This window comes from Haemorhous mexicanus, chromosome 2 (genome assembly GCF_027477595.1).
Source record: "Haemorhous mexicanus isolate bHaeMex1 chromosome 2, bHaeMex1.pri, whole genome shotgun sequence".
Classification (NCBI taxonomy): Eukaryota; Metazoa; Chordata; class Aves; order Passeriformes; family Fringillidae; genus Haemorhous; species Haemorhous mexicanus.
This window is the reverse complement of record NC_082342.1, coordinates 16730775-16979720: the sequence shown is the minus strand read 5'-3', so window position 1 is coordinate 16979720 and position 248946 is coordinate 16730775. Positions and strand designations below refer to the sequence as shown.

Sequence of the window (248946 nt, the reverse complement as noted above, 5' to 3'; positions counted from 1 at the left end):
TATGGAAAATACTTTGACATTCTCTGTAATGAGATATTTTCATGATTCACCCTAGATCCAAAGGAAAACACTTCTATTATGTGTCACAAGTCAGCCAATTCAAACAGCATCAGTGAGATGTGACGTGTCTCTCTGCCTCAGCATCTGTCAGTCAGTCATTTCTCCATCATCAGGCAGACAACCAGAAAAATCCTGACAAACCATTGGCTCTGAGGGAGCCATCCGTGTATCTGCTGCTGTCAGCATGACAAAGAAAACTGCAGACCCCAGTTTTAGCCCTACCAAAGAGGCAAGTGTTTTTAAATCACATACCTAGGCAATCTTTTGTGCAACTTAAAAAAAAAAAAAAAAAAAAAAAAAGCAGGAAAAGATACTATTACGACCATTTCCATCAGATGTCCCTTTGGAGAGACTTGGGTAGACCAAATAAGAACCTACCATCTAGATATGGGAAAATTTAGGGGAGATATTCAGAGGATTTTAGACTTCTGGTGCAGCAGTGACTTACTACACCAGATGCAAAGGCATCACTGTGCATCAAGGACACAGGAGACACAGAAGCTGGTGGGGCAGGCTAAGGAAAGCAGCTCTCAGCAGGCTGGATGCAGCAGAATTGACAAACCAAAGCTCTTCAGATATTGCTTTTTTTTGTCCTCAATAACAAAACACCAAATGTTGACTGGTGACTAAATGCAATTCGTGTAAAGTTTATTTTACTCCAAATTCACAGCTTCTTATTAAAAATTACATATCACTGGCATTCAGAGATGCTTTGGAGGGAGATAAGGAGCAAAGGATCAACTACCTCGTCCATATGGATAAAAAGATTAGTTGGAATTACAGCTGTAAAAGCATGGAAGTGTTACTCAGTCTCTGGTTTGGGTTTTATAATAATCCCTATTAGATTATTAGTCATCTGATCTCATAGGCAAGATAATTCCAACTTTCACAGGTTTTGGATTACATCCCTCATAGTTTTTTAGGTCCTGACATCTGCTGTCTTGTTTACAAACAAATCCAAGAAAAAATGCTTATAAAATACTCAACAAAGAAAAGGAATACAAATACTACAGAGCTGGAAGGAAAACCAACTACTTAGTAACACCACCATTTTCCATTAATCACTTGCAAATAAAAAAAAAATTAATAATGTAGACATATTAATTCCAGATCCCTCATACTTGCAACCCTTAGATGTTTTCTGTGGATTAAGTCCATTGCTGATGTAATGGTCTGGAGCCAAGTGGAGCTCACACCTTCCATGGTCTGGGTGCCACCTGTTCTTAGGTAAACCATGACTTCCTTCTGTTCGGCATATCCGTCTGCCAAGAGCCAGAACACGAAAGTAAACTGTTTGTTTTTATTGCTTTGTCTGGGCTGAATTACACTGTCCTAACACCCAGACCCAGCTCCAAAAGGCAGCAAAACTGTACCAAATAGCCTGGGTGGAGAACTGTGCCAACAAGGCTTGCTGGCCCATAGGGTGAAGGTGCAAGAATATATTTGACAGAAAGTAAGGGTGTGTTGTAAAGGTTCAAAAAGTATTTCTGTGCCACATAGGGAAGCTTTAGAGAGAGGAAAGAAAGAGAATAGTGAGCTGTTGCACAAAGCTATTAGTGCCTTTCTCGAGAGGACCTTGTATCCCTGCTGTTCTCTTCCCATCACAAAAGCGTGTGTTTGGGGAACTTGGAATATAAATCTACATTATTTTCCATCAAGAGAAAATCTCTCTGCAGGTTAATGGTAGCACTCACCTGCAAGCACAATCTCACAGGACTCCATGAGTATAAACATCACCTCTAACCCCCAGACTCCTTGGCATAAAGAACCACGATAATAGCGAATACAAAGCAGGCTGTAAGAATGAAGTCCATTGCAGCCCTGCCTTGATACTTGAGACCACTGCACATGCCTGGAGTCACAAATTAAGGAATTTACAGTAATCAGAGAATATCTATCCAAGCGTGGAGAGATCTCTACTTAGCAGGAAGACTTAACCTGAGCTAATAAGGGGGAAATGCATGCCCCTTAGGAAGATCTCTTCAGTAGCAAGTAATGAAATTCATTTGATGCAAATGTAAGCCCCTATTAAGGAATACAAACCAGATATTGCCTGTGCATTTCCAAACCAGCATAGCTATTTTTATTTTCATTTTGCATATATCTCCACAGATTTTCAGATGTTTTCAGCTGTCTGGATTTTACTGGTGACTACATCCTTGACATCTTGTCTTTTTATGCATTGATTGGTTTGGTGTCATAAGAAGTGCATATGTGCATTCTGCCTCTTCAAGTATCCAATGTCTCTATTTTCCATAAGGAACAAATTCCTATTTACCAGTTCAAGAAAACGATCAAGGGAGAAGGATGACCTTCATTTACTCACAATGTTTTCACACACTTTCTTTGCTTACTCTAAGCCTAGAGCGAAGTTCTTTCTGGGCAAATATTTTTCCATCTAAGAAACCTTTTTTTCCATTACAGGGTTATATAAGCTGTTAGCAAACCATGTTTTAATTGGGAATTAAGCCCTGCTGGAAATGAAGAAGTGCGTGAAATGCTGAGAAAAGGAAGTATCTTTTAAAGGAAAATATCTCATCATGATAAAAAAAATAGAAAAAAAAAGGAAGGGTGGGGGGGGGGGTGGTCAATTGCTTGTCTTAAACTGACTGGAGTACTAGTGAGCATTTGCTGCCTCCTCTTCCACTAGATAAGGTTGCCTAGAGACACCAGAGAAATAGACCATTTAATTGATTCTCACCATTTTCATTTTATAGCTCCTGGTCTCAAGGAGTAGGTGGGAGTTAAGGAGAGCAGCAAAATCTTATCTGTATCCCACACTGGTGGGCAGAGTGGGCAAAGACTTCCAGAGGTCCCCATCACCTGCACCCAGCATCCATCATCAGGTTGCCAGTAAGAAATAGAAACAGAGCAATGTCCAGGAGTGGGAATGGGAGCCCACCCAGTGCTCCTTTGACAAGACCTGAAACACTCCTCAGCCACACAAACCCTCCCTGTGTGTGGCCATGGGCCCCCAGCCTGAGCTCTGCCACAGGTGAGGCTCCCAGGGGCCAGGCTGCACACTGGTGCCCAGCCAAAGCCATCTCTGCCCCCCGAGCAGTGCTGACCACCACCTTTCACCTGCTGATGTTGGCTGACTCGTTGCTGGAGTTGAAGTTGTGTATTTGCTACCACTCTTTGCTTCCCAAGGAAACCAGAAGCACAGCAATCCAGAAGTTTATATGCTGAAATGGGAAAAAAACATATCACTACAGGAAACAACCAAACAAAAGATCAGTACAAAAGATAGCCAGAAATAGTGTGCTATGTCTTCAGGACAGCAAATGCAAAGAATTAAGTTTAAATCATTACATTCTTATTCTGCAAATAAAAGATCAGTTTCTTCCACTTCAGTCCAAACAGTTTATCAAGCCAGCATATCACACACAGTAGCAGCTCCACCTCAAGAATTAACAATATAGTTCCACATCTACATGTAAGTGTTTATAAACACTTGCATTAGCCAAGGTGCAGATGTAGCTTGGATTATACTGAATTGTATAATGTTACTTGCTCTTGATTTCTTTGCCATTCCAGCTGTTAAGCAGAATCCAAATATTTATGTGATTGCATGTTATTTCAGCTAAAAAGCTGTTAGAAACATCCAGCACAGAGCACCAACAGGGCTTATTTATAATTCATACAAGTTTTTTCCCCTGTCTGGATCCCACATGCTGCCCATTTGCAGATACAGACACGGGGTATCAGTTTTGGAAATGGATGTGCAGCAAGTTTATAGAATTTAAACTCCTAAGGCTCACACTTATTTATTCTGAATGGAAAGAAATGAGCTAGACTTACACCACTATGAGAATTCATAAAAGGCTTTAAACTTTGCTTTAAACCAGAACAATTAGGTCAAACCATCTACTCTCTGATAACTACATGATTACCCAGCAGCTCTGATTTTGACAGCGCTGAAAGAACCTGAGGCAAGATACCATCTGAGCTGTTCAAGACACAGGCTCACTCTGCAAGACACAGCTGGTGCTTGCACAGCTCCTGCAGCCTGTGATTCACTCCAGCTATGCAGAATTTCATCTTACACCAAATTATCCTGGCCACCAAATACAACAGTTGTGTGCAGTCAGTGGCAGAACTGTGACATGACAAAATGCCTGCCATTGCACTGGCCAGGCAGCTCTGGCTTCTGACACAGCTTGATGGAGCCTTTAACTGTCCTGTACATGGCAGCTTTGCTGAGTTTTTCCTGAAAAGCAAGAGGAAGGCATGCTGATTAAGCAGGAATCCTGCCTCTGGAGTCCATGTAAGAACTGGAGCAGGAGATCTCTAAACCTTTAGAAAGTCAAATAGATAGGATTTCCAGCACATTGCCAGGCTGCTCCCCGCCATCCTTCCCAACCTGCAGTGTTGTGCCTGGAGACATACAAACTCAGCCTCCACATGCAGAGGAGCTCTAAGAAAGATGAGTTTGCCACAGCATCAGTATTGAAGTCAGGAAAATACCCAATCTGGCAACAAGAACATCACCCACCTACCAAGAGAAGGATGAATCACGTAGTTCACTAGCTACATGAAACCTTGATTTATTGGTAAATTGTGACAAGTGGGTTGGGTTCTTCATCTCTGAACAGGCTGTGCTGTTCAGGCAAACACCCCCAAGCATCATTTGAGAGGAGAAGTGCTGGTGCAGAGCTGCTGAGCTCATTGATGGGAAGGAACTGGCTTCCTCAAGTGTGGTTTTACTCTGAAGAAACTGCCTTGAAAAATTACCATCCCTCCTCAGGCTGTGTCTCTGCAGAGTGAGTCAGAGTGTAAGAGATGCCTTGGGTGACCGAGATAACTTTGCATGGCCAGACACAGGCAACATGCTGAGCACACTCTGCATCCTGAGCTCAGAGTTCAGCCACAGCTGTGGAGCAAGACCACCCACCCAGCCCTGGGACAGGCTCCTTCCAGATGATCCAGGTGGCACAGCTATGCTTCATGGAAGCAGCCTTTCATTTTTGACTGCTTTCTATTTTAATCACCTCCTTCTGCTGCATCCTGATGCTTTTTACCTTGGGACATTAATCACAAAAGCAGTCACAAACAGCACACTATTAAAATGCAGGCGACCCAATTTCTGCTTCACACAACACTGGGAAATTAAAATAATTTGTCACTGTGATTCCTTAGGAAGCTGGATGCTCAGTCCTCAAGTGAGAGATTGTAGCAGGTATGGAAACACCCTGAGTGTGCCACCTCACATAACTGAGTTATCATGGACAATAAAATTTTCATCTGAAGTGTCTGGTTTTGGTTCCCTCCAGACCCACATCCATGGTCAGTGGCCTGAAGCAATGGATTACTATCACCAAAAGGAATTTTGTTAAGAGCCACCTGGAAGAGGAAGGAAAATGCAAGTTCTCCACTTAGCTTGTTTTTTGACTTGGATGTCTGTCTCACTTTTCCCCAGAAGGAGAGGTGGTGGGATTCCCCAGCTGGCTTTTGCTGTTAAACACCAGTCTTGTCTGCCACATTTTTTTTCCCTGAAGGCAGACAAGCTAACAAAATAAAAAGATTTGCAAAGCAGAAAACAACTGCTTGTTGGAGCCCTTGTTTTGCTGCATAGCGAAAATACCTGAAATACTTGGAAAAAAATGTGTTCTTGCTTTAAAAGAAAAACCTGCAGATTATCCATCAAGGTTCAAGGAAACTAGTCAATTATTTATTTCTTCATTAAGTTCCTGAACATATTCCAAACAAATCTACTGACATATGCAGTGTTTTTAATGTAGCCAAGTTATGAAAAATGAGAATACTACAGGTCTCAAGTCAGTAATCTCCTTCTTAAAGCATAAGCTACCACAATCAGGCTGCATCTCAAGAATGTCCTCTTTTATATTTAACTTTAAAATTTTAATTAAAGTTACTTTCCTTTAGAATTTCTGAAAGGAAAAGAAATGCTTGAAAGTGGGACAGGGGGATACTCTAAAAGCAGAGGAAAAAGCACTGCTCCAAATTACCTTCAGATCAAGTCATTATCCTAACCCAGCGAACCCTGGGTTTAGGAGAATGAGCTAGCAAGAGCAGCACTCTCTGTGAAACCATTCACTCTCCATTTATATGTCAGGGTAAGGAAAATGAAATGGGAAAAAAACAGAAGCCTATGTATGAGGTCAGATCTTCTTAAGAAACCAAGAGCTGGTTTTTGGGTTTTTTTTCCTTTTTTTTGTCTTCCATCTTGCCTTTCTTTTGTTGGGTGCTGCTTTGGAGCACACACATCTACCTTATCCACGCTTGTGGTCCCCACTGGAGGCTCACAAAAATAAATGCAAGCTTTAGTCAATTCACAGACGCAGAGGGAAGCCCAAGCCCATGCTTGAGGGCTTTGATCCATGAAGATTCATCAGCAGGCTCTGTGGCAGTGCCAGACACAGCTGCTGAACATGCAGATCTCACGGCTGGAGGAACATCCCTGCTGGAGGGGCAGCGAGGGCTTTGGCCAGGGTTTGCACACAGTGCCATGCAGACAGGGGGAAGCCCTGTGAATCAGAATGGGCACTTTCCCAAGGGCTTCTCGGGACATTTACAAGTCTAATTCTAAGTGTAGTTTGCTCAAGCATGGCCGCTAGCAGAGCTGCAGGCACACCACCCCCTCATGCTCCACCTTCCCACGCCTCAGGCCACCATCCCAGTTCCTGGCCATCTCTTGTCCCAGTACACCCGCATCCCCAGGCTCCAACCCAGCTCCTGCAAACGCCTCCACTGTCTGGGACACAGCCCCATCCCTCACTTTGAGGAGCCAGGAGCTGCCCACACAACCCCTTTACCACCAGCCATGACCCATCTCTGCACTCTGCAAGTGGGGTCTAGTGGAAAGGTAAGATAAAATTTGCCCTGGCTTTGTACGTGGTGGAAGTGTTGTTGGAGCCACCAGTAAGCACATTGATAGACTTCTCTGAGCCACCCACAATGCTTCAACTGGACTCAACCTTGCTGCCACCCTGTCCTCAGCCGACCAGTGTTCCCAGAGCTGCCAAACTCCCAGGAGATAGCTCAGTGCTGTACAGAACTGCAGACAGAGAAACACATGAGCTCAGACCTACTGCGTGACAGAAAGAAAGGCTGACCGCGGTGGGGTACCCTGTGCAAGGGGCCCAGTCTGGGCTGTGGGAGGCAAGAGAAGGGGGAGAATCCCAAACCAGCACCAGCACATCTGCAGGGGACGGAATCGTGGTGCTGGAACCAAGTATCTACATTTTCCACCACAAACTGATCTTCATCAAGCACATTTCTGAGTGAGGAGGAAGTATTGGTATAAAGCATGCTGGTTGGGGAAAAAAAATCACCCTGAAAATTTGGGCAGACTAAGCAGAGTACATGAATCTTTTTTTCTGAAAACCCCATCAATGCCATTTGACAGTTTGCTCAGCCCTCCAAATTGTTGCTGACAATTTTGGGTTTTTCAGTAGAATTAGTCATGTTGTAAATTGTTACACTTGAAATGAGAACCACAATCAACAGTTTATCATACATCTAATTAAAATAAACCTAAGTATTTCACACTATATATACACTGTGGTGTTCATATGCCAAACATCAAGATACAAAATACTTTGGTTCATATTGACGTCAGTTTTCTGCTTCAATCAACATTTACCTTTTAGGTCAATACATTTTTTTGTTTGCCATAACAGAAGCTAGAATCAACATGCTTATGCATGTAATTATTTCATTTAACTCTTTCAGCGTTTGAAATAAAGTTTGTAAGGAAAAGGCAAAGCTGAATACAAGTGTGCAGTGGCTTTGCCTGGCCTTTTGCTCAATTAAAATCAGAAAAATACTATTGCAGGGCTGTTATCTGGAAGAATCACCTTGTTCTTTGCCAGCATTGGCACAAAATGCACAACAACATTGCCAGTAATATTAAATACCAGTAATAGCCCACCTGAATAGCCGGGAGACAAACATTCAGTTATTAAAAGCGATGGCACAGAATTGCCTCATTAAGCCCAGTAGCTCACTGTTTACAATGGGCTAGTGCCAAAAGAAGAACACAGTTTTACAGCTTTTATTGCTATTGTCTCAGTGCATTGAAGTATCTGTTTTCAGATAACCTACAAAAAAACCCCTATTTTAATCAACATGAGGTATTTGAACTCTGTGGCCATCATTTGATCCAGCCCTGCTAAGGAGGAGAATGTATTGTTATCTGTTTGGTTTATGCAACAAGTAAACTTCTTATACTCTGCTGCTCTTGCCAGCATTACCAGTGCTGGCTGGAGAGCTGGTGGAGAAAACATCTTTCCAGGGATGGATGATCTGTGTTATGAGTGCCACAAAGGCTGGCAAACCATGACCACGGGTGCCAATGGCTTCCTCAGCACTGCCATCCCAGGGAATGACTTTGTGTCTCCAGATGTCCAAGCTTAAAGTGGACTCAGGATAAGAGGAGTGTGTAGGAATGGTATAAAATGTGCAGGCACAAAGTCACATGTGCCCTGCCAAGAAGTACACACACATATTCACATGGGAGGCTCGTTGGCAGGCTCAGTCTCTTGCTTTCTCTCTCACATGTATATGTATATATGCATACAAATGTATGTATACATACATATATATATGTGTGTGTATATATATATTTTTTTTTCTGGGCCACAAGTCTTCCTGCAAGTCCAGAATTGTCAAAACACCTTTCACTGGCCTTACTCTAAATTGCTGACAAGAGCAACAGCTGTTCAGGGAAGTGAGGAAAAGACATGTGTGTACAGCAGGGAAGAAAAGGCATTCATGGAGAGAGGGGCAGGAGACCAGATGAGTTTTCCCCACTCACAGATAAAGCACACCATTATGGAGGTGCAGTATCCTCTGAATGGGGTAACCAGGGGTTTCTAGGCAACTCTGTTAGCCTGCCTGCTTTCATTCCAGGAGTGGGAACACTATGCCCAGTTTCTCTGTGCAGTGTGGGCACAGGGTGTTTCAGTGGCTGCCCATGTCCAGGACAGAGCCACAAGGCCAACACTGGAACTTCTTTGGTGCAGCACCAGTTCTACACCTCCCTGCACTCATCCCCATCCCAATTACAACTCCTCAAAGGAGAAGGGAGGAGGAAGGTCAGTGTGCTCCATTGCAGACTGAAAATAAAGATTAAAAAACATGCAAAATTGTCTATTAGTGCATGAAAGACAAACAGTGCTTGCCTCACTCCCCAGTAACTCACTACCTTAATGGCAGAAGATAGACAATTAACAGTGTGGCTTCCGTGTTCAATCACGTTGGGGGCTATGGCTTTAACCCACTTTAAAGAAACTAGGCCAATCATTTTATGAGGCGTGGGAATTGTTAAATTGGGCTACCCCTTCTGCTTTATACAATTGCATGAAGGCTGGTATTGTGGGGAGGCTTTAATGAAGGCCTTATATAGCTCTAGGTCAGGACATTTGCATTTGTGAAGATTACATTGAAGACACAAGAAATGAAACAGCATGAACAAACAGCCGTGTTTTCATCTTAAAAAAAAAAAAAAACACCTCACATTCCATCCGTGGGAATGCGGTACAAGGGACTGGGAAACAATAGTTTCTATTTCCAGCTCTGCTGTCAACTTTCAGGAGTCTGACCTTAAGCAAATCATTTTACTCTGGAACCTCATTTATCTGCCTCGGGTGTGTAGAGGCTCATTAGTACTCTTACTAATGAGCTTCATATAATCATATGCAAAGCACAGCATTTTAGTAGATTTTGGAAGAGTAGGATTTGTAAAGCCCTTTGAAATTCATGATGATGTAGATATGTAAAACTCAGCCTCTCGCTTGTTCTCTCTCACACACTCTCTCTCTAGGTGATAAAGACAAATTCCATTAAAAAATTTCAACTCCCAAGCACAAACAGGGTAAACCCAAAGTCCAGTTCTTGAAGTTTTATTACTTCTTTGGAATAACAGCACTAACACACTCAATAGAAACACAAACAACAGCATGGTACTGGAGCAGTTGATCCTGAGCAAGCAATAAAAACCTATACAAAGCTGAACTTTGGATTACATGCCACGTTGAGTTATTGAATTTGACAAGTTAATTTGTTCATTTCTTTGACCTGATTTATACACTCAGTATTCTTGTAGGTCTCCTCCTCTTCAGGCGTTGCTTTTATACCTCTTACCTCATTGTAGCCTCAGTGTACAGAGGCAGTCACCTGCTCTGAGTACATGACTGCAAACCTGTCTTTCATTAAGTTAATTGGTACAGGTAGAAAAAAACCTACTTGTCATGCCTGCAGCCCAAAACCAAAGAATTGCCCTATTCCAAAAAGAGTGTCTTATTTTTTTGCATTTATAACAGTTGGTTTAATGAAATATTATGTTTTTACCTACAAATCTCATCCATCTTTTGTCCTTTTGTGACAAAACACCAGGATAAAAGCTCTGACTTAGCCTCCTCGTTGGAAATAAGAGGTGTACAGGTTTTGACTGGGATATTTGCTTCATAGCACCTCATGCGGGGCTGCATTTCAGATTTGTGACCAAAACAGTGTTGAGAGCACACTAATGTTCAAGTTACAGCTGAGCAGTGTTTATACAGCATCAGGGGTTCCTCTGCTCCTCAGCCTGCCCTGCCCACAAGTGAGCCAGGGGTGTATCAGAAGCTGGGAGGGGGCACAGCCAGGACATCTGACTCCAAGTCACCAAAGGGATATCCCATGCCTTCTGCTGCTGTGCCTCCAACTCGTGGGCACCAAGGAGAGCCAGCTCCACCTCCACTCTAACAGAGGGAGATGAGCCCTTGCTACTCAGGGAGATGTACTCACACCTAAAATGGAATCCTTTCCTGGGGAAGGAAAAAAAGATTTGCTGTAGGAAAAGTGGCCAGAGCAGCCCTGTATGACACCTCAAGGCTCTGGTGAGCCACAGTCACCTTGCAAGAATATCCCAGCTATTTGAGAGTGAGGAACAGTGTTGGAAGTTAATTGCAATGGTGGGGAAATTGTCCTGGTTTGTTTGGTGCAAGCTTTATGCATGCTAGTTATTTGCTTGGCTGGAGGTTTTGGGTGTTAAAAGTAAAGGGAAATTATAGTTTTGAGATGAGGCAAAGGTCCCCTTGGCAACTTAGGTTTCGCTAGGGCAAGGAAGCAGCAGGAAGACCACCACTTTATAGGAGATCAAATCAGATTTTTATCATTGATCAGTTTTCTACCATTTGTTTTTCATTGAACCTAATTACATTACTTTGCATTTATCCTTGGGTAAGGCAAAGTTTAAAAGTAGGTAAGATTCGATTTAAGAAAAATTAGGTCAGGCAAGGAGGTTGAAAGGCTCTAATTATAGCCTTGTCTTACCAAGTGACTAGTTTTGTTCACCCTCTGCACTTGCTATAACCTCTCAGAAACACAAGGAAGGCCCTCCACACCCTTCTACAGCCAGTCAAAAACCTCACCTCCCTTCACATTCCCACAAGGCTCTCAGGAATTCACCATATCAGATCTCAAACCACCACCCAGATCCAGTAGACTTCAGTGCTCCTTGAGCCAGCATCACTTTGCCTTGATGGGCCAAACAATCTCCAGCCAAGCCCCTCACCAAGCAATCTGGGAGAAGGTGACTGCAGCACAGCAGCCAGCTTCTTCCACCCATCACCTTCCTCCCTATGCTGCTGCTCTTCCATCCCCAAGCTGCAGTGCCCCTCCATGGGACCCCGAAGTTGTCCACAGGATCAAACCTGTGAGCAGACATTGAAGGGGTCCAGGTTAAAAATAACCCCTTAAAAAGAAAGTGTGTGGGAAGAGTCACTGAGGCCATTCAACACCTGGCAAAGCCAAGGAGGTGGCAATCAGTGGGAGTGGGCATGAGGAAGGATGGGGCAAACTTTGTGTCTCAACATTTACCCCTGGAGGAGTCAGAGCTAGGGTCCATTCCCACCACTTTCTGATGCCCTCTGTCGTGCAAAAGCTGGCACCAGTGCTTGGAAACCTTGGATGGATCAGTGTCAAGCCCTCCTTGGTGGCGACAGGTCTTGCATTAAGGGCTGGGCACTCTGTTCAGGGAAACAGTCTTCAGGAAAACAAGATTTTTTTCTCCCAACCATGTGCAGGCACCTTGCCACCATGTCCCTCCCCAGAACAGCACATTATAGACCCACCCCAACACTAGCACCCAAGAAGCTGTGTATTATTGACATGGGGACAGCACTGGAGCAGTCACCTGGACTGCTGCCAAAGGAAGCAGAGAAGCCCAAGCATCCCAAGAGACAGGGTGCTGCTGCTCCCAGCACCTCAGCCGCCTTTCCCTGAGAGAGAGGGGACATGGCAGAACCTCTGCATTCCCCCCTCTGCCCAATACTGAGCTACCCCTGCTGTCTTGACTTCTCCTGGGAGAGGACTCCCTTACTACATCCATGCCACAAAGGTGACAGCTGATGTCTAAAGAAATGCCAAGAAAGCATTTAAGACCTCTCATCCCCCCCAGGATGGCCGTGCCAGTGCCACTCCTAATGCTGTAAAATGAATGTGACCGAAATGGAGAGGAGATCACAGCTCCCCTTTGCCCACCGCAGAAAAACATCTCTTTCCTTCCAGACAGGAATGAACCAGTGTGGGGTAGGGCCATCAAAAATCCCCGCATGGCTTGCAATTACCAACACAGTTTTGTTGCCTGCTTCTGGAGCCAGGACTGATGTTGGGGTGTTTCCTAGCTCTCAGGCCCAGACAACAAGCAGGCCCACCCACTCCCTCCTGAAGGGAGGGCTTGTTCCCTGCTGGGTGCATGAGCTGGCTCTACGTGCATTTACATGCCTTCTGATAGCACCAGAGAGTCACTCTTCCAAAATCCCTACACTAGAGACACTGGGAGTCTACTGTGATGTTGTGATGATTAACACAAACTCAATTCCCATCATGCAGACCTCTATCCCTGTGCCTGCCTCAGGAACTGGCACACAGCTCCAGGCTGGGCTGTGTGTGATGATGATGAGCTTTCCCTTGCAGAACTAACAGGATGTTTTTGCCTTTTTGCCCTCCCCATGCATTCATACACACATTTCCACAGACAGCTTTGCAAGAAAGCACCTTGGGGTCTGACAGCTTCTCCTGGAGCCAGCATCCCAGGCAAGCTCCTGCATGGACACATCAAGTGCTTTGCTGCTCCTCTGAGAGTTGGAAAGGGGAAGACATGAGATTTTAAGAATGAGTCTCTGCTTTCCCCACCGATGAAGATCTCTTTCACTTGCACCACTCTCTCTCCCTCTCCAAAACAAGGTTTGGCTCACCAGAAAGCAAAGCAAAGCAACAAGGAAAATGTGGAACGGGAGCCTAGCAGCAGGGAGTGCCAGGGCCCCGGTCTGGCAGGGCAGAAGAGAGCAAGCCGAGCCATGCCACCAGGAGCTCCCAGGTTCCCATCACCTCCCACCCGCTTCCTTGGAGCAGGCGTGCCGGGCTCCGCCGCGGTGCCAAGGGCTCTCCCCCCACGCCTGCTCCTCCTGCTCCTCACCCATCCCAGCACACAGCGTGCCACGGCACACCGGCACTGGGCTGCAGCCAAACACACATTTTTTGGAGCAAATTCATCCATCTTCTGCTCAGCAGCCCAGTCTCCACTTCTGCAGTTAAATGATCAGCCTCACAGGCCATCCTCACCCCAACCAGCACATGGCACCTCTGGAAAAGGGCACCCTACACTGATGCTCCAGGGCTGCTTTCAAGGCCGTTGTGTATCATACAATCAAAATGACCAGGTAGTTCCAAACCTGTTTAGCAGGGCCTTATTTTCTGGTTAGCATGTGTCTTGTGGAGAAAAAACAAAAAGCAATCTTTAACACACTTGGAGAACACCGAAAGCATTGTGAGAGTGCTGCAGCTGGGACCTCTGTAAGAGCCAAGCAGGAACTCCTTCCCTACCAGCCCAGGTACTGCCAAGGTGCAATTGAGCACCAAAAGAGGCTGGTGGTATTAGAAATTGGATACAAGGAAGGCTACAAGAGCTGCAGGGTCTCTCTACATCGCTTTTTCCCTAAGGCACCCTCACTTGGAATGAAGTTTCCAGCTGGGCTGACCGACTTGGAAGCTGAACTTCTGTTTAGCAAGAGAATAGGCCTAACACAAACTTCCCCAGGCTTTCTGATAAGGACATGACAGTCAGGAGCCACACCTAAGGAAGCTCTTCCCAGGCTTGTTGCAGTCTGCAAGGTCTCTGCCAGCCTTGGCAGAAGATGGTGGTTTTGGGCAGAGGGGGGCTGTGCCATCCCCTCCACAGCAGCACGCAGGGATGTCCCTGGCAACAGCAACCTCCCATCTCCTGGGGCACAGCGGGGGCACCACAGGGAGAGCTGGGCACCACACTCACTCTCAGGCACCTTTCTTCACAGACAGAGTGACATCTTGAGAGCCTGCTGAGATTTATTGTTGAGGCACAGCACATTGTGCAAGAGGCCCTGTGAGATGTGGCAGGAGCTGGCAGCTGTCATGGCACTATGGAAGAGAAGTCAGAAAGCTGTGTCCCCCATCTGAGATATCACAGCATTTCCATACCTTGTGTTATGCACCTGATGTGTTTTGAAGGGGCAAGCCACCGGCGTACATCCTGGTGATCCAAGATGTTATCACTTTAAGAGAAAGACTGAAGATAGGCAGATATGGACATGCAGGGAATATCTTGCTTTTTAAAAAAGGAAGGGGGGAGGGGGACAATGTGCAACTTTCTGTGGGAAACAGTCTCCCCACAGGAAGAAGTAGAGGTTACTTTTAAGTGGGTTTATTTTTTCTTTAACATTACAAGAATTTTGTTTTAAAGGAATGGTGTTTCACCTGCAAAACCAGAGTTCATTTTATCTCCTCCCACTCCTCATTAATTAACCTCAAAGAACGTTTTTACAATAAAGAGATACAATATTAGTTAAACTAATGACTTACACAGACAGAATCATTCCCGTAATCTTGCCGAATGCTTGGAGCAAGCAGACAGGTCCTGAGAACTGACAGCTCTGGCTGGGGGGAGTGAGGCTCTTGAACAAAGATTGCTTTGCAGATGCCTCCCCAGTGCCAGCAAAACACCCTGGCCTCACCAGCCCCTGTCAGCTGCATCCATGAGGCACATGGCCTAGGCCATGGAGATGTGGCACAGCAAAGAAAACACTTCTGGAAAACACAGACAGCATTGGAAATCTTTGTGCTCCAGTTTTGGGAAAGAAAGGGCAGCACAATGGAAATTGCTGGCCCCTGTGCTGAAAGGCAGGATGGCTGTTCCAGACAAAGCACCATGTGCAGGGTGGGCAGGAGGGTGAGCTGCAGGCTGTGCCAGTTTTCAACATGGGTGAACAGAGCGGCACAGGGGCTGCAGGACTTCTGGCACCAGCATGTGAGGGAGGGAAGCAGGCACTTGACATTTCAGCAATGGGTTATGACCAGAGGAATTTGAAAAAAAGACTAAGGTGGGAGAATAGATTAATTCTAGGCTCATGAACAAGGTTTATCTGTTACTAGGTTTGACCACTTTTCCTTCCCCTTCTAGTCTCCTAAGTTTCAATTCTTTTTCCACAGCCAATACTTCAGTAGTAGCCAACAGAAAAGGAAACATGCTGGTGGTGCTACAAAGGAAAGCTGGTAGGATTTGTGGAAGTTAGCAAACAGTCAGGAGAGAAGATGGATACAGTGGTGATGCTGGAAATGGATTCAGTTCTGGGAACAACAGAGAGCACAATGCAGAGAAGTGATGAATGCTGTAGCAAATTGGTAAGCCTAAGCTCCATAGAGGTGGAACACCAGGAGAGGCAGGGTCTGACTGCCCGAGCACAGAAACAGTGCTCCAAGCAGGAGCCTGAGCAGAAAATGGGGAAAAGGCCAGGCTGGATGGGGCTTTGAGCAACTTGCTCTAGTGGAAGTTGTTCTTGCCTATGGCACAGGGGCTGGAACTAGATAATCTTTAAAGTCCCTTTCAACCCAAAGCATTCCATAATGCTATGGTAAACAAGTACCAGAGCCAGATGTGGTGCACTGAATACAGTAAGATGGAGGCTTCTGGGAGCTGCTCAAGAAAAGGGTCATTGGAACTAGTCTTGAGAAAAAAACAGTTCTCAAAATGAAGTTTGTCAGCAAAGGGGAGGAGAAAGTTGCAAAGTACATCCAACCAAAGAAGTAGGGACACCAGCAGAGAAAAGAAACCAAAACCACTCTCAAAGCAAGAAATAAGAAGGATGGAGGAAGCTGGACAGACGGATCACAGAATGCATAAAAGCAAAGAAGAGAAAGAAAAAAATAAAAATAAAATAAATTGAACAACACTCTCCAGTGCCCAAAAAATGCAGGTAGGAGGTAGGTTGTGAAAGAACAAGGCAAGAGGGACCTGATGGCCAGAAGGTTGCAGTAGGACGATAAAGATTAACAGGAAAGGACAGGAAGGATGGTCCATAGTATCAGTGGAAGATACAAGTGGATGGGGAAGCAGGAGTAGGAAAAGATGAGAGAATGGCCAAGACAAGCCAGAAGCAAAGCTAATGGATTTAACAAAGGCACAGAAGAGTCTCTACTAGTATGGCAACCCTAATTAAGAGGATGTGGCACCAAGATATGATGGCAGCAAATAATTAAAGGTTGTTAAGAGGAAGTAATTTAAGGCTAATAAGAGACAGTAATTTATCAGGAGCCAACAAGAATAAAGAGTTCAGGAGCAGTAAATACAACAGTGGAGTAAAAATAAACAGGCAGAGCAAGAACCAGAGCCACCAGCATGATAAAAAGGACAATGCTACAGCAGAGCATGAAGTCTGTACACAAATGGTGAGTGGCTGATGGAGTCCCAGATGGAGCTGTCAGGCCTCCTCCCTCTCCTTATTCAAATCTTCCCCGAACATCCATCTGCGCCAGGAGGCCTTTGGGAAGATATCAAGCCAGTGATCAGGGAAGACGCATCTTTTTGAAGCTGGGCCCCTGTTGCACTTGTCCCTGCACCCAGCATCTCAAACAAGAGCTCTTGGGGCAGAGGTTGCCTCAAGATCCACACCACATATGGGGTGGACAGGGTGGGAATGGACACAAGGTTGGAGGAGGGCAGCAGCCACCAGTAGATCCCTGAAGGAAAGTGCCATTGCTGGGCTTGCAGAGGGAGGAGCAAGGGGTCTTCATAGCTGCAGCCCCAGCTACGGAGTGACAACCGAGCTCTTGCCTGGGGGGCAAAGGACCATCCTCCCATGGGAGCAGGGAAACAGGAGTCCAGGCGTCTGCCTGGGAGCGGGAAGGCAAAAGAAGCAGGGAACCTTCCCCATAGCTCTTGCTGCATCTTTACACCAGCTTCCTAGAAAGCACATGAAACTTATTAGCCATGTTCCTGGTGCTCCTGCTCTGTCCCGCTCAGACAGACAGGAGATTACTGCTACTGTCCCTGCAGCAAGGGACAAGTGAGATACTTCTCACTCACTCATGCCCAGTGTCCAAAGCCAAGTAGACAGAAGTGCACACCCATCCCACTGCTCTCCACATCCAAGCAAACCCTAGTCCTGAGCCCTGACTGCTCCACAGGGAGCGAGCGGCCAGCGCCCGCAGGCCAGCGGCCGGGTTTGCTCCAGCGCTGCCTCCCACTGGCTGTCCCAGGCTCAACCACAGCCCCCACAGCCCAGCCTGCTCTGCCAGCTGGGGACACAGAGCGTGGAAAGGAAGGGCTGGAAAGGAAGGGCTGCCGTGAACCAAGAGGCGCACCTTGAGACATGGATGCAGAGCGTGGGAAAGAGGCTAACGACATTCATGTTCATCAGAAGGCAGATAAAACCACTGCAATAATAAAATTTCATTATGACATCTAAGTAAGAAGAAACAAAAATTCTTTGTTTACTGTGTCTATAATAAAGTACAAAGGTACCTGCCTTTGCACTACTGGCTACACAGACTGGTTTCAGCCCTGGGTGAGGACTAGAACTTGATGGTGCATTGTATGTTGGCTTCCAGGTGGTAGATCAACCCTTTGCAGTGTTAACTCAACACTCTGTGACACGAGGTACATGCAAAACACCTTTCCTGGGGTGCTTCTCCTTATGGTAAAAGAGAGCAGAGATGGCAAGACTTACTATTTCACACAAATGTCAAGATTTATGGATTTATCAAGAAAGAGGGAGAACATCAGCATCCTCACTGAGAGACGAGGAATGTGCTTCATCCTCATTAGGCATGGGAGAGCCTACATTGGCATTCATTCTCAGGACAGAAAACCATTAGAAACCCGACTTATTCTTCATAGTGCTTTGGTTTTCACTAGTGCATTCAATTTGCAAATTCAAGAGAATAGCATGGGAAAAGTTTCTATTTTTAACAAAAGAAGGTAAAAACTTCTAAAGTAATGAATTACTCCTGGATAAAAAGATTCATCTTGAAAGAGTTTGCTGCCTTATGTACTCCCACACAATACATTTTACATACTTATATTTTGCATGCATATATATACATACAATTCTCCTACAGAATACAAAAATAAATTGATCCATATTATAAACTTACTCTACATATGCATGTATTTTATTCACAGACATGTGTGAGAAAGTTTGAGAAAATGAATAATCATATCAGCCTGAGACTAGAGCCAGGGGCTAGAACAGAAGTGGATAAAAGCTGTGTAAAAATAAAAATTTTAAAAAAAGAAAAGCATTAAAGCTTTTTTTCATCCTGTCCTATCTGCTAATTTTTAAATACTTTCTTTTTCCCTCCAATGTTTATTTTTGTTAAGAGAGATTCATCTATCCCAAGCACCAGAGCAGGTGGCCCAGTGGCATAGTTATTTCCTGATGAGTCATCCATGTCCTGAGCTTAGTCTCCTCACCTCTATCCCAGCAGGAGCACTTGTTTCATATAGCTCCATCACAGCATTCATGGTGCTGTCTTAAGCACCATTAAAACCTCAAAGCAATAAGACAAATGCTTATTCCTCAGTTTGAGTCATCCCCTCTTTTATCTTTTAAGAAATCCATAAATGACCAACGATGTTTCATGACAAGCTTTTCAAAATGTCTTTATATGATTTTGCCTCACTTAAAAAAGGTTTCCCTTGTTTTGCCTCAAGTATTCACAAAATGCACTGAGTCTAGAGTCATGGGTCTAACGCAGAGTTCCCTGCCATTGTAGCATACTCAATTTGCTCTGGTGCAATTTTTCCTGGTCTGGGTCTGCTTTTTCTCTTCCTGTTCCAGCAATTAGGGCTTAGAAATGTTAAATTTTTCAGGTGAAAAGCTCAATTTTGAGGCATTGTCCAATGGCTCCTCCAAACAGCCTGGTAATCCTAGCAGCAAGCAAAAGCAGTATCACAGGCAGGGTCTCCAAACTGAGCACACAAAACACAAGAACTCAACATGAATGACCTACAGAAGGATCATGAATAACCAATAGATCAGTCATTGTGAAACTCATTGTGTTATTTGGCAAATTTAGAAAGAACAGGCATCTGGAAGGATAATAGCAAGCCTGCATAGCCTTTGGATGGAGCTCCCGTGGTTCTTTGAGTCTCTTCAGATGAGCTTCTTTCCTTCTCCCTGCTTCAGGTTTCTTATCTAGCCGATGGGACTGATGACTACTGCTGGCTTTTGAAGCCACCTGGAAATCTACTGATGAATAATGATAATGGCATGCTACTATCTTGATGGGTTTTCTCAAACTGCTCCTAAAAGACTTCCCCTCAAAATGAACATGGGCTGTCACTGGTGACCCAGCTCTTACTTCTACACCATAAATCCAACTGCAGCACAGTGCAAAGGACACTGTAACCACCTCTCGGGATTTTTCATCACTGTGACCTCAAATTTCCAATTCTTCTTATAGAAATGCCAAATTTATTGGCATCACTTACTGGGATGTTTTTAGTGGAGTGAAAGTCCTTGGGCAAGGACCTGTGTTCTGCCTGGGGATAAAGAACAAGATATACATGCTCAGCTCTTCAGGGTTTATTGGCTAGCCACGAATAGCAGTGTTTATGGAGTCCCTGTTCTTTTTTATGGCAAGCCTGGCTCTGAAGATTACGGGGCAGCTCTGGGCCTTTTCACAAAAGCCTCAAGATGGACTGAAGGCTGTCCTAAGGAGCTGTGGACTGAAAAGACCCAAGTTCTATCTCTCTCCCAAGTTGAGTCAATGGAAAGTACTCAGCACTGCTGAAGGAATCTGTTATTTGGGGCCAAAACACTGCATTTGATACCACACCTACCTTAGAAAAAGATGGTACCCACTGTGGTACCAACAGGTCACCTATGTGGCCCAGATCATCTGAACAGAACGACAAGCTTTCAATAAGCCCATGCAAAAGCATCTCTGCACTGCATCCACATGACAGTTCACTTAGACTCTTCAGTATGCCTTGCAGCCTGACGCATCTACAGAAGCAATGTGCAACTTCTTTCAGTTGTCTGCTCCGCCTTCTAAATCTAAAGCACCACTTTAGTCATCTTCCCCTCAGGCCTTCTGACTAGCAAAGGGGAAAGGAAAAATTTCACCAGAAACTAAGGGGAAAAACACGTGTGAAATACAGGTCAGTTAATACAGCAATCACTTTCTCAAAGCAGCCTAGATCACATTTTCAGAGCTAAGAGATAAAGAGGTAAAGATTATCAGGTAAAACAAAGATTTATTGAGACAGCCTCAACAGTAAAAGCTGAAAACAGACACTAGGAAAACATGGCCCAAGAAACTTTACTCTTCTCCAGCAAGACTGAGATAGGTACCTGGAGAAGAAACCAGTGTCTAAATTCCACTATTAGAAGAGAGACAACCTCAGGTAAAGGACTTCTGCACTAATGTGGTTCCCAATTTCATCAGTGTTGCCTTGAGATTTTTTGCTATGAGGAAGCAGATCTAAAGAAATACTGCCAAGAACAGTTAGGAAATCTTACCAGGAAAAGAGCTGACCATATAGGCTCTGTGTACAGATGAGCATTTCCTCCCAAGCCATCAGTAGCTCAGGCAAAGAAATCACCAAACACTCAGGAAAAGTAATAGATAAGAATAGAAAGATTTGAATGTGTTGAAATACCAGGTCAATTTCTGGCAGATACTTAATTGCAGGAACCTGTTCTTTATATGTTCACTGCACTTTAACCAGCCTCAGCTCTTCCCTTACACAGGAGAGCATACAGGTTTTTAAAAGAAAGGCAACCAGACAAGCAAATTGTCAGATAAAAAGAACAAGCAGTTTATGTTGTATCCTCACAGTCAGTTCTACCACACTCAAGCTCTCTAAGAACGTACTTCCTGGCTATGTTTTCGTTTTCTGATAAAAATATAAAATGAGCAATAAATGTGGGAAATGCACATTTTCCATCTCCAGAAACAGAACACATTTCTTGTAAATCATGGATTGCCACCTTCCACAACTCCAGACAGATGAGTAGCCCACAAAAATCAAAAAGCAGCCCTTTACTGAGGTTTGGCTTACTTAGACAAACAAATCAGAAACATCCTGGGAACAAAGCACCATGTGTCTTAATAATCCTGCTCGGAACCAAGCCAGAGTCTCTGGTCTCTACTGCAACAGTGAAATAAATGGTGAGCCTACATCCACATCAATAAAAGCTATTCAACAGTTCCAAGAATCATAAGTTATCAGGGAAACACTATAAGTGTGCTAAATATTTAGTGTCACTTGGCCTTCAGTAAAAAGGAATTGCTTCGATTAGCTAGTTAAATTGGGTCAGATATACCAGACCTTCCTGAGATCATAGGAGAGAAAAATGAGTCAGAGCAGGGATGCTTTCATGAAATTACCTACTGAACTCTCCAGACAATGAAATTATGCTCCAGGCAGATAAAGTTTCAAACACTAGAGCCTCCCCCTAGAAATTTTCTAACTTGGAGTGCCAGGAGTGCCCCTTCCAGAAGGGCACAAGTGCCACAGAAAGCACCACACTGCAGGCTAAAGGCCTCTCACATACTTTATGCTCAAGCACTGGCTGAACACGTGCCACCCTTACAAGCCCGGGGTATTTAATTCCCATGTGAGATGACTCAGTCAATGCCAACCAAAAAGCAGTGCCAGGCAGTCAGATCAGGCTGAACTGAACGGCCAGAATATCTCATCAGCAACTCTTTCTCCTCTCTTATAAAGAAAATGAAAATTAACTGGAAACAGTTCTATCAGGTTCCTTGCACAAATAAAAAATGTTATACCCAAGGCAGGGTCACTTGCAGTGAGAGGTGCAGATGACAGCATCTTCAACACAATCTCGACACAATTAGCTGTTCACATAAAGGGGGACCATTTCACCTTTGCATATCCTAATAAGAAATTAAATTCTGTTTCCTGCTGGCTGTTGTGTGCGTGGCACCTTTATCAACAGCTTCCAGCTCTCATGCTGGAAGGGAGAGTGAGTTCATCCTCACTCAGGTTCTCTGGCTTATCTTGGCTCTGCAGGACTGTCCTCATTTACTCTGCTGCTCCTTGCAAGGAGGTTCCTGAACATCTTTGGGCCTCTTCCAATTCCCCCACTTTCACCCTCACCACGAGCAGCAGTAAGGCTGGACAGCAGGTTCATAGTTACATAGAAGCCCTCTTGGTTTTCTTCCTTTCCTACAGATCCTAATGCTGCATCCACTTTTATCTCAACTATTGCCATCTCTCCAGCTCCATCCTCAGCTGAGACAGGCTGTGATGACAGCTCTTCCCCCTGAAGGGTCACTGCCAGCCCAGAACCATCTCATCACCACCTGTGAGGCAGACAGCCCATCCCCCATGTGTACAGCCCTATTTCCTAACAAAGACTGTCACCTGTGCTCAGCTTGGGCCTGAGCTGCCAGAACTGAGGACCAAGGCAGGGAAGTCATGGTGAGAGCATAACACTGTCAAAACTGCTATCATTCCTTCCAGTATGCAGGGACAAGTGTACAGGTTCAAACCTGGTGACTACTAATTTGATTTGGGGCACAGCTACTCAGTTCACAGACAACACAAGCGCACAGTGCATGACCCAGAATACCAGCATCAAACAAGAGAAAGAATAACCAGCACAATGGTAAGAATTCACTTTGTCTTAGCAAATGGCTTTTCAGCCTCACACTATTACCATGCTAAATCAGTTTTACCTCAAGCTAGACTACGTCATTGTTTGTATCACACACAGTAACCACCAGAACTGAATGAGCACATTTATTCAAACACAAGTTACACATAAAACTTCAAGAAATACATTGCAACTAAGCCTTTGCATATCAGATTTTTTCATTTAGCTTGTCTACAAGACATACTTTGCCAAAACAGCATAATCAGACTAATTAAATGGTTACAACAGAACTGCATGTAATGAAAAAAACAGTTTAAGAACAAAGACCATACAGAGAACATATTACTGGATTACAGCCCAGCATGGATCATTCAGAAGATGACAGGAAGAAGTTTTATCCAACAGAACACAAGTATACAGCATCATTAGTATACATTTTCCATTTATAATTATTAAAAAATAGAAAAACTGTTAACATCAAATATTACTTTGCTAGCCACTATACCTATAAGGTAAAACCATAAATGGACTAACTCTGCTTAGGAGGTGGAAAACTTTAAGTCTCTAGAATTAACTAGAGCCCAATTCAGCAAGCTACTTATGCATGTGCTTAAGCCCCACCAACACTAGGAAGGCTTACACATGTTGAAGTATTATAATTAACATTGAGAGATTTCAGCATGCATCAACAGTCAAGTGCAGCCAAACACTTGCACTGAATCAGGATTAAAAGTTACATACATACTAGAAAAATAATGATCCTCTTCTCTCAATCTATTGTTCTATCACAAGAAAAACCCCTACTGCGTACAAGAAAAACTGACAGTCCCCTGAAGAAGCACAGCTTTTCATGTTTTATTACACAACTCCAAAAGTATGCACAAATCAGTGCCAGGGACAATCTATCATAACTCTACTTTCCAACCTCAGTCTTTCAGAACAACAGAATTTACCCGATTTGCACCAGTATAGGATTATAACTCTGTATGCAGTTTGCAAGTTCAAGATCAAGACACTTGTTTCTTCAGATCCTTCCCCAAGTGATCAATAGATTCACAGAACTATACAGCTGTACAATAATGTCAGTGACTATATACAATCCTGCACAAGATACTGGAACAAAGCCACAAAGTTACATAAATAAATGTTCAACTTCAAAAATATTTCATTTCTCTTGCATTTAAGTGTTACTAAAAACACAATCTCTGCAATTTTGACCTGTATCAGCCCTCTCTAAACTTAAAAAAAAAAAAATCCCAAAGAATTGCCCTTGTCTAGAAGTTATCTGTATGGCTGTTTAAATAAAATCAGTCTTGCCATAGCTATGAAATACAGAAAATACAGGTAGCCAGGAAAATGTTCCACATATTTGGGAATGAAGCGTTCCCTTTTGGTTGGAAGAATTTGATTGCTGGGTTTGGGGCTTTTTTACTCTTATGTAACCCACTATATAATAGTGAACAAAATACTTTTGTTTCATAGAAACAACTAACATTTGCCCACACCAGGCAAATGCTCTATTTACAGATAGATTAGGACTGCCTGACTGACAGTGAGTGTAAGTTGCTGAACTCCAAGAAACATGGAGCCTAAAACGGCGACACTCTCTGCTGAATCGCCTTCCCTTTGAGGATACGTCTTATCTGGAGAAGAGAAAAAAACAGAAACATCAGTATTCATCATCTTGAAGCAAGTCCTGAAAAAACCCTACCCTTGATCCTGTTTTGCATTCATTATCCAAGCCTAGGTCCTGAGATCAGTTACACCAGAAGTGATCCCACTTTACAGCATTTGAACAAATGAAAGGCAACAGTCAGCAACTCAGCTGCACTTAAGTTACTAGTCTTAGGTCAAGAGTCAGTTTTTTCATCAAGCAGGAAAAAGGGATTTTCTCCTTCTATTACTCAGGCCTAAGGACAGTCATTACTAATTCTGACAAGAGCAGTATAAGCATGAACTCAGGCCATAGTGAGATGAGCAAGAGAAGGAGTATTGCCTCCAGTATGTTGCAGGGTTACAGAAACAGACTGTCTTGACAGGTAAAAGCTTTTAAGATGGAAAAAATAGAAGCTGCACAGGAAACCTAAAATTTCAGGTCTGTATATTCTGATCTTGGTGTTGAAGCTGAAGATCTAAGGAATAAAATGGTATTTGCTAAGTCCTTTCCTTGAAAACTGCAACTCAAAAGCTCAAAGAAAGTTCTGGAGTAGAACACAGCTTTTGTGGGGACAGGGACAGATGGAAGGAGAAGGCTGTTGTGAATTTTTTACCTGTTCCCCTACAAGGCCATCAGGAACCAGATGAACTGGCTGCTCATTCTCCAGGTTCCTGGCACTGGGATCGGCTCCCTTGCGCATGAGCAGGCGCACAGCGTCCAGCTGGCTCACGCGGTACTGCAGGCTGGCAGCCACGTGCAGGGCTGTGTTGCCATTATAAGCCTGGGGACCACAAAGCAACTGCATGAAGGAAAAGTGGGGGCATGAGCCTCTTTCTCTATCTGGATTATGGAAAAAATCACCATACCTTTGCATTAACAAAAGAGAGATAGTTGGGCAGCTCCAAAAAGAGACGAATGAGCTCCAGGTTCGCTTCTTCTGCTGCCAAATGTAAAGCGGAGCGACCACTTTTGCGATCCTATCAAAAAAAGAAACTGTTTAGTCTTCCCTGCAGGTGCTTCACCTATCCAGGGGGAACATGCAGACAAATAAAAATACAAAGCAAAGTGCAGAGTGTTGAGCAAACATACTTGCACTACAATTCATCAAAAGTCAATCTGAATACATATATTTTAATATCAACATCTAACAAACAATGGAACCTGATCTCATCTGCAGGTAAGCTTACATAATGTAATATTTGATATTTTGGCTAAGTAGTTGTCTGGCACGGCACAGACCTGAACTGCACAGCTAAGCAGTTTTTAATTAAAATTTGCAGCTCAAGGACATGGTGTCATCAGCACCCTCTACTATGGGTACCTCAGAGTGCTCCAAACATACTCTTACTTTTACAACCCTCACTCACTGCAGCCAGCGTCATTCTTAGTCTAGAGATTAGACTGTCACCTCCCTCCTTCCACAGGGTTGGTTTGCATTGATAATACCCTGCTCTGAATAAATGGAGCATTCTCATCCCATCTGGGTAAATTAAGCTGCAGGGAAGCTTTCAAATTATTCTTCTTCCCTTGTAATAAATGCAGCGTGGGAGAAAGGGACACAGTCTGCTTCCACATTCTGTGGATCTGGCACTTCAGACTAAGGCATTTTACTTACTTTCGCTTCAACAGAGGCTCCCATCTGTATCAGGATCTTGATGGTTTCTACCAGGCTCTTGTTTCTCAGCAGAAGCTCCTGGACCTCAGGGGAGTGAGGTGGCTGACAGTTCTGCAGTTCATGCAGCACAGCATTATGGGCCAGAACTGCACAGTGCAATGCTGTCAAACCTGAACATCAAAAAACACAAAAACCCCATAAAAATCATCATGAATGAACAAATGCAATACAGAAGTATTGACTGGCTGCTTGTTTCAGAGGTTGGATAAAGAAGCTTCTAACCCCCATTAAGCCGAGGGATGATTCCATATTTGTGACAGTGACTGGTCCCAAGCAGCCTGAGATCCAGACTGTCCATTAACAGAACAGTGAAGCAGCAGCCTACTGTGAGCTCTCAGCCAGCTGATGGTGAAAGGATCACTTTCTAATATATTTTTGTACAAACTATACATCAGAAAGAGCTGTTTTATGGAAAAGGGGTCTCAACAGATTTTGGCCATAGTTCTGGCTACTGTATCCATTGGCACAAGGCTGGCACTCCAATGTTTTAACAATGCTTTACAACCTATGCTCTCCATGCCAAACACAGCAATCACAGTAAGAGGAAAGAGCTCCTGACAGACACAGACTAATCACATTTTCTTCTGACAGGTATGTCAATTGCACCTGTAAATTTCCATCTTAAAAGGAAATGTTGCATTTTATTGCATTCCCATCAGTAGCTATAAAACATTGTACTATCCAGTAACTCTGTAAATTATAAACTCTTAACTACTCACCATCATAGTTTGTTGCCTCAAGGTCCACATACTGATTGCTTCCCATAGCTCCCTTTTGGATTGCCTACAAAAGTGGGAACAGGTACACATTTACATCTTATCCAAGCTACATACTGCTTCAAATTTGCTTACTGTCTTACTGCAATAACTGTAATAAAGTTGCAATAAATAGCAGCATCCCTGGAAGTGTTCAAGGCCAGGCTGAATGGGCCTCTGAGCAATCTGGTCTAGTGAAAGGTGTCACTGAGCACAGCAGGGGCATTCGAATTAGAAAATCTTTGAAGTCCTTCCCAACCCAAATCATTCAATGATCCTATGATTAAGAGGAGACTTACTGTTTTGGTTTGGTAAACCAGAGGATTCCCCTAAAATTACTCAAAAACCTTGATGAGAACCTTAATGAGAAATTCAGTCCCACTTTAAGCTCTATTTGTAGACAGACTCACAAGGCTACCCAGAGAGAAAGATAAATAAGGATTTTTTTGTGTGGTGCTGTTTCCAGAGTTTCCCAACACAGTTAGGAGTAAGAGTCAATGGCAGGGGCAGAGCTGTGCCTGCCTGGCTCTTACCTGGAGGACCTGGGCATGCCCCTTCTCAGCGCAGACATGCAGCGGCGTCCTGCCCCAGCAGTCTGTGGTGTTCACTTGAGCCCCCAAGCTAACCAGGTCCTGCACAATGAGATGCTGATTGGCAGCCACAGCAACCTGGAAAGCACTCTGCAAACATCAAGAAGAAAATTTAAGCTATTAGTCATCTGATCTCTAACAGGAAAGAGCAACTAAAACAAATAAAAACCTTAGCTACCTGGTATTATTTAAGCAGTGATTATGAATACTAGGAAGCCAGGACAAATGAAGCAGAGCACATAGTTTTACCAGCTCAAGGTGATCCCAAGAAGTATTAATAGCTCAAGGTTAATATTAGTATGCAGCCTAATCTTGGGGTTAATATTAAATAAGCATTTCACCACATTTTTCCCAGGGTTCAGACATGCAGAAGCACTTGGGTGCAGAAAGCAGGTGCAAAGAATTTTTTCAGAACCTCACCTGGCCATTGTGCTCTTTAATATCCAGCATGTGCAGGGCAGCCATCTTCCTTGCAAGAACATAGGAGAGTGCTCGACGCCCCTGGGCCACAGCAATGTGGAGGAAGCTGCAGGAAAGAGAGGCAACAGAGTTACAACACCAGACACAAAACAGGGCTCAAGACAGCAGGGAACCAAATGTCTAGAAGAGGTATTATGCTGCCAGCCTCAGACCTCCTCTGTGTAAGTAAGACAGGAACATGGGTATTTTCTTACCAGGGCATTTTTAAACCTCTAAATTAGAATGTTTTCCTCCCCTTTTAACCAAATCTAACAATAAGCACCTGAAATTAGAAAATTTCTAGCACTCAACACTCAAGTGTGCTGGAGCTCTGCAGGGCAGCCATCAGCAACACCACACCTTTCCCCTGATCATCCACACCACTGCACTTGTGACACAAACACCACTATTGAACTGCTTCACTATAACCCACAGTCTGCCAAAACCCAAACAGAAACACTCCCCAGCCTCCCACAGAAGAAACACCAAGATAAACAACACTCACGTGTCTCCATCGGCATCCTTTGCCAGGAACTGGTCTTGAGAGATGTTAGCCAGTTTGTTCTCCTCCTGTTCCACTTGCCACTGAAAAAATGACTTGCCCAGCTGCGTCGTGCTCCTGGAGACGTTTTGGTCAGGCAGCGAGACGTTCAGAGTAGCCAAAGAGACGCTGCGCTCCAGACTACCACAGAGATTGCTGGAAAGCAAGCTGAAGTTGGGGGTGTGAGGGGCAGCCTCGGCCTGCGGGTGGGCACTGCTCAGCGGCTGGAGGGGAGCAGAGATGCTGTCCGAGCCTTCCGAGTCGTTCAGGAGGGAAGAGAAGCTCTGTGACGGGCAGTACGGCAGCTCATGGCTCCCAAAGGTGTTCTGCTGGTAGGCAGGAGACTGGTCACTGGCAACAAATGGCCTGTAGTCCAGGGAGGCATCTGAAGGATAACTCTGTGCCAAATCTTGGCTATGGGACGCAGGGAACTGGTAATGCTCTGGTGGATCAAGCATATGCTGGCTGGTGTGGTCTTGGAATACTTGGTACTTCTGGGACGGGGAGAAAGCCTGTGTTCCCGGGCTGTCCTGGTACTGCTCAGCAGGAGAGCCGTGGCTGGAGACTGAGTGCAACCAGCTCACCTGCACTGTGTTCAGGGAAATGGGGCTCGACTCGTTCTTGATGTTTATAATGTTCTGAAGAAGATCAGAACTGCTCTCGTGCTTTGGGTCACTTTTATGGGTCTCCTCCATGCTATCCATAGAAGTTGGTGTCTGGGGTGGGGTCTGATGGCGGGGGAAAAAAACAACACAAGGCAAATCAAAACAAGCCCCAGAAAATTAGAGGTATATGGTAGTTTCTGATCATACAAAGCAAACTGAAAAATAAAGGCATGGAAAAAATTACTACCAACTTACCAGGAGATGTGGGTGAACATTCGCTTGGCGTTTGAAAGAAGGTCCATCAGAAAGGAGTTCAGGAGCCTTTCTTTTGCCACTGTGGCCCAGTATGCTCTTCAGTTCTGATGAAAAGAAAATAAATTTAGAATTCATTTAGAGGTTACTCTCACAATTGATTTAAAATGTTACTGTAGGGTATGTATTAAAAAATGGTCTACCTGTGTATGGTTCGTAGTTCACCAATCCTCCTTGTGCCTGTTAAGAAATATCCAAATGTTTCTGTTATTATAATGTTATTTCTGGGGGAAAACAAACAAAAACAAATAAACACAAAAAACAATCCACCCAAAAAAAAGCCCCAACAACAAGAAAGAAGCCGATACTTCCTTCTATAAACACAGAATATACCTTAGAATAATTCTAGTACGAGGTTGTCTAACCCTAACTTAATTGCTTTTAATTAAGTTTAGAAAAATGGAAATAGTTTAATGAAACTTAAATAAAACCCACTGTTTTTCTTTAGGCTTTTCAAGCCATTTGTTATAATACCACAAAACTCCAGAAAATCTAGAGAAATACATTATTCCTTCCAGAGACCAGAGGATTTTTTTGAAACATTAATAACCCAGCCAATTTTACGCTTCTTTAATGCGATGAACTTTCATATGCAAAAATCTTCCTCTGAAAACACTTATCTAGGAAGCTTTCAAACACACACTCACAAAAAAGAATCTAATCAAATCAAAAACACCCTTTAATCTTCTCAGAATTTCCTGTAATTTTCATCCTTTCAGACCGAAAGGGCCTACCTTTACACTGTGTGCTTTGCACAGAGAGGTGCAATAGCATGACAAACAAATCTGAGAAAAATCCCTAACCCTTCCAATGAATGATCTCATTCCAGCCAACACGGAATTTCTGTGATTTCGCAACACAAATGTATCTTTATCCAGACTCTCTTTAGAAAATAAAGCTTAGTAAGAACATTTTAAAATGCCTCCTTCTCTCATGGCAAACCTTCTTTCTGATTTCTTCCCAGCTGCGTTTTTCCATTACGTGCTGAAAAGGAAAAACACTGACTCCATCCACAGCAGATAAAGCAGAAGCTCGTTCCTAGCATTATCGCAAAGTGCTTTCTTGCCAGTTACCATTAAAATCAAACCTGTCAGAGCAGAAAGCTGCCAGTTACCTTGTTTTCCTCGGTGGCGGGACCCGAGGACATCTGCTTGCTGCTCCTGAAGTGCAGCAGGAGCTCCTTCACGGAGTTCTTCACACGGACCCCCTGGAAAGGTCCTCTGTGCTGCTTTCCCCCCCCCATGTGTTGTTCAACTGCGGAGACACGAAAAGAAAACCCGAACTTAAGCCACCCATTTCGTTCACGTTTAACAAATAATAAATATAGAAAAAAAACCCAAACAAACTAGAAACTCTCGTGGAAAGGCACCTAAAGGCTGGTTTAGCAGAGAGGAGCCAGAGAGCTGCTCCGCGTACTCCTTCGCCATGCCACGGGCGTGCGGCTCCTCCGCTGCCCCGGGGACCGCCCCGCCGCTCCCGCTCCGCGCACGGGAGCACCGCGGCACCGGGCACGAAGCGCCGGCCAAACGCGTCCGCCTTTCACCGCTTCGGCCGCTTTCCCACACGGGAGGATCGGCGGCCGGCTTCGCCCCCGAGGGGACGGAGCGGGACCCGCGGCTCCGCGCTCTCCCCGCCACCCCACGGGGCCGGGGCCGCCGCGGGGACCCGCCGTACCTTGCAGTGCGGGGCGGGGGCCGCCCCGGGGGTCCCTCCGGCCGCCGCCGCGGCTGCTCACCGAGAGGTCCGAGTCGGATCCCGGCGAGCCCGGGGCGGAGGAGTGCGCCGGCGAGCAGCTCCCCTCGCTGGAGTGGGGCGAGGCCCCGTAGAAGTAGGCGAGGTTGATGGGGCTGCTGAGGGCGCCACCGTCGCCGCCATCGGGCGCCGCGTCCCGGCTGCTCTCCACGATCATGGCGGTGCGGCGCGGCGGGCGGCGGCGCGGGGCGGCGGGCGGCGGAGCGGGCGCGGGCAGGGGCACGGCCAGGGCTGGGCGGGCGGCGCGGCGGCTCTGGGGGCACGGGGCCGCGGCCGCGCTTATACCGGGTCCGCCCCCCGCGGGAGGGGCCGCGCCGGGCGGGGCCGCGCTTCCCGTAAGGGCGGCGGGAGGGGCTTGTCCGTGAGGGCTGCTGCCTCTGCCCGGGACAGCCCGGAGGGGAGTCGTGGTCCGGGGTGCCGCCTCACGCCTCCTCGGCCGAGCTTGTTCCTTTGGGCTTCGCGGGGTAACAGAATATCCTGAGTTGGAAAGGCTCCATCAGGACCATCGAGTCCAACTCCTGGCCCTGCCCAGGACGCCCCAAGAATCACACATGAGCCTGAGAGCGTTATCCAGATGCAGCCTTGGCAACCCTCGCTCACAAGGCATGCAACCACAAATTGCCACCCTCTTATGGAGCTGCAGAAGTGGGAATGAGCGGAATCTCCCTCGGCCTCCCACCGCTGCTGATGCCACCTCATGTCCCCATTAGCAGGCATCCCTCACACTTCGCCCCAATCCTGCCCGTCCTTGGCCCCAGGACACAGTCATGGAAGAATGGAGACTTTTTGGTCACGTGCATCCCACGAGCAGCATCCAGCAAGAAGGGGAACGTGAGCAGTTACTCACGATTGAGATGAATCATCTGTGCTCCTCTTACCCGGCGGGGAGTAGGCAGGGGCACACAAGGAGGGATTTTGGTTGTAGCTTGCACCATTCTGCAATGGCAAAAGCCTCTTGGTCAAGGCCACCTCGACCTTCTTCTTGGGGAGAAGCGGGAAAGCAATATGATCCCAAAACAAAAAGTGGGCGAAACCATGCAATTACTGTTAACATCACTGAGTTATTACCAATGTTCTCAGGAAGACTTCTCGGGTTTCTACTTTTCAAACAAATATTTCTGCTTTCCCATTTCCACCAGTCACCATCTTCTAAAACACAAGTGAGCAATTTTGCCCACAAGGTTGAGATTAGGATGTTTCTAGCACTGTGGCCGGCCCAATAAATAGGTAGTAAAACAACATGGTCTTACATGGTCGTTCTAAAGTATATTATGCAAACTGAAGGTAATTTATATGTTTTAATTGTATTGAATAGCATGGGTCAGGTGCAATATGAAATTATATTAATCAGCCCGCGAGGAGGGAGGAGGGAATTGCTTTATATTATTCAAATATTTCTCCCACCATCAAGTGAACGAAAGGTTTTGCTGAGAACTGTCTAGGCAGGTTTCTACTCCAAAGACTGTTGTTTTACACCGTAGATTGAATCTATGCAGCCAGAGTGAAATTTGCAAGTAGAACCCATAAAACAAATCAGATGCCAAGTAGTGGCAGAAATATCCCAATAAAGGTAAAAATTCACTTGATCCCTGAGCAGAAACTCACCCCCAAGCACACCTTCTCCCTCATTTAACAAAGCACTTTACATGAGTGAGGATCTATTAAATCAGGCTGTGTGTTTTAAACAAGCAAAGAGATGGTTCCCTGTTCTTCAAGCCTTAGACCTCAGTTATGATACCTTAACCTCAGGTAGATGCTTTTCTCCTCATTGAAAAGCACTTGGTGCTTAGAGATCCTGGAGCCCACGAATGGTCTTTGCACATTCAGTGGCTATGAGGAGGACCCACAACCCAGCTTTCCAAAGTGGATCCAACTGATGGACCTTTGTGTTCTTGTCCCTGCCTGAGAGCCCACAAAGCCACTCATTTCAATCTCCCAGGAGGTTCTACAATTACTACAAAATGCATCTTGTCTTTCAGCAAGTGGATGGTAATGCAAATCTGAGAAGATGATAATCCAGAAAATTAGATTTGTCTTTGCAGTTGCCTGCCATTCCCTTTAAAATGTTGTAAAAGAGATTTCAAGCCAAAAGTGGCTTTGTCTCATTGTAGTTCTTCTGTGTCGTAGAAGGTTCCTAAACCACATGCAGGCAAGGACAGGCAGCATCTTTATCCTTGCTATTCAATAAAAATTTTGGAATGGATTTAATTGGAGATTAGTCTCTACATATGAATGAAAGCTCTTCTATAAAACAATTTAATGAGTTTGTGTTTGGTTTTTTCCCTAAAGAGGGCATAGAATTTCTTTTTCTCTTCTATTCCACACTCTCTACTCTCCTGAAGGTTGAATTGCTGGCTTGCTCTCCTTTTACCAAGCAAAATACATTTCAGGCAACAATTTGATACTTCAGCTCATACTTGTTTCATCAGTGACATCTTATTTATCAGGTGTCCTGGCATAAATCTACTCCCAGTCAAAGCAGATTAAGGCAAGTCTAATTCCACCAAGCTCCATAACAAAAGGCTCTTTCAAAAATATACACACACCCATTGGTTGCACAAGATGTGCTGGCTCACAGCAGCCCTGTGTTCTCCAAGTGCTTCTATGAGAGTTACTGGTAAATTATTGCTACATCCACAAACTGTAATTATTAATGCTGCAGACCTTGAGTGTTAGTGGGTTTTGAGTTTTGGCCCAAACACTACGTAACATCTGTGGTGACCAAAACCCTGTGAGGCATCTTCAACCAAAGTTCCTCTGGGGCAGGGTGGTGACCAAAGAAAAAGGCACTTGTCACCTCTTCTCCTTGGGAAGGCATCCAGCTGGTTTCAGCCTTCTTTGGCCAAGCTGTAATTCGGTGTAAGCCACCAACCTCAGAGCTGAAGAAGGCTGTGAGCTGAGCACAAGGCAGCCACCTCAGCTGCCCCATGTGCTGTCTGCCCATGTTTTTATTGCACCAGCTCCCTACTGGGATGTATCAATAATGCCAACTAGTGGCCGCTAGCAGCAGCACTTGTCCTGAAAGCACTTTTCCATACACCTGCAGAAAGTGAGATAAGCCTATCTTGGTATCTCAACTAACAACAAAAAGGAAACAGACCGCACTTGTTTCTGTAAACTGTTTCTTCCCTCTCTTCAGAGTACAGGTTGCTTTTAATGCACTATTTTAGCATTAAAAGCAACCAGTCTTGGTTTAGGTTAATCCAATATTCTTGATTAATGAAATAACTTTTGAGAGTGTGATGTGCACACACATGAGCTACTTCATGGGATCCGGAAAAACTTTTGTTAAGAACAAAACCAAAATCCAGTTGTCTCGAGGTTTGTGCTTGCTGGGTAGGGGCCTCATTACAGAAAGCTAAGAGGCTGAATACCAACACCTTAGACTTTAACCACGTGCTGAACACCTAGGCTAACCAAGGTCATGTTTATCCCCTTTGCCATCCTAATCAGAACAAGCACAGAGAAAAGATGCAGTGTGCTTGCTCTGCTTGGTCCCCAGGGCACGTACTGGGGTGAGTGCTATAGGGAATGTAGGCTTTAAATAAATAAATTAATGAATAAAGCAAGCCCAGTAAGTGGAGCTTTGTCTTCCCTGTAGAGCAGCACGTAGTCACTCTGCCAGGCACACTGTACAACCTCCCCGTGTGAGTGAGGAACATGCCAGCTCTCAGAGCAGCCCATGGCTTGGCAGGTATGGGAGCAGAACAAATCACTCTGTCTCCTAAGCAGCAGCATGGAATAAGGGACAGCCTCTAGGTGAAGTGTCAGAGCACAAACTACTAGAAACAAGAACTTGGTTTTGCAACATGTTTCTGGAGCAGCATGACCTTTGTGGTATTTCTTAAACTGGACATAAAAATGGTAGTTTACAATCCAGTTGCTTAATGCAAATGAATATTTGCTGTGCTGATGTCAAACGTGCCCTATTCTCCACCGGGTGTAATTGAGGCTCCTGCTGCACACTGGGAGCTGAGGTGTGCAAACACCACCGCCACACCTCTGCACCCCAGCAGCGTTTCCAACAGCACACACCTCTCAAACCATGCAGCACAACATTCACTTTGCTTCTAGACTGGCATTGAGAAAAACAGAGGTAAAATCTCAGGAACTATTCCACTCCTAGAGAGCATTCAGGGTCTGTACCTGCATTTGCTTTAAGGGTTCTGGAGAGCACTTGTCAGCAGGTTGGAAGCGGTCCATGACACGGGTTTACTCTAAAAGCTGGTACAGAGGAGTTAGTGTTTCTTCCCTCTTTGCTATACTTGTATTGCTACATTTTTCCTAGACTTTGGTCTCCAAGACTGACATTCTGGGATTAACTTGAACATCAAAAGGGGGCATGTATAATTCTTCATATTAAGGAAAAACTTAGACTTCTTATTTAACATATTTCTTTTGGGCCTTACTCCTTTGATCCAGAGAATACCCTCAATTCTGCTTATTTTTTTTCTCTCAAGCTATCTGATATTAAAAAAAAAAAAAAAGTAAATTAAAAAAAAACTGGGCTGTTCCTAAGTAGATCCTTCAACACTGTGTATATAAAAGAGCTGAAATCAGTGCAGAAGAAAAGAAACCCTAAACCCAGCAAGTGTTGCAAAGCTGGCAGAGAGGACCTGAGTTCTGTGAAAGCAGTTTCCTTGTATATATATCTCGTGTCTGGGGACATTCTTCCCAACATACTCACTACCCTGGTTAGTCATGTTTTCTCAGCAGCTTACCTATCTCATTAGTTCATTAGTGCCTTGCAGCAGGGGAGAAATACACACACCACTGATGTCACAGCCTGTAAACAAGGAGCAGGAGGCTATTTCCCCATAGCAAAGGGCAACGTCATATGTCACCTATCCTAAAGGATACTGCGTGTACATAGATGAGGTAGAGAGTGCGTGTTCTTGCCTCAAAGTATGTGGCTTGTTGTGGTGTTCCAGTTTAGAAAAGGAATTGGCACAGTTTCTCAGTGCTATTAGGGAGACAGTGTAGGTTTGGAGGGTCAGCATCAGTTTTTCTTGTTGCTCATGCTGAAGACATTTTTCTTCCTAACCCAGATGATCAGCATGGGCCAAAACCTGACATTCATAGCTCACATTAATTTCATGTTCTGCTGTCAGATGCAGGAGCACGTGTTGCAAGCACAGTAGATCAGCTGGGCTCTGGTGTACTTTAATTTCAATGTTCCTGCCTTCCACAAACAAGGATCACTTCAACAACCTGTAAAACGAAACCACTTTCTAACAGGGACTGCAGGGCCGTCCCCATGCACATTGCCATGCAACACTTCGGCACAGGAATGGGAGGAAAAATCTCAAAGTGAGATTTGAACCTAGAAAAACATGATTTTTTGAACTGTTCTCTACCCAGATACTTGCATTCCTAGACTCAGTTTGTGTGTAGTAGCAGGTAACCTATCTAAGATTAAGGTTGCCATACATCCAGGTTTCTCAAACACATATTTTTCCACTCAGAAACATTGTCTGGGCAGATTTTGAAGATTTGTGCTCTTCTTGGACATGGCAAACCAGTCACATCTACCAGATAGCAGGTTTAACAGCTGACCAGTCCAGAAACCCTGGGCACAATGGCAGTATTTCTACAGCCCACCTGTGCAGCCCTTGCGTGGCAGGATCAACACCTGCAGGAAGCCTTAGCACTGATTTGCACAATCCTACACATCCTGTGTGCATACCATCAGCTCAAGGGTGCAGATTAACGAGCAGGAAAGTCCAGGCAGAAGCAAGACAGCCAGTAAAAAGCACTTGTAGCATGTTGATGCTGTGGAGTTCATTGAAGGGAATGTCCTTGTCTAATGTCTTGTGCTTATTTCACTGTGTTTTCCAGCTGATAGAGTTTAAATGCTTTCAGTTCAGACATTCATTCACTAGAGAAATCCCACCTTTCAAAATACATGTCTATCTGACCATTGGGAAAGTCCTGAAACTCAGCTACAGAGCTGTCCTCCATTACTCAGACAAAAACTCAATAAACAGGAGATTTTCTCATTGAAAAAAGCACCTAAATTAAGGCAGACAAAATTTTGTTATAGTAGGGAAAATGTTGGGTCACTTCCAAACAGTGACACGAAAATTTTCCTGATGCTTAGGATGAACTGGCTCTACTAAGGCAGCTTTCATCTTCAGTTAAATGTGTGCTGGAACAGCTGGGACAATACCTCTCCACCTATGAGTCAGAATTTGCTGTCATACAAGTCTCAATCCCAGATGTCTGCGTAAAAGATACAAATATCACTGAAAGAATCCAAATACTCTGTTCTTTCTATTGACTTAACAGCCACCTGCTGCAGGTTTAGAAAGAAATCGATGACAGTAATGACAACTTCACAGTAATATGTAAATCATAAACGAGTTAGCATAAAACATCAAGAAAGTTGGAAATAAACTCTTTGATTTGGTGGGGCACTGAGCAGAGCTCTGTTCCCAGGCGTTGGCTCCCTCCTCCAGTTCCCAGCTGGGAAAAGACACCTTCCAAAGCCAGACACATCCTGTCTGACAGGACGCTGCTCTCCACAGAAGCCAGCCCATGGATGTTTAAGTTTCCTTTTAATTTCCTGCCAATTTCTTAAGAAGAAAGCAAAAGTAAAAGCAGCTCTTGTTTCTGCCTCACACGTTTTGTCTCAGGAGTTTGTGACTGAGAACACATAAAGTCTTAGCAGGGTTTCTTAGCAGCACAACCAGGACTGAGTTTTGCTGCTCTTGAAAGTCCAGGTGAGAAGTAAAGCCAGGTCAGACCACTGGGGCTGCAGCAGGAAGCAAAGGGATAGGATTGTTCCTGCCACCCTGCTGCTCCGAGCAGCCCAGGGATGGGAAAGGAACTCCCCACTGCCCAGGACTGCTGCTGCACACCTGTTTCCAGCAACTGTTGATGATGGTGATGACATGATGATGATGATGATGATGATGATGATGATGATATCCCAACCACATCCTCCAGGGTGGCAGGCTGCAAGGCTGCCCCAAGCAGCCCAGGTGGTGCTTGGCTGGTGCTTGGCCCCCGTGACAGAGGGCATTTCCTCCCTGCACACACCCTGCTCCTACCCACTGCCACCAAATGCACAGGAAATGTGGCTTGCTGCAAAGAAAGTAAATAGAAGTCTAACGAGCAAAAAAAAAAAAATCACTTGCTGGAACGTGATCACGGAGCTGATACTGGAGTTTTGTTTGGAGCAGAAATATGGCCCCTAGGTGACATTTGTCCCTGACTGCTGGTCACTCAATCTGGCTGAGGGAGAGCCCAGGATGTCTCCCTTTCCCTGCCCTCTGTGTGCCTCCAGCAAACCTCCATGTCTCAGCTGAAATCACCTGGCTTCCATCTGAAGTACACGTGAGCTACCCACCCCTGGTAGCACTCACGTCTCCAATGTCATCACGGCACACACCTGCCCCCAAGCATTTGGGGTCCAAAAAGCAGACCCCGTTTTATCCTCTGCAAGACTCTTCCTGCTGAGCTGCCCTCCTTGCCTGCTGGAGATGGGCACATTAATGAACGGGGTGCTGCATAATCAGCCTCGTGTGGTAAGCCAGGGAAACCCTCGCCAGGTGATGAAAAGAAGTTTATGGCTTGGTTTAATAAACCCCTTAGCATAACAAAATTTAAAGTGAATTTTAAGCTCATTAAACTTAACTCTTTTCATTCCCACCGTTGGTTTGTTTTTTTTTTTTTTTAATTACAAGAAAGGAGGTGTAGATCCCTATTTTTATATGCTTCCCTGTGTTGTCTCACACTGCACCATGACAGTGTACTCCTGTCCCGTTGAAGCTGTCAGGCTCATAAGCTGGTGGTGCTCTGCTATTCCAAAATTAATGATGAGCTGCCAGGAAAGAACTGTAATCAAGACTATACAAAACACCTTTTTCCATTAACAATGTTTCTTCCATTCAGTACTCTCAAAGTTAGCTTTCCATCCATCCATCCATCCATCCTCTGGAAAGCTATTACACCCTCCCCTAAAAATGCAGATTGTTTCAGAGAGAGTCACCCAGAACAGCTAAGCTATTTAGGAGTATTTTGCCACCAGACTGACCAAGGGTTTTCAAAAATCACACCATTCTTTGTGGTTTCTTTGCTCTTGGCTGTTAGCCATTACTTTCCCAAAAGCCAACCATTCTTCCATATTCAACCCCAAAACACACAGATTATTACAGCATAAGCCACTTGCGAGGCTATTACAAATAAAAAAAACTTATTAGAAGCCAATATTGTTTCAATCAACTAGGTTTTCTAAGCAATAAATCAAATAAATTATACCAGCATACCTTCATGATGGAGGAGTGAAGTTAGGAATAGTTCTATGGAAAACAAGGCAGTTCTTGGCACCCCATTGGCAGCTGATCATTCCTTATGGCCATGCCTGTGTGAATGACTGAGAAGTTCCTCTGAGGTTTAAAGGTGTGAAACAGAGAAGCAGTGGTAAGGAAATTTTTCTTCCCCTCCCTCACAAAAGTACAAAAGTCCTGCTTACTTTGGCTTTCTGTTCACAAAAAATAAAAAAAAAAAAAAAGAAAGAAAAAGAAAAAATAAAAAAAAAAAAAGAAAAAAAAACCACCCCAAACCCCGAAACAACACCCCACAAGTTTCTTTCAGCTCCTGGCTGAGTACCCACAGGGCACTTCTAGTGCAGTGTCTTGCACACCATTTATCTTTTGGCTCTGGTTGACAGGAAACGGGGATGTTGTGACATGTGAGAGGAAGCAGGGTGGAGGAGGACAGTGGTGTGAGCATGGCTCCCTGGACTTTTTCTGCACGGTGGAATTTCCCAGGTGGGGTAAGCCCTGGCAGAGGACATTCCCCTGCCAAAGAGGCTGGCAGGAAATCCCAGGCTGGTGTAACACTGCTAAAAAAGGGTCTAGAAAACACTGATATGAGATAAGAATAATGAAAAAGTGCTGGGCAACAACTGGGTGAAGAGAAACCTGCAGGTTTCCCAGTGGGGTTTCCTGCCTGCCAGGGTCAGGTCCTCCTGCCTGCAGTGCTGCCTGTGTGGCCACAGGCATTGAGCTGCATCTCACTATCCCTTTTCTGTCTTGGCACTACTTGGGTAAACTGGACTTGGGTAAACAGATGCCTGCATAGCATTCACATAGGGAGCAAGAGAGATCCAGTGTCCCACAGGAAAAAAAAAAAGCTCCAGCCTTTGGGAGGTGGTGCAGGACAAACACCTCTCCGTGGCATATGGCTGGCTTTCAGCAGGACTTTGCCCTCAGAAAGGTTGGAATGAGTTTCACAGGCTGTCAGTGTGAAAGCTCCATACAGTCAGGAGCCTGGTTAAAATGGGAAGGGGGTTATATGTGAAATAAAAAAAAATAGAAAGGAAAAAAATTAGTCTCATTTTTCACAGATGTATCAGGTGTGAAATAGTCACCTGCTCCAGTAGGTAAAAACAACCTCTGTATAAATGAGGTGTCCTGGATTTTTCTAAAATGTGAGTAGATCTATCTTAATCATAATCCCTTTTCTTTTTTTCTTTCAGCAGTGCCATGGGCCAGGACGCACCATGCATGTCAAACATGGTGAGCAAGGACAGGACACCCAAATCTTTCCAGAGCAAACAGCTGTCACTTTCAGTGCTTTGTGTTGCCCCTTCCCAAATGCAGCTAACTGATACAATTTCCAGCAGCTGGCACCAACAGGGCAAAAGCACCGAACCACTGGTCCCCCTGCCCAGTGCCTCCTGCAGTGGAACACAGATGTTAAAAACAAACAGAACATCCTCAGACTTTATCCCCACCCGTGCCCTGCCCCAGCAAGCTGCAGGAGGGAGGTAGGAGAGAACATCTCCATCCCAAAGGTGATACATTCAAAACCTTCCCCCTGCAGGCAGGAAACTCTGCGTGGGCTCCATCTTCCTGTTGGCAGATGTATTGTAACACTGGAACATGTTCAACTGATAATCTGGATGAGCTCGATACTTCTCTTTGAAATCAGGATGGTTTGTTCCAGCTGGGGCTGCTATTTGTTTGCTCTCTGAAGGCCCATGGTGCCCTCAGTCTTGTCTAACACCTGTCAGGGCTGAGCCTCATATGGACCCTTGCCCTGCTCTCTCCTGCAGCAGCTGTGAAGCAAAACCTGCTGCCTCTGGGGACCAAGGGGCTTCTGAGTGCCTTCAGAAGGGATCAAGATCTCTCTTTGCAAAGAGGGGAGGCTGCAGCCCCAAAGAGGCACAGATGGCCCAACACCACAGGCAGTAGGAGCAGCACCTGGAGCACCACTCAGCTTATCCATTCTCCCAGGTGTCACTGCCTTTGGAGTCAGGGCAGCTCAGGTGCTTTGACTCCAGAAATCAGAGGGTGTTGCAGACATATTTTACAAGAAATCCTTTTGCCAGGATCTTTTCTCCTGTGAAGCTCCTGGAGAGCTTCTCAGGAGAAGCTTCAGCTTCTCCATGCTTTGCTGCTTTGGAATGTGATTTGGAGAATTGTTTACCCAGCATGTGAAATTGTTTTTACTTGATGAACAATGACAGCCACATGTGTCAAGGCTGTGAGCAGTCACAAGGTTTTATTATCATTCCATTCCTTTCCATTGTTAGCCTTCTGAGATCTTCTTTCTCTTTTCTTTTAGTGTAGTCTTAGCATATAATTTTCTTTTAATATAATATATATCATAAAATAATAAATCAGCCTTCTGAAACATGGAGTCAAGGTTCTCATCTCTTCCCTCGTCCTGGGACCCCTGCGAACACCGCCACATTTGGTGACCCCAAGTGAGGAACATTGCCACCACAGGGGACATTTTTTATGAGCTGAATATGTCATGGAGGTCAGCCCCCTCCTGTGCAAAGAGGTCAGTACCTGCTGCAAAGAAAAGGAAAATCCAAGTCTGACAAGAAAAGTAAAAATGCCCTGGCTGATGTGTGGCAGGGCAGGATGAAATGTTATGACTCCAGGCCCAAATGAAAATATCTACTTGTAACAATGTTTGTTGTGCTCAAGAACATGGGCAACAGGACATCAGGAAGAAATGTGTTAACATAGGGAACTTACATTTCAACCAGCAGATATGAAACTTCTGGGATTGGAAGATACACATATCTTGAACACATTTTACAACAATGTAAAGTAATTATAATGTCAGCTTGTTACTGGAGCACCTGATTTTTTTTTTTTTTTTTTTTTTTTTTATTTTTAAGATAGGATATTTTTCAGTAAAGTAACTTTCTTTTTCTAGTTTTACTTTTCAAGGCAAGGGAAAAAGCAAGGCACAGAAAAAGCAAATAATAATAATCCTACACAGGGGAAAATACAAAAATGTGGAGCAGAAAGATGTGAAACCATTAGAAGGAAGAAACAGCTAGAGACAGAAATAGCTGCCTTGCCACGAGCAAGCGACAATTCCCTGAGAGAAGCTGACTCAGAAAAGAGGGCAGGCAGGACTGGAAAGCATGACTCACCCAGCTCAGGGAAAACCAAAGGGTAGGAAGGAGTGGAAAGAACTGACTGCAGGATGGCAAGAGGGGAAAAACCCTGTAATTTGTCATGGTTCTTTCACTGCAGGTCCTCCTTGTGCCATGCCTCTCACATACTGCACTCCCACAGTCATGTCCCACCTGGAAGCTCTTCTGTGAGGTCCTTCAGAGGGAGCTGCCATCCCACAGCAGAGCAATAGTCTTTGTTATATAAATGCTCCTTTCATTGCAAACAGCCTGCAGCAGAGATTTAGGGAGAAAAGGGACAGCCTTGTACCAAACTGAACCAAAAAACAACCAGTGCCTCCAGAGGGCCCAAGTGCAAGGGCTAAGGGTGAAAAGCACTTGTCCATTTTCAGAACTGACCAGGGAAGGAGAGAGCAAAAATTGGAGGGGACAAAATGTTTAATGGATGGCTGACCCAGAGAACACTGACTGCCACAGCATGTCTTGCTCTCAGACCACAGACACTGCTTACTTTTCTATGTTGCAGAAAGAAGTAACTTGAGATATACTATTCTAGCCTGGTAAAGTTTACTCGTTTCAATCCTTTTGTGGCTTAGGATAAAAAAAATCAGATTTAAAAGAATATTTGGGGGAAAAAATAATCCTCTGAAGCATAGTCTTCAGTCTAAGAGTTATCAATTCAATGTCATTAACTGATTTCACTCACAAACTTCAAGTCAAAGAGCCTCAGTGGTATTTGTGACATTTGTTTTCAAATCACAAACTATGCAGGAGCTAGAAAACAAACCACCACCAAGACAAATATGCTGTGGCTTATGTTTCTCATTTGAGAGTCATCCCAGACTCTTTTTCAGTGCCTCAAAGCCCTCTTCTGGCCACATTCATTAAGGGATTAATCTATTAAGCCCCAAGCTGACAGAGTTGGGATGTGGGGGAGGGCATGTTGCACTTTCACTTAGCTTTAATGACTTGCTCACTCTGCATCGGGGGCTCACAGAAAGTAACTCACACACTCAATTCTCTAGCATTCCCACACAAAATCCTCCTTTCCCCTTCCAAGCAGAGAAGTTCCTGTACAATTCACTAGGACAGATTCACAGAGCAGACCAGCTTGCATCACCCCAGAAGGCTACTGAATATGCCCACAAGAGGCTAGTAACACCAACAGTGAAGGAGGACACAGTAATTAGGACAGGATTTTAGAATCACTGCCCAGATACAACCTAGGTTCCCTTACGTGAGAGTTCAGATCTGGGTGACAAGCACTGTGATGAATTAACAATTCAGGAAGACTCAAAGATCCAGATTCCTGGACATAAAACATTTCCCTGGTTTCAGACACATTGATCTTGCACAGTAAATAGAACAGCTAATGTTAGAAGTTACCTTATACACTGCTAACTGGGGATGCAAAGCTAAACCATGGGATGAGCACAAGAAGCCCCCCATTCCAACCAGATCAGAAACCATGTAGTTTTGGCCTTTTGCCAGCCCTGGTGAGCCTCCTATCCTTGTGTCTGATGGATGAGACTCAAGCCCCTACCCTTGCCAAGCAACCTATGCCATCTCAGGCAAGTTACGTTTACCTCCCCTGAGTCACCACAGCCTCTTAGGAGCACTTGGCACATGATGAAAATCTGCCTGTACACTCCTCCTTAGCTTGATTACAAATGCTTTGGGTTTCTTTTAAAAAGTTCCCCAGCTATGATATCTGTCACATCCACAGTCATATGAGAACACAATACACATGGCTTCAAACCAACTGCAAGCAGAGTCTGGAACTGTACCTAACAAGATTGCTGTGTCATCGCTGTCAGGAGGGCATAGAGGAAGAGGTGGGTGAGCAGCCTGCGGGGGAAGAGCTGTTCCTTTTTTAAAACATGTGGAGCAATAAATCTATGTGCATTCTCAGAGTGAGTCTGTCCCACACAATTGGGATTGCCTTTGGAAATCAATCTCCATGTGACCAAATCTCTGACCTTCTTCCTCTCCTTGGTGTCACAGAGCAAGACCTTTGTGTGTTGTTTTTCCTTAACTATATGTCCTACTTTTTTGCTTCCCCTCTCTGTCTTACTCATCACTCTCACTTCCCCTCTGAAGAAGCCTGGGGCCTGACCTAACACCACACTGAAAAGTAGCTCATACTTTGCAGCCTCTCTCATTCATTTTTCGCTGAGTGAAGGCTGATGTAGGTTGGACATGGTGGCAGCATGCTTCAATAAAGTTTCCAGAGCTAAATGCTGGGAAGAAGCTGCTTTGCCTTTGCCCTGTTCCCTCGGGGCTGTTGGGACTGGCCAGAGCAGGCTGGCCCACGGCCCCAGGTCTGTGCTCAGGAGGAATGTGTGAGCAGCACCCAGATCACACCCCTGGCCCTTGCCCTTCCCTGCCCCCTTCAGCAGTCAGCACAGAATGAGAGGGGAACAAAAAACCGGAACAAATTCTTGGCAATACTGCCTCAGCACTCTCTCCTAGCTGTCAGGACTTTGTCATTCAGGGATTTTTAGCCTGGACAAATGGGATATTTTTGGCTACCTACATCAGGAATCAGCACAAAGGGCATTGTGCCCTGTTTTCCACTTTCCCAGCTGTGAACCCTGCAAGCTAACCTCAAGGCAAGCCAGCGGACATCCCCCAAATCCTCCACCCTTGGGTCATCCCAGAGACTCCCCAGTCTGTGCCAGGCAGCCACTCTCTCCCTCTCCCATGACCCTGTACACACAGCCCTTGGGCTCACAGGGCAGTGGACACACAGCCACCACTGCAGGATGCCCTACAGCCCTTGAACACTGCGACTGACTCACAGGACACATCTCTCCTCAATTTTTCTTCCATTATGTAAGTAAAAACTGTTCATAAGACAGAGAAGCAATGACCATGCTTCATCTGTCTTCACCCTTTTCTTAAATGAAGTGGTTTAAGGGTGTCCTGTGGGTCAGTCAGGCTGCAAAAACCCTCAAAGAAGGAAGCCTAGGTTATGTACGAGCTTTTATTATATGTCGGGCCTGAGACACCAACAGAGAGAAACATCAGGGTGCTTCAGTGCTAGGTCTCATGTCAGGCACAAATCACCCCTTTCCAAATACATTTTAAAAAAATTACTTAGAGTGAATTTAATCCATAAACCATAGAATGAAACTCGTACCAAACACACAGCACAAAATACAATAGGTAAAACTAAGGGAATTACTATGCAGCTATAAAAATATAAAGGACATGTGGTTACAGCAAACAAGATAAACTGAGACTAAATCAGATTAAATGGTTCAAGTAAACTTGCCTTCTTTATTATGAACTTTTCATTCTCTCAGCTTTTTGGCTATTTAGGTTGTTTTTCTGATCACATCAGGAAACAAGACAGTAGAGCCTTCTGTATATCGTAAGCATTACAATAACATACATATATTAGCGAAAGAACTTGTTTTTTTCTAACATACAGAGTTCTTCACTGCTCTTACTCTCTCTTACAGAGAGTAAGAGCCTTCCAAACAGTCTAAATATATATTAAATTATCTGGACTTAAGGAGTAAATGCTTTATAAACAAAAATCACATTTGTGACTGAAGATTTTTGCTATTACTTAAACTGTCATGAATGGAAGAATATTCTAACCCACACTTCTGCAACAAAACCAAAGTAAAACCCCAGTATCCTCCACCCCTCTAGAAGGCAACTTCAAACCTCTGTCTTTGTCATGTACCCATGAAATTGTCACCTCCAGTACATAAAAAGTACAGACACTTGTGGTAAGAAAAGTTTCCATGTTTAATTGCTTACCTATAACAAGTAAAGCAATGAAAAATGGTAATTTAAATCTCATGAAGCAGTGCTACATTTGCAGATGAAATTAGAAGCAACTGAAAACTTGAAAAAGGGAAACTTTTGCTTTTTATCCTCCCTTCTCATCAACAATTCAACTAACATTTTTACTAAATTTCTAGAAGGAAGAAATCAGCCTAAGAATATACACATGAGAAACAAGACATTCAAAATATTACAGTGCAACACTAATATATATAAAATGGAGTTTACTGACTTTATAAATAAATTACTCTGAAATCTTCTAATAAAAACAATAAGAATAGTTTCTTTCACTGGAATTTGAGAGCTGGATTTTGAATGAAGTAATTAAAAAATAAAAAATATCTAATGAAAGATTAAAAATCAAGATTATCAGTACAAGAATGAAAATATAAAAAAATAATACTATGTCTTCCTTTCAAAGGAAGAAAATGCAAAGAAATGGAAGACAGGGCTTTGAAAACCTTGTGAATTAATTTTTTATGTGTTGAGGAAGATACTGAACAGTTGCTGAGAAATTCCTTTCCAGTCCTGTTTCACATTAAATAACTTCAAAAATAACCAACACCTTAACCTAAGTCCCTATTAAAATCCATTTAGAAGTTTAAAGAAACTGATTTAAAAATATTTTATTGCTTCAGTCTTTGCATATCCCATACATACACAACTGGTAATATAATGAGATAGATGATAACAAGATAAGAAGAGAAATGAAAAACTGTTCATAGATCACCTGACTGACATCTAAAAGCACAGTGTCCCCAAACATGGGTAAATCCTCAGATTCTTCATTTCTCTTCCCTGTTTATTTCAGAGCCTAAAAAATAAAATCTTGACCCTCATTCTAAACCAACCGGCAATTTCCCTGAAGTTCATTACCAAAAAGTTAGTCCATCTGTTGTTAAAAAATTAATCTAATTAATCTAAAGGATGAGGTTCTACCAGAAGGCAATCAGACACCTTTTCTAATAGCAATTCTGTTTTTTTTCACTCAGCTGTCAAAGCACTCAATATTTTCTTCTCTCTCTGTGCTTGGTAGCTAACAGTGATATAAAGCTGCTGTTGAGGAGCAGTAGCAAGCACTACAACACCCAGAGAAGACACATGCAGCCACAACATTTTCACACACAATATGGCTTTATGAGTTAAACCTAATGGTCAGTCCACAAATTCAGTAGTTTCCTTCAAAGAAGTCTGAAGTCCTATTTCCATGAGCAATGTTAGGATAGAATTGTTATTCAGGATGAAAGCTTTTACCCATTATAAAAATCACAACTGGAAAAGATGAAGGTTCATTTTTCATTGTGGTAGTTTACTTTCCCAGACCTGAATTGGTATGGCCTCTTTTTAGCAGAGGATAAATTGCCATTACCATATTAAAGTAAGCAATAGTTACCTAACACTAATGTATGGGCAGATGCTGTGTGAGGCAGTTGTCAGAAGGAACCAGCAAATTGGACCTCTTAACTGCTGATTTGAAGAGCTAAGAATAGGTGCCATTTCAGTGTACACAATTCCTCCAGACATGTTTAAACATTTTTAAATTGTAAAGTTTATAGATGGATAGTACTGATGCCTTTTACATGCTAAATTCTTTTATATTTGTTTTTCAACCACTTCTCAGGTGCCCTTTAAAATGAACACAATAAGAAACACTGTTGCTGTAGCTGGCAGCTTTGGCTCTCTTAGGGCTCTGGCAATAAGAGCACAAACTTCCTTAGGAGAGCAGCAAACCTAACAAGGAGTGAAACTTTTTTTAGCATAAAGACATTTTGATAATTTCACTTTGTGAACCTGCCAATTTGCCTTATTAATCTTCTCAGTTTGCTCACAAAGACTCAACTTGGATTTGACACAAGCCAGTGAAGGCTGGGTTGGGCCTGAGTGGGACCAAAGATAAGACAGCACGGAACACTTCTCTGCTATTTAATTTGGGAGTTGACTTTTTCACAAACTGTTTTCAGTGCTTCTAGTTAAAACTGTAGACAGGCTCAATCAAGTAAGCAGCAGTAAATGCCAGGCCAGGAGGCAGAGAGCCACCAGCTGTCAGCCCAGCAAACCTGGGTCTGTGCCAAGCAGATATATAAAGGCAACCCTGGGCACGCTCAGCTTTTGGGTGCAGGGTGTCCCACCTTTTATACTGGCAGCAGGAAGGTTCACAAAGAAATGACAGAACTGCCAGACCCTGAAGAGGAGTCATTATGTGGCCTTGACCACCACTGCCAAAGCACACCAGGGGCCCTCGGGTCACTTGGCCTCCCTGTCCAGATTCGGGGTATGAAGGACACACCAGAGGGCAGCCTGCCCTCTCCGGACCATAAGGGAACGGCTGCAGCTAGCAGGCAATGGAAACACTTTCATTGGCAAATGAAACACTTTCACTGGCAAATGCTTTAAGCTTCAAGTAGGCGAGCCTGCAACTTGACCTTGCAGAAACTGCCTGAAACAGTGTTTTCGCTGAGGTCATAAAACACACATATCCTCACTAGTGATAAATCAAGGAGTAGACAGTGCATCAAAGCTCAAAAGAAATTCAGTAGTACAAGAAACCAAACCAAAAAAATGGCTATTTGCACTATTTAGCAGCCATCTGTAAACAAAGGTACCTAACTAGGGCGCTCGACTAAATTTCAGCAAATTCTTCATTACTTAATTCTACAGATATTGTGATTGTGCTTCTTTATTGGTGACTTTGGTACACTCCCTTCACGTTTCTAATTAGGATTTTGAAACAAGACACTGTGTTTCTCTGCCACACAGCTGGAGGAGACATCCCTTAAACTCTGGAATGCTGAGAGAAAGACGATTCCCAAAATCCTTCCCAGGTTTCACACACTGTTCTGAGCAACAAGACCCTGGCAACAGAATCAGTGTCACACGGATTAAATTAGGCATACAGTGCAGATAACTAGTAAAGCTAATAACCCAAATAGTCTCTTATTGAATCCTGCCAATTTAATTTAAGGTGCTCTCTAATAATCTCAGGTATGAATTATAATCTTGAAGGAATCAACCTTGCAGGAAGATATGGCCTGAAGAGTCAACTCCTCTTTACCACCCTTTCACAGCTACCCAGACTTTAAGGCCACTCTACTTATCCTGCATGCAAGTACAGTACCCAGAGTTCCTCCATATCATCCAGCCTCATTCCACAGCTCAAAAGAGCAACTGTACTTGGGCTATAGCAAAAGGCGACACAGGGATACACCCATTTGTGCTAAGTTTGCAGAGGGCACACATAAGATAAAAATGCATCTATTTGATTCTTAACAATTATTTCATTAGGGTGCAGGTTATGTGGCAAGTAATGAGCCACAGACATCTCCCAAGCATCCACAAAGTGCACAGCAATTCCTGAGAACATTTTCCTCATGACAGAATCAAGCTGAAAGGAATACCAGTCACTGTTGAAGAGGCTCACTTCCGGCCCAAGCTCCTGAACGTTGGCGGTTCTGATGACGATGGAAGTCTTGGGGCTGCGGTCCAGCAGCTGGAGAACGGCCCTGCGGATGTTCCTGAGGCGGCGGATGTACACTTCCACGGGGAAGGTGCTGAAGTGGGACCAGATGGTGATGGCTATGACTGTGTTCCTGCCGCCCACGATGCTGTTGAGCTCGTTGGCGATGTAGCGCAGCTCGCTGCTGAACACCGTGGAGAAGCGGATGGGCGGCCCGTGGCAGCGGAACTTCAGCAGGATATTGTGCTTCAGGTCCACCGACATGAAAGGGCCCACATTCTTAGGGCTGCCCAGGTTAAATTCCACCAGATCTGAAAGGCCAGGAGCAAGTGTTAGCAAAAGACAGCACAAGAAGCTGTCAACAAGATGCTTGGACCACAGGGCAGAGCAGGAGTAGATAAGGAAACCTGAACATATTTCAAAGAACTCTAAAACTAAACAGAAGGTGAGCATCATTTTTCAGAGTGGAGTTTATGGGTGTTGAAATCTGCAGGACAGCACATTTGGATTTCATAAGGCTGTCAATGCCTTTTCCAAGTTTCCCAAACTATTTCCTTCTCCCTTGTAAAAAATAAACTTTCAAATAGTCATTTTTACACTCTGAATCCAGCAATTTTAGGACTCCGTTTAATTTTAAAGATTACTTCAAGTTGTAGGAATTAAGGCAGCTCAAAGACTGTATTCCAACACAACTGAAGTGGTTCAGAGGAAAGGGATGAGGGAGGCAGGAATATTTGTCTACTGAAATTCTTCTATTTAAGTAACTTAAATAATGAAAAGGGCCCAAAACCTATAAATAGTAATGGAGGTAATTTGCTACTTCATCCAAAATCTCTCCTGTGACTGGGATGCTGCAAGGCCTTACAGAGGCACCCCAAGTGATTTCCTGCCATGCCTCCCGGCGTGGCCACCTTAACTCACAACAACAGCAGCAGTCCTGCTACAAGGACAACTTTGAAGATACCCGGTGGCCCCATTCACAAGGCCTACACGTTTTCAGTGCCTGCTCAAACATTTGACTGTCTGCCAGGGTTTCTGATGAGATTTTACCTTTCCTCTTCCTTTGTTTTGTCACTGTCACTCAGTAAAACTAGCTCTGTGCCTGAGATGTGAGAAATAAGGCTTTGTAAGGGTCCTTACGGACAAAGCTAAATGACAAAAAATTACCTGGAACAAATGCTGTCAAATATTCAAACCACTGCCTTATTGTAGAATCTCCAAACAAGTGGATTACTTTTCCTTGTAAGCACTCGGTTATATCATCTGATTTGTTAAAATTATGGATCCAGTGTGTTCTGGACCTCCACTGGTCGTCATAATAATAACCAGAAGGGGAAGCTGTGGGATCTTCAGCTCTACCCATACTGCTCGAATCTGGAAGAGAAAAATCCTTTAAAACTAACGTGCAACCAAAGCAGCCTCCATAATCTTCACAGACATGTAGTCAGCGACTGCTGACAAGAGCTGGGTGGCCGATTATAGTTCAACTCGGTTTAAATTAAACGTTATCTCTGCCGCTAATGTAAAAACGTACCTGCCACCTTTCTCGGTGCGCTAGAAGCGCTCAGTGGCGGGTGTTTGCCGGGCAGGAGGAGCGGAGGCAGGGAGGCCAGCGGAGCACCTTCCCCACCCCGCGGCGGGGCCCAGCGCGGCGGCCGCCCTGCCGCGGCGCGCTGCTGCCCTCCAGCGGCCGGCCTGCGCACGGCAGCGCTGCTCGGCGGGGACACCGACCCGCGGGGACAGCCTGGCAACGCCCAGAGAAACATCCAACAAACCCAAAACAAACTCACCAAAACCCCCAAACAGACCGAAACAAACCCCCAGAAAATTCCTACGGAATAACACATACTTCGGCACTCTAGAAGAGTTAAGCCTGAACCATAAGGCCTCCGAAGCCAGAAAATGCCAGTATTGAAGCTATGACCAAAAATGGTGTATGTGACATTTGAATATGATAATTATGAGAGTCTCTAATGCCATGGATTTCTTACATTCTCTCTGCTATCCACTCCCCTCCCCATTTACTGTCTGGGACAGGCAGCTCCCTGAGGGGCAACTACACATCAGGGAAGCTCTGCTCCATAGGATGCCCTTTTAACTTGCAGAAGTTGAGCAATACCTTGCAAGCAAAGGTATCAGGATTACAGGAGATTACAGGAAGAGAAACTGCAATCTCATGGTTATATCAGCCAAATATTACCATATTTCCCTTAGTAACCAGAGTGATATTGGTACATCAAAGTTCTGTAAGGCTGTTTCAGGTTCCTCCTTTGCCATTTGGTTATTCAAACACCTCAGCTGAACAAGCATGGAGATCTTCCCTGGCACAAACACCAGCTGCATGGAGCAGACAGTTCCAGCTGTTCAAACACTTCTACTCACCTTGGTGTGGGGACTGCTAAGAACAGTCTATGCCCTGTCAAAACTTACAGCTGTTTGATAAAGCACACCTTGCCATGGCCAAAAGCTTGTCAGGGACTGTTTGAATGATGTAAAAGTACAAGCACTGGAATTCCAGGGACCAAAAGCATCCTCAGAGATGTTTCATTATAACACAGATAGAGCCAACCATAACCATCTTTCCTAATAAACATTTTTAATTGCTCTTTTTCTATTCAATATCGTCTGCATATTGCATTAGTGGATGTTAACCTCCTTAGACCTCACAGGGACACTAAAAAAGCAAACTACTATACAATTACATTTGTATAACACAGATAATATAATCACAATTACCACAGAACAAAGCCATCAGAAAATTCTATCTCAGGATGATTCTTTAAATCTGACAGCAGGAACAAGGGGAAAAAAAACCCTAGCTAATAATGTGAACTCATCTAATATTTATTAACAGGAGAAAGAAAAAAAAAAAAGCCTTCACATGGTCATGCATTTAAAGACTAATTCAGAATGTGAATTCACAACTTGAGTTTGTTTGATTCTAAGTCTTGATGCAAAAGCAATTGAATTTTTTACCTTTAGATACTTTTAAAGTATCCTTTAGATGGATACATATATATATATATATATATATATATATATATATATATAAAACAGTAAAACAGTGTACTAGAACAACTTTTTGGTGCCCCACAGTAAATCAGCATTTCAAGTCTGTATATAGTATCATACCAGAATTCAGAATTGGCCCTTACTTTGAGATTTTATAAAAGAGAATAAAAGCTCCAATCTGAAGTTAAAAACCAAGGATAGAAATAAAAACTTGTATTTCAGAAAAATAAAGGTTTTTAAAAAACTTGATCTGCATTTACCACCACACAGAAAAACATGTACAAAAAGAACAACAGCAGAACAATGAGTTTGTGTGTATCACCAGTCCTAACCAATCCACACATTCACAAGCACTATACCAATGAGTTCAGTTTATTTATTCAAAGACTGCTGTACTTGGAAGGAATTTCCCTGAGGAAATGTGCTACGCCTATCAACTCTTTTTAACCCAGCATTAATTGTCAGGACATTATAGGCAGGCTTTGATCATTCTTAGCTCCCGGAAGAAGGGTGACAATCAAATTTTGAATTTGCAGCAGTTTCTGTCAGGAAACATACAGGATAAAAAAGCAACAGAAAAACATCAGCTAAAGGATCTGGACAAAGAAAAGAGGTGGAGGGCAAATGCTGAAAGCTAGTGGCAGAATTGTATTTTTTTAGTGAACAGTAAAACTAAAAGCAAGAAATGCTCTAAGTTGCCTTCTGTTCAGAGTTTATTGCTCAGGTCAGTAACTCTACCTTAAAAGTCTCTTATAACCTTATGAAAAAATCTGAAAAGTTTTCATTTAAGCAATAATTCTCTGTGTATCACATTTTATGCAGACCTTTTAGAAGCATAAGAAGCTTGCTTTTGGATATGAATGAGATAAAATCTCTGAGTTCATTTTAGTACAGACTGTCTTTGTTCTGTTCTTAGAAAGGGCACAGAACAATTCGGTTCTGGTCCAGAACTGCAGATTCTGACATCTTGTGGTAACACAAATTATAGTAATACTTAAATGCAAGTTATCAAAATCTGTTAGACAACATTCTTAACAAAGAAAGAAATTAAGAAATACCACACAGCTGTTTTCATTAGATTGAGTTTGGGAAGCAGATACTCTAAGACATTTTACACTGTGAGTAAATGCTAGGGGAAATTAAAGACATTTTTGGCAAGAGAACAAACTTCTCTCTTCTTTTGATTTCTTTTTTTTTGCTAATAATCTCATTTATGTATGCAATTTCAGAAAAAAAATTCACTATTTCTGAACTTGTATTAAAGTTAACACCCAAAAGCCTTCATCATCTCAATAGAAATCTGATCCTGATTTTTGCCATCCTAAAAATCTCCAAATTATTATTTGATGTCTGTTGTTCTTCTTATAAATTTAATTATGAATTACAAACAAGAATCTTATGCAGTACACCTTACCTGTAAATGCCTTGGGCTTTACAATGACTGAATCAGGTCCACTGGAGAGTATTGGCCTTTTGATATTCACATCACTTGAACAAAAAATGAACACAGCAATGTTTGTAAAAGTTACTGTGAAACTTGAAGGTAATATTAATTTCATTTTTTTTCTTACTCCACTTCAAATAAGCACACAGTGCTACAAATTTTTACTCTAAATTTACTTCTTACAGCTGAATTCATTCCACATTTACTTTGAGACCACCATCTTGGTTATGAACATGCACACATACTTTCCAATTACACTATTTGGAGATGCTACCCTAAAATCTTTCCCAATGTCGACCTCAAGTGGAGATAGTGCCAAAAGACTTTCCTACAACATCTTTGTTGGAGAGCAAGGCATTAGCCTACAACTACAACTCTGATAGTACACAGTAACTAACTTTATCTAAATTCAGCTGTGTAATTTCATACAGAAGCAGTTCTATCACATACACAGGCAATAAGAGATGGTCTGGGTTTTTCTTTAATGCTGAATGCAGAAGTAAAACATGACTGCGAAATTAATTTAGTTTGACACTTGAAATAACATGCACAGATCATTTCCATTTGCATGGGTATTAATCAGCAATTTGTTCTACCAGGTGCTTTCTTCATGAAAATTGCTTATAAGATTTGAAAGTCATATTGAGCAACAAGGAATACATTTAAGACAATTTTTGATGAGGACAAAAACAACTGGTAATTTCTGTAAAAATGAGCCTAAAACCTGGATCCTTTTTGGGTAGTTTAGATTTGGCCAAAAATACTTCTCGAAGCATGGTAATTAATATTGCAAGTGCAGGTATGGAAACAGAAAATAAGGAAACAGTCCCCCAAACCACCAGCAGATTTAGACAGCATGCTCTAGTGAAATTCAGGAGGGTTGAATTCAAAGCACAGAAAGAGAACTACATGCCAAGTTTCCTTAAGACTGCTATCTAAGATTTTTGCACAGCTGGAATGGAGGGGAACACACTATTCAACAACTAACACCAAACACCTGGTCCTGCAGATACACTCCACCTCTAAGGCAATGTGTCATATTTAAGCAATAGGCTTAAATATGCCTTTTGACTTGACTGAATATATATAAATTCAACAACATACAAACCTTTGGAAATAGAGGCTTTCCTCTTGTGTCAGAAGACCTTTCAGATATCCACCTTTGGCATGGTTGATTCGGCTGGCACAGGACAGTTTTCGAGGCTTGTAACAGAACCATGGCTCACCTGTGTAGAGATCTGTGAAGTTACAGACTGGGAGACCGGCAGGCAAGCAAACGTTGCACTCTGTAGTCTCTGAATACCTGCCAGACTTGAACGAGCTTTTGAAATAGACTCTGTCTGGCCTTTCCTCTCGCAAACGCAGGAGGACTTGGATTGCTTCACTCGGATGGACAAGTGACACAGAAACTTTGACCTCTCCTGGCCAAAGCAAGGTGAAGAAGACTTTGTAAAGGCCATTATGGCAATCTACAATCCTTCCTGCTGCTCCAGCTTTCAGCTCAGGAGAGTGAATTCGTGCTTGTAAATAGTCTCCACCGTAATGCTTGGGTTTTCCTTGGAAATCCTTCATACGAACGAGTACCTCTAACTGATCACCCACCTTGAAGAACCTGCTGGGTTTCACAATCACAAAGTCACTGTGTGTGGGATCAGTGCTCTGTGCAAAGGCGATTTTGCCATCAGGGGGCTTTGGCCACTGTATTGCTGCCAGCAATGATTCCTGCTCCGCTTGTTCCCGTTTGGACAAGGTCTGCTGCGTGTACCCGCAGTAAGGCTTCCTGGTGGTTTTGGCTGTCTGTGACAGAGAATGCTGGACATTGTTTTCTGTTATCCAATTCGATCCTGAAACTGTGTCATCATCCAGGTGCTGGGGAGAAAAAGATTACCTGAAGCTGTGCTGTGAAATGAAACACTGGGAATAATAGATGCTTTGTTAGGAAATGATCCCAAGAACTGGGCTTTGCTTTACAGAGCTTTCAAGCTGACCAAATGAAGCAACTTCACTAGAAGACCCAAATCTATTACTTAAACCATGAGATTTCTAAGGAAACAGGTGGGCAACCTGTAGTTATCCTGCTTTGGCAAACAAGCATTTAAAGAGATCACATCCAATGTATGGCCGTGTTTCAGCTACCAGTACACTCTCCAAATATCAGCAATGTGGAAAAAAAATGACAAAAGGTGTCACAGACACATTTTATGAAAAATTCTTTTGCTAGGATTTTTCCTCCTGAGAAGCTGAGAGGCCTCAGGAACAAAATGTAAACAATGATTATCTGCTGCTGTGGAATGCAACAGGTGCATCTTTGCTTGGTCCATGTTGGTTGTTTCTAATTAATGGCCAATCACAGTCAGCTGGCTTGGACTGTCTGCGAGTCACGAGCTTTAATTATTCATTCCTTTCTAATCCTTGCTAGCAATCTGATGAAATGCTTTCTTCTATTTTTTTTTGGTATAGTTTTAATATATAATTTTCTTTTAATGTAACATATATCATAAAATAATAAATCAGCCTTCTGAAACATGGAGTCAAGTTCATCTCTTTTCCCTTGTCCTGAAACCCCTGCGAACACCCCCACAAAGAGGTTGGATGATTAAATTATAACTCATGTTTCCTTTCCTTCTACAGTAACATTTCAGTCTTGGAGCACCATGAATTCTAATAGCTGCCCCATGTAATGTAGGGAAATAGGTTTTCTTTGAGATGTTACACTGCAGGTTAAGCTGATGCACCCCCAGGACATGCCTTCCAGAGAGGTTTGCTGCATGTAGCAGCTGCAGTCATTTATCTGGTCACACTCACATCTCTTCTTGGCTAATTATCTGAAATGCATGTTTCCCTGTAGTGTACACATTAAAAGAAATAAAAGAACAAAATCCCAGATCCTCCTGGGTCAATGAATTCATAAGCCAGTTGGCCAGTAAAATAGTGCAGGACAAGCTAGGATTAAACAGGTTAAAAACCTGCTTGTTTATTTAGAAGATTTTGCAATCTATATACAGCTGCTTCTAGCACCAAATGAAACAGCAAGCAAAACATCCCCTAATCACACAAGAGTGTAAAAATTAAAATACTTACATACAAAACTAGACTAAGAGAGGGGGCTTCTGCTGCAATGTGATAAATCAGTATTTTGTGCAAAAATAACAGTGTCCAAAACTCTATTTGCATGCAAATGACTGCAGATACCATCTTCTTTATGACATCACATAATTTTGCAGGTTTGCATTAGGAAATTTTTAAAATAGCAAAGTCTAAGACTCCAGAGGTACCCATGAGACTTCTAATAAGCAAATTAAGAAAAACCCCTTCAAATACACACAAAATAAGCAGTTAATGAGCAATTAATTAGCAGGTACATATAGTAGAACTTATCTATAGTTCTGTTTCATAAAGTAGGGAAACAGTTTTTCAAGATTAAAATTATACAGTGTACCATTCACATAGCATCAGATGATGTGCTCGTTTAGATTTGAAAGATTGCTAAAAAATCCAAACTACATTATTTGAAATCTCTAAAAATACTATTGTACTTACCAGTACCCCAGTGTTTTTCATTTACTTCCTCCTTAACTAACTACTCACTACTAACTACTTTTAAATGTCATGTACTAAAATCACAACACTCATATTAAAGCTTTATTCATTGTTATAAACCCTTATTAGGCCATGGAAATATCAGCAGTGTCTTAAAATCATTCGACCCACACTGAGATTAAACATACTTACTTAGAAGAAAGGTAAACCTAACTAGCAATAAAAACATACAGGCTTTTGAAGTCTGTGACATGAATTGGTTTTGATCAGCTTTAGAGTAAGAGGATGAGCACATGAGGAAGTAGGATGGATACACAAAATCTTCTTTGTTTGATATCCAAGTTAACGATAAAACATGAAACTGTAAATTGCTACACTGTAGCTCTAAAACATAAATTGACATACACCCATCTATACACCAGATGTTAACATCACAATAGAAGCTTTTGCTTCTGTTTTATACTCCCACCCAGGATTTAATAAATTTTCCCTGAAGACCATAATTCATAATTATTTTTGTTTTCCATCATAGCAAGCCAAGCTGCAGCAAGTCAAGCTGCAGACGTATGCTGCACATTACCTTTTATTACTCCAGTAAATTTCAGCCAAAGCTGAGAGTGAATCCCAGGCACAGTTCTACTTTAAATCTTGCCTACATGCATTCTTGAATTAAGCCAAGTTTCTATTTTTGGATACCTTCACAACTTCTTCCCTTCATTAGCTCATGCATATATATATATATATATATATATATATATAACACAGAAAGTACTGCATGGAAATATTTTTTAAAGTTAGCTATAGATTTTGATGCATCCAATAAGCCAGCAACAATATCTCAGCAAAAAATATTTATGTATTTTCCTAAAGAGGAGTGGAAAGGGAGAATATGTGTTACAATTAATTGCTGTTTTCAGTGTAAATTCCCAAGAGAAAGTTTCTGGTTTTCAGTTGGTTCTTCAGTGGTTGGTACTTTGGGTTGGTGGGTGTGGGAAAAACAAATCCTTTCAAATTAAGAAGAGATGGTCATCTTAGACAGCTTAAAAACTGATGTATCCCTAATTTAAATCTTCTATAAATTTCCTCAGGGTTTTCAACCCAGTCTTTCTGTCAGAGATGTAGAGATGCCATTTCTGGCCTAGCTGGGCTTTCTGAAGTCTTTCCAGAGGCATACCTATATCTTTCAATGGGAAAGGGTGCAGAGAACACCAAGCCAACAAACTCATTCAGAAAACAGAATATGGTTTGATGGCTCCAAATCAGTCCACCTACACAGATTTTTAGCAGAGCTTAAGGCCAAAGCTCTTCACTTGCATGCAGCTGAGAACAAGGACATGCACTGTCACTTCAACTTCTCCAGGTTATGTCCCACTAAGAAGAATAGATCATACCACAAATATTTCCTCAGTCTATCTTCAAAGGGCCTGAGGGGGAAGCTCCATGAAGGTAAAAGCATGGCTTCTTCAACACCCTGAGGAGCATTCTTTCTCCAGCATCCTTGTTCATCTTTACAGCCCTCTTCCAAGCCCAACCAGGACCCTGTATTGTTGCAGAATTATAAGCTTATGTGTGAAAATAAGCTAGACCATGTATACTATTCACAGGAGAAAATATTGCACAGATTCTCTTTGCCAGTAAAGGCAGAAAAAGCTTCAGAGTCAATTAACACACCAAAGATTCCTGACTGGAATATAAAAGCTTTCCAAACCATCTTCCTTTCTTAAGTGTTTCCCAGGCTCAGCTCCAAAAAAGTACTTAAGTCCTCCTGCCCCTATGGATACACAAGGCCTGCTCTGAGGTAAATAATTAGCTGAGTTTGTCCCCACTTCATTTCCTACGCCCTCTTAAGAATTTCCAAGTCTCTCTGGCTCCTCTCTGTTGTCATACTGAGACTGTGCAGAATGGAGGGCTTTCTATTGTAGCTAGCTAAACTAAACAAAATTCCTTTATGAAAAGCAGATAGAGAGGACTTCTCAAGAGTGCTCTTCCTTTATGACACAGATTCTTTTAGTGTTGATTACAGGCTCCATGTTGGATAACACCTGCTTTTCTTATCTCCATGTATACTCCATTCAAGGTGTCATGTATTTTTAAGTGCAATTCTCAAGGGGCATTGTTTGTTTGTTGGGTTTGAGGGTTGTTTGTGTGGGAGGAGTTTGTTTTGTTTTTTTGTCTTTTGGAGGTTTTTTCCTTTTTTTTTTTTAATTTACTGCATTTTGAAGCTAACCAGAACCCAAATGTGACCACAAAGTAATTTAATAGCTATCTGCCAAGTAACACAGGCAGGACAGAAGAGATTACACGTCAGTTAAGCACAAAAAAATCCACTAGCAGTTCCTGCATTAGAGATGTCATAAAAAGGAAAAAAAGGAAGATGTATTTTTATGAGAACTAATGGAAATTTCAGCTCATCTCCTCAGCTTTTGGTGGGAAGATCTGCAATGAACACCTGTCCTCAGTTAAACACCACAGTGTAGGTGGCTGATGAAAACGTTGAGTATTTCCATTGCTGCTGAAAAAGGGGAACTCCACCTCAAAGCCCAGTATCTTCCACCAGCTGTTAACTCCTGCCTTGGCTTAACAGCTGCTGCAAACCTGTGTAATCACTGTCACTAGAGCAGGAAACAACACAGGAGATTCTCAGGCAACAGGCACAGTGGGGAAATAAAAGTTCCAGGAGACAGCATCTGAATCTGAACAAATATTAATTCCTGAAAGGAATTAATATTTGTTCAGAATTAATATTATACTCAGTAATTTTACATTCCAGGTACTTTGTTGTCTATGACAGATATGAAATCAGTTCTCTGTAATTACCATCTCACAGCACTGAGGGGCTGCTAAACTACTCTAAGTGTCAAAGCCAGTCCTCAAAAGCCATCACCTGGCAGTCAAATGTTCCAGAAATAATTGGAAAAAGATAAAGTTATCTTCTGTGGGCACCTGCAGTTTAGCAGCAAGAATTTAAAACTTTGTTACACGGTTCCTTTGCTCAGTTTCAGCTATCTGATTTCATACTCTGTTCTGGCAAGAAACTTCCCTTCTCCCCATAGACTCTATCTTTAGGTGCTTTTAAATATAATAGCACTCACAACCAATCCCAAAGTGGTTCTGTCACCCTAAAGGCCACTGGTACAAATACACAAACCTTCCTGCATCCTGAGAGCATGATGTTAGGACAAAATCCTGATACTTCACAAAAAATTACTGCACATTTTATCTGTCTGGCTATATTCACAGAAAAAAATTCTAATAAAATAAAACCACATTTCTTCTGGTACTGTATGATCAACTATGTGACCTCAAGGGAATAGTATTCCACAATAAAAAAGAAAAGTAAATAATAAGCTGGCTACCAAACTTTTTGTGGATAGCTTGTTGGGTTTTTTAAACACAAGAGAAGAAAAGTGAAATTCTGACATGGGTATGACTACTGGGAGGGTGTCATTAGTAGTTTAAGAAAATAAGAGAAAACATTCCAACATGAAAAGGTATTAAATCCTAAAGCAAAAAAGAAGGGACACCAGCCGACAATTGCCTTAGATCTTGAGCTTCAGCCAGCTAGGTTGGATGATCCAGGGATGAGAAGTATGTCTGATGCACTTACAAACACATTCTCAACAGTAACCAACAATAAGATCTCCTTCCAGAGTCTGAACAGATTTGGTTACAGATATTCTGTGAAAGTGTTGTAAGATTTTTTCTGGCTTTGATCTCTGACTGAAAAGAATCAGCATAAATGCCTATATTAGACTGCCTGGAAAACTGAGCCAAGACAAATACAGGAGCAGGTCCATTCAGAAAAGTCATGACAACAAAAGGGGTTAGAGTTGCATGTTGTAAAGATTTATCAGGAACACAATACTTTAGTGAGGTTAGAATAGCAGATATGTAAAGGACAACAAAGCCACAAAGAAACTTATCATGGACAATGGTCAGAAAAAGCACTGAGTGAACACTCAACCTGCATTTTCCATTTCACTCTCAAAGCACTGCCAGAGCACTTTTCTGCAAGAAATGTAATTTTAAAATGGAAAGAAAACAGTTTAGGATTCTAAATATCAACATTCCTCAGGCAACACCCTAGGTCAAAACCCAAAACAAAGTAAAACCACAGAAAGAGAAAACAAAAACTAGCTCCTACAAACAAAACTGATTATGCTAACTTGAACAAAAAGTCCATCAAACACAATATTTTGATTGCCAATAGTTTCCAACATCAGGTATATGGGAAAAGAAAACAGACTGAACATGCTGTGCCATTTCCTCCTGTAGACTTAACACACTTTCTAGCACTTTATGGTTTAGATTTCTTAAACACTAGGGTAAAGATCTTAATATCTAGTATCCCCAACGGACTTTTCTTCTGGGCATTCATCTAGAGATTTTTTGAATATAAGCATTTAGTAACTACAAGGACTTGCTGCAAAGGCTTCTGCAGCTTTGCTGCAATCCACAAAAAATAAACCTGCTTCCTTTAAAATCAGCCTCTGCAGTTTTATTTAATGTGTCCACTAGTACTGGAATATGTAACAAACACACATTCTTCAGTTATTGATCCTAAATCACTTGGAGTTTTAGACTTCTCAAGCATCTTCCTTACCCTTACGTGATCCTCTTCCAATTCAACTGTATTTTGTGTGGGGTGAGGGGGCTTTACAGACCTCTTTTGGATCATTTCATTTGGGCATCACAAGCCAGGAGAAGGAAGATTCTGCACGCAGCATATACACAACTTAAAAGCATAAAACACTTACTGACTGGCTGGCATGCACAAAGGACAGCTATAATTTAACAAGGAGTTAGGCTAAGCATTACAATGCTCATCCACCAAATGCAGCACTGGAATGCCTGGCCAGGCAGGCAGCCAGTGGGCAGGGTCAGCCTCCAGAGCTCCTGCAGGCAGATCCTCATCCTCCTTGACTTTAATCTAGGGTTACTGACTAAGCAGTTTAAAAGTACCTCTGCACTGAAGTGAGAAGTAAAATGAAGAAATATACAAGACAGACACAGCAGAGGGAAAAAGGGAAAGGTAAATAAAAATTGCATCAGACAGGCCAGAGATGAACAAGCTTCTAACAGCTCTGCAGAAAAAGACCTAGAGATTCCAGGAGACAGCAAACTCACCATGTGTCAGCAGCACAGCATTGTGGCAAAGAATTAACAAAATCCTAACCAGATGATTGAGCAAAATTAGAGTTCTCCTCAACTTGACCATGGTGAGGTCACACCTAGAACACTGTCTGGTTTTTGGACAACGCATGCCAGAGTAAAGCTGGCAAGACTAGCTAAGAACCCTTGAGATGTTTACGGAACTGGAATGACACTAAGGGAACCAAAGCATCTTTTTTTAATTCTAGAGAAGACCAAAAGGGAACCTAACTGCAGTTTTTCACTAACCACAGGGGCATCACAGAGGAACTGGAGTTAAAGTACACTCTAATAGGTTAAAAGGCTGTTGCACATAAGGCAAATATTCTTCCCTCTAAGAGGGATGCAGCATTGCAACAGGCTGCCTAGGTAGGTTGTAAAATATGAGTGTCCTTGGATACAGTCAGAAGTCAAAATACCCCGTTGCAATCCAAGCTAACTCTGATGCCAGCCTTTTTAGGAGGATGTTGGATTAAATACCTCCAGACATGCCCTCAACTATGAATTTTCTGTGATTCCAATTTATAGCTAAATGCTGTCAGTCAGGCAATTCTAACCTCACGCTCAAAAGCCAATGTTACTTAAGCCATCTTGGAGAAGAAACAGGTTCCACTTACCTCTAACTGAAAAAAGTTATGGACCAGCACCACAACAGCCAGCACTGCCATGAGCAGGCAGAAGAGCTGCAGTCTGAACGAGTCACGCCACATGGTCCATCCGTGCCTTTCCCTCCCATGTTAGGCATTGCCATGGCTGCCATTCGCCGCAAACATGAACGTCATTTCGTCTCAGCAGGGCACGAGGGAATTCAGCTGGCTTCCACTTCATTCCTGGAAGCGCATTTACAAAAACTCTATTAAGCCTCAGAATGTTACTAGAACTAAAGTCAAGTTTTGCACTGAAAGCTTACAAATGGTGGAGCAATAACTAGTACAATAGAACAGTCAACACAGATTATTTTTGTGGAACTAATCTGAACAGCATTATCTATCATGTTACATAATTCTCTTGGATCTGCCAAAGCAAACCCTTATCATAAAGCTGGTCTCACCTGTAGTGGATACCAAAAAAAAAAAAAAAAAAAAAGGCAAAAGAAGAGAGCAAGATTTAATTCTGGCAATCAAAAAGACCAAAACAAATAACCATCACCCTATTTATCTGTCAGGCCACAACACCACCGTCCAGACTGAAACAGAAATTCATGGGTTAGACATCTCCCATTAACTTTTAAAGCAGGAATTTGTGGGTTTAGACATCTCTCATTTACCTGTTTACACATTCCATTAAGTTGTTGTTAAACACTGGTGTCTGAAACAAATTTGGATAAGCAAGGTAAAACTTACTTCTTCCAGTTTTCTGCTTGGCAAGAGGGGAAAAATAAATCAACTGTAGCATTAAAGAGGAGATATTGAAGAGAGTTGAAAGCACTAAAATTTAACTTCATGCATCATCTATAACATTACATTACATCTTCCCTGTTCTGCTTTTTTATCATTCCTTTTATCTCAGGTACTCATATGCAGCTCTAAAAAAATAAAAATTAACTTCTAGAAAGAATACAACGTGTTGGGATTTGGTGTTTCTGGTTCTTTAAATCTAATAGTAGTATTGTCTTTCATAAACTTAACTTTCATACAGTAACGTTCCTTTAAGGTTGCTTGATGACTGATCTGCTATAAAATCACAGACTTTACAGCCACTCATAAAGTTCTCAATGCTTGCTCAGAATGACTCTTAAACCTTCCTTTCTTTCTGAGAAGGACAATTTTTGCAAACAAAAAGGGTACTGTTCTTGCAGAAGCTCTAAACTTGGAAACAGAAAACAGATGGCAAGGAGAGGCACTCAAAAGACACCAATCTCTCCAAACCCAACATCCTCAAAGCAGCATTACTCATACAACCATGCACCAAGTGCAACAACATAATCAAATGATTACATAAACTTTGTATAACTTTCTATAAATAGTATAACTGAGAATTTATACAATTAATATAACACATAGTACCTATAGTTTTAAGACTATATGAAAAATTATGTGTAAACTTAAATAAAACACAAGGACACATAAATTATATCATAATTATACATAAAATTATTTATCAAATTAATACAGGCTAAAAAACTGAAATACATTACTGGCATAACCAGGACAGCCTCAAAATAGACCACACATCAAATTGCTTTACAGGGATTATAGGGATTATAACTTCAAATGCTTTGCTGAGAATTAGAGAGATTATATTTCTGACCAATGAACTAGCATTGAAAGAGCAAGACATCCATTAAAGTGAAAGTATCAAAATGCCACAAAAATGCAGCTTTGTTGGAACAATTCTGCACTAATATGAAATTTGCATAAAACAGCAGCTTGGGTCATAAATTGATACTAAATATACCTAGAGTACATGAAAATGCTAATTTAAGGACATATATGTCCATTTGAGGAAGAAAAAAAAATTCATTAGACAAAACTAGAATTTTCAATTCTGTTGCTGAGAATTCTTTCCACATCACTGAAAAGCACAAGACATTGAAAATGTAATGTAATTTCATATGCCTAAAATTTTAGATGTAATTTCAGATGCCTAAAAATTCCACAAATGCTGTTCCATATATTTTTTACACAAAATTTTCTGTATTCTGTAGATGTCACACGCCCTAAAACACTTAAATGTACAGGTTTAAAGCTTTCTTTATGCTAAAGGCTTATTATGCTGCCAGTTTCATCACAATTGGTGAACAATTAATCCCATTAATTTTTTTGTATAAGGGAAGCCCATAAATACACCAAGAAGCCTTAGGACTTACCCCTCTCCTGAAATGTTCTCCAAAGCCATCCACACAAAAGGCCCGTAACCTTGGAAACAATACATTTAAAAAATAAATATACCTATAGAAACCCACACGAATATTTCTTAATAAAACTTATACATTAGTGGTTTGCTTACAGTGGCACAAAATAAAACGGCAATAACAACTTTCTACCTGTAAAATCACTTTAGTTTCTACAATTACCCAAGGATTTTGTTGAAGTATTTTATTTTTTTAAACTTCAATACCGTGCACTTGAATTTTCTGCTATTTATTGCTAAGTATTACTTCTCTCAGCTTTCTTCCATGCTACCACAAGCCCCATTATACCCAATGTTAAAAACAAAAACCGGTTTAATGACATTTTAATGAATACGTCATTAAATTACGCCGCATGCTCCATTACAGGATTGTTTCTTTGGGTTTTTTTACAAGTTGTCAATTACTGTCAGCTCTCTAAGCCAGCAGCGTTACAAAGGCAGGTATTAATGCAACCTCTCCAAATTCTGTCATGCAAATAAATCCCCAAGGCACAGAGGAGCCACTACCTCTGGCGATGCCCAAACCATGTCACTGGGGCACAGGGGCTTGATACTCGCGTGGCTGCCAGCACGGAAAAACAGATTTGCTGCTGTTTTTCGCAGATTCCGCCGTGGTCCCCAGGGCGCGGGGAGCTGGCGGCCCGCAGCCCGCTGATCTTGTGGGGGCAGCGCCGCAGCCCCCGCGGCGCTCCCGGCCGCGGAGCACGGGACCGGACACGCACCCCCGAGCCAGGGACGGGGGCAGCGAGCAGGAAGCACCGCTGCCGGCAGTGCGAGCCGCACAGCTCCGCTTTATTGCTTCAAAGGTACTTTTTAGGATGCCGCGGGATGGGCATCCCCTGGGAGCGGCACAATGCAGCCCCCGGACCGGCAGGAAGCACCTTCAGCCGCCGCCTCGCTCACCCCGAGCGGCGCGGGCAGCGCGGCCCTGCGGGCGGGCGGACCCGGCCGCGGCCACGGGGGATCCGAGCAGGGCATCCGCCAACCCCGGGACCCCGCACCCGCCTCGGGCCTCCCTCAGCGGCCCCGAGCCCGGCGCTCTGCGGCTGCCCCGCCGGGCTTTCCTTCCCCTCCCCGCTCCCCAGACGAGCCGCGCCAGGCCGCGCCGCCCGCGCCCCCTCACCGCAGCCCCCGGCGCTCCCCCGGGCCAGGCGGCGGCCTCGCCCCCGGCCCGGAGGCGCTCGCTGTAAAAGACCGGCTCCCGCCGCCCCTCCCTCCTGCCCGCCCCTCACACAGCGGCAGCGGCTGCCGCGCCTCCTCCCGCCCCGCCCCGATAGCGGCGCTGGCCCCGCCGCAGCTGCCGCAGCCTCTGTGCCGGGAAGGGGCAATGGAAAGGGACACAGACACAAAACCCAACCAAAACAACGCCACCGTCCCTGTAATTTTTGAGCCACGGCAGGTGAAGCCTAAGAAAGCAGGATGTGGGGAGGGTGGCGCGGAGCCAAGCGCTGTGGCCTGGGTGGCATCACCACGGTCCCCAGCCAAGGAAGAAGGCTCTGACACGAACCATCGCAGCTCAAACGTTGCCGAGCCTGAAGGCAAGGGAGCAGGAAGCAGCAGAGGCGACGTCTTGGACAGAGAGAAGGTTGTGAAAGGAGAGTCTAGACCCAGAGCAGCTGCAGGGGCTGAGCGGGGGATCCAGGCACGGCCCAGCACAGCAGAACTGGGCAAATGCAGCTGCATTGAGGGCAGGACTTCAAGATGCTTGATGAGGACATGACACAGTCAGTGCTGATCTTTGCACCCTGCACCAGAGCCGGGTGGCACTTTCAATCTGCAGGACATCTGCAATTAGTTCTGTAAGCACTTGTAAACACTGCATAAGTTTGGGAATGCCAAAACACTCACCTGCCAGAAGTTCTTTGTATGAGTACAGCTTAAGGGCTTAAGCTTATTTTTACTAAGGAATATGTTGGTTGCTTAAAACCCAAAACAAGCCAGAACAGCTGAAATATTCTTGTGAATACAGTATTTTAGCCATTAGAAATTGCCTACTTCTGTCGTCTGCCCCAGCCACGGCTATTGTGAAGAAGTGATTTTACCTCTATTCTTCTCCTTTCTGCATCTTACAACAGTGGTTACCTGGTAGAGATAGAAAGCAAAATCTCAACAGGCACCAGCTTTTATTTCTATTATACACTGTAGGTCAAGAATTGAAAGCCATCTGGCTGTAGAAGCAGAACACATTGAAAAGACAGTATTTTGAAAGATAATTGGTACTCATTTTTTCCCCTCTCAATATACGAAGTCTATCAGTTCTATAGCAGTCTTATTTCTCTTCAGTCTTCCTTCATGAGCTATGCATCAAATTCCCTTACAAACTCTGCAGCTCAAAGTGTAACCTAAGGCAAAATTTGTGTGCCAAATGCCAAGCATTATCCCATCTCTCAATATATCTGGAGTGATGTTGGGGGTGAAGATATGGAAGATGACAACAGTGAGAAAACCTGTCGCTTCTAAGGAAATAGGTACTGCTATGCCACATTTTACATTTCACCTCCCCTCAGAGATGGGAAGTGATCCCCACATTACTTCCCTCCATAAATTCTTCAGCTATCATTATAGTTAGTCTTGCTTAAGGCCTAATAATAAATTAAATATGCCTTTCTAATCGCTAACATGGTAAGTCCTTTTGCACAGAGACCAGAAACCAATTACTCTTTGTTTGCCCCCATGCTCTAGAAAAAGCCCCATGTAAAAGGCTGTTTGGGTTATTTGAAGGTCAATGGCATTAGTGAGGTCTGTTCCACCTCACCACCATGCAACATCTAAATTTGTGCCAAAAGAAGTACAGCTTAAGCAGCTGTTGCTTACCTTACATCCATCCTTGTTTATCACACCAGAAGCACTTGCCAGTTATTTTGAGTACAGAAAGCTGGATAATGAAAAATAATCAGTCTTTCCTTATTTTTTTCCATAATTATACAATAAGATGAAGTTATGCTGGGCCCTTGGCCCCATTGTCCTTCTCTCTCTTACCTACAAAAAATAACCAATAAAACACAGTATTTCTGATAATCTATATTGGACTAATGAACCCATTCTTGATTATAGGCAAGTGTTGAGGAATGTTTCGGTTTGCTCCCTGAGGCAAATTAAAACATGCTTTTGTGCTGAAGTTCGGTGAGATTTAACAAACAATGCACTGGACAGTCTGCAAAGAGCACAACCCATACTGTTCCCATTCTATAGACATCTTTGATCTGTCTCCTTTTGCTACATTACCCTTGTATCACTTCTCCAATCTTTTTTCCCTTCCACAGTCATCCAGGTCTTGTACTTCTGCAGTCCTTAGAACAGCGAGTTTCACTCTCACCTTGCACATAAGTTCAGCATGGCCCCTGGTTTCAGGCATAACAATAAGGTCTTTTCAACTGTTGGAAAAACTCTTTTGCTGACCTGGTGCCACCCAGATGGTTTTCACCATCTAATGCTTTAAAGGGATAATGCTTTTGTTGGAAGAATCATCTTACAACTTCCTCAAGTCCTTTTCCAAAAGGTTACAGAGAAGCTTTCCTATAGGCATCAGCCTTTCCATGAACCTGCCTCAAGCAGCTGTGCTACATTCCCACTCCAGGGACAGGGAGCAAGGAACACAGGTTTCATTTTTTCTAGGTGGCTCTGCTTACCTTTGGGACTAAGAGAAACTCTTCCTGGTCTTCCTCTCTCCTTCTCCAGACAATGGACATGGCCACAGCCGTCTCAGCCATAGGCTGCCCAGAATAGATCCTGCCAGTTTAACACTGACACTGCTACACCAAAGGAAGGAAAGCATCAGGCAGCTAGGAATTTGAGAAAGCAGGTGAGAGATAAAGGCTTATCTGTCCTACTAGTAAAATAATACCTATTTCATGTGCTTAACAATTTCCATATCTATGAGCAAAGCCAAAGAATCAGAGACCAACAGGAAAGCCAATCTGCTGTAAAGCTACTGAGCCTGGGAATGAGCAAGCTGCAATGAGGAGAGGACAAGTGCATTTCTGTCCTGGAGAGCTCAACAGTACAAGACAGCTGGAGAGCCAGTCTTGAAAACATGGGTTCCAATAGCACATGCATTTGCCCAAATCTTCAGGTTGAAGGGGCTTGTAGGAACCACTGATGGAAAGAAGAAAAATGAATCCTGGTTGTGGAGTTTCTCAGTGTTTCTCCCTAGGTCCCACAGACTCTAAGGCATAAGTAAGCTGCTCAGCACATCTTCCATGCACTTCCCACACCAGAAAACATGCTGCTAATGCTCAAGGGACGGGATAACTTCAGCTGGTGTAACAATGGATAGGAAGAGATTCCCCAAAGGCTGCTGCTCGAATGCAGTTTAGCACAATGCTAAGCAAACATCCCTGACTGCTAGACTGCTGCTCCTCACAGCAGTATGTTGTCTGAGAATTGTTTAGGCTTTTCTAATGGTTTATGGCTTTCAGTAGAACACATGAACACTTTAAACACAATGTGCCAGATTTTACATTTTCCAGAGCATTCTCTATGATCACGGGCTTTTCAATTTTTACAATTTAAAGCATCTTACAAGTCAGAGGCAGCTTGTTTGATTTGGGCATCCTGAGCACAATTTTCTGATATTCCTTCCCTTGGTGAATATCATCTTGCACATAGCAGAAGGAGCAGCTATAATGGTTGTGGATGGAATAGAGGTAATTTTCTTCACAGTGGCTATGGTAGGTCTGTGTTTGATTTGTGCTGGAAACTGTGGCTGTTTTAGATGAACAGTGCTTACAGAGCCAAGGGCTTTCCTGCTTCTCACCCCACCCCATCACCAAGTGGGCTGGGTGGTCCCAGCAGAGGTAAGGATTTCAGCCCATAAAATTAAAAGTAACTATTTCCATTTGATCAAAATGGGCCCATCCACTAGTCATCCCTTTAGTTTCCAAATCTGGCCAAAGATTTTAAGGTCTGATCTTATTACAAATATGAATAAAAGCCAGGGACAAGAGTGAACTTCGACCTGAGTCCCTGAAGTGCTGTGGTTACTATCCCTACAACACACAGCATTTAAAACTTACTAGTACAGCTTCAAGGCCTTTAGAAGAAAAGGGCACTGCTCTTTTCTTTTCAGACCTGAAGTGGAGTTACTTTAGCTATGCCTATTCTTGATTTTTAAATAGTCCTAGAATGAGGTGGAAGGGAGCTTAAAGATCACCTAGTTCCCACTCCTTTAGCACAGGCAGGGGCATTCCTGCCCATGGCAGAAACCAGACCAGATTGGTCAGTGCCCCATCCAACCTGGCCTTGAACACTTCCAGGAGTGGGGTATCCATTTCTCTGGACAACCTGTTCGAGTGCCTCACCACCCTAACAGTAAATACAGAAGAGTCCCAATTAAACAAAAAAAAACTTTTCTTTGGTGTAATGAAGTAGAAACATATAGTAAAGAGTTTAAAATGTCTACAAACCTCCATGTGTTACGAGTGAAAACAAAGTTAGCTATGTTATTGCAGTTTTGTTGTTTTTTTTTTTACCTTTCAGAGAACTGTGTTGCAGTAAAACATGGCTTTAATGTATGTTTGAATTCTTCAACTGTTTCTTTTTGTTAAAGCCTAAAAGATGTTTAATTAGCCTTCATTTGTTTGAGAGCAGGTATCTGACCAAACCAAGAGAGGCAACACTACACATTCCAATTGTGTTTCTCTTGATAAGACCTTAAGTCTTAATTCTCTCTCTAGAAAACTCTGTACAGAATAATGCCACATCTTTTAACTTAAACACAGCAGGTAATTAAGAACACAAAAGAGGGCCAGCAATGGAAACAAAGGGGTGCAAATCACAAAGACCAATTTCAGTCATTGGTGAACTCATTTCATGTACCCTACTACACTCTTACTGTCCGAGGCAATGGAACAGTGACCATCAGATGTCTCAGCTGTGCCAAGTAAAGAATGCCAATGCTTATCTTGTCATCACTTGCTTTCTATTCTTGAGCTTCCCATGTCCAGAAGAGCTCTCCAATTGTAAGATTATGATTATAGCCATAAAAGTCAATATAAGGAACACCTTAAAAGTTTCAATAAATGTACAAATCATTTATTTAAAATTCAAAACTCAGCAATACAAATAAGAAGAAACAATAAATCCAAAATGTAAACACTTATAGAAAATATATGAACTGTACCAATTTAACCACCCACCATTCTTCACAGAAAACAACAAGAAATAGAGAGACAAACCAATACCCAATTGTTCTTTTCTTCTCAAATTCTAGTTTAGAGGTAGAATACCACTGTGAAATCTCAAAAAAATTAATTCAGTAGAATTATGCTACAAATAAATTTGGCCCATTTACTTATAAACGTAATGAAGCCAGAAAAAAGATTCTTACTGAGAGCTCTTGCACAATAAAATTTGGCATGGCACTTTCCAAGAGATAAAGCACCTTTCCTGATAAATACTGGTTTATGTTCTTGCAAGAAAGGGATCCTGTGCTTTTTCCATTACTGACAAAGAAAACATTTAAAAATAGACAGACCAACTTTTTGGTAGGCATATAGAAAGCAAGTGTTTCTCAGTAACTTGTCCTAGAAAGCTAATCTGGGAAAAAAAGAAGTGTAACTATTAAAGTAAGACATTTTGAAAAACTTTATGAATACTTGATGCATACTTATTCTGGTGGCACAGTCCTCAAAGGGGAAGGGGGGGAAGTTAATACAACAGGAGAGGAAAAAAAAAAAGGAAGCATCTTTTCCACTAGCAGGGAGCTGACCGGTTTTTACATTTTATTGTCATTGAGTCAGTTTCCCCTAACTGCTACAATTTTATCCTCTCAGGAAAAAGTGTATCTGTGTGAGACACACAAGAACATCAAGTGCCGTAAAAATTACCCAGGTAATCTCAAAGGAACATATATTCCATTTTTGTTCATCAGATAACCTGCTACAAGTAGAAACAAAAATTAGAATTCTTCAGACAATATATACAAATTCATAAAAAAAACCCAGAAACCGTTTGCAAGCTCAAATACAAACATTATTCAGAAAAACCCAACTTATTAATATAGAGACTGGCTGCTAAGTGCATTATTTAAACTGCTGCATGCAAATAGTGGAATCTATGGTTGTTCAAGAAACTTAACTATCAACAACTGTTAGGCTTCTGCAATTTAGTTTAGCAAGGATTTTCTCAAGTATTTGCTGAAGGACATTTGTGGTTTAGAAGCAGCAAAATAAAATTTGCAGTCTTAATGCCTTCTTGCTTTATGGTATATAGAACTACTTGTCCCAGCCTTCAGAAAAAGAGGCAAAAGAGTCATTTCTACCACAGACTAGCTGAAAACAGGCTTTTATGTGCCAGCTACCTCATTTGGGGCAAAACTACTTGTGTGATGCAGTTTAAATAGTCTAAGCTATATTTATCTGATTTTTCTGAAGCAAATTAAAGAAGCATTTCAATTGTACTCACAGCAGAGCTGGCAACATCACCTGGCAAGTAACCAAGTGATCTCTCCCACTAACACTGGAGGATCAGCCCAGGACAAAACACAAGAGATAAGCTTTTCTTCCACAAAGTACATTCTTCTGCTGATCATGAAGCCTTTCAAAAGGAAAGAATGCCATATTAACACAGGAAAGTCTCAGATCTATTTTAGGCCTTCCAATTTCTTCATGAAATTTCCATCACCTCCAAAGGAAAACTGTGCATCCCTATCCAGCTAAAAGAATATTACACACCTAGATTAAGAAAACTTACTCAAAGAGATGAGTAAATGCTAAGCCATATATAAAACTATGATACTTCCACATCATGATTTTTTGAGAGTTCAAAACAGGGCTGAAAGAAGACAATTTAAACTATACATCCAGTTTTACTCCTTATTTTTCCACCGTATCCCTCATTCTGTCTTTCCCTGTATGTATTTTAATGGTCAGGATGAAAATATTTTCTGTATATACAAACTAATTACATTTAACCCTGTAAAAACTAATCCAAAACTTCACCATTCTTTGATTTCTCTATTTTTAGGCAACTCATCTTCTACACATGCAAGATACTTTTCAGAACATTAGAAAAAAATTTTCTAGTATTTCACTGTTTCCCAAAAAAAAGTAAGATAAAGCTGAATATTTGTTGGTACATGCTTCGCTGTACCTGCATAAAACCATTTTTGTATATACAGGTTACACATTAATAAGGAGAACAGCTGACCTTGGCATTAGTTAAAGCAATTTGTCTTGTCTTTGTGCTTGCAAGTTCTAGTAACAAAAGGAAATATCAAGAAACATCTAGGGGCTTCAACAAAAAATTTACTTGCACCAAGTTTTCCCCCTCTGACAACTCCAAAATCAAAGTTGCTTCACCTCTAACTGTGCAGCAAAAGTGACAATCCAAAACAGCAAAATACATATGCTCCCTCAGTGTCTCCAGTAAAAGAAACGTTATCCAGGCACTGGTCTAGTTTCTTCCAGGTCTTGCAATAAAGCACTCTGCCGTGAAAGAGAACTTACACCTGACCACTGCCTCCAGAGTGCAAGATCCAGAATAGTTTTAAATTCCTCTCTCAATATGCAAAGAAGTCTCTTTGATGTTTGGGGGTTTTATATTGACATTCAAAGAGCTGAGTCCTATGAACTGCAGATCCCCAGGCATGGCAGATTTAAAGCCAAGTTCAGCACCTTCAGAGGACAAGGGTATGATCCTGTGGACTATACACTGCTTTGCCCAGGTAATCAGACATTGTGATACATTAATGCACCTGTACCATTTTCAATACCCAAGAACAACTGTGCTCCAAGATCTAGTTATGAATATGGTCATGCTACAAATGTGCTGTGACTACATTCAGCTAGAAAGACAGCACATTAAGAACCTACCACCTCTGCTGTTTTCTTTAATGCTCCCATATATTCAAGGCACAGTCTCAAAGGTCAGCCTGACTGCAGAGACAATTCTTTGGAGAAGTTGGTACCCTAGAACTTTTTTGGGGTGAGAGGAAAAGAGATGATGGCTACTCTATACACAGAGGCAAGCTTTATTCTTCCAAGGTGAACTTCACCACTGGGAACATGGCTGGTACAAGTCCAATACACCATTTATGCTCTAAATAAAGGATATTAAGAGGCCTCAAGCAGATACTGGCCTCATACCAAACTCCTGAGTAGTGGCAAATTTCAGCTCAGAACTAAAAGCAGACATGCAACCAAAGCTTTCATAAAAACTAAATTATTTTACATGGTAATGTGGCTATAAGAGTCCTTTTAAAAGAGTTGGTTTTAGTGACACCATAATATCAAAAGTTAACCTATGGATCCAGAGAATTACAAAAAGCATCTGTCTTTGTAACTGAGAAATAAACATTAGCAAACCACTGCAACACTGGCTTCCAGTACATGTTGCAAAATGCAACTGACCCCTGTAAATCACAACATAAACTTTTATTTCACTATTGTCTGTCACAAATCACATGGCAAAACAGATTTCCCTTGTCACTGTTGAAGCATACTAAGATACCTGATGGTTTTCCATTAAAAAACTCAACATAGCAATGGCTGAGTAAGATACAGAGCCTGCTGCTTTCCCAGTCTTTAAGTGGAAAGCATAGCCTAGGTATCTCAGCATATTTGCTAACAGGGAAGAAATACAACTTTTTATCCACTTTTAATTAAAATGTCAACCAGTGGACATACAGGGAAAAAAAAAAACCAACCAAAAAACCCCAACAGAGATATTAGGAAATAGTTATGTCATTGCATTTACTTTTAGTATTTATACCTGTAGATAGAAGTAGTTGTGATCCATCAAACTCACTGATGTTGTGAAAGCCACGCAAATCCAAATCCCACACAGACATTAGCATCCTAGTGGAGCAAAACTTATACCACCAAATCTGCTGCTGTAACCCAGCAGGGCAGTCCTGGAAATGATGTTCCCAAATCACATGCCCTTCTGAAATTCTTACTTAGTCCTGGCTGCTACTGGTTCCATTTTGAGTCTTACCTGAGAAGGCAGGGAAATTCAACCCCAGGGCAAACAAAGGTCAGAGCTTGTCTGAAGCTCCCTGAGGTCTCTCTTCTGTAAGTCCTTGTGTATGTAAATGATCTAATTCCTTGCCAGCAGCTTCAAGTTATGTACAAAAAAGTCACTGACTTGGACACTGGTTTTCTGGAATGCATCTTTGATAAACTGACCAAGTTACTCTTGTTTAAGTCAAAGTCTGAAAAGCAACTCTTCATGTTTCTCAGGAGGCTGTATCCTGCCTATGACAGCATATACTGCCTGTATTGACTCCATTTCTTCCCATATTGTTTTCTTCTCTTTGCAAAATAAGAAGTTAATCTTTCTTTGCAGGAAAAAACCAAGCAAATACTTACTGACACATTCACCAAAGTGAATTTTACAGCAAACACTACCACCACCACCATCCACCCCCCAATCTTCAGAATTAATTTAATGGAGGCCAGTTATTAGGATACCAGTTTTATGTTTGAAAATAAAGTGCATAATGATTGTCACTGAGAACTTTGCTGATTTCAGGTTAGCATAGTTAGTGTCAATCCTCAGCAACATCAATAAAATAGTAATTACAACATAAATTCACAGCATGAGTCAAAATGTGAAACAGCACACATGAAAAATAAGTTTTGTATAAACAGAAAAAAGAAAGAGAAAGTGAAATGGAATCCCTAGTCCTTTGTGGAAATGATCCTATTATACAGCTATCCCAACATGCAGCATCTGAAACGAAGAATCACAGTCTGTTTGCTTCCCTTCTACTATTCCTGAATTCAGTTTGTAGCTTTCTGGTGGTGTCTGACAGATTTCACCTTGGACAGGGGAAGATGTGTCTTGAGGGAGCTCTACAGACACAGTGTCAGAGGAAGAATCTTGGCTTTCTGCTGACACAGATACTTGTAGACAGCTGCCCTCCATTTCCTCATTGCAATCTGTGTCTTCATCAGCCTCTTCCAGCTGCTGAACAGATTTTAAATACTGTTCTATCAGTCTGTTGTCCTGCACATTACTAGAACTCTCTTTACTTTGACCACCCTCCCCAGGGCCATCCTCTCCATCTGAACAACACGTTGAAACACAATTGCCATATTGTTTGATGGTTTCCATTGAAAGGGAGCTCTCACTTCCTTCAGCTAAGCTCTTTGCAGAGCTACACAGTTCACTGGCATGAGGCTGATCAGCCGCAGAAGAATGAAAGCCAGAATCTGGGAATTGCAACGAAGACCTTTCCTGAAGATCATCCTCACTAGCTGGAGCTACCAAAGCAGAACTAGCAGCTGGTGGGGTTTCTTGCTCCACTGTGGATGACTGAAGAGGTGGTTTGGATAAACACAGAGTATTGGCTGAAGGGATCCCAGCACCACCTAAATTCTGCATCACTGAAAGCTGCCATTGTTGAAGGGATTTAACCTGTATAGAGAAAAATTCATTATGAAATGCAGATAAATGTATTTTGATTTCAAGTGGATTTCCTGCATTCAGCAACTAAGCTCTAGTATAAAATCCAAGACCAAGAGACAAACAAAAGCTTTCTATATCATTAGGGAAATTTTGTTCTTCTCACTGTGAAATCATCATGGCTTTTAAACCTACATGTCAAACACTGACAGAGCACAAAAGCTCCCAATTCAAGTACCTGAAGAAAAAGCAACCTGTTCTTAAAACCATTTATCCATTTTTAAGAAAACAACCTTATTGTTGGAAGAAAAGCTTATAAAAAGGTTTATTAACAACTTTCCTGCCTCAAAAATGAGTTGCTCACAAGCAACACAGCTTGATACCATTTCATTTGCCATGGGCATTTACCAGTCACATAATTCTTCACAGTTCTGCTTATGCTTATTTAGCTTTTCTTGCATTTTGTCTTCCTTCTCATACCAGGCCACTATTTAGTCTTTAGGAGTAAAAACAGTGTTCTTGCACTAATGTTCTGAGGGTTATTTTCCCCCCACAATATCAGTATAGCAGACAACACAGGAGTAAGAATCTATTAAACCACTCAAATCATTGGAAAAACTGAACCATATTGACTGCGTCTTCACAATCTACAGTAAGAAATAATGTGAATTCACATATAGGCAGATTCAAATTCGAATTCCAAATTCACATTTAAGCAGAAAAACAAGTGGACTAAAATTACTTACCTGGTTCCAAAGAAATCTGATAGCTTCCTCCTGTACAAGCCTTTGCATTTTATCTTCCTCTCTTTCTTTTCTCAGTCTGCAAGAACACACATCCAAAATTTATACAGCTTAAATAAGCAACATTTGGGTAACAAGAGCAACAAGAACACATAAAAATGCCTACTCATAGAACAGCATTTTTGAAAGCCCAACATTAAGAAATTACTGCAGTCTGGCTTGCCATAAATACCCAGCTGCTGACTTCAAGTTTCTTTTTCAGTTACATTTAAATTCTGCTTCCTTTTACTGCAGCACATTTGTTGGCTTGGCAATAATGTGTCTTTTTGTAAACTGCACCTGAGTTCTTTTTTTTTCCTGCACAACTATCACCCCCCCACACACACACACACCAAACAGTACTTCTTCATTGCAAATTATGCTGTCCCACTGATATATGGATGGAGTACGATGTGTAATCATTGGGAGTTTCTAGAGGTTCACTGAGCACTCAACTTGATTTACAGAGCTTTTGTCACTTGTGAGAGTGAAGAAAAAGAGCCTGTCAGTCTGACTGATCCAGGCTGATCCTGAAAAATATTAAGTAAATCCAGAATTTTTGGCTTACAAATTGAGGAACTTTGACCATGATCTTCTCCAAACACGGATTCACAGGACCAAAAATTAGAACAGAACAAAAAACAAAGTCACATTTTAAAATTGTATCATAAAAGTTTGAGGAAATTCTTCTTTTTACCAGCAACAGAATAATGATTCTCAATATGGACACTTGATTTATATACTCTAATTGTGAGGAGACAAATAAAAAAATACATCCCACTCAGCAATTTCTATTTTGAAATATGCAAGTCCTCCTAAAATAGGAATAGAAAAACCTGTTCCAACCCAATCCACTTATAGAAGACACTTTGAGCGTATGAATAGCTATGTGCAAAACTGTGCTTACCTTACAGGAAGTGATTCTGTAATGTAATCAGTTTTATGTTTCTGATGCTAGGTTCTACTGTGAGTAGTTATATTATCTATATCTGTTCTGAAATACTCTGGAATGATGGTTATATTCAGACAGACTTGCAAATACACAGCATGACCTCAACTTACTTTTCTATTTCAGCTGTTAAGTAAATGATGTGCTGCTGCATTCTGTGTAGGCGAATTTCATTCCGCACTTCCTTGGCTCGAGGATGGTGGTTCCTTGTGTAAAATCCTCTCCAGGAAGCTTGAAGCTTAGTAGCTGCTTCAGTCATCCTTTGCAGTTCAGTTGCACCTTGATCAGCTGGTGCTGCACCTTGCACAGCCAGTGAACCAGACCTTTCTTCAGTCATCTGGTCAGGACAAAGAGTCTTCACTCCTGATTCAGCACCTAGCAAGGTGCTGGGGTGACTGTGCAGAACTTCAGAGGCCCCTAAATACTTGCCAGTCCTTGCAGCCAGGCCAGCTGTTACCAGATCACAAGCAGGCACCTGCAGGATTTCTTTGATATTCTCTTGTGTTTCCACCCTTCCTGCTGCTCTGTTAGGGTGCTCTCCTGTAACAGACAAAGCTTCTTGCTTTTTAATTGTTTCCCTACTATTATTATCTCTCACACCTTCAATCACTGTATCATCATCATCTTCTAGGCTCGAATTAATTCCATGTAGCTTCAGGTCTGAAGCTGGAGACACTGGAGACAATCCTGAAGCAACTGGCATGAAAGTAGACTCTGAGGATAAAAGGCTGCTGTTTAGTTTGTCTTCATCTGTCTGCACATCTTCGAGGTGTAGCTCCTTGGGAAAGCTTCTTTCATGAAGAAAAGTGTTCTTTACTGCATAGGAATGATCATTGTTTGCACTTGGTCCAACCCAAGAATTCCTCTGGATGACAGGTTCTAGATAGGCAGAAAGGCACATTATAGTTTTAGAGTATTTCAATAATATTAATAGTTTGTTTAATTCATAGGGATTCCCAATTTGGTTTTGACAGTTCACACCTGTGTGGGTAAGATGATCTAACGTATTAGTAACAATTAGCATTATTTCTGTATCAGGACAATATTTACCACAGTAACATCCAGACTTGGCAAACACTGGGTACAAGAAATTGCACAAACTGCACTTCCTTGGAGAATAAACTTGTATAAAATGCAAAAGTCAAAGCAGTAACTCTTATTTTGTTGGACTGGGTTTTTTGCCTAACCAGCCTACTAGCATTTCAAGACAAATAAGCATGGACTGGATATTTTTTTAGAAACAATGTACAACTTCAGTTGAGAAAACAGAAGATCAGTAAAATAAAGCAATAACAGGGCCTTGTTCTGAAATTCCTTCCACAAAGTTACCTATGCTCAAAAGAAAAATATTTATTTCCACAGCTTAGATCACAGGTGTAGATAAGTTACTTACCCTTTTCAAGAACCATCTGTGATGGCTGGGCCAGGCCACTGTGTTCATGAGCAACTGGCACTGCTTTGCTGGGAGCAGAAAATGTACGTGGTTCCTCATTTTGGTTTTCATGCATCAACTGCCTCTGGTGGAGTCTAAGCACAGAGTGCCAACAATAGATTTTATGCTTCATTTAAACTTTCATTTGTACAGAAAACATCTAAAACAAACTAGTAACTGTTTCAAAAGAAACAAGTGATCAAAACATTCTAAAGGAGAGGCTTGTTATGCAGACTCCTATACACACAAGACACTAACAGGACCACTCACAAAGTGGGAAATTGCAGTCTTTTCCTGCTCCCCTTCCTCCAGCCCCTCTTTCTTCATTACATGTAAAAAAAAAAAAAAACCAAAAAAAACCCCAAAAAACCCCCACCAAACAAACAAAAAACCCAAAACAAAATAAAAAACTAACCAACCAAACAAACAAAGAAAACAACCAAAACAAAACAAAAAGAGAAAAAGCCCAGTGTTCAATTCTGACTACAGACTCAAAACCATGAGGAATCTCTCCATACAAAGAAGTCATGAAAATATTTTAAATTTCTAAAGTAGAATACATTATGTGTGTAGGTATAGAGGAGTTTGAGGAATGATGGGAGTATCTTACATTTCAAAGTGAGTGAATCAAGGAATAGGTGCTCCTTTTACTAACAGCCCAAAATCCTAGTACAAATCAACAAATACTACCACCAAAAAAAAAAAAACAAAAACACCCTTTACAAATTCAGAGAACACACAGGTTGTTTTAGACCAGCTAAATTAGAAGCTCAGGAGAGAGAGGACAAAGTCAAACTGTCCTATAAATCATATACGTATGAGCATATATACAGGTGAGGATTTGGGGGGATTGCTTTTCCTACTTGTCGTGGTTTGAGGGGAAATGTTTTTTTTTTTTGGGATGGTGTGGTCACGCCAGTCGGTGTCCAGATTTTTTCCTTTCAATCATAAGTTGGAGCCTTCTCTGCTCTGTCTCTGATCACATCTCACAGTAGATACCAGGAAAAGAGGTTTTCTCATGGAAGCACTGGCATTTCACCAGGCTCAGACCATGACACTACTAGGGCTTTTTTTTAGCTTGGTTGTTGAGGGTTTTTTTAATTTTTGAAGTGTTATATTTAGCAGAACAGGTTCCTGGATTTTCCCCAGAAACATGTGAAGGCTAGATCACTTAGCTAGAGATTCTAAGGTCAAGATGCCTTGACTGCACCTTCTCCTCAAAAACAGCTAAAACCTTTCTATAATTTCTTCCTGGAGACCAATGTACACTTGCAAAGTGGGCAGTAACTCCTTCCAGATGCTCCCAAGTTTCTGGCCCTTTTGATGAGATATCCTTCTGCTAACTACAACACTTTGGTTGCTCAGCTTTTTAACCACACTATGCCACTTAGGTAGCCTGTTTCTGGGAGCTGAATTTTCTGCTCTTTCTGCAAGAAAAAGTTTGTCAATAAGTCCTGGGGAATAGAACAACTTGTATTGCTTTGTTTTCTGGCTTCTAACCAAAATTTGCTCACCTTTACATGGACAAGAAACACACCAAGATAACTCTACTCATCTATTTGCAACCTTAGCAACACAGCTACTGCTGGCAGAACCAGCAGGCTCTCCAGAGGCCTCTGCTGACAGACCTCAGATGCCAGACACAGATGGACAAATGCATCGCTGGGAACAGTGCCCGCCAAAGGACAACTAACTTTAAAACCAAGAAAGAACATCCCAGCAATAAAAAAGTGGCTAATACACCAGTGTACCACAATAGTGTCCTCATTTACAATTAGAACAAAAGCTAAGCTCCTTTTTGAAGTTTTCATTGTTTTTTTTGTGTGGCAATAAAAAAAAAAATCCAGTGCATAGTTTATTTTAATCACAGTTCTAACAAAAATTACTTTCAGTGTCCTACAAAGCACAGACTGAAAAGTATGAAGGAATTTTCCCCTAGATAACCCAGAAAGCATGAAAACACTCCTGCTGCTGCTGCCTTGCCTCTCATTCCCATCTAGGACACATTCTGTACCTCCATGACACTTTGTGTCTCCATCCCTCACTGTTACTTTGCAATTCTTAAAATGAAATCTTACTACATCTTACACATCAGATAAATAATTATGTTCTCAATTACATTCTCTAAGAAAGAAACTAAGTTCTCACCTTTGCTTACTCAGTATTTTTTCCAATTTGGCATCCTCTTCAGTCTGGAGTCCAAATGCAGATGTGAGAGGACAAACAGTAGCCAAGTACTGAACTAACTGAACATGCTGCCCAGGTCGAAATGACCTTCCTTTCCCTTGACTGTAGAGCCATTCTGCTTTCAAACTGTTAGGAAGGGGGAAAATGGTTTAATAAATGGCACCTTTGATAAACAGCATAGAAACAGTAACTTTGTTTTCACTGCAGTTCTTCTAGTGGGTACAGAAGAACTAATCTACAAAGCTAAGCAAGACTTGGAACATGTGCAACACCCAGGGAAACTGGCAATGTCATTATCAGAACAATGCATAATGTACTAATTCACTTAAGCATGGATGAAACAAAAAGGAAAAAACCCACTTGTCCAAAACTGCGCAGTGTCTGCTTTGTGTGTAGTCTTAGAGCACTGAAAAAACATTTGTCTCAATTAACTTATCAGCAAAGCTTTCACAGAAACAAAGAAGTTCACAAAAACATGCAAAACAGACACAGAGAGCACATATTGCTAAGAAGTATTCAACAAGTCTGTTTTTCAAATTAATCTCTGCCTGAGATTATTTAATACAATACAGCTACATGTAATAGTGTAGTTAATACAGAACATGCCATTAGTCATGAAAAAGAAGTATAGAATTCCAAGAGCAACTTTCCTGGAAAGTCTTAGCATGTTATGGTGAAACAGAAATAGAATTGGTTTACCTGTGACCAAAAGAAGGGCATCTTTTTATTTTAGTAACAGGGAAAAAAGGACATTAATGTTTTAGAATATGTTAGTGTCCTGGACTGGAATGTGCTTATACTGGATAATATTTATGCTTGGACTGTTCTGATGTCAAGAACTCTGTATGCAGATATCATAGTGATATAATGAGTACAGTGATACAATAACAAGTGATTTGAGCAAAATAATATTTAACTAATCGATTAAAAAAAAGGCCAAATCTAGAAATGCACATGCAAATCATGCTTATATAAGGGCAAATTTGAGCTTCCCCCAAGACAACAGCTTTAACACCTGCTGATTGTCACATTCTACAAGGTCAAAGAGGCTGTAAAGAATGGTAACAGTTCATCGGTGTCTGGTACCCTAAGTTTGGCTTTGTAGAAGTGCTTCTGTGATTTGAGCAACAAAACAAAAGCTTAACTTCATAATTCCATCAAAGCTAACTAAATAATAATTCCAGTGTAAGTGATGAACAATTTAGCTAAAGCAATTATAGCTTAGCCAAACTTCATGCAATAATTTTAGAGATTTATTAATACTATTATGTCACCTTTCCTTCTGAGAAATCACATATCCATCAAGAACTTTAAGGTTCAGACACCAGCTGACAATATAAGGCCTGTAGTCAAAGCCAGGGACAGAAGGTGTGGCCATCACACAAGGATTGTTCATAACTGACAGCTGTTCCAATTGCTGAAGAGAGGCCAGGAAAGAAACCTTGAGAAAACAAAATACATTTGTTAACTGAGCAAAACATTCCACATTTCTCCTAACTACAGCTGGACAGCTTTTACAAAACAACAGAATGACAAATAAATCAAAAATCACACTCTATGTTTGAACATAAAGGACTACAAAGGACCTTCTATCAGCTACTGCCATTTCCCACTGATTCTTCTGTAAATGCTAGTCCTTGGAAAGTATTACCTCCTATTAAAATTTGGGAATGGGGCTTTATGTATAGAAAGGTAGCATGAAACCAGTTTACTGCAATAGCTGCTGGATTTTGAAAACAAGCAAAGGAAAAAAAAAGGCAAGCCAAAAAGCTGGAAAAACTCTGTCCTGTTTTGAAGAGAAATTATTACAAAAAAATTTTCTTCCAACATGAAATCCCAACCAAGAGTTTTGGCTGCTACTTATAATAAATCAAACAAACAAAACAATAAACAAAAGTCACAGGCAGATTATTTGTTTCTCTTACACAGTTTGAAAAATAGGTCAGTGGCAACAAGTGCAATTCAAACCTCTGTTCTAATCCCAGCAGCTGCAGACGCTGTCTGCAGCATTTAATCAGCTCAGCTTTCAACTTTCAGACAACTAGAAAAGGTTAGGCCTTTTGTTATTCATCCTTGAATAACAAAAACATAACAGAAAAAAACAAATTTCTTTCCAGACTAAATTTTAAAAGACACCATTAGCTCATGCAGCTAATACAAATACGGTTATTACATATAAACAATAAACTATTAAAAGTTGGGTTGTTTCAAAGAAGAGAGCCCATTTTCAGTTACAATCTCAAAAAACTTGTTCCAACTTCCCTCCTTCAGTCTACCTAAAGACAAGGCGATCTATCTTCTATATCTTACCTCATTTAAATCTCTGATTTCATTTTCTGCCAAAGAAAAAACAGTCAAACTCTGAGGTAGGCAAGCAGGGGCAGTGCGAAGTGAAGTTACAATATTTCCATGTAGCAACAGAGTCTATAAAATAAAAACACATGATGAACACATGATGAAATGAATGTTTGATCAAAACCCACAGATTTCTTTTTCAGGCATCACCTGACAAAAATACATTGCAAAAGAAGGATAAGACTTTCTGGTCACAGTTCCAAAAAAAAGTATTTGGAAACATTTTTCTCTTCAGTCTGCATGTTGAAGGAGTTAGAAGTATGTTTTGTTTTGACTCATGATAGGAGATAAGAGAACAAACAGTTATGAAGAAGATATCACCATCGTATCTTTATCAAAATCATTAAAGTGGCTATAGAAAAATCACTGCCTCATCTCCTGCAACTTCAAAACAAGGAAGAGAGAATTCACAGGCTTCCCTCTAGAAATTACAGTTAATGAATTAAAATGCTCTAAGAGCTAGTGTTCAAAGAGTGAATGTCTAAAGGCAGCAATTTTCAAAGCAAATTTCTTTGTGTATAGAATGCATTAAAAACAGAGATAGAACATCTACCTTCAGTGAAGTAAGCTTGGAGAGATCGCCTAATTGAGCTATGTTATTGTCTGACAGATCAAGATGCTGAAGAGACAGACAGGAATTTATTTGTTCAATGGCCTACAAAAATAAAGAAATTAGTTACTCAAAGTAACCCTTTTTTAGCTACTAAATAAAACCAGGTCTCAATAATTATAAATTATTTTGAAAGATAAAAAAAACCACTAGCTAAGTAACACAAAATAAAAAACGTTTTAATACAGTTGTATTTTAAAGATAACTCTTTTTCCTGTTTTGCAGACTACTTCCTTCTTTCATTCATTTTTTATATCAAAACTGTTATTTTTTCCTAGATAAGTCCACTCCAAAAGCTGCCATCCTCTATTTCATAAGCCAGTAGACATAAAACATTAACATTGTTGCTCCAATCAAAACATATTCAGATTTCTTCACAGTATTTTCCAAATTTCTATAACACAAAAATCTGGTAAATGCAACAAACTAAACACTTTACCTTAATGTTATTTCCTGCCAAATTCAGCCATTCCAGGTGCACCAAATCCTTCAGCCCTTCCACATACCCAATACTATTATGAGGCAAGTTGAGCACTCGGAGCTTGGTCAGTTTTGCCACACCCATCATTCGCACCAAACGGTTGTTGGCTACGGAGAGCTGCAGATGGACACACAAAATAAACAGTTTTAACTATGCAGACATAGTAAGATCTTAGTTCTAGTAGTCAAAAATCTGCTCCAACAGATACTTGTTCAATCTACGTATTTCATTTTCAAGCAAATGACACAGAAAAAAAACCTGCAAGAGCCAGGAAATAAATTACTGATCAAAGAGCATGAGTCCTCACAGCTCACTCCACAAACTTAAGAGGAAATTCTCCTAGCAACAGCTAAATAAAAAGAATGAGGAATTGTGTCATATGAAAATAAGGTTTTCATTTCAGAATTGCCAATTCATTGTGCAAATTGTTGCCCCATTCCTGGTGTAAAATTGCACTTACTGTCAATATGGCAGAGGATGAAATATATTTCACACAATTCTCAAACAGGTCCTGTGCTAATAGGACTGTAAACCACAAACTTTTCAAAGGGTAAATCTTGACTAATCCTGACTAGACACACACCTCAGTAACATGATCACTAAGTGTGGTAAAGGTTTGTTGTAGCAACAAACCCCACTTCTGCCAACTCAGTGTAGCTGGCCTGCAGAAGTTAACACGCAGCTTTGAGTCTATCCTGAAAGTTCTTTCAGTGATAACACAAAGTTATTTTTAAGGTTACAAAGCCCATGTACTCAAGAGCTAAGAAGTATCAAAATTTGAGTTATCAGTGACTTTTCTAAGTGTTCTTATCATGTCCCTCCCCCATTAGGATTTACTTAGCTCATTTTTAGTTACAGCTCCCTCCACTATCAACTGCAGACCTCCACTGAAAGCAAAGCTTTCTACTTTAATCAGCCATCATTTATTTTTCTGTGAAGACAGTAACTGCTAGCTTACTTCAATTACATAATAGTGTCTGAAGGCAGAAGATGCTAACATTATAGCACCATTGCTTGATAACAATTTCAAGTCAAGCAACACTGACCTGCATCAGATTCCTGCATTTCTCCAAGTGTTCCAATTTAATTATCTGATTTTTGTCCAGAATCAGAGTCTGAGTATTAGCATCACAGGGCAAGGTTGGACCCAGTTTTTGCAATCCTTGACCTGAGTAGTTGATTACCAAGCCTTAGAATAAAAAGGAGAAAAAAAAAAAAACAAAACAAAAAAAAAGCACCAGAAAGTTTATATATGAGAACATGTACTGGAAAAGCAATGCAACATAAAAAGATTTGTTTTATAATAGATGCAGATAATTTGGAAAAATTGATTAACCTTCTTTTCCATGTAAAAGTGAAGCAAATTACTTCAGCTTGAACACTTTAAGAGTAACTGATCCAGTTACTGGAAGATATACACCCCAGACACTGTCCCAGTTAAGAACTGACAGAATTCTGAGAAAGTCACAACAGATCCTTTGAAGTGAGATGAAGCAAAATTCTGGTAGCTAAATTTAAAGGTGTGATCCTCAAAACCCCAAATTTCAAAAGAACCTAAATTTTAAAATTCTTCAGAGAATTTAAGTTTTGAGCAGCTTGAAAACTAACTATGTGTAAGCATTCTATCTAAACTAAGAAGCCATTCTTGCAGCCATACTACAGCACTGGGGGGATTAGGAGGAACAAACTGCAAATGGGCTAGCAGACCACTGACTTAATGCAACACACAATTCAAATGCTCCATGCAAAAAGGGTCACTACAAAAAGTTAAAAGGCAAACACTTGCCATCTACAGAGAGCTTGAATCACTGGGTACCCAAAGTGACACCTGATAATTGCAATAATTTTCATACATTGAGCCTCTGCTATATATTTGATGTACAAACATCACTGTAGTGCTTCTTGTTCTCTTTGTATCTGTTCAGCAAATAATGCTTCCTTTTTCAGCAACATATCCCAAATAATGTTCGCACCCTAATATGATGCACATATTAATAGTACAGTTTATAGTTTTTTAGGGTTGTTACACTATGGATGGAAACAAATATTTTTTGGGTACCATTTTGTCAGCTAGAGAACATGCACTTCTAAAAAAGATGTCTGATGACATTTCATATTCCCATCATTTTTTTCAAATCCACAGTTACCCCAAGAGCTTTGGAGTGCAGCAAGGCAGAGCCAGCAACCATCACATTCCTGTCTCTACATATTCAAGGAGACAGTGCCACTTGTTTCTCACTCAAGAAGTCACTTCTGCAACGGCTTGGTCACTTTAATTGACCAGACAAACTTTGCATCTGCTCATTTATCCAAGGGTTTGTTAAAAAAATCCACAACTGGCCCCTCCAATCCAGGAGAGAGTCAAGGACCCACAGTACTGAATTGCAAGAGTAATCCTTTTATTCAAACTCAGGCACTTAGAATGTGGCTTTACACATGGTTCTCATAGATTTCCAGCATTCAAGTATAACGTGATCCAACTGCTACTTAACACAACTATTTGCAAAGAACCTGTATTTCTATGGCAACATCATCCACCTGCTTCGCTATTGAACTAGACATCCCTGCAGTTAGACTTGTTATAATCACTTCTCCATGATGCTGACAAAAGAAGGTTTTCACAGAGGTGCTGAACGACCTGGGATGCTGGTGTTACCTCCCTGTCTGGGGGTATCCTTTATGAGCATCTTCAAGATTCAGAGAAGCATGGGTCCCTCTTTCAACATCATTTGTCCTTCTCCTTGCAACAAGCTTTAGTTTGCTCGCTTAACCATGGCAATTCAGTATACAGCATGAATTATATATACACGTGTAACTCTACAAAATTAATATGATTCCATTCTATAAAGACTCATTGATATAATACCTGGGGAACGAGATTTTCATAATAGGCTTTCAGGATCCATGAAAACATTTCAAAATTGCTTATTTCTCGTTTGGCAGGAACCAAGGAACTACACCCTCAGAAGTGGCGCTGTCCCCAAGACTTCTCAGCCCTCCCCTCCAGGGAAAACAGGCCCTATAGAATTCAATTCTTGGCCTATAAAGGTGCTACAAGGCTGCGGGACCCTCCAGCACGATGGACAGCCGCTCCGTCCTGCACCGAGCCAGAGGCGCTCCTCAGGGCGGGAAGCGGTGCCCGCGCCGCCCCCCTCGCCCCGCGCTGCCCCTGCCGCTTCCAGCCCCGCGGGGCCCTCAGAGCGGGGGCACCGGAGCGGCCGAGCCGGCCCCTCGCCGCGAGAGGAGGGGGCGCCGCCGCCTCCACAGCGCCGAGCCCCCCGCACCCCTCCGAGCGCCATAGCGCCTTTTGGGATCCGCAGCCCCCAACATCGCGGCCCCGCCGGCTCCCGGCACCTGTCTGGGGCTGCCCTTACCCGCTCCGGCCGCCTCATCCCCCGCCCCGGCCGCGGCTGCCGCCATGCCCCGCGCTTGACAACACCGCCAGGCAACCGAGCGCCGATGGGCCGGGCCGCTCCACTACGGGAGCCCCGCGCCCTTTATGCTGGCTAGAGCGTCGGGTCCCGCGTCCGGGGCTGCGCCGAGGTAGCCCGGCCGGGCGAGCGCACCGTGAAGCCGCCGCTGCGCGGCCGGGCGGGGCGGTGCTGCCGGCCCGGCCCTGCCCTTCCCGCTCCGCTCCCGTCGGGCCCCGCGCGCCGCTCCCGACACCGCCTCCCGGCGTCCCCTCCGCCTCTCCGGCCCCTCGCAGCCGCCGCCATCATGAAGTGAGCGCCCCATCCGCCGCTATCCGAGCCCATCCGCCGAGGGGAGGCCGCCGCGGGGCCCCGGCCGCCTCCCCCGGCCACCCGCGCCTTCCCCTAACTCTTCTCTCCCGCGCAGGGTCGAGCTGTGCAGCTTCAGCGGGTACAAGATCTACCCGGGCCATGGTCGCCGCTACGCCCGCACGGACGGGAAGGTGAGGCCGGGGCGAGCCCCGCGGGCGGCGGCGGGGGCGGGCTGGAGCGGGCCCTGCGGACCGGAGGGTGCTGCGCCCGGGAGAACGGCCGGGCAGCGCGCGGGGAGCGGAGGCCGCGCCTTTGGGATTGTCCGGAGACCCCGGTAGTGTTGATGTGGCCTCTGCCCGATTCGTTCGTATCGAGCTATGTGAAAACAGCATCGGTGTCGAGGTGCCGTGGGTGCTCCGCCGGAGATCCTTGCGGTGTCGTAGTTTGGGGTTGAATTTTAGAATGCTGTTTCCAAAGGGAGTTTTAAAGCAGCAGTGTAAAATAGCAAAGTTGTGTAGAGAATGCTGCTTAGACAGTCCTGCATCAACTGCTAAGATTCGCTGGAGCCAGCAGCTGGTCTCCCAAATTAATTCAGTATAAATCTTGAAAGTAAAATTGGGTGGAGAGCCCTTTCAAGCTGTCATGTCACACGCAGACGGGATTGTCCCTACCTGTGAAAGGATGGCTTGGCTTTTGAGCATCCCAGTACAGTCATCTTTCTCTGCGGAATTCCCGGCAAAATGACGAGCAGATAGACTGGCTGAATCCTTGTGAGTGCTCCTGGGAATTAGGTTGTACTTTTAATGGAATTATATAGCTGATAAAAAAACAGCTTGCGCGTTCTGCCTGTTGTTATAGACAAACAGGTTAGTGTCACTAGGCCAAGGGGGAATCGGGTGGAGCATTGGTCTCCCTGTGTTCCCTAGGCCAAGTTTTTGAGTCACTCCCACATACAGGAAGTACATTGATGCTTGAGACAGACACTTGGGAAGCATGATGCTGGACACAGCTATTCATGCTGTGCCTGAAATACAGCAGCACTGGATGCAAGTGGTAATTTGAACTTTTTTCAGAAAAATGAAGATGCTTCAGAATGCCTTGCAATACATCAATATAACAATATACAAATATAACAAAATTGACCAATATAACAAAATACAAAACTTGAGATTTCTTGAATTATCTTCTAAAATTTTGAATAGTCAGAGCTGTGTTTAAGATCTCCAAAAACATCAATGTCGAAAATCACTGACTCAAGGAATACTTGATGCAGACTGTGATAATGTCTTTCATAGAAACAAAGCTTACACAAAACATTTTGCCTTCCCAGGTTTTTCAGTTCTTGAATGCAAAATGTGAGTCTGCATTCCTTTCCAAGAGAAACCCTCGTCAGATCAACTGGACTGTTCTGTACAGGCGTAAGCACAAGAAGGGACAGTCAGTAAGTACACACCAGCCAATGGCACTGGCAGTTGGTGACCAAAAGATGTGGTTACTGCTCTGTCAGAGGTCACTTAAGTGTGCCAGTGTTCAGCAGAAGTATGACCCAGGTTACCAGGATGAAGACTAGTTAATAATGGTGCAAACATGAGTGCAGTTGTATGAGTTTATGCACCACTTCAACAGAAGCATTGTATTGTGTTGTAGCACTTCTTTTGAGAGACCACTCAGAGCCACAGTATGTTCAGTAGATCTTAATAATTGTAGGAATGGCATGTTTTTGAAAGTTAGTTTTAGGGAAGGTGGCTAATGGTGTTTCATATGCAGACTTTGTAAAAATTTGGTCTTGTAAACTTCCTCAATGGTGACAGCATAGGAAGCTGATTTTGGGGTTAGAGGGGTGGGGATGACACTCCTAATATACTCTCCTTGAAAACTTTGGGCTGTAGCTTAGCAGGAGGTCTTTCCCTATGTAGCTGTCATTGCATGAAAAGGATAAATTATGAAGCATGTAGCATGAGGTAAGCTGCAGTGCTCTTGTTTAAACTTGCACAGCAGAGGAGCTTTGAGAAAGGCTTACATCAATGCACTAAGTCAGTATTCTTGCCAGTTTGGTTGAAGAAAGTTGATGCGTGCTTGGTTACACTGTTCCCCCAGCACCTGATCCACTTGAATAGCTGAGGAGTGTTTTCCTTTCAGAAGACACCATCAAAGGTTTATCCTTCCCCCCTTTTTTCTTCTGGGAGTTACAGATGGCTGAACTTCTAACATTCTTTGAAAATTTTTTCTTCGTACTTTGCTGTAGAAGCACAGAAGATACAGGGTCTAATATGTGTGTCTCCAACACTGATAGCTGGACAGCTGGGGAGCCAACCAAGGCTTGTTGGTAGTAACACACTGAAAAGAACAGGATGTGGCTGGAGAAGGGGCCACGTGGAGGTAGGGCAGCACTTCTCTGTACCCAACAGAAGGAATCTCTAAAGTGAGGAGTAAAATTCTACTATAGTGTACAGTTTTAAATAGCTTCAATTTGAGTAGCAGCTTGTTCCTGTAATTGTCTTTAGCCATGTATTTAATGTCTTGTGATGCTAATTGTCTGTGTGTGTCTCCTGCCCTCTTAGGAAGAGGTCCAAAAGAAGCGCACACGCCGTGCTGTGAAGTTTCAGAGAGCCATCACTGGTGCCTCTCTAGCTGAGATCATGGCCAAGCGAAACCAGAAGCCCGAAGTACGAAAGGCACAGAGGGAACAAGCTATTAGGTGAGAAGTCTGATCAGTGGAGCTATCCTAAGCTTTTTAAAGATTTCAGTACTATCCCAACCTTTTCAAAGGTTATAGTACTTTTCATACAAAAGCTTAAACTCTAGGTGACCTCTGTGTTTTATAAGATTTTTGTGGGGTTTTTTGTTTGCTTTTAATCTGTATATTTGTATGTAAAACTGAGTAATCTTGGCAAGAGATAGTGGCAGAAGAGAAGGATCTCTCCTTGCGTTTTCCTTTGTACTTTTGTCAATCACAGTTCCGCTGTCTCTGTAGAAATTCCTTCAGGGGATAGTGACTATAGAGGAGAAATCTGCAGTAATGCATTCCATTTCTGAACTTGGGAAGCTCTTACAGTGCTGAAACAAGGAAACAATGAATGGCAGACATGGATAACTTCCACTTTTTCTATGAATTAACAGGGCTGCAAAGGAAGCCAAGAAGGCTAAGCAGGCAACCAAGAAAACAGCTGTTTCTGCTGCAAAGGTGAGATGCAATAGGCAGTAGAAATTATAAAATGGAATACACCATGTTCTGCTGTGGCACTTAATTGGAAATTCCTGTTTCTGTTTTGAGGAAGCATTTTTGTAACTTTGTGATGTGAAAGCTCCTAGACTGGACTTCTGTACTATAATTAAGCGTACCCAAACAGCTGCATAGAATGAATCTTTTTTACAGAATAAGTAAATATTACAGGAAATCAATTCTCTGACCTAATATCAGAGATAATTAATAGATAAAAACTTGCCTGAATGTGACATCTTCACTATCTAGGAACTTGGTAACTATATTGGTGAGTGCTACCATGTGTTTCATTATCACTTTTGAATTAATACCATATGCTGGCTTAGTGTTTTGTTTGTAAACAAATGCTAACATGATCCTAGTATTACAGTTTGCAATTCTAGTCTGATCTGATTTCTGTCAAGAGTACATACAGGGACACTTTTAGAACTGCAGATAAATACCTTCTTTTCACTCATACTTCATTATTTCTCTACAGGCCCCTACAAAGGCAGCACCTAAGCAGAAGATTGTGAAACCAGTCAAGGTTTCTGCTCCCCGCGTTGGTGGAAAGCGCTAACTTGCCAAACTGTTGGTCATGCTGAATAAACATCTGATGGAATTCATTGCTTGTGCCATGGTCTGCTCAGCTGTGTGAGATACGCTGAAGGGAATGAGTCTGTGAAATGACTGTGTCTGGGTTTTGCAGACTGAAAACCATCTTCTGCCATAAAACGCTTTGTTTCTTAGACAGTCTGCTGTATTAGCACACACTTCCCCAGTCTTCACTAAGTGGCTCACGTAGCAGAGAAGATGGAGCAGGTATTTGAGGAGTGTTCTTGCCTGAAGGCCAGAACAGCACCTAAGTTTATTCTGCATCTATGACAAATGACATAAAAAAAAGTTTCTAAGATCAGAAGTACATACAATCTAAAAAGGGGTGTGAAGCAATATAATCTGTAAATTACTTACAAAGGTCCTGTGTTGTGGAATTCATGTAGCACCATACAGAGAATCAGATGTGGAGGAGGTTTAAAAAAGGGATTGGATGGTTTCACAGACTGCATGGCTCCTACACACAAAGACTCAGATGCAACTTCTGGGTCAGGAAGTTACAAAACTATGAATTGTTGGAACCTGTTGTCAGGAAAAGGAAGCCTGTAAAGATTGAATGGGTTTCAAATGCAGCTTATGTTACACAGTTAAAACTCATTTGGGTTCATATTTAACTTGCTGAATGCAGATAGGGGTTCGTTCCCTTAGTAATTTTCCTCCCTCCCACCGCTAGAGGGATTGAAATTCCTCATGGGAGTTCCTCTGCCTAAAAACTGCACTGTGCAGACAGCGTGCCCAGACTTTGCCAGTTTTGCTGGACAGCAATAGCCTTGGCAAAGCAATGTCCTGATTTACCAGAACCAAAACAGAAACAAAATCTTCTCTGTTTTCTGGATCAGTTACTTTTCTGTTGATACCTTGAGGATTCGATTTGTTATCTTACACCAGTCAAGAAGACAGCTGTGTTTTAACTTCCTGCAGTCCTTCTGGGCTTCAAAAACTATGGCTGTAATGGGCACTGTGGTAATAGGCTATGCTCACACCTTTTTTGAGTTTTAGTAAAATAGATAAGGGTCTGGATGAAGGCTACAACCCATTTAAAAAAAGGTTTAGCTTAATGGTATTAATGGAATTTGCACCATGATCTTCCAAACAATTCTGGTTTTTGCTATTAAAAAAACAACAGCAACAACAACAACAAAAAAAAGCACTTTAGAAAGAAATTTAAGGCTTTTAAACTGGTTAACACATTTGAAAGCAAAGGAGCCAGAAACTGGAGGGGGAATGAGAGGAAGAAAAATTGCCTGTAGTTAGCAGGGAAAAGAATTTTTAATAATTTAAAAATGAAGGCTGAAAACACCTCAATATTACGCGTGCTAGTGGTGATTATACAAATCACATCAGGGTGTTGTACAAGGCACGCGGTACCCCAGATGTGTCCATATGAATGTTTTCAGCTAAGAAGCTGGAAATAAAGATGAGCTTTTACCATCTGCTTGAAATATCATTCATGATACAAATAGAAACTGATTGGCAGATATGACTAATTAATAAGTTATTATTTGTTAATGCTTTAAAGTTTGTGGGCTTTAGCTGCCTGGTGTCACTGCAGTGGTGCACAGAAGTGCTTCAGGATTACTCTTCCTTGATGTCTATCCTGAGTTCTGACTGATAGGGTGAGAAGTAAAGAATAACAACCCATCAGGTTACTCTTCTTACAAGCTATGCACTGGGTGAGACAGGCTGTTGAGAGCAGGGCCTTGTCCTGGTGTAAGAGCACTTTATTCACCTCCAACGCAGATGTACTAGAATGAATTCTGAAATTCAATATAAGCCCTTGGGTTTACCTTATGTAATGTAATTGATCCTCTATCAAGTATTTGTCAGAAGAAATTTAGTATACCTAAGTTTGCCACAGACCCACAAAATAATTTGCGTTAAAAAGGACCTCCAGAGGACATCCACTCCAACTCTTTGCTCAAAACATGTCTGTTTAGATGAGATCGTTTAGTATCCAGCTGAGTCTTGAACACAACTCCGAGGACAGAGATTCCACAACCTCCTAGGGCCAACTTCCAGTATTCCACCACTGCCATTATTAAAATAAACCGAAAACCTAAATACAGAACTCTTTTTCTATATAAATAGCGCCTTTGGCCGGTCCCGTTCCGTCAGGTCGCTGTCTTGGTGTTTGGGGATCCCTGCTCCAGGTGCGTCCCGCAGGCACCGAGCGCAGGGGAAGGGTCACTGCTGCTGCTGCTTCGCTTTCCTTGGGCGCGGCTCCCGCCTCGCCTGCCTCTGTTAGGGGTGTAACAGCGCAGAGCTCGAACAAGTCAAACGCGCAGTTCACTTCGACCGGATTTTCTTTCTTGCCCCTTACAAACACAACAGCGCGCACCGAGCCCCGAGGCGGTGCTGCTCCCGATGGGCACGAATGACCCTGCCACTCCCCTCGCAGCTCTAGCGCCGAGGCAGTTCGGAGCGGAAGCCGCTACAGTTTCGGAGGAGGGCTGCGCAGGGGTTCCCTTGGGAGCGTCCCCGGCTCCCGCCGCAGTCTTTGCCCGGCTCCAACATGGCGGCCCCGCCCTTGCGCCTGGGCTCTCCCCTGCCCGGTTCCAAGATGGCGGCCCCGCTCCCCCAGGCGCTTCCCCGCGCCCCCGCCCCTTCCCGGGCCCTCCTGCGCGCGCGCGGCCTCACCTCACTTCCGCTTGTGCAGCAGCCATTTTGTCTTTCCGCCGCCGCTGCTGCCCGAGCTTCTCCCTCCCTCCTGCCGCCGCGGGCCGCGACACTCCAGTTCCCCCCCGGGCGCGGCTCCCGCCGGGCCGGGGCCGATCCCGACCCCCCCTTCCCTTATCCCGGGAGGCTCCTCCGTAGCCCGGGCGCGGGGGCGGCTCCCGCGCCCCTGCCGCGCGATGTCCAGCGAGGAGAGCTACCTGGCCATCCTGCGGTACCTGACGAACGAGCGGGAGCCGTACGCGCCGGGCACGGAGGGCAACGCCAAGCGGAAGATCCGCAAGGCCGCCGCCTGCTACGTGGTGCGCGGCGGCACCCTGTACTACCAGCGGCGGCAGCGCGACCAGCAGCGCTTCGCCGAGCTGGAGGTGGTGCTGCAGGCCGAGCGCCGCGCCCGCCTCATCCGCGCCGCGCACCTGGCGCCCGACGGCGCGCACCGCACCCGGCTGCAGACCTGGCAGGGGCTCTCGCAGAAGTACTGGTGGAGAGGTGAGCGCCTGGGCGGGGGCGGCCGCTGGGCACGGAGCCACCGAAGCGCGGCTGGAAGGGACCGCGGTGGGTCCCGGGGTCATCCCAGAGCGCGTGGCACAGGACCGCGTCCTGACTGTTCTTGAGTGTCTCCACCGATGGAGACTCACAGCCTCTCGGGGCAGCCTGTGCCAGCGCACGGTCGCCTTTACAATTTTTCCTCCTGTTCACGTGGAACTTCCCATGCGTTAGTTTCTGCTTGTTGCCTGTTGTGTCATTGCTTGGCGCCACCGGGACCTTGCTCCATGCTCCTGACACCGTCTGTTTAGATATTTATACACGTTAATGCCGTCCCCTGTCAGTCGTCTCGTCTCAAGGCTGACCGGGCGCTGTTCCCTCAGCCTTTCCTTGTGAAAGAGATTATTCAGTCCCTTCAGCATCTTTGTTGCCCTCCTGTACCCGCTCCAGGAGTTACATGTCTCCCTTCTGAAGGGATGTCCGTGTGCCCTCCCTGGTGGGACCGGGAGGGGACTGTCACTTGCCGAGCGGCCAGTGCCTTTGAACGCCACCTCGAAGCACTTGGTCTGTGGGCAGTGACATTGTGTCACACCTCGAGAGGCAGGGCTCACTCTGCACGGTACATCTTGGTCAGCAAATTGTCCAGGGCTTCTAATCTGGTGGTGGTATCTTGAATATATGGAAACACAGAGTACAGCTGTCCCCTCCAGGTACTGCACACAGCCCAGGTAAGACAGTGACATCTCAACTGTGCCTTGGGGATAGGGTGATAATCCAGTCCACATGACCTGGGTTAGCTTTGGGCCTCATTCATGCATGTGATGGTGTTTGTGTTAGGGTACTACAGCTGCCAGTGGTGGCAGTCCTGGCACTCATAGTTTTGTCTCTTTCTTGCAGTGAGAAGCAGATTAGTCTGAAAAGACCAGACTAATTCTCAGCTGGGTCCTGAGTGATGCCACAGCTGTTACAAATGGTGGTGCCTGAACAGCAGTAATTCCCAACTGGGACTTGATTTTGCCTGAGGGACTGACTTGATATCATGTTCCCTTTGGATTTGGTGTTCTACTTTTAGTCCTAGGTGTCTGTTAAACAAATAGCCTGCTTTTCACTTGCCATGGGCCCAGTGTGTGTATTGCTTCTCTTGTTCTGCTCTCTTCATCCATCAGCAAGTCTGTAATTCCAGCTTTAGTTTTCCCTGTTTTCAGTTGGAGGGATTTTGCTCTAGCTGCAGCCAGTCCCTCCAGTCCAGATCTCAATGACCTGAAGATCTTTTCATGTGAAGAAAGGATGTATCAAAGCTGATATACCCATTCTGGATGGTGGTTTCCTTGCCTTTATCTGCATTCCCATTGTCTGCCCAGCATTGTACTGTTCTGGCATCTGCTCTCATCCTGTGCTGGAAACTTCCTCCATGGTTCTCAGTGTAGCTTCTGTTTATCAGGAGAAGGCATTCTTTATTCTTTTGATCTTATTGGTCACCTTTATTTGCACACCCTAAATCCTCTTGCTTCTCTTACAGTGAGAGTGCTAAAATTCATTCCAAGCTTTCAGTTCAAGTTTTATGTTTCTTACGTGTGTCTCCCTTAAAACAATGTTTTCCCTGCCATTACAGTACTCTCTGGCTGCTATGGACAGCTGTCATCTTGAGGTAGACATCAGCCTGATGTGTGTTCTGTAACTGCAAGGCCGTGGGCTGGAGATTGGCTCAGGGGCCAGGAAGGGTGTTAGGGATGTGATTTGCAGGCCAGAGACCTCATGTCTATTTCAGATGAAATCAAGGAGATGTACAAATTGTTGAAATGAGCATTAATATCTTAGGTTGCCTTAAGTCTCTCTTTTCCTGATCCTTACAAAGATAGGTATTTAATGATATTGCAAGTCATGCTCTGAGGAGCTGTGAGCAAGCAAGTCCAAGTCTGTGTCAGCAAAGTTTTGAGTTGTGCTGGATTTTAAACCATAGAGGCCCAGCTGCTGTATATGCTTTTATATTGTCCTAGTGAAGAGAACAAATTTGGATTGAAAGCCATGCATGGAAAATGCCGTGGGATCCAGAAGAGGACCATGCGCTTAGGACCTGTTGAGTATCTGAAATTATTTACAGAATTGCAGAATGTGCTGAGTTGGAAGGGACCCACAAGGATCACTGAATACAACTCCTGGCCTACACAGGACCATCCCCAAAAGTCACAAGAGTCATTCCTGAGGGCACTGTCCAAACACTTCTTGAATGCTGTCAGGCTTGGTGCTGTGACTGTTTCTTTGGGGAGCCTGTTCCAGGGCCCAGCCACCCTCTGGGTGAAGAACCTGTTCCTAATATCCTACCTAAACCTCCTCTGACACAAATTCAGGCTATTTCCTTGGGTCCTGTCATTTATATTTGGTTCCACTGGTTAAAGTACTGGTGGGAAATAGATTTATTTAAATTCCAAAATCATAAGCAATTTTTTAAAATCAGTGTTAATAGTACCTATCAGTGTCATTCCATATAGCACAGTTGATCCCAATTTTGCAAGAGCTTATAAGTGAGCCTTCCAATTCTTGTCCTCTTCAGCAGGAGCAAGCCATTTGTGTGGGCTAAATACAGGATTTTATTACATTTGTCATTGATGTGGGATGATGAGGCTAAATGTCTAAATACTTTTTTTTTTTTTTTTTGTTTAGCCTTAATAATCTTTCTAGGAGGACTTGCTTGATGTAGTGACATTCTAAATGTTCTATCTCAAATTAGCAGTAGAGACGTACAGTGTCATGCAATGGTGTGAGAAAATCAGGGCTGGTAATACTGCATCAGAGAGGGAGAGTGTAGGTGACTGACTTTATTTTTCTTGGTTAGTATGTAATATTTCTGATTATTAATTATTGATGTTTAGCTAATCTTCTACATAGTTATTTCTTTATAGTAAATTGAATTAAGATAAGAAGCCTAATCAAGCTCCATTAATTTTTCTTAGGTATTCTTAAGCAGGTTAAAGATTACATTAAAGAATGCAGCAAGTGCCAGGAAAAGCTAGACCGCTCTAGATCTCTCTCAGATCCTTCTGAAATGCTGGAGGAGCTAGGACTGGATGCAAAATCTCATGAAGACAGTAATGAAACAGATGATGAATTGAGTAACACAGCATCAATCCCGGCAGCATCCCCAAAGCCTGTGAAGAAGAAACCAATAGCAAAGCACGAGCTTGTGTTTGTAAGTACCATTGTTTACATCTGAATGGATCTGCATTTTCTATTACTGCATTCTTAGTCATGGACTTCTTTTCCATTGTTGTGATAACCTTGTAACAATAAGACTATACATTTTGCCAAAGATATTGAATGTGTAGAAATGGGATACTGGTGCATATGTCATGAAATTATTTATAGGACATCATTGCTGGGAAATAAAATCACAGTATATATTATGCATGTAGAATCTAAGATAAGCAATGACAATTTTGCCATTAATTTTACAATTGCCGTCACATACAAGATTCTTTTGGGCTCTATATATTTTCCTTAATAAATGATGCTATACTGATATATAAAATTCTTGGTCATAATTCCAGGCTCGTATGCACATAAAGACATTTGAATTTCTAAACTTTTTCAGACTGTAGCATAGAAAAATACAGTCAAAGAGCTGTTTGGATGTGTCTTCCCATTTTTCCTGTCTGTTTTAATTGTGTTTGGAGGGAGGGTGAAACTTAAAGAAAGAAAACAATAGTAAAGTTAAGCTCTATATTCTACAGAGTTGAACTGATTGTATGGTTGCAGAAAATAATCCTTTTCTGTGTTTCAGTGTGAATGCTTGAAAAGGCACAATCTAAATGTAATGAAGTTCTCAAATGTTGTTTATGACAGGTTGACAGTAAGGGCCTTGTGAAGCAGTCATCTTCCAAACATTGTCTGTCAGTCTTAAACCAACTGAATCAGCAGAGGCTTTCCAATCAGTTCTGTGATGTGACTTTGCTGATTGAAGGAGAGGAGTACAAAGCTCACAAATCTGTCTTGGCAGCCAACAGCGAGTACTTCCGAGAGCTCTTCATTGAAAAGGGAGCTGTCACTAGTCATGAAGCTGTAGTGGATCTGTCAGGTGAATTGCTGTGGGTTTCAAAGCTAGAAATCATAATATCCTAAGTAAGGTGTACAGTATTTAATTCAGTCTTTTTTGAGTGTTGAAGACAACAAAATTTTTATCTTGTTATTTTCTCTGTTTTAATCTTAAAGTATTTTTTGTGGATCATAATGCAAAAGTGATCACTCTGATTTTGCCTAATATGATTTTCCATGGACTGTGGTATTTAATCTTAAAATTTCTGGAAAGCTTTTGATGGATTTTTACCTTGCTTAGGTGTGTTTCCTCCTTGTATTAGGAATTTGTATTTAACAAATGTGAAAAAGGGAACAAAATCAAATGCTTGATTACATCAGGTGGGGATGTTGAGAAGCTGATTGGAGAGTTATTTAGCTTAACAAACGCTAAATTTCTTCTTATTTCTTTGAAGCAGAATGATACATGTCTGCTTTCTCAGACCTGGTACATGAAAGACGAGCTAAAATATATGTTCTAAAAATAGCTTTGTAGTGATGAAAAATAGTGTACAGAACATATGCCTTCTGCATTGCTTTCTCATTTATTAACTGTCTGTCTCTGCATGTATAATAGGCATGCATGAACAATAATTTTCTAATAGGATGGTCCAGAAGGTTCCCGACATTAAATATTTGATTTATTATTTATGCAACTGTGGACAGTTAATACCAAATTCTTATATTTCAGCATTTCTATCTATATATCCATATTTTTATTGTTTTCAATAGCTGCTTCCTTATTTTTCTGCCACATCGCTTGTTACTTAAGACCTGAGTACTTTCTGAATGTAGCAGATCCAGAAAGACTTTGGTTCAATTAATCTCCTTTAAAAGTATTGTGGCTCTCCCAGCGTCTTGAAAACTTCCTCAAAGAATTTTATTGTGGAAGTCTTTAAGCTAACTACTTAGTTATAGGGAAAGTTGTCTGAGCTTACCCACACATAGAAACTACATGAGGAAGAAACTGTAGTGTAAATGACAATTAACTGAGTGCCAGTGATGGGATTGTTATTTCCAAGTGTGTTTTGCTCTAAATTTCAGGCTTAACTGCATCAAAGGTGATCTGTTGTATTCATCATGGGATAATTTGGGGTAATTTCAGGTCATCATGATTTGCTCTAATATCTTGTTTTATTCCTGGTAGGTTTCTGCAAGTCCAGTTTCCTGCCTTTATTGGAATTTGCTTATACTTCAGAATTAACGTTTGACTTCTGTAGTATGGCAGAAGTGGCCATGCTTGCCCGGCATCTCTTCATGTCAGAGGTCCTTGAAATCTGTGAGAATGTGCACAAACAGATGGAAGAGAAACAAATTACAGTGTACCAAAAGGGAGATATTCAAACAGTAGAGTCAACACAAAATCTAGCAGAGCAGGCTGAAGTGCAGGTGCAGCCCGTGGATGGTGTTGAGCAACCTAAACTCACAGCCAGTGAAGTGCCAGTAGCTGTAAATGGAGCTCCTCCCTCTGCTGGGACAGAGGAGGCAGCAGCACCCCAGCCTGACCTCCTGTACCCAGCGCCTCTGGAGACCACTGCAGGTGATCTTTCCAAGCCTGTGGAACGGTGTGAAACAACGGAAAATTACATCAAGATCCAGCTGGTGGAGAGCATTTCAAACAGCCTCTACAACAGACTCAGCACCGAGCCATCGGCTGTGGAAGCCATGGACACACAGAGCCAAAGGGAAACTGAGACAGTTCAAAATCAGAGTGATAAAGCACATGTGGACTCTGCTTCTGAAGACTCCTCAGAGACACTCAAGCAAAAGAGTGATGAGCAGAGCAGCTCCATTTCCCAGCCAGAGAGCCTCGCTTCCAGCCAGGATGATACTTACAAAAGCAAGCTTCGCCAGCGTTCAGTCACTGAGGGGGGATACATCAGGCTGCATAAAGGAATTGAAAAAAAGCTGCAGAATAGAAAGACAAATCCTAAATCTGCAGTGCAGCAGGTATTCTGTCTGTCGTTAGACCTTGTAGTTATCAGAGTACTTTCTAAGCTGTGACAATTGGGCAGACAAAGTCCCAAAAACGTTGACTTGGCATCAGTATTCCTTCCATATTGAAGGGCCTTAGAATGCTCAGTGGCCACAGTCTAGGCTGAATATCTTCTCACAGCTTCTTATGGTTAGACAGAAGTTGTATCATCTCCCCAAAATCCTTAATGATCTGTGAATTTAATTCTGAGCTAACTCATGTGTATGTCAGTCATAGATACATACATTTATCTATTAGAGAAGTGAAGTCCTACATTTGTTCAGACTTGACAGCAGCATTGGGAATGAAAAATTTTACATCCTATGTGGATCTTAAGATGTAGTCATGACTCACAGTAATGCATTCCTGCTACTTTCTGATTGAGGTCAGTGAAGAGAAAGGTTCAAAGAGCACTCTTGTTAAAAACTCTAGCGCCTGAACATACTAAATGTTAAGTAATTGAACTAGTTCCAGTTACCATTTTTTTCTTTTTTTAATGAAACTGTCTTATTACTCTTTCCCCTTTGAGAGCCTTTCCTCTTGCAGTGCCTTTGGATAGTTGACAATCATCTCACTGGGCATCATGAATTTAGTTTGTGACAGAGTGCACTTCACTGCATGTTGGCCAAGTCTTCTGAAGAACTGTTAATTTCCAAAGGAGTCCTGAGAGTTTTGCCGTCCAGAACCACCAGTCCCACACATAGGACAATAATTCAATATCATTACAACACCCTGGGAGATAGAAACTGTAGCATTAGTGTATTTTTACAGATGGACAGCTTAAAGCCCAGATGCTAAAGAGAGCACAGTCAAAATACTTGAGCAGCCTATTTATGCTGGTTGGAGAGCACCACGGTTTTGTTCTGTTTTGGGAAGGGGAATATTTACTTTTGGGAGTAGTTCCTCTTAATGTATTTTGCAGTTTTTAAATCCAGCTCCTTGACAGATGAAGTGCACAGACCTACGGAAAAAAGAAATTAGTTTGGATGATTGCTCAGGAGTGGAGTCAGAAATAGGTTTCTGATTTCCTAACTTGTTTTGTTGTCTTTAGTGTTTTGTGCATCCCTCAACTCCCCCAATGGCATCCTATGGGATGTCATATAAGCTTTGGGAAGGAGACACTCTCCTGAGTTCCCAATTTTGATGCTGGGAGAATAACAGGAAAGAGTTTGCAGGAAAAATACTTCTGGTTTAAATTACAGTGCTTGCACCTGGCATGGAGATATTGGGGATGAGGTATGCTTGTAGGAATTAAATATTTTCCTTGCTCTTACTAATCATGTACTGAATAAAAATATTTTTGTGGCTTCACAATTTAGCCAAGTTTGCATAAGTTTTCAGAGCAACAGGAAAATGTAAAAAAATATGTTAGAAAGCTTTCTCTGTGCCGAGTTTCAGTTTGGTTTTCAGAGGCATTGAAGGGTTGGCATGTTTTCAAAAGCTTCTAGATACCTCATTTGTTGGGTGTCAGAATAAGTCATGCAAGACTCCGTTTTCTTAATGCAGGAAAAGCCAAATCTTTATTCACATAACTTATTTTATACAGGTTTCATAGACCTCATGTTTGACTCCCATTGGTTAGTAGTTTTCTTGCCACCTAATTCATTAGTTAGTAAATAGTATTTTACTTGTCTATCAAATCTCTCTATTCTTGGATTGTTTACATACTCTCCTTGCTGGTTCTTGTTGGACAGATCTCTTGTTATTGTAGGTGCATTTGGTTTTCACCCTCAGAATAGATTGTTATGTTATCAAATTTCTCATTCTTAAAATGGCTTCATATGGGAGCTTGGAAACTGCTCGATAGCTGCACTTAGAAGTGGTGACAGGGCAGCTTTGGCAGTTTTGCAAAGTGAGGCCTTGATTTCATAAGGCCTTTCTTTTATAATTCTTCTACCTGTCTACAACAGTTGGGAGAACAGGATGAAGAAATAGGGATGCTTGTACTTCCTTCCCTTGCCTTATTCTCAGGAACCCAAAGGGGACACACCTGATATTTCAACCTGACATTTCAACCTGATCGCTTAGAATTTGGTTTCTAAAGAATTTGGCAGCAAGTTTCTACAAAGGAAGATGAGATTATCAGCTCCAGGTAGCACTGCCAATATCACCAAAAAAACCCCACTAGTGCCTTATTCCTGGATAAAAATCTCTAGGAAAGCTCTCAACTTGATAGAAATCCCGACTGGCAGTACTCTGATTCTTCTGTGACTATCCCATAGCTGTCACTCAGGCAGTTACTCAGGGCTGAAGAGTTCATTGTCCTTGAACTGGTAAGTCACTGTGTGACTATCATCATAGTAAGTTTATGTTTTTTAAAAAAGAATGGTTTTTCACTCACTGTGAGATCTGTAGTTTTGTAGTGAACTGAAACAAGGTAACTTTTAAGCAGCTAAGTCAGCTGAGCAAAATCAGGAGGTATTACAGAAAAACAGATCATCAGCTTTTAATACAAACTTGCAGACAAGGTATGAAGTACAGTGCAGTAAAATTCATTAATAGGTTCTGTTTTTCCAACTTAGGTTGCCATGAAGCTGGTACAAAGAGGGAAAAAAATGAAACAGCCCAAAAGAGAGACCACGGAAAATAACGAAGTGGAAGCGCAGCACAAATGCACTGACTGTGGAATGGTGTTCCAGCGGCGCTATGCACTTATAATGCACACACTGAAACACGAAAGATCTAAAGAATATAAATGCCCAGTAAGTTGAAAGGTTGGGTTGGTTTTTTTTCTGTGTAAATCTTCCTCCTTATGAAAATTAATTCTGTAATTATATTAGTAGTTATTTTTTGTTGCCTTTTTTGGTATATATATTTATTTTCCCTACTACTTTCAGAGTTGTATATAGCATTGATCTGGATGGGGTGAGGTAGAATGGAGTGCAGCCACTTGGCCTGACAGTAGTGTGTGACTTGCTGCTCAAGACCATGCTAGCATGGGATTTGCTTTTAATCCTACCAGTAAATTTGTGTTTAGTCTAGACTGGAAGTTACTCTCACTGGGAAGTGATCAGTGGTTCTGTCAGCAGCCGTAAAATAAAGATATACAACTATTCATTAACCTCAGACAAAATGGCTGTTGGAGCTGGGTTATAGATTTAACTCATCATGTTACTGTACTTTAAACATTTGATTATTTCTGGGTTTTTTTCGAATCTTCTGAGTGTTACATGCAAAGTAAGGTTGTAATATTTTCTGTCCCAGTTGTGTAAGAAAGAATTCCAGTATGGTGCCTCGCTGCGGGCCCATCTGGTGCGGCACACGCGGAAGACGGAAGCCAGCGCCGCAGCTGTGGGTGCCGAGGGGACAGGCGCGTCCTCGGTGAAAGGGAGAACCAAACGGGAGTTCGTGTGTGACATCTGTGGGAGAACTCTGCCCAAGCTCTATTCCCTCAGAATACATATGCTAAAACATACAGGTGTCAAGCCCCATGCATGCAAGGTAAGGTCCTTTTGCTCTCTAATCAGATTAGTAATGTTCTCTATTACCAATACTGTGGTATTGATGCTCTGCCTAAAATTTTTTAATCTTGGTCTCTTCACTTGGTCACTTCAATAGGGAAAACTAGTGTAACATTCATGATGAAATTGCTTGCAGTCCAAGAGTGAGAAAACTAGAATGAATATGAGTTGTGCAAGTTCATATTCTTGTGTCTAGAAGAATGTCGTCCTTTGATTGTTCCTTTTTTTTTTTTGTAGACCAGTTCTGTCACTGGTGCAAAATTGCAATTCTTTCCCAAGAAATTTAGGAGGTTTTGTTCTGTTTGAAATTAAACACCTATTACATAATGAGTTTTGTTTGTCCTATTCCACCATTTACGCATTTTTCTAGGTTTGTGGAAAGACCTTTACGTATAAGCATGGATTAAAAATGCACTTAGCTCTCCATGAAGTACAGAAACAGTTCAAGTGTGACTTGTGTGAAAAGTCTTTTGTCACAAAAAGAAGTCTTCAGGAGCACATGAGCATTCATACCGGTAAGTGATGAGAAAGGGAATCCTTTTCCTTTGCTTGGCTATTTCATGCTGCTCAACTTTAATGTTGTTCTTCTGTGTCAAAAGAAACTGTTTAAAAAATAAATGGTAGTTTGTTCTTTTTCTTCTGGTCAGGCAGCTGAGATAGAGGTAAGTGGTCATTTTCTGGGGCTAAACCATAGTTTAGTGTTATTATGCAAAAGTTTTATACAACAGGGAATTGTGGTTGGTCTGTTCCTGTGGTTTTATGTATGTATTTAATGCCTGTATCATGTCAATTCAACAAGAAATAGGCAACAGGCTGGAATGTTCTAATGCACTTCATCTCCCAGCCTGTCCTTTTACAGGAAAACATGATAACTTAAATCTCTCAGAATCCCCATATATGTTTTACAAGATTTTCTGTACTAATACTTACATTTTGTAAAGCCTAGTATCTTGAAAGATCTTAGCATGTGAAAAATGGCAATATAATAATTCAATACAAGCAGAGTTTTAAAATTGTAATTTGTAAAGGTTGTCAGTGTTTCTGGTTTTCTGGGCTGAGCAGAATCAAGAGAGATACTCAGGATAATTTGCTCCTGAAATTAAGGAATTTGTATCAGTAGTCATCACTCCTATGTTGATGAAATGGAACAAAACCTTTTATTTTAAGGTGTTTTTCCACAAATGCAAGATATAAGCAATAGTCCATAAGCAATGCTGTGTTTCTGAAGAAGTTGCATAATACATAAGCACAGGCAGTTGTCGTTTTTTTCACACAAGAAGGCAGGTTTTTAGGCTGCTCACTTTTCCTCACTAAATCATAGTTGCAGCAATGTACCTATGTCTAAAAACATGAAATAAACTAATTTAGAGTTGCTACTCCCCCCTTGTGTATTATTACATTAGCACATACAAAATACACTTTAAAATTCCATCAGTGGGTAATTAAACAAACTTCACTTTGTAGTATACTGCTCTGATTACTTAATTTAAGTTATATATGAATTAAAAACCTGTCTCACAAAGCACTCCAGAGAAATGGAGGCATGGCTTGGTAACATGTTTTGTTTTGTTTTTGCTAGGAGAATCCAAATATCTTTGCTCCATCTGCGGAAAATCTTTCCACAGGGCATCAGGACTCAGTAAACACATAAAGAAACATCAGCCAAAGCCTGAAGTTCGTGGATATCAGTGTACTCAGTAAGTCAGGTGATGGGTGGTTTTGGTGGGCTTTTTTTCGTAGTATTAATGATCCTAGTTATTTTCAAGATTAAAAGCAGCTCCTTGTTGTAGCATAAAACTGTTCCACTGGCCTGGGATAAGACTTGGAAAGCATGAGAATAAAAATGCTTTTTTGTAAATACATGCTGGAGAGCAAAGGCTTGGCTTTAAGCTGTTACCTAGCTCTAGTTTCTTGCAGCTATTCTCTAATGGCTTTGCTCTGTAATTGGTGCTATAATCAGTAGCTCTGTGGGTATACAGCTTTTTTGTAGGACAGATTAAAGAGTGTAAGGTTGTTAGAGGCCAAGGGCCTTCAGCCTGGTTTTGCCCTCTTGGAGTGTGATAGTGGATTTCAGTTGGATTTGAAGCTGTGGAGTCTGCAATGTCCTGCACTTGTGTTCAGTGTTTGCTGAAACGTGGCTGTGTTTAGGAACATGGCAAACTGAGACTCACTGACTGTTGCTGTTCTCTTGATTATAAAACATATATGACCACTTAAATATTGCAATAAATGATATCTGTTTTTATTATTAATGGCATTTATTGTGATTTACATGACAGCATTGTGGACTTTAGCAAAGTAGAAACTGTAACTGGAAAGTGTGATATTAGTGCCTTAGCAAAACATGGATACTTTTTCCATGACCAAGCAGACTCTAGGGATCCTTTCAAGTGCCCTGAAGAAGGACAAATAATGTTTCATTTTGGGACTCACAATGAGTTTCCTGGGAAGCTCTGTCAAATATTTAGAGGAGTGGTACAGTTTATATTGTTGCCTGTAGCAACTCAAGGTTTTAAAGAAAGCAATAATCTAAAGAGCTGTTTAAAGTATCTCATTGCTGCTGCATACTAGCAAAAATAATATTTTCTAAATTATGACAACTTACTTCAGTTCTGTCAACAGTGTTTTTATTTAGTGATTTTTAATACTTAAAGCATGAATTCCAAAAATACAAAGAACAGAGCTAATAGGGTGCACAAACACTGTTTCATGAAGCATACTGTGGAAGTGAATTTTAGTTTTGAAGGTGAAGTATATTTATAAAACAAAAATTTTTTACTCAAGGCAGTAGGGCCATGGATGCAAGAGGTCACCTTGACAGAGAATATATTTTGACTCCTCAACTTCTTCAAAATAGACACAATCCTTGCTGCTTCTCCAGCAAAGGTCTCTGCTAAGGATATAATTCATGTTGTCACCAGTGGTTTAGAGAGCTTCGCTAAGCAATAAGCAGATTTCAGTTTGTAGTTTGGTGGCTTGGAATGGAAACCTCCCTGTCAGGCTTCAGTCTGAACTTCTGGCCCAGTTGAGCAAATCTGACCATGAATTATTTTCCCAAAATGTTCCTGGAAATTTTGCAGTGAAGTATGTGTTTGATTAAACTGCAGTAATGCACAACAATGTATGGTGGTTGCTTGAGTTTTTTTCTTCTCTAATGGCTTTTCCAAATACGCAGTCCTTGAGGAGAGAGTACCAAGTGTCAATCCCCTGAGGGGTCTTTCTGATACTATTTTATATGGATGTGCAAACTGAGGATCCCTGAGAGCCCCCTTTGAACTGGAGAGGTGAGATGTTCCAGCCTAGTAAGAGGAGGAGATTGGTTCTGTGGCTCAAGGACTATTACCTTTTTTTTTCCTCCCTCAAAAGCAAAGTCAACTTTTTTTCTCTCCAGAATGCCCATTGTTCAGGCAATGTAATATCAAATGTTTTGTTGCTGTATGGAAGCTTTTCTCATTTTCAGATTCCCTTATTCCATTGGTTGATACTGTAGAAGTTGAATCAGCCACATTTGCTTGCTGGCATTGCTCTGCCTCTGTCCTTTCTTGAGTCATGCAGCTGTATGTTGTTACAAGAGGAAGCGAGAGAGATGAGCAGCAGAATTTCTTTCAAAGGGAGATACCATGTTTTTGATTAGACCAAACTCTGTAGTCTTCATACCAAAAGGAGCTGTATAGTCATACTATGGCAAAGTATAAGTGAAGGAAAACCCTAAGTTAGCCTGGGTTAAGATGTATACAAGCAGCCAGCTAAAGAATGAGTACTGATACTTTCAGATGCTTTCTTGTAGGATTATGAATTTGGGTTTTTTTATTTTCTAAAAATACCCCTACATTTGAGCATTAAAAACAATGAATTCTAGTTATCTTTGTGTCAGTCCTCTTTGGTTAAGAGAAGAAGCAGCTGTTACTGTCCTCATACATTCATATGGCATAATACAAATTCCTGATGTCTCCCAGCTGGTTTGCCTTTGATTATTCACCATTAAAACTGGAGAAAGAATATAGTTACTCAATAACAGACAAAAGGGTTTCAGAAGTCCTCAAGTTTTATTCCAGGCTTTCAAATAAGCTGCTGTTCTTTTTAATTTTTCCTAGTTTTGAGTGGGATTGTGTTTTAAATAAAGACTGATGATGCAGTAGGTGTTCTCAGTCTTCAGTTGCTATTAAAGAAGAGGGTCCCAGTGCCTTTGAAATCAGCGCCTTTCTTGTATGGGATGCTAAAACATTTGCTGTTACAGGTGTGACAAGAGTTTCTATGAAGCTCGGGATCTTCGGCAGCATATGAATAAACATTTAGGTGTGAAGCCATTTCAGTGTCAGTTCTGTGGAAAATGTTACAGCTGGAAGAAAGACTGGTATTCTCATGTCAAGTCTCATTCTGTCACAGACCCTTATAGGTAAGAGGAAATAAATTTAACAACTGAAATGTACCAATCAAAGTGAGGCTATAGAGATCCACAGCCTGTCAACAAGGCACTGCCTAGTCCACTTTTGGAGTACCAATGGATTAATGGTGATTAGGGTCTTGAATATTTGAGGATGCTTTACATACCGTGGGTTGGCTTCTGACTTGGGACACAGTGCTGGAACTGAGACATGAAGTCATAAGAGGATAAATACAATCAGTGAAGTTAGAAACTTACGTGATCTCATTTCTCTAGGAGGGTAAGTGGAAGCTTTGTGGCTGTGGATAAGAGGAAATGTAGTTCAGTCCAACAATATTGCTTCTGATTATGGAACTGTTTACCAAATAAGACAGTATTGCCCTTAAATTTTGCCTACTGTAAACAAAATGCATTTTGGCTTAAAACACATGAGTGTACAATAAAGGTTTTAACAGATTTTTCATATTAACACATTTTAGGTGTAATGTATGTGGAAAAGAATTTTATGAGAAAGCTTTGTACAGAAGACATGTAAAGAAAGCCACACATGGTAAAAAAGGAAGAGCAAAACAAAATCTGGAACGAGTTTGCGAGCACTGTGGAAGAAAATTCACACAACTCCGGGAATATAGGAGACACATGAACAATCATGAAGGTATGTAGAACACAAATAGTCATAACGTCCCTCAACCCCTAAAAACACAATGTGCAAGGGGGTAATTGTTTCTTTGAGTCTGTGTGTCCTGTCTGGCGAGACAGGAAGAGTTGGAAGAGTTTTTACAGATTCTCCAGTTTTATGTGCATCCTGGTTTGGTAACTTGCTGTCAGTGATTCCCAGAAGTTCCTGTTGGGGGTCTTTCTGAACTCCAGTCACACACAGGGACTGTGCTAATTTGTCCTCAGTACCTGAATAGAAGAGGAACATTTTTATAAGTGACTAAAAAGGGTAAATCTGGCAAAGACTTGGATGCACTAAAACATTCTCCATTTTCAAACGCACACACAGTTAACAAAGTGCTCTTCAGATAGGAGAATGACTGGCCTAAATTTAAAAAGAAAAAAAGGATCAATGTTGGAAATTGATCAACTTTTTAATTTATGACAAGTGATAGATTGTATGATGTTTGGAGAATATATGAAAACTTTTTTTTTTGTTGTTCAAGAATTATGTGCATTTTTACTTTAGATATAAAGTACGGAATTGATTTTTGAGTATTTGGTTCTTTCAGCTGTGTTAGGAGTCTATATTCTCCTGTCCCAGGGCAAAACCCACTTTTTTTTTTTTTAAGCATGTCTCCTCTTAAAGAGCTCTTAAGAGTAAATCTGACAGCTGTCTAACTATTGAGATAGAGATTTTGTGTTTGTTTCTAAACAGAGGAAGTGCCCTGTAGTTGGTACCTAGCCTAAATCTACAGTAACTGTCACAGAGGAAAAGCCAGTAGTGAGATGGTGTTTGTCACCACCACAGACCACAGAACTCAGATGTTACGAGGGAAATAAGATCATACAAACATCAGGTGCTGTATTTGAACACATGCGATGAAGAGGAGGGGTAAAGTTGTAGGTGCACAGAAGGACTGACAGAAGCAAAGGATGACTAGAAACGCAAGTGACAAATTCTGTGAAGAAAGGCATCAAAATAATCAGAATTCTCTTAAGCATTGTGCACTTGAAATGAGGAAGAAACTGCATTAAAAGTAATCTTGAAAACTTTTTTTAAAGTGAAGTGTTGGATTGGGCTGGGAACTTGTGAAGAATCCTAACTCCTGAATGCATTATGCTTGCATTGTATTGTTACACAGAAATGGTGCACAGGATCTCTTTCTTACATGGCAAACATCACAGAATTGCTGTGGGATCTCTTTCTTACACGGCAAACATCACAGTATTGCTGTGTTCTCCACACTGCTGTTCCCCTGTGGCTGCTGCTCCTGCTCCTGGCCAGCCCTGTGACCTGTGCTTGCTTTGCCCCGCAGGTGTGAAGCCGTTCGAGTGCCTGACGTGCGGCGTGGCCTGGGCGGACGCGCGCTCGCTGAAGCGGCACGTGCGCACGCACACGGGCGAGCGGCCCTACGTGTGCCCCGTGTGCAACGAGGCCTACATCGACGCGCGCACCCTGCGCAAGCACATGACCAAGCTCCACAGGGACTACATACCCTGCAAAATCATGCTGGAGAAAGACACCCTGCAGTTTCACAACCAGGGGACGCAGGTGGAACACGCCATCAGCATTTTAGCCTCAGACATACAGGAGCAAGAAACCGAGATCAGCTTTGGCGCCGGCGAGGGCGAGACTGTGGTGGTGACGGGAGAGACGCTGGAAGCCATCGAAGCAGTTGCAGCTACTGAGGAATGCACGTCAGTCTCCACCCTTTCTGACCAAAGCATCATGCAGGTGGTAAATTACGTACTGGCACAACAGCAAGGACAGAAAATGGCTGAAGTGACGCAGGCCATTGAAACTGTAGAGGTAGAGGTGGCCCACGTAACAACAACAGAGTCCATTTAGTGTGTGAGAGAGCAAGAAGGGTGAGGTTCTGTATCTGTGAGAGCCAAGTGTAAAATGGGTTATCTGAGGTTTTCAGTGATGCCTGTTTTCAAATGGTTAATCCTCAGTACTGAATGTTGTGATGGCAGAATCTGCACCGTGCAGATGGAAAAAGATTAGATGGAAAAAGTACCAATACTTCAGTGTGGGCCAAGGCTTTGAAAGCTAAGATTTCTATACTGGCTGTAACTTTAAACAAAACAAAAAGGTTAAAATAATGTTTTTTGTGTCATGAAGTATACTGTAACTTTGAAAAATTAAAAAGAGAAACATATAAAAAGGCTGCACTAAAAACTAGAAATGCACAGCTATTGGTAGTTTTTTTGTTTGTTTTGATGTGCATTTCATCAAGTTTGTGAGCAAATTTCCTGTATTGGATGCTGTCTGTTTACTCCCAAGACAAGGGAGGTGGTAGAATGCTTTGTGTAGGCTTGTGCTTCATGTGGCATACAGAAAAACTGAAGCTTTTTTCTCTGGGTAAATGCACCATTGGTAGTTAGTGAATCCCAGTTCTGAAGAACTTACTTAAATTCCAGGTGTGTGGGTGGCTGGTCCAAGGTTCAGCAAAATGCTGTAAAATGTTTTGTAGATAATGGGCAGAGATCTGCTGAGTCTGAGGAAGATGGTTGTGATCTGGTTCTCCAAGATGGTTGTGAATTGCAGCTGACCAGAGGACAGCCCACCACAGAGAAGTAAACTCCTTTTCTTTTGTGAGGGAGGAGTTTGCACCGCAGCCTCTGCACACAGCCACGTTTAGCTCCATGTTTGCTTGGAAGCTATTGCCAGCACTGATGTGTGCCCCAAATGCAGGCAGCCTCATGAGGGATGCTTCTGTTTTTGCTTTACATTTGATGTAGAAACTGTCAAAGGAAAAAGGTCTAATGGCACACTTTTTTAGGAACTAAGGAAGTCCAGGTGTGGATATGGATTGATGTTATCTTGTATTGAAAGGAGGAGCCCTGCTAATTCCCAAGCAGGACACATGACAGTATCAGGGTAAGGAAATACGAAAACCTTGGGATGGGGTAAAAATTAAATTGTCTTAAAATTACCAGAATCTCTAGAAGAGCTTATTACTGCTGCTTTAACAGAAATCCTTCTAGGGCTGGTTGATACCTGGTGTTACACCCCATAATTGGAAAAATCCTTACTGGGTGTTCCTGCAAGTGAGTGTGAATGACAGCTGTGCTTAGCCCAGGTTCCCGTGTCCCTGGTTCAATACCACAAACAGAGCACACACACCTTAATCTGTACAAGGTGGGGGTTCCTTTGTTGCTGCTGGCTTTTTTAAGCAAGCAGCATGTCTGTCAAGGAAACTGAAAGTTCTTTGCATGTGAACAATCAGAGCTGTAGTCTTTAAATTCTTCTCAGTCTATAGTGGTATCACATGTTTCCTAACCTGGACAGCAGTAAGATACCCGAGCAGCTAGAAACTTGTAATATTGCAGGGTAAATTTCATAAATAAAGTGACATGCATATAACTCTGCTACCTGTGAAACAGATCCACTGAACAAAATTTCAGCAAACCCTGTGGCAAAGTAACCACCTCATTTGAATTAGTATTTCTACTTTTCATCTTATTTAACTATGTGGATATCTGTCTTCTAAGCTACAGAATGGACTGTTCTTTTTATACATTGCAATTCTGTAGATAAGCAGTTGTTGAAATATTTTTATGTTTGAGTCTTGGATCCAAATTAATTTGTAGATGCCTATTTCAAAAGTCAGGGTCTTATTTCAGAGAAATAATGTAGTTATTTATATATCCTGCACCCCTTTACAATTGTATTATTTTCTAATTACCAAATGGAGTAAAACTAAAATGAGTATTAAAAAAAAATTACTGCTAGCTGTAACTTGAATTTTTGTATGGTAAAGAATCTGGAGATAGCCATCCTGCTTAAAATTAAAATACTCCCATTATGATGGAAAAAGATTTAAAAGCACTAGTTAAACTTGAAAACTTACTTCAATGTTTGTATCCTAAAAATAATTATGTATTACTAAAGTGAAGAAGTGTTCGAGGAAAAATAGCTGTAAATAGTGCTAGAACATTATTTGTATATTTAGTGTGTTACCTTACAAAAAAGAATATTACCAGCACCTTAGTTTAATCTTTGGTGCGTTTATTTATTTGCCCAACCTATGGAAGAAGCAAAAGTGAATCTGAATTTTGGAGCCTTCTTACCCACTGTCAAAATGCTTTTACTGACTCATTGATCTGTTTTTTAAAAACAACCACCAACAAAACTAATAACAAAAGGTTGTTTTCTAAACAAGACTCAGCCAGGAATGTCAAAGCTGAATGTTGTGGCACCCCTTTCTTAACATGCTGTGCCTTACCTTTTCAGAACGGTGTGAGGTAAGTAGGGAGTGTCACTCTTGGCTTTGCTATTCCCATCTGTGTGGGGCTGCCTTATGTTTTTCTTTGGACTTCAGCACTTAAGGCATTCACTGCCCTCCTGCAAAAGTCAGACTGCAAATATGCAGTTGGTATTTGATTTTTTTAAAACTAAAGTTAATGAGAAATGTTTGTTTATTAAGTATTCCTAGTGAATTCCTGTACATAATGAATCAATTTGTACATTCTGCTGTTTTTATTTAGTGTTAGATGTATAAAGTTATGGTTATTTCTGTCATTAAATAAACTGAGCTCTGCCATGAATTGCTCTTTCAAGAAACTTTCTTTTTCTCTGGGGAAAGAAGGTCTTGCAGATTCCTCTGCAGTATTTCACTTTCCATATACTGACAGATTCTAACCTGGACAGTTCTATTAACACCTGCTTTTTAATTCTTGCTTAAGGCCTGAAGAGTTACATAGTATGAGGAAAGCAAACACACTGCCCTCCTGAATTGTGTCAGAGCGTGGCTGTACAAGAGCGCAGTGCTAATGAAACACTGTGTATGTTGAGACTGAAATTGCTTTGGCTGCGAGTCCTCAGGGTGGGTGAGGTATCTGCTCAGCCCCTGGAACCCAGCTGTAACCATTCTGGTTTCTTTCAGACCTTATTTCTCTTGACTTGCGTTTACAACACTGCGCCCCAAAGCAAGCACCAGCAAGCACTTCCATCTTGGCTCTGCCCTGGGATGGATATTTGAGAAGGGTTGTGGTGTGGAGGTTGTCCTCCAGTGTCATACTCCCTGGCTGAGGGATGAGCTGTACAGCTGCCTCCAGGTCTGGGAACAGTGTCCTGTGCCTTTCCTTTTTCTGTTACAGGAACTTCAGGGCAGCACCCATGTGGCAGAAAGCCTGATTATCTTCTGTGGTTCATCCTAAGGGAACACTAGGAGCTTTTTAACTCCTCTGTGAGCCCCTGTAGTAACCAAGCTAACTCTACAATTAAAGAAAAGTGGGGGTTTCAAAAGGCTGAGTGCTGAAGGAGTAAGGTAGGCTTCTGCTACCTATCAAATACCAACTGCTCCACAGGGATGCAATTGCAGATGCACAGCAGCCGAGTGATGCGTCGATCATTTTTTGACCCACTTTGTTTCTATGGGAGTTACAATCACATCGTTCCTTGCTGTTGAAGGGAGCACCATGAATTTCTGCAGCACAGTGTATAATGCTAACATTCAGGAGCCAGCCTTACAGCTGTGGTGGAACCCCCCCCAGCATCTCTGGAGCAGCTCTTAACTGGGGCCTATTCTCCTGCAGAAAAATTCCAGCTGCTGCAGATCAGAGGCCCTGGTCACTGTTGTCACCGTCAAGTGTAGGGCTGTTGGGGAGCACCCTTACAAGTCTTGAGTGACCTTTAAAGGACTTAGCAGAAAGGAAGTTTCTGTTGTTCCCCATGGAAAAGTTTTGTGCTGCAGGCTTTGTCTCTCCTCAGGGGCCAAGTGCCCTGCCTCCCAGCATTGCTGAGTGAAGTGGTGCTTTTACATGTGGAGTAGTGCAAGCTCTTCTTGTCATGGCTTTAAATTTCACACGTGAACAGGATTGTCACACAAGCACCTGAGTAACTGAACTAAAGCACCCCTTTAGGCCCTTGTTTCACAGTGACCTGGTCAGTGCCTGCAGCTGTAGAGATGGCAGCTGCTGTGAGTGGGGACACTTCTGTCACCAAAGCACTGCTGTGATTCTGTAACATCAGCCAACACCTTATATGCAACTACCATCTTTACAAATTAGGGGATGCTGGGGGAGAAAAGGAGAGATAATGCAAGTTATAATAAAAATGTAATTAACTTTAGTTTCATAGCTTGTACTCCCAGGAAAACATCAATATGGGTTCGTGACTTCAAGTTTCAGTGAAGCTCTTGCTACAGAACCAGAGACTTTCTGCATATCCATCTCATCAGGAAATTCAATCCCAAGAAACAAATTTAAGAACTGAGCCACACGCCAAGCAGAGGCTTTCCAGACCATGTTCAGGAAGTCCATACTCTGATTACCAGCCGCTCCTGCCTCCTCCTTACCCAGTCTGAGGGGCAGCTGGCTTTGGAGTGCCCAGACCTCACAAAGCTGCAGAGGTTTGGGCAGTAAATCTTGGGCTCCCACCACTGCAGGCTGCTAAATGCATGTTTGCAAACACAAGTGGGACGTGCTTTGTCCAGAGTTAAAATGTAACAGCTGATGTTCCCTGCTTTTAATTCCATGGATAACTATGCACCTACCCCCAAGAAATGGCTCCACGTTATTAGACATGAGCAGCTTTCCTAAGTAAGCACTATATAAGAGGCTAAGATGCCTGTATTTCAAAATTAGACAACAGTAGATTTTTTTGTTAATGAAACCAGAAGGAATAAGGGATGTGTTAATAGGATAAAGTAAAATAGCAAACGGTTAATTATCCAATATTTGATGTTCTAGTGAGTGATGACAGAGACACTAGACAACAAATTCTGATGAGTTTAGAACACGACCTTCCCTTTTGTAGCTTAAGAGCAGAACTACTCAGCATTCCTCAACTTGCAGTTATATAAGGAATTCAAAAAAACCAAACCTCTTTGCAGAACATCCTTTAAGGCTACCAAATAGACAAAAAGCCTTCTTGAAACCCTGTAGCTTATTCAAACAGATTTATCTTATCTTACAGCAACCTATTCAGAGTTCTAGTGACACCAGGGAATTCCAGTAGTTTAAAACCTGTTTGTCTCTTCAGGAAACAGAATTTGCCATTTTCTCAAAAGCTGACTTTTCCTCCCAAGTCTCTTTGGAAAGCCAACTTTGGTAAAGCCACTGGCAGCACACAGAGCTCAGCAGAGTCCCGTGAGTTCTGACAAAGGGGTGCTCTACAAACCTGGCAGCCGTGGAGATGAAGCTCACCAGGCCTGATGGCAGCTGTGGCTGCTGCCTTGGTGCTCCTAGGACCACAGCTGCTTTTTCCAAAGCTCAATGAATACCAGGATTGGGTCATCTCGGATAGGGCACATGCTGGGAACTGGCACCCCTCAGTTACCTTAGAGACAGGCTGTGGACTCCTTCCTACTGATAAAATCTTCATTCTGAGAAGCTTTAAATGAATGAAATTAGGTAAGGGGCCACACCCAGCACTGCCTGAAACACCGCCAGCAGCAGTTCATTGCACTGTTTGGTGGGGCTGGTTAGGTTCGGATTTTTGGGATGGGGACTTTTCTTACCTTTTGTTTCTTGTTTGGTTTTTTTTTTTTTTTGGGGGGGGAGGGCGGGGGGGATTGTTGGGCTTCTTTATTATTTTAAAACTGTCAGATGAGTTTGGATCGGTTTGCAAGCCATCAGGCTCAGAACAGCCCAGCTGCAGGGCAGCACAGAGAAGGTTACTGGGTAACTGCTGACACCTTACACCTTCACCTTATGTCATCAGTGTTCTGCAGGCTGCTCAGGTGCCAATTCCTGCTAAGCAAGCATGAGCCACATGGGACAAAAACACACAAGCTGGCATTTCAACCACTGACAGGCACACACAGTGTGCTGTACTAAGCAGTTCAAGGTCTCAGCATACCTCCTGGAAGCACTTCAGCTATATCAGATCATTTATCATGAATTTCAGGATTCTTGAACATCCTTAATAAAAAAAAGCCAAGTCAACTAACCAAAAAGAAAAAAAAAAATCACACCAAGAAAAACAAAACAAAAAAAAAGGCTCTCTGCATGCAAAAAACATGACAACTCTAACAAGAGCCTACAGCTTCAAGTTAATTCCAGCTAACATTTACCTTGATGATTTTGTTCAGATCAGTCAGTTTGTTCTTGCAAGTGTCAGACATTAAACACCAGCAGACAAAATCCAGCTTGTTTGGCACCTGGTCCTGAGGAGACTGAGGCCATCCTGATGGATTTGCTCCCATAAATCCCAGAGAAGGAAGAGAACACGTGCACTGGGTGAGGCAGGATCACTGCCCACCTTCAGCTGAGATACAGAAGTTTCTGCAGTCTCTAACAGGGTCTAGGATTATTTATTGACCATGGAAGTAAGAAGATAAATAGTAAATTTTGCTCTCTCAGTTGCATGGAAGGTATTTCATAGCCTATCTGCTCTTCTGCCTAGCAATTTCCTAAATGATTCTGCAGTACAAGGAGATTCTGGGTATGAACATCTACTTCAGACAAAGATGTGAAAGGAAGTAGTGGTAGGTTAATTAAAACAAGGAATAGATCTCTGAGTCATTCTTATTTGAAGTTCTGTTTTGCTTTGTTCCTATACAAGTGATTGATAAGAGTATGAACCAGCTACTGAGGAGCACAAGAAAATGGCTATTCACTATGGATTAACACTATCTTAAAGGGATTTATTTAGACAAACATAACCACATGTGATGAAAATAAGTGAAAAGTTTGTCTTGCCTAGTTCCAGTAATGCCCAAATTGGTTTTGGAAGTCCTGAAAATCAGTTTTGAAAGTGTGTTTCAAATAAACCAAGTATTTCTGCTATGGAAGAAAAATAATGTATACATTTTTATGTTAAGTTTATAACAAGGCTTTTAAAAGAAAACAGTTACAGGTACTGCATCAGACTTCAAAAGAAAAAAGATTACACATACAATACAAAAATACAAAAAAATATTTTTAGAACTTACAAACTCAAAAGTCTAAGTGGTCAGAGCTTTCCTAAAATAATAATAATAATAATAATAATAAAAAAATACATTTCAAGATGCACTTTCCTTTCTGCACTTGCAAGTTCAACTTTAGCAAGAAGACAGTTTTAGAGGCAGGATGAAAGCAACTAATGTATTGAATGCTACAACCATTTCCCAGCTGAAACTTAGTGTTGACACTATCAGGTATCTGAGTTTAAAAAGAACCTTATGCTTATTTGGGGTATGGGAGGCGGTGCTGTTGGGGCAGGTGGTGGTATTGCTGTTGATAATGTTCTATTTAACAAGTTCTGTTAATAAAATGTTTTTACAAATACACAATCTAGATTAGACTGAAATTTAGACGGTCATCACTGAAATCCTTCAGCATTGTCCTGCAGTATGGAAGCTAAGAAATAAACTGACCAGATTCATGTCACTGCTGAAAATCACTGCAAAAGGAAGACAGCAAAGGAAAAGGTCAAGTTTTATTTCTGAAGCTGATATTTGTTAGGAACATCAGGACTGCAGATGCAGCATTCTTTGACCTGATAGTGTCCACTGAGGTCATAGGCATCAAGGCATTTTGTCTTAAATGGCAAGACAGGGAAAGTGCATCTTAGATTTTTCATACTTAAGCAGTGAGTTACTGATTTTTGGTGTGGCTTTTATTCCTTCTAGGCATAGTAAAGAAAAATATTTCAATCAAAGGTGAAGCTTAATGTACATTAGCTTGTATTTTTGGTGGTGGCTTTTGTGTACCACTAGGAAATGCTAACAAGCACTACTCAAGGCTAATGATTTAAAAGGAGCACACTGAAAATACTGATTTACCTTTGTAATGAATATTCTTTACAGACTGTATCTAATATACAGACAAGGCCCATTTCCTTAGGACAGAACAGGCCACTGAAGGTTACACACCCTACATGAAGTTTTAAACAAAATCAGAGCTAAGTTACCAGAGCCACTCAGAGCAACATAATTCCTAGTTTGCAGACTTAACAAAAGGTGACTGCAGGGAGAAAAAAAAAAAATCCAAGTTCTTACTATTTCCTGTGTAAGATTATATTCAAAGTAATAGTCCAGTAACACTTCTAGTACAAGACAATGCTCACTCTCTTTAGCAGAATTCATAGGAGTCAACTGTTTCTCCTGTTATGAAGAGGGAGCAAGAAGTGAGAATGCAAGAGCATTCAGTTTTAACCTGATTAAAGAGACAGTAACCTTTTTCATCCACCTTATTTAATCACTGACAAAAAAAATTATCTTAAAAAGGTACCACTCCAATTTCTTTATTATCTGTAACCTTTTGAAACTAATCACATGAACTACAAAATTAGCAAATGCCTTGAAATCTGTATACAAAACATAAATTACCTCTAATTTCAAACTCATTTATTAGTGTACCACTCAAAGTCTTAAAAAAGTGGCTCCAAAGATAGTCTCATACCATTCTTAAAAAAGGAAACTGTTCCTTTAATGTTACACCCTCCCCTCCCCCCAAAACACCCAACTTGTAATCCACATCATTTAGTTATTTTCTTGGTCATGGACATTTCCAAGATGAGATTTTATATTTCGTTCCCATAGCTTCTGGTTGTCAGAAAATCCATGCTTTCCTTTATTGAACGAATTTGGTCCTGCTGAGGTTGGTGTATCTCTGTGAAAAGTAAAACAAGAGCAGTTGAGAAAGCCAGCTCAACTATAGTAGACTGCGCCATGTGACAATGAAAATGCCAATTTCAAGCCCAGTCTGCCCTGCTACCACAAAAATTTCCTTCTGTCACATCAGGAGCCCTCACTATTAGCAACTGTAAGCTGGCCACAGAACTGATCTGTATCCAGTATGCCAAAATACAGCGATGAGATGGGGCAGGAGAGGATGTGGCAGTGGCAAGTAACTGCTGCCAGCTACAAAGATTAAGAAACTGAGGATCTAAATTTGTTAGTGGAGAAAAAAGAAAAACCACCAAACTAGAGAACTTTCAGTGTGACTGACTTTAAAAGCAGTCTATTGTGATAAACACCTCTGAAATACAAATTCTCAAAATTCATCCCTAATTTAAGTGAGGTCTCCCCTGAAAAGGTACCTACTTATTTTAGGACTGGTCCCCTACCATCTCAAATCTGTGGCAAGCAGAAGAATTACATGATTTATTATAAAGTAAAGAAGCAATTCTTTGTCTTTCTGAGAGATGATTCTTCCCCTTGCACAGGAGTTTAAAAATGTGACCAGACTACAGACTTCAAGGCAATTTATAAAAGGGAGAACCAGAAAAATACAAAGTAGAGACAAGCAGGACTTCCTCCCTCTTACACTTAAGAAAAAAAAAAAAGAAAAAAAAAAATCTTCTATTTAACGCAGACTCAATTACTTCCTCAAAAAACATAAATAAGATTCAAAGTTGAAATGCAAATGTAGTGCTTTTAGCCTGTAGATGACACGTTAAAATTTGAAAATCTTATTTCTGGAGAAATGCTTCTTTAACCTATTCTACCTGCTTGTATTCTCAAAGCATCCTCAAGATCTGCCCTGAGCTGGGCAGGTGTTCCACACCCTTGCCCTTGCCCAAAGCCCAGTTCAAAGCTGCCCTACCTTCCGATGTTCTTCATGCGCATCTTGGCTTCGGGGGGCATCTCCTCTGGTTCGCTCTGCGGGGACAAAGGAGGTCAGAGCGGGGCTGGGCGCCCGCCTTGCACACTTCAAACGCCTGACAAGATAAAGGCTGCACTACAGCCCTACAGGACTGCAAAGGGACTTTGGACACAATGGAGCTCCTACACGGTTACAGAACAAAATACAATTTCCTTTGTTCAACTCCATGAAAGAAGTTGAACATGACAACAAAATATTTAGCAAACCAGAAGCACAACTTTCCTTGGACTCCCAATAATCAAGCCTAGAGAAAGCAAGTATTAATTCAAATTATGTTGTGCATCTTATTTTCAGGGAGAAGTTATCAACATTTTAATGATTTCTTGAACCAACACAGTGCTATTATGCATTCTTAAATTAGAGCCAAAAGAGATGCTTCTAGGTTGAAAATTCCTGACATTTATGTTAAGAACCATAAATAACCCACTCTCTCTGCCTACCACACCAATGGTATTTTGTGCTGATCACTGGCTTATTACTCACATCTTCATCTTCGTTGAAAGCTGCTGCTACAGAAAGGGTTTTTGGAGCCAGGGTTGGAACAGGCTCTTTAGGCTTCTGGAAAAGACAAAATGCACAAGTAACATAAGTCTACCAACTCAAAAAAGCTACCCTTGGCTTTTCAAGTATTTTGGTAAAATTAAGTCAAAGATCTTCACTGAAATGGGCAACCAGGGTAAAAGTTTTTGTCTGAATCAAGCGCATAAAGGATTCTCTAATGACAAAGGAAAATGACTGCTCATTTACGTGTGATCACTCTGAGCAGCAAGCTGAGCCCTCTCATATTACAACTCCCCACATGCAGGTCTTAACTTTCTAGCACACTGCAGGGGTACTCAGCCACTGGTGCATGACATGAACAATTAAAACAGAACCTGAATAACCTGTAGTATTCAAAATTTTACTGTGTTACTATTTCCATTACTCTTTTGGGATATTCTTATTCATCAATGTCAGAAAAAAAAAGAATATGTTTATTTTCTTTTATTTTAACAATGTGACAGCTTTCTGGCTTAAACAATTCAATGCTTTTAAACTACTACCAGTATCTAGCACACAGTCCAATTAATGTAAGTTCCTTTGAAGAGTATTTATTTTATTTCCAATTTTTTATTCCTCTATTTAAAGTGTAGGAAGCTGTAAAACTCACAACTTTTACATGTACTACAACAGTGGTAGCAAGATTTACTTCAACACCACTGAGAAAAAACCAAGTAACTAGTAACAGATTGCTACTATAGTACTAAATCAATCATATACAGTGCTTTCTCCATTTTGCCTTTACTGGTAATTCTTTACTACACACACCTAGAAGCTAGTACTGCAGCAGAGCCCTTATGCAACTGCCTACAGCTGTTCTTTACTGATACTGCACAACATATAAATACCACACCATTTTTAAAGCATCTGCACCCAACGAATGGGGCATGTAATAGGGGAGCAAAAATGACTGAAGAGAAACAGGTAAATTTCAGCACTGTCACCCACTAAGTTCAGTGAACCAGAAATCCTGAGCCAGATTTATTGCCACTTTGGACATGAGAAACTGAAGCCTGCTAGAAGCCCAGAGAAGGAAGCCTTGTCCATTTTTCCAAAGTCTGAGCTGACCTGGCTGCATTTATACCCTAGAATGCTGCCAGCCCACATCTCCCTTCCATCTCAAAATAACAAATCACCCTTTTAATCCTCTGCAGGTTTCTAAAATGTGGCATTGCAGTGCAAGCCTTTCACGATCACAGTTTGAATTTGGTGCAGACAGCTACTTATAAGGTATCCATCACAGTGACAGGTGGGAAAAGCAAATGAACTGTATTAAACAGAGAGGCAGCCCCTGGCTTGTCCTTGGCCATGCCAGTGGAGGACTACTCTGGAAGTACAGAGAGTCATCAGACTCCCACCTGAACAAGCACAAGGATACCTTGTGCTGGACAATCAAGGGGATCAGAATTCTTAGAAACCTATGTAACAAAGCCCCATCTCTTGCATTTAACACAAATAAATCATACTGACCTTGCAAAGAACAGGCAAAGTAATGGAAATATGCTACAATTCCCCATGCTAAAAAAAGACAACCTATTAAGCCATGTAGATGCTTTCTTCTAGCTTTAAGCATCCTATGCAGTGTAGCTCCCAGCACTCATTTCAAAGTAGCCTGAACAGCTTAGCAAGTCTGCTCATTTCCCTCAGGAAATTATTGCAGACTTATCAAATCTCATTATAAAACTATTCTGCATGTTCAAAGATCTACAGTTCATTTCAATAAAGTCTCATGATTCCTGAGATTACTGACCTGTTATTAATCACCTTGAAGTACTTACACATGCACAACTAGCTGGCCCTGCAACACCTGCTTAAGCTTTACCCAAGTTACCCTCATGGGAATTCAAGGTTTCCTCTGCAAGGAAGCCTCCTCAAAGTACTTCCCTTTTCCCTTAGTTTTCCTAAAATTAAAAGCCCTCAGTAAACTTACATTTGCTCCCAGTTTGATGGATATTGCAGATGCCTTCTTTGTTGTCTGACTGCCTATGGAAAATCCAAACTTGGACATTTTGGCAGGAGCAGGCTTTGTGGTGAAGTCTTCAGCTTCTTCATTAGCTGCCCGTTTCTCTGCGCTGCGACTCGAACTTTCTCCTCCATTACTGGAAGAAACAGTCTTAGTTTTCACAGGTTTTTCTGCCTCTTCTTCAGGTCCTGGTGAAGTCGAAACAACTTACCAAGATGAGCTACTTTTACTGAGCAGATTGATGGGAGCAGCAACCTCAAAAAGCATTATACTTTGGGTGCAATAGGTAAGATGTTTTTAGTGACAGCAGTTTCCACCAATGTATATTTAGTGGACAGCAAAACACAAAGAGGAGAAGAAACTGCAAGCACTCCACTACTTGTAAAGAACTTCTTGTATGAGCCAGGAAAACATTCTTGAAGCACCATCTCTTTATTTAGTATGGAAGTCAAAGTTCATGTAGTAAATTAAATGTAGATGACTAAATCTTTTTAAGCTTTTTAAGTTGCCACAGAAAAGCTTTCATAACTGGAATCCCAATTCCAAATCTAGAGTAGATAATCTAAGTTAAAATTAATTCTACTAAATTTCTACAAAATCATGTCCATGCCAGTCTCTAGGCTTGTCTGGCACAACTCTAAAATCATGGGAGTGACTACAGTGAGGCTGGCTGTCTCAATCATCTTTCAAGTCACTGCTTGTCCAAATCTCATCTGTAATAAATCTGCCAAGCTCTGCTTGAGGAAGGAATCAGCACTAAAAAAACATATATATATAGATTTCATCTTTTCTGATTTTGTATAGTCATGGAAAACATAGCAGCTGAACAGTGATCCACAGAGAAAAAACATTCAAGTTAACAATTCCATTCCTATAAAATCAGCTTCTTCAGCTACACCAAGAGACAAAGGTGTCCTTGGAAAACTCACACTGAACAGAGTAAATGCTTCAGCAAAAAGACACTTCCCTGCCGCTGCAATAAGCAAACCACTGCAGCAGCAGAAGGGGGGAAAAAACAAACACACATTAAGGAATGGACAGGGAAGTGCTCATAGCAGCAGTTTAAAACAACTGGAGCTAGCACAAGTTCCTCATCACATCAAATGGAGAAGAGCACCTTCCATGCACAGCAAATTCCGACCATCGGGAGATAAAGCTCTTTGCACTGCTAATAAAAAAGCTACTAGGTAAGATGAAGCAATGGGAGAGAAGAAAGTCTGAACTGGGGGTCAACAAGATTGTAGCTCTGAGAAAAAAAAAGAAGCAAACAACATCAGGAAAGAGAAAAACTAGGGACTCAATCTATATATATATAAATATTTATTTGTCTGCTATTTCCCAAATCAGAAGCAGCAGAACATACCACTTCTACCCCTCTCTTCAGGTATCAGTAAGTGATTGAAACCAAAATGGATCTATCATTCACCTTCAGAAATATGGCAGATCACAAAAAAATTGTAACTTTAATCAGTTTCACTGTATTAAAAAATGCTACTAGAAATTTGATCCAGAAAATATCGATATAAAACTGAAAAACAGAGGAGGAAAGAGAAACAATCAAAATTTACACAAGTGACCTTGGGTACGGGTAGCTGTCTTAGCAGAGTTTACTAAACAGCAGTCTGCAGAGCCTATGAGAGCAACCTTATAGTTAGTCCATAAAATCACATTAACCCACGTTCCAAGTGCAGTCTCAGTACACTAGAGACAGATTCAAGGGTAGGTGGAAGATTCACTGGCCTTAAAAGGCCTGGAACCATAGAGCTAAGTCTTCTTTTTCACAATATACAAAATCCATAGCAGCCCAAAATTCAGGGCACAGGGAACCAGTTTCTAGACTAGTGCTAGCTTGAAGGTTATTACACTACTTCTTACAGCTTATTTATTTAAAGTGCAAATTCTCAAATACTGCTAAGCACAAGATGAAGCCTAATACAATCTACCCACATCTGTTTTCTCACCAAATCCTAAAGAGCATCTCTCTCAGAATTAGTTCCTATCAGCACTGCATTCTGAGTGATATTTCTACTGGGATTGCCAAAGGATGAACACCAGACTGCTGAAAGAAACATTTTTGATTGATAAAAGGGGAACAGGACAACTGGGGAAGGTGGGGAGGGAGCTGTTGCGCTGTTTGACTTCTGCAGGAAACGGTAATGCAGGCATATTAACCATTAAGCAGTTCTCTACCATCTCCCATGCCAGTCCATATATATCTTCCAAGATATCAAGGCTGCTTTATCATTTCCTGGAGGTCATATTCACCTACAGAAAGCACCAGCACTATTTCCAAACTAGACTGGCCAGTGCCCTTTCCATGGACTGCAGACACGAAAAGCTGTCCTCCTTCACAGCTAAGTTTTACTCATGCGAATCAACAAGCCACACGAGTGGACAACTTCCACAGCCCAGGTGGCTGAAGCGTCAAGAGTGACAGTGCCAGCTGCACAGCATTTCAGGATCTGTTGTCCCTGGGAACCACTGGATCATGTGGGAACAAACAAGTCACAGCTAAATTAATTTTAGGATAAGCCCCACTATCTTTCCAAAAGCTAAGAACTGCAAATTGCTTTCAAAAATACTTAGGGACCAACTATTCTTCCTTAGGGCCAAGGTACCTCAACTCGTTCAGATCATGTTTCAGCACACAAGACAGCACACAAGACAGTATGAATTACTGATGTGCTGATGCTGTCCAGTTACTGCATTACTAATACAAAAAAAAAAAAAAAAAATCCAATACCACCACCAAAAAATAAAAACCAAAAAGCCACCAAAGCCCAACAGAGAACCAAGAGTCAAGGAACTACCTAAAATCAATACTCTTCACATGTCAGTGATCATGAGAAATAACGTTCACTGTTGAGGCTATCCTGAGTGGTTTACAAGTCTGATCTAATTTTTCAACAGACGTAAGAAATGCCCGCTCCCTACAGATATACAAAAACAACAACAACAAAAGAAACCGCTAAAACCCAAAAAATACCCCCAAAAAAGGAAATACACCAAGAAAGAAAAGCTTTATCTTTGCATAGACACTGTTCTATCAACTTTAAGGGAAGAAAGAAGAAAAGAAAAACACAATTAAAATTTTGGAACCAAATTCTGCAAAAATTAGAGGAATGTCCACTCATGATATAAATACTATAGGACCAAACAGCAAACTTACAGATTGTTGCCAAGCAAAAAATCCTCAAATGCTTAAAACAGCAATTAAAGAATATTCACTGTACCAATTTATAAAAAAGGTACCATAATTGTTGAAAATTAATCTTTAAGGCTCTGTATTCATCCTTGCAGACAGCAACAGTCGTATTTCTCTCAGAACACGGCTTAAGTACTCCGTGTATTTTTACGAGTGAGATATAGCGCATTTGCATGGACAAGGAGAAGCTGGTGTATTTTTACAAAAGCGCCGGTAAAGCTGAGCACAGCAGGCGCGATTGGCCTCTCCTCCAGCGCAGTCCCCTCAGGCCCACGCCACCCACTCTCCCCGCAGGGCCGGGCACCGCACGGCCCGGCTCGGCTCGGACAACTCACGGCCGGGTGAGGTACACCTAGACCCCCCCACCCCCGCTGGACCAGCCCAGAGACCGTTCCCACCCCACAGCTCCGCGGCGAGAGGCGCTACATGTTCACCTCCTGCGGGCTGCGGCCGCTTCGCCTTCTCCCCCTGGGCTCTGCCGTCCGCCATTTTCCCCCGCCTCCTCCGCCGCCTCACGCGCCGCGCACGCGCGCCGCTCGGGCCCGCCCCCGCGAGGCCTCGCTCGCGGCCAGGCCGGCCCCGCCCCTGCGGCGCGCGGGGATGGCGCGGCGGGAACCGCGGGAGCGCGCTGGGGGCAGCGGGAGCGCGCCGAGCGGCGCCGATCTGACGTCCGTCCGGAGCCGCCGGCCACGTGGCCACGGCTTCCATTCACTCCCCTGGGGAAAGCGGGGGGATGAGAGTCACACCGCGCCATTTCCCGCATCGCACCCTCCCCCTCTGCGTCTCGGGGCTGCGAAGGAACCACGTCCGCTGCTGCGCTCTCCTCACTGCGCGTGGTTTAACGATTACCTCCCGTGATTCACAAGTATCATTGCCTCACTGCCTCCTCGGTGGGTATAAATAGCTAAAATGTGGGGAGGTGGTGTGCCAAGAAGGATCCGGTGGTGCCAAGCAATGGGACAAGAGGCAACGGGCAGAAACTGAACAGAACTGAACTGAACACGAAGAAGAAATTCTTTCGTGCGCAGTGCCCGAGCTCTGGGCAGGTTGCTCAGAGGAGCTGTGGAGTCCCCCTTACTAGAGATACTAAAGAGCCATTCAGATGCAACGTGCTCTGGGATGACCCTTCTTGATTTGGGAGGTTGGACCAGATGACCACTGTGGCCCTTTCCAACGTACCCAGTCTGTGATTCTGCAACACGAGTTCAAGTGAGCAGTGACACCACCCCAGTGTACAAGCCAGTTTACAGATCAGAAGAGGCTGTGTGTATGGAAGACCAAATGACAGAAGCGCAATGGTACCCAGCCCACAGCACAAGTTGGATCTAGATGAGGCTCTTTCCAGCCCAAACCATTCCACAGTTCTATGACACTCAGCAGCATGTAGCATTGTTGTCTCTTCCTCCCCTTGAGGAAAGAGTCTGCCTGAGTGAGGCACACACACTCAGCCAGTCCTTGAAGTTCAGGGCTTCCCAGGCAGCTAAAGGCATCAAGCTCAAGCATCACCTGGAACTCCACCCTAGGGTGAAGCTTTGTGTACTTCCCAACCACACATAGCTGAAAGGAACCACGTCTTTCCCCGTGCCAGAGGTGATCCATGCCTGCAGGCCCCTGCCCCTCACAACAGGCAGTAAAGGGCAGTATCGGGGTAGTGAATCTTCTGCCTTCCAATCCCCACCTTACAACAGCATGTAGGAAGAGGTCACCAGGGAGTGGATCACCACCAACTCATCATCTGCCATCACTGACTTAAAGCATCACCCACAAAGAAAGCCTTCCTCACCCCACAGACAGCAGACCTGTATTTAGCTGCCTATGGCAGCTCTGCAGTCTGAACACAGACTTCCAGAGAGACACCAGTATATTTTGAGCTGTGAAAAATATTAAAAGGCTCTCTGCTCCCCTAAGTATTTACTAATAGGACAGTTTACCAACTCAGAAGTTCCAGCAATTTGGGAAATCTACATTACACAGCCTGAAAACACAGGCACTCTGGGATAAAAGTCTTACACAAAAGTAGGTAAGATTAATTTTTTTTCAGCATAGTCAAGAAATTTGCCTGATTCCTTCCAAACAGGGACTTTATTTGTGCCAGATAGAACATCCAAAAATAAATAGTGCAGTTCCCCAAACTCCCACAAGGTTTTAACCATTTAGTTTAGCTATCAAAGTCAATTCATTTGCACACAAGAGGATTTGGGAAGTAATGGGAGAGGTCTCTTCTACTTCATCTTAGTGATCTTACAGAATAAAACTGTAGACAGTCCCCAAAGCAGTGAGCTCTGAAGACCTTTGCATTCAGTAACAATCGCCCTTGTCCAAGCACAGTTCAACAGACTGATAGTATTCATATAGTTATTTTTTTTTACAACAGATTATCTCATTTCTCTTACATAATTTCAAAAATGTGTGAATAAATTTAAACAGCTGGACTACTAAAATAATTAAAAAAACCCAACTCTTAATGATGGTAATTTCAAACATAAGTGACAAAACATGTTCTGAGATTAAAAGCTGAACAGTTCCAGATGTACCAAGAAGTCGGCAGAGTTTATGTGTAAAAAATTCATTTTCCTCCCCATCACTCTACTTTTGCTTTATTTTATACCTCTTGGGGTAGTTTTTGGCAAATTGCTTTTCTACTTTTTCCCGTCCCTTTGCAATTTTGAGTGTGTTGATCAGGTCTAATGTTTTTTTCAATTCCTTGACGGGCTTGTTTACAAAGTCACAGTATTTCCTTTTCGGAACAAATTCCAGAGCCTTCTTCCAGTCAGCAGTATCTTTCAAGGTTAATAAAATATGCATCATTTGATCCAGTGTGAGATTTTTGGCACCAGTACTCCAAAGCAAATACTTATCCAGTGGAAGGGCTGCAGTCTCCAGCCCTAATCGCTTTGCCCGTGCTAAAGAGAGTCCTCTTTTTATGCTCTTGTCAACCATTGACCCAACAATATAGATCTTATCATGTTCAAATGTTTTCATTACTTTGGGAGAATCAGCTGTCAGATAGATGAGCTTATCCTTTGGAAAGATTTCTGTGTAGCACTGGTCTGTCACTGTGATAAGCAGTTTGTCCCATGCCTCTCTATAGTTCTTGATAAATTCCCTGTGATAGAGGCTATCCTCTTTGAGGTTACAGAAGTGGATGTGGAATGGATCCACAGATCTCCGATTGCTGCTTTCGCTCATTACTATCTGTCTCACCGTGTTTGAGACTTCTCGGAAAGTCATCTCTTTTTCATAAGACATGTCAAATACTAGAGGCTGGCCAAAGATCATGGACTGAGCAGCCCTCCAATTGTATGCTTTATCCATAGTGCGGGACCACAAACATACGAACGGACTCTTTTTGGTCTCATCTGTTTTTGAATCTTGATCTTGTGCTTCCAGCCTCCTTTCCCTTTTCTCATCCATCTTTCTCTTGTCATTTTTCTTGTGAAGTTCTTTGAGATGCAAATATTTTAAATACTTCTTTTTGGCTGACTTAGAAGGACACTCCATAAAGGTTTTTAGCTGTTCTTCACTAATATTTTCTGGAACTGCTCTGCCAGCTAGCCTCCACATCTCCAAAGTCTCACGTGCAGCAGCCAAACTGGAAAGCTCCTTTGGCTCTGAGAACATCTCACTGACCTCTTCTTGCAACCCAGATTTCATTACCTTCTTCCACTCATCTAAATCCAGTTTTTCTGAGGGTTCACCTGACTTGTCCTGCTTCAGACAAAGTGATAAACTCAGAGTTCTACTGAGCGGAAACAAATCCTTTTTCATCCCATGTTGTGCAACAAATGGAAGGACAGAACTTCTTACAATTCTTCTCAGAAGCATATTAGCAGACTGCATACTTAGACATGTGCTGCTTATCTGCAAACTCCAATAAGAGGGGAAAAAAACTTGTCAGAAATCACAAAGAACACACATGCAGATTTTTATTCTTAGTAACACTGACAGACAATAGGTTACTTCTTGGAGGATGCTAGAAATTCCTCCTTCTACTATGAATTTTTTTACTGATTCCTAAATAAAAACAGCTTAAACCAGCTATACTTACTGCAATTCAAAATGCAGTCAAACAACCTTCAGAAACTGTCCAAGATCTCTTCAAGTTATCTGTATCATATCATGAGCCTTCACAACCAAAGTCAGTGAAATGCTGCATGCAAACCAGAAGTATTTTTATATAATTTATCTATCCTGTGAAAACAGAAAGAAGAGATGGAAGAATAACAACTAGTAAAACAAAAGACCATCCTTTTTTTTGTGAAGTTGGCTTAGCCACATAAAGCTGAGGACATAAATCCCCCCAATCCCATTAATTTTATCTACACTTGTATTTAAATATGAAAGGTCTGCAGAAAGAAAAACACACCCAAGAACATTTAATAGTTTCCCTGTCCTATGCACACTACTGAATTATAAGCATCAGTGGAGTTTCAGTCCTTGAGGAAACGTGATTTGGACAAAACTAGAATTAATTCCTAATTTTTAAATCAAAATTCATAATGTTCCAAATAAACTGAAAATAAAGTGATATACAGAACAAGTTAGATCTAATATTGGGTTTGTATATATGTACCTGCTCAGATACAGGCACAGAAGGAGCAGTGTATGATTTAGAAATGTTAAATAACCTGGCATGTGTTTTACTACACAGTAATCGGTCAAATTGATGGCTGACCTCTCATGTTCTGCCATTATTAAGATGAAAGAAACAAGAACAACCAAGCAACCTAACAATGTGAAAACTTGTAACTGCTACTATGGAAGCACACTTATTACTTTTGCCAGTAGTTAAATCCTTCAGTGTAAAAATTGAAGGATTTAACTACTGGCAAAAGTAATAATCAAAGAAGCATGGAGAAATCAAGGGATGAGTTACCCAATTAACTTACACTACTGGAGCTCCATGAAAGTCAATACTGAGCACCAGATTTACATCATCAGAATATCTGATGACTTTTGATAGAGCCAAGCTACCTTCCAGTGTGTCATTCACCCTAACATCATTACTGCAAGAATCCATCTAAGGCTCTTTGAAGAACCTATATTTGTAGCACTGAAAGTACTTTTTTTTCTTTTTTAGCATGACTCCACTGCAACTCATCTCAATAACAGAAGGCTCTCCATTGATATTTCAGAGAGTGAACAACTTGCCTTACTTCCCCAGCATAGCTGCCCACTCAGAATCACAGACTGAGTAAGGTTGGAAGGGGCCACACGGGATCTGGTCCAACTCCTCTGCTCAAACAGGGTCATCCCAGAGCACATGGCACAGGGTTGGTTCTAGATAGGTCTGGAATATCTCCAGTAAGGGAGACTCCACAATCCCTCTGGGCAACCTGTTCAGTGCACCGCCACCTGCAGAGTAAAGAAGTTGCTCCTCATGTTCAGGTGGGATTTCTGTGCCTCAGTTTCTGCCCACTGCTTCTTGTCCCACGGCCTGGCACCACGGGCAAGATCGAAACCCTTGGCACTGACTGATGACGCCAGCTGCAAGGGAGCAGCACTGCACGTGCTTAACAACGTTTAAACCAGCCCACGAGCACCCGAACCGCTGAGCGCCAGCTCACACCCCACAGCCCCGCGCTGTGCCCCCCAGCCCTCCCGGAGACACCGGCGGGGCCCGCGGGGCCCGCGGCCTCCGGGACACCACTCCCCGGAGAAGCACCTGCCGGATCTCCGGCGGCGCTCCCGCCCGCCGGGGCTCGGTCGGGGCAGGGCCGGCCGGACCCCGAAGCGCCCCGCGCTCACCGCGGCCCCAACCGCGCCGCCACGGCCGCTCACCTTGCGGCGCCGCTGCGCCTGCGCGGGGCGGGCCCGCCCGGCCGCGGTGCTCCCTTCAGCTGTCCCCGGCGCTCCGCAGCTGCACCGCCACGTTCCGGGCTTTCTGCGCCCCCACGGCGGGAGCTGCGGCGGGCGGTGATCCGAACTCTCCCGTATTCCACTTCCGAGGAGCCCCCGGGCACTGAGGGGCTGCCGGTGGGTGCTGCCGCCGCCTCTGGTGCGGGGCAGGGTCTGGCCCCGCCGCCGCGCTGGACTGGGGCGTAAGGCAGTCGGCTGGGGCCGAGGGGTTTGTCAGCCCGGCCTGGTGATCTGTGGTCTCTCTCGCTCTCCTCTCTCCCCTCTTTCCTTTTAAAAAAAAATAATAGCACAGAGAAGTTTCGCTTCTTTTTGGCCCGCAGGTTGCTGTTGTTTGATGGTGCGTTGTTTTGTTGTTTTTCCCCTAAATGTAAGGCTGGGATTTTAGTGGAGACCGTGATCTGTCGCGATGAGTTTTCTGCTGCCCAAACTGACCTGTAAGAGGGAAGTGGATCAGGCAATAAAAAGCGTCGCTGAGAAGGTTTTGGTTCTCCGTTTTGGAAGAGATAATGATGCTGTTTGTCTGCAACTCGATGATATTGTAAGACTGGTTTTTTTTTAAATTTAACGGACTGTACAAGTATATTTGGTGCATAGAAGAGAATGTTGCTTTTGCTAAGATAGGCACTCATAAAAAGTTTGGTGACAAATATAGAATGAAATTACACTATATTATAAATAGGTTTGGAAAATAAGTATCTATGTTACTTCTGTAGTGGCTGAACAAAGTGCTTGAGGTAGACAAGATGTGATATTCTATACCTGCTTAAGCTGCTAACACATAAGAGAAACAGGCTTTATAAAGCTTGCTGCCCTCTTGTCCTCGTTTCTCAGTCTATTTGTTATCTGCCTTTCTCACTATTTCCAGCTTGCAAAAACAGCTCATGACCTAAGTAAAATGGCAGTCATTTACCTGGTGGATGTGAACGATGTCCCAGTGTACACCCAGTATTTTGACATCAGTTATATCCCATCTACTGTATTTTTCTTCAATGGACAGCACATGAAGGTTGATTATGGGTAAGTCATCCTACCACTGTCTGTTATGTCCGTAAGAATTATCAGTCTTTTTCTATGTTATCGTGTCTGGGGAAGGTAACATTTGAAAACTATAATGTTACCAGCATCTGCATTGAGAATTCTGTAGGAAGCCAGAAGGATGTAAATAGGGAAGTAATTTGAAATATGCTCTGATGCAATAAGTAGGTGAAATATGTTTGACTCTGCAAAAAATAGTAAGAAATTATTAAAATCTTAGATGTGACACGGCACTTGTTTGACCTTTGGAGGTCACAGCATATTCCTGACTTGGTTATGCTTTTACAAAATTAGTTCATTCTTTCAGAATGACCAGATCAGAGCTCCTTATGTCATTTGGGCATCTTTTCAGATTTTTAGGTGGTTTTTCTCTGAATACTTTAATGTTACAATTCTACCTTTGTCTTATGCTTAGGTCTCCAGATCACACGAAATTTGTGGGAAGCTTCAAAACAAAGCAAGACTTTATAGATTTGATTGAAGTGATCTACCGTGGAGCAATGCGGGGAAAGCTCATTGTGAGAAGTCCTATTGATCCCAATAACATTCCTAAATATGACCTTCTCTACCAAGGAATTTAATGGGCTGACCTGAGAAAATAATTACACAAATGGACAATGTTGTTGATCCCTTTTTCCTTTGAGCATTTTTGGCCTCCTCTGACATTGTGGGACAGTTTGAGCATTTATCCTGAAGGATCATATTGGTCTCCTTCTGAAGACAGATATTCTGTCACCTCATGCTTCTCTCATAAATAGAGCTACGTATTCATGCACAGAGTTCACAAAAGTGGCTGTTCTTTGAGTTGTGTGCTGACCAGCCCTTTCAAAACAGGCAGGCTGAGTGCATCCTCAGGTGTGGCCTCTCCAGTGCAACCTTCTTCAGAGAACTGAGGCATGCTGGTATTTGTGTGTTTAGTACCATTTTCATTCAGATGTAATAACAGCAAACCTGACATTAATAAAAAAAGCTGTGGTTGCTTTCAAGAACATTCAGTTGAAAGTGCCTTTCCTATAGAATGCTACATTTTACCCATTGCTGCATTACAGGACAGAAGTTACTTCTGAGAGATGATGACTAAAATCTGAAATGGATATAAACATGAAGGCAAGTTGATGCTCTCTTCTCTCTGCTACCCATTATTACTGTTCAACAGCTTTTTTGACTGAGATTGGAATGTTCTACACTTGTAGGGAGAAGGTTTTGTCATCTTTCAAAGGATCCTTTTTTGTGGCCATTGAACACTTTTGATTTCCATGGGTTTAAACTGGAAATTAAGAATAATTATTTGGTTTACATTCACTTTAAAGATTATTTGAACTTCTGTTTGTACACATTGCAAGCCTTGAGTAAGTAAATTTAAAAACTGTATTTCCCACCTCTGTCTAAAGTTATACATCTGAGAGGAAGCAGCAGTGTCATTCCTTGGCATCAGTTTGGTAACTGCAGGATGCCAGACTAGTGTATAGCAGCGCATGTCCAGTATTCTCCCTGGCTTAGTTGGCTTTAAAATGGAAATTATTTTACCTCCATGTGTCATGTTTGGGACACACCAGCTCTGACTGGAGGAAAGGTAGTAGTATTTACTTCCCTGAAGCATTGTTCAGCTTAACAGTAAATGCTTCAAGGAGAAAGGTAGATGTCGCAGCTCTTCGAAGATTTTAAACAATACATGGTACATAGGAGGAAACAGATTGTTTATAGATGCTTTTGCTATTCCAGATTTGGCCTTCTAATGAAGCTAAGCACTTAAGCAAATGTTTTCCTGATAGTTTAATCTGATTATAGAGCCAAAACTATAGAATGTTTATTATAGAAAATGATAGATGAGAGTTGGTATACCTTAACATCTTTAACTCAAAATTTCACAGCTAGCCAAAGGGTTGTGGCTTAAGGCTTTCAACAATGCATATCTTTCCTAATAGTTAACTTTTGTGGTTTTCTTCTCAAAACCAAATACAGTTTCAAACTTAGAACTGTGAATTTCTCCACAGTGAGATGAAGGTACTTAAGTGACTGAAAGGTGCAGAGGCACTTATGAAAGGAAGAGACCACCATCAAGAACAAACCAGTGTACCTTTATTAATTGCCTCTCTTCTTTCTTGTGCTGCTTCTAGTTGCAACAGGTGAATTCCTCGAGGCTGTTGTGATCTTGGCTTTCAGCATGCTCTTCAAGTACTTAAAGATGGGTTGTAAGCAGCAGGAAGGTGCTAAACCATACTTTTCTGTTCCAGCAGAGAAAGTAGGACAATTTACTCTCATGAGAAAGTGCACAGCTTTATTTAGGGGTTTACTGTTTGATACCCATTCTCGGCAGTTTTTGTGTATCCATTCCTGTATTTCTGCATCATGTCTGCTCTGGTGCTGTATGTTGTGTGTGGAGTCAATGAATGCCACAGAGTACACTTTATTCATCACCTCATGTTTCCTTTGCACCAGCAGATCAACAAACACCAACCCACCATAGCCATGGGCAATGAAGGCCACGTTCCTGGCTGCACTCTTTGCAATGAAATGATCCCACACATACATGGTATGCTCTTCGGGGCTGCTGCTGCCCCTTTTGGGGATCCAACAGACTGACTGTGTAAAAGTAAGCCCTTCTTCCCTGGCAGAAAATCTCTTTTTGGTGTTCAGATCAGTGAAATTGTCATTGGGGTTCAGTACAATCACTTCCCAGTTGCTCTGCAAGGCCATTTTGATGAATGGTATTTGTGTTCCATCTTTCAGGCCCTCACTGACAATTGCCCTTTGCCCCCACTGTCCAGCACAAAAAACTCCATGGTCTTGAAGAAAGATAATTAGGCTAGAGGAACTTGTTAATGCATCCTTGCTCATGAAAAAGAAGCTTCTTGGTTCATCCTCTGTAGCATCAGTAGGAATATAAACCTTCTGCAGCATGCAGACTCTTTCCAGGAGCTCATAAACATACTGGGTAATAGAATATCCCAGAACTTCATAGCGTTTATGATTCTGCTCATGTCCATTCTTGTAGCAATTGAAAACAAAGGACTCATTTGTATCCAGGTGCCTCAGTTCCCCTTTTATATTGAAGTCATATTTTAGTTCCTCTTGATACTCTGAACCCTCTGTTAGTTTTCTCAAACTGAGTTCACGCTGTATTTGTAACCACTACAAATTAAGAAGACTGTTATGTCAAAGTAGTAATAGACCTCCACACAACACCTGTCTACCTACCCCTTCCTGCATTAGAATTTAGATTTAAAAGCTGTTACAAATTAAATACTTGCTGAACCAGAGTATTTCATGGTGATGTATAGCAAACCAGCTGCTTCTAAAACCTCTTAGAGATGTCAGTTGCAAAGTTCCAACAGCAGTAACTCATCTGCCTATTTCAGTTTGGTAGCTGAATATTTACAATTGGCACATTTATTTAAAGATCTGTTTAAGGCAGTTTGAATTAAGGGCTTTATGAAGGAGGCACATGTACATGGTTCATTGTTCACTTGAACAACTTTTATTGTGCTGTCTCCTAGCCATTATCTTGGAACTCCACTGAGTTTCAAGGCCACCTTTGAAATACAGGCCTAGGCAACTGGAAATAGTCCAAGTGTCAAAACTGGATCCTGAGTTTCTAAAGAAAATAAGCGGTGCTTACTAAGGACTTCAACCTTCCTGTTGCTTGTGTACCAGTGTACTCTCCAAGTTCTTCTACCTTCAACTGCACTAGAACAGACAATACACATTTGTGTTTGCTTTCTGCTAATCACTCTAGTCAGTCATTCATCCTTGCAAGAACTTGCCACATGGAAATAGAGGAATGGATGACAGAATCAACTAGCCACTGTGATCCAGGAGCAGGAGAAAACAAAGTCCAGGCAGCAAACTATCATGAGGTTGGACTGAGGTCTCCAATTTCAGATTATCTCTAATGACTGAAATGAATTGTACCAGAAAGTGATTTTTGTGCAGCTGAAAAATTAGGCTTAGCATAACCTTCTATTTTCCTAGTAATTCTTCAATCTACTACTGACTGTCACTGGTTGTAGAATGGCAAGTAGGGTATAACCTTTGGTGTGGTCAGAATCCTACCTTTACAGGAGTTTAGTCCTAATACTGCAATATTTTTTTCCCTGTAAACGGTCTGAATCAAGTTATAATTGGCAAGTTAGACTGTTAGTTAGACCTTTAAGTTTTTCTTGCTGAACTAAAAGAAATTTTATAGAACACAGTAAATTACATTCTATGTTGAAAGTCACTGTACCATTTGATAAAGCCAATTACTAGGACAAAAAGTGATCTGAATATTTTCATGTGACTTGATTTGGAACCCAACTCTTTCAAGAAATGCAAGTTTCCTTGAGGTAAGGTGCTTAGCAGATTGAAAATTATTTCTTACACTCCTAAATTAAAAAAAACAAACAAAACCACACAAACACATTTTTGCTTTTCAACATAGCAACACCATATGTATTTTCCTTTTGAAAGAGAAATATAACACTGGGCCAGTGTTAAGTCCTCTCTTCATGGTCATTCCTGTCTTCTTAATAATAGAGAGGAGGCTAGAAAATTATACTTTCTCCTCTTTTATCTCATATAATCAGTACACATAGAAAAAGGGGAAAAATCACATGCTATGATATATAATCAATTTATTACTGTCTTGCCAGTTTCTTCAAATGGAAACAGCACAAAGAAAATGCAAGGGCACCCATTCATCTATGATTTTTTCATTCTGCAGGAAGGCACAAAAGACACAAAGGAGATGGGAAAACTGTCTGTTTGCTATACTACTGAAATATGGGCAATTAATGCAGAAGTGGTAATACTTAGTGGGAAAGAAGCTCCCCATATTCCAGTTGTTGTTCCCATGAGACAAAGTGGGAAAAAATGGACATATTTTAAGGAAAGATCTGTATGAAGAAAGGCAGAAAGCTTTCTGTAAGAATTAGGAATAGGTAGGTACAGTTTCCTTGGAGTGGTATGCTGGGGACCACCTCTCAGTCCCTTTCCCTCCTCACCCCTAAAAGATTGGAGAGACTAATTTCCCAGCATACTCTGAATAGGATGTTACTATTCTTTTACTTCAGCTACTAACAGCAACATTGCTTTTTCAGTTCTAAAACAAGGATATGTGATTCCAAATTAAACCCTGAACATGTACTTTACAAAGCATTGTGAAGTGTTGCTGAAGATTTCAGGAGGCAGAAACAAACAAACAAACACAGTTTTACATAAAGTGCACATATGACTTTCCTTCCTAAAATTGCCTTCAGGATGCAAAATGAAAAGTTTTGAGGCAATAATTGATAGGTTATCATTTTGGAGTTTACTTAAATAGAAGCTTAGAATTATATACTTATTAGTCCAGAGGACTGCTTTTATTGTAGTAACACAATTAATTATAGAATTAAAAAGTAGCAATTACAGGTTGCTCCAGATACAGCTGCATAATGCATGCACTTCTTTGTTGTAAGTCTATTCTAAATCAGCATTGATAACTGTTTGTACTTCACTATCTGTATATAAATGCAATATTCAAGGTTGTAAATGCTGGTAGCCTTTACAATTGCTACCTTAGTTTAAAAAAATTGCTTTTGGGGAAAAATAATCCCTCTTTCCCTTCCTCCCACTTTTCTGTTCAGATTCTAAAATACTTCAGATGTAAATTCAGCTGGTGCTTGCTGCAGCATTTGGCATATTGTAAACACCACTGCAGTATAAGTACTACATAAGATCCATAAAGATTACTTTGTTTTCCATTTAAAACCACTTCATTCTAGTAAAGCCCAACATTACCGTATGCTCTTCTGTAAAATCTGTCATCATAGATGGAAATCTTTTTCACTCTGGGAGTGTAGACGAGTCCTCTGCGCGAAAAAAATAAACCCAATCATGGTTTTAGTTTTCATTACTTTACGTACTGGGGCGTATATCTACAAGATCTGTCAGTAGCTGATTTTTTTGCGGCCATCTAAAGCGCTCCAGATAGTTCCAAGTTACAAACTAATCTCTCATGTTTGTAATGCACACCTGACAGTAAGCTAAAGCTAAACCTCGAGTATGAAACGAAACAGTAGTCCAGATAAGTTTTAATTCCCACTACCAAGAAGAAAACAAAGCAGAGAGCACCACACAAAACTTACAATTCTGAAGTTGCCCTGAAAGAAAAAAACACAGCAAAGAAAACCCAGCCAACAAATCTTCCTCTCCCCTTGGCTGCAGGAGGATTTCTAAGGGCAGCGGGTGCAGCCTACGGCCAGCCGGGGTTATGAAGGCTCTCCCCAGCTGTGCATCCCCCCGGCAGGGCATTAATTTGGCGGGGGCTGGCTGTCAGCTGAGGGTAGCGTCATTAGCAAGATATAACTTCAGCCTGGGCCTGCCCGGGTTCATTATTGTCTCTTTACAAGTAACGCGGCTTTCTCGGTTCTATAGTGGCTTTTAGCGGGTCAGTACCGAGCTCATCCCGAGCAGGTTAAAGCCTGAGGGGCCGCGGACGGGCGGGGGCTCCGGCTCGGCGGGGCGGTGCCCGGCCCGGAAGTAGCCGGCGAAGCTGCGCAGGCGGCGGCGGGGCCGACCCGGGTAAACAGCTCCGGCGGTGGCGGTGAGTGCTTGTGCTGCTGCTGGGGCCGTTCGCTCCTGCCCGCTGCTGGCCCTTCGGCGGGAGAGGGGGGCGGAAGGCAGGGCTGCAGGCGGCCGGCAGCGTTCTGGGGTGGGGGGGGGGTTTGCGGTCGCGGTGTCTGCCGCGAACGAGCGGAGCCGGCAGCGCGGTTGGACGGAGGGGGACGGAGGGCACCGAGGGACGTAGGGAGGGCTGGTGGCGGCGTTGCTGCGCCTCTGGGAGGAGGCTGAGGAGAGAGTGTGAAAAGGTGGAATTGCTGGCTCAGGCCCTCGGGATTTGCGGGTTTGTCAGAGGGAAGCCGCTCCCCTCCCAGCGGGGGAAGCCGGGTTGCGGAGCTCGGGGCGGGCAGCCCTGTGCCGGGCCGGGCTCAGGCGGTGCCAGCCCGCCCGCTGCCGCTGCTGGGGGTGCCTGCTCCCCCGAGCTGTCAGGCGGCCCCCGTGCGTCCGCGCTTCCTCGTCGCAGGCGTCGGAATAGGCAGTACTTTGGCTTTTCTTTATCGGTCTGTTCCCCACCCTAGGGGACTATGGCTCTAACTTAAAAAAACCTCTGAGATAAGTAAAAGTCCCCGAACTTGGCTTCTCGAGAGACTCCAAACTAGCTGTAATCTTTCAAGGTCTTATGCCGGAGTCGTAAAGAATATGTATAAAGAGAATACCCATAAATCTGAATCTCTGAGGCTGTGTTCTTCTAGTGATGAAGTTTATAGGTTTAACAGGAATCCTTGGCTATTATTTCTTCTTGGAGCCCTTGCAGTGGTACGGATGTCCTCTTTTACTCCTTTTCACTCCATAATCTAAATGTGAACTGCTTATTAGTTGTGTGCCTGCAGCAAGGAGTTAATCAGTAAATGTTATAGCTAAGGATAGATTGTAGGATAATTTCATTAAAAATTTAGTCTATACTGACAATCCAGAGCCTTTCCCAGGTGTGTGGCTGTCAATTACTTTTTGCCAAGGCTTGTAGTGACAGGACAAGACAGAATGGTCATAAATTGAAAGAGGGTAGGTGTAGATTGGACACAAGGAAGAAATATTTTTTTACAATGAGAATGCTGAGACTGGAACAGGTTGCTCAGAGAAGCAGTGGATGCCCCACCCAGGAGTCTTCAAGGTCAGGTTGAATAGGCTTTGAGCAACCTGATCCATGTTATGAATGTGGTTTTTTTGTTCTAGATTGCTCAAAAATTATTTTCTTGTTCTTGCTTAGTGGCTACTACTGTGGTTCTACTTGCCTCTTAATCAATAAACCAGTAATTAAGTTTCTTTTTTTTTTCTTTTTATTTTTTTTCCCAGCAGAGAAAACCATGTCAGGAAGAACATCATCTGCAAGTCATGTCAGTGTAAGTTCCTGAAATTTTGAACATTTTATTTTGAGGCTGTGGGTGTCCTAGGGTGTTCTGATGTGTTTGCACAACCAAATTCATTCTTCATTTTGTCGGAACATGCTTTCTTGGGAAACTGTTTATTGTGGTAGCAGTCAAAACTAATGTCTACTGTTGTACATTTACTAATACATTATAGGCTTAGCATTTGATTACACATAAACAGGGTATTTTCCAAGTTATTTTAAGACCTAAGCTAACTCCTAAAATTTTGGAGTAATTTTAAGTAGGTAGAACAGCTGCAAAACTGTATGAAAGTTGGTTCTCTGCAGAGATGTACTCAGAGGCTTCTTATGCTGGTGTGTATTTTTTCCTAAAAGATCCCTGTTAGAAGCAGTTTCTAGCAGTGGGAGTACTGGTGAGAACAACTGGTAAACATAGGAACAAGTATGTTTGGGTGAGGTCTGGGTGGTTTAGAAATGAGCTGTTTCTAGCACTGTGTTTATGCACTTTCTTTGGCCCTTGCTTTTACAGGTGGGAACCTTCAGGAAAGTATTGCTGATTTAGATGAGTCTGCCCAGTGTGTATGCACATGTATGTGTAGAGTTAGTCACTTTTTATTTGGGAAAAGCTGAGGCAACTGCATACCTTGTGTTTAGCATAGATTCAGACTTCTCTTTGCCTGTTGATTTGTGCTTGCTCTGTAAGTTAATTGTGGGTGCTGTAAACCACCATCTTCTTAATGAGTGCAAGCATTGGGAAGATGCTGTGTGGTGAGCTGGAAATGTTGCTGGTTAATGTATCTTGTGCTTTTTATCCCTTTCTGTCAGTTGTCTCTTCTTTTTACTGAGTCTGACTTTATCTGTACTTAATGTTGTCTGTTATGTCATTACAGAAGTTATCAGAACCTCTTTAATTTTAAATGTATGTTAAAATTCTAGATAACTGTGTGGTCTTTGGAATCTCATAACAGAAGCTGCTAGTTAGGCAGCAGGTGGAGGTCTGAAGGAAGAAATCTGTTCCTAGCCATTACAGTGCAGATCAGAAAAATGCATTCTGACTGATAAACATGTTTATAGGCCACTTCTAAAAGAAAACCAACCAAACAAATTTGAAACAATCTACTTGTAGAAGCTGCTGAATAAGAAAATGTCTTGTTTCAATACTTTCATGTTGATTGAGAAGGGAGGTACTTGTCTGAGAATTTGTTACCTGTGTGTGACATCAGTATCTTTAGAGCTTGAAGAATCTGTTATTAAAGGAGTGTTTGTTACAGTGTTTGACCATCAAAGGCAGCTTGAGATACTGTATAGAAATTTGGGTGTAATTAAAAAAACTTTAATCTTAGTTTCAAAGAAGTGTAGAGAAGGAGTAAGAGCGCTCAGGATTCAGATGGAAGGACTGAAATATTATCTCACTGTGGTGCAGCATGCTTCCTTATGGTCTGTCTGAAGGACTACCTGCTGAGCTAATGAATGCTGTTAAGGTGCTAATAATTAGGTTGTTAGAGTCACTGTTCTGGAATCCCTGCTTGTAATTTCATGTTACAATGCAAGGCATCTGGTGGCTTGCGAATCAAGTTCATAGGATGCTTTACAGTGTCCATCATATGGAGTAGCTTCAGCTTTTTCCTGCCTGAGCTAGACTCAGTTGTCTGAGACATGTAAATGTTGCATTTCCTTTCTGATACATTCTCATCTGGTTGTATTTGCAATGTAAGGTTTTGCTTCTCAGGATGCCTGGAGAAATAGCAATGCTTGCACTTTTATTCTTTCAGTTGATATTTTAACTGGTTTAATTAACTGATAGGATATATCATCCTATTTCCTTGTCTTATGAACTAGTACAAATTTAGTTTGATTATTTTTTGTTTGATTTTCAATGAACAAACTATTCTACATAAAATTTTTTCTGAACTGGTGAATTCATGTGGATTGCTAACTGCTTTCTCTTTCAATAATTACTTTCAAAATGCTGTCTCCATTTCTGTGGGAGTTGGCAATGACAAGAGCTGATGCCATTTTGAGAACGTTGAAGTCTGATGCTAAATTATCATACCCAAGTACTTGTACTATTATAAGATGGAAGTGTTCTTCATCTTGAATTTTTGCTTTTGAGAAAGCAAACCTGGTCATGACGTTCAGCTATTTAGTTTTCTCTTGATCATTCTCTAAGCTGAGACAGTTAAACTAGAGTGTAAACAAACCAGAATGAACCAAGAAGACTGTGCCGGTGGATTGGTTGTCACCTTTTTGTCACCTTGGAAGACATAAACTTAATGAAATAGAAGTTTTTCAGATGGTTTCATGTGTTAAAACTAGCTTATCATGTGGTTTGACACGTGATTTGGGATCAGGAATTAATGAGGAATGCATTTCAAGTAAAGTCACAAGTCAGGGCTTCCCTTACAACTTTATTTTTCCCAGTTAAGACAACATTGTACATGGAGGTATGTCAGCTTATAGCACCAGTGGATAATTTAGCTTTACCATGTGTAACATCATCTATTTTCAGTTTCGTATACCAAAGAAGAAAACAAACACCAAGTCAGAGGATGTCCAAGTTCAGTCCCCTTTGGCAAGGCTCCCAGGCTCCCACCATTGTGACTACCCTTTAAAAGAGGTAAAGAGAAGTTCTTCAGAATGTAAAGTGTGTAGGAGAATGTTACATGAGGTTTTGGTTTAGTTTTGGAGCTGGTTTTTTTCATCACCAAGTGCTGCCTTGTGACCAATAACTAATCCAGACTGTCGTGAGAGAGGCAAGTGTGTAAGTCTGATAGCTGTTTGCAAGCATACATTTACAGAAATGGGAGTCTTAGTGCAATGTTTCCTAAATCATTGAAAAGCAGATTCTTTGGGTATTCAACTATCTTTCAACTATCTTGCAAATCATTAATATAAAGGTAAATATGATATTTAATTTTTTAGTTGATTGTCTTCTGACTGCTGAACTGTTAGGTTATATTCAGATCACTTACCAGACTTTTTGTTATACAGAAATAACTGAAAACTCAGTGTAAAGGTTATCCAGGAGCTTAAGCTTTTAAGAGAATATATGAAGCACTCTATGCCTCTTGACAGAATTTTAGGTGCTAATACAGAAATAACTCTATTAAGACCAAAAGACTGTAAGAGTCTTATGGCATTTATCATAACTGAATGTCTGGATCATCTCAGTCACATATAGAAACAAATATTTGCCTCTATAAATCTTTTACAAATTTCATAAGCATTTCAAATTTCAAGTGTTGGAAACATACTTTGCTGCTCTTGTTTCCTTCAACTCAGCATCCAGAGTTTGTTGCTGACTTTAGTGCTTTCAGAATCATGGGCCTGGACAAACAGACTTCCTCCCCCTTAGAGGAAGTTGAAAGGTGTAGTGAGGGAAGGTAGGAATTTGTCTTGACTTAGAGTGGCAGTGGTAATGTGACCCAGGTCTCTTGGTAGGCCAGGTCATTTGAGAGTGCTGCAGTAGAGACTCGCTGTGGGGTTGTGTTCTGTACTGGTAATGCTTTCAGTGAGCTGAGCCTCCAGTTGCAGTCAGGTTTTGAAATGAGAGGTGGTGTCTCCTGTGGCTACAAGCAGCAACCTGTCTGCCTCTATAAAAATTATGATTTGAATGGTGAATTGGAAAATTCTTTATTTCCTTGTTATTTCCTGGATGTTGTCTAACTTTCCATTTCTTATTTTTCCTACCTATGTCTATACATATTTCAAACTTCTGCATGTGTCAGGGGATTTCAAATGCTTTAAACACTGCCTGGTTTTTATGTTCTACTTTAAAAAACTTGGTCATGAGTTGTCAGAGTTTGCACCATGTTGTTTGAGAAACTTTGTGTGGTTTTCAGTGATTTGGATGTACAGGTATCTCCTGTGCTTGAACACCAGTGGTATGAGATGAACTAGGTGGTGTTTGAAAGCAAGAAGAGGCGAGAGCCCAGTCAAATCAATTTCTTGCTGCCAAATTTAATAGTGGGTTATTTTGCATTAGAGTTAATCCCTATGGTAATGAAAAGTTTGATTTGGGATACGCCTTTCAGACTTGATTAAAGTTTGTAGAATATGCATGGGCATGAACTTTTCAGATGCCCTTTCAAACCACACTTAGTCAAAAATGAAAATATGTTTGTCTGCTTTCAGCCCGAGTGCCATAATTTTCAAGCATTTATTATATTTTGAATTTTAAGAAATAAGGAAGATTAGAAGGAGGATTGGAGGGCTAGAGGTTTCTGGAATTGCAGCAATAACTATTTTTTGGTGGGGCTTCTTTTATTTAATTTGAAAATATCAGTGCTTTCTGGTAAGGTAAGGGAATGTGGAAAAAAATTAGGTCTTGCTGTTCTGGGGTTTGTCACCTAAGTTCCAAACCTTCAAATTGCTTGTCCTTCTCGGCATTTTATATCTTTTATGTCCATATTGTAGCCTGAAAAATTTGTCTAAATGCATAGTGTTAGCCACTACTTTCTGCATCTTGTATATTTGTGATTATGTGGAACAGGCCTAATATTTAAGTCTATGTTTGGTGTAGTTCCTCTTGAAATTGAGAAACAGTGGAATTTTCCTGTATATTTCTTCAGGAGAAAAAAGTTCTGTTCAAGATGAGGTGGTATGTGGATTCTTTAAATCAAGCAAATTAATTATTTGCAAAATTGCTGTGTGTGCTCTTCATAACTTTGATATATTTGATCAGTTGCATTGTTTCAGTGTCCCATTTTTCTAGTGCGTTATCCATTATGATATAATCAAGTTTTTTGAAATCTGCCAATTTTGTTTTGTTTCAGTGGAGATTAAGTGCCAACAACAGAAAGCCTTCCACAAAAGGAAAAAGGCAAAAGGATTGCAACAGACACAGCTCTAATGATGAAGAATCAATTGGGTAAGAAGTCATCTCAAAATTAGTTTATCTCTGTTTGCATATTCAGGGTTTCACATCTTTCTTGAAGATGAGTGTCTCTGGTCTCTAGCTAATTATTTGTGTCATGCAGAGATGGTTTTCAAGCTGTTGGGTGGCTCACCTTCAAAGAATCATGCTTCAGTGGTCTAATGGCAGCTGTCACCTTTCCTTTGTGTAATCTCAGCACAAGACCTGTGACACTAGAGTGAGAGTCCTTACTAGAGGAATTACTGCTTGTTAACCTGCTTGGAGTCCTGAAAGGTGTTCATTACTCTAAGTGTAAACTGTCATTCTAGCCCTCTAGATATATTTAGATCTGAAAGAAGCTTCCCAGAATTCTTTTTCTCATCCTTTTTTGTTCTGAAGCCCACATTAGCCTAAGCTTTATCAACTCTTTAAAACAATTAAAATATCCCTTAAACAATATGGTGATTATTAGTGGAAGGAAGTAAAAAAAAAAAGAGCTTTTTCACCTCTGTGTTACTGTCAAGGCACTTAAATTATTAAGACTGCTGATGTGCCCCTTCTTTCTCTGTTGCCAAGAGCAAATATCTTTAGTTTCTCTGAGATTATGGCAAATTATTATTGCTGTGCTATTATAAGATAAAATCATCATGTTCAGAGTTATCAGCTAGGTAATTGTTTTTTCCAGGAAAATTTTCAAGCTGTAATTTCTGCAGTTGACAAATGGAAATAAAAATGTAGAACTAAACTTTTTAGCAGGAACTGGGAAACATAATGACTTTGTGACAAAATGAATATGTTTGTCATAATGAAACAGTTGTCATTCCCCAAATCACTTAATTCTAAATAAATGAATAAGCATTCTCTGCTCTGTTTTCTGACTGCAACTAAACTTGTTCATAAGTGGTTTTTTTATCAGGAGAGGCTGTTAAAAACAAAGTGCACAAGTAATGAAAATGCAGGTGATTTTGACACTGCTGAGTTCTGTAGGTTTGTGGTTTATTAATAGTCATTGTTTAGCCTGGTCTGTATATTCAGAATGCTTCAAAATGTTGCAGGGAAGAGCTGAAATTGTAAAAGATGCTGAGGTTATTTTTCATACCTCCTCAGAGGCATAGCTGTCAGTTTGAATGCACTTACCTCAAAAAGCTTCTGTCAGTAACTTTTAACTGAAGAGCAGCTCACAGGGTCAATGTAACAGAATTTAATTGCAGTTTCCTGAATTTTATTTATTTATTGGCATGGTTGATATGTGATATCAAGATATCAGTCTCTAAAAGTCTTTCAGTAAACTGAACTGATCTTTAAACATTGAGAAGTTTGGTTTCTTTAAAGCTACCTTTAGATTTGTTGTGTATTAATTTTCTGTTTATTTCAAGATATAAGAGACTTTCAAATAGCATTTATACATGTTCCATAATTTTTACACAAATTGTTACCAGCACAATAGTGAGAAATTATTTAGAGACAACAAGCATTTAGATATTGAACCCGTACATTTTTCAGTTCCTTGAAAAAAGATGTTTCTAGAGACTAGCTGGAGCCTTTCTATAAAGTAAATTTATTTCTGTCTGCAATGAGGCTCGTACTAAGTGTTCCACTTGGGTGCTCAGTGTTTCTCAGTAAGTCAGAATCAACATGGGGGCTTCATTGCGTAATAAGTGGAAAGAGCATGCAGGTTCTAAAGAGGTGGTGTTTGTTGAGCAAGAGTCTGAGAACTGACAAAACTGTAAAGAGGAAAAAGTGAATTTGTGTGCTGCAAGTCTTTCTGATGCAATAGTTTTTATTCCCAGTGAGGAATTTTTCATTTGCATTACAAAGTAGGAAATAATTCTTAATTACAAACTCCTATTAGCTCTTGGTATTTTAAAAGTAATCTACTTTATTGATAGGAGCTAATCTCAGATGTTTAGGGAGATGTGTTTCATCTAAAGTGTTTCTTCAGGACCGTTACTGCCACCTAATTTTAGTCATAAAGGACAAAGCAGATATATTAGCACAAACCTACACCTTCACATGGGGCTTTTTAAACTTCTGGACTTCAAAATTTGGTAGTCAATTGCTTCTGTCAGTTGTGCTGTGGTGTGAGTTCATGGGGGTCTGTAGCAGCAACTGCAGCTGCTTTCACTTGTACAGCTCTTCTCCTGGGCTTGTGAAAGGTGAGTGTCAGGCGGTTTTTCTGTGATCCCAGAGAGGGCTACTGGGGTAGGTTAGTTCCCTAGTTAGGGGGGAGGGTGGAGTACTTAAATAAGATGTGTGCAGTTCCTTCAGGTCAAATGAAATTTGCCATTTCTTTAAATGTTCAGTGAAGTACATGTTACAGCTGAATCGGGTGCTGACCCCGTAGCAGTCAGGTTTTTGTGGCAATCATTTACATACCGGTCCCCCTTCCCCTGACAAGTGCATTTGGTCAGTAATAACCTCCTAGCCCAGCAAAGCAGGAGATTCATAGGGATGTTGATGTTTGTGGGTCACTGACTTCTCATTAGCTGGTGAAAGGACAGGACCTTGAAGCTGAAGGAGGACAATCAAAAGGTTTCTTCACAACAGAGTGTTGTCAGTGAATGCATCAATCAGAGATTGCCTTTAACGATCGCGTATCATGTTATTCCTTCGGGCTCAGAAAAGTCAGGGAGCTCCTGGGCTGTGTATGTGCTGCAGAAGCTCAGATAACTGAATACACATCAGGTCTATCAGTGGCTTTACTCTGTAACACAGGACAGACTCTCAGCTTGTCTGAGAGCTGAGGGAACAACCCTCAAACAGTACATGATGTCCCACTGCCAAAATATTTGTTTCCCAGAACTTGGGTTTACTAGTAAAAGAATATAGCCATGAAGACAGTGGTGTAGACAATTAATAGTAATTTAGTCCCAAGTGAGCCAGTAGTCTCCTTGTCTCATTTTGATCACTTTCTAATATGAATTTGAATGAATTGGAGACAGCGGTTCCAGCACTGGTGTGTGTACAAAATATGATCACTGAGTAGGGAACTGTATCAAGCAGCTGTGACTATTGTGTGAAATAGAGGTCAAACATTTTTCCCCAAAGAGGTATAAAGAATAGCTTTTCTTTCTGTGGTCTGTAAGGTAGGATAATTGTTTTATTGCCTGTGAAAAGAAAAATGAGACTTATCAGGAGCAGTTGACAGCATTTTTCATAATATATTATTTGTTTATTTCATTATTACTTGCATAACTATGTTTTCATTACCTTTGCTTTTGTATTTTTTTCAGTTTTGGGGAGGTAGATGAGAAGCCATGGTAGGTACTTGTTTTAGAAACAGAAATAATTTGTTTTGGTTTTCCTTCACCAAGATGCCTCCAGGGTTACTGTTATGCAAATTACTTGCTGGGTGTGCTGGTGGGACTTGCTTTTAAAGTATACTTTGCCTTTTTTCTGTTTGACACTTGAATCTTTTGAAATGTCTTTTGCTTGACTTACTCACTTTATTCTGTGGACAGATAATTTAGGGATCTGTGTCCCAACCATTGTTTACAGATGTACGGGCTGGCTTAGGTTTAGACTTTCCCTGAATCTATTGTACTCCCCGACTTAGTGACATGATTTTCAAGAAACACTGCCAGAGGCCATACTCCTTTTAGAAGAGCAAGCCATTGAAAGCTTTTATGCTCCTCTTCTGCTCTGAAGGTTTGGTCATAACTGGTTCAAAAACTTCAGTCAAAACCTGGTGCCAGATAGGAAGTGATGCCTTGGCCTGGTGCTGACAAGTCTATACCATTGACTTCCTTGTTTGTTGAAGGTTCCTCTCCTTTGCATAGATTTCCAGTGCAAAGCTTGCTTCATGGTATGTGTGTGTGCTTGAAATTATAAGATCATTTTCGCTGAAGTACTTGCCTAAAATCTATAAACCCCATTTAAATCAAGAGAATGGGGAACATTACTAATTCAGTTCCAAGTAACAATCAGAAAAACCAAATTATATAGGAACCTGGAGCCTGTTAAGGTCTAGCCTGATGTGTGAGCAAGGGATGTCTGACCTGAATTTTCAAGGTGGCCAACAAACTATAGGTAGTGAAATTCTGATTCTGACTCCTTTGCCTCCTGCTGTGGACTTATTCAGTCATTGTGTTGTTTATATACTCAACGTTGGAATATTTTCTGGTGTCTTTAAAAGTCTTGATCATACATGGGCACAGTGTCTTTATTTTAATTATGTGTTCCCACTGGACTAATTAACTTGCTGTTTGAGCCTAAATTTAGTAAAATTTCATTGTGATATGTGTTTGAGAAATAAAAAAAAATATGTAATTTCTGTGAGGTTGAACAATGAAAACTGAAAGAATTGAGATCTGGGAAATTGATAGCCTTGGTTTGTTTTTAGTTGGGAGAGCTGAAGTGTTCCATAGAGAATAGCACATTTATGTTGCCTCATGATCCCCTGCAATAATGGTTTTAAAACATATTTTTTAAGAAGCAGCAATTGTCTGGTCCACATCTGCAAATTGCTAGGGCTTACTTCTATGACTGTTCTCTATTTGGAGGACAAAACATAATTTAGTTAGTTTAATGTTTGATTTTTAATTTTGAGTCCTTTTAGAGGAGGAGGGGAAATAGCTTAGTTTTTCATTACATCATCTCTTCTGGCATCCCAAGAGCTGAAGTGACTTCAGTTCTTTAGTCTTCAGTAACTGGCCCTATAAAGTAGTTTGGGTGTTTCTTGTCTTTAGGTAAGAATTTGAAAGCACAAGAGTGAATGTCTAGTTTCAGAAGATAACTTGTACAAATTTTCTTCAGGAATTCTACCTTGAAATTGTCCTTAACTGCTTCAGTTTCTGTAAATTTTCTTAACAGCCTAATAAGTTCTTGTGTAGCTGAATTTTTTAACTGATCGTGTTTCTTAAACATATATATTGTCAAATTCCTTAGGTACTGCTTATTTATGTCTTATTTCTAATATACATTGCAGTGGACAAACAACAAATGATGTAGAAGTCTGATTGCTATAAGCTCTTCTGAGGTATTAAACTGTGGTTCATGTGTGAGCTCAACATTGGAGAAGTCCAGAAGAAAGCCAGAACTTGTGATTTAGTGAGAATTTCTATAGGAAAATAAGTCTCTTGCTTCTTGTGCTGAATCAAGCACACTTCCCAGACTGGGATGTGCTCACTAAGCTGCCACAGTTGAGCTCCACCATTTGAGACATCAAGGTTACTAAACTGATCCCCAGGACCTTTGTTCACTTCGTAAAGCTTTTCAGTAATTAAAGCATATCTGGAAATGAAACTCCAGTCTCTGAATCCTTAGTGTTGAACAAGCTTCTGACATCTGCAGTATTTGAGGCATGTTCTTGGAACTCTTTTTTGCATTAGCATTCATAGACCTTATAAAGAACTAAGTGAAAGAAAAGAAAGGGGAAAGTCTTTTCCAGACTGCATAAAACATTCTGGAGCACTACTGTCCTTTAGGTTGGTATTCAGGTGAGACTGTCTTTGCACATGTGACTTTTTATTGCCTTCTCAGATCCAATGTCTCACTTGTTAAACCCTGGATTGTTTTTCCAACAGCTAATTTGGATCAGTCTGTTAAATAACACTTTGTCCTATGTCCATGTCCTTGGCATCAGAGTGCCAAGTGGCTTTTGGGGTTCTTTTTTATTGATGCCTTTTCTTCGTCTTTTGAGATAAAGCCTTAGCTCCTTTCCATCAGTTTTTCTTTGGCAAACTTCTATCAGAAGTTCAGAGATAAAAGGAAACTGCCTTCACTTGAGCTTAAGTTCCTTAGGTTTGAAAAGGAGCCATTTAGATTTATTGTGCATTGTCTAGATAGTGGTGTCCAAAGCCAAAGTGTGGTGTGTACAAGACAATTCACTGGGATACGGGAAAGAAATCTTTTTTGTACAATTACTAAACGTTTATATCATCTTTATTGTGTTCCTTTCTAAATTTCAATTTCTGTGTTTTACAATCACAGAATTGAGGTTGGACAAGACCTTTAAGGTCAACCTGTCACTAGTACATCTCTGTAGATTTTAATTAAATAAACTTTGTAGAAGGTACATGCTTAAAATACTTACTGCTGGTAGGGATGTGTGGTTAAAACATTTTGGAGACTGCTAGTCTGGGAAAGGCATATCAGAGCTCTAGGAGAAAGCAGCTCATGGCATGCATGTTATGGCATTCAGGGGTGCAGAGACCTCATCAGGTTGACAGCCATCCACAGCTTATGGGCAAGTTGTCCAAGCTGTGGGTAGGGGCAATTTGTCTTATCAGGTTCGTTGGGGGTGGTTATGTGTCTTGTGAATATGGGAAGTAACTAGGGAGAGGAAATCTCAATGTCAAGATTGAAAGAGCAAAATAAAAGGCTTATGTTGAACATCTGCCCCCGGATAATTGTGGCATGGCAGTTCAGACCTTATTTTAGGTTCAAGCATGTCTCTCCTTCAGCAACAAAAGTTTCCATGCTGTACCTGTATTTGCCACTGGTACCATGTAACCAAGCTGCTGAGCTGAAGGCAGCCTGCCAGTGGGACAATTACAGCTGCTTGCAGTTGTAAACAAACTGACGAATAGCAGCCCTTTGCTTAAGAAATGTTACTGTAGCATGTGTGTAACAGCTATGTGAGTAGTAAGGTTTTTTCCTAGCTATTAAAAAGAGATTTACTCTACAGTGAGAACCATTTTTTTTAATTATGCAAGACATGCGGTAGGAAAAAACCCAATTCTCACTTCAGTAATCTTTAAAACCCAAAAAATTAGTCTGAACTTCAGTGTCTTCATAGGACCACTTCTTAGAAAACAAGTCCAGTTCTCAGAGGTTTGAAAATAAAATTAATCCTGACAAATCATCTATGATCTATAATGCTTATCAGCTAAAAATTCAGTAAGCTGAAGTCCTGCCATTAGTTTGCAACTGCCTTATGCAGCACTGTAGGCTGGGGAAAGAGGGGCTGGAAAGATGCCTGGTGGAAAAGGCCTTAGTGGTGCTGGTCACCAGCAGGTGAAAATGAGCAAGAGTTTGCCCAGGTGGTCAAGAAGGCCAGTCGCACCTGGCCTGTGTCAGCAGTAGTGTGTCCAGCAGGACCAGGGCAGTGATTGTCCCCCTGTACTTCACCAGTGGTGAGGCCACACCTGAGTGTGTGGGCCCCTCATTAAAAGAAAGATGTTGAGGTGTTGGAGCAAGTACACAGAAGGGCAGTGGAGCTGGTGAAGAATCTGGAACATAATTCCTGTGAGGAGCAGCTGAGAGAACTGAGCTTGTTCAGTCTGCAGAAAAGAAGGCTGAAGGAAGACCTTATAACTCTCTAAAACTGCATGAAAAGAGGTTGTGGCAAGGTGGTTGTTGGTCTCTTCTCCGAGACAACATGTGACAGGACAAAGGGACATGTACTCAAGTTGTGCCAGGGAGTTTCAGGCCGGATATCAGGAAAACTTTATTCACTGAAAGAGTGGTTAGGCACTGCCCAGGGAGGTGGTGGAGTCACCATCCTTGAAAGTGTTTAAAAAGCAAGTAGACATGGCACTTTGCAGTATGGTTTAGTGGGCATGGTGGTATTCAGTTGAAGACTTGTTATCTTGGAGATCTTTTCCAATACTTATGATTCTGTAAGAAAACTGTCCAAGTTACTGGCCATAATGTAGATTAATTCTTTATGTGAAGACTTCAGTACCCATCTAGCAGAACTACCGAAATATAGATACTTTTTTAAAGAACTTCAGTAGGGCATTTTTACTGACTTTATAATTCATAAGTCTAAGTAATTTGTTTAGTGAAATTGAATATAAATAGTTGGAGCTTCAGAACTGGGAGATTTGTAATAACTTCTTTTTTCCCCAGCAAGATCATAATTAATCTGCTATATGGGAGCAAATAATATTCACAGCTTTAAAATAAATGACACAAAATGAGTGCCTGTTCTCATGTCCTGCAAATGCTTGTAAGGCCATAGTGACACCACTTCCAACATTTTGTGATAACAAGATGCACCAAAATTTCCATTTCAGTGTTTCTGTGCTGAAAGTTTATCTCTTCAGAGTGGCATATGGTTATGTTAGTCATTCATGCCAGAAGAAGAAACCTTGAAAGATTGGTCCTGATCAAAAGATGAGTTTGTGATTGCTCTTCTCTAAAGAGAACTGCTTTGTAAATTGCCAGGGAAGAGACCTTATTCTATAAGATATGATGCAGAGACAGCAAACTCATAGAATATCTTTGTTGAATTCATGTGACTAAAAAGTTCTCAGCACCCCATTATTTATGTATTGTTATGTGTATGGCAGGCAACCCAAAGTTATCTTGACGAATGTCCTGAGGATGAAAATAGGAAGAAAATACACACAGGCACAACCTAAAACTGGTGTTAATTTTTCTGATGCTGGCAAGCTGCAGTCAGATCAAGCACCCTCATCATCTGCTGCCAGCGTAAAGATATGGCAGATTTTAAACCCTACTCTCCAAAGTCTTTTTCTGTCTAAAAGGTATGTTGTCTTTGCCTCATGTCACTAAACAAAATAATTTTCCTTGCAGTTATTTCTTCATGAGAAAGTGTTCTTTATTGTGCCACAGTTTCCTTCTTCATGAACTGTATTTTATCTCACTTCACTGAATTCACTTGTACCTGGTTCCTTTTGATAATCATTGAGAGAGATGTGCCAGGCATACGTCAGTGTTTTTTCTGATCAAATGGCTTCTAGATGGTCCTGTACTGTCAAGACCAATTAATTATGGTTTAGCCATTGGATTCTCAAAATGTTTGGCTTTTTTTTTATTCTTATGAAAAGAGTACACTTGAATTTAACTGCTGCGCTTTTCTAAGAGGAGATACCAAGGTGTTTCACTGTTACTGCTTTGACTACTCATGAAAATAGGAAAACTGGCATAAATGATCAGAAGAAAAGCGTATCAAGTCTAGTATCTTCTTTGCAGCCCTGCAAGCAGTGGTCAATTGTAGATGTTCAGGGAAAAGTATGGCTAGAGTGAATATTTTATTCTCTGGATTTTCTGTTGAGCTTTTGATGAAAAACAAAATTTTTCTGATGAAAAATTTTCTGTTGAGCTTCTGATGATAGGGGCTTCCTTTATTGGAGGTTACATCTAGTCTACATGTTCTTCAGTATTAAAGACAAAATTTCTAAGTTGTATCTCTTAATTTTTTATCCCCTGTGGGTCTCTTCAGTCATGTCTGGAAGGTTGATGAAAAGCAAATTTACGTCTTAGTGCAAAAGGAGTGCTCTCCAGACATCACAGCATCTGTGCTGGAGTGTGCTCTGTGGATGAACACAGACAATAGGAGAATTATGCAGTCAATACCCAAAAGGCAGTGTTGTTCAAAACACGTTCAAAAAGGCCATAGTCTTACAACCTAATCCAATGTAAATTGCAATGGAAGTGGTAGCATTTAAATCCCAGTCTGAGAAAGGAAGTGGATATGGACTATGCAAGAAGCTGGCTGCCATAAATTGTATGAAGTAAGTTGAGCTGCTCCTACACATTGTGTGCGTGTTCAAGTAGGAATTGCATCTTTATCTTTCTGCTTGGCTTATTTTTGATGCTTGTCTGTTTTAACACCTGGAGGTATTTTTCTGGGTCTTGCAATACTGTAGAGTGCCACCTCATATTTGAGGAGTGAATAAAATCTAATGCTACCTTTTGTGTGCATGCTGCTTTTCTACCTGTTCACTAAGTGCTTTAGAAAACGTGCTCTTTTTTACTGGAGGCTTCTTGTTCACAGGAAAATCAAGATTGTTTGTTCCAGAGTTCTGACAAATGTGTACAGATACTGCATGAAAGCTGTTTAGAGAGAAATTTTTACCAGTTTTTAAACTGCAGGATATGTTAGAGGCAATGCAGTGTGCACAGAGTCTGGCTAAGGTAAAATTACATGGCTAGTTTTCTTACCTTTTGTGTTTACCTGCTTTCCTTGTACTTTATTAGAATTTTTTTTTTTTTTTTTTGCCTCTAGGGGACTAAAAATATTGATGTTTAATTATCAAGCCTCTAGGATACGTGAGTTTAACAAGAAGCTTGTTTCTCTAGATTGCAGTGCAGTACTTATGATTTACTGTTATATGTATGGCAGGCAACCCAAAGTTATCTTGACGAACGTCCTGAGTACGAAAATTGGAAGAAAGTACATAGACAGCCACGTAATAATTGATGCAAATTTACCTGCTGCAGACAAATTGCAATCGGGTCAACTACCCTCATCAGCTGTTGCCAGCCTACAGACATGTCAAATATTAAGTTCTCCTCATGAAAATTCTTTTCTTTCTGAAAGGTATGTTACTCACTGCTGATTTTGCCAGTCTTCCTGAAATGATGTAACTTCCCAATGGAAAAGAATTTCCCTGAAACAACTTTTGTTCTACTCTTTTCTTCAATCAGGAGATCAGTTTCCTCAGTGCAAATTAACATGCTTCTCCAATGAGCCGTTTTAACATTGCATTTGTTCTGGTTTGCTGGACCTGGTGTTAAAAGGCTACTTTTCTTTCTTAGAATGAAATTTCTGTTTGCAGTGCATGACTGCTTTGATTTGGGAAGAAACACAAGTAATTCTAACACGTCTAAGTTGGTTTTGTGTCCAGAACCAAAATCTTGCTTTCTTGTTGGTGTTGCAGTGTTCTAGTATGATTTCAAATAACTTTTGCAAAATATCTCCAAATTCCTCTCTGTGATAATTAATTTCTTTTCACATTAACCCACTGGTGGTGTCAGTATTCCTAACAGGGTGGCTTTGGTTAAGGGCTTTGTGTGTCCTCCTACCACTTAACATCTACTTTTCATCTTTTCTTCCTATATTTAGGTTGACTGAGCATCACGGTAATGTTTGACATCTAAAACTAGCAGAAATCAGCTATTAGAATTAGATAACACCTGTTTTGGTCTAAGGTGGCAGTTGCATTCAAAGTAAGCTGCCTCTGTTTGTCTGTTATGGCTACAACAGCAAATTTTCCACAGGGAAAAATAGCAGGAAACTCAGAGGAAGACAGTAGAAAGATGAAGAAAAGAATGATGTGTTGTTTTTTTTTTTTTTTTTTTTTTAAGGCACGAGTAATTAAAAGTTCCCAGGTTAAAACTGAGAAAAGTCAGTCATATTCTTCATTCTGATGCATCAACATCTTAGAGAACTGAAATTATTAGCAATTCTTTTTCCTATTGAGTTGTCCATTGCTGCTTAAATTAACCTGACAAAGCTGCAATTTAAATGAGATTTAGAGAGAACAGTTTATTAGGCTGTCTCATTTTAAAGTATCATAAGTATCATATTTTTTACTAATAGTTTTCTGTGACTTAAGACTGGCTGAAGTGTGGGGTGTTCGTTTGCTGTGAGTTTAGGTTTTTGGGTTTGGGGTTTTTTTTGTTTTGTTTTATTGCAAAAGAAGACAAATTTTTTAGTATCTGCTTTTTTAACTTTGTAAAGTTTGGATGATGGGAGGTAGTGGTTTTTTAGAGAGGAAGACATGAACTCTTGTATTTAACGCTCTAAATCTAAGGGTACATCTTGTGTATTTTTCCTGGCTCATATCTGGAGCACAATATCATATATTAAGCACAATAATGGTTTGAGCTAGTAATTTTTAGTAGTTGTGAACTCACCTTGCTTTAGATTTGGAGTGGTTCATTGTTTGAATGATGACTATTCTGTACCTGTTGCATGGTTTTCTAATGTATTGTGTAAAAAGCTTCTTATCAGGATCCAACATTAGGATGACTTTTCACCCTTCCCCATTTACTAGCACTTTAGTGCAATTCGTAATAGGTACAATATGGGAAATGGAGAATTGAGGGTTATTTCAACAAAGTCATGGCTTGATCCTGGTCACCTGTCTGTAAGTAAAGTCAGTGCATTACATACGCTTAGCACTGATTCCTTTGGGGTCTCTTCTTTGGAGGAGAATAATAAAAGCTCCCCCCCTTGGAAGTGTTATGCATGTATATGCACATGATCATGCAGGGAGTCTTTTGTACCATCAGAGTAGCCAGAATGCATGCTTTGCATTGCTGAAAATTGTGCTAGTTTTGTACTATGGAAATTTCAGATCAAGTTAAAGAATTGTGTGTCATCAGAACAGGGTGGTAATAAATTATCTCTACCAGCTAGAACTTACTGCCGGCTCCCCCTTTCCATTCTTGCTCTTTGTATTACAGAATTGGTGGATTGTTGTTGCTTTACTGCAACCCAGTGTGAAATGCACTTATTTCAGTGAGCACTGGCCTGTCAGTATAACTAATGAATTTGAGGTAGGTTTTAAATGTACAGAAACTCAGGGTTTTGAAGTGTTTATAGTATTTGTTTCTCCTGGATGTTAAGAACACTTTACAATATGTGTTGCCATAGCTTATAGGTGGTGCATAAATCTGTTAAGGGGTGCATTTTAACCTGCGTTATCAGCAAAGCTGGCATTGAAAATAAAATGTGCAGAATTTATGTATAAAGCAGATATGTTTAGGAAAATCTATTAGCAGAAACAGTCCTATTCAGGTGCTTTCTGTTTTTAAAATCCCTGAATTGTGATGTTGGTGTAAAACAAATGCTGAAAAACACTTGATGGTTTTGTATGGTGTTTTAAGACAGTCAACTGTATACTGCTGTTATGCATGCAAATATTTTTGTTGAGTGAGAAGTATGGGTTCCAAAATCAAGTTTTCTATAGTGACCTTCCTAGTCTATGTAAGACTGCCTTGTTCCATATACAGAATGAACAATAGCACTTACTGGAAATTACTTCTGTATCTGGTCCAATTTATGATTCTTTATGAATGGAAAGATAATCAGTAACTTTTTTCAAAGTGCTCATCACTGTAGTATTGGAGCACTTTGTCTGTACAGAATTCCCAAAGAGCGCTGATACTCCAATTTACAGATAAGTCACTAAAGAGGAGTCACCTGTTTGAAAAGTGTTCAACAGTTTTGTCTGGTTAGAGATGTCAAGAATGTTTTTTGCCATGGTGGATGATGATTTTTAGGAGTTGAAGCTTTTCTGTCAGTGATATCAGGCATTGTGATGATTACTTAGCTGTTTGAAAATTTGAGGCCACAATATTGAGTTGAACACATTATAAAATGATAAACACAAAATCCATTTGGATTAAGTACTGTAATTATTTTCTGTTTCTTTCTTTCGATGTCCATCCTTCTCCACCACCCTTGAAGTTACTGTTTCAGGCCCTTTTGAGCAGGAATTTTTATTTCAAATAATTCCACATTTCACGATCTTACTCAATGGATTCTATCTCCAGTTCTGAATCTAAGTTAAAAATATACTACACACTCACTGTATTTGTTACAAAGGCAATGATAGTCAACTGACTGTTCTCTCTTTTTTTCTTGTGTTCTTGTTGCAATCATTCCTTAAAGCAAAATAATGTTTCATTGTCTGATCTCAAGCGTGTCAGATTCTCATACTGTGCTTTTTAGAAGTGTCTGTTTAATTAATAATGTTAGAGTATCTGTGTATTGCCACAACTGAACTGAATTAATTTGTGTTTGATTTGGCAAGGTCCACGCGTTTATGGGAGAGACAGAAGTTTGAAGTCTGATCATCTTGTTTCTGTTGGGATTTTTTTTAGTATTATTTCAAAATTAAAGATAACTCATAGTTAATATTATTTACAGATCTGAACGTTGCCTGAGAAAGACAGATGATGAACTGTGTAAATTGAGCAAGGCTTCTAAGGAACCAGAAAAAATTAATGCTGTCACTTTCAGAAGACGAGAGCTGCAGAAGAAAGGTTTGTAGTTAGCAGTCATCTGGTAGTTAAGTATCAATTTTGGAGATTGTTGGGATATTTTCCTTTTTTAATCTAGTATTGTGAGGAGAGCACAGAAATAAATTGAGGTGTTGCACGCAGTGTATGTTTTTCCTCAGAAAATATTTTTTTTTTACAGATACAGTAAAAATATATCAAATGCCTGGTTTTAAATAGGAATAAAACTATGGTCAATCGAATCTGTGGAAGAAAAATGAGACTGAGTGCAGCCTCACTGCAGTGTTATAATCTTGATTTTCCAAAAAAGTCTTATAATAAAGAATGTAATCCATTAAGAATGCTCAAATAGTTTGTGAACCCCGCCAAAATATTCGTGCTAGATGATATTTATTTTAACTGCTGAAGAATTTTGACCTCTATGCACATTCTCTAGGAATAATGTGCTGTCTTTTTATGCTGGCTACTAATATTTGCAGATTAGAACAGGAAATTGAGAATATTGCATTTGGCAGAAGATGAAGACAGACTGTGGAGTATAAAGTGCTAAATCTTGTTTGGAAGGGAGTTACGAATTTGGTTATACTCTTGACTAATTATGCAAAAATAATAGTAATTTGGGGGAATACGTTTTGGCAGCCATATACAAATAAAAAAGGAAAGAACTTACTGTGAAGAACTTATTATACCTGCTTCCATGCCTTTTATATAAGACATAACCAATATGAAGAAATGTGTAGGTATTTAAGAATAATATGTTAAATAACGGTTTTTTTTGACACAGAAAACAAGCACTGTGGTGAACTGGAGAAGAGGAGCAAACACATGAACAGCGCTACTCTTAGTCAGAAGGAATCAGGCTCTTTTGATTCTGAGAAGAGGAAAAGAAGATATAGTGGCCATATTTCTGATGATTGTAATGCACACATTCCACAAAAGTCACTTGCATTCTCTGTAAGTTGCACTTAATTTTAGCCCACATTCACACATACTAACATAGCAGCAGTTAGCAACATCCCAAATAAAAGGATTATGCCATAAATAGGATTTATCATACAGGTATATTAGCAGGTATTACTTGTTGAGGTAAAGTAGTTCAGTGATGCATCACAAGGAGTTAATAAATGTTCTTCTGTCCACATCATCACATTCTGCTTATTGTAGCAGAAAGGTTGAGGAAGATGAATGACAGTGTTTCCTTCAGACAGGAGCATAGATTCAAACAGTTTATGGAAAATATGGCATCTAGCTACATAAGTGAAGATTCTTTCAGAGATGATCTAGAATTAGGGACTAGTTAGGGGCATTAACAGCAAAACTGCCAAATACACCTGAGGTTATTGAAATCTTGCAGATGTCATCTTTTTGCTTCCTCCTTAGTCTATTGTACTTTTCCCTGAAGTTCTGTTCTTACCCATGATTAGGATTTTAAAAAAAACCAAAATAAGACTGAAGGAATCAGTCAAGTACGAATTGTGATTTATATTCAAGCATTTGAATATAAACAATAAAGACATGTCTGTGTCCTTCTGATTTAAACCCTACAGAGACGGACAGTTATCAAACCTGTAAAACCCAGTTGACTAAGTCACACTTCTGGAAAGTAAGGAAAGTGTTAATTATTGGCCTCTCCATGTCTGACACTGACAGAGCTGCTAAAAATCAGAAATAGTTCCTTGTTCAGTTTGAATAGGGGTCACTGTAGCCTTTTAAAAGGTTGTCCCTCATGCTTTTATGTAATAATACTCTTTGGAATATGAGGGGGGAAGAAATTATCCTGAATTGAGCATTAAATGTCACTGTGTTAAGCTATAATTATTTTTTCTAGCACATAGCTAATATCAGTGATCAGTGAACTGAACCATCTAGAAATGTCAAGTAATAAATTTACAACCTGTCTTTGATTCCTGTTTCTAGGAAGAGAAAAGTTTGAGTTCAGCTCAGTCTCCTGGCTGCAGAATACCCTGTGAGGATGGACAAGATCACAGATCTAATCCTATTCTGGTGCCAGACTGTCCAGCAGAGAGAGACTCTAAAGGCACTTCCACCCACAACCCCTTAAGGCCTGCTCACAGCCGCACAGGGGACTCTGCCTCAGAGTCTTCTTCCAGAAATGTGTCGAAGAAACAGCTTTCTGCCACCAGTGGGGATGTGGTTTCACCACAAGTTGGTACAGTCAGGAAATTAAAGATGGACAAATCAGAGTACCTGAGCAAGCTGCGGAACAGAATCTGCAGGGGTAATCAGCAACTTGTTTCCATTGACCCAAGTATGTACTGTGTCTGTGCTGATGACCATTCCTGGTGGTACGCTTAGCTACTAGAACTTGAGCATAACTGGCTAGTTGAGACAGAGGGAACAAAAGACTGAAGACTGCCATCTGTTGTTTTTAATGCATTGTGCAGGTTAGAGATCAGTGCCTAGTGTCAGGATCTTGTATCTGAGAAACAGGATGGACAGCAAGATTCTCAAATTCCAATCCTCTTTTTTCAGCTGATTTTGTGGCTGTGTTTAAAACTGAGAAAAATGTCTCTCTTCTTTGAAGCAGCTGTGCTGTGTCCTGTTTCATTAAATAGCCATATAATTTTGAGGATCTGGTATAAAAGGTGTTTGTAAAGATACAGAGCACTACTTGTTGCATACAATTCTTTGCATGCAGATCTTGATTGGTTTGAGCAGTGCACTTTGATATCACGTACTGCAAGTCAGAATTCATTACTTGTCTGAAATCCACAAGGAATTAAATATTCACAAGTCTGTAATTTGTAGTATATGTACACTTCTTTTTTCCTTTTTAGTTATCCTTTCCAGTGATGATGAAGATGGACCTTCTGAACCACAATGCACAGAGCTGATGAAGAATAATATCACTGAAAATAAAGAAACACACCAGCAGTCTGACTTGTGTTTCTCAACCAAGCAATTAGAAGACAAGACAAAAAGTCACACAGAGCAGGTAGTCCAGTTTTTGGCCAATGTATTGTTATGCCAATTTATTTCTGTAATGTTTGTTATAAAAAATGATTGTTTATTATTGTCCCAGCCACAAGCAGAAGCTGCAGGAATTTATTTCACAGATAGAATACTGGACAGTCTTCAGAGAATTTCTCTGGTTCTGAAGCTTGGGTGTTTTTGCTACACACAATGTATTTCCTATTTGACAATAAACATTTGGAAATATTTCATTTCAGAAAACAGGAAGATCACATAGTAACCTGAGGTAGAAATGATAAAGATACATCTGTGAATTTGTTTTCACACACTGTCGTATGTTGAGCATAGTTTTTTTTCTTTGTCATCTGATCCTCTATTGTGATTCAGGGCTTATAGAAGTGCAGGATCTTTACTGACAGCAGGCAGAGATAAGGTGAAGTTCCCTTTCCTGTCAGACTAGCTGTAGAACTTGAATCTAAAAGTAGCCTTAAAGGTTGTTTGCCCCATTCTGGACTTGATTAGCCTTTGGCTGCTTGCTTTGACCTGGATATGGGTTATCTCTGTAATCCTGAAACAAGTCAGAAGAGCCATTGCTGCCTCTTCTCACAGGTGAGTCAATTCAATCATAAACACTGAATTGGATCCTGAAGCTCTGCTATGAAAAGGGTATTATTTTGTTGCTCTGTTGTTTGAGTTTTTACTAATTTAGAACCAAGTCAAGAGCACAGACTGTGTCTTGGTAATGGAGGTGAAGCAAGGTACTGCTAGACCCTTAAGGAAATTGTCAGTAATGAATGTAATAACACTTAGAGCTTTTTCATATTTTTTTTTTTTTATGTGGAAGCTGGCTTTGGGAGTCAACTTTTACAACCATGAAGAAAGGTATTCCTGAAGTCACAAGAGGGGCATATCTAACAAATTCAATTTTTTTCCCAGTTTTTAACAAAGTCAATTGAAGATAGATATCCTCTCAGCTTACCGTCTGGAAGCACACCTAAAAAGCAGACAAACCTGGCACTGGATGTTGAATTTGATAGACTACACATTGGGAAATTTAAGTGTTTATCAACAGGTCCTGCTAGGGTAAGTTGTTCTATTATGCTATTTTGTCAATATTTTAAAATTAAAATTCTGATTAAACAAAGTCAGTGGTACTTAGTTTGGAAGCACGGAGATTTTATTGGTGTTGCATTAAATTCCTTTGGCTAAACAATGGAGTATGTGGCCTTATGCATTTGGATTGCTGTCAGTAGAAAAGCTAACTGTGATTTGCTGTGGCCACAGTTTTCACGTGTAAAGGTTCTGTATAAACGCTGTACTGGAACACAAGTCATACTGAGGAAGTTTTTAATGATTCTAACAGAAAACAAGGGCCATATTAATGGCCAATTAATGTCACTTAAAATAAAGACCAATTACTTTACTCAGAAATAGTAGTTGTGTTCTAATAAAGTAATTCATAATGATCAGAGTTCAGATATATACTATGCTCTTGCCTTTTAAACAGAAAATTGCTTGCTTTGTGGCTTCAGAGAGCATAAAAACAATACTAAAAGCTTTAGTGTGTAGCCAGTAAGCTACTCACAGGGTGTAGAAGCATAAGTGAAGATGTTCTTTAAATGGCCCACCTCTTTGTTAATATGGATAACCTTTTGTCAAAGTGACAATAAAGCATTTTTCATTTAGCAAAGTCTCTTTAACATAGAAGCAGTGCAGGTGGAATCTTTAAAGGCCTTTAATTCAAAGATTAACATAAAGAAATACCAGCATAAAGTTGAACCACTTATATCAGGTCCTTACTGCAAGCAGTGCATCTGACAGCTTCTCACAGATTGCTTTACCTCCTTCTTTCCCAAGTGTTCATCTTTTCTTTTTAAGAAGCCTGTAGGCAGTTCTGCAGCTTTGTGCTTGTTTCTCAGTGCCTTTCATCTCTGAAAATTACTTGCTGTCATTTAGGTTCTGCAATGCCTTTAAGAATGTTTCTTAGGTGATATAGGCAATGTGAAGTCTCAAACTTCACGAAGCATATTTGACTTCAGCTTAATGGTGTTTTCCAAACTGAATGATTCTATTATATTATTTTCAGTTTATTTCACTGTAAGGAAAGATGTGCAGATATTTAAAAATCCATTTATTGTTTTAATCAGTTTGTAAAATGCAAACTAATTTATATTTTTTTTAAATCTTATTTCAGTTTACAATGAAAAATATTGTGATCCCATTTCAGGGTAAGAGATTTTTCTTCAGCCTTTTCTTAACTGTATCTTTATAGTATTGGATTAAAACACTAAGTATGTATTTCTGTTATCAACAATTTATAATCTTTCACAAAGATATTAGATAGTTTTAATTTATGTTTTTCAGTAAATAAAAGTTCAGGGGTCTATAGTGTAAGCATTAACAACTTAGCAGCTTCTTGTACTTTTAAGGTGAATTTGTAGTTTCAATGGCATGCCTCCCATATTTCTGCATATTTTAGGTGTTGAACTTATAATAACTCATAGTAAATATGACTATGCATATTTTTGACGTGAAACATTGAACTTTTCAAATTAGCATTTTAGATCCTTAGGTTTACAAAAATTTGAGGGGACTAAAGCTAAGAGGAATATAACAATGGATTTGCATTCAGTTGCTTTTCCAAGATGATGTGTGGTAGGAGAAGGTTTATGAGCAGTTTTAAGTTGACTTAAAGCAAATAGGAATTAATGATTTACAGTATTATTTTTTCCATAGTTGTAGGTATTAACTGTAGCTATTTTGACAAAAAAAACCTTTTTTTTTTTTTTTCAGGAAGACTCCTGCATGCAGGTGTTTAGATTTTTGTGTTACAGTTTGCTAGCTTTGTTTTACACAGCTTGATGTAGCTGACTTAAATACTGAATTCTCAGTATATTATGTAATGCAAGGAATAAAATCTATAAATATTGTGTTAATACTCTCCAGTCATACCTCTCAGCATGTAATTACTGTGACATGTACCACTCTATCTATGGCTGTTAAATGCAAGGTTTTTTTTGAATTCTGTTTTCTACAGTGTCTCTTAAGAGCATTCAGCTTACACTGGATACACTGGATCTGAGAAGATTTGGCTGGTGGAAATGTGGTGGTGGCTGTTCTTCAACAATTATTTTTCTTTGGTTGTCTGTGGATTATGTAGAAAAGATTGAAACCCAGATGGGAAAGTTAGTTACCAGCCAGCCATGTGAGTAATTGCTTTCCTTAAGTGCAATGAAAAGGTCATGTCAGTAAAACAGCTGTGTTTTTTGAATGCAGAGGAAAGCCTATAGTGTTTTAAAGATCACAGAATCAGAAAATACACTGAGTTGGAAAGATCATTGAGTCCAGCTCCTGGCCATGCACAGCACTATCCCCAAGAATCACACCATGTGCCTGACAGCATTGTCAAAATGCTCCTTGAACTCAGTCAGGCTGGTGCTCAGACCACTTCCCAGGGGAGCCTGTTTCAGTGCCCAGCCACCCTCTGGGTGAAGAGCCTTTTTCTAATATCCAATCTAACCCTCCCCTGATACAACTTCAGGCTGTTCCTGTGGGTCCTGTCCCTGGTCACCACAGAGAAGAGATCAGTGTCTGCCTCTCCTCTTTTCCTCATGAGGAAGTTGTAACTGCAGTGAGGTCTCTCCTCAGTTTCCCCTTCTGCAGACTGATCAAGCCAAGTGATCTCAGCTGCTTCTTGTATGACTTCCCCTCAAGACCCCTTACCATCTTTGTGGCCCTTCTCTGGATGCTCTCTAGTAGCTTAATGTCATTTTTACATTTTAATGCCCAAAATTACACACGTACTCAAGGTGAGGCTGTACCATTGTAGATAAGTTGGTTACTTCTGCATCTCTAAAATGCTTCACTGTACTTTTATTTGAAGAAAAACCATTAAAATTATGTGATTTAAAACCACTGCTACTTAGTAAACTACTGCTACTTAATAAAAATAATTGCTTAATCAAAGCAATTTAATTGTAGTATCTGTCAGAAGGCCTTCTGAAACTAGACTTGAGTGCAAAGTATCTCTCCCTTTAAAATATATGGATGTGTTAAATATCCTTACTCTTGAATATTGTCTATGCTATACAAAAGGCTTGGCAAGTAAAGATTGACTTGACCTTTGACAAGACTGCAGTGAGCCATTGATTATTATTGAAGAAAATTTCCACAAAAGGCCAAATGGGCTGTTTAGTCTTAGGGTTTTATGGACTTGTTGTATTTGGCTTTCCAGCATGAAGCTCTGTAGAAAATAGAGCATGCTCAGTAAAAAATAGAGCATAACTTTGGCTCACACATTGAGTGGCACAATCATACAATGTTTTTTCGTAGATGCAACAATTTTGCTTACATAAAAGATGTCAGCATTGTCTGTGTGACATTTAATAGTCACCACCTGTATGAAGAAAAATTATGAGTAATGGCAGCTTTAGATAAGGAATACAAGTAGTTTGGAGCAAAATACTGAATAAAATTTTAGCAGAGAGCTCCCTTTAGTTGATGCAAGTTTATTGAAGCTACTGGTACCTTCTGTAGACACAGTTCCCAGTGAAATAAGTGGAATTGTGAGTATGAAGGTGCAAGGCATCTTTTAGTATTAGGTTTCTTTGCATTGGTTACATCCTTGTTGGAGAAACCATTGGGAATTTTTATTAAATTTCTGTTTGATTTGTTTTATACCTTTTAATTTTACATAGTAATGTGAATGTTTTGAAGTGTTTTTAGAGACTTGTTGAAAAAATTAGTGATGGTTTTGCAGATTGTGGAAATGGTTACTATGATTCTACTTTGCTGCAAATATAGTTGGAAAATATATTGTGGTGGATCTGCTAGCCTGAGAGAGGTCAAAGTAATTTCTCAGCCAGAAGAGTTAGAAAGGACTTTAATAAGAAGACAGTCTATATTCATGGCATGGCCAGACAAGTGCACTGACCAGCAAAGTATTTAAATGTGACTGGTCCTTCTTATGCCCTTAACCCTTTCTTTGCCCATACTACTTCTTCCCTGAATTACCTGAATGTCTCTCTTTGCTGCCTTTAGGTCTTTCCTTAAACAATCCTTTGGGATTCCTGTGCAATCCCAAAATACTTTTCCCCTGCATCCCATCACGTGTGCCGTACACCTCAGCAGCAGCCCCCTTTCAGTCCAAAAAGTGCTCTGGCATTGACTTATTGTGATGGGTTTTGGGTCTGGACCCTTGGGCTGGAATTCTCCTGGGACAGCCCTGAGAGGGGCCCCAGTTGTGTGTCTCTTGCTCAGTCTGTAATTTGGGGTCCTACCTGCCACTTTGCTGTGCTCCTCTGGGCCTGTGAAAGTGGGACTTCTGTGGGCTGATGGCTCCTGTGATGAACCTGGCAGGGCGTTGTTTGGGCTTCCCCTCTTGCCACTGTCTTTCTTAGTTCCTTTGTGGGTGTTCAGACAAGTTTCTATCATGTAATCTAATAGTTAATATTATCCATTCTCTCCCTTTTCCAGCCAAATCCAATGAATTTGTATTTTTTGAAATGTCTCAACCACTCACAGAATGGGAAGAAGGCAGGCTGACTGAACTGATTTCAGGTGTCAGCAAGAGGAACAGAGCACCAGATCTTGCTGAGTTTTTGTCTTTGAAACAAGCATTATCCTTGTTTAAGGATCTTTCTCCTGAAGAAAGCTCTTTTGTGAGTTGCAATAAGGATCTACTAAAGCAATACATGCCAAAAGAGAATACCTCAGATGCTCATGAGCCTGTAATTCAGGTGAGTGGATAACTATTGCTTCATTCATGACCACTGATTGGCATTCACACATGTGAGTAAATTTTAGGTCAGCCTTCTTTCTTAATTCATAACTCAAAAAAACCCAGTCAGGATTACTCCAAAATTTGCAGTCAGCTAGATTGTGTTCACAGAGGGATAGTCTGTAGACCTCATCAGTAAGTGGCAAGTACCAGTGCTTTAGATCTATTCATGGCTGTGTAAATTTAGAACCACAGGGGTGTTTCTGCCCTTGTGGTGCCTCTAGGCTCTAGGGCAGCAAGCAGGATGTTGATCAAGTAATGAGTAATGGAACCATTTTTTGGTTGAGCTGGAAGTGCAGCTAAGCAGGAGCTGTGTAGGTGGCCTTCCAGACACCTTTAGATGTAGTTGTGGGGTCTCCACAGCTTGAAAATGCTGAATTATTCCTCAGACTGCTGGGGAGATGAGTCTCTGTAAGTTAATGTGTTGTCTTGCTTTAATCTCTTGAGCAAATGTCTAAACCCAGCCCCACATCATTGTCACACAGAAATTACATATCTTTGTTGCCACCAGTAAAAAACGAAGAGCCAGATCAATCTGCAAGGTCCATGAAATTGGGGACTTTAAAAGGAAGCCAGCCAGCTCAAATATGTATTGTTTTTAGGCAAATTGTTCAAGGACTAGATTTTCAAATCTTCCAAGCATATACAGCTTCTGGAAAGACAGTCAGACACTTGTCTCCATTCTTTTCTTTTTCTTCTCCAAAACTATTTCTGATTCACTTGGCTAAGCAATGCTTGAATAGTTTTAGGGAGACTATTATGAACTAAGAACTTCTTCAGTTTCTTCTACATTATTTTTTAAAATATTCATAACTTTTTAGTTGTCTGAGCAATGGCATGTTTGCCCAAATACCAAAGTTTATACTTTGGATCTCCAGCAAGAATCCTCTTCAGTGATGCAGGGTACTCCTGTGGTTTTTAGGCTTGGGTTTTGAGTCTTGTGTTTTATATATCAAGCTTTTTATAATTGTTTGTGTTTTTCTGGTAGGAATCAAAGCTAAAAGTGATCAGGCCCAGTTATGCCCTTGCAAATAAGCAGAGTAGTGGCTGCTATTGTATCTCTTTGACCTCTGCACTGAATGAAGAATGGAAAGAAGTAAGAGAAATGGGAGCAGTTAAGAAGTAAGTGTATTTCATATAAATAAGAAAGGGAAAAGATAAGAAATTGAATAATTACTGTAATAAAAGCCCTCACTTATCTGCCATTCTCTAGCTCATTTTAAAGTGTTGTATGGAAGTCACTCTTCAAATCTAAAATATCAGCAAATATCAGTGTTACAAGATAATATGGATGTGTTATAGGATGAAATTTGAGCAAATCTGCTCTATGACTTCAAGGTCATATCATGAGTGCATCAACAGAGAGGGTGGGGATCCTCATGGGTTCTGTCAGTATCCATTTAAGTCTATCTTAGCAAAGCTTACTAATTTAAGCCAGCTTTTTATAAAATCTGAACAAAGTGTTCTTTTACTGTTCTGTCACACTCAATCTTTTTATAACCATTTGTCCTCTAGTATTTCTTCACATTTTGTATAGCCATTTTTCAAATACTTTGATCAAAAATAGAAAAACAGGATGAAGGCAGAAAACAGTCTGCTTTCAAAAGTTTTTATCAAAGTTTCAGAGTGCTTTGGGGTGATATTTGTTTTGTAACACCGAAATGTTGGAGGAGATGGTCAAGTTTTGAGAACTACTGTTTTTCACAGATTTTCTAGAAAATCTCCTGCATATAAGACAGCCATATTCAGAACAATATGATGTAAAACAGCTTGTCACTGTTATGGCATGATTTATTTTATAGTTTAATTGTTTATCCACCTCCACCTGCAAAAGGAGGACTTGGAGTCACAAGAGAAGACCTAGAGTGCTTAGAATATGGAGAGTTTCTGAATGATGTCATCATTGATTTCTATCTTAAGTAAGTAATCTCAGCCCTTCTTGTATCCTTCACACTCTCTATGGTGTGATGTGGTCTTGAATGTTATTGGAAATGTTGGTCACTAAATACAACAATTTCAGAAGTAACAATGTGATGAATTGGACATTGGACTTTTTAAAAAAGATTTCTTGTTCTTAGCAGTTTCATTTGTTTTAATTTCATTGGTTTTATCCCCCTGAAGTGCTGTGATAAAATCCAGGCAGAATAACAGGAGGAAAAAAGCTTCTTGGTGGCCTTACAGAACAGAAAGTGTTAAGTAGGCAGTTGAAAGAAGTAGGGGGTCTGTAGTAGTATTTTATTTACTAAGTTTGCATGAAGTGGAGCATCCTCTGCTATACGGTGCAATTTCGGGTATTCTTCTAATTCACATCTGCAGAAAGGAACACAGCTGATACATCTTGAGGAGGTTGTGCTTGGCTTAGCTACTCCAAGCCATCCTGCTAAAGTTGCTTGTGAAAGCAATTTCTCAAGAACTGGCCTTGTGTCCACCAGTCCCTAAAGCTGTCATTTATTTTCACCCTGCTGACTTGGAGCTGAGAAGAATTCTGGTTCTTTTGAAGCTTGTCAGAAGGAATTACATTTTACTTGGCATCCAGATGGGAGTAAGAACTGTGAGCAAGAGGAAGACTTGTCTAGAGGATAGGAAAAAGAAGTGTGTAACAGTGTTTCAATGGGGTTTTATAGCAAAGCCCTTTCTATTTTGCTCTAAACTTGAACTAAAATAATGCATCATGGTCCTCTGAATAGCTGTAGTTTCTCAACAGAAAAGGAAGACTTAAGTAAAAGAACTTAATGCAATTGTTGTGGAAGTCCCTCTGCTTTTAGAATTTGTTAAGACTTCCCCCATTCTCAGTTTTCATTCTGTTGCAAGCAGTGTCATGTATGACTGTGTTGCCCATTTCAACATGTGAAGCTGGAGGTACCTTGTGTAGGATAACTGCACTTATGAGAGCTTTGGCCTTCTAGAGTGACAGAATAAACACTGAAGGTGATGTTCATAATAAAATTATCAGCAGTGAAGTAATAGGTGCTTAGCTTTCACATGCATAACTGCAAAAGTGAAACGGACAATTTACCTGACTTGTTCCATGTTTTTTGAATATGCACAAGTATAGCATTCCATAGGTTTATATCTAGTTAGGTTTTCAAGTCTCTCTCAATTCTAAGGACTAGGTACCTAACTTTCAAAATAAGGTCAGAAGCTTGAATACTGGAGAAAAAAATCAAGGACAAAAAATAACTGCATTCTTAGTAGGTGGTTGGCTGTTACATACTCTGATGATGTGAATACTTAAAAAAGAAAAGTTTGGTGTGATTAGTGGCTGTGAAGGCAACTGATACTAAGCATAACCTGAGTATGACAAGTCATTAGAATAACTGCCCTTTATTTAGCAGTAACAATACTTTCTTGAAAAATAATTTAATAATGTTGTTTTCTTCTTTGGTAGGTATCTGTTATTGGAGAAGGCACCAAAACATGTTGCTGACCGTACACACATTTTTAGCAGTTTCTTCTATAAGTGCCTGACCAGGACAGAAAAAAACTCTGAGGGGGATGTCAAAGTTTCGTAAGTTCATTTTACATGCCATTATGACCAGAAACAATCTATCTGTTGGTGCCACTTTGAAGTTCTGGAGGTCATCTACTAATCAGCACCTAGAATAGTTTTTGGTGTTTTCCAAAAGATTAGTGATTAAATATTGTTACTCACAATTTAAGCATACTGGTGTTTTTCCTTAAAATCAATTTGTTTCATACTGAATAGGAATGAAAGTGTTATTGCTTATCTCCAACTTTTTCTGAATATTTACTTCAGGCAATTATTTACTTGATATTTTTATCACAAATGCACCATTTTGCAAGTCATGCATAATTTAAAGAAATGATGTTACTAATAATATTTTTATATGTACCGTGTATTTCATTTTACATATTGGTAAAAAATTGACCAAAGTTTTAGTAAGAAAATTTTATTGCACACCAAACTTACACATTTGTTCATTAACGTATGAGCTCTCTGGATTGGAGAGTTTCCCAAAAAGATAACATTAGCAGCCTAGGAACTCTGTATCACATTGTGTTTCCTGCTAGCTGTCTAAAGGATAGGAGCATTTTTAACTCACTTCCAGCTTCTTCTCAGCATCTTATCTGCTGATGTTTGAGAGCAAAGCCACCAACATTCATTCTGTTTTCAGAGAGCCACAGAACCTATTATGTTGGGAAAGACCTCTAAGATCATAGAGTCCAACAATTATTACCCAGCACTACCAAGTCCACCACTAAACCATGACCGTAAATGCCACATCTACACATCTTTTAAATACCCCCGGGCCTGGTGACTCAGCCACTTCCATGGGCAGCCTGTTCCAGTCCTTAGAAAATGTTTTGGTAAAGAAATTTTCCTAATAACCAATCTAAACCTTCCCTGGCACAACTTGAGCCTCCTGGCTCTCGTCCTGTTGCTTATTACCTGGGAGAAGAGAACGACATCCACCTCACTAAAACCATCCAGGTTGTTAGAGAGATCAATAAGCATCATCATTCAGCTTATTGAAGGCTTTTTTGTTTCTCTCTGAAGTGATTATTTTTTTTCTTCTGTTATCCATGAAGTCCCCAGATTTTTCATTCTACTGGCAAACAAGGCTAGCTGCACAGAGAGGTGTGTGTGCCATCTTGTTTAGGGGACTGTCACTGCTAGGTGGAAGTTGTGTTGAAGGGAAGAAAAGTGAGACTTCGGTAATATTCTCAAAGATGTCTTGAAAATTCATGTAGCTGTGTTTGATTTTACTGTCTTCTGACTTTGAATGTTCTGAGGTGAGGACAAAATTATCCATGATAAGAATGCTGTTTTGCCTTGATCTGATTCCTTTTACAAGGCTGGACTATCCATAATTTACTGGAAGAACAGGAATGGCACTCTTAGTTTATCGTATTTCAAGGACTGTGGCTTTTCTGGATTAGGAGATACCTTTGGAAATTCTAGTTTTGCGTTTGGGCTTAAATACTCACCTGGTGACTGCAGATGGTTTGGGATGTTAGCTTGTTTCAGTGTTTTGTTTTGTTTGTTTTTTTTTTTTAAATAAATGGCTAGTGAAAATCCTGGCTCTTTACTGTTCTAATTTAAATGAATCCCAACTGATGTAGCTACTTAAAGATGCTTTGCTTCTCTTTGCTCACACAGCTCAGGCACTGGATTGAGAAAGTTGCTTTTATAGATGCTTTCCCAGGTTATAAACAGGCTTTCTCTTTGAAGTTCCCAGTGCTTCTACAGTCATATAGCAGAGGAAGTTTGCATCAAGTCTTTGCTTAATGCTGGCCCATTCAGAGTTCTACACCAGTCTGGTTTCCCACTCCTTACTCATTTTCTTCAGTTTCTACTACTCTAAAGTTGTGTTTCTTAATCAAAGATGAGGATGGAATCACAATGATAGTAGGAATGTCTGCTGAGTAGAGTGAATTTTGCTTTCATACTGGAGCAAAGTTCTGTGAAATGTTCGTTTCTATTTCAACTTGTGCAAACTAGGCTGAAAAGCTAAACTGAAATATCTTCTCTGTTTTTTCTTGTTCTCCTCATATTGCGTCCTCATGCTTTGTCTGTAGAGCTGGAAATCAAGTGTGGTGCAGCATTTAAATCTCAGGATTGGAGGGCATGTGTTTCACCTCTGTGTTTGCTGCAGGTGTGCTGCATGACCCATTTAGCTTTTTCCCATCTAAAGATTGTTCAGATAGGCCTTCAAAACTGGTATTGTGAAGCTTGATTCATGGATGTTTTAAAATTATTATAGATCTGTATTTACACTGACTGGTGTTTAGATGAGATTTTTGTGGCAGTAAATAATAATTGCAAGAAAACCATTCAAATCTATCAATGATTGTGGGTTTTTTTCCAAGAAGAGCTTAAAATCCTTCAGAAATGGCTCATTAGCCACTTGGGCTCAATGGTGTGCTGATTTATTTTTAACCTGTCTAGGAAATTTCTAGAGTAAATCTCCCCTCCCCATTGAGGGACTGGGGTGATGTAGGAGTGCTAATCCCTATGGCTTGCTTTAGGTGAAAGGAACAAAACCAAACAACGATTTTCATTTGTTTTTTTCAGAGCAGCACAGAGAAGACACAGAAGAGTAAGAACATGGACTCGCCATACAAATATCTTCAATAAGGATTATATCTTTGTGCCTGTGAATGAGGAGTAAGTCTATGTTTTCAACACCTTTTCTGCTATTTAAAGTTTTCAGTGAATGTTATGGTGGTAAAAATTTATGGCTGATCATTGCCTGTGATAGATTAGATTTTGAAGAAGTGACACATGTGGAATGAGTAATTTTTGAAAACTGTTCAAAAGGTAAAATGTTTATTCAGCTGTCAACTTTGTACCTTTGGTATTTGTTTTACTAAAAATTGCTGTTAGGTATTTTGCAGAATAATTTGTGTGTCATTATGATGATTCCTGTGCACTTCAGTAATATTTCTATAAAGATATCACAGCAACTCATAGTGTCAATAGATAAAAGTAGAACTTCCATAATCTGTGCCTTGGCCTGGTTAAATAACCAGCCTGTACCATGGAAAATCCTGTAAAATGTAATCATCATTGAAAGGTACATAATGGAAAGCAGCTGTGGAAGGGTGCCACATCTTCAGCTATATTCAAAACTGAGATCCCCATCACTGATTATTAGTATTTTTTTATTTTGGATTTTAGTTGAAGTGTGTAATAGGTGCTCAAACACTGATAAATTGCTGTGGTGGGTTTCTTAGGGTTTTTAAATGAATTTATACTTATTTTTGCTGTTATGCCACAATGCAAAGTGAAAAATGAGGGAGAGGATTAGTATGAGATACTGTGAAAAGAACATGGCAATGATGGTTGTGTGTCACAGAACAGTTGTCCATGAGCTCTCAATATTATAAAAGCTTTTTGTAGCCTTTTCAGAACCAAATGTTCAGAATTCTGACATCTTTTCTTTCCTCTCCTCACTGGTGGGCAGGTCTCATTGGTACATGGCAGTTATCTGTTTTCCTTGGTTGGAAGAAGCTGTGTATGAGGAGTGTCCCCAGCAGAATTCAGTATCCCCCCAGCCTCGGCAGGCTCCCCTGGAGCCAGAGAGTGAGAACACCAGAGCTGGCTCAGTGCTCTTCAGGGATGAGGAAGAGGGGGATGGTAACAGAAGTTTATTCTCTAAAGGTATGTAATCTAGGAGAAAGTTATGTCAAGCCATGAACAGTTCTAAGTGTCTTAGTCCTCGAAGGAGGGAAATTATGTGAAAGATGATTTCTAAAACTTCCAGACTGATGTAGTATGTTTTTATGTACCCATGTGTAATAAGAACTGCAAGTTTTCTGCAACTCTGGAAAATACTGGAAGGGACATGGAAAGTCAGGGATGATTGGAAAGTTTGGTTTCAGTAAAAATTTTATCAGGAGGGAAGACCTTTGGTAACTGCTATTTCAGGATTCAGAAGGGAATGTTAAAAATTGGTTTATAAATTAGTCACTTTCATATTTGAAAGTATTTGAATAATAATAATCATGAATTTGAAATAAAAATACTTAGGCATTTTTTTCTTAATTTTTTTAATTTGTTCTTTTATACCAGGTGGCAATGAAATTGCTGCTGCTGCTTCAGTTCTATATTCAGCTATTTCTAAAGTAAGTGTCTTTTTGTATTGATAGAGAAAACATATTACTGAGTTTCTGAAAGCTGTGAAACTTGATCAAGGGATATTGCAACCTCCTTTTTTCAGTATTGATTGATGTTTGCATAGCCTGCAGCATGTGCAAGGCATTTTGAGTTAGCATTGTCCTCCTTACGTTGTCCTGCTTACCTATTTTCTCTGCTATGATTTCACCTGTTTTTAAAATTGATTTATCAGTTTCTACTTTTCTGAAATGAGACCGTCTCTAACTTTAAATTTATGAAGATCTTAGAGTTTATAATTGATGTTGGTTTTTTTAAGATTTATTTTTATTTTTTCTTTTGTCTCAGATCTCCCTAAGTAATTCCAAAAAGCAGATTTGTAAAAGGTATGTTTCTGTTTTCTTTCTAATACTGTAACATTAAATTATGAAATTCTGTAGTAATTCAGGTATTGTCATAAAACCACAGCTGTAGGTACTTGTCCATTTTTACCACATTGGTTAAAATATTGGTACTTTTGGGTAGGCTGTATGCAAACAAAATAGTTCCTTCAGTGGTGTTGGTGATGAAAGACTGCAATGACTTGTTTTTGTTTTTGTTGTGTATAGGCCTTGTATACTCATCTTGGATTCCTTGAAAGCGTGTTCTGTGCAGAAAACTGTTCAGGTTTTGAGAGAGTAAGTAACTACACTCTCTGTCTTTTAGCAATAGATGCTGCTGGTCATATTTCTATATACAAAGTACTTTTGTCTAGAAAGGTGTATATTTCTATTGCTAAAGGAAAATCTATGAACAGTCATGACTAAGGAAACACTAATTATAGTACAGAGGCTTCCATGAAAAGTTTTTCTATGTTCTGCAACCCACATATGATGCAAAAACTGTAAGGTGGGGAGTGGAGAAGAAAAAAAATAAACATGTTTTTGCTAGTGCTGTTTTTGTGGGGGGAGGATTTATCCCATCTAGTTTAGCAACTGAAGGTGTTTTTAAGGGTAGAAAAATGCTTAAAATGAATACTTTGAAATCGGAACAATCATTTTCTAGGAGACTGATGTTCGTTTTTTGATGATGCTTACAGAATTATTGTTAAATACATTCCTATGTACAAAAATGCAGAAACTAGACTGAACCTGTCTAAAAGCTTGATGTGTCAGTAGAGTTATAGTGGGATACTATTTGTTTTGAAAAGTGTAAAAATATATTCAATTTTGTATGTGATAAGTATGTAAGTATTGGAAGAATGTAATAAAAAATTTCAGTACTTTTACACACTCTGATAATTTTAAAGTCTATCAACAACTTTTAAAAAACAATAAATTGTTTAATATCTGAAGATAAATGCAATTGTTCTTTTTATTCTCTGTGCTATTCCTTTCACTGAAATGTACAAAAATGCGTAATCTAAACAGCACCACCGTCTTGTAAAAGTATATTCTTCAAAATGCTATGTAAAGTTTAGATGAGATTTAGAAACTTTTGTGAAACCATCTTTTCCCTAAATAGACAGACCTCCCTGCCATATATCTTGGGAGGAAGAATGAAATAGCAACTTCTATTTATTTATTTATTGATAAAATCTCAGTGGGATGTATTACTTTAGTGCACTATTCTTTGAGCTACTCCTGAGGTTGAAATTCCAAAGTGTGGTTTCTTGGAGTTTAGAGAGATGTCACAAAAAATCAGAAAACAAGTGGAGACCTATGGAGTTATGAGATAAGGGAAGTTTGAGAAGCAAACCTCTTATTCCTTCAATTTCCGGTTATACCCTATAAGCAGAAGTTTGAGGAAACTGATGCAGGGATTCTATGACATCTTTTCCCTGAGTTGATTTTTGTTGTGTTTTGAGCAGTTGTCAGGCTCAAATAAACCAATTAGAAAGTCTAGAGTCATAGGTTCTTGCAGTTTCTAGAAAGTGTGCTTCACTGAAATGTCTTCATCTTTGAATTGTTTCATATTTGGTGCCTTTTCAGTTGCCATTTTCTCTAAAAGCTGCTTAAGTGTTCTGTATGTATTTTTATTCTCATGACTGTAAGGACTTGGGGCTTTTAGAAATCAAACACAAGGTCTGACGTAATGCTTTATATTTATTCTCTTAAGTCAGACCTTATGTTTGCCTTTCAGAAGCCCTTAGACTTTGGAAGTCTTGCTAAAGCCAGGAAAAAAATATAGCTAACTACTGCTTTGGAAAACCAGACCCTTAGGTTTTCCATCCCATCCCTAAAATCAGCAGCCAGCCCTGAATGTGGAGTCAGTGAGTTGCTACTGAAGCATGAGAACAATAGAAAAACCTGATAACAAATAAATCCTAATCACTCTAGAAAAGTTTTCCTAAGGTTTTCATCAAGTTGTAGGATGCAAGGGTTATATTGGTGCAATTGTTACTGAAGTTTTTTGTAAGGTGTGGTTTAAGGGGGTTTTAATGGTTTGCTTATGTTGAAAAAGCACTGCTGGCCTCTTAGAATGAACCTGGGAATAATGTGTAATAGCCAAGAAAATTATTCCTTTAGTTAAGGTATAAAAATGTCCTGGTATCCTAATGGCTTATAGAAACTCTGCATAAGTAGCTGATTTTTAAATTATATCATGCATATTTGTTTTGTATATTGCCTATTATGTGGTAGAAATGTCTCTGAGGGCAATAGAATACTGGATATTTGGAACCATGTTGAGAAGTGTCCCAAAAGCTATTGAGCTTGGGAGTTATTTCTCAAGTATTTCTACTGTTTACTTTCTTTTGTAGGTACCTTGAAGTGGAATGGGAAGCTAAACGAAAAACGCATCGGGAATTCAGTAAATCAACAATGATTGACCTATGTCCCAGAGTGCCTAAACAAGATAACAGCAGTGACTGTGGGGTCTATTTGCTGCAGTATGTGGAAAGCTTCTTCCAGGTACAAATGCAGTCTACCTTCCCCTTTCCCCCAAATTGTCTTAAACCACAAAAACCCATTTTCTGAGCAAGCTGGCCAGACACAAAAAAGCTGTCAAGTGTCAAAAGTGTCAAAATCATTTGAGAAACAGGAGATGAAACCCATTCTTAAGTAATGGCAGGGGTCTTTCTGTCTGGTGTCTCATATGTGTCTATCCTCAAATGTTTGACCTTGTAGTTTAGTGTTGCTTTTATATTGACACATGCAGTATCCCTGACTACTTGCATGTATTTGAAGCTTATTAGTGTATGCACTGCTGCCCTACAGATGTTACAAAAGTATCTTTGCATCTCTTCTTGCAAGATCTAAAACTTTGTCAGCTTGTGCATTGGTATTTGAGTGGCTCTGCAGGCAGCAGTTTCCATAGAGAGAGGGAGAGGGGGAATGGTTAAAAGGGAATGTGTAGAGCTAAGGGAGCTGCTTTTTCTTTTCCAGCACATACATTTAAATATCTGCTGATCCTGGGCTCCAGGCACTGTCTTCTAGGGTGTCCCCAAGTCTTCCTCCCCCTAATCAGCACACTGCCCTTTGCATGGCTCTGCTTGTTTGATGTGTGTGGTTGCATTCTGAGATTCCTGTGCATGCAGAGCCTTGTGTGAGGCCTTGGGCAGTGGATAGGCTTTTCTGCTGTAGGAGAACAGATCAGATTGCCATTCCAAAGCACCTGTACACAGGTACACCCATTGGGGGAGAGGGGGGGATTGGTGCTCTATGTGCAGTTGCAGGCTGTGATCTTGTCCAGGTCATGGGGATGTTGTTGGATGCATCATATAGGATGTACATCCATAGCAGGAGTCCTATGGATGGATATAGGCTCTTTGGAAAGCGCAGGCACAGAGCCTGTAGAGTTGTCCTTCATGTGGGTCAGCTGGAATGCATGGATCTATGCCTAGGGCTAGATGAGGAGCCAGCTGAGAGGTTCTGAGTAGTGACTAAAGATCAGAGCACCCTGGGTGACCTAGCAGTGGGCATCTGCTGTTAGCTACCTGATCAAGAACAAATGCACGAGGCCCCTTTAGACAGGTAAAAGCAGCCTCATATTCACAGACTCTGGACCCTTGGGGTGACTTTACCCTGGCAGCTTTCTGGAGAGTTCCTGACCTGGGATAGGTCTGGTTGGGGATACAAAACTCCAGAAGTTCCTTCAATCCCCAACCACTCTGTGGTTCTCTAATAGATGGGTTGAGCTCTTGTGTAGGGGGAAAGTGAAATAACTTACCAAAGCTTTTGAACTGCCCATTCTCTAACTAGGGGGACTTGTTCTTGAAGAAGCAAGGTTTGAGACAAGGTATTTGTAACTTGTCCTAAAGACTTATAGACTGCAAATCATGATGTGTTCTTAAGTTTACTGTTTCAATTTGTCATATATTACTTTATTCAAAGGAAGGAGGAGGTAAAATATAAGCATGGCAAAAGACTGAAGAGAGAAAGAAGAAAAGAAATTGGTTTTGGCAAATCAGATGTGATGTTGTAGTCTTAACTACTAAATCTACCAGCACCTCTCAGCTATTTCATTTTGCTATCCTCTTTTGTTCCAAATTCTCCCCTTCTCATGTCCTGTTAAAACTGTTATCAGTTTTCTTACTTTTTTTTTGTGTCCTGTCAGAAGACCTGCTCATGACAGAACACATGTTTGAGACAGCAAAATCTCAGGATTCTCAACTACATGAGATTGATTCTTTGCTATAGTTGCTATGTATTTGTCAAAATACATGAAATCTGCCTTTAATATGTGTTAATACTGATGTATCTTTAAGGGAAGTGATGAAAACCTGTTTGGTGTTTACCATGAATACCCTTTGGCAAGGGCACATATATGTGTGATTATGATGAAGGAGCTGCAATTTGATTTTAAGGGCTGGCAGTCTTGTATGGAAACTTGTTTGTGCCTCCTCAATCTCAGCAGCAGTGGAAGGGTTTGAAATCCTTTCTGAAGGTTGTGTTAGGAAATTCATTCCATAAATATTCCTTTTTCTCTTACCAGAATCCCATAGTTAATTTTGAACTACCACTGCATCTGGAGAATTGGTTCCCTCGTCAGCTGATCAGAAATAAAAGAGAAGAAATTCGAGACCTGATCTTGCAACTCCACTTTCAGCAGCAGAGTGGCAGCAGCAGCTAATAAATGTAATAAGGCAGTCCTGGCAAAGGATACTGCTGTATAAAATAACTGGAACTCTGCTTAGTGATGCTTGGTCTCTCCCTGCCTTGCAGAGAAGAAAAAAAAAGGCACAAGGAGTACTTTTTGTTCAGCGTGTATTTATTTAAAGTTTTTTTTTTTTTCCCACTAGTGTTGTGTGGTCTTAAAATGCTGGAAGGGGGAAAGGAGAACATTGTAGATAAGAATGTAAATATGTAAGTTAAAGCTAATGCATATGGATTGCTAGTTGGTTCTTGGAATATGAAAGCTGCTTACAGGTATGCCTCAAGGATGTAAAAATATTTTTGTCTTTTGGAGCCTGGTCTTTATAATTCTGTATAAACAGGGATGGTCATGTAGGAGTCAGGCCTGAAGACAGGATCTGAATCTTGTATTGTCTCTTGATTTGCAGCTGATACAGATAGAATGAATACTATGTATTTTTTTACTTTAAGGATTTAATGTTGACTCTCTTTAGAGATGTATTTTTTGTTTTGTTTCTGATTATATACAGAAGTAATCTGCATGTGTCAGAAAATTCTGCCAAGATTTGAGGCTCATGAGTTTTGACGATTTTTTAAAAAAAAATTAGTTTCCTCCTTCCTAGCATTTTCATAAGTGTGTTTCCACAAGGAGAAGACATTTGTTTGAGAGTGACTGTTGAAATACTTGAAAGTTGGGACTGTATTTTCTTTTAAGTTTTTTTTTTCTTATGAGATTTTAGAAGCAAACTTGCTCTCAAAGTACATACCAATACAGTATGTGTAGGCAGTAGATTTTTAATGCTGTTCACCTGATTTTTGGGGAATAATTCCTGTAAATCTTAAGACATCACCTGCATTAGCAAGGCATGCAGGCTGTGGCCTTAACAACCTCAAAAGTCTGAGGCGTTTTACTGAAAAATAAGGTCATTAAGATATGGGATTTATGTATAAGACAAACAGGATTTTTACCTTGCTTAGGAGAATTGAGTAAAGATGACTGAATATTGAGTGTTTGAACTCAGACTTGATTTAATAAACTAGGACAAGTTCATCATTGTCTTAATTTGTATTTATGTAGCTTTTCTGTGAACAGTGATCACATTTTGATGTGTGCACTTTTTCTGTACTCACTGCATGTTAGAAGGTGACTGTTCTAAAAGGATGCTTTCTCCTGTTCCCCGTTGTAACTTCACTGAAGTGTCATCTTACCCTTCAGAAGGACTTCACCACCAAAACCACTTGTGTCATAAAGTAGTCTGCAAAACCAGAGCTCTTAAAGCTGGAAATACAACAGAGAGTTAAAATAAAAGTTGAGGGCAGCCCAAAGATGGAAGTGGTTTTGTTATTGCAGAATTCTCAGGGCCCCTTCCCTCAAGACAACCTGGCTTCAACAACCCCTTCCCTCTGAAACCTGGCTTCTGGAAAATGCAGTTGTTATTTCAAATTTTGTATAGTCATCCAACACACTTCCACTCCCTCTTATTTGTTTTTCAAACCAGGAAGCATTCTTTCTGTGGGGGAGAGGATTTTAAAACAATTTGTTGAGCACAGTTACCTTCTGTATAGCTGTGAGCAGCCTTGTGCAATGACTGTATGGGTTTTTTTGTCTTTGTTTCTAGTTTAATTCTGTAGTGTGGCACTACCCCTTCTTTCCCTGCCTCCCACCATCTTTTCCTCCCATCCCAGAGTTGTGTCTTTCAGCGCCTAAATCGCAACACCAGCATTACTAACAAGAATAATCTGTGTATTTATTGTAAAACAAAAGATACAATGCAGAAGTGTGCTCCCTTTCTCTACACCTTTCTTAATTGAATAATATTTTCAGTGCTCCCTTATGAAAAACAATTTGGGCTTTTTCTTATGGTAAAGTTAGGTTTTATCACCAAGCAATTGGTTCTTTTTTAGATTGTCTGGTTTATAGATATTTTAAAGCAAAACAATGTATGCAATTTTCTAAATTGATTTTATAACACAAAAGGATTGCCTTTTTAGATTTCTTACATATGTGCTATGAGAATGCCAATGCATTTGATATTAAAATTATCTCCAGAAGTTGCTGACTGTGGTTGTTACCATTCTTTTCCCAGCTGCTACAATTAACCCACAAGTTCAGAGTAACACAGGCCATGTGACTGCTTTTAAGGTACATACACAGTACATGTGTCTCGGGTTCGTTGTTGCTGGAAGGGCTCCCGAGGTATTAAAGTTTTTTTTCCCAGCCGCACACTTGAAGAAGTCGGGATTCCTCAGCTCTGGTTTTCAAGGTTGCTTATTTTCTCTTATCTAATGTGTTCTCTTTTGGACCTGCAGAGGTTTGTCCAGCAGGTCGCTTTGTGGCACACTGTGACCACCCTCGGGGTGGTGTTACCTTTTTATACTAAGAACTACATGTACTTTATTTACAATAATTTTCCAATACCTATCACCTATGTTAGACAGTCTGTCTCTACTCTAAACCAACCCAAAAGTGCCACCATCACAGCAGAAGATGCAGGACAAGAAGCAGAAAGACAGGATATGCCCAGATTCCTCCATCTTGCCTCTTGAACCCCCATTCTCAATCCCCAAAGTTCTATTTTTTACCCTGTGATTAAATTCACTGTGATTCTATTCAAACCCTTGTGGCTTGTAACTCTTTGCGCAAAGTTGGTAATTGTTTCCATGGGCTAAAATTGATGGCACGGGTGTCTTTGACTTCATGCCAAGGTCTCTGAGCCCCCTGCCAGGGTCTCAAGTCTTCCAGGGCAGTCAAAGGAATGTCCTGCGTTTCAACACGTGTCTTAACCCATATGTCTCACCCAGTGATTATGGGGCCATCAGCCACAACCCCCCACCCCTTTCTGGCCATTTGCATTTACCAGGTATGTGGTAAATGCTAGGAAGTGTCTCTGTGGAAAAAGCTACGTTCCAGGTATCTTCATGCTTTCTTTTTACTTGTTGAAACTCCCCAAAGTTAACTTTTTACCAGACTGACTCAGAGACCTTTTTGCACATCTCTTATGTTTCCATTTCCTGTATAAAGCCCTGTTTAACTGAAAGAGTGAGTGACAGGGTATTTCAAAGAAAACCAGTCTCTGTAAGACTCTTTGCCCAAAGCTGTGTAATTTTTGTTTTAAGGCAATCAGTTGTACACAAATGTACCCATCAGTTTCTTCAAAAGAAACTGCTGTATTCTGTAACTGTGGGACCAGAAAATTGCTTCCATGAAGACATCTGAGTCATGGAGATCTGTTTAAGGTACTGCTCAACACAAGAAGTAAGGTAGAAGAGAAGCAACTTGTAAGAAGTAAATCTGCTAGGAAAAATCTAAAAATAGACAGTTTTCATTAAGAACTGGAGAAGCAAATCTGTAAGTAGGTTTTTTGGGGTTTTTGTTCATTTTTTAAGTATGAGGGGACTGCTGTATTTTAGCAATGGAACAGCAGGCAGTTCATCTGGGCTTTTATGGTACTCACCTCCTGGAACTTGACCCTGAGATGAGCTTGCAGTGCTCTGGAAGTACTACACCTTAGAAAATAACTTGAGAGCCACAGCAGAACACTTTCATCTTAGTTAGGATAGAGAAGCAGAATACTGCTTCTGACACCCATCCCCCACTCCACAAAAAAAGAAACCCAAACAAGCAAGAAGAAGAAACCGTTTTCTAGATGGAAAAGCAGGAACTGTAGCATGAGACTTGAAAAGTCTCAGAATTGAAAAGGTGTTGAATAAAACCAAGACTAACAGTAATAATTCTGCCCAACAAAACTGAAGTTGGAAATTGAAGTTGAAAGAGAAGCACAGACACTGGGATCATCTTTGACTGTTGAACAAGGTAAGAGATTTCTGGTCACCAGTTCAGAAAAGAAGGAATGCTGGGAGTAGGTTTACATTGCATTGGCATCATTGATAAGTGTGAGATTAATTTGGTTGATCTCACTTCCTAATTCTACTGTTCAAAATCCTTCATGATACTGTATGATGGAAGAGGTGGCAGTACAACAGGCTGTGGTGGGCTGAATTTCATCATCTGGAAGATTAAACAGCCTCAGAACTTGTTTATTCTTCAGAGATGTTTGCCAGAGCACAAGCAAAAAGTGTCAATGGTGAATGCTTGGCCACAGCAACCGCAGAAACTGAGCAAGTGAACAGGTTTTGTCTAACCTCATTCTCTGCTAAACTGACTGGGAATTTTGTTGGTGAATCCTGTCAAATGCCATAAGGCCATCTTTTTTGTGCAGTCAGGGAGGCAATTTAGATTCTGGGTAGTAAACCTCATGAGTTTGGAGATAGTGGGTATTGGCCATGGTGTGGCTCTTTATTAGAGGCATTTTCATTAAAGTAATCCTTTATCTGACATTTTTTTAGTTACAGGTGGATTCAGCTTTTTGAATAAATTACATTTGAAAAACGGATATTATTCAGAATGGTATGTGTGCTGTAGCAGTATTTCAGTGAGCATTGCTCTGTAGAGAACTGTAATTCAGCTAATCACGTTTGGTGTATGAAAATACATGTTTCGTCTCAGAAATGCAATCTGTTAGAAAACTGTCTGTATTTTTGGAGGTACTGGGATGACTTGGTGTGTTGTGTCACTAGAATTACACTTCCCTTTTTTTCTCATTCAGCGAGAGTGCTTAGTGTGAATACTTTCGAACAGATACAACTTGGATGCTGAAAACTAAGAATTATATGTTTTCTGATACAAAGTGTTACTGTAAAGGCTTTTGTCATATCAAGGAAGGAGTTAATTTTCCACAATTATTTTGGAAATCTATTGCAAGAGTTGTTTTGCTTATTTTAAGAAACTTTAAAAGATTTTGCTTTTAGATATGCCTTTTGCTATAATAAATGTAGGAGATTTTCAGGTGTTGCAAGTCTACATTTCACTGCTGAAATCACTTGAATATAAAATTGATAGCAAACTAATATTATTAAAACTGAATTTACGCTTAAAATATTTTATTTCACAGAAGCTGACATAGCCATACCATAGAAAACAAATTTTGACAGAGATGGTTTTTATGCTCTTCATATTCTGAGTGCCTATGAGTACTTTGTTGATGAAAGAAACAACAATACTGTAAATCTAAAGAGAAAACTTTTGACTGGCTTTTATATTTTTACTGAAGTATGTGTGTTCTGTAAAGGGATTAGTTGTCACATGTTCTGGAGGTAAGATAGCTTTTGCCTTTATAGGTGTGTGTAGCATTTCTAACCATAAATACCTCTCTGATCCAATTGCGTTTGTGCAGGGTAATGCGAGCAAAAACATTCATGACGTTGAAAGCATGAGTTTCTGTAGAGGATTAAAAGATAACCTGTGTTGGATCCAGGGTCATGGTAAAGATACCCAAGGTAGCCCCAGAAGTTGCTGTCTCTACCCAGACATGCTGAATAGGACTTTGCAACAGTTTCTGGGCGCCAGTGCAGTGTTGTCTCTGCTGTTCCATGTATAGCTCCAGCATTGTGCTGCCAGCATCATGGTTAGCTTGGCAGAGCCAGACTAGGTCTGATAGTGATGGCTTGATAGATCCAAAATGTCTAAGAAAACTGGGGGTGTTCAAGCAGCTCAGTGGTTAAGCTTAAGTGTAATTTAATAATTTTGGGGCAGAGAGGGGAGAACCAAAGGAAGTATGTTGCTGTTTTGAAAAATATCAGCTAGAGTCTGTTAAATGTCAGAGACCGAGCATGAAAACAAAGGTCATTTTATTTGATTCCTGTGAGTATTGTATGTGTAATACTGCTGATAATTCCTGATATGTGAATTGCTGGCAATTCAGTAGAGCAGATAGAAGAGAGAAGTGAGCATTGTACTGCCTAAGGAGCTCTGTGTAAAGGCTTTGCAGGCAGACACCTGGGAATCCAGCTTTGCAATACTTATACAAAACCACTACCAAAAATAGTCACTTTAACCAAACCAGGAATTTGTTCAGATTGATCTGAACACAGTAACTGGGAAGTCCTGAGTAACAGCATGCAGAAAACAGCCCTGAAGATTTCCTAGGGGTCTGAATGCAGTCTACCATTGCAGGGCAGCTTCCATACACGTTTCCACAGTGAGCTGACCCTGGATGAGAACTGGGAGTGCTGCTGCTTCCTGTGCTCTGTCCTTTCTGCAGTTTCCTTGGCTGATCATCAGTTATCTGTACTCACTTCTTGCTGCTGCTCATGTCAGGTAACACCTGAAAAGAAATGAAAGAATCATGACTTGCCCTGGCTTTATGTTTGGAGGAAGCACTGCTTTTGGGGTTCAGGGGATAGTGGTGGAAGAGCACAAGACTTTCTCCTTTAGCACAGACTCGAGAGCAGCCCTGTAACCAGAAGAAACAGTCCCACAGAGAGGTTGCTTCAGTGTTTGCATATCCAATGGTGCTTAAGCAGTCATGTATTTACATATGTGTTTATATTTGTACAAGCAGAGGACAAAACACCTGAGACTTTCTATTGGAGATTAGTGTGCTCCCCCTGATGTTTTGTGGCCAGCAGGATTTTTAAAAAGAGCAGAAATTGAAAGGCCGATGAAAAAGCATGGTTAATTAAATGTGAAAGGTGCTGTCCTTGTTTGGACTGTCTGTTAATGGTATGACAAGCCCTGGTAAAGAGCTTAGCTGGCCAGATTAAAATTAAAAAATTGTGTCAGTCCATCTGCTAGCTCCAAGGAGTCTACTTCAATCACCTTTTCTTGTTTCTTCACTAAAGCAGAAAAGTGTCTTTGAAAAGAGCAGAGCCAGGATGTATTGGTTGACTTTTTTTACCTAATGCTTTCTCCAAAGATAATGATATGTGACGTCAAGACATTTTCAAGAAGCACGATGCTCTTGGTTGGTTCAAGGCTACGGTAAAGACAACAGCTCTTTTGCTAAACGGGATTGGGACTATTTTGCTTTTATATATTTTTTTTTTAATTACTCAAATAAGTATGTTTGGCTTCATGTGGAAAATCTTTCTTTGCCTTCCGGGAATGATTAACACAGATCTTCAAATAGTTGCAGGTAATGCAGACATCTTCTTATGTTCTTGTTTACAAGTTTAGCTATGGCAGTGTATAGAATTAGAAATACCTCTCTGATGCAATTGTAACAAAGGGGGCTAATACAGAGAAATGTTAGTTCAAATTTATGCTGTGATAGCAGTGTAAATATGGAATACTTAGACTGATTTCCAGGTGGTATAGCTGCACATTTGTCTTGCTTTGAGTGTAGGAGTAGCTGTACGAGGCAATTTTTTTCAACTTTGAGATGTCAAATGCTGGTAATTTTTTTTTACTTTTTCCTTCATTAATTTTGTATTAAATCTTAAAAAGTAAGGGTCTGTCTTCTGCATATGGGCACTGAACATGTGTCACTTTGGGTAAAGATTGGGGGTTTGCCTTAGAGACCTTTTTTGATGTTCTTTCTGCCACTGCTGTATCGTCTGGTGATCTTCTGCAACAGAGCTGATTATTAATATACCATCAAAATAACCATGCCTTTCAACTTTCAGGCATAAAAGTCAAAGGTCTGCGGACTATGAAGCTGCAGAATAAACCCACAATCTATTGGATGACAAATGCCATAGAGTTATTACTATTCTTTCTCTAATGAATGATTGGTTGTGATTGTTTTTCAGGCATGTTTTCTAGGAAAAAGTGAAAGAAATTGAGCTAAATAATTTCAGATCAACTGACTTTAAAGGGTGGAAAAATAGACTGTCAGGCTAAATCTCAATATACATGTTCTTACCTCAGCTGTTTCCTCAAGTTTCCTCTGGAATGACGTGGAACATCCAATATAAGAGGGAATTAAAAAAAAAAAAAATTAAAAAAAAAAAGCCAAAAAAACACCACCAAAAAATCCCCAACATAAAGCTGATGATGCCTTTTATTCCATTTTTTTCCCTCCTTCTCTAGTAGAGTAGAGACCAGTCTCTACTGATGAAGTTTAAGTGTCAATTCAAGCAGCTTTCTTTTTGCAAGGCATACAAATTGGCTATGGAAAGAAAGTATGGAGTAGGATTATTTCTCAATTATTTATTTCACTTCTGAAAAGCCCTGAAAGTTTCCAAATACATGTTTGTTCACAAACACAGTCCCATTGACGTTAGCCTAATGGCAGATGGAAACTTAAACACAAGGCATTAGAATTCAAAGGGTTAGAGCCTTATGCTGTGATACCATTTGATGGGATATTGTAAAGAGTTTAAGGTTGTTTATAAAAACACAGTCAGAGACAGGTTCTGTTAACAGACAAAAGCACAGCAATCTCTCAGAGACCACAGATGTGGCATGAAGATAGTGATGGCTGCATCATTATCTCACCTGAGAAATTTTTGTGGTTTTAATTTCACAGCTGCAGGAGGAGGACAGGCTAAAGATGTTTCACCAGCCCCTCAGCTCAGTGACTGGCAGTTGGCAAACCCTTCTCTGCCTCCTGGCTTGAAAAATCCTAATGGCATCATGGATGCTGAGCAGTTCCACAGGCACGTGCAGTTACGGAGGAAGAGATCCATTCTGTTTCCCAGTGGAGTTAAGATCTGCCCTGATGAATCTGTTGAGCAGGCTATTGCCAACCATCTGAAGTATTTCAGGCTCAGAGGTAAGTACATCTCCTGGGTAATTGATAAAGAACATTCACTTATTAAACAATAGCTCAAGCTTTTAAACATAATATATACCAGGCCATAGGAAATACATTGTTACTGGTGAAACTTACTTTTCTGTGATAATCTTGCTTATGAGAGCTGTTCTGGGCTAAATCCCCACCAGTATCTGTACACTCATATATCATAAGAACTCTTGCTCCCTGAAACTGCATTGTTTACTAAAATAATCCTTTCTCAGAACAATTTGAATGCTAAGAAAAATAGGTGCTATGTACAGTGTAGCTAAATAACCGAGTTTGTTTGGTTTATTTAATGTTCTTAAAGTTCCAGTAGAACTCACTGAGGGGCCAATCAGAAAAGTCTGAGACACTGGCACTTCAGCCAGGTGACTTTTGGCTATGGCTGGTTGTAAAGAGTGTGCAATCTCTGTGTGTCAGGCTGTAGTATAATAGACAAGCAACTTTTCTTTTAAGGTGTGGAAGTTGGTGTGGCACAGCTTTCTCTGCAGAGCTGAGATATTCCTGCAATATCTTCTTTCACTTGATGAAATATTGCAGTAACATGATGTGCTTCAAACCCTTCTGTCTGACTGCATTGGAATGGGGCATCACAGTCATGCAGCACTTTCTGCTCTTTGTGTCATAGCATTCAAACAGTTTGTAGTTATCTCAATGCATCTGTATCGAACTGGCAAAATGACAGAGCTGCTGTCAGAGTAGAAGGAAGGGTGTTCAGAGACTCATGTCTGATGAGATTTGATTGCCTATAGAGAAACTCACTGCTGACAGTTTATTTGCTTAGACAAGTGAAAAACACTGACAACTAGAAGTTGCTTAGTGTTTGCATAAAAATAAACATAAGCAATGTATTTGGAGAACAAATTGGAATTATATGGGGTTTTACAGCCTCATTCAAATATGAATTGTGCCCAGCTTGTAAGGGATGTTGACATTGATGATGCTGCTGATGGTTTGACAGGCTTTGCCAGTTTCTTATTTCCACCCAGGAGGACTCAACCTTTCTTTGTTTGTTCCAAGTGATCCATACATACCATAGGCTTTAACTTCAGTCACCTCTCAGTTATCCGTGGTAGGGGGTACATTAGGGCAATACCAACTAAGTAAAGGTGTGAGTGATAATAAAGAAGAAAGAAATCTGAAAATTAGGTTGCAAAAGTATATTTAGGTCTTAATAATCCTAGCTGAACCAAAAATCCACCTAGTCCATCTGTCTCCTTACTGGATTTAACAGCTTTCACAATCCACAAGGTTTTCTTGAGCAGAGAGGCTGTGATTACCATTAGTTCTTTTAAGTTAAAACTTTTGAAAAAGATCTCTGAAAATAATAGAGGTGACTAATTAGCATCAAGTCACACAAGGTCTGGTTCAAGCAACTTGTCATTTTCATTCTGTTAGCAGCAGCTGCTGCTCCAGGAGTGTTGGGTGGTGTCTAATGATGTCCTAAGTAGGCACCTGAGGTCATGAGAGTTCGTGTGCTGGGTATTGGGTTTGTCTGGCAAAATTTTGGCAGGAGGGGGCTACAAGGGTGGCTTCTCTGAGAAGCTGCCAGAAGCTTCTCCTATACCAATAGAGCCAAGATCAACTGGTTCCACTGGTCAAGGCCAATCCCATCAGCAACAGTGGTAGGACCTCTGGGGTAAAATATTTGAGAAGGAAAAAGTTTCACAGCAGCAATTGCAGTTGAAAGAGAAGAGTGAAAATATAAGAGAGAAACAGCTTTGCAGACACCAGAGTGAGTGAAGGTGCCAGAGCAGGGGTTCCCCTGCAGCCTGTGGTGCAGACCATGGTGGTAAATGGAACTGTAGGGATCCACCTGCAGCAGCCCATGCAGGACCCCATGCCAGAGCAGGTGGATGCCCATAGGAGGCTGGGACCCCCTGGGAAGCCCACACTGGAGCAGGCATCTGGCAGGACCTGTGGCCCCACAGAGAGAGGAGCCCACACACTGGAACAGCTTTGCTGGCAGGACTTGTGACCCCATGGGAGTCTGTTCCTGAAGGACTTGCACCCCATGGAAGGAACTCATGCTGGAGCAGCCTGTGCAGAACTGCAGCCTGTGGAAAGGACTGATGCAGGAGAATTTAGGAGAGAACTGTTTCCCATGGGAGAGGCCTCACACTGGAGCAGAGGAAGAGTGTGAGGAGTCCTCCCCCTGAGAGGAAGTAGTGGCAGAGACTGCAGTGTTGAACTGACCACAGCCCCATCCCCCATTCCCCTGCACCACTGTCGGTGAGGAGCTAGAGAAAACCAGGAGTGAAGTTAAGCCTGGGAAGAAGGGAGGCATGAGGGGAAGGTGTTTCATGATTTGGTTTCACTTCTTGTTGTCCTGCTCAGATTTGATTGGTAATAAATTCAAGGAATGTCCCCAAGTTGAGCCTGTCTTGACAGAATGTGGTGAGTGATCTCTCACTGTCCTTATCTCAACCCATGAGCCTTTTGTTACGTTTTCTCTCCTTTGTCCAGCTGAAGAGTAGAGTGATAAAGCAGGTTTGATGGGGTCTGAATTCAGTGTCACTGAATTATGTGCAAAGGTTTTAGTAGCCATCCAGATAGCCACAGTCCACTGTCAACAAAATAATCCTAGGAAAAAGTGTTTAACACTCAGAGACCAGCTGCTGTGAGTCACTAGGAAAACAACTAACCCCAGAAGGGAATAAATACAAATGTACACAGAATCTGCTGATTTTTCAATCTCAGTGTGTATTTTTAGAATTTTTTAAAAATTCTGTATATGTTCAAGTAAGAAAAGACTTCAATATCTATATATTCTTTCTCTGCAAAGGATGCTCCTAATACAGTCTATTCTTTCCTTGGTTTTGCTGTACTGCCAGCAGAACCATGCCACTACTTTGGAAGGAAAGGCAGATTGTATTGTGATGTACGAGCTTGTTAGAAAATAAGAAAAGGTTTGCATCTGCTGATTATCCAAATTGTTTGTTCTATCTGTGTCTACCTTAGAAGGAAACAGGTGGGAATATAATTATCTGTCTGTAGCTCCTATAGCTTTATTTACTTTTGCTAGCTGGCAAAAGCCTCTCTAAGTGTCAGAGACTGACAGATGAACATTCCTGTCATGGGCTTTAAGGAAGTACTTATGTCTTATTGCTGTAGGCTTAACAGTGTACAGCTTTTTTTTTTGTTTGTTTGTTTTCTGGCTACAACATTTGGATTTTTTGAGCCTCAAAAAGATACAAGATGAAGAATATGATAAATACATAATAAACCATTAAAATATCAAAGTGCAACAAAATACAGGGATCTGGAGGAAAAAAAAATATTTTCTAAAACAGCAGTATCACACTTCAACATATGAAAGTCTAATTCATGGGATAATTATTGGTGGTCATTTTCTTACTGTGGTATTCACAAGCAGCAGCCTGGAACGGGGTGGGTTGTACTTATTTTTCTACACCTGAAGTCTACAAGACACGTTTCTGAAGTGCTGCTTTATTCCTGCAATCAGAACAAAGTTTTGCAGTAGCAGATGATGCTATTCTCACTCTTTTGAGATGAATCTTGGATTATGATTGTCTCTGTACTGCCCTGTCTCTCTATCTCTTGTAGCTGTGTATGGAGGTTGCTGCCATTGGCTGACTTTGTATTTCATTTTTTGGAACGTGGGGGTGGAAATCAGTCATAAATATTTTACAGAGTGGGTACTGTAGGCCTATAGGCTGGGTCTTAGAGTGTTTTTGATTGATGTCCTTTTAAATGGTGTAATGTTATGGCTGCTGATGGAAGAGTCATATAAATGTAATGGTGGCTGGTTCATTGCTAGACTGTTGTGACAAACACAAAGTGTGTCCACTGGCAGCTGGAGATTCTACAAAACTAAAAGTGGAAATCTAGTAGTGGCATTTCAGACAGTGAGTAGGCTGTACATGTTAGTGTCTAGTATGTTGTTCTTTACTGCTGACAGGGAAATGGTAGCCTGAGGAATAGATAAATAAAATTTATTACAGAAAAACCAGACACACCCACTCAGACCAAGTCTTTTGTGACCAGCCGCCTTATGTGCACAATTCAGTGAACTTGTCCATTCTCTGTTGGGTAAATTGTTGGTAGAGGATTGTAGTAGTTAAATTAGCATGTAAAACAGAAACAATATAAGGATTACAAGATGGGTAAGCAGCACAAGCCATGCTATCTCATGCCTCTTAATTGGGCAGCTCAGGGTAATATGCTTCTCTGCCACCTCTGAGATGTAATTACTCTGGTGGCTAGCTTTCCTAAATTCTCTTTGCAATTTTTCCTACTGTGACCCTCTGTCTTAAACTATTCAGTGTATGTTGTGAGTACTTTTTTTTTTTTTTTTGTGAGCACTAATCTTTTCACATGAGTAGATCAGATAGTCTCTCTGCCAGAGCTGTTCTTGTCAGCCAGAGCTTCAGATAAAGCCAAGCATCTAAGGATAGCTTTTAAAGATACTGACCAAACAAGGAAATAGATGATATTGCAGTGAGCTGTAGCTGATGAGACACATGGACATTTTTGAACTTTGGAAAGAATTCCTGTTTCTCAGGAATTAAATTCTATGCATGAATGTAATCCCTAGATTGGGTATAGCACTATGCCTGCTCATTTCCCCTTTCTTTGGTCCCTTAAAATCTGTTTACTGAAGTATTGGTGTTATTTTCTGCGCATGAACATAGTCAAGAGAAAAGTTTTAAATGAACATAGTTAAGAGTAAAGTTTCAATTTGATACTGAAGTCATAATGTTACAAATTCTTGCTAGTAAAGATGAAAGCAAAGAGCCAAGAGTCATGAAAAGTACCTGGCTAAAAACCATGCATTAAATAAAGAATCTGTCGAAGTGAGCCTTTTTTCCCCATTTCCCCTGCATCCCTGGCACATATTACATATACCTTATACTCAGCAATGAATTTCTGAAGTTTATTTGTAAAAGGTCTGTCTCCTCTGCATTTGAATTTTTTTACATACCAGCATATGCTTCTAAGGAACTTGACATTTTCCATGGAGAACACTCACTAGTTTTTTCTGAAATATTATTGGTGAGAATAATTTATGTGCTAGAGATTAGTATGTGCGTGTTCAAATCTAAAATTTTTCATGTGAATTAGCTAATTTGCATTCAAGGGTTTTCTCAATTTAAACCCCTTGTTTGTTTTGTATATTGTTTAAGGGTTGCAGGCCTTGTGTACCAGGACATACACAGCAGCATTCCAGCAACAGATGAGTGATTTCTCTGCATCTGTGTATTAATTTGTTTAACAAATGCTAGCAAAGCCTTTGCAGCAATGACCTCTTAGGAGGTGTCTGTCCCTGTGACTGCAGTCTTCATCAAACCCCTCTGCAATTCAGCTGTTCAGTTGTGCAGAAATTGTTAGAGAGGACGAGGAGATGGTCTCACATTGCCTCAAAATAGAATATTCAGCCTGATTCAGTGCTCCTAGCTACCACAGACGATTCAACTCTTAAGAAGCACTAATGAGATTTAATTGGGATTAAGCTCCAGCACTGCCCACTTACACAAATGGCCAGAAAGCCACCCTACCCCCTCCAGGGTGCTCAGTGCTGTCATGTGGTGCCCCTTCTGTTAACCTCAGAAATCCCTGAGCACAGACTGAGTGTAATAGGCTAATTCTCTCATTGGAGAGATAAATGCATCCCCAGTGGTACAGCTCGAGCCAACAGGATGCTGTATCCTACCCAGGTGCAGGAGGAGTAGCCAGACTGGAGAATTTCAGAGCAAGAGATAGGTCACTTAATCACATCATAGATCTTAGCTGGAGGTTTTGAAAAACAGTGATGATGCCTTTAGGAAAAGAAGCTTCAAATAAACTTTTTTCCACTCATTTCTGTAGACTAGTGGGACTGAAAAGAGCTTTTGTCTGCCTATGAGGAATTATTTGGGTTGAAACACAATTATCTTAAGCTTTTCAGGATATTTGCTATTAGTTTTGAGTATTACTTGAGCATTGACACTGCATCTGAAGTAGATAAGCTCCCAAGGGCTGGGCTTTTCTGCTTTTGAAGCAGATATGCTGATAGACAGCTCCCATTGGAATTGTCTGTGACATGTCTGGCTTTGAAACCTGATACGGCCTTTAAAGGTTAAGACATTGCTTGCTTCAAGTGCCTGTGACACTTGGCTCAGTAGAACCTTGAACAAGTGCATGGACCAAAAGTGCCCATCTTTTAATTTTTTTTCCTAGCCCTTCTTTCACACTGAAGTTGATTATCTCAGTGATGAGTTAAGTGACTTCTAACTGGTGAGGCTTTTCAGGATGGAGTGCATGGAAAATGTAGAATATGCATGCAAATATACTTTGGAGACAAACTGCAACCAAGTTGTGTGATTTGCATTCTTGGTTTGAATTCTGGTTTATTGTCCCAGTCAGTTACCTGTCTTCAGCATAACTATTCCTTTTCCTGTAGTTCAGCTGGACCTGATCATGGCTCTTGTATCAAGGAGCTTCTCTTCTCATAAGCCTTCATTCTTTTTTTAACATTTGAATTCTTTGGAGGAAAATTGCAAGGTCAACTAACTTAAAAATACAAGTTATTTATTACTGCAGCCATGGAATGAGGGAAACAATTTTCCAGGAGAGCTTACCTTCCCACTCACGTGTAGCTTCAAGACTCTTAGCTCACTGCCTTAAAAGATTGATCTCGATATTATGATGCTTTTAATCAGTATTGTTTGCTGGGGATTAGAGGCCTCACCACAAATCCTGTCTCCACCAGGGCCTGGTGTGGCTAATGCTGTCCCACATATCTGTGCCCCTGTAGCAGGCCAGTGAAAGTTTGGAGTGAGATCCAGGCATGAAGAGCAACTCCTCGCACATGGCCCGAGGGTTGAGCTGCCCCTCAGGTGGCGGTGGCAGTGCTGCTGGGTCTGCTCAGCAGTTCTTCCTATTGCTGCCAGGACTGCCTGCTTTGTTGTTTTTTAAGAATTTTGTAGCTAGTCTTTGAAAACTAAATCCTGGAAAGATCATAATGCAAAACCTGCCTGGCATCTTCAATCGTAACTCTGAATAAGTGGGCTCATGGCAATTTATTATAAACTCTCATGCAGCAATTTTTTTTCCCATTCTCTATCTCCTTTAAAATATTTATATTTAAAAATCAGAGTAGCATTTCTAATTGAAAAGCTCAGTGGTCAATTTTTGGTCCCCCTGCCTCTCATTTTGTTTCATTTTCTGTTTAGGTGTGAAAGAGTTGCTATTTTAAGTCTTAGTCAAAAGTTGTTTCATTTATTGTCATCACATCTAGGTAATGTATTTGACACAGACACTGGCAAGTTTCTGGAAGGACAGAATGGAAAGATAGTGAATTATTTTAAAAAGTAAGTTATAGTTATTACCTGAAGCTTCCAGTCAAGTCCTGTTTTACTTTGGTTTTGTGCCTTCAACTTTTGTCTACAGTCTCAGAATGCTTAAAATATAATTAATAAAAAATACATTTTTCTTTATGGGAATTGTCCAGAATTTGAGAAACTTTGAAAAACCTCCCTCACCTACAAATAGCTGAAAACCCATCACAGGGTGGGCTTCACCTTCAAGTTAGGGGAAGGTCAATCACACTTTTTAGCCAGCTTAAATGCACTGTGAGGGTGGTGTCTTTTCATTTCCCTGGGGGGCCATGTCAAGTCAAGATGAGAATTGGCTCCCTTTATGACATTCCTGAAGGAGAGATGGAAGATAGAATTGTGCTTGTCTCTTTCTTTACATGTGTGATTTGAACCACACTGAATAAATTGTGTTGTTCTCTCTGTGTGTGAAATGGCAACTCTCTTCCAACTGTAAAACAATGAAGATATTTATGAGAAAGAAAGAAAGAAATTTACTCTTGAGCACCCTATAGGTAAGCCCATCTGAGGATGGTCCTTGTGTTGAGCCCTTACAGCCTGGATTTGTTATCCTGCAAAGCAATCCTCTGCTTTACAAACTGGCCAGCTGGAATAACCAAGACAGTGACAAGATGGACTGTGTGTCAACAAGGTGGTGCTGGGGGACTGTGTTGGCAAGCTGCTCACCGAGGCTGAGGGTGTGGTTTCCTGGACACAGCTAACAGAATGTTCAAATGGCACTTGTGGTAGAGGTTTGATTGGAGTTTTTAATCCCGCCTTGTGTGTCAGAACTAACTCACTCTGACTGTGTGGATGGAAGAGAATACAGAAGGAATTTGCACTGTGTTGTCCAACTTGCTGCTCACCTCAGTGGAAGCAGCTAGATAGGAGAGGCTAGAGAGGACACAATGTGACTCCTTATCCCCATCTCATTTCCTCCTTTTGCAGAATACATGGCTGTGTTGACAGCTTAGGTCTAATTAATGGGCTTGGAGCCCACAGATGGCACAAAGCCTTTGCTACTGGAATTCAGTGGGGTGTCTAATTCCAAATGAAAGGATGCTCAGAAAATCCTTAATCTATTGGGAGCCGATTGGAACAACTGTTTCTATGGGAGCAGCTTGTATTCAGGCAAGACACTGTCTCATCACATTTATTTTAAACTTGTTTAAGAGCATTAAGGAAAATTATCTTCAATTACTTGTGGCTGGAAAGCCAGTCCTTTGCCTGTTGGTATTTGAAAACTCTAGGATTAACAGTGTCCCTGCAATGTATTTGCAAGCTATTGCTGTGGCTTCAGTGGTTATTGAGAGTCTGCTGAGGACTTACCCCACCACAGGGAGTAATGTCATTGCAGGATTGCTGCTCCACAATGTGGCACCTGGAGTGAAAGGTACCACCAAAAGAAACATGAGCAAGTGATATTCCTTAGTGCAGGCTTCTGGATTTGAAACTAGACTAGACTTCAGTCTTTTCCTGGATACCTAGCTCTTACAAGTGGGATGGTAGAGAGAATATTACAGATGTTATTCTGCTTCAGGAAGCTTATTAGTACTCCAGCAGGAGCCAGAAATCCCACAGCAGGATTATGGCTGCATTGCCTGAGGTTAGTGCAGAGGTCAGATGGAAGTGTGGTCTCTACCTCAGAGTGTTTTCAGGTGAAACTTGAGGGGGGAATGTGAGATGGTGCATGGATGTTTGTTAATTTCTTTCTGATTAATAGAGATGCATACACTGATTGGAAACATGGACAATACTTTCTAAATTAGTGTGTTTTACAGATAAAGTTAACTGCCTAGATGCTGTAAGGGTGCTAGAACAGTAATATACTACTGACAGTTAATAATGCAGAGTTTGGGGACTTTATTGGTCTCTGGTCATGCACACCACATGAGCTACAGTGCTCCATGTCATAAACCTGGGAGCGTGACATGGAAATGAGAAATGTCTTTGTATCCATAGAGTTCCACAACAGATAAATGGTCTCAACTGCTCTGGTAAACTAAAATTCAGGATGAAGAAAAGGACTTTTTCTGCATGGATCTATCCATTGTGCCAGAGTCAGCTCAGCTTTAAGTGTGGTACTGCACAGAAAACAGTTCCTTAGGGTTGTTATTTTTAAAGATTTGCATTTAAGAAAAATGTCCATCTCTTGGTTGAATAAAAATATTTCCATATGTGATCTATGTGTTAAGTTTTACATATGTACATTTAAACAACTTTGGAATTTGGAAAACAAAGCATAGAGATGAAATAACAGCAAAGTACTGGGTTTGGCAGCCCAGAGCTAACTTTAAAGCTGATTGAAGAAAATGGCTTTCTAGAGATAGATTCAGTCTCCTGTAAGGGCTTGCTTCTGATGTCAAGGCTTTCCCAGAATGCAAAAAATTTCTCTGCTGAACTGTGTGTATAAGTAGTGAAATCAGATTAAGGCCAAAAAGCAGATTTGTCTGCTACTCCTCCAGGATGGCATTTGGTATGAATGATTTGGAGAGTTTGCCTTTTAACTATGCTGTTTTCCAGGACAGAAGGAAAATCCTATAAGTCTTTCTCTTTTTGAGTTATCCTGGGTCACAGAGTTGTTCCTGCTTGAGCATCATATGGCCAACTGCTCTGACTGGCAAAAGGAGCCTGTGCAAGGCTGGGAGGTTAAAGTGGGCAGTGTAGTGTCTGATATTCGACCTTCATTCTCAGGCTGACTGTTCAGAGCTGTCCAGTTCTTTCTCAGTGAACATGTACAGTACAGTTAGAACTTGACTTATTTAGTAGCATATTCTTTTGCCATCATCCTGCCTTGTTTTTTGAATTATGAATGCAGTTGTAATTTCTGAAATGTATCTTAAATTCTGTGTAAAGGTGAATCTGAAGGAATTGTTACTGACTGAGCTTACTAGACTTGATCAGTGCCACCCTTTTTCTTACAACTTAAGCTCCGCCTCTGCTTCCTATGAGGACATTTGCCATAGTATTTTGGTTTTCTAGGTTTTCTAAAAATTCAGTTCATTGATCAAATGGCAGTTTCATTCAGTGGAAATAATGTTGTTCAGGGAGAGAGGTAATATGAGTGTGGAAGATCTGCCACGTCTTCATTTCAGTTGCTTCAGTCTTTCCCCAGTCACATGTAGATGTCAGGTTGCTTTTTTCTATGCGTTAATGTGCTGACAAGCTTACTACCTTGGGACAATAATAGCCTGGTCACTTGTGCCACAGAAGCACTGCTGTTGTACTAACACCAGACCTTTCTTGTGCCTTCAGTGTGCCAGGAAACAGTCTGGGAGGTCTTCAAGACATTCTGGGACAGACTGCCGGAGCGTGAAGAATATAACACCTGGATGAGCCTGTGTGAGGAGGGCACAATGAGCATCTTTGAAATGGGCACCAACTTCAGCCAGTCTGAGGAGCACCGGAGCCTGATTGTGAAGGTGGGTGCAGCAGCTGCTTGGCAGGCTAGTCTGTGATAAGAGAGACCAAATGCTGTCACCTCTTTGCTCCACAAAATGTCACAAATCTCCCTGTTCTCATGGGCAAGGGGACTGTGTCCCACTGCAACGTGCACCTTTGGCATATGGCAGTGATGGACAGAGCCCTCAAACAGGCAGGAGTGGATATTCCAGCTCTGGGATCTGTAGCTCTGAGATCAATTCCAAAACAAAGCTGTGGTGATCCAATGCAGAGAAAAGCAGCAATGATGAAGAGATGTTGTCAGTAGAAGTGTTCCTGACAAGTAGATGGTGTTCAGACCCACAACGTGGGCCAGGCTGAGGTGCCTTTGCCCTGGGGTGTGTAGCAGCCTCCCTGCTGCACATTGAGGTGCCTTCCCCCTGTGTAGCAGCCTCCCTGCTCTGAGCTGCACATTGGGGTGCCTTCAGCACAAATGGCACTTGGGAGCAGGAAGTTCCAAGCTGTAGCTCGACCAAGCCCTATGCCACAGTTGCCTGTAGGATGTTCTACAGGTCTGTGATGTCTGTGCATTGCTGCCTGACTGAAATGAGCGTAGTTATAAATGTAAAAACTTTGGTGTCCTATGGAGGCAATAAATAGCATTAGGTAACTTGCCATGGGAAGCTGCAGGTTAAAATCAGTGTACAACAAGTGTGAAACAAGTCAATAAAAAATGCAGAATATCTTGGTATATTTTCTGTTGATTCAAGTTTATTTTAACTTAAAGAAAATAAAAGAAATATTAAGCCAAACTAAAAAATCCTGTCTCAAATGAAATACAAAGATGTAGTTTCAGGAGTTTGTGAATTTTAAAATAGAGTGCTTAACTTTGTATTCATCTAAGGTACAGTAGATATCTTAATTTCTCTGGATAAAAGGCTTCTTAAAATGTGTGGTGGATTATGTATTTACTTTAAGATTACTTTTGCAAGCTAATTGATGAATAGTTTTATGAAACTTGTAAGCACTTAAATGTGCAACCCCTTAGAAACAGTAAGTTCGGTCAGTGTAGATGCACTGATTTTTTTTTTTCCCCTCCTGCTTTTTTATTGGACTTCTATGCTAGGAATGTGGCCTAAGGAAGGTGAATATGGAACTGTTGTGGACAATGGAGAGAAGGTCTTTTTTCCTGAGCCTGCATGTCAGTCTTCCCAGGAGGTGCTAGCCAAAGTTTGCTTCTGTGAAGTCTGTTGATGCTGCTGCCCTTAGAAGTCTTTGCAAAAAGATAGACATAAAATTAATGTGATTTTTTTTAATGCACACAGTGCATGTAACAGTTTTGTGCACAATTTTCGCAGTGGAAGTTTAAAAGAAATCAAAATTACTCTTGGAAACAAGACGATACATCTAATTTCCCACTGCTGCTCTCCCCTTTTGGGTATGGCCCTGCAGCATTTCCATGGAGTCAGACAAAATGCTCTGGGTTTGATCTTTTCAGAAGGTTTATATTTATTTAGGTTTCCTTTCTCCTGTAGATGAATATATTCCCTTCAGCAATTCCATGTTCTGGAAAATATTCTGTTCCGAGGGTGTAAATGTGGTGGGGAGATACAGGGGGAAGAGGAGAGCAGATCCCCCTGGAATTGGATTTCCAGCTATGTTCTTGGGCTGATTTGATGGCAGACTAGTCTGTGATAAGAGGGACTAAATGCTATCACCTCTTTGCTCCTCAAAATGTCACAAATCAGTCAGGAAACTTTTTTGGAATAAGAAGTTGAACTCAATTTGACTTTAAACCCAAGACTGAAGGCAAGAGCACCCTATGCCCCAGTCAGGCACTCTCAAAAGATCCAATGGTATTTTTAAATGCATGGGTCAGAGAGTGGATTTAATTGCTAGCTCTAGTACTGACTCACCTTTCTCACATGTGCTTGTGCACAAAATTCTTGTCAGTGTGTGAAACCTTTTTGAAGCAGCTGTGAGAATGTAAAGTGCAAACAGATGCAGTGGATACATCTCTGCTTTTAAAAACATCCTTCTTCCTGCTAGCTGCTTGCCCCAGTCTAATGTGGTGTAAGAGCTGGGGCACAGCCTGTGGGACCAAACACACTTTCTGAAGCCTTGTGTCCAACTCCCTTGTTCTTTCCACTCTCACCAGCTAACACCAAGATGTATGGTCAAGCCTTTCCATTACTAGTGGCATTTTGTTTCCCTCTCATTACAGAATATTCTTTCATTTGGTCACAATCAGCTGTTGCTATTTTTTTCCCCCATTCCTTAGGTTTGATCTCTAAAGCATGGAGCCCTTGTCACCAAAGGGCTGCTGTCATTTCCCTGCACAGGACTCTGTAGTGAGCAGGTGTCATACATGTGAATGGGCCACGCTGTTGCTTAAAAGGAAGATTCACATCTGCAGTGATTTTTTTTTTTTTTGTGTGTGACCATTACACTCCTCATTAAATACCACTTGTTTCTAATCTTCCTCTGCTCTCCAATGTCTGCAAATCATCTGTGGTTAATTTCAAGAGTTTAGTTGAGAGCCTACAGCTGATAAAATTCTGCTTTTCTGTTGGGAAGGATGAAAGTTTGACAAGTTTAACAGATATGTATTCTTGGCAGAAAGATTTTTGAATGTAGAACCTGAGAATGAAATAGAGACAAAAGGATAAACCCATCTCAGACAAGATGATGTTTTTACAAGCAGAAAGATTCCACAGGCAAACAAACCTTCCAATGTTGCAAGTAGAAAAAAGGTCTCGGAATTTTCCACTGCAAGAAAACTGAAACACAAGTTCTAACTTAAACTGTAACTTTAAGTGATTGCAGAATAGTGACATGAATATGGTAATTAGAGTAGTTATGATAGGCTATAGGTAAAAGTTGAGGTCTAGATTGGTTCTTCTGTATTAAGATGCTCAGCAAAGAAAAGTATATAATGCATTGTAACCAAAACCAAAGGGTCTCCAGGCCTGCCTCTAGCTGGAGCTGACAGCTGTAGGCACAGGCTCTGTCACCCATGACCCTGGGCTGCTGTAACTCTTGGATACAATAAACTGCATTTTGGAGAGCTGTCTGGAGTCCTGCATCTCTCATTATGGCTCTTAAACTTTTCTTCTTGTATACATTGGCTGGTATTGTCACAGCATTGCCCTGCTGCCTCTTTTGTATGGTCATGTTAGCAGATTCTGGCAATATTATTTCAAAGTGTATTTCTGTATTACTTTTTGGTAGATTGCAAGATGAAATTTAAGTTTTAGAAATGCTGCATGTGCTGAATTTCCCCCCCCCCAATTCTCAAAAGAAGTTCAGGGTATCTGAAAATTAGACAAATCTGTGGGATTTGCATTTAATAAACAATAATTCAGCAAAATTATTGCTTTCATGATGCTTTTGTTGTAGTGTGGAGGGTCTGTTACCAGCAGTGTAATTAAATGCCTTCCTTCTTGGTTGTCTTCCTTATCCTTTCCTCTAATCCCCAATAATCACTGTCACACTCCCACAGATGCTGGAATGTCTGCTCCATCCTAACTTAGTTCATGTTGAGAAAAATTCTCTTACTTTTAACACACTTTCTCACTGGATATCAGTTGAAGCTTAGACCAGCTTGTCTCAGCTTTCACACTTTTTTTTTGTCTTGGAGAAGTGAGGTCTGCCTTTGTGGGTTTCCCTGTAATATCTGTATACACATGCATGCTCTACTACAGAATATATCCTGAGTGTCTTTGGGCAGCCTGAGGATGCCTGAATGGGTGGCATAACAAAACATCTCCTTAGCATGTTGAAATGGATACTTAGCAACATAAAATGAGTGATTTTGCCTCATTTTCTGAATTCTGAGAGCCGTATTCAAAGGTGGGATGGAGCATCTTAATGATATGAATTATTTGTAACCACTTAGTCCCAGTGCTTGAATACTTCACAGAGGTAGATTATTTTGTATTCCTCAGGTTCCTGTGGAAGATCTCTTCTGCTATCTCTCCTCTTCCCCTGTTGTGTGACCTTCCTTGCTAACCATTGTCTTTCTCTGTCTAATTAAATGTTCTAACCACTCTTTCCAGTTCTTTACATTGTTTACTTTGCATAGAGCACCTCCTTTAGTTTCATTTAAATCTGGAAAAAAGCAGATAATATCTGCTCTTTCACGTCCCTCATCCCCTTCTATGCATGCAAAAAAAAAAAATTCAGTTGCCCTCCTTTCAGCCATAGTCTCAGATTTCCTTCACTCCTTTTCTTATCCATGCACTTACTGTTCTTATTGACTTTCATTCTTCGCATTTCAACTTTTAGCCTTCTCTAGTTTAAACAGAAAACCCTTTTCCACACACACACACACACACACACACACACATATATATAAATATATATATATATAAAATGTTCAAGTTGCACATTGTTGAAACAATATCTGTTCCACTAAGCTGCTCCTGCTATTTCTCCTCTAATTCACTGTAGGCAGTATTTTTACCTAACCTGTCAGGGATGTTCCTCAAAGCATTGCTCCCTATTCTGGCCTTTCTCTATAGCTTCAGTTCTGGCCATTGTCCTCCATTTCCTTGAATCATCCCCATAGCTGTGGCCTTGCCTTCGTGACAGCATGGCTCTGCCATGCACCTGGTGGGGAATCAGGACAGGCAGATAGAAAGTCATTTCTTGGGATCACTTTCCTCTTGTAAATGAGGTGTGTTGGTGAGTTAAATCAAATATGCTTGGTACAGTACTACACAGATGGAATTAACTAATATGGGATTATTTCAGATCTCCTTGACATTTCCTTTGCCTTTTTCTCCTGCCTGGGATTGCCCTCAGGATATTTTGTCTTCTGTGCATAACAGTGGTCTCTTACGATCAGGCAAGAATGTCCTATAGAATTGCTTTTCTGCAAGATCATGAATTGGCAGAAGCTCATCTGGCTGGTACATGTGATTGCTGCACTGTTGTATCCTGTGTTTAATGTATTTGTATTAATTCAATTTAACTTTCCATTATGTAAAATAACTGTTGAGGCAGTCTAGTGAGCACTAGAGCAACGGACACAAAACTCAGCTTCCAGCATCAGGAGAATTGGTATAATAATGTCAGGAAGGTCTCACTTCAAGAGAACTAATTTTGTACAAAGCAACTGCCAGAGGTAGCCTCAGTGAATACAAGCTCCCCTTAAGCTTTGGTGTGGCTGCTGCTGTTATGGAGAACTATTTATAGATCGCTTCAAGTATTGAAAGGGTGAAGATGTTAAATAATCTTTGCAGTGTGTGTGCAGTAGATAAATTTCTAACTCCATCTTAATGAAGGAACTGAGTCAGAGAGGTGAGGTGTTTTGGCAAAGGCTATTCTGGCCTAAATGCTTAAACAAGCCAGTTTTAGAACTCTAGAGCCCTTGGCTTCCAATTAGGGGGAAAAGGTGGTGTTTACCATGGAGTTCAGATAGGTCATCTCTCGCCCCCACCCCAGGCTGCAAAGCAAATTGAATGATTGAGAGAGAGAGGAAGACAGTCACACTACAAACTATTGCAATAGGGGGTGCTAGTTTACTATGAAATTATATGAAAATTAAATAATTTGATACCTTATTAAAAACATGGATGTGGAGACTGTGTTGTGTTTCTTATTCTAGGATTTGGCCCTTAAAACATAATTTGACATTTCCGTTTTGGTTAATATAAATTCTCCTTATAATTTGTTGAATAGGTGACTTGGAAATAATAAGACATATTGGTTAAGTAAAGGGACCCAGACTCAGGGAACTTGGGAGCCCTGCAACAGAGTTTTGGCCCAGAGACCCCTCACTGAGGTGTCCTGTTCCTTTCTCTAGGAAGTCAGGACTGCACTGAGCTCTGGTCTCAGGGGCCTTTGAGGAGCAGTAAGTAAAGCTGCTGGGTACAGACTAGCACTAGGTATTGAAAAGATGTGTGAGGCCTGTAATACCTGGGGTTGGTTTTAATAGCACTTACAAATTGTCCTGACTGGCTGAGTGTGGAAGAACACCTTTTCTAGTGAAAAAACACTTTTCACTGAGCTACTACTTACAGATAACTTTCTAAAACCTTGTAGAGAGGGAATCAACCTCTAGATTGATTCCTTGTAGATGCCAGTGCACTAGGGGTGAATATACAGGCACTGCATAGATCAGCATAATGAGCCCTTAATAAAACTACCCAAAGTCCAACACTGCTGTAGTGGCCCAAAGCCACTTTCCACTCTAGACTACCTGGTCTCTTTGTTTGCCACTTAAATCTAGACTTGCTGTGTCTTGGGTTTTCATAATAAAGAACCTCCAAATGCTTCATTAAATGGAATCGTATAATAAATGTTGGTGAAAGAACATGCTGAAAGACAAGCTGACTGAAATTTGTATTTTGACAGGCCCTGCTGGGGCTGATATCCAGGCTGTCTGCTGTTCTAGCTGTGATCACAATGCCCTCATGCCCTAGAAAGAAGAGAAGGCTCTGACGTGGCTCCAAATCAATAACAGCCGAATTTTTTCACTTTCTTAGAAGCACAGGAAAACACAGGTGAAGAGAGTGAGCAGGCTAACCTGCTCAAAAAGTCTCTTTGCCTTTCAACCCTCCTTCACAAGAACCATCAGGATAGCTTAGGGGGACAGTCCTTAGGTCACTGAATACATATGGGTGTTTTTCAAAGAAGTTTGCAAAGTGAAAATAGTATGTTTATGTCGGAACCCAGGACATCTCTCTGGCTGTCCTGGATGGCTCAAGCCCCTGCCAGGGGACTCAGAGATCCTGGCACAGAGCCCAAGACAGCTGTGACTTTGATTTTGACCCATGGAGCAAATTACAACCTTTGTATGAAGAATTACAAGTCAAGAGAGTTTAAGTAGAATAATAGTTCGCTGTCACAGGGTAAAAAGGTAGAATTTTAAGGTTTTTAGAATGGAGGTTCAGGATCCCAAGATGGAAGAATTTGGGCGTGTTTTGTCCTTCTTTCTCCTTCTTCCTAGCCTCCGTGTTCTGTGTGATACTGGCGCTTTTGGATTGGTTTAAGGTAGGAACACACTGTCTAGCATAGGTGATAGGTGTTGGAAAATAACTGTAAATAAAGTACAGGTAGCTTGTAGTGTAAAATGTTGTCACCAGCCCAAGGGCGGGCAGTGCGCCTTGGACTGACCTGCTGAACAGACCTCAGCAGGCCAGAGGAAGAATGTATTAGATAAGAGAAAAATAAACAACCTTGAAAACTGCAGCTGAAGAATCCTGACTCCTCCTTTGGCTGCTTGGCTGGGAAAAGAGACTTTCTAACGCATCTCAGGGTCATTCTGACCAGCAGAGATTCCAAGATGTTTGGAGCTAATTTTAATTTAATTTCAAAGGAGATACTTGAGTTGATTCACCTCCTGTTGTTCTTACTGAAAAATATACCTGCATTGATTATACAAAGAAAGCCAGCCCAATAAGCAGTCCACCAAACAATCCCTCTAAAGCAGAGAAGCAGGAATTTTGCAGAGGGACATTAATTTTCTGTAAGCATTTGATATTCTCTTTACATTGGTACGGCAGCAGGATACAGCATTATTTCTCAACAGCTCCCATTATTTCTCAGGACCTCCTCCACTTCTTGCAGTGTTCCTCACAGAAGCATCCCTGACTTGCCTCTAGAACTAATTGCCTTAATACCTTGAGAATTTTGATGAAAAAAAATGAACTGTGTAGCCCTTCTTAGTCTTTTTACACCAATACATGAAAAAACATCATCCCTGCCACTTGTGTAGCCATAAACAAAGTCATCTGATTAATCCTGCTGTGGTACTTTAAGCTGTAGCTTTCCTGTGAAAAGATGCTTTTCAATCTACAGACAATAGCAAAAGTAATACTGAATTTCTGAAGACTGCTTGCTTAAAACCTTCTTATTTTTGGCGTCCTCTAATGTGGGAGCATGTTGTACCTGCAGAACACTGTAGGAAATGTAGAGCACCTCTGACAAACCTGATGCTCTCTGCATTGTCTGATGTCGAGTTTCAGTTGTGTTTTGGAAATGTCAAACATATTTCCTTTTCAGCAGGGACTTTGTTAATAAATTTTGAACTTAACAAATGACAGTACAGAGAATAAAATTATTTCCACATGTAGAAGGAAATGAAGTGGTATAAACTACATTTCAATTTCTTTCACTTTATAGTACTCAAATATATTTAGGATTTGTTTTTGTTTTCCAGAAACTGGCCTATACAAAGGAAGCAATGGGCAGGTGAGTATCTGTGTTCTTGCCTTTATTCTCTCTGGAGACAACAACAGGGCTGAGCTGTGACATTTTGTAACCTTTTCTCTTTTTTTCTTGTCAGTTCCTGTGCTGATTGGTCATGTGGGTAAGTAATTTTCCCTTTCAAAAGGCTAGTGGTAGGTCCTTTCTCTGGTTCTTGCTGCTGCTGGCATTGATTGGTGTGCTGAAGATGGACAGCATTCACCTTTGTGCAAAAGGACACATAGAAAAGTGTGGTGGAGAAATCTGGTGGTTCTTGCATGTGAACCTCTGTCCTGGCATGGTTGGCATGCTCAAAATATCTCAGCCAATCTGAGGCTTGTACTTCTGCTTAAGTGTGTCATCACCTTGTTGGCTGTCAGGCACAGACCCAGGCTATTTACCTGAAGAGGTTTAGTGGGGGAAATCTATTCTGGGAAAGAGGTGTGTCCATAGTCACTTGTGTTAGTGTTCTGGTTCTGTTGAAAATCTTTCCCAAAGTCTTTCAGGTAGTCTTGGTCATCACTGCAAAAACAAAAAGAACCTGGAATATTTTGAAATGCTGTTTTGAAAGACTTTCAAGAGATGTGTTCCATAAACAGGTACAAGGGAACTGGCTGTTTGGGCTCCTCACGCTTTTAACAAGGCAATAAAACTGAAAACTGATTTGTTGCACCTTGTAGCAAAGCAAACCTGAACTTGATCTGTTATTGTCATGTCTTTTATTGAACTGAAAACAAGTTCAAATTATTATTGCTCCATTGCTACTCAGAACTTAATCTAAGCTGTTATTTTTGGGGGTAATTCAAAGCCAGACAATCTGGAGCTGAACTCCTCTGAAAAACTGGCAGGTTCAATGCTCTGCTTTACAGGACACATAAAGCTATGTTAAATATGAGTAATTAAAATACAAGGAAGAGTAAGCATTTAACAGGCTTAGAAAAGTCTGTTTCCCAACTTCTCAAATTAGGTATCCTCATTTTGATTTCGTAACCACAGCATAAATTAAAATTAATAATGTGAGATGATAATGGCAAATGTGATTCTGAAGAGGTTGGTTTCTCTCTGTCCTGTGCAGCTGAGTGCTCCTTTGTCAAGAGCACTCCCTGAAGCCTCCAGGTCAGCTGGGTAGAGTCCATCTGTTCTGCAGAAGTTTGAGTTTGAAAACCTACTGCATTTCTCTGTGTGATCACTCAGGAAATCTAGTAAATGTAGAGATACACGAGAGGAATTGGAGTCAATGCATCCAGAGTCTGCATGTACTGGGCTAAGCAAAGGAACAGTACAAAAAGACCAGCTTTTGATTGAAAGGTGGATCAGAGTGATAAATGTTGTACTTGTCCAAAAGCCATCTTATGAAGTGTTTCATGGCAACATTAAAGGGGTTCCAGTAGACAACTGGCAAACTGGCAAACTCAGTTTACCGTTGGGCTGTGCTGCCTCTGTCTCAAAAATACACTTTTATTTCAGTATTTATTGCTTCAGATTGTTTATAGCTTCAGGTTGGGATCTTTGTCATTGCCAGTTCAAATTTTGGGTTTACTGTATCTTTTCCTCTATGATTTATTGTTTGTCTTGTGCTTGGAAGACATTGTATAAAAAATGTTTTATAGCATAAAGAGGGTGATAGAGGACTGAAGCAGTGACAGAAACAGGTAGACTTGCCCTGGGTAATGGAACATCAGAAGAAATCAGCAGAAATACTTTTCACATTATAAAATCCAAACTTTCTCTAAGACCATTCTGGACATCTTAGAGCATTCATGGTTTAAGATGTGAAGTTTGTAAGCCAGAGTCCTATAAAAAACAAAGCCACGATTTTCTGTCATGGGTAGAAGATATCTAACTCCAGATGTCTCAATACTGCCAACGTTATTCCCTGAAAAATTACCCACACCTCCCAGTAAAGATCAGAATAAATGTTCTTCTAAAAATATTCTGTAAGAAATTAGCATAAGTACCCAACCCAGGACCACCATCAACCTCTAAGGTGCAGGATGGTAAATCCAGTGTCCAGTCCCTCCTGCAGAAAGGAAAAGTGAGTGCAGTTCTACCCTCTCCTGGGCACTGCTGTTCTCACCTGCCGACCCACCTGAGCAGAGGGAGGCTGGTCCAGTGCAGGGCAATGACAGGATCTGGGCATTGTCACCCAGCTGTGTCACCTGTGTCAGAATGGACAACTTTTCTGGTCTTGTCTCGAGGGAAGGCAGGACTGTCCTCAGTATCTAGATGAGACGTTCAGGTGAGATTCCCACACTGCCAGGGAAGAGCAGGCTTCTCCAGATGGTGCCTTGAAGTGAGGGTCTAGCTGAAGTCTCTGATGTGTCCTGTGGTGAGATCCAGTGTCTCTGATGACTGTGCAGAAGCTGCCATTTCACTTTGGAGGCCTGGCACCGGGCATATTTCTCTGTGTGTTTTCCCACTGATAAGAACAAGAGAAATTTTGCCATAGGATCTAGAGCAGAGGCCCCACACAAGAAACTATTCCTTAAGCTTTGACCAATCTCTTTTTTTCTGTGAAACATTTTTTTTCTCTGAAACTATTCCTTAATTTGGGATTGATCTGGAATGGAAGACAGGCCCTTGATATCAGTTAGTCTTTTTAACTATACTACCTCTCTGAATCAGATCAAGTCTGTGCTGAAAGCTGTAAAGAGCTGTAGAATCAAAGCTGTGACTTGAGTGGTTTGATACAACTCATATAATCCTACCTAGATGTGTCTCCCTCTAGCTGGAAAAAGCTGACTTCATCCAGTTAAATGCTGGGATAGTTTTAAAGTAGCCTATGGAAAGGTGCCTTGTGCTCTTGTGGTTTAGTTCCTGGAATAACTCCCAATCCAGCATTACTGACCGTGGCGTAACAGAGGGATGGCTGTTCGTTCCCATAAGGTTTAGAGCATGCCTTCATGTAGGTTAAATGCTCAGCTATCCTGGCCTTTCAGGAACTGAGGGATTAAACTAAGTACCACCAAGGAGAAAGCCTCAAAAGGAAAAGCAATATATGGGACACAATCCACATGTGTACAGAGCGGCACATTGTAGAGTTCTTGCCCCAGCTGGCAGTGTCAGAGCACTACATCAGCTAAAGACTTTTGCTGATTGCTTTATTCAGTAGGCCACTGGCACTTCACACAATGCATTTCTGTCTCTTAATATTGGAGTCTGTCTCTTGACAATAGGACAGTTCTTTTGTCTAATTTCTGGGGGATCAAAAGCCAGGTCTTGAGAATCAGCTGCAAGCAAAGAAGGAGCACAAAATTGTTGCAGCAGAAATTAAGAGCTTTTATGTCATAGCCTTGCTTGAGTGCTGTATGCACAACAGAACACTGGGGAAAAGATAAAGAGCACAGGATAGTTGAAAAGGAGGAATATAACACACTACTTTTCCACTTCTTCAGAAGCATTTTTTAATGTAAAATGAAATATGTAGAGGCACCTGTCCTTTCTGATGGTACTTGCTGATTCTAACCTCACTGAAATTAGTTGCAGTAAATCTTGCCCAGACATCCTGTGTTGTGTCCATGTTCTCTGCCTTGGCAAATCTGGAATCCATATTTTATCAGCGGTGGTAGCAATGGATGATGATGTATCAATTTGGCTTTTGTACTATTTATCTAAATGTGCTTGATGAAAGAGTAAGAAGTCTGTCTTCTATGCTGGGATCATTTCATTAGTTCAGCAGTTCTGCCTGCAGTGACACAGAAACCTACCTGAGTGTCTCTACTGTTTGCATGTGGACTTGGCAGTGATATTCCTAATTTCAGACATTTTTTTATCATCTGCACAGCTTTACCACATGTGAAGAGTTCCACACTGCTGCTTTTCAGCTGTGTATTTTCTTTTGTGCTCCCTGCTGTCTGGTAGCAAGTATGAAAAGTTTATCCTTTTTTAATTAGAACCAAAAGAGATTAAAATTCAAGAACTACCTAAATGAAAATTAAGATAAATGCATGTAAATTTTAAAAGGAAGAGAATCTGAATACAAGGCTTTGTCTTGCATTCTGAAATTGCATAAAAATACTTAAACTGCATGCCAGTTAGTTCAAGGCTGTGTGACTGAAATATTTAAAAATGAGAAAATCAGACAATAAGTTTTTTTCTCCTTTGTGAAACATGAGAATTGAAGTTATATTGTTCAAGAAAAAGAAAAGCTTGACATAGCCAGTTAGACTTTAGGGCATTCAAACTGACCAACAATTTTATAAATAATGGATAAACTGGTGGATGTCCAGAACATGTAGTACAAATCTGAAGATGTTACTTTCTTCAACCACAGAGCTGGGTTTGTCTTAAACCTTGAAGAGAAATGTAGAGAAAAATCTAACTAATACTTTCATAGAACTTCACGGGGAGCTGTGAAATGGCATCACTGATGGCCCATTTGACAGGTCCAGAGTGTTGCTTCTCCTTAATAACAGTATGGCTGCACATGAAGAACCAGTTCAGGCCTATGAGTCAGTGGAACTCTGTTTATGCTTTGGTTCACTGGAACTTGTCACGTCTTCTCCTGACACGACTGATGTCACACAGAAGTACATACAATGGGCCTTGACAAAAAGGGGAATGTGGGCTGTATTTGTGAGCTGTGATTGCTGCATTAATATGTATAGGCTGTCCATAAGCACTGTTTGCTTCAGATCAGCTTCCTAGGCCCTTATGGAGCTTGTCTTACACCTGCCCAGACCCTGGTGTCTAACAGAGCTGTGTGATCTGAAACCGCTTGTTTCTGCAAGGAAACACAAGTGCAGTGTTGTTTGTTCTGGTGCTTAGACATCTGCTTGTCTCTGTTCCTTCCTGCCTCTCCATACATATGTGTATGTTTTTATATTTTGCTTACTGCTCAGCCAAGATGATCCAGGGAATCATTCATGCAGGTAGGACAATGGAAATTACATTTCACGTGTCTGTGTCTCAAATTCACCATAAACTCTTGTTGGAATACAGTCCCTCTGCCTGGAGGGGCTTGCTTGTGTAGGTATAATTAAAAAATCAAGTGTGGGCCTTAGATTAATCCTGGGGCAAAACCATAAAAAACCCCGTGTGTTTTAAGTGGTGCAAGTGAGCAGGAATTTGAATCTGTGTTTACCTTGAAAAGTGATGTGTTCAGACAATCCAGTATATGCATTTTGAGTGACTTCATTAGAGGTGCTCGGTACAATTGATGCATTTTTAGGTGATCAAAAAAGTAGGCATTTGAAAAATGTTAAGGGGGAGTAGAAGGCAAAAAGAAAGCAAACTTCATTGTTCTGCTAAGGTAATGAAAACCCAATGTTGTGCGTAAAGTGAGCTTGGTTACAGCACAGTGTTCTTAAGACTATATTTTCATCCTCTTGAATAAAAAGTGGTAGCTGATCATTTGACCAAATTTGGTGCTTGGCTGGTTTGGTTAGATTTATTAGGATTTTAGTAGATGATGTTTAAGTGCTTGGTTTTTAATTTTCAGCCAGCTGTGCAGTGGAATTCTGTCAGAAAATTTGGTAGCTCCTGAGGGCTTGTATTTAAAAGCCCCTCAGGGCCAGTAAGGTATATTACCTGGCCTTGACAAAGAGTGTGGTCTGTTGTTGCTTAAGGAGCTGGGTTTGCTACACAACCTTAACTCTCCCCTTGACACTGGCCTGAGTCTCACCTCACCTTTCAGCGCTATCCTGGCTGCCCCAAGGTCTGGCTTGGGCTGTGGTTGTCACCATGTGGCTAAACCAGTGCCTAAGGTGATGCTTGTGACAAAAGGACCCTGTTGGAGAGCTGCCATTTGTTGGGGTCAGTGACGGAGAAAGTCCTCTTGGACTTTTGAAACTTGGAGAACTTCACTTTGTTGTGTCTATGACCAGTAATCTGATATAGAAGAAATTGAGAAAGACATTAGGCCTTTCCATTTGTAAACTGCTCCTCTTTTGAAAGTGTGATTATTACCACAGCATTTTGTTTGGGGTTTCTGGTCTACTTTGAGGATTTTTCCTTTAAAAACTCAAGCAGCTTAGTTCAGGGGGCTCCTGTCTGGGTGGGTCTGGGGCTACCCCGGGGTGGTTCCAGGCAGCTTTGATGGGTAAGGCTGAGCCCTACACTGGGGGCAGTGGCAGCTCAAGGAAAGCCTGTGTGAGAAAGGGCAAAAACATGGCACAGGGAGAGGAAGAGGGAGAAAAAGAATGCGAAACAGTGGTGTGGGGAATGCCAAGGCCAAAGGCACCACACCATGGCAAATCATGTATTCCCTTGCAGCTGGGAAGGAGACCTGGGGCAAGCAGACCTTTCCTGAAGGAGCTGCTGTCACTGCAGAGTGTGCCCTGGGTAGAGGAGTGAAATTGAGCCTGGGAAAGGGTCAAGAAAAAGTGGTGTCTTAATGTTCGTCTGTTTCTCACTACCCAAATGTACTCAAATATGCAATAAATTATTTTTCCCTTAGCTGAGTCTGATTTTCCCATGGAAGTAATTGGTGAGTGATCATCCTGGCTTTATTTCAACCAAGAAGCTTTTCACCGTATTTCCCCCCCAGTGTTTTGGAGATGGAGCGAGTGAGAGAGTGGCTTGGCCAAGGCTAACCCACCCCAGATTTGGGTGCTCAGTTGGTCAAATAGTAATTTTGGTCCTTATGAGATGCCCTGAGTTGCAGCACAAGTGTACAGAAGGCTGGCAGGGACAGTATGGGATGTGTGGGTGACCTGTGCCTTGTAGGACAGTAGCTGGAGGTCAGGAGTGCCTGGAGGCCCCTCAGAGAATACTGGGCACCAACCTGTGGCCACCTGGATCAAGTCCCACAAGTCTCAGGTTGGGATCAGGGCTTCCCACAGAAAATCATGTGTCTTATTGTCCTCTTCTTTAGAAAAGGGGGTGGATACAAGACTCAGCTAATGGCTAGATATAGGTTTGAATGGACCAGAACATTAAAATCCTGTAGCAGAGTTTTTACTATTCATTGCTTTCCTTTTGTTGAGTTTCTATTCTGACCCTTGTTACACTGAACAGTTTGTAAGAAATAAAATCCCAAACTGGTTCACCCCTCCCGAAAAGCAGTAATTCTTGCTTCTGAACATTGAACATGGAGCACTAAAATGCTCTGATGCTGTAATTTGGTGACACTCTGTTATAGATGTAATATACTTCCTATTGAAACTGGTAAAAGAGGCATCTTGAACTTAGGTGAACTTAATTGGAAAATGTTTCATCAGATCAATTAATAATTAAGCAATAGTTTTTATTGCAGTTCTAAGATGACAAATGAGTAAAGAAACTAAATCCCTCCAAAACATCACCAGTATTCTCAAGAAAAGATCCTTAAAATATCCTTATCTTGTCTAAATTACACTTTTTAGTAAAATTTTTCAGTTTTGGAAATGATTACATTTACTGAGTTTGCCAAAGAATTGGCAAACTCAAAAGCAGTCTTGCTCTGTGCTGGCTAAGAACAGATACCAGTGTCTGTGAGATGGAAGCAGGCACAACTACACTTCAAAGCTTGCATGGAGTTCATTGATTTTTTTTGTGCAAGAAAATACATGAAGGTACTGTTTAAATTCTTGAATAAGTATTTTCTTATTCTTTCATGTGGAAGTTTTTTTATTTTTGTTAATATTTTAGAATGGATGTCACCCTGTCAGTTTAACATTCCCTGAACTATGTTTTGGTATAGTTAATTATTTTGGATTGACTGTGCCTTCTGGGAAAGGATGGGTGAAAAGATTCTTGATCCAAATAGAGAGTTCATCAGGTTTGTCTTCAGGTCTGTTTATTGGCACGTAAGCCTTGTGTCTGTGAGGGGCAGAGATAAAGTGTTTCAGACATTACCTCAGTGACACTATGGTCTCTGTTCATATGCTGGTGCTCTGGTATCTGTAGAATGTAACTGCGAGTCTGGTTGTCTGGCTGGTGCTGGAAGTCTTTTTTGGAGTAATGCAAAGACTGACTATACAGCCTGAAGGAGGTGAGATAGCAACTTTTAGTGGAGTTTGGCTCAAGGATAGGAGGACTGCAAGACCAGTGGTAGAGTATGTGAATCATAAAACAAACCTGGCAAGGCCAGGAAGCATGGCTGATGTTGTGAAGTGACAACTTGCTGCAATGGGTGTTTCATGGCACAAGTAAGAGCACCAATGAAAAAGGAGATCCTTTAGAAGTGAGAGAAATATCTCAATACACTGAACTTCAGTAATGTTCATGTTCAGTCTCTCCCCAGCAGTTAAACCTCCAGTCTTATTGCTTGTGCTGTATATATTAACAATATGGCAAACTCAAAAAATAATTTTCCCTTCATCCAGGAAAGACTTGTTTCTGTCAGAGCATGTCTCTCACTCTTGGTAACCTGACAGTAGCTCCAGGCTTACAGAATTGGCTCCATGCAGCTTGGGTTTACTGTAAGAGTTGTCAAAGTTGTTAGTTTTTCTTCAGGCTAGCAGTCTTCATGTGATTGTTCTTCTTTTCACATTTGGCCCAGAGTCATTTTATGCATGTGTGTGAATCCCATAAGTGGGTTTGGAAACTGATGTGTTTTGAAGATTTCCAAATAAGCAGAGTAAAATTAATTATGGAAAGAACCCATCTTCTTGCAGCAATTTCAGTGCAGTTGTGGTGTTTTAGTGCTCTGGGGGAGGATAGTAAAAACTGAATGGTTTATACAGTATTACCAGTTACCTTTGCAGTTTATCTCTGCATTTGCTTTCTTTACAGAACTAGAAGTCAAAATTATTTTTGCATGGGACTCCAGGTCATTTGGGATATAAGAGGCTTGGCAACACAGAGACACACATGATGTGTTGTACGATGCAAGGGACCCAAAATCTAAGTTGCAAAATATATCAGAAATACAATTAAGCCTTATTTTTATGAAGTTATGAGCAAAATAGTACCATGAAAAATTTCTTCTGCACATGTGCTTCTTGGTATAGTATCAGAATCACCGAAATATCAAAAAACTACAACATTTTTCTTACCATATCCAGCTTCAATTTCTGATTTTTTTTTTTATCTAGTGGGACTCCTACTCCACCTTTGGATGCTGATGTTACCACACTGAGAGGTCAGTTTTTATCTAACTGCTGTTAAGGCTGATTCTGAATTACCAGAAAATTGAGAAATTCATGTGTTGGGATGTCAGAAAGAGCTCTGAATTTTCACAACACTCTAATGCCATTTGTCATCTGGAGATTATGTTATGTGCTGACATTTTCTTATTTCATGAATTGTGAAAATCCTACTCAAGAAATTAGTTCTGTGCCGGTTTTACTGCACCTAACTTCATGTTCCCAAAAATACATCTGCTTAGCAGAATGTCAGCATCTTATGGTGATTTTAGTGTATTTGATACTTTTCCTCAGGCTTTTCATGTGTCTCCTATGCTTTTACTGTCATGATGATGGGAAAAGGAATCAAATTTGACTATTGGTTTATGCTTGCTGAACTGCTTCTGTGGGTGTATAGAAAAAGAAAAACAACAAACAAACACAAACAAAATAATACTGCTCTCTTTCAAACTCAGATGCAGCTGCCAATGTTCCTCCCCCTCATGAGGTCTCCATTGAGGGTCCTGCGGGTGATACCATCCACGAGCATGACAATGTGGACACCACTGTGAGTGGGTTTTTTTCCTTTGGTTCAACATTCTCTTGCCTTCCCTACAAGATATTGTTTATGGTTATTTACATTTTAATAGCAATTAAAGGTGTTGTTAATATGGTGTCTTAATACAAACTAGGATTTCATAGTGATGCCTTTTTCTTGGTCCTAAAATTAAAGAGCCAGACACGGTTAAGGGGTAAAGGGTTTTTACCTCAGTATTTAATAAGGATTCTTATGGTGCACATATACAATCTTACAGACCTTGCAAATAAGTATATCTAACAAAGATGCTCCAATGAGAGGCTTGAATGAATAGTGTGACATCCCCCTATCCCCAAGTGTTCTCCTTTAGGTGGGCCTAATCCTGGTCTACAGGATGTGTTCTAGAGGGGGCCTTGGTTTCTCAAGATAGTGTAAGGCTTTCTGGCCTCCACCTGTGAGGCCTTTAGGGAGTTTGGTCTCCTAGCCAAACAGAATACGAGGACTATGCTAAGGTATCAGACTAAGGAATTATAAGTATGTATTGTAAAGGTACTGAGAATACATAAGAGGTATATTAAAAAAAAAAAAAAGGCAAAAAATCACCACAGCATCAATAAAATCAGGGAGTGAATTTCTAAAGTTTTAAGATGTTTTCCTGGGCAGATTTTTTTTTCATTTGAAGAGGCTTTGAAATACCTCTTCCCCCACAGAGGGAGATAAAATATCAGTTGAACTATCAGGTGAGGATTTTGCTATTGTCATAGGACTAAAGAGGGAATGCCTAGTGTCTCTGAAAGCTCCAAGAAGAATGTGAAACACTATTATTCCTATGGAAGCAGAATATTCCTTAGGTTGCTGTAGTAGAGCTTCAAGGGTCTGTGGGGCACAGTTGTGTAGGACAGCAGAGAGGTGGCCTGGACAGCCTCGAGACTCTGATACTCTATTCTTTTTCCTCTGTTGATGTAGGTTAACTTGTATTTAACATCTTACAAGTCACTCTTTCTGTGATATTTAACCAAAGCTCACAACACAGGGAAGTCAAGACCCCATATTTAAAACATGTCTCTAGAAGTGAGCTGACCAGCACACAGGTCCCAGGGCAGTATTTGCTTCTAGGAAACAGGTCCTCCAGATGAAATTTTAATTCCACACTCTAGAATCCAATTGCAGTATTCATGGGCCAACATGACTGAAGAAAATTTTGTAAACTAGTGTTACCAATCAATCAGCTGGCCTTTTTTTTTCTCTTGTAAAAATGAAGCTCTCAATGGATCACAGAGAAACTCACAAAGTTTCACATGCTGATTTATTGTACTGGAGTTAACTGGACCATATTGTTCAATAACCTAGTGTGGCCCTGAAACAAAACTGAACCAAACTGTACTTTCTTCTAGAGCTTTCAGTGCTGACTGGAGCTCTGAGGTTGGAATAAATACAGAATATGAAGCAGACAGCTTCTGACTCAAGTGCAGGGTCTGGCCTTATGTTATGTACCAAAAAACACTTGTGGTTTGGTCCCAAGAACAGCATTATTCTTCTTTTGAAACATAACTGCCTGGAATATTTCTACTGGAGCAGAGAATAGGACCACTCAGTAAATTGGAAAGGAACTAGAATTAGATTGCTGCTGCTGCTATAGCATTTTTACTCTGTACAGTTACATCCCACCTCATTGTTCTTAGCAGCCAAAATGCATTGCTGATTGCAAGGCCAAGAGTGAGCAAAGATCATCTTCTGCCCTTTGTATGTTTATTGTACCAGGTTGTAGGGGGGCTGATCAATTATTTAAACTACATGGTGTTGCAAACAGCCAAATGATAGCACTATGCCTGCTAAATGTGTATCTCTCAAATGCTAACTAAGTAATATACCAGTCCTTGTGGTCTTTGGACAGAGTTATCCACTGAAAAAGGAATGTGAGGGGTCCTAAAGAGAATTGAACTAAAAAATTTTAGAGGGTTCCTAAACAATGTAGTAGTTGCTCACTGATGGAAGATAAACTTTCTGGAGAAAATTTTTTTCATTTCCTACATGATGTATAACTTAGACTGCAGCTTTATTGAAAAGATCTGTTTTTCTGGCTCTCTATTTTTCTTTTTTAATAGGAAAAAACAACAAAGATGTATGTAAGTAGTCAAAGACAAAACCTGTGGAAAACGACATTTGGCTGAAGTTAACAAGCCAGCCTTCTCTTTCTTCCCAGACAAATCTCTATTTAAAAAAAAAATAATTTCTGTTGTCTTTCAGTATATCACAAGGAATAGTATGCTATTTTAAAAATACTAGGGAAGTAAGCAGAAAGCATGCCCAGTCATTCAAATTGGATTAAAACTTGGCTTTCACTGCTGCTTTGGCAACCATGATAGCTCCATGCATCTCTGATCCATGCCACAGCCACTGCTCTGGGGTTTTTGAAATAAATACTAAAATGAATAGACATTTTTGTAGATGCAGCAGTTGAAGCTCTCTGCTTTAGCTCAGCTGAGCTCCCATTGCCAGTGCCCATTGTATATCTGGGGGGATCCTTCACCTCCTGAGGTTGAACAACACAGAGTGTTATTCCAAACGTAGAACTTGGCAAAGGCAGCTTGTCTTCCAGGTGGAAGAGTGAGTAGGAGCCTTGTGATAAATGAGTAAATTTAGGGTAAATCAGCCTACACTGACTGGGCTCAAGTGAGGTGTTTGAGTAGCCATGGTTGCTCTTTAAATTGCTTCGTGAACATCCCACACATCTGTATTTCACTTTGTGCCTGAGGTCAGTGAGATGGATTTACACTAAAGGTGTCCAAATGGAAAACAGAATTATCTTCAATATGAGGATTCTCAGGAAGTGTTCTTGCTTAGTAGACTTCCTCATTAGTTGCTGCCTCTGTCCCTGAGGCTTGACGAGCTCTCCATGTTAGTGCCAGGCAAACAGGTGTGCTGATGGCTCCAGCAGTGCACACGCTGTGCTTGGGACTGCAGCATTCATGTGCCACTAAGTGTGTCTCTTCTCTCCCTCCTTCCTTCCCTTCCAGATCAATAACGAGATAAAGAAGCAGGATGAGAAGATAGCCAGGCCTGTAACTGAGCAGATGATTGAGTTCAACATTTTGATTGTTGGTGAGCAGTACAGTGAGGGGCTGAAGGACCCATCTGCTGCTGAGTATCAACTGCTGTCTGAACGATTCATTTCTCAGGTGATTCCCTTCCCTAACTTCATTTTTCCTTTTGCTGGCTCTGCAAAGCAATAGAGCAAAAAGCAGCTGTGCCAGGGCTGCTGATTTTTGTTTACCTATGGTTTCCAATATTTGTTTTTTATTTGTCTTGACAGTGGTAATTATATTGCCATCATATTTTGGGAGCTGGGTGTGTGTCTTCCTTTTCTCTTTAGAGAGGCATCCAAGTTGTCATACAGCTGCTTATCTTTTCTCTACCTTTGCCTCCTTCCTAGCCCCATTTAATTTGGGTTGGTTTTCTGAATCCTTTTTACTGGGGCTAACCCTGTGCCAGATCCTGGGCCAAATGGGAAAGAAATGTACTCTTTACTGCAGCCAAAAAGCATCACCATGGCTTTCACAAGTTGCTAGCATAGGCTAGACATCTTAGTTTTCCTAGTTGTGAGTCCCAGTAGCAATGCCATGGTGTGTGTGTGTGTGTGTAAAAAATGTTGGATGGGACAGAGTCCACCTGGCACATGGATATTCCACTCCTTTGATCCCTTGCCTGGTTTTCTCTGAGTTTGAATAAAGAAGCTCTTGGAAAAAAAGTCAGCAGTACTGTGATTGTTTAAGTGTCACCAGAGACAGTTTAAAAATAAGGAGATGGGGGAGGGGAACCAGAATTTACAGAGTAAAAAGTAATCCTCAACTGGCAAGGATTTTTGGAAGGTAAAAAACTTTCTAAACCAGCATGAACTTTCAATATTCTCTGTCTTGGTTTTGTCTCCTGTAGCACAATTGATTATCTTGGCAGTCGCTTTCCATTTCTCCCCTTGGAATGTTTCTATGCAGTTTTTGAGGAACGCTGGATGTTGTTCTTCATACTTTTTATTTCCCCTTTTTCTAATAATGAAACAATGTCGCCAAAACTGCTCTTCCATAAAGAAAAGAATATTTAACTGTTTTTCACCTCTGAGATATAACAGCTCAGATACATTTCTGGGCAATGCTAGAAACGCTTCCTAATTCTTCACCACATGAGCAGAAGTGAACAGGGTCCGTGTTAATTTTTTTGTTTTTCTGTCAAAATAGATTAAAAGCGTATTTGAAGGACTACCTGGATACAAAAACATCCATGTCCTGGATTACAGGTACAAAGATCCTGATGCATATATGGTGATTGAACATGATCATGTAGGATGGTGCAATGAGCTGACACGATGCTTGGCAGGATGTCAGGCATGTGTGGGAACTCCTAGGATGTATTAACTGACTGCTCTCATATTTGGTACCTCTATATATGTAACTGAAATAGAAATACAGAACTCTTTTTTTTCCTTCTGGCATTCTTCACATGAAATGTTTGCTGTGATTTTAAGACAAGGCATTATTGTTCAAGATTCTATCCTAAAATTAAAGGATATATTCGTATCTGCTACTTCTAATATACGCAAGTATTAACAAGGAAGGACACAGAAATCCTTTTGGGAAAAAATGGTGTATTTAAATTTATTTTTCAAATTCTTAATATTAATTTGGGATGGCTCTAAAGGTTAGTGTTTAGGATGTGTGAAGGTCTCTCACTCTTGGATCAAAAGAAAGAGGTGGGGGATAGTTTGATAAATGATATGGAATGTTTTAACTCTCTGTATTCCTAGAAATGTACTTTTAAATCCATTTGTGCTTCAGAATGACATTTAAAGTTAATTTATTAAGTTAATGCATCAAATGTAAAATGTCTAAGTTTTGGAGTACAGGGTTCACAAATTGTAATTTTTCTTGAATGGACTGGATATAACTTTGAGAATCTAATGAGTGTTTTCATCAGTTAATTTAAATTGTGTTTTCTTTGAGACTGTAAGCTGTCTTTCTTAGAATTATAGTCAGGAGTATTTTAATTAGCATACATGTAGGTAACAAAGCAACTGTGGTGAGAGAGGTTCTTGTAGTTGGAATCCTAGGCTGCATTCAGTTTTCAGCCTGGAAGGCAGCAAAACCTTCCATCTTGATATTTGCAGTCTAGTAGGTTTGCAAGCACTAGGTGCATTTTAGAAGACAAAAAAAGGGCTGATATTTCTGGCAAAGTCTGTTCTCTGCTGTGCATGACAAAAATCCCATTGGTTGTAAGTTAAACCTTTAGGTAGAATAAGTGATCCTTGATCTTCTTGATACTGACAGCAATTTACCTACGTTATTTACAATAATCTGAGATGGCTCTGCTCTGCTGATTCCTTGGGATCAATAGAAAATATCTTTTAGTTCTCTAAAAACAGAACAATTTGTTATGTAGCTGAGTAACTATGAATAACTATGCAACTAAAATGATTTTCCTGTATGTGTTTTCATATGGTTATGCTCTGTAGAATACCAAAGCAAATGTGTTAAATTTTTAAGACTTAAGGGAAGTTATGACATTAATTTAATGAGTTTTGCTGTTCTGTTTTTGTTTTTATAATCAGCCCTTCCGAGGAAGACAGGTAAAGACAACTTTTTTATAGACATTGTCATAATACAGATGGCAAAAACATGTTTAGCTGGAGGGCATTGTTTTTTGGGATTTGTATTTTTGTGTTCAGAGCAAGATAGTTATTTAACATAAATATTGTGAGAGAAGATTCTACCAGAAACTGCAAGAAACCGATCTGTTTCAATTAAGGATAAACCTAATTTGCTTATTTAAGTCATAATTAAAAAAAAAAAAAAAAAAAAAACCACGCCAGGAAAAATCATCCTAAACACAAGTCAGCTACTGGAGTAACTTGTATATAAGAATCTCTTTTGTGAAGAAAACAAGATTGCTGAACAACGACTCAAAGTCTTCATACTTTGCAGCAAAGTCTTGAATACATATGGGGTTATTATTATTACTGAAACTGAAGTAGATAAGAACCCCGCAGTTCTCCAGCAAAGGCTGTTGGCTTAGCTTCAAGAACAGAGGTGCTGCAGATCTTAGCAGAACTTTAATAAATGTTCTTTAACAGAACATGGGATTAGTCTGGACTTGTTTTCCATCAGACATATGCAAGTTAAGAATCCAGAATTTTCCTTCTTTAGGAAAGAAGTGTTAAGAATGTCACAAGACAGAAAAAGAACTGCAGCCTTAATTTACTGAATGCATTAATTTGTTCTGTGTGTATGTCAGCATAACCAGTTTCCATGAACAAGATTAAAGAGAATGAGCATTCTAACTTTTAAAAGAAGGTTAGAAACACAAATCTCTTTACAAACTATATGCAACTGTTCACAAGATGTTCAGTCCTTTCCAGAAAGAGGATGGTGTTGTAGTTATTTTTTAAGCGTTATGAATGGTAGCACAGTTGTATTAAACCTAAATGTTATGTTTGAGGAGCACATTCTGTTCCATCTTTCCTGTGCCTTTTCACTACTGCTCTCCTTTTCAATCTCCTCTGCTGACAGTCAGTGCCCATGGTGAGCCTATGGTGGGCTCATGTCAATGACAGAGACAGCAGCACAACCCCAGCTCCTGGGTTCAGTCAGTGTGTTTGTGAATTTTCTCTGTTGTATCTGGAACTGGGGTTTTAAAGACTTCTCTGAACAGAGCCATTGTTTTAGAAATCCAATCCAGCTCTGTGGAATCAGGAAAACCTGCATTCAGAGCACATATTTCTAATGCTTCAGAGGCTACTTAATTTTTCTTGATGTGTTCTGTCTACAGCCAAAATGTGTTGCATCTTGTAAAGTTCCCTTGTGCTTAAGCCCAGCGTATGGTAAATCTGATTGCAGCCTAATCTGTCATGTGGAAAAGGACATCCAGATGTATTAAGGAAAAGAAAATTAAGAAAAGGAGGACAGCTAATATGAAAAACCCCTAAACTGTGCACAAACTGAGTTATAGAATAAATGATCAAATGAGTCTAGATAAATTTCCCTAATTTGATGAATTAAATACTATTTTATTACCATTAAAAACATTCTTTCAAGCAGGTTAATACTGCACAGTGGCAGAGATTAGGGCTCTCACTTGCTGCTATGTACAACATATTTTTCCTGTCTATTGTCATACCTCAGAGCCATTCCTATTTTTGGTATAATCTTAAAATCACCACTCTCACCACTGCATGCTGGTGGACCCACTAATAATGCTTGCAGAAAGTCAGTGTTTTGGTCTGCTTGTGGTCTGTCTGCCATTCACTAGTAGAAATATGGGACTGGCACCAGACCAGGTGTCAGTTTTGGGTTGCATTTCCCTTGAGAACTTTGTGAAAAGAATCAAGTAGTTTTTATTCATCCTTTAAAGCTGTGCACTTTTGTATTAAAAAGGATATTGACGTGTGCCCTTGTGGATAAAAAAGTGATTACTTGCTTAGGAAAATCTGGGATTTCTCATCTGTGTTCCTTCTCTTTGTACAACTGAAGTGGGGTGGAAGTTCACTATGCTGTCACATTTGATGGAAAAGCCATCAGCAATGCCACCTGGGACCTGATTAACCTTCATTCAAACAAGGTGGAGGACAACTCCTTCATGGGCATAGAGGATAATCCAACAGTTGTGTACACCATCAGTGATTTCCGAGATTATATTGCTGAGATCCTCCAGAAAAACCCTCTGCTTGAAAATGCTTCCATCTCTTTAGACCCAAACTCTCTTCAGCTTACTAATGGTGGGTATAAATTCTGATGCACTGGTGTGCCACACATATGACTTCTTATAAAATAAATCTCAGATGAGTAAATTTTTTAGCTGTCCTCTGAAAAATTAAACAGAATAAAATCAACTATGTTATAGCCTGTTTTGCTCTGATCTTAACCAGGTCAAGTCATTAGCAGTAGCATCCATTCTTCATCCATTAGCCTAGCCCCCCATTTAATTTTAATTCTTGTTTTAAAACTGAGGTTTGTGGTGTGCAGTTTCAGTAATACTTTCCAAAATTAATAGGAATAGAAGGGGGAAACGTGGTTCTCGTGATGCACATTGCATCAGGGTGATCTTCAAATTAGTAGCTCTGTGTTGGCCTTAGGCAGCACAAAGGGAATACCCAGATTATTGTTGAATATTCAGTGATCCTGCTAGAGGTGATGAAAGCGTGCTGACACCCCTTTGTTCTTATCTTTCCCCTTCACTTTCTGTCAGTGATTTGGAGGCATTTCCTGAAACAAAATCTCTCTGGCAAAATTTTTGAGAAGATTTTACTTCCAAATCTGAAACCAGAGAGGGTTTTTCAGTCAGTCTTTGAACACGACTTCCTCACACTGTTACTGCAGCCTTTAGATCCCAAGTGTTTCTATTTCCACAGTGAAGGAAATACTGCACTCCACCTCAGAAGACCCATCCTGGATTACTGAGCACCCAGTTGTGCTGGAGCGCCCGGAGTTTGATGTGAGTATGGTTCTCAGCATTGGCCTTTGGACACATTTGAACAATTTAGTTCAGCAAGGTAGAATTGTAGCCAACACTCAGAGCTTCTCTATCCTGTTGTTCATGCAGAGTAAGTACTAATGAAGGCACTCCTTATATTGGAGTAAAAACTGGTGAAACCTCTCACGTGACAATTCTAGTGTCTGCTGCCCAACAGTTTTCTGTGATCATCCTATTCTGATTGTAAACATTTCTAAAGAGGTGATTCTTCCTTCCATGCTGCTACTTTTTTTTGGAAAGAAGAAATAGATGTAGACCCTACAGCTGGCTGCTAGAACAGATAAAACACTAAGTTTCATAAGCTCTTTTTGTTACTGTATTTATTTCAAAGAAAAATTCTCAATTTGGTTTTAAAATTATGTCCACCTTCCTAATACCAGCAGAGGAAAATAACTGACACTGGTTCTTTTTTTTTTTTGTCTCTTGAAATTGTAATTTTCTCCTCCGACTCCCTCTGGAATAATCCAAGGCACAGACTAGAGTTCTCTTTTGGACAGGAGACTTGGTGTCCCTGACCATGTCTGTACAAAGGGACTTTAGCAAAGATACTGAGCTAGGTGCCAGCAATGCTGAGATCAAGTCAGTTCTGCCAACAGAGAGATCTTCTGAGTGCTGAGCCATTGTCTGGGCAGTTGGTTTCTGCTCTCTGCTCTGTTCTGTAACACAGATGTGCTTTCAACAAGAAACGAGCTCAGATCATGCCCTAAAATCCAGACCCACTTGTGCTGGTTCTTACTCAGTCCATCATGAGATAATGTTATGAACACAGACACATTTAATTTTAGCCATCTTCTGAAATTTTTTATGTAAGCAAAATTTGTTTTCACAGAATGCAAATATTGTTAGAATGGATGTAGGTATGACAGCTTTCTCTGAGTCTTAAAAACTACTCATTGATGTCTAAAATAAAAATTCGTGTGGATTTGCCATAATGGATTAAACATGGTGTAGATAAACAACAATTTAGGTTGGCTTTCAGAAAAGGGCTTTCTCTACTGGAGATATCTTACTGGAGACATCTAACTAGTCTAAAATGTTGTTTATTGTAGTAAGTAAGTAGTCTGCCATTCTGACAGGTGTGCAGGCAGGAAGATATTTTAGAGTAGTGGTAGCTTTGCAATAATTAATTTTAAACTGTTTTTTTGGGAGTATTATTATGACAAAAAATTGTGGAAGTAATATTTCTCTAATCATGACTGTGAATAAAGGCTTCTATACCTTCAGTCAAAAACTCTGATAATGTAAAAGGTATCAAGTATTTCCCCAAACCAGCTGTGTACAATCTGCCATACACAGGTAATTTGCAAAGTAGCTTCAGATAAATATAAGAAAATCCTATATATGCTTAAACAGTACACAATTATTTCCACAGATGTCAAACCTCTATGATTCAAGTAGCAGCTTTCAAGTAGAACTGTTACCTATGGAAAAGAATTTTGCTATAGTTTTCCCCAGGGGATTTGAGAATAAACTGGATTTGCATTAGCATACCAATATCATGACATTACATGGGACTGTCATGATTTCACCATCCAATTGCTACTAGATGGTACAACTGATTCTTTTGAGTTTTGCAGCTCTCTTTAAAAGTAAAGCAAAAATCAGGTCTAGTTTTTGAAATCTGTATTTTCTCGTTTATGTTGAGTTGTAAGAGGAAGAACACTCTGGCTTGAGGATTGCAATGCCTTTCTGGCAGCAGAAAATGAAAATCAGGGAGAAGAGTTCTGTGTTTACAGCCATCTATCATATTTGTAAGCCTTTTACATTCTGGTGAAAACCAGAAGTAGCCAATATGGTATTAAACTTGTTAGTATAATATATTGCCCTGTAACAAGAATTTTTGAATAATGTTAGTTGCCATAAGAGCATTTATCCACATTCAAATAAATGATGAGGTGCAATCCCTGGCAACTAAATGCTTACATTAAATAAATATATTGAGGAGAAATTCCTGGTAGTCCTAATTCATTCTTTATGGAATTTATATGTGTAATTTATTTCTAATTTTATTCAGTAACTCTTTTTACAGCTTTATAGTGGCTAGTCTTGCCAAAAATAAAATTGCTGGGGCACAGGTCTCTATGGTATATATCCTTTTCAACGGATTGTCACCATATAAATTAAAAAATTTGAATGAGAATGCAGTGGCATAACAACTGGCATTTTTAAATATGATCATTACATGCAAACAAGTAATTTAAGAAGAAAAAAGTACCTTAACTGTCCTGTTTCCAAAGCATTCAAATGCAGTTTGAATTAAGCTGAAAATTTAATTCACCCACATTTCAACCCGGAGTAAAATTTCAAATTGAGAAGTATTTGGCTTCTTCCCGTTATTCCTGCTGGTCAAGCAACACAGACAGTTTTGACAAGAAGAGTGTGCTACAGAAATTATTACAGTGGTTTAGAACTGAAATTACAGAAACATGTGTCCACGGTACTTTACTTGTCACTATTGGCAGTTTGTTAGCCCTTAGCAAATTGCTGCTTCTTGAAATTGCTTGGCAGTTTTTCAGGGTTTTTGGTCCTTATCCCACTGCTGTACAGCATTTATATGTGGGCAGGTATCCATGTAAAACACTAATTCCTGAGTTTTAGGCTATCAGCTTGCTTTCATAGCCTTGACACAATAACTTATTATCTTTATTGCCTTTTCCTAATATAATTACCTCATCAGACACCACAGTAGGAGGTTAATATTCAAAGATGAAATATGCTAACTACTTTAACTGTAAACCAACTAATGACTGGAACATGGAATAGTAAGTAAACAGTATGGAAATTGGAGATGTAATGACGAGTTATTTTTTCAAATTTCAAATAATCACAAATTCATTCTGCCTGCATTTTGTTGTTCATTTCTGCTGATAGATTTTTTTTTTTCTTTCTGCACAGGTATCTTGGCTTTGAGACTAAATTATTCCAGGTTCTAAATGCTCTTCATTATGTTCTGGTCTTTGTTATTCTCCTGGGTTCTCATACCCACAAACTAAAAGATATCAATAAATGATAACTGGGCATGCACTCACTGAAGTTCACTTTCTACACTGTTTCATGTATCACATAACTGAAATATTAGAATTACTGAATTGGTTGTGTGGCTGATGAATAACAGCCCATCATGCTTTAGAAAGGCAGAAAGAATTTATCTTTGATTTAGCTGGAGATGGACAGATTGATTTTTTTTTTCAGCATAGGAAAGGAGATGGGGTTGGATACAGATGGTAAATCTCTTAATACCCTAAGGGGTTCTGCACTCCAAGCAATCAGAATGGCTCCTTTCCATTTTTGGTGGACATGACTGGACATGCCATTTGTCAGAAGGATGTGCATCTTACATGTCTGTTGCACAAGGTTGGCAAGGGTCTCATCCTGCTGCTGTGCATTGCTCCCTCAGAGGCAGTAGTCTGAGGCTCGGCCACTGCCTGCTGTTAACCCCTTCTGTGTGTTCAGCCCAATGCAGACAACCAGTGATTCCCCTATAACAGTGGAAATATTAACAGTGGCTTTATGTTCCAGGACAGCACCTTTTTAGCTGAACGTCCTTCTGCAGATGAGTCGACAGTCAGCAATGCCTTGCCCTTTGATTACACCAAACCAGATTCCAGCTCAGACAGTGAGCAGGCCAGTGACAATGAAATCCAGCCAAGACCAGAGAACATTGACTATGAGGCCGGTTTGGAACCTGAAGCTCCACTTTCCTCAGAGGTTGATGTCACTTCTTTGCCTGATGGGCAGAATGTAGAGACTACTCATTTAGTCACTGTACCAGTGTTAGAGCATGATTCTGTGGACTCTCTGGAATGGCTTTCAGCCCCCAGCTCTTTAGATGGTAAGTTAATGATATTGACCAAAGCTTAAATTTGGATACAACTATTTCCTGATACTGACCAAACTATAGTTCACTGAAATGAGTTTTCAGAAAGGTCTGAAAATTGAGTATCTTTCTCTGCCCGTTTTTACCTTTTGTGTGCCCATGTATCCAAGAGCTATATACCAAGGTAAAATGCTTGTAATAGCTAATAATACCTGTTTCTCTCTTCTGGAAATGATACATACATGGCACTTGTTAAATAGCATAGAAATAATTTTGTATGTCTTGACTTGGCCCATAGAATATGTCTGAATGGAAAGTGGGAGAGGTTAACAGGGGTCCTTATGACTTTGGCATACAAAGGCCAGGATATATTTTGGAAAATGTGGAACACAGATCTACAGATAATAAAATTAATGAAATTTGACACTTTTTATCACAAACAACATCTAATTGTCAATTTGTTTTATTTTTAATGTTTGAAGATACTGGAGCATCTGAAGAACTTTTGCCTTTAAGTCCTTCTCACTTTGTGCCTGAAGAATCTCCATCTACCGATGACTATGCAGTTCCTTTGCTTTCTGCACCAACAGTGGCCTCTTCATCAGTTGTAGAGACTGATATTAAAGAGAAGGAAGAAGTAATCCAAGGTAGTCCTGAGGGCAGTGACAGTGCAGACTCTGTGGAAGAAATTCCTTTTCCCTTAGAAGTGCCCCCTATGGAAGACGAAACTGATATATTTCTTGGAGATAGAGTTATATATGATGATGGGTCTGGTTCAGCTTTTGATGGTTCAGGAAAAGAAATGGAATCAAGTATCTGGCCTTGGGAAGAAGCAACCCTGGAACCAGTTTTCTACCCTGGTCCTGATAGCTGGCTTGAAGATGACAATGAGTCCTTATTAAGCAAAACTGAGGATATTTCTGAAGGCATGATTTTAGACTATATTCTTAACTCTGGGAATAAATTAGATTACGATCTTTCCAAAGATGAGAATGAAGGGATAGTCGATATAAAAGATTTCCTTGATGAGTCTGAAATATTTGTCTTTCCAGAGACTACAACTCCGCAAGTACCTCTGTTACAGACAGAAGAGTCATCGTCTGTGGAACCATCTACACAGACAGAAACACTGGGCATGTATGACTCCTCTTTTGTCATGCCAGCTGGAGAGGCCCCTGTCTCACCACCACATACAGATCTGTCTGTGGAAGATAGTCTCCATACATCTGCAGGGAATGTCAGTATGGAGCAACCTGAGGAGTCTAGTGTGGGCCAGAACATAATCCCTGAAGTAGTTGAACACCGCAGCGAAGACAGGGCAGTGGTAGAAGAACTATTCACAGTGAAGCAGCCAGATGTAATGGAAGCTGCTACAATAGGGCACTTGGACACAATCTCATTAGAAACTATTCTGACTGCAGATCCTTCTGTGGTAAAGCCTGTTGCTTCCACAGAAGAGCAGCAAGCCCTGGATTCATCACTGGCAGACCAAGACACTCTTGGATCAGCAGTGAAGGAACCAGCTGATGTTTGGCCTACTGACAGGGCACTAGAAACCTCCTTAGATCAGACAGTGCAACCAGCAGTGCCAGCAGTGGTTACTCGAGGTTCAGCTGCAGGTCCTTCTGCAATAGGTCACACCACTGTCCTAGAGGGCTTTGCTGGACAGGACGGTACAGACCATGGCACACGTATTTCCATGAGCTTCAGCACTGCTATGGATTATCAAACAGTGAGTGTAACAACAAGCACCGCTGAGCTTCCATCCCATCTCCCTCCTGTGGGATCCACGCTATCATTGCCTGTGGCTACCTCAACAAAGCTGGAAGATGAAGCAACAAGAGTCCTGGATGTTTCAGTAGACCTGGGTCATGTTAGCACAGCCCAATTTTCTCCTGAGCAGACTGAGGAGGGAAGGAGAATGACTGAAAGTCACATTGAGCTAACCACTCGTGTCCAGTCCACAGAGATGGCCAGTGTGGCTTGGGCCACCCACGAAACTCACTACAGCAGCACCGTCCCGTCCCGAGCTCTAGTTGTGTTCTTCAGTCTCCGGGTTACCAACATGATGTTTTCAGAGGACCTGTTTAATAAAAACTCCCCTGAATACAAAGCCTTGGAGCAGCGATTCCTGGAACTGGTAAGAGTCACTTCTGTGCTAAATGTCCATTACCAGACAGACAAAAGCTGTTGGTAAATTATATTTAGTCATCCCTCAGAGAGAGCAACTCAAAACTGGTGTTTACATTTAAGACTTGTGTCCCTCTGTGGGGAAAGTTCTGTCTGGAAATGAGTAGTGGGATGCTGTTCATCTTTTATTCAGATATTAGTCTCTCTAAAGGAGAGCTCCTTGGCATCATGGACCAGCTGCTCTGCTGGTGCCAATGAATACAGCAGTGTAGCTGAAGTCACTATACACTCCTCCTACTTGCTTCCAGAGTGCTCTGTATTTAGTGTGTAGGGAGGTAGATGCAAGAAAACCTAGGGCTGTGAGCAGGTAACTTTTCTGAAACACATTTGACCTGTCCTAAGTAAGAGGTAGCTCAGAGAACTAAGCCATTCCTAACCTGACTGATGACTTGGAAAGCCTCACAGGAGTTACACAGCAAAAATGGCCAAATTTTAACTGGGAAATTCCCCTCTTCTGAGTGAAACAAACATTCTCCTGTGAGAGATGAAGGAAGCAAAGCAGAGAGAGGGAAGTGGGACATGCTCGAAGGAAAAATCCTGTGAAATGGCGAGTATTCCAGGTACTTAGATCAAGGGAGAACATGTGTCCTGAGAACTGTGTTTCTGAATTGTAGATTTTTAGAAACTCCTTGCAAATTGCTATACTCTTAAGAACTGCCTGAAGTACTCAGGCTCCTGGCAGGCTGCCAGCACAGACCTCAGCTGGTTAAAGATTAATGCCCTTGATGAAGGATTTGGATAACATCTTTCAGACTCTAATTGTCTGCTGCAGTAACTGTGCAACTGGCTCGAGCAGAGACTCAAAGATTGAGCTTTTCTGTCATATCCCCTGTGTTGCAGCTGGTGCCCTACCTTCAGTCAAATCTGACAGGATTCCAGAATCTGGAAATCCTGAACTTCAGAAATGGCAGCATTGTGGTGAACAGTCGAATGAAATTTGCCAAACCTGTGCCTCGGAATGTCACCAACGCTGTGTACATGATCCTGGAAGATTTCTGCAACACTGCATATCACACCATGAACCTGGCCATTGATAAATACTCCCTGGATGTTGAATCGGGTAAGGACAGCAGGAAAATGCAGCTTAAGGCAAGGGATCCAGACAAATTTCTGGTTGAAGTGCTAAGGATCCCAACAGTTCAGAGGCTGCCCACTTCTTGTCACAGGCTGGGCTTTAGAAAGACAGTCCTTCATAGAGAAAAAACAGACAAATTAAAATCTGCTCTGGGGCTGAAGAAATGAAAGTAAAAGTGGGACCCAGACAGAGAAAGCTGTATGGGGTCCATACAGATTTATGGAGAAAAAAAACCCCATGGAATTCTCTGTATAATGCCCCTGTATTTGACCTGGGAAGTGGAGGACAAGATGGCTCAGGGAGAACAGTGGTGCTCATCTCTCTTGTGATTGCTTTCATGTGTGGTTTGAACTTACTCCACGTGGTTATTCCCACAGGTGGTAGCCAGTTTACCTGCCAGGTGGGCATCTGCACAGGTAACAGTTGCTGCCTCATGCTTGGGATAAGGTCTTGGTTGCACTAAAAAGTTGCAGGCCCCCTTGATTCTCTGATACAGGGAGAAGGATTTTTTGGTTTTGTCCCCTGTCCAAGTTAGCCAGTGGTTTACCACATAAGCAACCCAGAAATATCTCCTGTTTTGAGGTTAGAGAAAGCTGAGTGCTGACCTGTTGGCATATGGTAGCTGTTCTTCCCAGATAGGTCTCTTATAAGGATGGTCTCATTAGCATGGCAAGTGTTCTGATATTGTTGAACTGCATGCCAGCCTCTTAAGCATGATACAAGTGAGAGATCTTGAATGCTACAAGCTCGTGCTCCTTGCAGACAAAAAGGCAAATCCCCTTACAGCAGATGGCGAGTGCCTGAAATCCCACTGCCCTTCCCCATATACTGCCTAGGTTTTCCATAGCAAGAAATATTGGAGATCACCTGTGGTTTTCTCATTTGTGAGAGTTCCAGCAGACAGAGAAAATAGGAGGTTCTGTCTGTTTCAGGATGAAAACAGACAGAAAACAAACATGATATTTGCTTTTTTGACTGTTTTTTGAGTGGTCTTAGCCATGCCACCGGCGTGTGCAGACAGAGGAATATTTGCTAGTGCTTGTTCACCTTAGCAGAACCCTTTGTTACTCAGGAAAGATGCATACAGGATTTTTGTGGATTATCGTGAGACCATTAGAGAAGACAGCAGCCAGCACCTTGTCTCAGTTAAGGCTCTCCCCTTTCATTAATAGTTTTTACTCTGTGTATTGTCAGGTGAGCAAGCAGATCCCTGCAAGTTCCAGGCCTGCAACGAGTTCTCTGAATGCTTAGTAAATCGCTGGAGTGGGGAAGCTGAGTGTGTCTGCAACCCTGGCTACCTCAGCATCGATGGGCTGCCATGCAACAGCATTTGTGACCTGCAGCCAAACTTCTGCCTGAACGACGGCAAGTGTGACATAAGCCCTGGGCAAGGGGCCATCTGTAGGTAGGTCACCCTGCTGCTGGAAGTTGTGCTTCCTGGATGAAAACTCCTATTGCACCCTCTCTGTTGTAGCATTCCATAAGATTTGTCCAAAATTCTGTGCAATGTTGTGTAACAAGTGACTAGATTGTGATAATCATTCGTGTTATGCTGCTCAGTGCAAGTCGCAGTATGAACATTTGTTTTCCTAGGTATATATCATAAATGAGACAGTAACAAATTAATAGAACAGAAGCATCAAAAAATAAAACTAACAAGGAGTAGAGGTTGTAATGGAACACACTCTGTTGTTCAAATCACTTTTATTGGCCTTTGGGGGACAGAATTTACCTCTGGAGGTTTTCTCAAATAGCAAAGTGTTTGATAGTGTCATGTCACCTATGAGAGTTAATTCCATAACACAAATTTATGTCCGAACATCACATTGATAGTGCATAAATACATTAAATATACTGCTTTTGGTCTGGAAAAAAACATAAAAGTAAATCAGTGTATATTTGGGAAAAATCATGTGGTTTCATACAAGGATGAAGGAACAGGCCCCAGATATTTGCTTAAAAAGAAAGATACAGGATTGCTATATTTTGCAGGTAATCAAAAAGACTTTGTACAAGATGAAGACAAATTGGTGATGCCCCTGACATAGCACTTTACTTTTTACTTTTCAAACAATGTAATAGTCTATTTTTAAAAAATAAAATGTGCCTATCAATAAAAATTAAGAAAACAACCACAAACAGTAGTATTACTACTGGTAGTTATTTATGTTTCTTCACGTGATTTTGTTTTTAAAGTTCACCTAGAACTTCTCTAAAGTCAATCTTAGACTGCTAACAGAAGAAATAAGAAATGGTTTTAGAACTTTGAAATTGTATATTGTCACAGATGCATTATGCATTTAAACATTTGTGTGATAGTGTTAATCAGAAGCAGGTAAGTATCTGAAACCAAGCCTGTTCCAGTTCTGCCTTTGCAGTGATGATACATCACATGCAAGGCTCAATCAGGGCAGGAGGTTTTTTTCAGTCTAAATAAACACCTTCCAATTTGAACGCCTCACAGGGTATTGTAAATTTCATAAAGCACAGGTGTTTTCCACAAATGCATTACCCTTTTGCTATTTTTCCTACCTTCATTCAATTCCATGGTTGGGGTTGATCATCCTGGAGAAGAGGAGGCTCCTGGGAGACCCTTTCTGTGGCCTTTCCATACTAAAGGGAGCTTGAAAGAAGGGTGAGGACAAGCCCTTTGGCAGGGTCTGTTGTGACAGGGCAAGGCTTAATGGTTTTAAACTAAAATAAGGTAGATTCAGACTAGAGATAAGGAAGAAATTTTTTACAGTAGTGAAACACTGGAACTGGTTATCCAGAGAGATGGTAGATGCCCCTGGATTGGATGGGGCTCTGAGCAACCTGATCTAGTTGAAGACATCCCTGCTCCTTGCAGAGGACTAGATGACCATTAAAAGTCTCTTTTAACTCAAACTGTTACATGATTATCTACCAAAAAGTATGTCCTTAACAATAACAATAATAAAGAAAATTAGTGATTGGACAATGCAAAGATTTTTTTTTTTTGGGTAATTTAACTGAGGGCACATCATAACAGGAACTTAAATACATTAACCAAAGCTTTTGCTGGTGTGTAATTTCCCTGTGTTTCTTTGTGGCAGGTGCCGTGTGGGAGAGAACTGGTGGTACAGAGGGGAGCACTGTGAGGAATACGTGTCTGAGCCCCTGGTCGTGGGTATTGCAATTGCTTCTGTGGCAGGATTCCTTCTTGTGGCATCTGCTGTCATCTTCTTCTTGGCCAGGACCCTTCGAGATCAGTACACAAAGAGTGATACTGGGGACTCCCAGGGGTAGGTGACGCCATCTAATATTTTAAACCACACCAGCTACAAACAGGATAATTCTGTCATCAGTCCTATATCACACGGTGTACAAGCAACAGGACGTACAGGCACCTCCAAATGCCAGGCTTCCTTAGTCTATCTGCTGCCCTCCCAGGCTGCAGAGAAGCTCACAGTGTGTTTATTGCTCCCCCAGGCAGGGTGACAGCCTCTCGTCCATTGAGAATGCAGTTAAATACAACCCCATGTATGAGAGTGACACGACTGGCTACAGCCATTATTACCGGAGATATCCGCAGCTCACGTCCTACAGTTCCACCAGTGCAGAGACATCCACAGACTACAGCAGTGAAGAGATCAGGCACATTTATGAAAACAGTGAGCTTACTAAGGAGGTAAATGACCTTGTTTTCATAGTGGCATGGGAAAGATCATGGAAACAGTAAGCTTATTCCACACTTGTAACCTCAGAGGTGGGCTCGATCTTTCCCCAGTGTCTGTGCTCCAGACAAACAGGTTGCAGCTGCTGCAGCTATTTGAAAGAAGACAGAAAAGCTTGCTTTCCCTGCTTGCTTTTAGAGAAAGTTATGGTTTTGTTCTGACCTGTAATGAATTTCACATTATAAAGGAGCTGATCCTTTAGATAACTTCACGGGAGCTGGGGAGGTTTGATGTATTACTTGACACAACATTTACCTTTTAAAGCCAACTCTCTTATGTAAGAGTAGTTGCACAGTGAAAAAAATTGGTACATCCAGGCCTTTTCACAGGATGCTTTTGTTTTGGTTGTTTTCTGATTGTTTTTAAAGTTTATATCTCTCTATAACCTGCAGGTTAGATCACATCTTACTTCTTCCTGTATACACAGTATCCAAGGTTTACTCTAGAAGGGAAAAGAGAAGGGATTTACATCCCAGAACTAACCACAGATCCTTAAGCAACTGTGAGAGGTGTGAATCCAGTATGTAGCTGATAGGCTGACTGGTAGGCAAAGAGAGATAAATGGTTTTGTGAAAGCCTGTTGAAATGTACACTCTGCCCGAACCCTGGTTTTGATTTGAAAGTGAGGTATTACCAAAGTCAAACAAAGTGCTTCACTTATTTTTTTTTTCAATTGGAAAAACTATAATAAAATAAAAAAAATAAAGAATTTTAGTGTTGGAGTGCCCAATTTCAAGCTCCACTCTTTGAAATAGAAACACATAGGAGCTTTATTTCCCAAAACCCAGAAATCAGTTATTTCAGTAGCATTCTGATTTCTATTATGTTCTTACAATTCTGTTTATTTTATTCCAGGAAATTCAGGACAGAATTCGAATTATAGAGCTCTACGCTAAAGACCGCCAGTTTGCAGAGTTTGTTAGGCAGCATCAAATGTGAGTGAAATGTCTTGTCTGGATAACTAACTCCTTTGATATTTTGTCCGGTGGCCTTCACATTACTGTATTATTTTTTAAGGTTCTAGAAATGCTAGGACACTGGAGGCTAAGATTTCAACATTATTTTTAAAGAGGTTCAACCCTTTTACAGTATTTAATAATCCCAGAAGTCCCAGGGGAAACAAAAAAAAAAAAAAAAAAAAAAGGCAGTGAAGAGGAATCCCAGAGTTAATGGGTGTCAGAGCTCTGACATCAATTCAGGTCCCTGAAAGCACAGATAGCTTTACTTTACTTATTACTTCTTCTGGTGTAATTCCCATTGCCCAGTGCTTTGTTCACAACCAGAAATTTTAAAAAGCCAAAACAAAACTGCTAGTTTGTCTCGAGTTCTGAAGATTTGGCAACTGACCAGCACCAGACAGATCATTGGTACAGTCCTGTCTGATATGGCGGGCACTGTCTGTAACAGAAACTTTACAATTCCAAACGATTAATCAATTTGAGCTGTGTGCTTTGATAAAATCCAAGAACAAGGAAGGTCCTCAAAGACTGAATCGTTAGCATGAACTGTATTCCTGCTGTAGGAAGCAGCAAACCACAACTTGTTGGGTTACTTTGAATGATACTGTAGTACAGTTCCTTGGCATCCTATTGAAAATATATACAGCTGCAAAATCTCGTGTTCCCAGATCTTCAGCAATGTTTTTTTTTAATTGAAAGGAACAGCAGCTCCCATTTTTCCATGTCAGTCGTTAATTTTTTTTCTTCTTGAAAAGGATCAGCATCTAGATTTTCCACAGCTGGAAAGCAGTAAGGGCTGCCTTGTATAAGCCTTGAATCAATGTGTGAAAGGATGAACTTAACCACTGCTTTTCTGTTTTTTGTTTTAGGAAGCTGCTTTAAGAAAAAAAGAAATTGATAGAATACACATGGGAGATAAATGCTACCTTGCTGCCCCAGCAACGGGCTCAGATGTAACTGCAAAGTTACTTATAGTCTTAACATTGCATGGATGGACAGATGTTTTATACATGAATGGCTAAAATGTACAGATGTCTGTTTATCTCAATTTCTTCTGGCTTTTCCGTGTAAACTGACACTTTTAAGAAGTAATCAGAAGTGGCAGAGGTTATGAAAGTTCATTTTTCTTTAACTTCAAAATGGACATTGAAAGATTTTGTATACAAAGGCAAAAAAAAAATCTCCTTGGATAAGACAAGATACATGCACAACCAAAATAAACTGCATATTGGAAATCCCTGCCTGGCATTTTATCCCCTCACAGGAGCTTCCAGTGGAAATTCTGTGTGTATGAAACACTAGCAGAAGGAGATATTCAATTTGCAAAGGAATGAGTTGTAGGGGAGAACTATTGTGCTAGAGTTATGTTAGCATTATTTTAAAGCATTCACAAAATTTTAAAGCAGACACAAACAAAACCTCACTGGAAAAGCTTTTCTTCTGTACAGATGCCTGATGTACATTTTGCTACCTGGCATTAGCAAAGCAGAGGATTGCATGGAGCCTGCAGCCCCCCGAGGTCTCTCCCTGGAATACAGGGAGCCTTGGCCAGGCAGGACAGTGCTTCTGCAGCACGCTGCAGTGTCTTTAAAGCCAGGATGGGTGATTCTCCAACTCATTCTGGCAGACACCCAAGCTGGGGCACAGAAGGGCTTCTATCATACAAATGTTCTGTGAAGCTTAAGTGGCTAACATTGATTTTTACCTTTTTTTTTTTTTTTTTTGTATGTAGACATTTTGTTTCATATTTTGTAAGTTAATTGCATTATTTATTTGTTGTGTGTTTCCTTCCCAGCTTGTTTTCATAATGGATTTAGTTGTTGAAATAGAAAGATGACTAGTTTTAATAATGAAATACTACTCTGGCATTTGTGCCCATTCTTTTATATCTATATTATATTTAGTGTTTACTCAGTGTTGAATTCAGCCAATATTTGAAATTACTGAACTGGGCAGTAGCCTGCCATGAGTTCCCTTTCAAAGCCAGGTACTTAAGTCAATGCATATTTGGTAGATGTCGACACTTTCCTGCGAGGAAGGGAAAAACTGGAATTATTCTTAGTTTTTTGGAAATCAGCATAGAATCCCTTAAACAGAAGAAGCCTAAAGCATTTTGAAATAGCTGCATTGAGAGGGGGACTTCCAAGTAAAGAAATGGAATTTTATCTTCAAGTTATGAAGAGAGTTCTGACTACGTTAGGCTATGTTGGGGCTCTGTTCAGTCCCCCAAGGTCTCTAGTTTAAGGCATTAACACAGCTGTCAGGGTTAGGGCATCAATTACAATCACATTAGCTTGTGCTAGCAAAAAAGGCCAAGTGATTTACTTCTACAACATCTGTAGTTCTCGGCCCCCATGTGCCAACAGCCACCTGATACTTTCTAGAGTTAAGTGACAGTAAGAATTCCTTGGTTGTCTGTATGCAGCTTAGCTAAACAACAGAATATTTCAATGCAACTTCTCTGCGTGTGCTGGAGAACCTCACTGGATCCCTGGTGTAGTACCTTCTTGCCTTGAGTGGCAGGGGATGGGTATCAGAGCCACACATCTGTCAAAGAAATGCAAATAAACCACTGAAAGCCAAATAATGCCAGGCAGCAGGAACTGTTATGGTGCTGCTAAACACTGTGACCAGATGTTCTGAGACAGAGGCCCCGTTCTACTGGCAGGCCCAGGGGCTGTCAGAGTCTGAGGCACAGCCCACTCCTCATGGCCCTGCAGCAGCACGGCTGAGCCATCCCATAAACACCAGGGCTGTGATCAGAGCAGAGAATTCCTGGGCTCAGGGTGGGCAGCAGCTTGGGACTCGTTTCTGTGCAGCTCAGCTGCCAGCCCTGGGAGGTTTGGTGCTGCTCCTGCTGGGTGCAGCAGGATCACAGAGGCTTTCAAGGTGTTCTGCTGTGCACAAGCTGGGATGAGGCTTGGTTACACTGAGTGTGAGGTGTTTCAGTGAATATACAGTGATATTTTCTTTATGTGTGTGTATACATATGAACATGATGGTATGTTTTCACTACAATAAAAAATTCTTTCCAAAATATTTTTTCTATAACATTCATGTAGAGACTATGAGTTTGACATGGAGAAGGTGTCCTAGCCATGAGCACTTGTGTGTGTGTACGGTAAGAAAATTGTTTTGTTTTAATGGAGTTGGCTAAGCTGTTAAACTCCTTTGCTAACAAAAGTGCCAAATATAGTTCATTAACACCTGCAAGGTTGTAGACTGAAAATTCATGCTGAAAAGCACAAGCCTGGGTGCTTTGCTTTCAGTTAAACTCTTTTGAAGATGTTTCATACCTAATCAAAAAGCCAAGAACTTAATGAATGATTGACTTTCTTTGATACTTTCCCAATCCAAGGCAAAGATAATGAACTCTAATTATCCTAACAAAACAAACAAAAAACCCCAAAACAACAAAAAAGCCAATCACCACCCAACCAGCTCTGTGTACAAGTCTATAAATCTATTATCAGTGAGCATGCACTTTTTCACTAGATTGAAGCAAAAAGTGCAGGTTTGAATGACTTGGCTTAATTTAAGAGCATGGGAAAAAGCAGGTATTGTTTACTAAATGCTGACAGGTCAATCAGCATCTGTGGCTCCCCTCAAGGCTGGAAACATGGGAGGAAATGAGGTCCCCCAGGATGCTACCAGCTGCCCCTTTAACAGGGGATCTCAAACACACAACAGCCCAGGCTGGATCTCTCATTTTAAAACCTCAAGCACTAATCCACAGTGGCAGAATTCTACCAGGGCCAGAAATTCTAAGAGAAAACAAGTGTTTAGAGCTGCAAGTCTAGCACAAAAGCCTTTCAGGAATTGTGTGCTTGTCCTGTATTTGCTTTTTTGCAGAGCACAGGGTCTTTTCCAGCAAGAAGCTAAAAGATATCAAGTAACTGAATCTGTATTCCATGAAGCCCCAGACTGTGAGCTTCCTGTACTGCTGGATAACAGTTCAGTTCCTGAAAAAAAGGCTTTTTCCGGTTCTCAGAGACAGCTGAAACTATACATTTCTCCTATCTTCTCCAAACCAAGAAAGTGCATGAATAAACTTTAAGAACTTATGTGGTATTTGTGTGGGTCCCAGGATGAAGTGAGAGATGAGAATCTGACTCCAAGTTCTCAGAAGGCTGATTTATTATTTTATGATATTATATTATATTAAAGAATACTATACTAAAGAAAGAGAAAGGATACATCAGAAGGCTTAACAAGAATGATAATGAAAGCTCGTCACTGACTCAGAGAGTCTGACACAACTGGCTGGGATTGGTAATTAATTAAAAACAATTCACATGGAACCAATGAAAGATGCACCTGTTGGTAAACGATCTCCAGACCACATTCCAAAGCGATCAGATAATTATTGTTTTCATTCTTTTCTGAGGCTTCTCAGTTTCCCAGGAGAAGAAATCCTGGTGAAGGGATTTTTCAGAAAATATCATGGTAACAAACCTACAGCTTAAATGTTAGAATGAAAAAAGCCTTTAATAATCAAGACTTTCATTCACATTTCTCATCAGGCCTGCTGGAATTGGTCCTTATTCTAAAGGGCTGCAAGAGTACTTTGAGCCCTCTGCCCCACGGATTCTGTGAAGAGAGGCACACAAAGGTGCTAGAGCTCCAGCATAGGGACAGTCATCTCATCCTATAAAACACAAAACAAAAATATTCACCAATCCCAATGTATTTGTCTATCTGTAAGCATCGTAGGACAGACACAGACTGACTCTATACAGCATAGGAAAAGGGTCAGGGCTTTGTTGCTGTTTTAAATATTAGTAAAAAACTCACAGGGCTTTTGGGCTTTTGTGGTGTTTGGTTTATTTGAAGAGTACTACAACACCAGCAGCATTTCTGTCTTATCCTTCTGCTACTTGATCCAGTTTGGGAACACATCTTCTATATAATGTTGATCCATTTGCTTTGGTTTCACAACTGGAAAAAAAATTCCAAAATTATTCCTGTGCTAGGACTTTTTTCATTTGTTGGATCAAGTGGGAAAGTTTTGGTTTTCCATATTTACCACTAATTAGCTCTCCTATTCCAGATTATGAATGACCCCCAGGATTTTTTGCTGAGTTCCTGTCCTCTTGGACTCTTGTTTGTGCTGCTACTCACCCTCCTTGCTGGGTCACCCACCACACTGAGCAGTGCAGGCAGCTCTGCTCAGGGGATGTCAGCAGGTTGCAAGACTAAAATGTCATCTTGCCTGAAGTGCTACAGATGTTCTGAGCCTGTTATTTTAGTTTTCCTGTGTTTCCAGTTAAACACAAAAGTAGATTTCAATTCTTAGTTGTTTCAGGATGAGAAATACCCTCAATACTAGAGTTTTGTGAGACAGATGCCAATTTATATTTTTAAAAAATCAATTCTACCGTCAGCATATCAAAGGACTTTGTTTCTGTACTAAATATATAAGTTGGAGTGAACTACACTTAAAGCCTGACCTTTTAGAAGGGGTCAATGCCCCCAGCTCTCATTCATACAACTAAACCAACAAAATGTGACTATCTGTCTTGAATCATTGGAGGTTTAATTGTTGTTCAAAAATCTATTAAGCACATATTAGAGTTTGTGTTAATTAGGCTTGAAGTTGCATCTCCACAGCTGATTATCAGATGGAGAAACCATGCCTTTCTGGAAAGGCTGACATAGGCTGAAAGGCTGAACAGAAATTAAAATGGGAGCAATAAAGGATATGTCTATACATCAAAACTCTATGTGGTAGCACGGGCTTGCAGCTGGATAAAAGAGAGCAAGTGAAGAGGTAGATTCTCAGAGGTGAGCTTACAAGCAATCTGAAGTGTGGAAGATTTCCATTATGAGGAAATTCACCCAGCCCCACCTAAAGATTACATAGTGACTGTATGATCTCTTGTCTCAGAAAGGGAGGGGGATGCAGAACACTTCCAGCAGCAGCACAGGACTTGTCTCCTGCCATGACCTACAGGTAACTGACTGCACTTAACTGTTTGTAGATCCCATCATCTGCTCCGTAAGGCAGTGGCTTTTCTTCCCATCCCAGGTTTCACATGGAAAGGTCAGAATGTTTTGGTCCAAAAGAACGCTTTATACAGTCTTCCAGTAAACCAGAGACTGCTGCACAGCTTTTTGTTTTTCCTTTTTTTGTCCCTTATTATTTATTATTGAAAGTTTTGATTAAAAAATTCAACCAAAACAACCAGAAACAGCAACAACAATGACAACAAAAATCAACAAAACCTTCCTACACTTATTTTTAGTATTTACTTTTTACCTGCCTCCCTTAGGCATGGAGGCAAACCCACAGCCATGGTGGGAAGGCAGTTTTGTCTACAGAACCCTTCCACATGGAATTCTCACTTTGCTCTTCTTCCCACCACAGTAACATTTATAAAGCCAGCACGTGAATATCTGTTAAAAAAACCAATCAAGTTTCAAAAACAATCCCACACTGGAATGTCCTCCCAGGGCTGGCAGGGAATGTGAATGGGAGCCTCATAAACACAGAGAGTGACCCTTAAACCTTTAGCATTACACAGATAGCTCCTGATGGGCCATGCCTAATGCCACACTGAACACACCAAGCTAACAAAAGCAGAAGCAGTGGGTATGTGACTTCAGAGTAAGGTGGATGGCAAATGCTTTGGGGTCATCTCTAAGAATATTGATGCCACCACGGACATTTTTCAAAGAGCAAAGCACATGAGAGCTCTTCACTCATCTGCCAAGAAAAGAAAGGAAATAGAAGCTCCTGGTAAGGTGTTCAAAGCAGAGAGCCAGTCCACAGTTTGCAGGCAGAAAAAACCAATCTCTAAAAGGGAATAATTTAGCCTGGAAAGATGGAATAAAGTCATGTCAGGAAAAACAAAGACGTTATATTTTAAAGGTTTTTTCCCTATGTAAGGAAGAGGAGAAATACCCCACAACCATTATGATTTGATAAACCTTCTAGTCAAGTCAAGTTTTTATGTAATTATCCTTAATATTGCTTTGCAAAGGGGAGGGCAGAACTGTGAGAATTTTTCCCAGTCAGGCCCTCTGCAGCCTGCTCTGCACACAGAGATGAGCAGGGAGGAGGGATTAAGTATGCTGTGTGCATCTGTCCTTGGAGGTTACATGGAAAATTTTGTTTCTGAAATATTAGTCATGGATGTGCATGACCCGGTAGAGCAGAGGTTCTGCAGCTTCACTGCTCGGCACCTATTCAAGAACTGTCAGGTACCCTCAGCTGCCTGTGAACAAACTTGTGAACTGTGCACTGCTCCTCTCCAGATGGAGCACTGCAGCACCCCTTGTCATCACATAAAAACCTCATTAGCTGTGATGACCTACTGATCAGAAGTGTTTCAGAAGCACTTAATAAAACTTCCCACTCTTTAATTGATTGTGTGTATAAACCAGGTGATTTTTTAGCAGGAGAAACTTGGTCATGGGGGAAAAACCCTGCAACCCGACAAAAACAAGAGAGCTGTTCAGCCCTGTAATATAGAAAATCAAAGATGAGAATTCTCCAAGTTCACTCATGTGAACCTCTCATCAACATTTCTTAAACCAGCTCTAGTTAACTAAGCCTCCTGGCATACAATGGTTGTGCCCTGTCCCCATTCTACTCCAGGAAAAGGAAAATCTCAAATTTAGCAAAGATCAGTCATCAGGGGATGCATTCAGGGACAAAATTTGAAAATTAGAAGTATTTATCCAGCTTTAAATGAAAGATCATACAAAATTCCACAGAAAATTAATGCTGGAAAAAAGAACTGGTACAACAAAAGGCTATTACTTTGCCTGCATTTTATAAGACCATCAGCTGTCTTAACCATCTGGGATTATTTGATCATTTCAGGACATCTGCTGATCTCCAGGGTGCTTGCCTCAAAACCCTGCTACTCTGAGCTTTCTTCCCTCTAGTTAGTATCAAAGAGCTTCAGCTTGGAAAGGCCTAATCAAAACTTGGTTCAAATTAAAGAAGCAGCCCAGCCCACTAGCAACAGCAATACTAATTGCTCTCCATCCATATCTATTGGATCCCACTTTGGAGTGCTTTTAAGGCTGGGAGGAAGGAGCAAAAGATGGGGAGAAAAACAGAGAAAGGACAAAGCTACAGTCTGAGTCAGCAACAGCAGCTCAGATACAAGTCTGTGTGACACTGTAGAAACAGAAGGAGGTCTCATCCACCTGTGTCTATAGGGTCTTTCCAAGGGCAGGACAAAGAACTGATATCAGCCTACTCCAGTTAAAAGTGTTTTCGTTGATTCCAACTGAGTAAATCTCATTTGCATCTGCTTTCAAAATGAGTCATGGGCAAACAGGGTTCTCCTGAGCATCAGCAAGAAGACCAAAGCAACTACAGCCTACCAAGCAAGTGTCAGCTCAGTAAAGTTGCCATAAAACACGCAGACCACAAACAGTTGATATCACACTAAGAGGGAAGATTGCCAGCCTAGCTTGGGTTCAGGGCAGTGGTCT

The 248946-nt window shown here is 41.0% G+C and overlaps 11 protein-coding genes across 28 annotated transcripts; 5 read left to right on the top strand and 6 right to left on the bottom strand.

The window, feature by feature from the left end:
* Positions 1–23082: 23082 nt before the first annotated feature.
* On the bottom strand, positions 23083–31490 carry NFKBIZ (NFKB inhibitor zeta). 3 transcript variants are annotated; one of them, XM_059836861.1, is made up of 12 exons: positions 31218–31489; positions 30658–30797; positions 29687–29723; positions 29487–29590; positions 28591–29354; positions 28047–28152; positions 27570–27716; positions 27001–27064; positions 26222–26391; positions 25473–25583; positions 25220–25387; positions 23083–24592 (listed from the first exon to the last, which is right to left on the bottom strand). In XM_059836861.1, the coding sequence occupies exons 1-12, from the start codon at positions 31450–31452 to the stop codon at positions 24539–24541; spliced, it is 2100 nt and encodes a 699-aa protein (XP_059692844.1). In that variant the 5' UTR covers positions 31453–31489; the 3' UTR covers positions 23083–24538. The 3 variants fall into 3 exon arrangements, with proteins under 3 accessions (XP_059692844.1, XP_059692834.1, XP_059692854.1); XM_059836851.1 differs by having other exon boundaries at positions 23083–25387; positions 31218–31490; XM_059836871.1 differs by having other exon boundaries at positions 23083–25387; positions 31279–31414.
* A 14445-nt stretch (positions 31491–45935) lies between these two features.
* NXPE3 (neurexophilin and PC-esterase domain family member 3) lies at positions 45936–67152 on the bottom strand. 2 transcript variants are annotated; one of them, XM_059836828.1, is made up of 7 exons: positions 67060–67152; positions 65893–65941; positions 63701–63913; positions 55501–56261; positions 54363–54436; positions 51104–51310; positions 45936–50247 (listed from the first exon to the last, which is right to left on the bottom strand). In XM_059836828.1, exons 3-7 carry the CDS (start codon positions 63791–63793, stop codon positions 49697–49699), a joined length of 1686 nt encoding a protein of 561 aa, XP_059692811.1. In that variant the 5' UTR covers positions 63794–63913; positions 65893–65941; positions 67060–67152; the 3' UTR covers positions 45936–49696. The 2 variants fall into 2 exon arrangements, with proteins under 2 accessions (XP_059692811.1, XP_059692821.1); XM_059836838.1 differs by lacking the exon at positions 67060–67152 and adding an exon at positions 66444–66562.
* A 4795-nt stretch (positions 67153–71947) lies between these two features.
* Positions 71948–89692, bottom strand: CEP97 (centrosomal protein 97). 2 transcript variants are annotated; one of them, XR_009485116.1, is made up of 12 exons: positions 89456–89692; positions 87128–87270; positions 86040–86198; positions 85544–85645; positions 84946–85059; positions 83910–84076; positions 82597–82761; positions 80410–80543; positions 79130–79895; positions 78032–78107; positions 75873–77297; positions 71948–73472 (listed from the first exon to the last, which is right to left on the bottom strand). XR_009485116.1 is itself a non-coding variant. In XM_059836798.1 (11 exons), the coding sequence occupies exons 1-11, from the start codon at positions 89499–89501 to the stop codon at positions 76584–76586; spliced, it is 2586 nt and encodes an 861-aa protein (XP_059692781.1). In that variant the 5' UTR covers positions 89502–89692; the 3' UTR covers positions 71948–76583. The 2 variants fall into 2 exon arrangements, 1 of the variants encoding a protein (XP_059692781.1); XM_059836798.1 differs by having other exon boundaries at positions 71948–77297.
* A 2-nt stretch (positions 89693–89694) lies between these two features.
* RPL24 (ribosomal protein L24) lies at positions 89695–93631 on the top strand. Its single transcript, XM_059836814.1, has 6 exons — positions 89695–89803; positions 89919–89994; positions 91134–91244; positions 92365–92501; positions 92924–92987; positions 93505–93631. Exons 1-6 carry the CDS (start codon positions 89799–89801, stop codon positions 93583–93585), a joined length of 474 nt encoding a protein of 157 aa, XP_059692797.1. The 5' UTR covers positions 89695–89798; the 3' UTR covers positions 93586–93631.
* A 2638-nt stretch (positions 93632–96269) lies between these two features.
* ZBTB11 (zinc finger and BTB domain containing 11) lies at positions 96270–115881 on the top strand. Its single transcript, XM_059836786.1, has 11 exons — positions 96270–96782; positions 99731–99966; positions 100620–100851; positions 101995–102797; positions 105345–105524; positions 106027–106263; positions 106654–106798; positions 107863–107980; positions 110521–110679; positions 111147–111322; positions 112644–115881. Exons 1-11 carry the CDS (start codon positions 96473–96475, stop codon positions 113174–113176), a joined length of 3129 nt encoding a protein of 1042 aa, XP_059692769.1. The 5' UTR covers positions 96270–96472; the 3' UTR covers positions 113177–115881.
* Positions 115882–120077: 4196 nt separating this feature from the next.
* On the bottom strand, positions 120078–129135 carry PCNP (PEST proteolytic signal containing nuclear protein). Of its 2 annotated transcripts, none has more exons than XM_059836764.1 (5): positions 129014–129135; positions 125342–125562; positions 123355–123429; positions 122812–122867; positions 120078–121875 (listed from the first exon to the last, which is right to left on the bottom strand). In XM_059836764.1, exons 1-5 carry the CDS (start codon positions 129066–129068, stop codon positions 121746–121748), a joined length of 537 nt encoding a protein of 178 aa, XP_059692747.1. In that variant the 5' UTR covers positions 129069–129135; the 3' UTR covers positions 120078–121745. The 2 variants fall into 2 exon arrangements, with proteins under 2 accessions (XP_059692747.1, XP_059692758.1); XM_059836775.1 differs by lacking the exon at positions 129014–129135 and adding an exon at positions 125586–128833 and having other exon boundaries at positions 125342–125510.
* A 1507-nt stretch (positions 129136–130642) lies between these two features.
* On the bottom strand, positions 130643–134481 carry TRMT10C (tRNA methyltransferase 10C, mitochondrial RNase P subunit). Of its 3 annotated transcripts, none has more exons than XM_059836716.1 (3): positions 134361–134481; positions 132628–132770; positions 130643–132447 (listed from the first exon to the last, which is right to left on the bottom strand). In XM_059836716.1, exon 3 carries the CDS (start codon positions 132417–132419, stop codon positions 131166–131168), a length of 1254 nt encoding a protein of 417 aa, XP_059692699.1. In that variant the 5' UTR covers positions 132420–132447; positions 132628–132770; positions 134361–134481; the 3' UTR covers positions 130643–131165. The 3 variants fall into 3 exon arrangements, with proteins under 3 accessions (XP_059692699.1, XP_059692693.1, XP_059692687.1); XM_059836710.1 differs by having other exon boundaries at positions 134245–134372; XM_059836704.1 differs by lacking the exon at positions 134361–134481 and adding an exon at positions 134328–134348.
* TXNL4B (thioredoxin like 4B) lies at positions 134405–136462 on the top strand. Of its 3 annotated transcripts, none has more exons than XM_059836761.1 (4): positions 134405–134495; positions 134811–134976; positions 135304–135455; positions 135889–136462. In XM_059836761.1, exons 2-4 carry the CDS (start codon positions 134845–134847, stop codon positions 136052–136054), a joined length of 450 nt encoding a protein of 149 aa, XP_059692744.1. In that variant the 5' UTR covers positions 134405–134495; positions 134811–134844; the 3' UTR covers positions 136055–136462. The 3 variants fall into 3 exon arrangements, with proteins under 3 accessions (XP_059692744.1, XP_059692734.1, XP_059692743.1); XM_059836751.1 differs by having other exon boundaries at positions 134418–134555; XM_059836760.1 differs by having other exon boundaries at positions 134486–134620.
* A 1068-nt stretch (positions 136463–137530) lies between these two features.
* Positions 137531–141966, bottom strand: LOC132322349 (putative protein FAM172B). Of its 3 annotated transcripts, none has more exons than XM_059836740.1 (3): positions 141891–141966; positions 141234–141304; positions 137531–138605 (listed from the first exon to the last, which is right to left on the bottom strand). In XM_059836740.1, exons 2-3 carry the CDS (start codon positions 141261–141263, stop codon positions 137556–137558), a joined length of 1080 nt encoding a protein of 359 aa, XP_059692723.1. In that variant the 5' UTR covers positions 141264–141304; positions 141891–141966; the 3' UTR covers positions 137531–137555. The 3 variants fall into 3 exon arrangements, with proteins under 3 accessions (XP_059692723.1, XP_059692709.1, XP_059692720.1); XM_059836726.1 differs by having other exon boundaries at positions 141581–141950; XM_059836737.1 differs by having other exon boundaries at positions 141234–141950.
* Position 141967: 1 nt separating this feature from the next.
* SENP7 (SUMO specific peptidase 7) lies at positions 141968–184299 on the top strand. Of its 7 annotated transcripts, none has more exons than XM_059836671.1 (24): positions 141968–142038; positions 143349–143395; positions 145892–145999; positions 148158–148252; positions 156475–156672; positions 158274–158471; positions 161811–161926; positions 162687–162856; positions 163820–164141; positions 164701–164858; positions 165773–165919; positions 167031–167064; positions 167874–168041; positions 170312–170574; positions 171604–171737; positions 172418–172534; positions 174004–174123; positions 176653–176745; positions 177545–177741; positions 178153–178205; positions 178543–178580; positions 178803–178871; positions 180935–181085; positions 183109–184299. In XM_059836671.1, exons 2-24 carry the CDS (start codon positions 143360–143362, stop codon positions 183244–183246), a joined length of 3123 nt encoding a protein of 1040 aa, XP_059692654.1. In that variant the 5' UTR covers positions 141968–142038; positions 143349–143359; the 3' UTR covers positions 183247–184299. The 7 variants fall into 7 exon arrangements, with proteins under 7 accessions (XP_059692654.1, XP_059692636.1, XP_059692668.1 ...); XM_059836653.1 differs by having other exon boundaries at positions 163820–164171; XM_059836659.1 differs by having other exon boundaries at positions 141973–142038; positions 143352–143395; positions 163820–164171.
* Positions 184300–190191: 5892 nt separating this feature from the next.
* On the top strand, positions 190192–241730 carry IMPG2 (interphotoreceptor matrix proteoglycan 2). The gene is made up of 21 exons (XM_059870294.1): positions 190192–190222; positions 191558–191803; positions 202399–202565; positions 210692–210723; positions 210818–210841; positions 215559–215588; positions 219675–219721; positions 220181–220272; positions 223260–223421; positions 224475–224533; positions 225842–225859; positions 227760–228004; positions 228638–228720; positions 232279–232591; positions 233059–234716; positions 235607–235826; positions 237036–237246; positions 238916–239104; positions 239292–239490; positions 240392–240471; positions 241365–241730. Exons 1-21 carry the CDS (start codon positions 190192–190194, stop codon positions 241375–241377), a joined length of 4119 nt encoding a protein of 1372 aa, XP_059726277.1. The 3' UTR covers positions 241378–241730.
* Positions 241731–248946: the final 7216 nt, after the last annotated feature.

Bases quoted from the DNA above. Each gene is read 5' to 3' on its own strand.
- PCNP (XM_059836764.1), bottom strand. From the start codon at position 129,068: ATGGCGGACGGCAGAGCCCAGGGGGAGAAGGCGAAGCGGCCGCAGCCC. The intron at 125,563-129,013 runs GTGAACATGTAG...CGACTTCACCAG, and splicing joins GCGGCCGCAGCCCGCAGGAG to GACCTGAAGAAGAGGCAGAA. The intron at 122,868-123,354 runs GTGAGTAATAAG...TTGTCCCCGCAG, and splicing joins CTTTCAACGAAGATGAAGAT to AGCGAACCAGAGGAGATGCC.
- CEP97 (XM_059836798.1), bottom strand. From the start codon at position 89,501: ATGGCGGCAGCCGCGGCCGGGGCGGGGGATGAGGCGGCCGGAGCGG. The intron at 82,762-83,909 runs GTGACATAATAG...CCTTCCTAACAG, and splicing joins GTGATTTCTCAGAAGGAAAG to TTTGAAAGCAGAATGGCTCT. The intron at 79,896-80,409 runs GTAAGTAACTTA...CTGCCTATCTAG, and splicing joins ACAGATGGTTCTTGAAAAGG to AACCTGTCATCCAGAGGAAT.
- LOC132322349 (XM_059836740.1), bottom strand. From the start codon at position 141,263: ATGATGACAGATTTTACAGAAGAGCATACG. The intron at 138,606-141,233 runs GTAATGTTGGGC...CTTAATTTGTAG, and splicing joins ATTTTACAGAAGAGCATACG to TGGTTACAAATACAGCGTGA.
- TRMT10C (XM_059836716.1), bottom strand. From the start codon at position 132,419: ATGCAGTCTGCTAATATGCTTCTGAGAAGAATTGTAAGAAGTTCTGTC.
- NFKBIZ (XM_059836851.1), bottom strand. From the start codon at position 31,452: ATGATCGTGGAGAGCAGCCGGGACGCGGCGCCCGATGGCGGCGACGGT. The intron at 29,591-29,686 runs GTAGACCATTTT...TCTTTTCATCAG, and splicing joins GAACTACGAACCATACACAG to AACTGAAGAGCATACTGGGC. The intron at 26,392-27,000 runs GTGAGTAGTTAA...TTTGATGTTCAG, and splicing joins TGAGGCAACAAACTATGATG to GTTTGACAGCATTGCACTGT.
- SENP7 (XM_059836653.1), top strand. From the start codon at position 143,360: ATGTCAGGAAGAACATCATCTGCAAGTCATGTCAGT. The intron at 164,172-164,700 runs GTATGTACTGTG...TTTCCTTTTTAG, and splicing joins ACTTGTTTCCATTGACCCAA to TTATCCTTTCCAGTGATGAT. The intron at 174,124-176,652 runs GTAAGTTCATTT...TGTTTTTTTCAG, and splicing joins GAGGGGGATGTCAAAGTTTC to AGCAGCACAGAGAAGACACA.
- NXPE3 (XM_059836828.1), bottom strand. From the start codon at position 63,793: ATGTGGCGTGACTCGTTCAGACTGCAGCTCTTCTGCCTGCTCATGGCA. The intron at 54,437-55,500 runs GTTTGTATGTTG...TTTTTGTTCAAG, and splicing joins GAAAGCCTCTATTTCCAAAG to TGATGTGAATATCAAAAGGC. The intron at 51,311-54,362 runs GTAAGGTGTACT...TTTCTCTTCCAG, and splicing joins AAAGCCCAAGGCATTTACAG to ATTCGAGCAGTATGGGTAGA.
- ZBTB11 (XM_059836786.1), top strand. From the start codon at position 96,473: ATGTCCAGCGAGGAGAGCTACCTGGCCATCCTGCGGTACCTGACGAAC. The intron at 96,783-99,730 runs GTGAGCGCCTGG...AATTTTTCTTAG, and splicing joins GCAGAAGTACTGGTGGAGAG to GTATTCTTAAGCAGGTTAAA. The intron at 106,799-107,862 runs GTAAGTGATGAG...TGTTTTTGCTAG, and splicing joins GCACATGAGCATTCATACCG to GAGAATCCAAATATCTTTGC.
- RPL24 (XM_059836814.1), top strand. The intron at 92,502-92,923 runs GTGAGAAGTCTG...ATGAATTAACAG, and splicing joins CAGAGGGAACAAGCTATTAG to GGCTGCAAAGGAAGCCAAGA. The intron at 92,988-93,504 runs GTGAGATGCAAT...ATTTCTCTACAG, and splicing joins CAGCTGTTTCTGCTGCAAAG to GCCCCTACAAAGGCAGCACC.
- TXNL4B (XM_059836761.1), top strand. From the start codon at position 134,845: ATGAGTTTTCTGCTGCCCAAACTGACCTGTAAGAGGGAAGTGGATCAG. The intron at 134,977-135,303 runs GTAAGACTGGTT...CACTATTTCCAG, and splicing joins GTCTGCAACTCGATGATATT to CTTGCAAAAACAGCTCATGA. The intron at 135,456-135,888 runs GTAAGTCATCCT...TCTTATGCTTAG, and splicing joins CACATGAAGGTTGATTATGG to GTCTCCAGATCACACGAAAT.
- IMPG2 (XM_059870294.1), top strand. From the start codon at position 190,192: ATGATTAACACAGATCTTCAAATAGTTGCAG. The intron at 215,589-219,674 runs GTAGGACAATGG...TTTTTTATCTAG, and splicing joins CCAGGGAATCATTCATGCAG to TGGGACTCCTACTCCACCTT. The intron at 228,005-228,637 runs GTGGGTATAAAT...CTATTTCCACAG, and splicing joins CTCTCTTCAGCTTACTAATG to TGAAGGAAATACTGCACTCC.